The following is a 288,358-nucleotide window of genomic DNA, read 5'->3' on the forward strand; positions in this document are numbered from 1 at the left end:
ATCTCATTTTTTAGAACAAAATGATAGTATTATTAATTTTGATCTCACATATCATCTCTGAGACTTTATTCTGAATTTTTATTATTTTTTTAGGATTTTATTTATTTGACAAAGAGAGAATGAACAGGTTGGGGGGAGGAGCAGAGGGAGAGGGAGAAGCAGACTCGCTGAGCAGGAGCGGACCTGGGGCTCCATCCCAGGACCCTGGATCATGACCTGAGCCAAAGGCGGGCTCTCTTCACCAACAGCCCCACCCAGGTGCCCTGAATTATTTTTGTGTTAATTTCTGAGCTCATTAAAAAAAAAAAAAAGGCCCATATCCTGAAAGCAATTTATATTCAAAGTCTACCAAAAATTCATTTTTTTCATCACTGATCATCACAGGGTATATCTTTCCAGTTGCATATGCCCATAAGCTCTTACTGAAAAATTACTTATTGGAAGATAATTCTGAAATTACATACAGAAAAGTTTATAAATCATACGTGTACACGTTGATGAATTTGTGGAACTGAACACCCTGTTGCAACCAGCACTGGACGGACACACAGAACATAAACAATGGCCCTTGTGCTCCTTCAGGAGGTAAAGATCATCCTGACCAAGGCCAGGGTCGGGTGAGGCAAGCAAGGCCCCTGGGAGGCACTCACCATCAGGGTTAGGCAAAAAAAAAAAAACCTCCTTACATCTTGTCTCTAGGCACCTCACTCCTCACCCTAGTCCACACCCTTGACATTCGACTTCCAGTAGCTGATTAGTTCCACCTGCCTTGGAGCTTTGCAGAAATGGCAGGATCCCAAACGCTCTCTTGTGTCTGACATCTTTTGTTCACCATTATGTTTGTGAGATTCACTCCATATTTTTGCTCCGAGCTGTAGTTTGATCAGCTCTTGTTGCCGTAGTTGTTGATTCTCGAATCTTGTGTGGACACGATCGCCACCTGGGGCTTCCTGAAACACAGATTGCTGGGCCCTTGTCCCCTTTGAGTTTGGGGTTCAGTAGGTCTGGGTCAGACCTCAGAAATCGCCGGCTCCATGACACTGATGTTGCTCTTCCGGGACCATAGGTGGAGAACCACGGCTGGATAGTGTCTGGTTGTGGGAACATCTCCCCATTCATCTGTCCACTCTAACACTATGGGCAGTGGGTTTCCCGTTACTGGGACTATTAAAAATAGGGGTTCTCCCAACAATTTTTGTCCATGTCTTTGGTGAACTATGCATGCACTTTTGTTGGCTGTGTCCTCGGAGTGGAATCACTAAGTCCTACAATACACATAGATCAGTGCTAGATAAATATGGTTTTCCCAACGTGGTTGTATCAGGCTTATACTTCTCCACCAGCAGACTAGGAGGATTCCTGCTCCACACCCTTGCCGACACTTGATATCACCCACCATTTTTTCTTTCAGACACTCTGGTGAGTGTACCAGAATCTCACTGTGGCTTCAACTCTGAGCTTTTCCCTGATAATGAATGAAGAAATCATTTCATGTGTTTATGGGCCATCAAGGTTTCCCTTATGAAGTATCTATTTGGAGTCATTAATCCATATTTCTATTGGTTGCTTGCCTTGTTCTTATTGGATTAGCGGAAGTTTCAGATGAGTCCTTTGTCAGATGGGGGCACCGCCAATATCTCCTCCCCACTCTATGTGCTGCCATTCATCCTTTCAGCATCTTAATGAAATTTCCAGAAGTTCTTAGATCTAATGTAGTCCAATTTTACTTTTTTCTTTATGGTTAGCATGTTATGTCCTGACAAGAAATCTTTGCCAGTTCCAAGATTCCAGATAAATATTTTGAAATAGGTATCCATTACTCAACTAGAAATGTAGGCACAAGTGCTATCACGCCCAAACTTCAGACCCCAGAGCTGTCAACCATGGCATGTGTACTTTCAGCAACCAAGGCCTTGTGCCACATGTTAGTCCTATGTCTTCCCCACTTATGTTTCACCCACATCTTCTCTGCTCCTATCCTGCACTTCTCCCTCTCACCCTCTCCCACTCAAGCCTTCCAGGTGACCTCACGTAGCTCCTGAAAACAACATATCCTAGCCGACAGCTCTTCCTCCTCTCAGGTCTCCAGAGCTCATGATGGTGCCCTGTGACCTGCTCCACAGAGCCCACTGGACCACAGCACCATCCCAAGAAGACTGACTGGCCTGTGTCCCTGGGGTCAGATGTGGCCATGGGGTCTCCTTCTTAGGCAGAGTCCTTCCTTTCAGGGAAACGTCTCTGTGTAGGCTGCTGAGTGGGAAAAGTCCCTTCATTACTTCTTTCTTCTATCTGGATGTCTGAAATCTCAAATGCCATGGTTGGATTTCAGAATGGACGCGGAAACTCTTAAAGTTGATTAGGGTTGTATTCAAATCTGCAGATTGCATTCATCACACTGTAAATATGCCTTCCCCAGTCCACCAGGCCAGGGCAACACGGATCCTGGGCAAAGCCCAATTCCCAGGGGTGAGCCGGGACCCACACAGGTGGGTGGGTTCAGCATGCTTTGTGTTTGAGGGAACCGACAGTGGCCAACAAGAGCTCCACAGAAAGACACAGAGGCTGGTAAGGAAGCCCCAACAAGCATCATCATGGAAAGGACTTGGACCAGGAATGAACACCAGGTACCAGCATGTGTGCCTTGAAAATTCTCTTAGGAATGAGCACTGTACCTAGGACACCTTTTACTCTCATTATGTGGTCTTTACACACAGGGGTCTTGGTCCATTTCTGAACAAAATCATCACTCTCCTAATGGTTAATGGAGCTCATTAAAAACACCCTCCCTATTCCTGACAAAGTGGTAAATGAGGAAGTAGCTCAAACTGGGCTCCCTGAATATATGTCCATTATAGATAATTTTAGATTTCCATTAATTGGCAACTGTGAGGTATACAACAAAAATATTAGAATTCAATTTTTACTTTGCAAAGCATTCGATAAATTTTATTCCTCAGCAGATCTGCCTCTATTTTCCAAGTCAAATGTTATATTTTTTTTTTTGTATTTTCTGAGCACGCACCAATGGATGGGTGCTGTTGGCAACAGTGGGGTGACCAGTTAGATGTTTTAGGTACAGCTCCTGTGTACAATAGACAAGCCAACTAGTCTTGCAGTGAGTATAAACATTTGTGCTTATCAGTCATACCATAGTCTCTCAGACTATGCCTTCTCTCTCTCTCCACTCCTTTCAAGGATCACTTTCTTCACTCCTGAGCTCTCTTTACTTCTATCTTTTTTTACTTCCTTACTTGTTTTCTGGTGGTTTCTTTTTCAGCCATCCTATGGAAAGGTGTGACATTCTTCCTTCTCTGCCCCTCATTCTTCTTACCCTGGTTAATTTCCATCAGCCCTCCGTGAAATCATCCTACTCACAATCCAGTCTGAAAAGTGAGTGCTTCCAAGACATAAACTTTGTTCCTTCTACCTGTGTGGTTTTACTATTTATTGTTGGGGAGTATGGGGAGGTTTCCCCCAGTCACTGGTAGTTGCTATACTTAAAAATCAAAATTTAGCATTCCAAGAAAATGATCATAGATATATGAAAAGATTACCAGGTGGTTCATCACAACACTGACTAGTAGAGTTAAAGAAAAATTAGAAAGAAGCAAATATCCGTCTATGGAGACTTGATTAAATTAAGATGTGTTCTTATACAGAGTAGTAAAGTTATCCAAATGAGGCTGTAGAATAATATTTGATGATGCAGTGGAAAGTTATTTATGATATATTATTGGTGGAAAAAGAGGTAAAAATCAATATGTAAAGGATGATCCCTTCTTTTGCAAATGAGCCAAAACCATGCATCTCTAGCCATAGGAAAAAAAAAAAAGGAATCCCAGTGTGAGTGAGAAATAAATGTTAGTGGATCACTCTGAGTACAGAAGAATCATCATTGTTGGATTTTATTTCCTTATTTTTGCTTATCTGTATTTTCTATGAAATCCACATACAAGTTTTGAAATAAGAAATAAATGATGGTTTTAAATTTTCTGAATGTAAAATTTCAATGAATAGAGAGACATAGTCCAAATAGAGTCCCAAAGGAGTGGACAGGGAAGCAAAATGCTTGCTTGGAGAGAGAGCGTGTGCTGCCAGCCATGTGAGCTCCGTGAGGAGGCTAAAGCCCTGACCTCTCCGCGCAGCTTACTTAGCTGGACTTTGACGTGAAGTAGACTGTAGTCAACCCCCAAGAGACCCCTTTTAAAGAATAGATGCTCAGGGCATCTGAGGGCTCAGTCAGGCAAGCATCTGCCTTCTGCTCTCAGGTCATGATCCCAGAGGACTGGACCAGTCCCGCATCATCGTCTTCCTGCTGAGCAGGGAGCCTGCTTTTCTCTTCTCCCTCTGCTGCCCTCCCCAGCTTGTGCCTTCTCTCTCTCTCTCTCTCTGTCAAATAAATAAATAAATAAATAAATAAATAAATAAATAAATAAAAGTTTAAAAAAATAATAAAGAACAGATGCTTCAGCCGACACACCACCTTGTCTAACGCCTCAACAACAGGGAAGCTTCCGAATGATGGCTGGATTAGTCTCACTGAGCCTGTGTAAGAAATACCATACTGGGGGCACTTAAACAACAGAAATGTATTTCTGACAGTTTTGGAGGCTGGAATTCCAGATCAGGGTGCCGGCAGGTTTGGCTTCCCTGAGGCCTCTCTCCTTCGCTTCTGCAGATGGCCACCTTCTGCTGTGTGTCCTCACATGGTCTTTCTCTTCCACATGCATCATGATCCTGGTGTCTCCTCTATGTCAGGATTTCCTTTTGCTATAAGGCTCACCAGTCAGATGGGATTAGGGGTCACCTTCATTTTAACAATGCCCGTCTTTAAACGCCCTATCTCTAAAATACAGCCGCCACATTCTGAAGTTCCCGGGGTAGGACTTCAACACAATAAATTTGAGAGGGACACAGTTCAGCTCAAAGCAGCAGCTGTCCTGTTTCAGGTGAACTCCTGAGATAAGGTACTGCCTGCCCTAAGCAAAGCGTCATGTTTTTTTCTTTAACATCATATGTATTTTTACTTCCTCTGTCCACCAGAGGGCAAACTTTTAAGTGCCTATTTAAAAACGTTAGCCTTGATTTTTAACTCTTCATAAGCCTAAATAGTTTTTTAAACAACAGATAGTTAGAAAACAGACAACCTTGTGCTGCTTATTAACATAAAGTTATTATCAGTTTGACTCTCCCTTTTCGAAAAGTTCAGGATCAGGTACTAAGATAATTTTCCATTAGTGGGTGTGAACATCTTGACAATTTCAAAGTCACTTGTTCCCAAAAGCATTTCTTTGCTCATATTACATTTTATTATAACTCCTATCATTTCAGTTTCATTATCTCAATTCCTCAGCACCTTCTGAGATAATTAAAGAGTATCATGCAAGAATGCAAAGAAAATGAATTTCCTGAAGTCAGGGTGCTTCAATTCATCTACCTGTGTATTCAGTTATTCATCCAGTTAACAGACATTTGTTATTGTATGCAAGACAGTGGGAGTCTAGTCCTAATTCTGCCGCTTGGTGGCTATCAGGACTGTGGGCAAGTCGGTCTCCTGTATTTCCCTTCTACCTTCGACACTGACCTTAAAAGACAGTCCTAGGACTCAGTACAGCCAGTAGGGGGCTGAAGTTTGAAAGCCTCCAAAGGCAAAGCCTCTATCCCGTAATCACCTACTTGCCAAGTCCAGTGTCCACTTGTAGAGCAGTTTCTTCTCGAGCCCTAGGGTCAGGGAGTACCTGTTCTGAATCTCTGGGGTATCTATACAGTATCTATATATTACCCCAAACTTCCTGACTGAGACCCTCTGGGGGTAGTGCCCAGAAAACCTGCCTGTTAATAACTTCACCAGCTGAACGCATTCGAGATCCATGGCTCTAGCCAGGCAGGGCTTCTCAGTGCAAGCAATTACTGCCATGTGGGGCTGGATCTTCTTTAGTTATGGGGGCCGCCCTGTACTGCAGGATATTACGGCATCCCTGGTCTCTACCCTACATGCATCTTCCTCCTCTCCTGGTGTGACAAACGTCTCCAGACATCACCTAGTGGGCCCCGAGGCTCAAATTTGGCCCTGATTGAGGGCAGCACTGAGCCAGAAAAATGGAATTGGTCACAATGCCATCAAGAGGAGACACAGGCCCAGTCCATTTCCTCTCTGGGCACAGCCCAAGGGTCCTGCCTCGCCACACTGTCCACACCGTCATTTCTGACCTACTCAGGACCAGGGCCACTTCTTCGCTGTGTGTGGCAGGAAAGCTTTATAGAAATGAACTCAGGGAACACAACCCTTGAGGTGGACGCGGATTATGAATTCTGGCTTATGAGGAGTCAGGAGGTTCCAGAAACCCAGCGAGTCACACCAGAGTCCAGATCTGCCTCTGAGCGCCCCTGCTTTCCAAAGCTCATATCCACTGGCCATTAATTGTGCCCCGCACGGCAGTGTCCTGCATTCCTTAACGCAGTCCAATGCTGGCAGGCTCCTGTAAGGTCCGGACCCACGTCCCGGCGAGGCTGTGGAGGACAGCTAGAAGACGGGCTTTCTGGTGGCTTAGTGAGAATGGAGGTAGCATTACAATCTTATGTCAGCAGTGACATCTCTCTGATCTGGGGATACAGAAAGTCCATGAAACATGCATGTATCAAGGGAGAAACTCTAGGAACTTGGACTGTAGAAATTGGGCAGGCCAAAAGAGAATAAACATGGCTTCAATGGGGGTGGGGGAAGAAGAGCTGAGAATCACTTCCAGAATCCCCTTAAAGCTGATCCTACAGAGGCTAACAGGGGTGGGAAAGGGTCACTGGCCTCAGGGTTCTATCTGGGCAATGGACACCATCATTACAAATGTGGCACGATGAGCTGGGGGGCATCTCCAAGAGAAGCGGATTTGTGAATCCACAGCACAGCTTCATGTCATGCAATAATGTATCCATCGGGATTTCTCTTCCCCTCTTCTGTCTTCTCACTCTTGTTCTTTCCTTCAGCCCAGAAGGGCTTTCTACTTTACATGTGCCTGCGCAGAGTAGCGTGTGGAAATCCACGTGGCGTCATGCTTCACGTTGCAAAGGTGGGAGGGACTGAGGGTGTCATGGGGACAGATGCTCACCGCCAGTGTGGCTTCCCTTGGACTCTGGGCCTTAGCGCCCTCGGGTTGATTGGTGGCAGGCAGCCAGTTTTGAAGGCAGGCTCTCCTAGATCTCATCAGGAGTCATGGAGCCCGGGCCTGGGCAGTGCCTGCCAGAGCACCTCACCGTGGGCCACCTCAGTCTGCACTCCCAGCTCTTGCACTTGCTGGTATCTTTCTCTCCAATACCTTAGCCTCGAGAGCCTCCCTTGTTGTGCACTCTTCGAAAAATATTTTATCAGTTTGCCCATAAACCGTGCTTATTTTTTATGTATCTTTCTAAGTATTATGTTTTTGGTCTTTGTTTTATAACTTTATCCAGTTTGCCTGCCTTAATTTCCTTTCCTGCTCATGTTTCAAATTTTTCTTTCTATTTATTTCTGTTCGAAATTTTATCTTGAAAAATTCTTGTTCTGGCAAACTGGCAGCCCCTCTGGAAGACAGTACAGAGGTTCCTCAAAAAGTTAAAAATACAGCTGCCTCACAAATCCCAGCACTGTACCATAACTATTTATCCAAAGGATGCAAACATAGTGATTCAAAGGCACCTGCACCTAATAAGCTACGGCAGCAATGTCCACAATAGCCAAAATTATGGAAAGAGCCTAGATGTCCATCGACAGATGATTGATTAAGAAGATGATGCTACACACACACACACATACACACACACACACACACACACAATGGAATATTACACAGCCATCAAATAAAATCTTGCCATTTGCAATGACATGGATGAAACTAGGACGGTATTATGCTAAGTGAAATAAGTCAATCAGAGAAAGACAATGGTCATATGATCTCACTGATATGTGGAATTTAAGAACAAGGCAGAGGATAATAGGGGAAGAGGGGAAAAAATAAAACAAGACAAAAATCAGAGTGGAGACAAACCAGAAGAGACTCTTAATCATAGGAAACAAAATGAGGGTTGCTGGAGGGGAGAGGAGTAGGGGGATGGGGTCAATGGGTGATGGGCATTAAGGGAGGGCATGTGATGTAAGGAGCACTGCGTGTTATATATGCAACCGATGAATCACCAAATTCTACCTCTGAAACCACAATATATTATATGTTAATTACATTGAATTTAAATAAAAAATAAAAGTTAAAAATAAATAAAAATTAAAATTTTTATTCCATTTATTGTGACTTATAAATCATTTTAATTTCTTTAAGCAACACCCCTTTATTACCTACACTTTAATTTTTACCTATCTTCATGCTTTTTTTCATAAAATGAATTATTTTATCTTTTTAAATTTCTTCTTAGTTTCTTTTGGTTGTTTGTTCCTCTTGATGTCTCAGTTTTTGGTAGCACTTGCCTTTTTTTTTTTTTTTAAAGTAGGCTCAATGCCCAGTGCAGAGCCCAGTATGGGGCTTGAACTCACAAGACCTGAGCTGGGATCATGAGTCAGACATGCAACCAACTGAGCTGGAATCTAGGTGTGCTACACCTGATTTGTTTTCAACTCTAGTTTGTAAATGGTGGGCAGGAAGCCTCTATGTGTGTGTGTATGTGTGTGTGTGTGTGTGTAGTGAGGAAGCTGGAGGGGAGTTCGGCCAGCAGCAGAGGCAGCACATGGCCAGCCCCATTGCTAGCTCTGCAGATGACTGCCTCTTTGGCTCCTCTTGCTACAGCTTCTGACCTCTTAACGCTCTCGCTGAACCAGAATTCAAACCGCTGTCATCCAAAGCACCCAGGCTGCATTGCTTCCTTGAGGTCATGACGGCTTAGCTGTAGGGAGCAGCGAGATTTCACTGTTTAACACCTGCCCGGTGCAGGCACCACCAGGGCCGCCTGGTGAAGGAGCAGGACAAGGCACCCGCCTTCTGGAGCTTCTGGATGAGGGCAGAACAATAAACAAGCTTCCAGGAGTAAGAAAAACCATAACAAGAAATGAAGGTAGAGGTTGGGGAGTGACAATACGAGGACAGACGGGGCTGGAACTTGGCGGAGAAGGTGGCAGTCCTCCGCTCCAGAGTTTTTTGCCTAAAGATGGGGTCAAGTCTCTTTTCACGGCAAGTGGTTCTGTGTGGGCACTGGGAGCCAGAGAAGGTCTGAGGCAGGAGGCCCAGACTTTTCAAGGAGCTGCAATTCTGTGATTGTACGCTTTTAGTCTTATAATCATTTCATCCATTTGTTCTTTTCCCTGTTTGTTTGTTTTGATGCAGGGGACTGCTGGAAACAAAAGTTGTTGACCCACTGTGATTCCACTCAGAAGGAATTGTTGGGACGGTGCTAATGTACCAGTTACATGGTAACCATGTCCCCTTATGAGGCACCTAAAAGATGGAACTCCCATACGAACAAGAAGTGGTCTCTGCCACCTGTAATCATGGGACTGCGGGCAAGCTTCTCCTGAAATGACACACCCCAGCAGGAGGGGGACTCGGGGCATGTTCTCCCCTCTCCTCTTGGGAGGCCAGGGCAAAGCTGACCTGCAAGAACAGGGAGCAATGGAAGGCCTCGTGAAGTCAAGAGCAGTGATGAGACAGAACAAGTCCTTCTCTTTCTTGGACAAGTTTATTGTAGGGGGTTCGGGCAAGGAAGTAAGCTACGAGGTGTCATGATTATTCAGCAAACTCCATGGAATAGTGAGCGTTGTTGGTCATCCCAAGGTGTCCTCCCCTGCAGACGGCTTGTCTGGGGACACCTGAGCTGGGCGGAAGATGGTGGTATCCGAAGCCCACCTCAGATCCTTGCCGGGCGCTGCAAACCCAACCAAGGGCCTATATGAGGGGCCCTAGTGGGCAAGTAAATCAAGACGTCATCTCGGTCATCAAGGGGCACCGCATCCTCAGGAGCTGGCCGCTCCTTGCAGTCTTCTGTTTTTCCATCTCCAAGGGCCCCCAGAAGGGGGCAAGCGTCCTCACCTCTTTGCTGACTGTGCATGGAGCCTGCAAGTGGAGACCAAAGGAAGTCTGGGGAGCTGGAGCCCATGACGCGTGTCTGCAACAGGCGACAGGGCTGGATGGGCTGTCAGGAGAGGCCCCAGGAGGAGGTAAGAAGATAAGATGGAAAGGGTTTGAATAATCCAAGAAAGACCTGTGACAGCAGCTCCCGGTGAAGTATGGCAGATTCCAATCCCTTATACCCAGGACTCACCAACCTGCCTGGGCGAGGCTCATCCTGGGCCTGGGGTGAGAGACTGTGGCTGGACTTGAGTAGGAAGCCTGGTGCTGAGTCTTCAGAGGGGACCCCATGGAAGAAGGGGGCATAGAGAGCATGTAGAGGCAGGACTGAACCTTCTTCTAGCACAGATTAGCCAGCTGGGGCGCTGTCTCCTCCTTGCCTTGCAGGGCCATTCGAGGGTCCTCCTGGAGTGGGGCGTCTCCCTCCTTCCCTTTACGATGAGGAGCAAGCTGGGAAGCTGGGATTTCCAACTCACATGGCCTCTCTTCCTCTCACTTCACTGTTCACGTAGGCAAAGACCCGAACTCCACCGGCTTCCTCGAGAGCCCTGGGAGCCCGAGCGATTCCCATGCATCTTCTGACATGCCTCGCCTTCCTCCGAAGGAGCATCACACTTGCCACATGGCATCATAATCACCTTTTGGTGTTGAGTCCGTCGATGTGCATAGCTCAAGTGAATTTAAGCATAGGTGCCCGAAGAAAACTTAAATAAAAACAATATAAAGCAGGTGATTTTGCCAGCCGCCCCCCACAATCCACGTACGCTCTGGGGTGTGAATCTGTGAACATTTTTAGTCCTCGCTTGGTCCTCTTTGCTGGGAGCATCTCAGCCACACCAGTGTTTAAAGTTGGTCACGACATATTTTTCTATACAACATGACCTCAAAACACAAGCCAAGCCAAGTGCTCTGGTGCTCAGCCGCTGAAACAGCCATCTGCTCGAGTGCTGCAGGAAACTGGCTCTGTTGTATTTACTGAGAGGCTGCATTTCAGATGCCAATGTACCCTCCCCAAGGGATTTTTTCTCCCCCAAGAATGATGTTGATTATACTTAATGTTCTTCTTGATGTTGATGTGAGAACCCACCTACCTGCTCCCAGAGAGGCAATTCCATCCTGGCTTTCTTCTTCCTTGCTGAGCGGGGAGCTCCTTGAAGGGTGGACCACGTCTAATCCACACTTCTTCCCCCCAAGGTCATGCCTGGCGCGCAGTAGGTGTGCTACCGTGCGTGAACAAACAGCTCGAGGGTGCTGAGGATGGCTTCCGGACAGCCTTTGCTCATTTCCTTGGGGGTGGGCGGACTGAGATTGCAGATTCGGCCAGACTCTGTGATCTGGTGAAGGTGATCAATGCCTGTCTGTGCTGTGCTCGCCCACTGTACCTTCCTGATAGCTTACAGGCTCTATCTTGTGTTGGTAACACCCGAACAGGGACACACACCGAATGCTCGCCTCTTGTGGCAAAACAGCCACAGGAAGTGCTTTTGTGCTTTTAAGATTCTACCCTCTCGTTTCTCACTTGCTCATCAGACACTTGGTCTCAGGCTCCTTTGCTGATGCTCTTTCTTTTCCTACCTTTGAAACATTTGGGAGTCCTATTTCAGTCTTGGGCTCTGCTCCTTCCTCTTCCTCCACCTGCACGTGCATCTTACGTGGTCCCACCCGACCCCACAGATCTCAGTATCTCCATGCCCTCCTGTGCTGTCTCAGTACGGTAGCCACGGCTACGCGTGGCTACGGAGCATGAGAAATGTGACAGGCTCCACTGAAACATACTGTCAGTGTACATACAGGCTGGATCTTGCAGACTTAGTGTGGAAAAAAATGTAAAATACCAATTAATGCTTTCATATTGATTATATGCTGAAATGGTAAAATGTTGGCTCCACTGGATTAAATCGAATTACGAAAATTAGTGTTACCTGTTTTTTAGGCCTTCTTTTACTGTGATTACTAGAAACTTTTAGATTATCTAAGTGTCTCTACACATTATTTCTACTGGACAACTCTAACCTGTACACTGGTGATCTCGAAATTTCTATCTTGAGCTGGAGTTGTAGAGTGCGTATTAGTCAGGGGATGTGTGTGTGTGCCGCATGGGTGCGTGTGTAGATAGGGGAGATTTTAGGGGCATTAGTTTGCATGATTTTGGGACTGGTGAGCCCAAGATCTGCAAGATAGGCTGGCAGGCTTAGAGACCCAGGATAGAGCTGATGTTGTGCCTTAAGTCTGAAGGCAATCTGCTGGCAATTTCTTTCCTGAAGACCTCAGTCTTTTTTTCTAAGGCCTTCAACTGATTAGATGAAGCCCACTCACAGCACAGAGAGTAATCTGTTTCACTCCAGGTCTACTGATTTAAATGTTAATCTCATCTAAAAAAATACTTCCACAACATCCAGACTGGATCCATTTAACCAAACATCCATTTAACCAAATATCAGCACCATGACCAGCCAGGTTGACAGATAAAATTAGCCATGACAAGTGGTGTGGCCAGGTTGGCATCTCCACATAGTCATCTAATGGCCATCTTAGACTTCATGTGACCCAAGCAGACTTCTCTGCTCCTCTCCACCCCCAGTGGACACGGTTCCATTCACCCAGTTGCTCAGCCCAAACCCTAGGAGTCTCCCATGGCACCTTTCTTCCCTCATGTCTCTTCTGTCTCCTCAGCAAGTCCTGCCAGCCCTGTGTTAGATCAGATCCTGATTCTGGATACTGCCACACTGGTCCAAGCCACCATCATATCCTTCATCTGCATGTGACAGTTCTCCAAAACCATTTCCTGCTTCCCTGCCACCCACCTATACACAAGTCACACAGCAGTTATGGTCACCCTGTTTAAAAACACCAACTTACCAAGGAACCCCTGGTCTTAAAACTCCAATGGCTTTCTATCACATTCAGAATAAAAATAGGAAATCTTTACTGAAGCCCACAAGATGCAAAGACCAGCCCTTACAGTTTCTCTGAGCACCTATTCTAAAAGTTCATCTTCTGGCCAAACTGACCCTCTTGCAGTTTCTCAGATGTGTCAAAGTGGGCATTCCTGTCTCAGGATCTCTGTATGCTTGGCCCCTCCCTGGTCTTGCGCTCTGTTCTTCCTTTCTTCCTTCTGTGCTGAGGCACCCTGCCAGGCCCGCCTTACTGCTAAGAACCGCCTCCCTTGAGCTGACACGCGGCTTCTTTGCACTTCCAGAGATGCTGGACTTCGCTCTGTGAGCCTTTCTGACTCATTTCCCCAGCCACGTGCTCCATGGGGCTTCTGGGCTTCAACGCCGGGCCACCTCTGCTAGTCTCAGTCTCTCATCAGAATGACAATAACAAGGGCTTCCATTTCACAGGTAGGTTTGTTTTGGGGGATTAGTGATAATCTTCATAAAGTGCTGGCCCATGGTAAATATTCAACAAATGCCAGCTAAAACACTGCTGATTTTAGTAGTGAAACTTACAGGTTAAGGAACCGAGAGCCGTGCAACAGGACAGGGATGGCCTATAATCCAGGTTTCTGGCTTGTTTATGCCACTCTACTCCCTGACTAAGAGCCTAAGAGGTAGAATTATTTGGGGGGAGAGTAAAGGGTACATAATTCAGTTTTTATTTATTTTAAAGATTTTATTTATTTGACAGAGTAAGAGAGCGCATGCTGGGGAAGTGGCAGGCAGAGGGGAGAGGGAGAACAGGCAGCCTGCTGAGCAGGGAGTCCGACTCAGGACTCTATTCCAGAACCCCGGGAATCATGACCTGAGCCGAAGGCAGATGCTTAATCGACTGGACCCACCCAGGCACCCCATAATGTAGTTTTTAAAAGAGAATCAAGTTTCACATTAAATACAAAGTTAGCAATGGCTACAGAGAGAGGGTTCAATATTTTCCCTTTAATCTGTGTTGGCTTTATCGGGTTTGAATCATCACTACCTTTCAGCCTTCCTTTCTTCCAACTCAGCACATTTGGCCTTATGGTCCCAGCAAGGGACATACTGATTTTATTTTATTTTATTTATTTATTTATTTTTATTTTAATAATGATTTTTTATTATATTATGTTAGTCACCATACAGTACATCCCTTCAGTTTTTTCCGATGTAAGGCTCGATGATTCATTAGTTGTGTATAACACCCAGTGCACCATGCAATATGTGCCCTCCTTACTACCCATCACCGGTCTATCCCATTCCCCCACCCTCCTCCCCTCTGTAGCCCTCAGTTTGTTTCCTCGTAGTCCATAGTCTCTCATGTTTCATTCCCTCTGATTACCCCTTTCTTTATCCCTTTCTTCCCTACCGATCATTCTAGTTCTTATGTTCCATAGATGAGAGAAATCATATGATAGTTGTCTTTCTCTGCTTGACTTATTTCACTCTCAGCATTATCTCCTCCAGTGCCAGCTCCATGTTGTAGCAAATGTTGAGAACTCATTCTTTCTGATTGCTGAGTAATATTCCATTGTATATATGGACCACAACTTCTTAATCCAGTCATCTGTTGCAGGGCATTCTCGCTCCTTCCACGATTTAGCTATTGTGACATTGCTGCTATGAACATTGGGGTGCATATGGCTCCCTTCTCTTCAATTATGCCTGTATCTTTGGGGTAAACACCCAGTAGTGCAAATGGCTGGATCATAGGGTAGCCTGCACTTTTAACTTTTAAGGACCTCCACACGGTTTTCCAGAGTGGCTGTACTAACTTGCATTCCCACCAACAATGTAGAGGGATCCCCTTTCTCCACATCCTCTCCAACAATTGTTGTTTGCCTTGTCTATTTTTGCCATTCTAACTGGCGTAAGGTGGTATCTCAGTGTGGTTTGATTTGAATTTCCTTGATGGCTAATGATTTTGAACATTATTTCATGTGTCTGTTAGCCATTTGTATGTCTTCATTGGAAAAAGTGTCTGTTCATATCTTCTGCCCATTTTTTGATTTGTTTATTGAGCTGTATTGAGTTTGATAGTTCTTTGTAGATCTTGGATACTGTGTCCTTTATCTGTAGTGTCATTTGCAAATATATTCTCCCATTCCGTGCTGCCTCTAGTTTTTCTCTTGACTGTTTCCCTTGGCTGTGCAGAAACTTTTAATCTTGATGAAGTCCCATAAATCTATTTTTATCTTTGTTTCTCTTGCTTTTTGGGGATGTGTCATGAAAAAGGTTGCTTTGGCCGATGTCGTAGAGGTTAAGCTGCCTATGTTCTCCTCTAGAATTTTGATGGATTCCTGTCTCTACATCGAGGTCTTTCATCCATTTGGAGTTTATTTTTGTGTATGGTGTGAGATAGTGGCCAAGTTTCATTCTTTGCATGTAGCCTGTCCAATTTTCCCAGCACCATTTATTGAAGAGACTGTCTTTTCCCCACCGGATGTTTTTTTCCGCTTTATCAAATATTAGTTGCCCAAAGAGCTGAGGGTCCATTTCTGCCTCTATTCGTTCCATTGGTCTATGTGTCTGTTTTTGTGCCAGTACCATGCTGTCTTTGTGATCACAGCTTTGTAGTACAGTTCAACCGCATTGTGATGCCCCCAGCTTTGTTTTTCCTTTTCAACAGTTCCTTGAGATTTGGGGTCTTTTCTGGTTCCATACAAATTTAAGGACTAGCTTGTTCCAGTTCTTTGAAAATGTTCTCGGTATTTTGATCGGGATAGCATTGAAAGTGTAGATTGCTCTGGGTAGCAGGACATTTTAACTATGTTAATTCTTCCGATCCATGAGCATGGAATATCTTTCCATCTTTTTATGTCTTCCTCAATGTCTTTTAAGAGTGATTTATAGTTTCTAGAATAAAGGTCCTTTACGCCTCTGGTTAAGGCTAATTCCAAGGTAACGTATGGTTTTTGGTGCTATTGTAAATGGGATGGATTCCTCTGATTTCTCTTCTTTTCTTCATTCTCGTTATTCGTACAGAAATGCAACTGATTTCTGAGCATTGATTTTGTATCCCGCCACGTTACTGAATTGCTCTCTATAACTTCTAATAGTTTGGGAGTGGCTTCTTTTGGGTTTCCATATATCATGTCGTCTGCGAAGAGAGACATTTTGACTTCTTCTTTGCCGCCGATTTGAATACCTTTGATCCCTTTTGTTGTCTGATTGCTGCAAAGGACTTCTAGTACTATGTTGAATAATAGTGGCAGAGTGGGCATCCTTGTCGTGTTCCTGATCTTAAGGGAAAGGCTTCCAGCTTTTCCCCATTGAGAATAATATTTGCAGTAGGCTTTTCATAGATGGCTTTTATGAGAATGAGAATGTACTTTCTATTCCTACACTCTGAAGGGTTTTAATCAGGAAAGGATGCTGTATTTTTGTCAAATGCTTTTTCGGCATCGATTGAGAGGATCATATGGTTCTTGAGTCTTTTCTTGTTGATATGATGTATCACGCTACTGATTTGCGAATATTGAACCACGCTTGCATCCCAGGTATGAATCCCACTTGGATCTGGTGGTGGATAATCCTTTAATGAACTGTTGATTCTATTAGCAAGTATCTTGTTGAGGATTTTAAGGCCCATATTCATTAGGGAAATCGGTCTGTAATTCTCCTTTTTGATGGGTCTTTGCCTGGTTTGGGGATCAAGGTAATATTGGCCTCATAGAATGAGTTTGGTAGCTTTCCTTCTGTTTCTATTTTTGAAATAGCTTTAGGAGAATAGGTATTATTTCTTCTTTGAATGTTTGGTAGAATTCCCAGGAAACCGTCCGGCCTGAGTTTTGTTATTTGGAAGGTTGTTTATCACTGACTCAATTTCTTCATAATTAATTGGCCTGTTTAAGAAATCAATTTCTTCCTGTTTCACCTTGGTAGTTTATAGGTTTCAGGAAGGATTCCATCTCTTCCAGATTGCTTAGTTTATTGGCATATAGCTGTTGATAAAAATTTCTTAATAATCCAATTCTTCAATGGTGTTCGCTGTGACCTCTCCTTTTTTTATCATTCATAATTTTAATAATCTGGGCCTTTTTCTCTTTTCTTTTTGGATAAGTCTTGCCAGTGGTCTGTCAATTTTATTGATTCTCTCCAAGAACCAGCTTCTAGTCCTGTTGATCTCGCTCTACTGTACTTCTGGTTTCTGCTTGATTGATTTCAGCTTTAATTTTGGTCAACTGCTTCCTCTTGTGCGTGGGATTAGGCCTGTCCCTCTGTTGCTGTTCCAGCTTCTTGAGGTGAGAATATAAAACTGCATTTTAGATTTTTCTATTCTTTGAGTGAGGCTTGGATGGCTATGTATTTCCTTAGGACTGCCTTTGCAGCATCCTGCCAGGTTTTGGATCTCAAGCTGTATTTTCATTCTCATTGGTCTCCCATAAATTGTTTAATTTGATTCTTGATTTCCTGGTTTATCGAAGCCATTCTGAGCTGGATGGTTCTTAGTCTCCAAGTGTTTGAGTTTCTTCCAAATTTTCCTCAGGTTGAGTTCCAATTTCAGAGCATTGTGGTCTGAGAATATGCAGGGGATAATTTCAATCTTTTGTATCGGCTGAGACTCATGTTTTGTGTCCCAGAACATGGTCTATTCTTGAAAATGTTCCATGGGCATTAGAATAGAATGAGTATTCTTGGTTCTGGGGTGTAGTGTTCTATATATATCTAAGAGGTCCAACTCTCACGAGTGCATGGCATTCAAAGCCTTTGATTCTTTGCTTAGTTTTTGCCAGGGTGTTCTGTCTATTTCTGAGAGTGGAGTGTTGAGGTCCCCTCACTATTAATGTATTTTTATCTATATGTCTCTTTATTCTGGTTAAGAGTTGGCTTGTATCTTGCTGCCCCCTGTTGGGGGCATATATATTTATAATTGTCATATCCACTTTGTTGAATACTTCCTTTAAGAATAATATAGTGCCCTTCTGCATCTCTAACTATAGTCTGTAGTTTAAAAATCCAATTTATCTGATATGAGAATTGCTACCCCAGCTTTCTTTGAGGTCCATTTGCGTGAAAGATGGTAATTCATCCCCTTACTCTCAGTCTGAATGCATCTTTGGGTTCGAATGAGTCTCTTGTAGACAGCAAATGGATGGGTCATTTCTTTTTATCCAATCTGCAACCCTGTTTTCTGTTTAAAGCAAGAATTTAAACCATTAATGTTCAGGCTGAGTACTGAGAGATATGCTTTAATTCTGCCATGTTGTCAGTAAAGTCTTTTGTTTGTATTGGCTGTGACTTTCTGTTTTGTATCACTCTTGGGGCCTTTTGTTTTTATAGAACTCCCCCGTAATACCTCCTGTAGGGCTGGTTTCCCGTGGGTTACTAAATTGGCTAGTGACTGTCGATTCTGAAATGACTTTATTTCTCCATCAATTCTTGAATGACAGCCTTGCTGGATAAAGGATCCTTGGCTGCACATGTTTTTCTCTGAAAGAGCTTTAAAAATGCTCCCCCCAACCCTTTCTCTCATTCCAGGTCTGTGTAGACAGGTCTGACGTAATTCTGATGCCTTTGCCTTGCACGGAGAAATTTCTTGCCCTGGCCGCTCAATACCGTATCCTGGATCTCATATTTATAATTGCACTATGACGTGACGTGGTGTAGGTCTGTCATGGTTGGAGCTTGGGAGGGTCCTCTGCCTCTTGACATGAATTTTTGTTTTTGCTAGATTAGGGGAAGTTTTCAGCTACAATTTGTTCAAATATCTCTTCTAGGCTCCTGTTTTTTTCCACTCCTCGGGAGCCATGATTCTAACATTGATCAAGCTACAGTCAGTAATCTCCCGTAGCCAACATTCGTGGGCGTGATTTTTAAGACCATCTTCTATTTTTATTTTTTCCTCTATTAACCCATCCTCCACCACTTAACCCTTTCCTCCGTCTCCGTGACTCTGGTCACAGAGCTCTAGTTTTGCCTTTGCATTTGGCTCATAGAATTTTTAATTTCTGTCACCCGCTCTCATTTCCGCCTTAGGGGATTCTATATTCTCAGTAATATTTTCCTGAATACTTTTCTCAAGTCTACTCATTATCTTGACTGTTACTCTGAATTCACTTTGATAATTTGGTTACATCCATATCCGTTACTTCTGTGGCAGAGGCCACTGACTCACTGTCTTTTCTTTGCTGGGGGGGCTCCTCTTGTCATTCTGATGAAGAGAAAGGTTGCGGGGTTTCCAGAGCCCAAAATTATTGACTGGGTCCCAGGCCGTGCCCCTTGTTTTAGTAGGGATCTTAGAGATGTGGGCTTCTTCTTTCTTAAAGATTTTATTTATTTACTTATCTGAGAGAGGGAGACATACAGTCAGCAAGAACGAAACAGAAGCAGGGGAGTGAGAGAGGAAGAAGCAGGCTCCCAGCTTGAAGTGAGAGCCCGATGAGGGACTCCCTTCCAGAACGCCGCGATCACGCCCTAAGCCGGAGACAGGCGCTCAATGACTGTGCCACCCAGGCACTCCGGTTGTGGGCTTCTTTTTGATTTTTCAGCCTGCCTTCTGTGTTCTGGGGAGGGGCCTGCCGCGCCGATACTCAGGCAGCCCTGTTTCTGGTTAGAGTCTCCATGTCCCCTGCGAGGGGGGATGGGATGGGCACTCTCTGAGCCGGTCTTTCCAGGCTTTTGTTCTCTGGCGGCTTTCCTGGCGGCCGGCCATGCCTCTGAGGGTCAGAGCAGCAGAGGCCGCATTGTCGCACAACAGAGGGATTGCGGCCCGCTCTCCACTGATGTTCTGGCCACTTTAACTCTGGCTACTGCTGGTGCTGCTCCTGCAGCGTCCCGGATGTGCGCCCACACCCGGCGCCCCTGCCCTCACTTCCAGGGCCGATGCGTCTCGTCCTTTGTGTTTCTAATGTCAAGCAGCCACCGGCCGCCCCGCAGGCTCCCGGGTTCGGTCTCAGTCTATGTCCCGTGAGCACACCTCGACTCGAGTTCCGTGAGAAGCCTGGTGGCGCGCCGCATCTGGTTCAGGTCTTCAGTCTGCTGTTTCGGGCGGGTGCCGACCGCGAGTCCGCCCGCTCCCTCAGGTGGCCCGCCAGCCGCGCCAGCCGCTCGCCCGGGAGTTCTCAAATCTCAGTCTGATCCTGTGAGCACACCGGGATTCCGGTGTTCCGGGAGATGCCTGGTGGCCCGCGTTCATGGCTCACCGGTCTCAGTCAGCTCTCTTGCGGGTGCCCTCTGTGAGTCCGCCCGCTCCCCCTGTGCAGGTGGCTGCCGCTTCCCGGCGCCCAAACACGGCGGCTCCCTCCCCCTTCCGTTTATCTTCCAATATCTGTGCACGGTTTACAGCTCCCCTCTTCGTACCTCAATACTCAGCGCTGGAGATGTTCATTTGTAGAGATCCAGATGCATCATCCTGCGTCTCAGGCTGATTCCGTGGTTATTTAGGCTGGTCTGGTACCTATCCAGCTCAACTCAGGGGACCGGCTGAAAAAGGGGTCCCCTACTCCTCCGCCATCTTAACTCCTCCCCGGGACATACTGATTTTAAAGTGAATTTTGTTATCCTGGCAAGTTAAGAGTGCATTGGGAGAACGGGCTTCACACCAAAGCTGGTACATAAAACAGGAAGTGCAGCCCCTAATCAGTGCAAAGATAGAAGGAAGCAACACGCTGCTTTCAATGGGTTTTGGTCTCTAGATGTGGAGGAACTGTAATTGCAAACTGTTAATGGGATTTGCAGGTGTCATCTCAGAATCTTCGAGAAACGCAACACAGGAGGAGCACCAAGGGACTGGAGACAGATAATGCGGCAGGAATTTTCAAAACGTGGAAACAATAAGAATATATTGAACGCCAGACGGGACCTAACTCAATTTTGCTTTGATGAGCCTGAGGGTGATTGAGAATCGTGCCTTGCTTCCGGGTCATTACATAGACAAGCTCATTGTGTACTGTAAATGGACAGATGTTCCCATTAACACACTAACTGCTAACAGTTAGCAGCTTCCTGGGCAACAGGGGTTGATCTGTTAATAATCTCTTCCATTTATTGGCCCCCTCTGTGCCAGGAGCCACATGAAGTGCTTTCTTTACATTTTCTTATTTCATCCTTTCTGCTGTTCTGTGAGGGCTGCGTTGGGAGAAAGTTGACACGGAGTGAAATAGCGCATGCGCAGCTATCGGGGGAAACCGATAAGATCCCAGACCCCAGCACACATATATTTGTGTTGCAATTGCTCTTAACCACTACTCTGTGCTGCGTAGAAAAACCCAGACTGTGTCTCATGAGCAAGAGGCCAAGGAGAAGTCAACGAAGGAGAAGGAGAGAGGCAGTTGTGAGAACAGGCAGGCGAGGCTTCTGTGAAATGCCTCACTCACTTCACAGCTAGGGCGAACTTTCCATGTTGGAAATAACAGTGTCCATATGGGATGAATGCCTTTCTACATGAAAATGCCAGGAGCTGCTTTCAACCAAGGGTTCAAAGTCATGTCACGTGACGTGAATTTGATTGGATGCATGGGAATCTGGAAACTCATCCTGTTTATGTTGTAGTTATGGTTTCCCATCTGTACAACAATTCCCCATCCTCTGAAACCAACGTATTGTTTATGTTCTGTTCACAAAAACAATTCTCTCGTTTTCCCATGTGCTACTCTGAATCACTTGATACTTTGAGTCACAAGCCCTGGCAGGAAGCAAATGGGACCCTCAAACTACATAATTAATGAGAATTAATGAAGGGGCTATTCACGAAGATTTGGACAGGGTTGAAGGAGACCAACATGTTATGGTGAAGGTCTCAAGACTCCTTAGCTCATGTGCCCTAGAATGGCCAAAAGGAGGGAGCAGATTACAGAGCCTGGAGAGGGTTGCTATAGGCAAGGCTGCCTGACCAGAGCCTGCTCCTGTAGAAGGATCAGCAGAGGTGGGGGTGAAGGAGATCTAGGAGGCATATGTGTTCTCACATCACTTTCTTCCCAACCCTTGAACCCTGCCAGTGCGTCCTAATGGAAACCACTGAGCAGGACAGACTGCTCTTCTCTCAGCACACAGATCAAGGTGCAAAAAGATGGAAAATGGATTTGAGTGGGGTTAAGAGAAGACACCTACCACAATCCCCTACTTCCCTAAAGAACAACTGAATTGAAAATAGTTAAAACAAGAGCAAAAAGAAAAAAAGCCAGGTGATAAAATGAAGTGATGAATTTTTAAAAACAATCAAAACAAAAAACACCCATTGAGAGGTCACAAACAGGCCACTGAGCAGCATAATTCCAAGACTATTTGATTTGGCCTGGCACATGCCTTACACACATTTGAATTTATTGCCAATATTTAAATATTGGGAGATTTTACACAGATATCTGGATTTCCCGTTTTTCTTTCTTTTTTAAAAAAATGGAGGAATAACTGACATACAATATTGTGTTAGTTACAGGCGTACAACACAGTGATTCAATGTTTGTGCATATGGCAAAATGGTCACCATGATAAGCCTAGTTCCCATCTGTCATCATATAAAGTTTTTACAATATTAGTGACTATATTCCCTATGCCATGCATTACATACCTCGTCTTATTTATAACTGGAAGATCGTACCTTTCAGTCAACTTCACCTATTTTGTCCATCCGCCACCCAAAACCCCTCCCCTCTGGCAACCATTGGTTTCTTCTCTGTATCTATGAATCGGTTTTGTTTTGTTTTGTCTATTCATTTGTCTTGTTGTTTATTTTTATTTTTTTTTTAAGATTTATTTATTTATTTGAGAGAGAGTGAGTGTGTGAGCAGGGGGAGGGCAGAGGGGAAGCAGACTTCCAGGTGAGCAGGGATAGCAACCTGGGAGATCATGACCTGAGCCAAAACCAAGAGTCGGATGCTTAACCGACTCATATGTCTTGTTTTTAGATTCTACATGTAAGTGAAATTATAAGTTATTTGTCTTTCTCTGACTTATTTCACTTAATATAATACCCTCTAGTTCCATCCATGTCATTGCAAATGGCAAGATTTCATTCTTTTTTATGGCCTGGTAATAGCCCATTGTGTGTGTTACACACACACACACACACACACACACACACACACACACCCCTACCACATCTTCCTTACCCATTCATCTATTGATGGAAATTATGTTACTTTCATATCTTGTCTATGATAAATAATGTTGTGATGAGCTTAGAGAGGGGCATGTCAAATTAATTTTTGTTTTCTTCAGGTTCACAGCTAGAAGTGGAGTTACTGGATCATATGTTAATTGTATCTTTAATTTTCTGAGGAATCTCCATACTGTTTTCCACAGTGGCTGTACCAGTTTGCATTCCCACCAACAGTCCATGAGGGTTCCCTTTTCTCCACATCCTCACCAACACTTATTTCTTGTCTTTTTTTTTTTAAGAATTTATTTGAGAGAGAAAGAGAAAGAAAAAGCAGGAGGGGGTGGGGAGAGGGAGAAGCAGACCCCTTGCTGAGCAGGGAGCCAGATGACATGGGGCTCGATCCCAAGACTCCAGGATCACGACCTGAGCCAAAGGCAGATGCTCAACCGAGGTGCCCTATTTCTTGTCTTTTTGAGACCAGCCATCCTGACAGGTGTGGCTGTGATATCACCTCCCGAAGTGAGGTGATATCTCATTGTAGTTTTGATTGGCATTTCCCTGATGATCAATGATGTTGAGCTTCCTTTCATGTGTCTGTTGATCATCTGTATGTCTTTTTTTGGAAAAACGTCTATTCAGGTCCTCTGCCCATTTTTAAATCAGATGGGTTGGTTTTTGGTATTGAGTTGTATGAGGGTTTATATATATCTCATTCCGTAGGCTACCTTTTCATTTTGTTGATGGTTTCCTTCACTATACAAAATCTCTTTAGTTTGTTGTAGTCCCATTTGTTTATTTTTGCTTTTGTTGTCCTTGCCTGAGGAGACAGAGCCCTCCCACCAAAAATGCTGTGAAGACCGATATCAAAGAGCTTACTGCCTATGTTTTCTTCTAGGAATTTTATAGTTGCAGATCTTACATTTAAGTCTTTAATCCCCTTTGAATTTATTTTTGTGTATGGTCTAAGCAGTTGTCCAGTTTCATTCTTTGGCATGTGGCTGTCCAGTTTTCCCAACACCATTTATTGAAGAGACTTTCTCCCACTGCATGTTCTTGCCTCCTTTGTCGTAGACTAATCGATCATATAATCATGGGTTTATTTCTGGGCTCTCTATTGTGTTCATTGATCTATGCATCTGTTTTTGTGTCAAAACCATACTGCTTTGATTATTGCAGCTTTGTCGTATATAGTTCCTTCTGCCTGGAACACAAACACATCTGCCTTCCTCTGCATGCCTCAAGTATTACCTTAGATATCACCTTACTTCCTTTGGGAAGCTTTGTCTCTGGAAGCTTCTATGGCATCCCCAAGCTAGTGATGATCACCCTGTGTTATCACCTCTGGACTTCATCTAAAAGGACAGGGACTGAGCCTGTCTTGCCTCTTGTATCCACAGGACCTCTGCATGATAGCCACTCAATACTATTGGATGAATACACAGCCATACCTTAATCTCTAAGAGTTTTAAAGAAACCAAAGTCAAATCCTATAAGCAGCTCTAGTTTGGTCTCCAAAATAACCAGTATGAAATAAGCAGCTCCAGGGAGAAAATGAATGAGTTTGAAAAGAGTCACTAGCTCACTTCCCAGCAAGAGCTGGCTCTGGCAAGCTCTTGCAATTCTACCTCTCATGAGAAAACATTTGGTTTATAGGTTGTTCTGACTTGGCTTTGAAAAACCAAGAACACATTCAATTTAATTACCATTCAGCATTAGTCAGCATGGATTCACAGAAGTCCTCACTCTACATATTTATTAAGAAATGCATCGACCCTCATTTTTCTAGACAGGGCAATTTCAGACACTTCCTGTCTCCAAGAAGTCATTGCTAATATTGAATTCCAATAGTATGTGAAACTGTGGCAGGCAGCCAATAAAAGATGTTCTAAACCCCAGCCCTCCCTTGATAGCACAGCAATTTGTGAGCGACCTAACAGGCAGTGGAATTCACAGAATTCTGAAATCCAAGCCTTTCTCTTTTGGTGGCAAGAGCCAAGGGAGGATTGATAGCCCCAGAGGAGCTGCTTTTGGAATCAAAGTTGCATGCGGTCATTCACCCTGTGTTCACAACGAAATGTCATTTTTCCAGAAGACTGAAAATTTAACTTGACATGACAAGGGAAAGTGCTAGAACGTACTTACTTTTTCCAACTGGAAGGCAGATGCCATTCCCAGACCCGACTCAGGCAAGGCAGGTGAGGGCTGGTGCCAGCCAGCTTGGGACCCTGCCTGGTGCCGGACCTCAGGTCCTCGGGAGAGAGGAGAGCCCATCTGCTTGCCCAGCATGGCCTCGCTGTAATGTGTGCAGCGGGTACCTTGTATTTCCTCTCTGTGGGGATTTCATGTAATGTCTGTCGAATGCAACCAGAATCTCAAAAGCATGGTGCCTTAGGGAGAGAAAGGGCCTCAAGCTGTAAATAGCAGCAGAATGAAACACCATGTTTTTGTTGACAGGTGTTCCCTAGGGAAGGTCCCCCCTCCCAGGAGGAGCTCCATCACCAGAGTCTTTCAGCACCCCTGACAGGACGACATGACAGTCCACAAAGAGGTGTAGAAATGACTGCTCTGTTATTACAACAAGATTAAATGGGACTCATTGTCAGGGACAGGAGTGAGCAGCAGTGTTTCTTTTCTTTCTTTCTGTGGAAAATGGTCTGAGCTGCTGGATTGCACGTGGTCTCTAGAATTAAGCCCGTCATGCAATTAACAACGGGTTTCACAGACTCGCAGGCTGTCACAGCTCCCATGGAACTTTGATGCCACATATCCAAGGTTCCACGAAAGGTGCTTCACAGAGGAGCACCCCAAACTCAGAAGTGATTTCCCCAAGCTCGTGCGGGGAGGTAGAAGCAGAGAGGGAACTCGATCTCCGAATCCAACCAGTTGTCTTTCATACAGTGCTATGCCCTGAGTTCACAGCCCTGCAACCTTGGGCTTTAGGCAATAAGCCATGGGTCTGTGTGGGCTGCTGTACCCAAACCACCATAGGCTAGGTGGCTTAAACAGCAAACATTTATTTCTCATGGTCTGTAGGCTGCAAAGTCCAACATCAAGGCTCCAGCAGGTTCGGTGTCCGGTGAGAGCCTGCTTCCTAGTTCATAGATGGCCACCTTGCCAGTGTCCTCATAGAGTGGGAGGAGCAAGGGAACTCTCTGGGTTCTCTTTACAAGGGCACTAACCTCATTCATGAGGGCTCTACCCTCATGACCTAATCACCTCCCAAAGGCCCCACCTCCTAATACATCACCCTGGGAGTTCAGATTCAGAGTAAGAATTTTGGGGGGGACACACAAAGGCTAGAGTGTGGGTATTGGAAGTACCGAGGCCCACACAGATGCTCAGTGGGAGACAAGGGGGCATCTTACTGCCCAGGCTCTGCCTCCTCCCTGCCTCCTGCCCGCCTTTCTTTTCTCCTAACACGGAGACAGAAAAGCCCAGAGCAGGAAGGTTTCCAAGACTGCAGACCACGCTGTCATGGTGTAAGTCAACAGGCGGGTTAAAGTTCTCTCCCACGTCCAGCCCATCCTGCCTGCTTCTTTCAGACAGCGTGACCTGTGATGACCAGAAGTTTAGCCATTTCCTGTTTTCAAAATAAATGCTTGTGAAGGGGACAGTGTCAAGGGGCCTAAGAGGATTGGGGGTGGGGAAAAGATGTCAGATACCCCAAGAGGAAAAGCCAAGCAGAGCAGGAAGAATGGGTTTTTATTCTTAGGGGCACAAACTGCATGACAGCTCGTCCCCAGCCTCCAGCTCCGTGTTTATTTCCATGGCTAGTTCGTGAAGGAACTTCCAAATCATTACAGACCGTCCCTGATGATCGGGGTGATCGGCTTTTCCTGCAGCCCAGATTTTCTACTTAATGCTTCAGGGGACTAATGAGCAGCCTGCCAGCTCCTTGGCCTCATGGCAGATCTAGGAGGGAAGTGCAGGGCAGTGGAAGGGCGATTTGATCCCCAGGCCTTCATGCGTCTGGAGGTGAAAACTCCAGTGTCCATGGCAATCCTGTCCTTCAGCGATTAGGCTGGCAGTCATTAAAATGGGCTTTTGCAAATAAGGTCGGGGAGGGCTAAGCAGAGGATGGGCCCGTAGGATCGATCAGTGCTCCTTCCTCTGCAACTTGACATGGAATATAGATGATGGATCTTAGAGTATTAAGAGAGAAAAAGGCACGTTCATTCTCTCATTCCATTTGCTCTCCAGGCAGGAGTGGAGCCAGCAACCTGCTCCAAAAGGCTTGGCTCTCAAATGTGTTGAATTCTGCCTCACCGTTAGCTTCCCTAAGAATATTTGTTTCTTGAAAAAAAAATTTAAATAATAACAATTGCTTTAGGGTCCACTTTAAGAGGAGTAACTTGATTTTCTCACAAAACAGCTAAGCCTGCTGGTCCCTGGTAAAAAGTCAATCTCTCCCTTATTCCAGTGTGTAAGCCAGTCTGCCGCTGGGAATTTGCCAAAGTAAATAATCCTAAATTCTGGAAAATCTACATTCAAGGCTATGTTTATTATGGCACTACTTATTAGCATGAAGAAACAGTAAACACTTTAAATATTTAATGATAGGGTGATAACGGTTAAGTAAGCTGTGTAAATTCCCAGTAAGGAATATTATTCAGTCATTACAAGTGATGAGAAAAATGCTAAGTCCACTGAAAAAAAAATGAGGATATAAAATTCAGTCATTTTAGTGTACCTCTCTAGAGAAATGGGAAAAACCTGCCATAAAATTTCCTAAAGCATTAACAGTGGTTACAGAAGGGTGGTGGGATCATGGATGATTTCTTTTCTAAATTTTCAGTTACATAATTGTATATTTGTAATGGAAAAATAGGAATATAACTTTCCAAAAAAAATTATTGCACTGACCCCCTAAGACATTTCGTTCTTCTGGACCTAAGAGGTGGCTGTCTGACTTGAAAGAAGTCCCCGCGGAGAGGACTTGGCAGTTTGGTGACTCAGTGCAAGTCACCTGTGAGTCAACCTAATGTGAACACTGTCACGTAGTTGCTATGACAGCTACTGCTTGTTAGCTGGTGTTCATGAAAGCGTGGTTTCTAGAACTCCTGCTGCTCTCTGCACCGGCCACGGGAATGCAGACTTTGCCGTCCAGCCATGCATGTTATGGCAGCCAGAAAGTGACCGAGGATAAGACATCAGGGCAATGAGGGACCTGAGGATCCTGGGATGGGGGCAGCTGTAGTCTCCAGATGGCCGCATGGCACTGGGGACAGAAAGGCAACAACAGCCCCTTGGTTGTCCTCAAATATTTGAGAAACTGGAACCTTGTCTCGTTCTTAACATCTGCTCCATTTTCACTAGGAAGTTGGTATCTTTATCCAAGAATGGCCAAGGAAGAAGTCACTCTTTATTTGTCACCTTGGATCTGATTTTCTAGGTGCCGTGCACTCTTTCAAATCCGATGGTAGTCCTGTGTGGGATCCGTATCTCCCTTACATCGGGGTTGATTTGCCAATCATTGAAGTCTTCCTTTGTAAGTGCTTCAATGTGACGTACATCCCTTGTCATTATTTCTCTAGATAGAGTTCGCTGCTGTACGAATCCATTCATGCCACAAGTATTTTCATGTGCACTCACGGCATGCCAGCCCTGATCTAGGCTCTGGGGCACTAAATTACCCCAAATAGACTAAAGCTTTGCCCTCAGTAAGCTTACGTTCTAACAAAGTAGGAAGAGTTAATAATCAGTAGGTATTTGCATGTATTAACTTAATACTCATCCCAACCCTGTTGGTTAAGTACTATTATTATCTCCATCTTAGAGGTGAGGAACTGGAGGCCCAAATGTGCTGCGAAAGTCATCCAAAGAGACAAGCTGGGGCGCCTGGGTGGCTCAGGGGGTTAAGCATGCAACCCATGTTTTGGCTCAAGTCCTGATCTCAGGGTCATGAACTCAGGGTCATGAGAACGAGCACTGGGCTGGGCTCCATGCTCTGTGGGGAGTCTGCTTGAGATCCTCTCCCTCTCCCTCCACCCCTCCTGCTCATGCCCGCTTGCACTTTCAATCTCTCAATCTCCCAATAAATAAATAAAATCTTAAAAACAAAAGCAACCCAAAGAGACAGAGCTGACGGCCCTCCCTCTTCCACCCAGGCTAGATTTGCCTCTCTGTGGGCCATACTTCTCTGACTCAGCTGTAAAATTTCTTGCCTGCTCTCAGGACATTCTCACTCTGCTACTCCCACTCTGTGAGGTGAGAGGCGTCAGGAGGACTAGATGTGCAAAGAAGGACTTGGAAGCGGAGGACTACCTGATACTCTGATTACCTCTAGATGCCTTTATGTGCGGCATGATCAATCATACAGACTCCCTCAGTGGGCCAGCCTCAGGCTTCCTTGGGTCAGCTCTTGAGAATATCAGTGACGCTTTCTTAGAGCACACAGAAACAATAGATTTGTTTTCAAGTAAAATATTTTCTTAACTGTAGCTTACTTTGGGGACTATTGTCCTAACCGACTGGGATAATTGCTAAATACAAGCTAAGGACCAGCACTGTGAGGAATCTGCCCCCAGCCGCAGACCGGGGGAGCATGGGGCAGCCATCTTCCAAGGTTGGAGGGGATTCTAACACACCAACCCACAGTGCTGAATTTTTAGTGACAGTGTGATTTTCACAATACCCATGACAGTTACTAGCTCAATTACTAACTTTTTAAGGGCAGGAATCGAATAGGACATGCCAGATGACCTGTTAATATAATGTCACCTGCAAGCATTTTTCTGTTTTTCTGATACACAGTTGAAGATTTTGAAAAGATCCTTAATGAGGAAGACAAATGTTCCCTAGCCCCCAGTGTCAAATTAAGAGAGAAAGTATCGTACTTAGGGCACTTCTATAGAACCATTTTTCTCTTCAGGATTACATCCATTCTTTTGTTTTTTAAAATTAACTTATTATTAAATTATATTTATATTTATGTTTATAATTAAATTAAAATTAACTTATTATTATATTAACCTAATATTTCTTGAATGCCTACCACGTGTCAGACATTTTTCTGGGCATTGATCAGAGATAAATAAGGCAGACAAAACCTCTCAGGGAGCTTATAGTTTTGGGGAGTTGGGAAGATAGCCAATAAAAAGAATAAAAATAGGAGTTCTTGTATACACTATACTGTATACAGTATTTGTATGCTCTGTAATGTCGCTTGGTAATCACCACAGTGCGGGGAAATAAGACGGGGTACAGGGAGAGAATACGAAGGGAAAGGTAGTTTTAGGTGGGTCTCTGAGGAAGTGACAGAGGCTGTGGCTTCAGTGACAACAGCATAAGGTTTACACCTGGCTGGGCACAATGGCCACCTCCCTACAGCTGTGTGACTTTGGACGTATTTCTAGTCACTAAAATGGAGATAATAATATCCACATCGTGGTGGTGTTTGCTAATCATTCAGTTTCTACAGTTCTGCTCTTTTCCTTGTCCGCCTGTTTTTCTGACAAATGTAGGGTGACTGCATTTTCCAGACAGACAGCAAAAAGGGGACACGTGCCTTTGCAGACGATTTTGTCTGGTGCGTACATTTAACTCTTACATTCAACTCTTCACATTTTATGCTCATATCATTCATTATACATATATATGAACTTTTTATTTTGAAGTAATTACAAATTTACATGAAGTTTCAGGAATAGGACCGAGTCCCACATCCCCCTCACCCAGATTCCCCGTGGCCATAGTTACGTTTGCTGTCATGGGGGAGGAGCTGTGGGCAGAAGGGATGTGTGGGGTCTTCGTGGGGCAGGAAGCGTCTACATTTGGGCCTGGGTGCTGGTTCGTTGAATGTTTGCTCTTTAGATGCTAAACTGTACGTAGAAGCTTTGTGCGTTTTTCAGTAAGTTAGATTTTACAATTTCTACAGGCTTGAAAGAGCGAGAACAAGGGTGCGAGAATGAACTCTCCTGATGAATTTTTCTCCATTCCCTCCAGAAATTTCGCAAAAATGACATTAAAGAAGATTTTTGAAGTATGAACTCACAAGGAGAAGAAATGGGAGAGGAGACAACAAAATATTTCGAGAAATATTTGGAAGATGAATGGGTAGAAAATGAGTAGAAACAAATTCGGCAGAGTGAGAACATATGAAACCTCACTGAAAACCTCCCTCCCTATAAAGGCTGGTGAGGGATTCAGGACATGCCCATAAGAAGCCAAAACCCCATAAAAATAGTTACCTGTAGAGGAACAGGGGAATGGGCTGGAAGGGAAAAGAGGCAGGGGCAGGATTTTTCAAAATAGATATCTTTTTACAGTGCTTGGATTCTGATGTGTGTAAGTGGTGATCTGTTCACAAAATGATGAGGAACAAGGGGGAGGGGAGGAGAAGGAGGGGGAGGGGAGGAGAAGGAGGGGGAAGGGAGGAGAAGGAGGGGGAGGGGAGGAGAAGGAGGGGGAGGGAAAAAGCATGACTCCCTGCTACAGGCCCTGGGGAAGGCTGCACTGGAGACATCTCTCTAGGTCCCTGGAAGGCAACGTGGGTGGGGCTGGGCCCGAGCAAGGGCCACTGGAAAGGTCAGAGACAGTTGGGCCCTAGCTGCCCTCCTCCCTCACTCTCTGCAGAGCCAGGGGCCTCAGGGAACAGGCACCCCCTGAGCTGCAGGGAGGTGACATTAAAAACAGAGGGACAATGTGTCCGCTGACTAAATGATGAGATCTCTTTTGGCTTCTTTCCCCACCTGGGCTCTCAGGACTCTGGGAAGCCAGGCGCCTAGCCCCCACCCCAGCCCAGCCCCCAGCCCTATATCATAGGGTTTCCCTGCACGAGATGGACAGAACACCCCAGCTCAGTAGAGCCGCTCATATGCACAAGAGGGGCCTCTGTGCACCCTGCCCCGGGCTCTAAATGCCCCACAAGGCCTGACTGAGTACCGTGCGGGGACGCTCGCATCCTTTCCAGTCTCACAAGGGAAGCAGACACAGGAGGCGTTTTGTCAGGACCCTCCTGCCTTTAGGTGCAGCTCCTACGACACCAGACACTCACCTGCCCCTCCTCCATCTGCTCTGAGCCTTCAAAATGCCGTTTATGATTTCCCTCCTCTTCGTGCTCTTGGTTTTGGGGTGTCAGTTAGTATTTTTTTAGTGCCTAAACTCTAAGAGCAGTTTCTGACTCACAGCAAGATTGAGCAGAAGGTCCAGAGATTTCCCATATAGCCCTGCGCCCACACGTGCACAGCCGCCCCCGTGGTCAGTAGAGCCGGAACTTTGTCACAACCGATGAACCGGCATCCACACTGCATCACCACCCCAAGTCCATGGTCGACCTTCAGGGTCACGCGGAGCAGTGTCACCGGCCTAAACACCCCCTGTGCTAGGCCAGTTCCTCCCTCCCTCCCCCAACCCCTGGCCACCACTGACCCTCTCACTTCGGCACAGTTTCCCCTTTTCCAGAATGTCCTATAGTTGGACTCATAATTCATATTTTAAGAATAATCTTTATTGTCTTGTTGTCATCTCTGCAGAGTTTGGGAGAACAGGACATTAAAAAATTCGTGTTTAATATGCCACATTTAAACGGAAGATAAGGGAATCCCTACTCATTTTTCTTTTCATTTATTTTATTAAAAGATTGTATTTATTTATTTGAGAGAGAGTGAGTGAGAGAGAGAGAGCATAAGCAGGGTGGAGGGGCAGGGGGAGAGAGAGAAGCAGGCTACCTCCTGAGCAAGGAGCCTGATGCAGGGCTCAATCCCAGGACCTTGGGATTATGACCTGAGCTGCAGGCAGATACTTAACTGACTGAGCCACCCAGGTGTCCTGTGATTTTCCTTTTTAAATGGAAGGTGGTTACACTCGGAAAAAGAAAAGTCTTCCATAGGTTGAGTTCAAAACCCATTTTTAAGGGTTCAATGTGGACAGACTCGGGGCCCCCTGGAGATTTCAGTTCTGGGGGTGCTTCTAGGAAGGTGCAGAGTTCACGCTCAGGGTGGTCACAACTTCCAGTGGAAGCCGGTGAGGCAACAATGCCACGTTCCCTGCCTATGTTATCACCAAAAGACCTGTTATGGGTCGGACTGTGTCCCCCCTGAAAGATACATGCTGAAGTTCTAACCCCCAGTCCCTCAGAAGGTGACCTTATTCGGAGATAAGGCCTTTATAGACATAATTCAGTCAAAGTGAGGCCAAGGGGTGGGCTCTGATCCAATATGACAGGTGTCCTCATGCAAAGAGGAAATGTGGACACAGGCACACAGAGAGGGAAGATGACGTGAAGGCTTGCAGGAGATGGCCTTCTACAAGCCGAGGAGCGTCTGAGGCCACTAGAGGCTGGGAGGGAGGCCTGGAACAGCTTCTTCCCTGCAGGTTTCAGAATGAGCAATGTCCTGCTGACACCTTCTAGCTTTAGTTTTTAGACTTCTAGCCTTCAGGACTGTGAGACAAGGAATTTCTGTTGCAGTAAGCCTCCTAGTTTGTGGTACATTGTTATGGCCTCCGTAGGACTTCTAGCTGGAGTTGGAATTCCACGTGGAGAATTTTCTAGAAAGAGATTAGTTGGTTCCTGGTTTGAAGACCAGATTAGATTAAAGAGGTTTTTGTTTTGCTTTTTTAAATGGCATTGCCTTTTTAAATATAAACGTTGAACTGGACACACTCCACCCCCACCCCAATCTGGAGAATTCCTTATCATTTTGGCTAAAGCAGTGTTTTTCTCTGCTTTGGAAAAGGGGGAAAAATGACAGGTAGTTAAATTTCGAGATCTGTCTCCTCCAGGGATTTGAAGATGAAGAAAAGCAGCTTAATTGGCTCTGGACTGTCTTGGGTGATTTGATATTCTTTTTAAAAATAGAGAGCAAGGAAAAGTGTCTCATATTGAAATGCAACTCCCTCAGTTTTAAAGGCTCGCTTGCAGGCATCCCTCCCGGCTTCCCGAGAGTCCTGCTGGCCCACTCATCTGCTCTCCGGGGCCAGCTGGAGAGAACTTTCCCTGGCGTCCCCTCTGCTCTCCCTCTGCCAGTGCTTCCTTCATTTCCTCCTCATTTTTAGGATTTCCCCCTTTCAAGATATATCTGAATCCCAAGAAAGTTTGGGACAGGAAAACGCACTGCTTTGTCTTAGCTCCACTGTCACCAATCCCCTGAGTGGAGGAGAGACGACTGTCTCCACCTTGGCTCAGAGGGAGTCTGCCCTCTCTTCCTCGCCCACCCCAACCCCGACAGCGGGGCAAATCCCTGCCTGCGAGGCTCCATTCGAGTGTTCGGATGTTCAGTGCTGACACGGAGGGAAAGAGGCCACAGCCCTCACGATAGCCCAGTGCCGCTGAAGTGTGTTACACATCATTAGCTTCCAATTGCCTTGGCTTCTCAACTCATGTCATTTATTCCAAGTCATCTCCGGTGGATTTAGCGGAGCATAACCCTGGAATTTGAAGAGGAGGAGAACATTTTGAAACCTCGTTAACTGTTAGCATCTTTTCTATTAAAATTCTAGGCCATAAATTGCTTCATTTGGGTATTTTTTCAATGCCAAGTTCTTCTGTGCTCTGACAGATTTCAGGCCCCCTCTCTCTCTTACACACAGGTGAATTGTACTCTGACAAAACATAGGAGCAATTATATGCCCAGATTTATTGATAACCAAAGAGCACCAGAAATACCTCCTTTTCATCTTGCTTAGTTTAAGACTGTTCCTGAAGCTTCCGGTCGTGTCTGCTGTGGTCAAGTGCGTGACCAAAATGGCGAGATTGAGGGCCTGGGGGCAAATTTTAAATTCTTCTTTGGGTCGTTCAGTGAGGTGTTAATAGTTCAAAACATGGAATCCTTTATGAAGGTTGGTGCTAACGGGAAGGAGATATATAAGGAAAGAATCAGAGTAACAGTACCTTATCACAAATTACAGACCTCTTTGGAATTGTGTTTGATGTGAAATTATAGTCTGTCTCCAACTTCCTTTTTGCAGCTGTGAGTTGTTTACTATTTAACCATGCAACCTTAAATTACCGAGGAGATGGGGGAAAAAAATCCCTGTTTGGGGCATAGTCTATGCTCATCTTTGCAGATATCTTGGAGTGTACATAGCATAATATTCCTATTAGTTGTCATACAGGTTATTTTAACACCCACCTCCTGGTTGCTTGTGTAGTTTTGAAAGTGGTATACTCATAAACAAGGAAAAATCTGGAAAATCTGGAAAAATTTCAAAGCTGAACTGGAATGCAGTGATCCGGTTTTAACCTTTAAAAAAATCAACTTCATTATTAATTTCCCTTCAGATATCTCCTGGGATCCGGCAAAGGCAAATTGCAGAAAGGTCAGCCAGATTGCAGTTGGGCAGAAAATCTTATTTAGATCATATTATCACAACCAACTAGCAGTATTTGGAAATCAGACATCAATAATACCAAGGAATGAGGGAGGTAGAAAGGACTCATAGCTCTCACGGTGCCCGCCCCAGACCCTGAGTATTACTGGTGCCCAGTGAGCATCTGCTCTGCTCTGGGGATGGAAATGGCATGGGGGTCTTGGGGCACTTCCATTACCCAAAGGCTGGTGGTTCTTGGGAAAGCATCTACATTTGAAGGCTTTAGTTCCCTCATCTGTAAAAAGAGGGAGTTAAAAGAGATGACCTCTAAGATTCCTTCCAGTTTGAAAAAAGTTCTGATTCCAGGCCATTTTGGATTCATTGGCTGACATCGCAAGCTTAAAGGAAGTCTTCAAGGAAGAAATAAAATCTGAGCAGTGCCACAAAAATTTGGTTCCAGAGTTCCAGGGTATTCTAGGCTAGAACATGCTGTGACTGACTGATGCCTCACGGATAAGTGAGAACAGAACACCCTTAGACGGATGGATTGAAATTCTGGCTCTTCCACTTCCTTAGCTCTACCAATACCTAGAAATAACATAAAACCCTTAGCACAGTATCAGGGACTTTGTAGGTAAACACCAAATGGAAGCTATTAATGATATAGGAAGTTGGTTGCCCATTGAAGCAGAAAGGGTGTGGGGGGGGGGCACCTGGGTGGTTCAGTCATTTAAGCGTCAGACTCTTGATTTTGGCTTAGGTCATGATCTCATGGGTCATGGGATTGAACCCCACATCAGGTTCTACACTGGGTGTGGAGTCTGCTTAATATCCTCTCTCGCCCTCTTCCTCTGCCCCTCCCCTCCCCGCTCTCTCACTCTCGCTCACTCTCTCAAAAGAAGAAAGAAAGAAAGAAAGAAAGAAAGAAAGAAAGAAAGAAAGAAAGAAAAAGAAAGAAAGATACATGTACAGAAGACTAGGTGAGAGGGAGAGCTGTTGAAAAAAGTCTGAATCCTTTAGTCACAGACTATAAATTGCTGTGAGCTCATGGCAGTTGTGACCATCTATTGCTCTACAAAGAGAATCTAGGCGCCAATGCTTGAAAAGTGGGACCGGGTGGACGAAAGTGGGACAGGCCACCAAACCGGGAGACATTTGGCGTGCTGTGGCTTATCCTAAGATGAGGTGACCCTGAGAATTAACTCTAGAAATTCCCGAGAGGTGGAGAGTAATGAAAATCATGCGAACAAACATACAAGGAATCCAGAGCTAATGCAGAGCGGAAAAGTCCTGGGAACGGAAGCTTAGAAGCCAGTCCTAGTCAAAGTGAAGGGACAGGGTACAGAGAGGAACAAATACAAGTCAAGAAGAGGGCCTCAAACAGGCTAGGAGGCTCCTATTCATATGGGACACAGTACTCATGCCTGTGACAGGCTAAATGGACGGATGGATGGTGTCCTCGAAGCTACAGAGAGAGAAGCAGGAAAGCACTGAGGAGTATTACAAAAGGCAGGTCTATGTCTGGAAAAGCTCTATCATTTCCTTCTGCCCTGGTTATGTTTTTGGCTCCTCACCTCCTTACCTGTCCAAGGACTGTCTCAGGTGTCACTGTCATTTAACCGAACCTGGTTAAAGCCCAATGAGTCCCTGACTAGGGTCCTGCAGAAATCTTGAATGCAGGGTAATAAGAAGTCATTGAGCCTTTTTCCATCTCCTTTCCTCTTGTTGTTCTCATTGCTATTTCTCTAGGCAAGCTCTCATTCTCTGTCTTCCGGCCCAATGGTCTCCTAGTGGGTCTGTGCATCCAGGTTACCTCCAACATAAGCCATTAGATCTTGTAGTGTCCCTGCTCAAAAATTTTCCAAGGCTCTGCATTGTGCATAAGTTAGAACCCCAGTCACTTGTTCAAGCTCCTACTTTCCTCCTAGAATGAGGCAGGCCCATCAGAACTCTGCCTCAAACCCCAGCTCACCTTTGCTTATGTGCTTATGCATTTCTCTTGTCTGCAAAGTCCTGGGTCCACCCACCCACCAGTCTTGAGGTGCTGATCTGTGTGTCCCCACTCATCCCTACTCACACCTCTCCCTTTCCTCTCTGGCCTTCATTTATCGACTTTCTTTTCCTTGGGTGACCATACTGCCCATTCCAACTAGATAATAAACAGCTTGAAGGTAAGAATTACATTTTATATTCCCTTCCCCACAGTACCTGACATCATCTGATTAACAGTAGACTATATTGGCATTCATGGGATTTCTAAAGCACTTGTGAATTTACAAAGTCATTTTGAATAAGTTTTATTAGTTAAAGTGAAGGAAGGCTAGACTTTTAAAATCAGACTTCCCATCTGAGTAATAAATTGAATTAAAATTTTGGATTAAAAAAAGATATAATACTGGCTTTTCGTTTTTTCTGCTAGTTGTTTCCAGGCAACCTTGAACTTGTCAAATAAAAAAGTATAAACAGAAGACTGAGATGTCCGACCTTACTTTGAGAATCCTGCTCTTGGTAGGCTAAGCACACTATTCAGCACTACAACTAGACATTCCTTAAAGACCAACCCTCTTTTCTCACATGTGGTTTCCTTAGGGGATTTTAGGAAGAAAACTTGGTGTAGTGAAGAACATAGGATTTGGAGTTAAAGCCTCTGAATCATTTGAATCCCAACTTTATTGCTGTGAGATTGGGAAAAAACATTTAAACTCTCTGAGCTTTGATGTCTTTGTCTCTGAAATAGGCATAATTACCAAACCTGCCTACTTCTTAATGGTGACAGGTGTGCCATGTGACTCAACACTTGACAGAATCATAAAGGGAACTTTTGTTGTCATCATCATCTGCAGAAGCTCTGTAAAAAGGACAGGGAGAAGAGGTGGCCCTTCTGCCTGGCTAGGCTTTCAGGAGCATCCCTGGAGGTCCCCTCATCTGCTGTCCCCAGCACACACGTGGCTGTGGCCAGTTCCCGAGGTATAGACACCTGCCACACAGCTCCACCTTCACACAGCCAGAATTACAACTGGCTTGGCTATCCCTTCTTGACTTCCATGTCCTTAGTCCATAGCCAACAATGGCGGACTCCCAATTCACCTTTCACTTTGGCTCTTGGCCCTTGGCTTCCAGTCTTTTCCAACCACTGAGACCAATTTGGGGTGACTCGGGCATGGCAGTGGGAAGGGCAATTCCAGCCTGATTTGGGGGTAAATCAAAGAGAGGCCTTTGCCACTTGTTCTGAACTTAGTTTGAGTCCTGATCACTCCCCAGCCCTGCATTTGGCATCTTTCCTTCCCTTATTCAGACAGGGAAAGAACAATTACTGTCCCTATGAAAATAACCTGGCCTCTGCTCCCCCTCTCTGTTCTCATGCAGCACCAGATAGGGAGAGAAGGAATAAGAAAGTCATGGGGAACCCCTAAGGCTGTTAACTTCTCCAAACCTCTTTAGTCTTCAGAGACTAATTCTGAGGATCACCAGGAGAGAATTTCTAAAAGAAAACAGGGAATACTGGATTAAAAAAAAAAAAAAAACCTACTTCCTCCTGGCAGGGTGGAAGGAGACTCCTGTCTCACCACAAAATATGCCATTTCAGAAGAAAGCTTTTTTTTTTTCTCTCTCTCTCTCATGACAAAATAAAATGTTCCTTGGTCAGGAATGAGTAAACCTCAGAAGAAGTAGCTCTTCCCTCCCCAGACACAAGGACTGGCTTCTATATTTTCTGTCTATTTTAAGATCAATTCAAATCCCTCACACATGATTTGAGAGCAGCGGTGGAGAACAATTCTTTTGAGGAGAGATTTTCAAATGGCATTTTATGTCCTCAAGTCTCGCTCCCAAGGCTGGTTTGGACCTCACCCGTCTGCGGTGGCTGGCCCATCATTATTCTGGAATAACGTGCTATTATGAAACATCATTATTCTTCATCCTGACCCCATGAAGCTAATGAGACAGGCCCAATTATTAAGCCATATGGCAAAGGGATATTTGGGTAAACAAATTTGTATTTCAATAAAATTTAACTGTCCCATAAGATACAATAATTAAAGTGTAAATGACAGTAGGTGTGCTTGCTTAAAGCTGACTTCGTAGCTTACCAGATGGTACGTTGTAGGTGATTTGTGTTCCAGGAGCAGAGGTTTTTAGGCAGGTAATAATTTCAGTATTCTCTCTGTGCATGTTTCTCTTTGGTAATATTTCTGGTTGGTTGTATCACCCCCTGAGATCAGCTCTGTTTTGCAGAATTGCTTAGGGCATGCATCCAGTAGTATGGTCTTGCGAAGGGTTTTCTTGCTTCTTTTGGTTTTTTTTTTGTTTTGTGTTTATTTACACGAGTTCTCTCCTCCAGGATTGGAGGAAAGAAATAAAAAAAAGAGCACTTTCCCCACATAATTCCCTTCTGTTTTTCCATCTCTACTTCAAACAGCAAAAGCTAAAAGCAGCTTTGCGGTGAGGAATGCTTTCACACCCTTGCCCGGGTGGGCAGGGTTAAGCTGTTGTTCAGCTGCAGGGCTGAATGGGGGAGGGAGAGCTAAGAGCCTTCCTTCCGCACTCACGCTACCCCCATTCTGCTCTTTCCTCTTCATTTCTCCATCCCTCCTTAGTCTACCCCTGGACCAGAGCTATGGGAGAGCGAGGGGGGCAGAGGGCAGGGAAATGAGAAGAACAGAGGCGAAGTTACCAGCTGATTCTCTCTCTTGTGGACTCCCTTTTGCAAGCAAAGGGCCCCCTCACTCTCAGCCTCCATCGACCACGTGAACGTCTTCTCTCCCTCTCCTTCCGACACACGCAGTAGCCTGCAGCCTCGCTTCAAGCAGTCTGTTTCTGAAAGTAGCACTAACCAGCAGGGAGATGTTAGAAGATCTAGATTCTAATTAAGGTCGCCTCTGATTGCACTAGACAAGTCCCTGCTGCTTAGAAAACAGGCTGAAAAATCTCAGAGTAAGAAGGTTGTGGAGGATGGCACAGATCAGGACCAAGGGTTCGCATCAGCCCTCTTCTTGTGAACGTTATCTAAAGTGGGAGCTTGTAGAGGTCGTACAGTAAAAATTAAAACAGTCTACAATACCACCCCTTGCTAAACTATGAATTAGGAGAGAGCACACGGGGCACCTGGGTGGCTCAGTCGGTTAAGTGTCTGCCTTTGGCTCAGGTCATGATCTCAGGTCCTGGGATCCACTCCCTCATGGTTGTTGGGCTTCCGGCTCAGCAGGGAATCTGCTTCTCTCTCTCTCCCTTTTTTTCTCTCTCTCTGCCCCTCCCCACTGCTTATTCTCTCTCTCTTTCTCAAATAAATAAAAATCTTAAAAAAGAAATAAGATAGAGTACAGGGCAAATGGTGACACTCAACAGTCTCATGGCTGGCCAGAGTTAGAGCCATGAAACTTGGCATCCTGAGTGTGTATTTGGTGTCCGAAATCATTCTAGTAATATGTGAGAGACAGGCCAGACCGATGACCAGAGTAGTCATCCAATAAATGTTGATTAAATTAAATGAATATGTGAATGAATGGTTGCTTAAATGAATGAATGCTGTATTGCCTGCCAGTGGCCTGGTCCCTGCCCTACTGGGACTTAATATCTAACAGAGGAGTCAAGACAAACGAGCATGAAACACAAAGCTCACAATTTCATCCTCTTGGCACTGCTCCCTAACCTGAATTAACCAGTGGGGAGGGGGGTGTGTCTGCTTTTCCCTTGGGTTACTGAGAGGGGCTGGGCAAACATGGTAACCTCGTTTCTATTAGTGGAAACCCAGAAGCCCAGCAAGGTTACATGGCTTCTCTCGGGCCACATCATCCGTGGATAAACACCATGTTAATATAACTGTTTATCTACGAGGATAAATATGTCTATATCAGAATTTATTTTTCAGTAACTTTAAATTTGAAAGTACGTAACTTCAAATATACAGAAACATTGCAAGGATAAGAATAGTACACAGAACACTCATACCTCCCAGATTCACGTACTGTTAATATTTTGTTCCATTTGCTTTATTATCTGGGCACTATAATATATGTTTATATTACATTATATCATGTATTATATGAGTGAGAGACTATTTTTTTGAAGTATTTGAGTGTCAGTTATGTACAGTTGACTCTTAAGCAACATGAGTTTGAAATGTGAGTGTCCACTTATAACAGATTTTTTCAATAAACAAGTACAGCACTGTAAATGTATTTTCTCTTCCTTATGATTTCTTAGCAACATTTACTTTTCTCTAGCTGACTGCATTGTAAGTTACAGTATAATATGTATAATATACAAAACATGTGTTAATTAACTGTTAGGTTATCAGTAAGGCTTTCAGTCAATAGTAGGCTATTAATAGTTAAGTTTGGGGGATCCAAAAGTTATATGTGGATTTTTCAGCTGCGTGGGAGGGGGGGTGCCCCAACCCCCACATTGTTCAAGGGCCAACTGTATATTTCTCCTCTTAATGTCTAAATACCTCAGTGTGCACTTCCTGTGAATGGGGCTAAGATCAATACCCTGAGCAGCATCCTTCACAGAACCTCTTCCCCATGGGGCTAGTTGGGCTTCCTCATAGCATGGCAGGCTCAGGGCAGTTGAACTACTTTCATGGCTTTTAAGAGGGAGCATTCTAAGCAGCAAAGGCAGAAATTACAGATCTCTTGAGGGCCAGCTCAGAAGTTGCATGGCTTCACTGTCACTCATTTTATTGGTACAGACAGGCCAAAGGGTCAGCTGGATTCAAGGGCAGGGGAATACCACCCCACCTCTGATGGGAAAGAATTGCTGGCCATCTTGAATCCGTTCATGTTCTATCGTGGTCTAGACATTTATGGATGATTCTCTGTCCCCTGCTGAAGTCTAAACAGGAAGTTCTTTGGAAGCAGGATTCCCATCTGTCTCATCTTAGCGACCTCCCCGTGGTACTCAGCTCACTGCCTTGCACATAGTAGGTGCTCAGGATTTACAGAATAAATATTGATTAGAAACAGACCCCTCAATGGTCCAACCTCCTCACATTAGTTCTGAGGACACTGAAACCCTCTGAAAGCTCTTTGATAGTCTCAAGGTCACAGAGCACCATTATGTTCATCTCAGTGGCAGTCCTGTGAACCAGCGTTCCAGTAGAGAGGTGTGACTGGGGCCTACGGAGGGCTGCTGGGGGTGGTAAGAACATGGTAGGGAAGGGACTGTTGGCTTTCTCATTCAGTGCCTGTGTTTTTGAGTAAAAATCCTGCTTTCAATGGTTAATCTGCTTACCTGGGTCTGAATGCATCTGTAAAAGAAGCTGGAAATATCTTTTTTCTCTATCTGCTGGCAGAATAAGGATGTTAGATTTAAAACACCATGGGAAAGACCTGGAGGGGAGATGGGTCTGTGGTTCTGGAAGTAGCAGGGGAGATGGTCAAAAGGATGACCTGTCCACTTTGTCCCTCCCTGGTCCTCTGTGACTGTGCTTAGGAATCCATACCACGAGTGTGGTCAATGTACAGGCCAGTGGTTAGCAAGTACTCAGGGTCCCTAATGCAGCTCTGCTCAGAGCTGAACAGGAAGCTCGAGCATTTTTCCTGCGGCCCGGCTGTGCCAAATCAAGAACTAATGCCCGTGGCTTCTGTCTCACAGGCCAATTTGCTCAACTTCAATTTCGGTCCTCAAGAGTTTTGTTTTGACACTTAAAAAATTGCCTCGTCAGTCTATGGGCCCTGATTTTTGGGATGGTTCTGAATGAATTCTAATGAATTAGTGTATCTTTCTGGATCTTTATAGAGATGTAGGAAGATAAATTGCATCTGTCTTCCAGGAGAGTTACAAATTCAGCAGAATGTCAGGCTGGGAAGCTGAGAAGGGAAGCATCTCTGACAGCAACCCCACCAAGCAGCCAGCACACGCTGGAACACCGCAGGCTCTCGGGCAAGGCAGACAGGATACAGGTGAAAGATATAAATGAACCGCACATTTCAGACCCCTGGGACACCATTTGCACCTATTAGGGAGAACTCTTCACCATTTTGGCCAAAAATGCAACATCTCACTTACCTGGCAGTCATTTAGATGGCCATCTCCAATATCTGTGATGCTGGCACAACCTTGAAAGGAAGGCAAAGCATCTCGGAGGTGCTAGAAGAGATGTCCCAGAATTTGTGACAAAACTCCATGAATTTTTAGACAGAACTGCAACAAACTTGGTTATGTGGTGTCCAATTCACAGCCAGTAAGAAGCATCTTTGGAAGAAGGCAGTAGGCTTCTAGAGGCAGAACATGAAAAAGCAGAAGGAAATCACAACCTGATGGGGAGGAGACCAAGACAAAATGAAAACAAGCCCTAAAAATAGGCCAAAGTCCTCAACAAACATGGCATCCCAGGGCCCCCTGGAAGGAGGCAGATAACTCTGTACTCTCAAGTAACTGAGGGCATGGCAGTGCCACATTACCACCTGATATAAAAATGAGGGTAGGTGGGGTCGGCTGATATCAACAAGGGGTTAAGATACATGCTCATTACATTATCATTTATAGAAACAGCTTAGAAGTATATCTCTCCAAAATGATTAGACATTTTTTTGACGTTTTTACACTGAGAGAAATAGATTTTAGTTGTCTGGAAAATGTGTGAGCTAACTGTATTAGCCTGCTAGGGCTGCCATAACCAAATACAGCAGGCAGGGGTGCCTAGACAACAGAACTCTGTTTTCTCACCGTCCAGGAGGCTGGGAGTCCAAGACCAAGAGGTGGCCAGGGTTGGTCTCTCCTGAGCTTGTGGAAGATCACATTCTTCCTGTGTCCTCACATGGCCTTTTCTCTGTGCACCTGCGTGTCTCTCCTCCTGTTATAAGGACACCAGTCATATTGGATTAAGGCCCTGCCCTTATGACCTCATTTAACCGTAATCACTTCCTCAAAGACCCTATCTCCAAATAGTCACATTCTGAGGTTCTGAGGGTTAAGATTTCAGGGTATGAATTCAGGGGGACACAATTCAGTCCATAAGACTAATAAAACTTTATTTCTTTATTTGTGCTTTATTTTGCATCAACACAACTAATTCACCCTTGAGGGGAAAACTAGCAGAGCTACCAGGTGATCTTCTTTTCTAGTTATTCTGAAGCAACTGACAAGAGGATTAAGGAAAAACTCTCTCTATGTAGCTCTTTCAATTCATCACCATCTCTCTCTCTCTCTCTCTCTCTCTCTCTCTCTATCACACACACACACACACACACACACACACACCTAGGAGATCAACTCTTACTTATTCTATTTCTTGCACATCTTTGAAACTTCTCCCCTCTCCTGTCACTGCTTTCATTCAGCCTTTCATCATATTTTTCCCTGAATTATAGCACCCTCACCAGTCCCCCTGAAGAGGAGGTGGTTTCCCCCAAACACAGGTTCCATCATGCCACTTTCTGCTTATATCCCTTCAGCAGTCCCCCTTTTGCTTCCAGGATTAAGTTCAAACTCTTCAGTGGGTTTGAAAGGAGGCTGACCAAACCGATGTTATCAAGCACTGGTGAAGGTGTGGAGTGACTGGAACTCTCAAACGTTGCTGGTAGCAAAGCAAACTGATGCAGCCACTTTGGGAAACAGTTTGGGAGTTTCATGCAAATTAAACATACATTTACCATATGACCCAACATCCCATCCCTTCATAATTACCCTCAGAAAAATGAAAATCTACATTCACACAAAAGCCTGTACACAAATGTTTATAGCGGCTTCATTCATGATTGCCAGAACCTGAAACAACCCAAAGTCCCTTCACTGGTGAATGGATAACAAACTGTGAGACATCTATAAAATGGAATACTCCTTAGCAATGAAAGAAACACATTCCTGACACAAGGAACAATGCGTATGAATTTTATATGCACTGTGCTAAGAAGTCAGATTCAAAAAGCTGCAGACTTGGTGAATCCATTTATTCACACTCTTGCAAAGGCACAAGGGACAGAAAGATCATTGATTGCCCAGGGCTGAGCTGGGGGAGGGGTTAACTACAAAGGGCACAGAGGCATTTGGGGAGAGCTGAGGAACTGTATCCATATCTTGACTGTGGTGATGGTTACATAAGTGTATATACTGGTTGAAGTTCACTGAACTGTATACTGAAAAGAATGAATTTTACTGTGTGTAAACATTTCCTTAATTTTTAAAAATGAGAAAACAAAAGTACTACCCATATGTCCTGATGAGCCTGGTACAGTTCAGTTTTATGCCTATTGTCCCAGGGAAATTTATTCTAGCTTCATCCTTGTACTCTAAAAAGTGTCCCAAAATTGCACGATCACAGTCTTAGCCCAGGATAAACCCAGAAATCAGTCCCTGAAATGAGGATTTGTGGACAGATACTTTGTTTTGGGGAGTGATTCCACAGAATAGGAATGGAAACTGGGAAATAGTGAAGCAGGGAGAGTCAAAGCTAACACTAAGGGGTGTCCTTCTGTGTGTAACGGGGGCTTGTCTCCATGGGTTCTTACCCTGTGTGGTTTGGAAAAGAGGAGCATTTCAGCCCTGCTCTCCTCTTGCATTGGTTCAGCATGGCCCATGGAGGGCTATCTTCAAAGTTGTGTATCCTGAGGACCAGGTGGGTTGGTGCTAACAACCTCTTTGTTATCAGAGAAGCCCCAGGATACAAAGGCAAGGTACAGGCGAAGCTGAGGTGTGGTTCTGTCAGCTACACCCGAGTAAAGGCAATTGCTGCAGCAGTGGTTGGTGTAAAGAGGAGGCCGAGAGGACGTGAGGTGGGATGCAAGACCCGTCCCATTCAGACAGCCTACTTAGAAGGCCCTTGAGTGGTGGATCCTGATTTCTTTTCTGACCTTATCTCCAGCTAGTCCTTCACATGTTCCCATTCCAGCCACCTGACCCTGGACACTTTGTGCTCTCCCTTCTTCTTCTTTAAGAAGGCTGCCACCCAAGATTATACAGGTTGTACAGTGTCTGAGGGCTCCTGGTGCAGGGGACATATTAGGACTGACATCCAGCCCAGTTTCCACTGGAGAATGTGACCTTCTACAAGCTCAGGAGAAAGTCTTCAGGAAAAACCAACCTTGCCGACACCTGGATCTTGGACCTCCAGCCTCCTAGACTGTGAGAAATCAGATTTCTGTTGTCTAAGCCCCCCAGCCTGTGGTATTCTGTTATGGCCGCCCAAGCTGACTAATATACCCCTGTTCTGTGCCCTTGTAATACCTTGAGCATATGTCTATTAGCTTGTATTCTAGAGTTTGAAAATGACTGGTGTCCCTGCTTCCTCTCCCCACTGGATCACGGGCTCCTTGAGAGTGGTGTGATCTTGTTAGCATTCATGCCCTATCACCCAGTGCAGCGCTCAACATCAATATTTGTAGAATGAATGACTAGGCAGAAAAATCCTTATCTCGTTTGGCATCCTGAGAAACTGTAGCTGCTGGTGCCATTAGAGGCTCAAATGAAAGAAGCAAATTTTATGAAAGATACATTCAGAAACACAGTTTCATTCCATAAAATGTATACAATATAGATAATACAGTGTCACCAGCAGGAAATTATGGCTTCCCATTAGCTATGGGCTTGACTTCCATCTGTGTTCCAAATTTAACTCCTCTCACTCTTTACCTGGACCACTGTGCTGTAACAAAGATAAACATTTGGCTGCTTCCTCTCCCTGCCTCTGTCCCCAGCCACCCCTGCCCACCACACACATCCTCAGCATGCTGGGTCGGATTCCTTGCTGCTGCCTGTGCTGCCCTTCTGGCTGGTTTCCCACTTTATCCTGACAGCTCTCATTCTCCTCCTAAGACTGAGCCGAGGCTTCATCTCCTCCAGGGACTCTCTCATGACTGCTTCAGACTAGATCAGACACTTCTGTCTTCACACACAGGAATACAGCTATCATATCATTTACCACAGTATATCACAGGTAACCCATTCCCACGGTTGTCTCCCAATATACCATACATTCCTTGAAAGCAAGGACCTTGCTCTCTTTCATCAAAAAAATAAAAAAATTAAAAAGGAATAACTTTATCCTTGGTGCCTTGCAAAATGCCCTGTTTATAAGTCACTCAACACTCAACACAGGATAACTATTATGATCATTTCTAATAAAATAGTAGCAAATCATGGGAAGGACAGTAATTTATAAATTACATTTTTAATATATTTTTTCCTTTTCAGTTTTGCTTCTTTTTCTTCTAATTTCTTAACATAAGTTTTTTCTAACTGCTAATCTCTAAAATTGGTGAGTAAAAAGACAATACAAGTTAAAGAGAGTGAGAGAAAACATACTTAGAAACACACACACACAAGTACAATTGAGCACAAGGATTTTATGTGCTTAAATACCCAGATTGTAGCACTGATACCCTCAGTGCCCTGAGATAAAGTGTGTGTATATAGTCTCCAGTCTCCAAAGCTAGAGATGCAAAACATCTCTCCTTCAACAAGGGGCTGAATGGATTAATTAATGCTTACAAAGTTCTTTAGAAATGAAAATTGGCACACAAATCCTTATTAGTATTAGTTATGCTCTGTATAATAAGCCTTAGATGTGAAATTTATGTAATAAATCAGGTAACATGGCTCAAAAGTAGAAAAGCGTGTACAAAATACACATTCAGCACCTACATTAATCATCCAATCAACAACTCCCAAACTCTCCTTCCTGACTGAGCCATCAATAATCTGAGCTTTAATCCTTTGTGTGTTTCCAATGTGATTATTGGCACAGCATTGAGCTTTGTGATGTATATTTTAATGCACTTCTAGAAGATTTCCCCTTTTACGTGGTAGATACATTAGAAAGACTCCATTCTGTTTTGGGGGGGTTTTTGGGGTTTTTGTTGTTGTTGTTGTTGTTTTCCCAGTGGAGGAAAAAATCGACAGTTTTTCCCAGTGGAGGAAAAAATCGACAGCACTAAGAAAATTCATGTGTTTTATTTTATAAGATTTGAAATGCTGGGTTTTGCCATTATGCATCTATTGTAGAGGAGACAACTGGGCCATTATAATGATAATGATTTCTTCTGTCACTTTTCTTCAGTTTGGATGAGAGTCCTTAAGCTTTTTATAAGAAGGAGCTACTTTTCACTACTCTGAAACAGGGAGATCCTTATAGGTGATAACACTCCTATTTTATGGTAATTGCTTATTTAATGTCTGTCTTCTCCCTCAGATGGTAGCTTCACAAAGCCAGGAACTATGCCTGTCTTCTCACATGATATTTGGCACACAGGAGGTCTTCAGTAAACATCGTACACAAAGTGGAGGGGTAGGTGCGGAGAAAGGGAGCATGGATATTAGTGATATTAATACTATCTAAGAGAGAGAGAAGGGAGAGACTGATGGAAAACACACAGTCTAGAAGGCTATAGAACAAAGTTTTGAGATTGAACAGAAGGGCCCAGTTTGCTAAGGTGATAAATCCAGGTTCAAACTACTCAAGTATGTACATATGGTTTTGCTAATACTTAAACCTTATGATCTGAGGGAAAAAAAAAAAAATCTGAAATTGCTTGCCCTAAAAGGCATGTATATGGCTTATGCTAAGTCAGCTGCAACTCCAAGCTCTCTGGAATTCACAGTCTTGCTCATTTGGGCGTGCCAAAAGCACCTTGGTGGTATTTTGCCTAGAGCTGTTTCTTGGTAAGGTATGTGGACTGACTGTTGACGTTATCATTAGCTATCATTTATGGAGTCCTTCCTCTCTGTTAGGTTGGGCTCAGAATTTCCCATTGTTTATCTTTGAGTCTCACTACTGTGCATCAGAGACATCCTTAGAGCCATTTTCAGAATAAGGAAACTGAAGCCCAAATTCCACACAGCTATTAAGAGGCAGAGTGTGGATTTAAACCCCCTTACTCTAATGATCTTTTCCCTACTTATGCTATGTTGGGGAAAGACTGATTTCTGGACTTAAGCGTGTCACTTGAACATGTCGTTTAACTTTTATGAGCATCCATTTCCTTGTCTGGAAGGTGGAGGTGTGAAAATAGTTAATCATTCAGGTCTATTTTCCTCTAAAACTAAAAGTAAAAGGAGGCAGGGAAGACACTCCCCGCTGTGTTGGAGCTGTCCAGGGTCCTGACAAGACTGGAACCAATAAAGCCATAATCATCTTATCAAAGGAAGAAGCACAACAGGCCAGAAACGCCTCCATTAATAAAGATCTTGCTCTTATTCTCTGGGTCTCTTAAGTAATTAAGCATGCTTTCTCTTACTGCTGAGCGTATGGATTATGCGAGGAGCCAAGCCACTGCAAATTAAAGATGCAGGTAAACATGCACACCCTCTTCCCCCCTACACACACACCTGAAATAGTACGTATGTTCCAGCCAAATGAGCTGTAGTCCATCTTGTCTCCATTTTTTACTCTTTTGCCTTGAATTACAGATTCTTTTTCTGGGCAACAGATGTTCTTGACCCTGAGTTTCCAAGCTTAGCCACCCTAAGAACCAAGTGAGATTAATTGAGCGAGTTATTTAAGAAACCAAATAAGTTCCTTTGTTTTGGTATATTTTCATTCTTTTTTCCATTTATTCATAGGGATATATACCTCACGTGTATTTGTGTCAAGGGACATATACTTATTGTGTAAGCAGTAATTTCAAAAAAGGATATAGTGGATATAGCGATGTGAAAACATAAGATGAGTGCCCACCCGTATGTTTTCTCTGTTGATCATGGCTAGTCATTGAATTTTGTACCATCATTTCTCGTCATTTACAAGTCAACCCTAATGTATAATGTAACTTGTAAAATAGCATTAATAACCTCTGGTATTTTGAAATCTTTTTACTCTCCGATGGCCTTTGCAAGGGTTTTTTTTTTTTAATAGCAACAGTTAAAGGCATCAAGAGTTCTCTCCAAGCATAGAAATAGTGTGTCTCATTGAAAATTAATTATAAGCTAACACTGTGTTAATAAAGGTATATTGGGCCACAGTAAAAGTAAACTTCTAAAAACAACAAGAGGTAAAATTATAGCTAGGCACTACTCTTAGTGGTTGCTTCAGTCCCTTTTTGAATTCAGTGTTCACTCATATATCTGCATATATAAATATGGTTTTACATTTTCAAGTACACACACATATATTTCCTTACATGCATATATAAGTAAATATATGTGGCTAAAACTAAGCTGTTTCTATGTCAAGTCAGAGAGGATTCTTTTTTTTTTTCTCCTCCAAATTACCTTCCTGAGTGATTTGCAAGGGGAAGAGTGTCTTCAAAGGGAACGTTTTTAAGGTCCTTGAAGCAAATGATGAACAGGTGAATTCCTAACTCAAGTCAAGGGAAAGAGTCAGAGAGCCTAGAGCCAATATGGTGTTCATTCCAGCTTCAAATACTAAGATCAATCGTAGGGAGAGGAATGTTTCCCACAATCCATCATAGAAAGACAGGGTGTAGGCCTGGGAGGTCTGAAGGGAACTGAAGTCTATTTGGGCTCCTAGAGAGTTTGCAGCTCTGGGGATGTTGGAAGCAGCCCCCTGGGCAGGGGCAGCATCACCCCCGAGGCTTGGCAGAAACAGGAAATGGTGGGTGCCCAGGTCCCAGGGTGGCTGCGGCCAGGCCTGGGCAAGCCACAGCTGCAGAGCTTGTGCAGACTGAGGGAAGTCCTCAGTCACCAGCAAAGACATAGGGAAGGCATCAATTCAGCTGTGTTTGAGGGAATCAACAACAACCTCCAAATCAGTTACGGCATGCTTTTGCCACATTATTGTTTATACTTATTTAAATTTTAATTTTAAGTAAATTAGTAATGCACAAATATATGCTCCTTTTGAAAATGTTCAACAATTAGAGAGGCTAAAATCCCATTTGCCACCACCCTTAAAGCTGGTTTCCTCTTCCTTTTTTAAAGAAAAACCATGATTTAGTCCTGCCATATTAAGGAACATCTTTCCAGAAGAAAAATTATAGACGAGAAGTCAATGAGAATACAGGTTTTAATATTGTATTTTTTAAATAAAAAAAGACAAAAAACACCAAGAATATAGGCAATAAAAACAGGGGAAAAAACAAAAAGAGCTTCTGATGAGATGTTGGAGATATTTACCTCTGTTAGTCCAGCCTCATAAATACTACATTTCTCAATGGAAGGAAAAGGGAGTGAAAGCTTTGGACCCACATGGCTGATTGATGTACCACTCCAATGTGTTTCAGGAAAGAAAAGAAAAGAAAAGAAAAGAAAAGAAAAGAAAAGAAAAGAAAAGAAAAGAAAAGAAAAGAAAGAAAGAAAGAGAGAGGGAGAGAGCGAAAGGAGGGAGGGAGGGAGGGAGGGAGGGAGGGAAGGAAGGAGGGAGGGAGACCATATTTCCGAGGTTCTAGCTACATAGGGCAAGCCTCTGCTGGCAATGTTTAATCATCTCCCCCACAGCTGTTTCATCTTCCATATTGATGATTTAAGGTAGTTAAGAGGTAAGAGGTTGAGCAACCTTTCATGGAGTGACCTATTAACAGTTTATCTTTAAAATTCCCTGATTTGACGTGTTTCATGGAGCAGACATGCTTCCTAAGGCACAGAATAAATAGTCAAGACCACCATGCGCTAGTTAACTTCTTATTCACATGTTTTAATGGAGCCATGTGATTATCATTATTTAATTTAATGAGACAGGTGCTCTGATTGCTGTGAAATAATAATCTGGTAAATGGCCTACTAGAGTTAATGCAGCTTCCCTCTGGCTTACTGTCCAGGGGCAGAGTCCCTGACTCTGGGGCATTTTGTTCTTTGTCGATGTGGCGCATAACTGACAACGGAGAACTCAACAGTTCTCTGAAGAGTCAGGCAGGTGAGGCAGGAATGGGAAACATAAGTCAAAGATGAGTGAGCCGGATACCTGTGACCAATAAATCCCTAGTTATGGGACATCCCCTGCCTTTGCAGCCAGCCTCTAAAGAGCACCTTGCAGGACACTCAGACGACCAAATCTTCATGTGCTTCCTTTCTGCAAGAAAACAGTCTGTGGGCCTCTAAAGAAGAGGTCACCCTTGCTTTCTCTCCCAGTCCCCGATGCTCAGGCAACTTGGTTTGTGACAAGTGTGAGCAAAGTATTATGTAGAAGTTCTTTGGCAGCCTCAGTATTTTTGGACTGATAAAATTTTCGAAGGGTTGATTCAAAGAAATGGTAAGTTGGGGATTACGATGGCCGCACACCTTGGAGGGAAATGGGTCCATGTCCTGCTGTCCTGAACCTATTCCGGATCACCTGGTTGTGTGTGGGCATCACAAAGGATCTGGGGAGAAGAAGAACCCCCCTCCCCTACACACACACCTTGGGTGAACCTACAAAGCTGGGCAGTGGGTCCCTGGATGGGTGAACCTTCTCCTAACCATTAGCCTCCAGACTGAGAGTCAGGTCTATCTATGCAACAACTGAGGAACTGTGAAGGATGAGGGATATGGACAGTGGTACCACCCAGTCCCTGCCCTTGAAGGAGTGGCAGTGATGAGCCCAAGCCATCAGACATGATGTGTTCGCCTTGCTGTCACGTGCACACCGCACAAGCCCGGCTGATAGCAGCTGTTCAACGCACACGCACCCGCAGTAGTAAGGAAGCCCAGGGTGCTGTGGAGGGCAGCAGGCTAGAGTCGCAGAATGTGCCTGCACGTGGAGGGCACACGTGGTGCAATCGAGGAGTATCACTGGTGGTGAGGAAACATGAGTAGTGTCTGAGAAGTACTGTTTGGCCACGTGCACAGTCCGTGTTTGAGAGCACTGGCTTTGGAGTCAGGCAGGCCTGGTTCAAATTCTGACTGCTGCTTCCTAGCTCTGCGACCACGGGCAAATTCCTCTATTTCTGAGGCTCCATTTCCTCATCTGTAAAATGGGATCAATAATACCTACCTTGAAGGATTGCTCTACAAGTGAAGAAAGATAACATATGTTAATCTTTTAGCACAGTGCCTGGTACAGTCGATAAATAGAGGTGCTCGCTCTTCTGGGAAAGATATCAAGGAGTGATGTGTGGAGGGAACCACCAGTAACTTAGTAATGGTGGACCTGGACCCAGGCGCACCAGCCAAGAGGAAGGAGCTAGAAGCAGGCAGGGCCATCCTGAGTGAGCCGTGTAGGTCAGAGGGTGGGCTGTGACCTACGTGCAGAGAGAAGTGGTGGAAGGTTGAGTTAGGACAGGAGTGAGGGGAGCGCTGACAGCCTGTGAAGTCAGGCAGTGGAACAGAGAAGGGAAGAGGGATCTCAAGAAGCCCATCTCCACCTGTTACCCCTCACCTGATTGGAAGAGAGAAGCCAACAAGCTCAGAAATCCTTGGTGCCCAGCATGCTGGCGGTGCCACGAGAGCTCACAAACTTCTCTTAGCTCCGTGTATATGTATCTTAACAACAAGGGGTATTTTCCCTTGCTGGGTTTTGATGAAATGCCTAGAGTGAAGATGAGGTGCACGGGAAGCTGGCCTGGAGCTGTGCACACAGTGGGCTGTCCTCTAATTGGACTCATCTTCTTACTCTGATTCCCCCACTTTCTCTCAAGAAGATACATGAAGACACTTATTTTCCACTTACAAGTCTTCTGCAATCTTTTAAGGTGAATAAAGAAGTTGTGGGGAATAGGAATACTGATCTTAGGTGGGGAGAAAAAGTACTTTCCAAAACAGGACTTCGCCACTTATCAGCTCTTTGATCCTAGAGGAGTTTCTAGACCTCAGTGTTTCCAACTGTAAAATAGGGATGATAGTGCCCACCTCACCGGGGCTGCTGGGAGGGCTCATGAGAGCAACAGCCTGGAGCACCTGGCACCCTAGAAGGCCTTAGGTAAATGGTAACGGAGCAGGCCTGCTGCTCCTGCCCGTGATGGTGATGGTGACAGACACCCAGGTGCCTACCAATGAGGATTTAGAGGTGGGAGCTCCAGAAGAGAAAAGCAACACTTCTCTCCCTTCTGTCTCTTAAAACAAAACAAAACAAAACAACCCGCAAAAAAAATAGCAAAAAAAACAACAAAACCAAAAATAAAACAACAAAAAATTTCATTCAGGGCCTGCTCAGTGCAAAATTTCAAAATGGGCAAAATTTATCTTTGGCTTTCACTACCCTTAACTTTTTAAAAAAAATTGTAATAAAATACACACAATGTAAAATTTACCTTCTTAACCCCTTTCAAGTGTGTAGTTCAGTAGTCTTTTTTTTTTTAAGATTTTATTTATTTGAGAGAAAGAGACAGCAACAGAGAGCAAGAAGCAGGCTCCCTGCTGAGCAGGGAGCCCAACATGGGACTTGATCCCAGGACCCCGGGACCATGACCTGAGAGGAAGGCAGATGCCTAACAGACTGAGTCACCCAGGTGCCCCTGTTGCTCAGTAGCCTTAAGTATATCACGTTGTTCTGCACACCAATCTCTAGAACTTTCTCATCTTTTTTTTTTAAAGATTTTATTTATTTATGTGACAGAGAGACAGCCAGCGAGAGAGGGAACACAGCAGGGGAATGGGAGAGGAAGAAGCAGGCTCCCAGCGGAGGAGCCCGATGTGGGACTTGATCCCGGAACACCGGGATCACGCCCTGAGCCGAAGGCAGACGCCCAACGACTGCGCTACCCAGGCGCCCCTAGAACTTTCTCATCTTGAAAGGCTGCAGCTCCATATCCACTGAACACTAACTCCCCATTCGCCACCTACCCCGGCCCCGCTCTACTTTCTATCTTTACGATCTGGACACTCCAGGTACCTTATGTAAGTGGAATCATACGGTATTTGTCTTTTTGTAACTGGATGATGTCACGTAAGCATAATGTCTTCAACATTCATCCACATAGTAGCCCGTGGGCTGAATAATATCTCGTTGTGTGTACAGACCTCTCTTTGTTTATCCATTCGCCTCTCAATAGATACTTGGGCTGTTTCCTCCTTTTGGCTATTGTGACTCATGCTGCTGGGAACGTGGGTGTACATGTAACTCCCCTTGTCTCTCTCCTGCTCTCTCCCTGTTTCATAATCCAACCTTTGGATCGCACCCTTATTCAATATTCTGCCGTCAGGAAAGAAGATGTGAGAAATCATTAACACCTTGGTGCAAATGTGCTCGATGTGTTACCTCTAAATGAGAGTGTCTGAATTTTAAAAAAGAGGACCAAAGGGAAAGGAACAGAAGGTAATGAATATCAAATGGTGGAGTCCCTGGGTGGGCGCTCTGTGCGCCTATGGGCGTCCCAGCGCATCTCAGAGCCCGCGGGAATCCTCTACCAGCAGAGGCAGGACTCTGCTCCGATTAGCCCAGAACTTCCTTGTCTTTTGTGCCAGCTCCAAACTGAGGCCATCTTCACCGTTAAATGGACGGAGGAAATATGCTCATGTTAAACTGTCATCGTTTCCTTTCACGCTGGAAGAGAAAATCCTCATACCGTGCCGGAGAAAGCTCATTCCGCTCACGCTGTGGCCCCAGTCAGACCCCCGAACACGCCTTCCCACAGAGCCGTTCTTCCTCGCTCTGGCACCTCCGAGGCCACAGCTCCTGCAAGGCTGTTATCCTCCCTGGCGAAGGTTTCCTGATCTCTGTGATCTTTTCCTTCTGACAGGCTCGTGCTCTGCTGTGCCACACCTGTCAATTTGTTCTTCTCTCGGATTCCCCACCATGCTCACACTGTTGCCGGAAACACAAGTCCTCCCACGGCTAAAGATATGCAACCTAGGAAATATTTTCCTTCCTACAGACTTTACCCGCTGTATTCTCAGAAAATGCTAATAAGCTGCAAGAATCCGTGGCGGTTGAATGGAATCTCTCCCTTCTTTCCTTCAGTTGCAATGTCACAGCCGTGGCCTGTCACATCCACTCCCTTGCCAGGACCTATGTGCTTCCTTTTTGCAGCACTTCCCACATCCCTCTCCTCTCACCAGCTGGACACAGAAAGGGGGCTGGAGGGGGAGGCTGGTGGGGGACAACGGGGAAATACTGAGTCCCATCTGGAAGGCAGATGCAGAATTTGGAACCCAACAGGACACCTGGGTGGCTCAGTCGGTTAAACATCTGCCTTAGGCTCAGGTCGTGATCCCAGGGTCCTGGGATCGAGTCCTGAATCAAGCTCCTTGTTCAGTGGGGAGTCAGCTTCTCCCTCTGCCTTCTGCTCCCCCTCCTTGTGCTCTCTCTCTCTGACAAATAAATAAAATCTTAAAAGAGAGAGAATTTGGAAACGTAGGCAAGGTTAATTTCTGAACGTGGTGGTGAGGGACCAGGATTTAGATGAGCAGGAGTGGCGGGCTGGTAAGCAGGGGCAGAGGTGGTGGGGGAGAGTGATGGGTGCCAGAGTAGTGGGCCTGAAATTCTGGAACTGTGCAGAAGCGAGAGAGCAGGAACCAGAGACCTAAGGAGCGTATGGAGAAGTGAATTTAATCCTGAAACTAGCTTTTCACTGACTGCTTTTATTTTATTTTTTATTTTTTGTTGAGTAGGCTCCGCACCCAACATGGGGCTTGAGCTCGTGACCCCAAGATCAAAAGTCACATGCTCTCGCCAAGAGCCAGCCAGGCACCTCCTCCCCCACTCGCCGCGACTGCTGTTAAAAGATTAGGCATACCACTCAGCTATGTTTTGACGGAATCTCCTTTCTTTAGGACTTCTGATTCCCACTTAAAACTCTCATGGTATTTTAAAAATATCTTTCTGCCTGAGTTAAATCAGAGTCTCTGAAACTGGGCCTTAGGCTGTCAATAAAAAAATAGCAATTTCCCGGGTGATTTTAAAGAACCCAGAATGAACCACTGCTTTAGCCTCTCCCCATGTTCACCTATCCCCCAGTCTACTTCCAGATAAATCTTTCAAAGTCTGATGCTTTGGAACCCTTCAGTGACTCTCCATTTACCTCTGAGTTGACTGGGTCCTTTGGCCTGTCTTTCGAGACACTTTGTGTCATGGGGCAGCTCCCAGGTTGGCCTTAGTGCTGTGGCTTGCCTGCATTCTTCTTACGCCTCACTGCCTGGTTGACTCCTGCAGCGCAGGGGCCCTGGAAGGGACAGGCCGGGTACAGGTGCGGGGGGGATATCCCACCTGGCAGGCGGAGTGGGGTATCCGAGGGGCATGAGAGCAAACATGAGGGAAGCCCAATGCAGAACTGGAGGGGTCTCATGAGGTTGGGTAGTGATATTCAGAGGCTCGAGCAGACAGGAAGATCACAGACCAAAGTAGGCTCCTGGCCATGGATTTGTGGTCCTAGAGCCCTAGAAGGAATGCTTATCAAACTAGCTGGGCAATGAGAATAAGACAGAATGTCAATCCCAGCCCCAGTGCAGCCCTGTCCCAACTGTTCACAATAAGTATCCAGAAATCTGTCATCCCTACCCCCTCTCCAAGGCAACAGCATCTGTCCGGGGAGTGTAGTACTAGACTTGATCCCCTAATCAGGGTGGACACAGTTCTTGGCTGATAGACCCTGGAGGCCTGGAGCCCAAAAGGACTGGTGGGAAGACCAAGCCACCCGTCTGGGTGTGCTCTCCTGCCTCATTTCCTGGCAGCCACATTTCCTGGGTTCGGCCTGTCTCCTACTTTCCTGCACCTCCACTGCCTGGACCCCTGGGCTCTGACCTGGCTCTGCATCTGCCCCTTCCACTCGCTCTGCTCTGCCCTTCTGAAGTCCCAGCTTAGTGGTAAGCCCTTGCAGGGCCCCTTGGGGATCTGGTACCAGCTTAGAAACAGGTTGAATGGGTCATGCTTCCTCTGCCCCACCTGAGCTAGGTTTATCATTGTGATCCCCTTCCAAAGCTACCACCTCTGCTCCTACTTCAGCCTGCATTCAGTCAGTTCCACCACCTTCTTCCTTGGTTCAGACCCCAAATGGCCCCTCCCCCACCTGCATGCGTTGCACATAACTCCCTATCAGAGGATAACGCTTAGAGGGAACACTTTAAAATCATGCTACAAATAAATATTGATTGATGTTGGTGTTGGTGCTAAGTGAAAAAAGCAGACTGCAAGATAGTGTGTATTTTTTGTGTTCAGCCCAGGAATGGGGTGTAGACCACGTGCAGAAATGGTCTACAAGGATATTCAGCAATATGTTAAGAGTACTTGTCTTTCGGGTGTGGAATTATGGAAGTCTTTCAATTATCTCCTTTTTGTTTATCTTTATCATCTAATTATTCCACAGTAAATAGGAATTTTTAATAAGGAAAACCATAAAAAAATTTTTTTACAAATAAAAAACACAAGGTAACTTCAGGGATCCTGGTTCTCAGAAACAAGACAGATGTCCATCGGCGAGCACCAGCCCAAAAGCAGAGTTCAGCTAAGAACTAGAGGTTGCAGCTGAGTCCCAAATTTGGGGTCCAAACTCCCGAGAGCAGGTGCTTAAGACTTAAGGGGGTGCTTAACACTGCAACTACTAGTAGCTTGCTTGGGTTTGCCTTCCCACTCCCCCCTGATAGCTGTGCAACTCTAGGCAAATTGCTTAACCTCTCTGTGCCTTGCTTTTCTGATATGAAAAATGAGATATGATAAGCTTATAGGAATATTTTGGAGCCGAAATGGATCATATCGTGTCACGGGTGCTTCAAAAGGTGCCTGCTACACAGCAAGTGCACAAGCGATGCCAGCTATTCCAGGAAGGCAGGCAGGGGGCAGGGGGCAGAAACCCACCTGGACTTCTAACACTCTTTGGGTTTCTCCTATCTATATCCCTAAATCCCTCCTATTCTTCAAGCTCCATCTCAAATGCCAAATCCTTCACTCGAGCCTTTCTTTTCTGAGCCTCTGACCAGGAGTGGCCTCACTTTCCTCTGCATCTGCCGGTCACTCTGTACCGAGTCCCCAGCCCTGAACGCACCCTGCCTTCTCTGTCAGTTACGTGTGTACTTGTGTCATTCCCTTTTTAGACCAGACACCAGGAACCCGGGTCGTGCCTTCCACGCTGTAGCACACATTAACTATTTGAGTCAAACCGCACATTCTGAAGACGATTCGTTTCTCCTACCAAAATGCTAACTGAAATCTCCCACCTGGGCACCTGTGAAGTGCTGAGATTTACTGCTTCGGTGGAATACTTGTTGCTTGACACACAGAAGGAACAGTACCTGCACATTTAAAATCGCGAACTTTGGTGACACGAAAGGCTGAATGTGTCAAGGAGTAGCACCATTCACGTCTTTGTTATTTGCAAAGTAGGTTACAAATAAGACTGCAGGTTGTTGGCGTAAACCAAGATCTGGCCACGAAGTTGCAAATGTCTGAGATGGCACCCAAATGCTAAACAGGGATGGCATCTCGTTCCGGGCCGGTCTCAACGCGAGGAACTGTGCGAGGCTGTGTAGTTGGCCTGTAGTCAGCAACGTTCTATTTGGAGAAGAAAAATGCTAAACTTGCGAGAGTTTTGTTTTATATTTACCTCCTACATGTCTTGGCAAATAAACCATACCTCGTTTGTTAGTCTCCATCTAGACCATACTTCCTTTTCAAATGTTTTTGTATTACATTTGCCAGGGAGCCCCGGAATCTTGATTGTAGTGCTGCATCAAAATCTGTCAGTGCGAAGTGGTTAGAGGGTTGAGCACCTATTCGCACAAGGCTATGTGTTAACCACATACACTGAAGCGACATAGCTGAAAATGAGAGTTCAATGTCACAACACGTTTTATCTGGGTTAATCAGCACGCGACACCACCTCCTGCTCCAAGCCCACTGAAAATTGATTAGCAAGCACTGTTGTTGCCCTGGATGTAGAATAGGCTCTCAATAAATGCTTATCAATGGATTGCCTTGCGACGTGTATTTAATGCCAATTTTTGAGACAATGAGTCCGAGCGTACAGGACTAGTGTCTGCACATAGGAGCCTACCACTTTCACAGGACAAAGAATTTCTGAATTGGGCTAGGGAGGTGGGCAAATACAAAGTACGTAAAGAGAATTAAAAGGTGATGGTGGGTAGTGCAGGGCTTTGGGACATTGTATCCGCTGTCCCGCGTTGAAAGGTTGAGACCTACTTCTCTAAAACGTTTCTGAGCAGCAGGATGTTGGGGTGAGGGGGAGGTAGTGCGAATGTAATCTGCCCCGGCTTTGACCCCAAGATCTTTGTTTATCCAGAAGCATTCCTNCTTTTCTCCTTGTTCTTGGGACTTCCTCTGCATGTGTGGGAGGGAGTTAAGCCTAAATGGATAGATGGATGTCTACTAGTTTGAAAATGAGCCTTTAAATCTGGGACATAATGTAGGCCAAATGGGCAAAGTTATTGGGAGTGGAAGTGTATTATTTATTGATTCAGAAAGACTTCGGCTTTCATTTATAATTTGAAAAATACAGCAGGGATCATTTTGAAAAAGAAAATTACTTCATTCTGAATCATTTGAAGAGAAATATTACTATGACTATGGCATGTGGGGAAAGGTGGGGGGAGTAATAGATGAATGTTCTCTCATTTCAGATCTAAAGACCCAACACTAGGGAAGGGAAGAGAGGAAGACATGTGGGCACATGGAGGGGAGACCGGGCAATGCTAGCAAGCATGACTGCCCCGCATCCAGAGCCCTCACCACCCTCACGGTGCACGGAGAACATACTTGTAGTGTGTCTGCATATGGCACGGTCCTGAAGTTTCTTTATCTTTCAAAAAACTGGAATTACAGAAAGATTGTGGTGCACCATTAGCTTCCCTAGCCTGGCTGAGCTTGACCTCTCCTGGTTTCCACTGGCAATCGAGTGGGGGAACTGCTTTTAGCAAGGCTTCACTGCAATTATCTATAAGTCATTAACTGCAGCTATATTTAAACCTACAAGAATCAATCTCTAAGGTCCCAGCAATTGTTATTGACATAAAGACTGGTTTCTCAAAAAAAACCCTTTAAAAACAATGATTTTGGGTCTGGGGGCAGAGATTTGCACCACCCCATCTTCCAATCATCTTCAGTTTTTTCCCTGGGGCTGGGATGCACTCTTCCATCACATCTTTAAGAGCACCTGTCACTGGGAGGTCTCACAAGCCGGCCTGCAATGTATCTTTTCGTGTGTGTTGGGGCAGATGCAAAGTTAGAAACCACTGTATAAATACAAGTCGAAGCCAATGTTTTCCAGGTAGACTTCATTAATGATGGTGTTAGGTGTTGAATTGTGCTATACCACTCATATGTTGAAGTCCCAAACACCAGGACCTCAAAATGCATCTATGTTGGGAGATGAGGTCTTTAATGAGGTGATTAAGTAAAAATGAGGCTGTTAGGGTGGGCCCTAATCCAATATGACTGGTGTCCTGATAAGAGGATGAGACACCAGTGGGTTCGTGCCCAGAAGGAACACCAGTGAAGACACAGCCAGAGGGTGGCCATCCATGAGCCAAGGAAAGAGGCCTCAGGAGAAGCCAACCCTTCTGGCACCTTGACCTTGGACTTCCAGCCTCCTGAACTGTGAGAAATAAATTTCTGTTGTTTAAGCCCCCCACCCTGTGGCACTTTGTTATGGCAGCTCTAGCAAACTCATACAAAGGCTAAATCACCTCTGGGCATGTTTATAGCTAAGTATTAAATAGACATTATTTCATGATACTTATTTTGGGGGGAAGCCGATCAGGAAGTGTTTCAGATACAGTCCTGTTAGAAAGAGACGGTTCATTCCAAGGGTGTCACTAAAGAGTTTAAGGAAGGGGTGATTTCCAGAGGTGGGAGCAAGGCTGAGGGGACTGAGGAGGATGGGGCGAACTAGGGACTGGCAGCAGTGGGACACCATTAACACTCCTGACCTGAAGGACAAGGGGAGGGAAGTGTGACTGGAGCCCCTGGGTGAGCTGGAGCTGTGGAAGAGAGGCAGCCAGACAGAAACAGTGGCCATAGAGTGGCAGGGGGTCATGGGGGTAGGGAGAAAGTAACTAAGCTGCCTGCCCTCTCCTCCTGCCCTCTTAAACTCTGCCAATGCCTCCCATTGCCTGAACTGTGCAATGATGCAGCCCTTCAAGGTCAGGCAAAGAAGGGCAGAGAACAGAGGGAGTGGGCACGGAGAATGGTTATTTATCTCTCAGAAGACCGCTCCAGAGAACCTGCAGGATGCAGAGTGACACCCCCTCACCCTGTATTCCTTTGCTTTCTCCTTCTTCTCTCACTTTTGGCATTTTCTTAGTTGCAGTTTCTTCAGTTTTAAAAGCAGGAGGCATAAATATCTTCTTCATGGGATTGTCATGAATGAAACAACCTATCAACCTGTTGAAAGCCCCGGCACGGAGGAGGTCCTCTATTAATCTCATTTGTTCTTGTTCACACCTTACTAGCCTTTTTCCCCACCTGTGTCTTCTCCATGCTCTTCTTTAAGCCTTCATTAGGTCTATGCTAGATTCTCTTGGGGTGGCTTTGTCAGCCGGTCAGTGTACTCTACAAAAATGGGACAGGATTAAGAAAGGAATGGGTAAGAAAGCAGTTTTGTGTAGCGGCCAGAATAGAGATAAAATAAAGGTCCATTAAAGAAATGGAGGAGCTTAAAGAGGAGAAGGAGGCTAAAGTAGGAAGAATAAAAACTGCAGAAAACGAATCACAAAAGAAGAAACAGGTACTTTCTGACTCCTTTTCTTTCCAAGGTCTGAAACCTCACTCTTGTGGAGGGAGGGCAGGTTGGGTGGATGGCTGGGTGGATGGGTGTTTGGAAGAATAAATGGGGAGATGGATGGATGGTTGGTTGGATAGCTAGATGCGTGGATGGATGGATGGATGGATGGATGGATGGATGGATGGATGGATGGATGGATGGATGGATGGATGGATGGATGGATGGATGGATGGATGGATGGATGGATGGATGGATGGATGGATGGATGGATGGATGGATGGATGGATTGATAGATAGATGGAGGCTTGGGTTCCTGCATACCTATATATAACTGCTCTGTTTTAAACCTAAATTTATGATTGGAGAGGCACAGAAAGAAGTGGTAAGGATCCTAAGCCAGAGTTGGGAAGGAAATTTTTACAGGGCATCTGGGAACTGTTTGGCCAGGTAATCTAGTTGTCAAGAGTGGATGGGAGGGTGAGAGAAAAGGGTGATAATATTAAAAGTAGATACAAAAATACAAGGTGAATTTTAGCTCCTGGTTTTATTTTTGAAATGAGAACCATAAATAGCCACAATCTTACCCATTCTTCATTCTTTTTGGCTTTCCATAGGGAACTCTTACCTAAGCACGTAAGATGCATAGTCAGATCTAAGCTTCAAATACATTTTATACCAGGAATTAGGAAAACTTTTTAAAGTATTGTTGATGGGCCAGCAAGAGTGCTTCTCACTCAGCATGATGTCTCCCTTGGGCTATCCCACTCAAAGTTCCTGTCCAGGAGAATGGAGCCCCAAGAGTGGGTGTTCCTTGGAAGCACCAAAAGAGTTAAGTGAATCTCAGTTCTCAATAAAAATGCCAGAATGTGGCTACTAATAATAGAAATGAAGCTAAGATCTCATTAGTTTTAATATGTCTAAGGTAATGTCATAACACAAGTTGTTTTTTCCTAAGAATCTGCCATTGTTAGTCTGTGTTATATTGCTCAGAGCAAACAAGTATAACCATGTCCATTTGGTAGAGTTATGCTACCATGGGGACTGCTGGTCGCTTGGTGACGTGAGCCCGGGAATGAGGTCTCATGTCTGTCAAAAGCAAGACCAGATTCTGGACCAGAGGCATCTACCACACAGCCAGTGTCAGTGCTTGTTTCCATTTCTCAAGGGCAACCTGGCTATGCACAAATTCTACCCAGTTTAGACTAAGTCGTGCGTCTTCCACTGACAGGTGTAAATAACTGAAGGATGTTTTCTGCGATTGAATTGGGCACCCCGTAGGTGTTTGCGTTTAAGAGGCAAACAGCCCCTGCTTTCAGATAGCACCCGGGAAGAGTCGTGACTGTCAGGGAGAGGAGGTCTTATATGGGGGGTAACAAGCACAGCCTTGCTCAGAGTCCTTGATCTTTTATACTTTCTACTTTTTGCATTTTAATTTTTTACTTTTCTAGATTTTAAACCTAAATTATATTTACCCAATCTCTATTTCATTATTTATACCTTTTTGACTTTCAGTCCTGATGTGGCTTAATTAATTCTCTTACTTAAAATGTTTAATTGATGTTTTAAAGTACCGTGAATTAATCTTAACTGATTAGATTTATTCTCCTCTTAAACGACTACCTTCCCTTTTATTCTTTCCTTTCTTTTCTCTGATATTTTAAATACTTTCATTTTAGGGATTTCATTTTAGGGATCATGTATACTTCAGAATTTGATTTGGGGGCGCACAGGACCAGACAGGAAACAGAAACATGTGACTTAAGCCAGATAGAAGATGACAGGGGGGCAGATGGCACAGATCCCTGGAGAGAGCACTTCCCGTCTAGAAGATCAGAATGAAGAAAAGCAACATTGATGCAAATATCTGGGATGAAAAGCAGGAGTTATTGGGGCTAATTCTTGAGCAGGATTATAGTTTGTTTTTTTTTTTCTGTTTGTCTATATTTTCAACATCTTACAAATGTCCATTATAATGCTTTTGTAATCATGAGAGGAGATAAAAACAAAAGAAAAGACAACATAACAGACACACTGTTCCAGTCAAACACGTCTGCCGGCTGTATATGCCTGCGGGCTCTAGTATGTGACCTTGATTTACTTTCCTAATGGCAGGACAGAAGCTCCCATTGCAAAGAGGGGAGGCTAGAGGCCCTGCTTCTCACTGCAGCCACCCTCCTGCCCTCCTACTCAGGCTCCATGCCCCTCAAGGGGAGTTCTCCCCAAATCCTTACTTGCAGCTCCGAACAGTAAAATTTCTTACCCGTGAAACTTAAGGAGCACTTTGTACTTCCAAGTGCTCCTGTTTCTTCTGAGCAACTGAATTCTTTTTATTTAATAGCTACTGTGTGTCATGTTTCATTCTTTGGATTGGCAGCTAGCTCGAAACCAAATAGAATAATTGCTGTTCATGATTTTAGTATTATCTCGCAAATGTCCAACCCACATATGTTTGTTCTTTGATTTCCTCATTAGTTCGTAATCCTGTTTTTGTTGCCTATACTGTCAGACACCTTAAATCTTCTTTGTAATAATATAGTGTATACATAAACTAATTAACTAAATGAATATGACTTGCGTCAGTTTACTTCCTTAGTCTTATTTCTGTAAAACTCTTTCCACACTGCTCTTCTATACACACCACACACACACACACACACACACACACACATACCATCTGCCTCAGTTTCCCAGGGCTATCCAGAATTAACGGAAATACTTACCTGAATGCACCATACATCCTTCCTGCTCCGCATTTGGTATCATCTCTGCCCAGAGCTGGCCCTTTGTTTACCTTACTGATTGCTACTCATTCTTTCAGAGTTTGAATCTCCTGCCCAAGTAGCCTCCTGCAGTCTCCCTCTTCTGCCTTTCCACTTAAGACACATCTCCCAATGCTCATAGAACCCTCTAGAATAGTGTGTGTCCTAACTGTAATAGTGTGTTTGCTTTTCTTGATCTTCTCCACTAAACTGGGAATTCCCTGGTGGCTGGGACTTTTACTTTCTTGAACATTCCTATTAAGTGCAAGTAAAATCTTCTCCGGACATGTGCTCACATTGAAATGAGTGACAAAATGTAAAATACAAATCAGTGAGAATGCTTCCAGAGGTACGGGCCTTTGGGTGGATTTATCTATTCCACATGGATTTGATCTGGTCATTTCATTATGCATCAATGTCAATGGATGACATTACCTTAAATCGCTTGGATCCCCCTGGAGAGCAAGGTCTCACTCACTCTATTAATATCTGTCATGATATCATTTGGTTTGCTACAGCTCGTATTCGGTTGTGTAGAGCGATGGTTCAGGTTTTCAGATTCTAAACCTTCACGCTAAGAGTGTTTGTGCATTTCTCTCTCATTTCTACAGTACCCAATACATTTCTTTAGCCATACAACTCCAGATGTGTTCCTTCAACCCTACTCTTTCTCCAGTCTACCCTGTCTGTAAAAACATCCTCCTGCTCCTCCCCCAGAAGCCTGAAACCTTGAAATTGTCTCTGACATTTTAATCCTTCCCTCTTCTAGCGCATGGCCAAGCCCCGAGGATCGTGCTCTAGAACACGGCCCCCCACACTCTTGCTGTTCCTCTCAGTGCCTGCCACGTACTGTGAGGACTTTATCTCATCTCTCTTCTGTGATCCACTGCATCTGCGTGAAAGGAATCTTCAGCAGGCCAACCACTCTCCCTTGCACTCTTGTCCATAGCGCTGGGCCCAACCTCCGGGCTCACACACCTTGTTGAATGGACAAACTGTCCTCAGAGACGCCTCTCGGTCTCTGTCTGAATTCCTTACAAGACACTAGTGACCCTACATAGTTACATCCTAATCTCTTCTTCCAGCCTCTCTGCAACTTTCTCCAGCATTTCCCAGTTCTATAGTTTCTCCTAGCTCTGCCATTTCACACCCCAGGGGGCCTTTGTCCGGCTATCTCTGCTTCTCCAAGTGACATCTGTCCCTCAAGGTCTACTTGGTTGGTACTTCTTCCATTCTTCCACTTGGATGGATATATTTTCCCTCTCCCTGATATTCCAGTGGGATTTAATTTATGATCTACTTCTCTCCTAGAACCTATGACATTTTTTTCCTTGACTTACATGTTTGTTTGTTTTTGCATTTGAAAACTTGCTGAGTTTCCCTTTCCATGCTGGAGGGATTCTCCATGATGGCAGGAAAACCCATTATACTTGGCTTAGCATCCTCCAGAACATCTTGCAACCTATGTCTCCTTTAAGGAATGCTTATTGAATATAATTAGTCCTTTGTATGTAGTAACTAAGAAAACCTGATTCTCCCTTAAGGGTGGTGAGGGCTAGGGGATGGGACATGGGGATTACAAAGAGGAATAAAACACAACCCTCACCCCCAAGAATGACTCAGACTGGGAACTAAGGTAATCAGGAAATCTGGGATTTGTTAAAATAAAAATCCTCTGAGACCCCAGGCAAGTCATTTAACTTCCTTGTGTCTTAGATGACTCATCTGTCAAATATCCCATCTTCAAGGGCTTTTCCAAGGAAAAATCAGCTTTTTAAAAAAAGCCCAAATATGTTAAGATCTTTAAATTTTATAGGAAAAGCCTTTGCATAAATACACATATAAATGGGTTGGGAACGGTTAACCAGCAAAACTCCCAGGCCCCGATGGTCAAGGGGAACCACTAATAATGAAGACAAGTTCTTCAGGTAGCATCAGTCTGGGAGTTATTTCTTTCCTGTCAAAGGCCCAGTGGCTTATATAACTCCACCTTACCACAGCACAGAGATAAAAGCCATCCTGGGCAATTGCAGCAGGTAATTTTGCAGACTATGCACTGCAAGAGAGTGTTGTACGTTTGTTTCAGGAGCAAATTAAGAACAGTAATAACCCCAGCAATAAAATGAAGACTCTATATTTTAATAACTAAATTTGGAGCAATTGCTCTTCAATTTTTCTAATAATATGAAGGTAAGGTACATGTGGATCTTAAAGCAGCAGAGGTCTCAGGGATGAGAAAATTGGAGGAGGGTCTCTATGGGACTGGCACAGAGCCATTCCCTTGACAATAACTGGCTACAGGGTTTGTTTAAGAAACATTTCCTATTGCAGTACATAGGTGTATCCTCCACACCTATTTATAGTTTTTTAGATGTGTAGAGTGAACTTCAGTTCACTTCAGAAGCTTTGGTTTAGTCATTTCCAGGTAAACCTGCATTGTTCGTAAAATACTGACTCAAAACAGATTTCCTTCAGGTGGTGAAGGAAATGGACCTAATCAATCAACAAGTGCCATCTGGAGAGGGAGAGGGCTGAAGAAGAGGGATCATTAATGTTCTCTGGCAATTGTACAACTACTTGTAGGCTCGTTTTATATGAGGGAAACGGGTGGGGGCTCACAGACATTAAGACCCTTCCTAAGTAAATAGTGGATGCGGAGCGTGAATCCTCAGTGGTTTCATTCAAGAGCTCATGCTCCTTGCATCCCATCCCCGCGCCTCCTAAGGTTCTGGGGTCCAGAGTAAGCAGACAACGAATGGCGTCTGCTTTTAGCCCGTGCTCATCTTGCTGTAACATCTTCCGCAGCGAGGTAACTTTGGATCCAGGTGTTCCTCCTCCCTTTTACGCCCAGCAAGGTCAGGACTGTGTGTCTACGGGATGAAGCTCAAGGAAAATGGACAAGTGTCAGTGGGGCTGGGGCAACATGGAAACAGGCCGCATACACAGGTCATGGTGTTTGGAGCTACGCCCGTTGCCAGGCCCACCGTCACTGGGACCCCTTTGTTCTTCCTGATGCTATTGTCATCAGCATCATGACAATAAGAAGCCTGTGGAAATTTCCAAGCCTGATGCCTCGGAGCCCTCTGTCTTTAAGTGTTATTTGGATTGTTTGCATATTAGTTTCTCCTATGATATCCATTCAACAAATATTACCTATATTAAGGGCTAGGGATTCAAGATGAATAAGAGAGAGTCTCTGCCCTCTGGGGACTGTCTGCCTGGTGGGGGACAATGAGACGTGGCAGGAGAGGCCCGTGAAAGGGTGTAAAGAGAGTCCAGGCATGGGTGTGAAGACCTGCACGATGGCTCTGGAGAGGGTGGCATTTGAACTGCGCTGTGAAAAGCAAGCTTCCCGGGTGAAGAAAGGTGGGACAGGTATTCAGACAGAAAACGTCCAGGCACACAGGAAAAGTGGTAGGGGTGCGGGAGGCTTTGGGGAAACTAGTTGGAGCTGGGAATTATTAAGGGTTTTATTTGACTTATCTTGTAGACAGTAGGAGTCTCTGAGGGTTTTGAGCAGTGGAGAGATGCAATTAGATCTGTGTTTTTGTTTGTTTGTTTTTGTTTTAAGATTTTACTTATTTATTTGAGAGAGACAGAGATAGTGACAGAGAACATGAGGGGGAGGGAGAAGAAGGCAGGAGAGGGAGAAGCAGGCTCCCCACTGATCAGGGAGACTGATGTGGGACTCGATCCCAGGACCCTGCCTAGATTTGTATTTTTAAAAATCGCCCATGAGGGGCGCCTGGGTGGCTCAGTCGGTTAAGCGTCTGCCTTCGGCTCAGGTTCTGATCCAGGGTCCTTGGATCGAGTCCTGCATCAGGCTCCTTGCTCAGTGGGGAGCCTGCTTCCCCCTCTGTGTGCTTCTCCCTCTGCCTGCTGCTTCCCCTGCTTGTGTTCTCTCTCTCTGTCTCTGACAAATAAACAAAATCTTTTAAAAAAAATTGCCGGCGTTATAATGCAAAGACAGACCAGAGGGAAATGAAGCCATGGGAATTGTGTTAGGAATACTATTCCAGCACAGAAGGTGATGGCAGCACCTTCAACCTGAGTGGTGGCAACGCGAAAGGAGTGGGGGGACAGACTTGACGGAAGTCCCGGCTGTGGCGTCAGAATGGTGTGGACACGTAGTTTTGCTGTCTCACTTAGCGACTTTCAGGGCTGTCCTGTCCACTGGAAAAACAGCTTTCCCATGAAAGTACCACTTGAGTAACCCTGGTAATGACAAACTTTCTCTGTGCTTTATCTGTAAAATGTGCGTAATGCTATATATCCCACAGATATTATATTAAATATAACAAGTATGACCATACGGCAAGTAGTGAATTCTCAATTCATGTTCGTTATATTCACCTTTCTATTTTTTTTCCTCGCTTAAAAATAAAGTTAATACTAATAGACTGCCCTGCTCTCATGACATAATTGGGTTAATATTCCAAGTTAAGATAAAGTTCTTCATTTTTCCCAGGAAGATTTCATTCTTGGGAGATGTGGGTATGTAGATTTATGTATTTATTTCACTCTAGTGTCAAGATAAAAATAGATACTCTCCTTCCAAAGGAAGCTAGACTAAGTGAAGCATGTTTATAAAGATTTATGTATGAAGCTAAATTAATTCTTGAAAACTGAGGTATTTGTAGTTAGCATTTCACTTCATTCTGCGAACAAGTACAAATGAACATGTCGAAAGTGATGACAATTATTATGCTTTTAATTTGATTTCTTACATATTCTAATTATATTCTTTTAATCAGTAACCACTCTTGTTCTTTAGCTTCTCCAAAGCAAGACTGAACTCAGTTCCTAATGCAAAACAGTTCGTAATTTTTATGTAATATGACACACTATCAAGGAAAAATAATGGCAATTGTTTTTTCACTGAAGACTTAGTAATGATAAAGGAGAACTTACGCGAATCACTGAGCAAGTATCCAATTTATAGAGCATCTTGAAAAAGACACTGCATCATCACTATCCGAGTCATCTGATTCAAGTAAAGATGACACGAGAACTACATTTTAACTTTGGGAATTTATCCAAGAGCTTGACCAGGCAAGGGTAAAGAGGAACAAGGATTACACATTTCAAGAGGTCTTAAAAATATCATTGGGAAGATCTTAGGAATATGCTTGAGAGCTTGTTCAGTGTCATAATAACACTAGACAGCAGGCACTCAGCTTGCTGGTGCGTCCAGACCTGGCTGCACCTCGAGCTTCATGCACATTGTTTCACAAAAACGTGAACAATGGCTCACTCACCTTGCATCACCAGAATTCTCCTTGCATGATGCCATACCAGCAACCTCCCTTGCCCCCAAGTTTGATTTTACCAGTTTGGCATGATACCGGTTCCAGGGGATAAGGACATTCTACATCAGACTGGAGTTACTTACAGAAAACAAAAAGGGGAACAATGCATCTTGAGTAGTTAGACAGACCTCGTCTCTAGATCCCATTTTATATGCTCTGCTTGTCTCTTTTTATATACTAGAACAATCAAGACGTTTTTGCTCTTGGAGATATATGCTGAAGTATTTAAAGTGTCTTGGTGTATGCAAGCTGCCTTCAGTGGTTGAGTGAAAAAAAGTCATGTACACAGAGAAACAGACACTCTGATGAAGAATGAAGAAGCAAATATGGCGGTGCATAGACATTTGGTGAATCTGGGTAAAAGGTAGATAGGAGTTCATTGCACCATTCCTTCAGTTTTTCTTTACATTTGAAAATTTTTCAATATAAAAATTGGGGAAATAATCCTAAATTGAAAAAAAAGTATATGTGATAAACTTCTTAAGATTTAGCAATGGTTGAAGGGCAATAGAATTTGTCTGTGAACACATTTAAGGCCCATAAATAAAATAAAGGTGGCTTCTCCAAAAAAAAATTTATTTCCTTTTTATTATGTTAACTTCATTATGTTAACATCATTATGTTAACGATGGTTCCCTTTTTTAAATGATCAACATACTTTATTTTTAGTATAGTTTTAGATTTATAACATAATTGAGAAGACAGTACATAGTACTAGACTCACCCTACCCCCTGCCCCTTACCCCTCTACCCCTAGCAATTTCTTTTATTATTAACGCCTTGCATTAGTGTGGTTATAATTAGTGAACCAATATTAACACATTTTTATTAACTAAAGTCCATAGTTTACCTTAAGGTAAAACTATGTGTTGCTATGTGACTATACTATGTGACTATACTAATCCATACTATGGATTTTGACAAATATATAATGACATGTATTCACCATTTTATTAACTAAAGTCCATAGTTTACCTTAAGGTAAAACTATGTGTTGCTATGTGACTATACTATGTGACTATATTAATCCATACTATGGATTTTGACAAATATATAATGACATGTATTCACCATTATAGTATCATACAGAATAGTTTCCCTGCCCTAAAAATCCTCTGTGTTCTGCCTATACATCCCTCCCTCCCCAACCCCTGGCAACCACTGATCTTTTTGGTCTTCATAGCTTTGCCTTTTCCAGAACCTCATAGTTGGAATCTACAGAATGTAGCCTTTTCGGATTGGCTTCTTTCACTTAATAATATACATTTAAGATTCCTCGGTGTCTTTTCATGGCCTGATAGCTCATTCTTTTTATCATTGAATAATATCCTATCTTCTGGATGACCACAGTTTGTTTATCCATTCACCTACTGAAGGATTGGTTGCTTCCAGTGTTTGGTGCTTATGAATACACATACGTGTGCAAGTTTTTGTGTGGACATAAGTTTTCAACTCATCTGGGTAAATACCAAGGAGCACGATTGCTAGGTTGTATGGTAAGACTATGCTTAGCTTTGTGAAAAACTGCCACGTTGTCTTCCAAAGTGGCCATACCATTTTGCATTCTCAGCAGCAGTGAATGAGCATTCCCATTGCTCCACATCCTTGCCAGAATCTGATATTATTAGTTTTTGAATTTTAGCTATTCTAGAAGATGTGTGGTGGTATTTCCTTGTTGTTTTAATTTGCAATTCTCTGACATATGCTATTGAGCATATCCTTATTTGCCCTCTGTATATTGCCATCTCTATCTCAGTGAGATATTTGTTCAGATCTTTTGCTCATTTTTTAAACTGGATTGTTTGTTTTCTTATTCAGATTTGAATGACTTTTTTTTTAAGTGGGTCATCTCATGAATAGAGTGATGGTCCAATGACATATTCATTTATTCCACAACTATGGCAGAAACTGCATTCCCCTTCTCCTTTACTAACAGAAACCTGACATTGTTGCAGAAAAGGTCCCTGGCCTTAAACACTTAGTATTTCATACTTCTTTGCAGTGAGTGGAGGTTGGGGGCGGGGGGTAGGGAAATGGTCAGTGTGACACAGTGCGGCCAATAAGTGCTGGTTGGAGCTTCCCAGAAAAATTGTTAAAAAGGAAGCCTCAGCTGGCATGCACCTCTTTGATCTTTTGCCCTTTACTGATACCCCTGACATTTTCCAAAATGTGATACAGTGCCCAGAAGGGGAGCAATCATCTTATGAGGAGGCAAAGTCACTCGACAAGGACAGTAGAACCAATGGACAGAAGGAATCCGAGGTACAATGACACCATGAAGATGTTGCAGAAAGCCTAGGGCTGTCTCTAGACTTCTTCTTATGTGATGAGAAGCACCCTCTATTTGGTAAGAATTTAGTGAAGTTTCTGTTATAGGCACCCAATTCACTCCCTGATATGGCAACATTTTTAAGCACTGTTAAGTGTGAGACTCTATCTTCCTAACAAGACTATTCTGAGCAATTTTTATTTAAAGGACTGGTTCACAGAAGTACTACATTTAAAAAAAAATTCTGTATTTCTGTATATTACAGACACAATGCTAAGGATGGAGTTATATTTACAACATCTTCAGCACTGCATTAGACGTTATGGGGAGAGGAAACAAGACTATAAAATAAGGATCTTACCCTCATGGAACTTACCACCTAATTAGAGATAAGACCGACGTATATGAAACAATCCTGAATGCTTCAGGACAGTAAGATTAAGGGCTAATAGTGGGTGTAAACTAAGTGTAGCAGCAGTTCACATAACGTGGGCTCACTGAAGAGAAGAGGAGCAAGGGAAATGGAATTAGCAACTCTGAAAACATACTTTGTGTCTCCTACAGCTTCATATTTTTGAGTTTTAAATCAATGACCTAAGTATAGACACTGAAGCTATTGCCTGGATAAGCGAAGACAAAATGAAGGAAAGTCATTTTAATTTGTATACTAAATAAGCTTTGAATTCAGAAGAAATTAATCACTCTAGTATCAATATTTCAAATACAGAGCACTGTAATAATTCACTAAAATTCTATTTACCTTATTAATTGCCAGTATATTTCATGTTGACATGAAATGGAAACTATATGCTATCTTAAATAGAGCTTTGAAATCCTTCCTTTGGAAGTAAGGTAGGCTAATAGATTAACATGAAGAGGGGCCAGTGCATCTCTGGTGTTGCAAATATTGTTAATATTGTTAGCAACTGCTATTCATTTTTCTTAGCTTGTAGTTGCTGTAACAGATGTGGACGGTTATCATACATCTGTACAGACAACAGCAATACAACCTGAATTAATTTTTCCCGGATTCTTTATTGGGATTTGAACTTTTTTCTTAAGTTTTTCAATTTAGTGATCTTATTTGTAAATCAAAAAGAATAAAGGCATGCAAACCAAAATATGGATCACATTTCTGTCTAATGTTTTTAAACTCCTTTCCTTCAGACCTAGGAGAACATAGTTGGCTCTTCTTTCTTTTTTCTCTTCCTTTCCTTCCTTTCCTCTTCCATTCTTAAGTTTACGCCTGAGTCATCAAGTACCACCTGGCTGTGTTTCATTGCCACGGGGCTTAGTTTCAGTGTTATGCCATGTTTAATAGGCATTGTGAATTTTCTCACATGTGGGGTAGAGGGAGACTGGAGATAGGGTGACTAAAAAGAATCTGTAGAAGGTTGTGAGGATAGGCAGAATGCTAACGGATTTGTGAAGGGCATAAAACCAACAGATGAGGATGGCTATAATCCTCTCAAGGTTGCCTGAACTCTTAACCCTGCAAGACCTCTGACTACCTACAGGTAGATGGACGTTTTTGCAGGGGCCGTCAAAACCCAGGTAAGGTTAGGGTACGGGTGCAAACTCAAAGGGACTGCAGTGGGTACATCATCAGCAAAGGTGATGGATGGGCCCCTTATGATAAACTCGGCCCAAAGTATCCCCACCTCTCCACTCTAGCGGGACTCGGGCCAAAGCCTCATCCGGAATCGGGGGCGGAGGACCGATCGTGAGAGCAACCTCCTCCGCAATCCCCCCGCCCCTCGGCGCCGGCGCTGCGCGCTTCTTCCGTTTCCCCATTGGCTGAGGCGCTCGCCAATCCTGGTGAAGCGGCTTGGTGAGAAGCCTCTGGTTGGTGGAGCCGGCGCTGAGCCCCCCTCTTGCTCCGGCCGGGCCCCCAGCCGAGAGGGGGCGTGGCCGCGGCCGTGGCCGGGCCGGAGGCGGCGTCGCTGGCGCCGCTGCGTGCGGTGTGGTGCGGGGCGGGGGCGCCGGGCGGCCGCGGTGCGGCGGGACGATGGAGCTCGGAGCGCAGCCCCGGCGCCGGGGGCGGAATCGCGGACCGGTGAGTGCGGGCTGCGGTCGGCCGGACTCCTCGGTCCTGGCCCTTTCGCTGCTTGGCTCCTGGCCGAGCGGCTGCCCCGGGGGAGGGGCGGGCGCTGGCCGGGCCCCCGCAGCCCCGTGGCCAAGTGAAGTTGCTGCATCGCGCCGGGCGCGCTCGGGCGGACAGCGGGGCCCACTGCGGGCCGCGGCGCCGCCCCGCGCCTTGCCCTGCAGCCCAGCCGCATTCTCCGCGCCGGCTCCCGTGCCAGCTGGGGCTTCCCGCCGTCGCTGCGCAGCCCGGCGCCCGCTATCGCCCGCGCCGTCCCCCGGCCCTCGGCCCCGGCGCTGCCCGGTGCGCGCTCCCCGGGCTGCGGGGCAGACGCCCGCCATCCTGGCCGCAGGTGGCGCCCGGGCCTCCACTCGCGCCGCACGCACGGTGCCCGGGGCTGCCCCGCGTCCGGCACTTTCAGATTCCTCGGTTCCGCGCGCCCTGCCCGCATGTGGCCCAGTCTCCGCATGCCCGCCGCCCCGGGTCGGGCCCTCTCCCCGGCTTCGCCCTCCCCGCCCCTCTGCGCCGGGTACCCCCTCCCCCGGGGCTGCGGGCCCGCGGGGCTCCTGGCCTCCGGAGCCAGGCTCGGCTCCCTGAGCGCAGGGCAGGGGGTCGTGCAGCCGGCGAGGGGCGCGCTGCAGGGCGAGGGGAGAGGGCTGAGCGCCCGGGAGCCGCCCCGCGGGCATGGATCATCCCCGGGAGACTTTTCCCTGTTTGGCGGGCGGGGGCCGCGGCGCCTGGCCTCTCGCCCTCCTCCGCGCCAGAGCTCAGCGAGTGGAAAACCTTCCCCTCTCCGTCTGTGGTACTTAGAGGCAATGGCGATTTCATCTTGGTTTAGCCTCTCTGCAAGGGATAGTTCCGTGGCGGAGAGTAGAGTTCTTAATTATTAAGAAGCTAAACGATGGGCTTACGGATGAATGGGAGCATCTCATTTTCTTAGCCGCTATTGGTCGTATTAGGAATTCTTTCACAGTTGGGGATCAGTTTTAAATTCGCACTTACTATCAGCAATAATTTAAGAGTTTTTAAAACACCGAAAATTAAAAGGTCCGTTTTTGCTTTGTGACTGTCCAAATCAAATGTATGCTGGGGCATGAAATTTTATCAGAGTCCACATTTTATGAGGGGAAGGGCTAATAAGCATTTGCAATATTTTTCATTTTAAAAATTAGATTTGTCTAAAACTTAAAATGTCTCCGTCTCTATCAAAACTAAGTTCACGTGTTAAAATTGACTTATTTTTCTCTTGCCTCTGGGGCAAATTCTGTTGAACCTCGGTTGCTTCTTTTTTTTATATATGCTTTACTCAACTTTCCTTTTCTAGCAGTGAAACAATGCAGTGATTCTTGAAAGCTAGTTCTTTTATCTACTTGAGAGGTTAAACAAAGGAAAGCGGGGTTTGACCTTTCCCATAAGCAGTTCTTACTGTGTCTGGTCTACTTTCTAATAGCGTCCACATAGTGCTTATTTTTCTTCATTTTTGAAGATCTTAATTTGCATTCACTGAAGTTGTGTCCTTCTGGATGTTTAAAGCTGACTAGGTTGGGAAGTTTGACTTTATATATTCACAGTCTGACCTCTTTTCACTGTTCTCTTCCAACTGAAAAGAAGCTTGTTCTGGCACTATCTACATATAAAAATTGTTCTTCCTATTTCCAGTTGCTGACATGAAGTTGCTTTATAGCATTGTTTTATCTGTTTCCTTAAAATTTATGACCTAATAGTTAATGATGTGCTACACTATTTTTAAAAATTCTGAAAATAACGGTGGAACGCACTTTGCTAAGTGGTCACGCCAACACTGTAGCCTCCTGTCTATTCTCAGCATGTCTTTGTAGATCTGCTTTACACTTCCCCTAGTAACCTGCATGTGGCAAGTCACCTTTTGGTTACTGGAATGTTTCCATTAAAACAGTTGCTTATTATAAGTATTAAAAGAATTGTCTGTACTAGTTGGCCAGTACAATTTGTCTTCTTTTAGAGTTCCCAGAACTTTCTTTGAAGAATAATCACAGATTGTATTTTCCACTTATATGCTATTGTCATTCCTTATATTTTCTTGGGACTGCCTCCACATGGCTGTACAGACTTAGATGCTCACCTTCTCCGTCCTTTTTTCTTAGAAGCCAGTTTCTCTCTTTAAGGTCAAGGTTTCTTGGGACCTACTCTTGGGCATTTGGAGCCAAATGCTGCTTGCAGTCCATGCATTCCTCTGGGCTGGTTCTTTACGCAGGATACATTTTATGCTGGTAATACAAGAATACTGTATACCAGTCATACCTAAATGAGGCATAGTATAAAATAAGTAGAGTATCACTGTGGAGATACATGGAGTAGCAAGTCTCAGTTCTCTTTTCCTCCTCTTATTGGTGTCCTGTCCTGTGTCTTTCTCCAGAGGTAACCACACCTAATACGGTGGGGTGTGGCCTTCCAGAATTTTTTCAATCAGCTTTTTTCTTCAGAAGCTGCTTCTTCAGAAGTTGCATGCTAAGTACTGTACTATTTTGATACCGGGATTGCAGAAATAAGAGATAAAAGCTCTCAAGATGTTGATAGCCTGCCGAGACAGACAATTTCAGCACAGTGCCATCAGTGGTGTGCTGGAGTTAGTAAGCAGAAAGGGATGTGAAGCATCACATGAATGACCTCGTCTCTTCATTCGCTTGCTTTATTCATTCGCTGTACTTCAGAGTTTCTCCTGTGTTCTGGGGATACAAAGATAAACAAGGCAGATTCCTCTTTCAGCTGGGTTCTCCAGACAGTTTTTACCATTGGTTACTTAACAGTGTATGGTATGTGCTCCGAAAGGGGTCAGCTACAGGAGCTCACAGGATGACCGCAAACCCAAGCTTAGGGACTATTCAGAGAGATGAGAAAAGCCTCCCAGAGAAATGCGGGAGAAGGAATTGGTCAGAGTTGGGGTCGAGGAGAGGCTTGGTAAAGGCTGTTGGATGGTACATTGGAGCAACTGAAGAGGTATGGTGGTGTGGCCAAGCACAGTAGGGCAGGGAAGCAGCAAGAGACGAGACAGGAGAAGAGACTAGGGGTGGAGCCATCTAGGGTCTTGTGATTCTTGTTGTAAGGAGTTTGGACCCCTCTATAGGCAAAAGGAAGCAGTTGCAGAATTCTGAAGCAAAAGGGCATGATCAGATTTGCGCTTTGGAAAATGGATGGAAGGAAGCAAGTGTGGAACGCGAGAAAGTCAAGGAGGTGGAATTGCTGGGACTTGGTTGTTGGTTGGGGGTTGTACGTGTGGTGGGGGAGTTAGGAGAGGGAGGAGTTCAGGGCAGTGCTGAGTCCTAGCTGGCCAGTTGGGTGCCTTTCTTGTGCCTATCTTTTCATTTCTTAGAGACTTATGGAGCAGCCATTTGGCGGAAAAGAAGACAGGTGCGCTTGGCCTTGTTATGTTTCAGATGGCTGTGGGACACAGTGTTTAGTTGGCTACATTAGGGATCTGGCTGTTGGGGGATGTCTGGACTGGAGACAGACATCTGAGAGTCCTTACCATTGCAGTTCCCAAGCTGTGTGCTGATGTGTTGCAGTGATCTCACCGGGGGACTGCAGGATATTGAACTGTAGAAGGAAGCTCAGCGGTACATAACATCTGTCCAACCCTGTGGGAAATACTAGCTCAAAGAAGGCAACAGTTTCTACCGTCCGTTGTGCTGCCTTCCTTTTGATGATATGTTTGTAAAGCTGGGTGTTCGGTGGTTGCATTTCATGTGAAAATCAGTGTGGAAGAGGAAATGAACGAGGTGATACCCAGTCCAGCTCCAAGGTTTGAGAAACTGTGAGGTGCTCAACAGGTGCACACGTACCTTCAGTTAATACCTGTGGTTTATTTAATAATGACATAAAGATACTCCTTTTCTCTCAATTGAAGTGTGCTTTTAAGAAATGGGTAATAAGTTGCTAGGGCAAAAAATACTTAAGGTATTTGAACTTATCCAATGATTGTGTTACTCAGGCATTTCTTTTGGCCTGAGACACTAAGGGTGCAGTGAACAGAGAAAGTTCTGGAACTTCTGCCTTTGCCTGTATTTGTTAATGGAGGCTGTTGGAGTGGATAAAGTTATTCAAGAAGCGTATACAGAGTGAGAAAGGAGTGGTGTAGAATGTGATATGAGGCGCTCTTGTGTTCAAAAGGTAACACAGGAGAGAACAGGCTTCCACGTTGAGACTGAGGAGGATCGTCGTGTGGGTGTGGGGCATGAATGGTGTCTCAGAAACCATGGTCCAAGAGAACATCAACAAGGAGGGAAGTTACTAGTAATATAGGTGGTGGCAATGGTGACAAGGTGATGGGGGCATGAGAGGAATGGCCAGAGGGTTTAATAGTGGGGGCCAGGAAGTATTGCCAGTGTGTGTAGACAACTCTTAAGAAGGGTGGTGGTGGTGAAGGGTGGCTCCAGGAGGCTGGGTAAAGGTGGGGGAGTACTTCTTTTTTTTGAATGGAGGGATTTGAGCATGTTAAGGAACCAAGAGGGAGAGAGGGTGCTAGCTAGCCAGAGATCCAGATAGAGAGTGGTTCCAAAGTTTCCATTGGATTTAGCCCTAGGATCTAATTACTGGTTTTCACAAGAGGGGTCTTAGGGGAGCCTTACTTCTGTGGACTAAGGAGTGAATGGCACTCAGGCGGGGAAGCTAGTCAGGGTGCGCAGTGCTTTCTAAAACTTGGTTATGAGGAGGAAAGGACAGTCAGTAGAGAGGGACCTCTGGAACAGGGTGAATTTTTTTTTTAACAGTGACTTTATTTTATTAACTTTTTTTTTTAAAGAATGCTTTTTTTCTTCTTCTTAAGACATGCTTTTCTTAGGACTCATTGGTCCTTCTCAGGGTGGGGCGCCCTGGGCAAGGCCGTGCCTTTTGTCAGGTCCTGGCGTCCCCGGAAGGTCGTATTGTCTGTGACTGTGCTGTCCTGTTTTCCTTTCTGAGTGGACGCTTTCTGCTGTCAGTGTTCTGCGGCTTACTTACCTCAAGGTCAGTTTCATTTTGCGCAAGAGCCTATCCTCCCATCTTAGCAGATGTCCTTAGATTAGAATAATTTTTCCATACTCAGATTTCGCCCTTAATCTTTGGAGTCACCCTCTTTTGTTTCTTCTCCCTGGATCTGTGCCTCTTCTCTTTGAGATTAGCTCTTTTCTTCTGTTGGCTCTTTTTTTTTTTTTTTTTAACTTTAAACATCTCGAATATCCCAGGGTCATTTCTCCTCTTTCAGGTCTACTAGGAGCTTCTGGACCTCAGCTCTGAGCTCAGTGTCTGGGATCATTTCTCAGAGGTTTTTTGCTTATGGAGTTATCCCTTGGGCCTGTTCTTAAGGTGCCCTCCCACCTCTCAGAGCAGTGGTCTTGAAATTGATTTAAAGATGTCTTCTGCTGTATTGTATATTCTTGCACTTTTTCTTTATTTTAATATTTTTCTTTTAGTTTTTGCTTTACGGTTCTTTGCAGTCAGTCCACCCATGTTTAAATGCCTACTACAGATCATTCTAGTTACTGGTGGTAACAGCGTTGATAGGACCAAGGTCCTGTCCTCAAAACCTAGAGAGGGAAAGCAGAGGTAAATTGTCTTGCTAACTATACACTCCTTGTGGGCAGGCACCAGACAGCATGGTGCCTTGTATACAGCCAGCACTTAGTAGATGTGTTCCAGCTTTGTTAAGTAATCTCTTAAACATGGTGATCACGTGCACACTGTTCTTTGGGTCATAACCTTAGTGGCCAGTGATAACAGTGCCTCCTTCGCTCCCACTGGCCATTTTGCCATAGCCTTTGTGATCTCTGATCCTTGAGTGCTTCCTTTTACTGCGACTGAAAGCCGTATGGGATTTTTAGGGTTGTGCTCCGGTGCCTGCTGAAGATTTTATTACCATGCTGCTGCCGTTCCATTTTAGCTCATCTGGCGCCTCTCATTGAGTGCTGTTATCCATTTCATGCACACGAGCAGTTCAGTGAAATTATATTGCAATATAAAAGTATGGATGTGATTGACTGAACTAAGAATCCATGTGGCCATATTTTATCAGGTAAATGGAAGAAATGGCGTATTCTTTGCACATAGTAGATACTCAACAAATATTTTTTCATCACTTGAACGTGTCCCGTGTTTTGATTCAGGACCATAGAATAAGCAGAACACTATCACTACTATGACATTTTAAAAACCTGGGCTGAGTCATTTTGCACTATTAATGTCACACTGTTGTTTTCAGTCCCTCAAAATATGTACATGACAGCCCCCCCCCGCCCCCCCTCCCGTTTTGAAATGTAGTTTTGTTAGAACTATTACCCAGGCATAGTTCAGCTCTGAATTGACTTTGTAACTCTATTTGGGGCCATATTCTATGCTGTTTAGAATGAACACTTATGGAGAGGCTCATGGATTTAAATTGCTCCCTGTGGTACATGGAAGGAACAGTGTCTAAACACTTAGGGAGTGAAGTATCTAGTCCAGTAGAGGGATGACATTAACCAGAAGAGTGGCAAGAAAGAGAGGGAGCAGCTTATGTTATATTTTTATCATTCTGACATTCTGAGAGAAGCTTTTCACAGCTTAAAACGAGGAGAAACAAACAGAAGTGTCTTCCATGTCTTCAAAAGTAAGATATTAATTTTGGGGGGAAATATTGTAGTTTTTCAATATAGGATACATGTCCCTTTTCAGTAGAAATAGAAAAACACATTTTGCATATAATCAAACCTATAGAATTTAAAACAGGTCTTGGTTCTAGGTTTTCCATAATTTTTATCTCCTGTTCTGTGCATCTTTTAGAGTTAATTATCCTGGTTTTCTATTTAAAAACCAGAAATGCACAGAAACCCCTAAATTCCCCAGTCACCAGTCTTCAGATTTTAATTACACATTGCAAACAACATTGTTTCCAAAGACTTTACTAAAATGTGAATTGTCCTTTAAGATATCGTAGGGAGGAAGATTATTAAAACATTATTCTATTTATTTATTTATTTATTTACTTATTTACTTATTGATTGATTGATTGATTGAATAGGCTCCGTGCCCAGCACAGAACCCAATGCAGGGGCTGAACTCACAACCCTGAGATAAGACCTGAGCTGAGATCAAGAGTCAGACACTTAACCAACTGAGCCACGCAGGCATCCCAAGACATCCCCTTTTTAAAAGCTGCCATTATAATATTGAATGCTTGCAAGTCTTATCAATAATAATGAAGTTCATAGCTGAGTTATGTTAAAATTTTCGTAGCTTGTACACTGTTTGTCTTTTGCATTACACAGAGTAATTAAAAAGTTCCTCCATTTCTGACATGTCTAGGTTTTTCCATACTACTCAAAAAAGAAAAAAAACACAGAAACAACAAAGCCTCATAGCATCACTTGATAGAATTAATTATATAGGGAATTTAGGTATTACAGGGGTTAGAACAATTTTTCTTTTAAGCTACATTTATGGTTACTTATTCTTCCTAGATAGGAGTTTAGAAATGTGTGGTTTCATTTCTTAGGCTTTTGGTTTCAAATGATTGTCAAATTCCATTTGATACAAAATATATTGCCCCACATTTTAGTATTTGCCCAGTATTCTTTCCTTCTGGACCCTGATACAGTTTAGATCAACTGTGTATAAGTGAAAGTTACAAATAAGGTTTTGTTTGAATGTTTATATTTATCCAAATATATGTTTGTCCAAGTGTATTTATTGAGATTTTTGTTGTTTGAGATGCTTACGGTTTTACTGAACACAAACAGTAGAGGCTTGTCGCTTGTCCCCCATTACATAAAGATTTGAATTAGCTTATAGGAAATACTCATAATAATGAAGGTGAATATAAGTAATGAGAATTAAAGCTATATGAAGATCATGAAGAAAACAGTAAAACCTATTCTTTGAACAGGGTTCCAGCCTCCCAGGTCAGTGTTTTACTTGTAGAGAGCTAAGATTAATGCAAGATCTCAGTGACTCAGCACAGAAGAACATCTGTTGCTTACCCATGTGAAGCTCAGTGTTGGGGTCCTCATCCGGTGGTCTTCCACAGGGCCATTCTGGTAGTCAGGCTCTTTCCACCTGTGACTCAGCCTCCAGTAGAAAGTGGGAACTTCCTCCTGCTCAGTTCAGTAGGTGGGTAGGGTGAGAGCCAAGTCCTGTGGGAGGTTTTATTGGCCAGCAACACATGGCTTCTCATCCCACTGGCTGTACTCAAACGTAGGCTGGCTCTGAACCCCCAAGAAGAGAAGACATAGATATTGGTGACATAACCAGGCTGCAGACTAGAGCTTGGCTGAGTGTCCTGATGGCCAGAAAGAAGGGGAAGCATCCTCAGCTCTATGCTGTGGTTTCATCATCCATAAAAACATACCAGTTTCCTTTCCTTAGTATGTTCCCTGAACTCACACTTAGGGTTTTGTATTGCTTACAAATACAAGAAGCTGGAAGCTGTAGTGAGTGATGTGCAGCAGAGAGAATGTGGTTTTTATTTTTTGTTTTTGTTTTAAGTAGGCTCCGCGCCCAGCGCAGAGCCAGTTGCACGGCTTGAACTCACGACCCTGAAATCAAGACCTGAGCTGAAATCAAGAGTTGGACACTTGGGGCGCCTGGGTGGCTCACTTGGTTAAGCGACTGCCTTGGGCTTTGGTCATGATCCCAACGTCCTGGGATCGAGTCCTATGTCTGGCTTCCTGCTAGCAGGGAGTCTGCTTCTCCCCCTCCCCCTGCTCGTGCTTTCTCTCTCGCTCACTCTCTCTCTTTCAAATAAATAAATATAATCTTAAAAAAAATAGGAGTTGGACACTTAACCGACTGAGTCACCCAGGCGCCCCTAGAATGTGGTTTTTATGAGGCTCATTCTTTTCTGGTTTTAAGTGAAGTTAAAACACAACTTAATAAAAACATTTCTGCAGAGGGTCAGGCTAACACGGTTTATGTACTTTCTAGTGGTAAGAATGAACACATCGCATATCTGTCAAAGTAACCATTCAGGGATATAATTAGCTTCAACTGGATTTTTTGGTAAAAGGTTTATAGAAGCTGGTTTGGAGTTACCTTTTCTGATGAGGTTGGAATGCTGGTATTTTATGTTGTCAATTAAGGGGTAGCTTTAGAGACCAAGAGCGGAGTAATGATTGATTAATTCAGAGTTGAAGTAATGCGAAGCTTATTCCAGAACAGGGGTTGGTAAACAGTAGCCTTTGGGCCAAACCTGGCCTTTTGCCTGATTTTGTAAAGAAAATTTTATTGGAGCACAGGCTTGCCAACTCGTTTGTGTATTGTCTGTGGCTGCTTTCTTGCTATAAGGCAGAGCTGAGTAGTTGCGACAGGGACTGTCTAAACTGCCAAGTACAAAATATTCACTATCCTCTTTAGAGCAAAAAATCCCAGGCGCTGTTCTGGAGGGTGAGGTTCTGCCCTGTCTTACGGAGATCACATTCTAGTGCAGGGAAAAGACAATAAGTAAACAACATAAGTATATGTAATGAAAAGGGCTGTAGAGAAAATAAAGAAGCAAGAGGAGACAGTATCAGGGACTGCCATTTGTCATAGTGTGGTAAGGGAAGTGGTCAGGGAAGGTGTTCCTCGGTGACAGTTGACAGAGGTGTGGTGAAGGTGAAAGAGTGTGCCAGTCAGGCAAATATTTTGGTAAGAGCCTTATGGAAGGCGGAACAGCAAGTGCAAAGGCCCTTGAGGTGGTGGGAGGGTAGTATGAGTAAGTGGTGTGTGTGTGTGGTTCAGAGGTAATGAAGGGCCAGATCATGTAGGGTCCAGGAGACTACGGTGGCACTTTGGATTTTATTCCGAGTGAGCTGGAAAGCCACTGCAAGTTTTTGAGCAGGGAAATGATACCATTTGACTTAGATTTTAAAAGGATCACTAGGAATGCAGTGTAGAGAATAGACTGTAGGGGACAAGAAAGAGAGTACAAAGAGACTGTGTCTGCCTGCTAGACATTGCTAGATCCTGAGGATATCAAAATGAATCAAATGGTGCCTTTCCTTGAGGGACTGATAGTGTAACAGCTGAGAAAGACATGTAAAAAGATCACCGTGGTGTACAGCTGTAGATGGGAAAGCAAAAGGTGTCTCGGGATTGCTTGATCCAAGTGGGAGATGACACCCCGACCTGAGAAAATGGGAGGACACTGATGAAGACTGATTTGCATAGGTGCCCCTTCTGTACCCCAGCTCTGAGATTCTTGGAAGGACTGCACGAACAGACAGATCATCAGAATTCTGCCATCGAGCAGAGGTGGCAGTGGGTTTCAGATTGTAACGGTCGCTGTCTGGAGCACTGATCCTAAGATTGCCTTGGGCCTCAATGGGATCCAATGCAGTGGGCGCTGAAAGGGCAGGGATGATCTTTGCCATCTTTGCCAGAGAGCAGGACCAAGGCAATTTTGGTTCAGAAAAATTATAGAAAAGTCACAGTAATTTATCTATGGAATGTATTGTGGAGCATTGGTAACCTTTCCCATGAGCCCTGCAGCGTGAATTAGTTGCACAATATACCTCTGAGTAATTAAACAAATTGATCCACTGTCGGAGTTATTGGCTCTGACCCAGTGAAACCTTGGAGGATGTCTATAACGATGATTTTTATTTTTGAGATAGGCGATATGAACACATTTTGGGTAATAATTGTCTGAAAAAATTGCCGCCATTTTTACTGGCGTCAAGAAGGTTATTCACCTTTCTGTTCTCTTTTGTAGAGTGTCTAGATCATCTGAAGAGAAGTTTAGTGATTATAATACAGGCTCTAAAAGAAATAGGGTGATGAAAGAGATCCATTCACAATTATAGAGGGGTTATTAATTATTTTTTACACTAGTCTTGTATCAGAGTGAACCAAATTTAGTAAGGATGTAGAAGATTTGAACAGCACAATTAATAAGCTTGCCTTGCACGCCTAGATATTGCCCTTAACAACGGCAGAAGACATAGTATTTACCAGTGTGTGTGACATTCACCCAGGCTATCAGCTTGTGGGACAAAAGCAAGTCTCAGGATATTTCAAAGGATTGAAGTCAAACAGAGCAGTATTCTCTAAGTTAAAATAAAATCAGTAGCAAAAAAAGTAAAATTGTTTCTAAATAATCCATGAATCATAGAAGGTATATTATATTTTGATCAGAATTAATATAGAAATACTGCATATAAAAATTTGGGGGGTGCGGCTAAAGTTATACTTAGAGGGAAGTTTATAGCTGTAAATATATGTAGGAAAGAAGAAAGACTGAAAAAAATTCAGTGATCCGTGCATCCATCTCAAGCAGTTAGGAAAAGAAAAGCAGACTAAACCCAGAGGAAATATAGTTGACCGTTAACATGGGGTTAGGGGTGCCAACCTCTGGGCAGTCAAAAATTCACATATAATTTATGGGTATGGATTTTAAGTCAAGATCAGAAAACCTTTCCCTGCATCAGTGATTTAAGAACTTGGGTAGCTTTCATTTTTTACATTTCGATTTCTGCTGTACTTGGAGTTTATTCTGGTATATGGTATTAGGAATGACTTTAATTTTATCTTCTTCCAAATGGCTGTTCAGTTGGCCCAGCATTTTTGAAATCCATCTTTGCTCAACTCGTTTGAGGTGCCACCATTGTTATATATTAGATTTCTATGCGTAGGTTGGGTCTATTTGTGGGTTTTCTGTTACATTTCTTTGATCTCTGCCTCTTCAGGTGCTACTACCGCAGTTTTACTCATGGAGCTTTGTTCTAACATTCGGTGGGGCTAGTTCTCCTTCATAGCTCCTCCTCACTCAGTGTTACTGTCAACTTGGGTAGCTCCATAAAGAAGCTTCTGAGTAATTTTTGTTGGAATTGCATTATATTTATAAATTAATTTAGAGAGAACTGACAACCTGATAAAGTTGTGATGTCTCAGCCAAGAATGGTGGATCCTGAAGTCTCACTTTGTGTGCCTTTTAAGAATGTGTGAATCTATAGATTTTTTTCATATAAGTTTTGAACATTTCTTGCTAAGTTTGTGTTCTTTTCTGTTGCGTTTTAAATGGGGTTTTCTCTTCTGTTACACATTCTAACCAGTTATTATTTGTGTATATGAAGGCTATTTTTGTTTGTTTGTTAATTTTATATACTGGTGCCTTGCTGAATTCTCTTTCTTGAGTTATTTTCATCATTTTTTTTTTTTTTTGGTTTTCCACGTTTACTGTCATGTCATCAGGCAGTAGAGAATTTTATTTCTCCTTTTCCATTGTTTGTATCTTTGTTTCCTCTTGTCTGACTACATTGGTGAATGCCTCCAGAACAGTGTTAAATCGTAGAAGAGGTAGTGGGCATCCTTGCTTGGTTCTTGGCCTTACTGCTGCCTCTGGTTTTGACCCAGGGAGATGCTGGTGCTCCCGCTCTCCTGTATACACACACACACTCTCTCTCTTTCTCAGCAAAGTCATATTAAGGAGTATTCCTCCATTCCTATTTATTCAAGAGATGTTTCTTCAAAATTAGGAATGGATGTTGAATTTTGTCGAGGGCTTCTTAATCCTTTTTGGAGGAAATTATGTATTTTCATCTCCCCATACCAAAATTCTGTATCAACTGAATACTCCCCATTCTTCCCTTCCCCTAGTTCCTGGGAGCCACCATTCTGCTTTCTGTCTATGAATTTGACCACTCTAGGTACTTTTTAAAAAAAGATTTTATTTATTTATTTGAGAGGGAGGGAGAGTGCATGCACACAAGTTTGGGGAGGGGCAGAGGCAGAGGGAGAAGCAGACTCCCCACGGAGCAGGGAGCTAGATGCGGGGCTCGATCCCAGGACCCTGGGATCATGATCTGAGCCGAAGCAGGATGCTTAACCGACTGAGCCACCCAGGTGACCCTAGGTCATTTACTTTTAGTCCTTACTTATTTTTCTCCCCTTGACCTCTTTTGTGCACTGAGTGGTGTCTGTCTCTTATTTATAGAGAATTTCTATTTCTTTCTTCTTGGATTGGTTATAGTTTCTGTTATTTGGTTTACAGATGTTAGTAACATTTTTTTCATTGTGAAATAATAGCTTTTATCATTTATCCATTCAAATACTTTTTGTCTTAAATTATATTTTGTCTGGTATGATTGCAACCTAATTGCTTCCATTTGCCTGATAAGTTTTTGTGCATCCCTTTATTTTTAGCCTTTTTGAATCATTGCATTTTAAATATGTCATCTCATATGTATAGCATAGAGTTGGCCTTTGCTCTCTCTAAGCAAGTTTGAAGATTTTTTAAGTAGGCAAGTTAAGCTTATTCACATTTATTGTTATAACTGATATGTTTGTTTTCAATTCTGTTATTATCTATGATATAATTATTGTCTGTATCATACTTACTGTGTTCATTCATTATTAGGTGTATTTTCCTTGAGTTTAATAAAAAAAACTTCCTTTCATATCTAGGAAGGACAAAATTTTTGTTCTAGTGGTTACTTCTCAATTATATACATTTGTAGTACCTTTAATCCCCTTCCCATTTTTTAAACTGTCCTTTTACTGTCTTCTGTGTCACCTTTAAATGGCATCTTTTGATTATCACCTGTTACCTACGTAATAGTGATTTTATTCTGTTCTTTTTCTTTCTCTTTTATGTTCCCATTATTTCAGTTGCAATTTTCTACTTTGTCATAAATAGGTTTATATACCATTCTTGTGCCCATGACCCCAGTCTTGTTTTTAGTTTTAGTTCTACAGTTAAATACATAAACTGTTCACTTCTTCATCCGTCCTTTTGCATAAATTTCTTCAGTCATTCTATTACCGGGGGAGAGTCTGCATTGTGTGAATGAAGATCTCAGTTCCTAGATTCCCTGTGAGAGCTTTATGTGAGGATTCGGACTCACACTTGAATAAAGACAGCGAGAAGGAAAGTAGCAAGCATAAAGCAGTTTATTAAGGACAGTATACTCAAGATGGAAGAGTGGGCAGGCCGGGAATTTCAACTGCACTGGGGTTAGTGGTGTCTTTTCATGTTTGCAGAGGTTATGGGTCATAGCGATGGCAGTCTCAGACTGAGGTTGTTTCCAGTCATCTAAAGTACTCCTCTCACTGGTTAGGAGGGGGAGTTTTTGGCCCTACAAGGTTCTTGCCAGAACTGTCATGGCCATCTTCCCCCAGTGGGAGTTGAAACTGCAATGTAAACGTATTATAATGATACTCTAGGTTACCCTGGGCAGAGGTTGAAGGGGAGAGTGCATGTTCTGCACCCGCAGCTCTTGGTCCATCAGCCCCGGGTGTTGGAAGCCGTAAGGCTAGGGTGTTGTGCCTTCAGGCTTCTAATGTATCACTTGATTATCACCACCTTTGCCTCCAGCCCCTGTCTAACTAACTGCCTTGTTTAGATGGAGTTCAAGCCATAACACATCCATTGACTGTAACGGATTAACTTCTTTCCTCTGCATCTAGAAGTGTATCAGTTGTGTATCTTTGGAAGAACTGAGAAAATAGTCTCTCAAATCATTCTGGAGTGTCTGTGATTCAGATGATGAGCCTGAGTTGAGAAGGGTGATCAGGATGGGTGCATGTGTAAGTGTTTTGTGAGTTCTTGCTTGAGTATTTTTCAAGGCCTTGATACTCAAAGGACAGCTTGGCTGGATATAAAAACCTTGTTTTTGCTCTTTTCTCTGAAGTTTCTTAAAAATGATTTGCTACTTTTGTGTAAGTCTGACTTTCTGATATTGTAAGTTATCTCTTTTGTATCTTAAAGTCTTACAGTTTATTAGGGTCCATTTTAGAGTTACTTGTTCTTGTCAGTTTTCCCCAGTTGACGCTTTTAATGTGTAGCTTCAAGTCTTTTTTTATTTCCAGAAAATTGTCTAGGATTATTGTTTAAAATGTTCTGTTTCAGTATGTTAAATATCTTTTCCCAGAGTCTTCAGTATGTGTACCTTGGAGTATGTGTATCTTGAGTTACGTGATGTTTGACTTTCTTTGCCTGTTTTCTGTTTCATTCACTTCCTTTCTGCATACTCATTTCTTTATCTTTTTCTTTTGGTGGTTTTCTCATTTTTTCTCAATGCCTTTCATTAAATTTTCATTTGAATTCTCCTTTGGGCACCTTTTAATTCAATCTTTTGTAATATGATTTTAAAACATTTCTAAATAAATTCAGTTTGCTTTTGTTTCACTTCTTTTTCACACCATTTTGGTTCCCATTTTCTGTATTAGATTTGTACGTGCTTGTTGGACGATATTCAGTTCAGTTTAGAGTGTTGTGTTACAGATTTCTTTGGTTTCATGGCTGCTTTGGGGGGGGGGAGTTTTATTAGTGAAATGCTTTGATTTACATTTTATTTTCTTAACAGCAGTTTTGTGTGGGTATGGGCTTTATTTTTTTTAATCCTGTTTATTTTGTGAGTAGGTTTTTTGTTGGAGAGCATTCTTTCCAGTTGTTTCTTCCCTGAAGTTCCTTTCGAATGATGTTGGTTTTGATGGGTGGATGACTTGTCTTATTTTGCTTTCATTTCTGCAGTTCCTTAATTTTTCTCCTATTTCTTTCTTTCCATTTGCCATGTCTCCAAGAAGTGCCACTCTCTAAATACCTAATCCTCCCTCACAAGCATTGCTTCTCCAAGGCCACAACTCCTGGTTCCACTCACTTTCAAACCCCTTTCCTGTAGCCAGTTCTGTGACCTAAATCTTGGTCTGTGTTCGGTGACTTAGACCTTTTTTTTTCCAGAGGGTTGGGGGTCGTTTAAGTCTTCCACATGTCTCTGCTCTATTTTACAGAACATTTAATCGCCCCTGCCCTGTTCTCTCCACCCATAGGCTTGCTGTGCTGTATGGTAGAAGTTCCGTTGGAATGCAGTTATTCTGCCTCCTATTAATGCATGAAGGCATGGGTCATGTGTGGATTTTTTTGCTCTCTTTATAGATGTTTTGGAGGGAGGTTGTATGGGGAGATTTGAAATCAGGTGGCCAAAGTCTTCTAAGCCTGGAAGTCTTGCCAGATACACATAAACTTGATATCAAGTATTGTCAATGATGTTACAAGAAAAAAACTTACAGGGTAGTGTCATTCATGAACATACTTGCAAAAATCCTTAAAAATAACAATTAGATCTATCAATATTAAAGGGTATAATACAAGCATTTTGCATTTATTCTAGAATGCAAGGTGGGTTTAATATTCAAAATCAAATATATCTCATTATATTAATGGAGAAAAACTATACAATCATCAGTAAATGCAGAAAACACTCAAATTTAAGATCTGTTCATGATGAAAAACTTTTAAGCAAACTAGGAAAGAATAATCTTAGAAAGAGTATCTGCAAAGACAACAAATCTATTAATGGTATTAAATGATGAAATGCTTATCTTCTGAAATTGGGAGTGAAATAAGGATGCTTGTTATTTATTCACCATTATGCTCTAGGTTCTAGCCGGTACAGTAAGATATGAAAAATAAAGGTTTAAGAATTAGAAGAAAAGAAAACAATTCAATATATGTAAGTAGTACTATTGTGTATATAGAAACATCCAAAGTCATTGGACTTTAGAAGTGTGTTTAGCATGGTTGTTGAATTCTCTATAGCAACTGGAAAATGAAATAAACAAAAGTATTATTGTGGCATTAAAGATCCCAATATATAGGAATAGAACTAGCAAGAAATTTATAATAACTTTGTGTCGGAAACTATAAAATATTTAGAGAATTTAAGGAAAAGGTAACTAAAGGGAGACTATATCATGTTCATGAAATGAAAGACTTAATATTATGGAGATGTCGGTTCTCTCTAAATCAATACATGGACTCTGTCCAACCCTAGACCATAGCCTGAAAATTTTGGTGGGAGGCAGTGGAAATTGACTGTTTCTAAAATTCATATGGAAAAATAGAGGGCCAAGAGTATCAAGACACTCTTGAAGAATGACACATATCTGGCCTTATGCAATATGAAGAGTTACTATAATGCGATAGTGTTTAAGCAGTGTGGGTATTAACATGTGTAAGTGTAGGCAAACGTGATTAATGAAACTGAGTAGAAAGCCCTGAAGCAGGCCCACACGTGTATAGATATTTGATTATGTTAAGTGCAAAACAGTCTGGAAACGATGGTCTTTTTGATAATTGGTGCGTGATTGTTAAGATGGATATCCATAAATTACATTTGACCCGTCTTATATCATACACAAAAATCAATTCCAGATAGCTGTGGATTTAAAGGTGAAAGGTAAAAAATTATATAGAAAAGCCTCATGGCCTAAGAGTAGGAGAATCTTTCTTAAACAGGACATAAACTATAAAATGAATAGATGCTAAGTTGAACTAAGTTAATATTAGGAACTTTTGTTTATTAAAATATACCATTAAGATTATAAAAATAATCCATAGGCTGGGAAAGAATGTTTGAATCACATGTGAACTGACATGTCTCCTACCTAGAAAATTTAAAGAACTGGCAGAAATCAATAAGAAAGCCAGATAATCTAATAGATAAATGGGTAAGAGACTTGAACTTGCACTTTTGAAGAAGACGTACAATTAGCCAATGAAGATATGAGAAGTTTGAACTCAGGAATCAGGAAGTGCAGATTAAATAATAATGAGATACCACCACAGTCTTCGGATCAGCTAAAATTGAAAAGACTGGCAGTCCGCAGTGTGGAGAATGTGGAGCAGCTGGAATGCACGTCCTAACTGATGGGAGTGTAAATTGGTACAGACGTGTTGAAGAACTGGCGGGGGTTGTACTGAAGTTGAAGATACCTTACGAACCGGACTTGGTCCTCTGAGTATACACTCAACAGCTGTGCGTGCAGGCCTGTGCCACTATGCGTGTAAGGTGCTGTGCACAGTAACGTTATTTGTAATAGCCCCATTTAGATATATCCCAAGTTGTGGTGTATTTGTACCTTATTCAGTGGCAGAAATGAAAAAATGGAAGCTGCATAGAACAGCAGTAATAATCTCACAAACTTAATGTTGAGTAGAAGATGCTAGACATAGCAGAGTCCAGACTGTACAATTTTGCTTAAATAAAATTTTAAAGGGGTGTCAAGAACAAGGAACGTGATTATTTTGGGGGAAGAAGAAGGGATTCGTAACTGAGAGGGGCCTGAAGGGCACTTCCGAGGGCGCTGGCATTGCCCTGTTTCACGACCCCCGTGGTGGTTCCCTGGATTGGTCCACTTTGCGATAATCCTTCAAGCTGGATTTATTTTAAATATCACATTTATACTAGTGTTTGGATATAGTTTTCCTTTTCAGCTAGTGTCTAGTTTTTATCCAATTCACTTTTAAGTGTTAATCTTTTCAGGGAAAATCAACATGGTTTTTGAGCCAGCTCTTCACCCGTTTCCCGTCTAATTTTTCTAGTAGAAGTCCTGCCTTTCTGTAAAGCCTCTGACAGCCGCAGACCTCATTAATCCTCCTTTCTTTTATACTTTATACCAGCAGTTCTCTAAGTGTAGTACAGGGACTCCTGGGGGTCTCCAGGACCTTTTAAGGGGTCATCGAGGTCATACTTATTTTCATAATTATACTAAAACATTATCTGCCCTTTTTACTCTAATTATTTCAGAGCATACAATGGGTTTTTCAGAGGCTACGTGACAGAGCCACAGTTACCTGAAAAGACTGTTAAACACTCCTCTTTCCAACTAGGTATCTGTGTAAGACTGAATTGTCTTCGTATACTGCGGTCAAAACAATGTATCACAATGGAATGAATTCAGAAAGCAGAATGAAAATCCAGCTTCCTTCTTTTAAGCCAGACATTAAAGGAACTTGTAAAAATATAATGGTGCCAACAGTTTTTTGTCTTGAGAAAAAGACTTATTTTTTTGAAGATGCATTTGTTAACACATAATGAATTTATTTTGTCCTTTTCAGTGATTTAATAAATATTTAAAAGGTTTCTGTCTTAATTTCTAGTATTTGGTGACTATTGATAAATGTAACTTATGAGCAACTGCAGTTTGGGGTTTTAGATGGTAAGAAGTCCTGAACAAAAATTAGAGAATTATTGCATCAGTGGTTCACCCAGGGAGTTTTAAAGATACTAATGCCTGGGCGCCTTGGTGGCTCAGTCATTAAGCATCTGCCTTTGGCTCAGGTCATGATCCCAGGGTCCTGGGATCGAGCCCCGCATTGGGCTCCCTGCTCAGCGGAAAGCCTGCTTCTCCCTTTCCCACTCCCCCTGCTGGTGTTCCCTCTCTCGTTGTGTCTCTCTCTCCAATAAATAAATAAAATCTTTTTAAAAAAATAAATAAAGATACTAGTGCCTAAGTCCTTGTCCCAGAAATTGTGATTTAATTGGGTCTGGGGTGTTGCATAGGCTTTGAAATTTCTAAATGATCTCTAAATGATTCTGATGTGTACACAAGCTTGGGAACTTTACCAATTCACAGTTTGGAATAGTTGTATATCATATGCTTATGCAACTTCTGTTCTTGAGGTCTTGAAAAAATAAGATGGTGGGCCGCAAACGTGCACAAAAGAATCACCTCGGGGATCTTAATTTCATCTTTGATTGTTGCTCTTGTGTAGAAAAAATTGATTTTTTTTTAATGATTTTTCATTTTGAAACAGTGGTAGACTTGGGAAGTTGTAAAAGTAGCACAGAAGGGTCCTGTGTGCTCTTCACCTGGATTTACCGCCATGGTGACAGTACACTATCAGAACCAGAAAGCTGATAGAGTACAGTCTGTAGACCTTATGCAGATTTCACCACTTTTTACATGCACTCATTTGTGTTCTGTACAATTACATGTATAGTTCATGTAACCACCACATTAAGGCTCATGACTGTTTCCTCACTATAAAGGAGCTCCTTATGCTGCTTCTCTCTCTCTCTTTTTTTTTTTAAAAGAGAGTGAGAGCATGTGTGTGCGCACGAGCTGGGCAGAGGGGAGTGGTTGGCAAAGGAGAGAGAGAGAGAGAGAATCCCAAGCAGGCTCCATGCCCAGTGTGGAGCCAGACGCAGGGCTGGATCTCATGACCCTGGGATCATGACCTGAGCTGAAATCAAGAGTCGCACACTTGACTGACTGAGCCACCCAGGGCTGTGCCCCCCCCGCCCCGCCCCCATCTTTCCTCTTTGTGGTTATTGTGGTTGATTTTGGTATATTGATTTGTATCATGCGACCTTGCTGAGCTTGTGTTTTAGTTCCAGTTTTTATTGTGGATTCCTTAGGATTTTCTGCATATAGGATCATGTCATGTTCTAGTGATGAAATTGATTAGCCAGTTTTACTTCCTTTCTGGTCTGGATGGTCTCCCTTCCTCTCTTTTTTGCTTTGTTGCTCTGGGTGGAACCTCCATTACAGTATTAAATAGAAGTGCTACGAGTGGGCATTCTTGCCTTGTTTCTGATTTTAGGGGAAAAGCATTCAGTCCTTCACCATTAAGTATGATGTTAGTTGTAGTGCTTTTGTTGACCACTTTTGTTAGGTTGAGGAAGTTTGTTGGGAGTTTTTAATCACAAATGAGTGTTGGATTTTGTGAAATACTTTTTCTGCATCTATTGAGATGGTCATTTAGTTTTGTCCTTTATTAATACTTTGTATTATACTGATTGATTTTTGGAGGTTACACCAACTTTTCATTCCCCTGGGAGTCCCGTTTGCTCAGGGTATATAATCCTTTTTATATGCTCCTAGATTTGGTGTGTTTATCTTTTATTGAGGATTTTTGCATCTGTATTCATGAGTGAATCTTATCTGTAGGTTTTTTGTAGTGTTTTTATCTTGGTCAGTCTGAAGGTTTGTCAGTTTTGTTGATCTGCTTCCGTCTAGGTAGGATTTAACCTCAAAATTGTTTAAAAAATGATAATTATCTGATGTCTGTGATTGTGTTTTAGACCATGGAATTTTACGATGCTGATTGTCTGGGGCTGTCTTTTGAATGTGAAATGGATATTTAGTCCCTGAAAAAACAATAAGGGAGAAACTAGATTAAAATACAAAAGCAAATAAAATACCCAAGTTAGAGAAAGGGGAAGGATACTGATGATTCATTATAAGTAAATTAATTATAATCATTTTCTTGCTTACCTTTTGTTGAGTAATTTTGGATGGCAGACAAATGAAATTCAAATATTTTAATGTTCCATGGATTATATAGGTGAGAAGTTTGGGTCTAGACAAATGTTGAAGTGCCAAGGGTAGGAAATAAGGTTGAAAATAGTATTTCTCCTTTACTGAGGACACATTTATATTTTGTGTTGTTTTGCACATACAACATAATCTCACATACATGGTCTCCTTGTGTATTTTACCATTATATTTTGTGTTTGTGAATTCCTGGAAGAAAAAAAAAGAAAGAAAAACATGACTATCTTGCAACTCACCCCCCAGTGATTTATAGACCTGATATATACCCTTGCAATGACCCTTTTCTACCAGGAGGTGACATTCCTTATGGTTAGTGTGAACACCGATTATGCATGGTCATCAGAAATGAATGAACTGACATTGAAAAGGAATGAATGAGTCCAGAAAAAAAATGAAACCAAATCATGGTGAAAAACAGCTGATTTCTAGATTGACTGCATTTCTGAAACCTTAGATGCTGAAAATTGGAGATGTCTGCACTGCCAGTAATTTCTTACTGTGTATTTTTGGCTTTCCGGTATATAAGATTTTATGTAAAAAAAAAAAAAGCCTCTTAAACTTTTCCTTTTAGGAGAGTATTGGGATAGCTTCATTAATATGAATGTGTCTAGAAGTGGGCTTTCTCAGAGGTGCTGTAGCATAACGTGGGTTAAAAATATGTTCAGTTTCCATTTCTGTCAGGAACATCTGAAAGAATCTCAGTGAATGCCATTATACTCTCTCAATGGGCTTTGTATAAAACTGGCCAAGCATTAGATTTCATATTCTTTTGTAGGTCTAATTAGCATTCAAATATTATTAAGTGTCAGATTTCATATAGTTTAGTGCTTCTTCACATCCCCCCCCCCCAATTTTCTAGTGTCAGCCTCAAATTATTTCTAGTAATTTTGGAATTTCTTTTCTTAAAGATTGCATTTGTTCGTATAGGCATTGATTGTTAATGAAATGAGGAACCCCTCATCTGGGAGGAATGGAATGTGATTTATCTTCCTAAATTGAGTAGAATTTGACTTATCCTAGTCTTCTCACCGAAGTGCTAAAATAAGTGATAAGATTTAGCAAACTAAATTTAAATTCGAGTTCTCAGAATTTTTGAAGTGGTCTAGATATGGACAATTAACTAGTTACAGCAAATTTTTGAATAGTTGAATGTATAGAAGTCTAGGGTGGCTTGAGTTGACCAGAACATTTTGATCTGTTTCCCTTCCCTTTCCCCAAGATGCAGAAATGATTACTACACCTTAAGCTTTTATTTTAAAGCTTTAATTCTGGTTATAGAGTACTGAAGTCCATTTAGCATAGTTCCGTAGCTGCTTTGAGTCACTAGTATTTTCTTGCTGCTGTTTATAAGTTGTTTCAGTTAGTTTCAGTTTTCTCAATTTGCTGTTTTTCCTTTCTAGTGAGATTTTCTGTATATATTTGTTTAATAGCTTTATTATCCCGAGTTTTACTTTCACTGATAATTGTTCCTTTAGGAAGGAAAGTAAGGGGCAAACTTGATAAATTCATCTTGTGGTAGAAGGCAATATGAGATGATTTAGCTGTAAACGTCGGAGAAGGACAGGGAATAGTGATGCGAGTCTTGTCCAGTTTCGGACCAGTTAGGGTAGAGAAATCAGTTGGAACCCTTTCACTCATTCCCTTTGCAGCTGCGTGGCATTCTCGTGAAATGTTACTGTTAGCCTAAAAGAATTAAAACAGCTAGTTATTTTACCACCAAAATGGGTTTATTGGGGGATAGCAGAGAATTGCCATTTGGGACAAGCAGCCTGGGGCAGACAAGTTCCACAAAAGAAGGAGAGAAATGTTAGTTTATGGAGGAGGAGGAGGAAGTTGGGAGGGGTTGTTTGGAACCAGAGTCCCTTGGAGAGAAGCAGGAGTTCAGGGTGATGATGGTTTCTCTTTGGCTGAGTTGCAAGGCTGGCTGATTCCTTGTGGGAGAAGCAATGTCCATCTTTTCTGTTGGGGCCTGTAATTGGCAGTTCTTCCTGTAATTTGATATTGAGTGGACCAGGCTCCCCTTTCTGGCTTCCCTGCTCCATTTTAGTGAGGTTTCCCCTTACCCGTTTTCACATTACAGAACCACTGCTTTTGTGGATAAGGGGTCCCAAGTTGTCATGTTGTCAGTGGGAGAGAATCAGAACTTCCTGGCTTTTTGTTTTTAATGACTTCTTACCAGAGAGTCTTTGAGAACCATTTGCTACAAACCAAGCTTTGGTATCAGAAGAGGCTGTTTGGGCTATTGAGGAAGAGGGAGTATGTGGTGGTGCTTTGGGGTAGAATGATAGCAAGTGTGGACGGCAATATGTTTGCTTTTGGGACTTAGAATCAGAGGTAAAGGCATTTCCTTTGAGTATTTGGTAGGTTTGTGGCTGATAGACATGGAATTCTGTAGTACTTCAGATTCCCCTTTACAAGCTCTTAACCAAATTTATGTTTCAGCTGTAGCGGACGTATAGGGTTTAAGGGATGCCTTTTGCACTTGTCTCATTTCTAGCTCACTTAATGCTTCTAGACTTTTTTTTTTTAAACTGACTTGCAGCAAATGAATGCTGTCTTTTTGGAACAGTGCGGCATACATAAGTGCAATCGTATGTAGATGGCTCCTGACTAGACCTACTCCTTTGTAGGCTTCAGGCTCAGGGCTAGGTGATTGATTGCCTCCAAGACTGGATGCGACAGAATTGCAGCCCGGTTAAGATCAGGGGCTCTGGGGCCAGACTGATTGGGACTCTGGTCTTGGCTTAGCAGTGTGGTCTGGGGGGGAATTTGTCAACTTCGGTGAGCCTTGCTCTTCTCATCTATAAAACAGTACCTACCCCACAGAGTTGTAAGGAGTAAAGGAGAGCATGTAAATAATAAATAAAGGGTTGAGAGTAATGTACCAAGAATAGAAAATTGCCAAGTAGCCAGCAGACGAAGGACAACAGCAAGAGTAAGAAAATTCTTGACAGTTTCATATCTGTGTGTGTAACTTTGACCATACTTTTGAAGAGAGGGACAAAACAACCTAGGTGTCCTTTTCAGCCATTAGAAGTAATAGGGTAGAATTCCGAGGGCATAATTTGTCAACAAGAAAGAGGGGATGACAGGCACCTCTGTGGATGTTTAAAACAGGGCAGAAAGAAATTAATGCTGAGTTAGTAATTTGGGATCTTAGGGTAAAGAGAGTGACAACTCTGGTGTTGTGGTTTGGGCAGAGTTAGTGTGGATAATTTGTACTAGTTAGCATAAGACTGCCTGCTTGTGTGCTCATTTATGGTGTCAAGAGTCTTAGTGATATGATTGAATTTGACGTTTACAACAACTCAGAAGGTACCTTATTATTCAGATGATTCTGGTTTGCATGGGGGCAAGTTCCAGAGGCAATGCGGGGAGCAAGCAAGGATGAGAAGTAGAATTATTTTGCTTAAATGAGTGAGACACAGAAAGGTTCAATGGTCACACAGTAAGTAAATGCATCAGGCTGGTAGAGAATTGCTGATTGTAGTGCAGGGCTCTTTCTTCTAGAGCTTGTGTCTGTGCCCCACATGGAAGTGCTGAAAGATGGAGAATAGTTCACGGGGTAGGCAAGGTTGAAGCCGGACCCCAAGGATCCTTAAACCCAAGAAGGAATTCTTTTCTGCCGGGTAGTATTTTCATAGAAAATTCCTTATTCTGTTAAAAAATGTTTATTTTTTAAATTATGGATTTGGATATATTCCTTGTTTTTGTGGTTTCTTTAGACAGCTTTTCAGAAAAGTGGCCTTGAACATTGCTTGTCCTGTGGGGTTTGGACTATATTTTTTTTCATTTGTTATTTTATTTATTTTTTAAAATTCCTTATGAATTTTTGAATGAGTCCCATGTTTTCATTTTTTTTTCTTTTGTTTGTTTGGTCTTATACCTTATTTTTCTTTTCCATCATGTACTCTTTAACCCTCTTCCCTTATTTCCCCCATCCCCTCACCCTGTGCCCCTCTCGTAACTATCAGTTAAGAGCCCGTTTCTTGGTTTGACTATCTGTCTCTTTTTTCCTTTGCTTGTTTTATTTTGTTTTTTAAATTTCACATGTGAATGAGAGCATATGGTATTTGTCTGATTGACTGACTTCGCTTAGCATTATACTTTCTGGATCCATCCCATGTTGTTGCAAATGACAAGATTTCCTTCTTTTTTATGGCTGAGTAATATTCCAGTCTGTGTGTGTGTGTGTGTGTGTGTGTGTGTGTGTGTGTGTGTACGTATGTATGTATGTACCACTTCTTTATGCATTCATCTATCAAAGGACACTTGGGCTGATTCCATAGCTTGGCAGTTGTAAATAATGCTGCATTAAACATGGGGGTGCATGTTTCCCTTTGAATTAGTGTTTTTGTATTTTGGAGGTAAATACCTAGTATTGCAATTGCTGGATCATAGGGTAGTTCTACTTTTAACTTTCTGAGGAACCTCCATACTGTGTTCCACAGTGGCTGCACCAGTTTACATTCCCACCAACAGTGCAAGTGGGTTACCCTTTCTCTACATCCTCGCTAACACTTATTGTTTCTTGCATTTTTGATTTTAGCCATTCTGATCAGTGTGAGGTGATATCTCATTGTAGTTTTGATTTGCGTTCCTCAGACGATGAGTGATGTTGAGCATCTTTTCATGTGTCTGTTGGCCATCTGTAAGTCTTCTTTGGCAAAAAGTCTGTTTACATCTTCTGCCCATTTTTTAATTGGATTGTTTTTGGGGGGTATTGAGTTGTATCAGTTCTTTATATATTTTGGGTTTTAATCCTCTATTAGATATGTCATTTGCAAATATCTTTCCCCATTCAATAGGTTGCCTTTTGGTTTTGTTGATTGCTTCTTCCACTGTGCAGAAGTGCTTTATTTTGATGTAGTCCCAGTAGTTTATTTTTGCTTTTATTTTCCTTGTCCCAGGAGACATAGCAAGAAAATGTTGCTATGGCCAGTGTTAGAGAACTTACTGTCTGTGCTCTCTTCAAGGGTTTTTATGGTTTCAGGTCTCACATTTAGGTCTTTAATCCATTTTGAGTTTATTTTTATGTGTGGTGGAAGAAAGTGGTCCAGTTTCATTCTTTTGCATGTGGCTGTCCAGTTTTCCTAACACCATTTGTTGTAGAGACTTTTTTCCCATTGTATATTCATTCCTCTTTTGTAGAAGATTAATTGGCCATGTAATTGTGGTTTTATTTCTAGGTTTTCTGTTTTATTCCATTGATCTATGTGTCTGTTTTTGTGCCAGTACCATACTGTTTTAATTAAGACTGCTTTGTAATATAACTTGAAATCCAGAATTATGATATCTCCAGTTTCGTTTTTCTTTCTCAAGATTGCTTTGGCTGTTTGAGGTCTTTTGTGATTCCATACACATTTTAGCATTGTTTGTTCTAGTTCTGTGAAAAATGCTGTTGGTGTTTTGACAGGAATTGCATCAAATGTGTAGATTGCTTTGAGTAGTATAGACATTTTAACAATAGTTGTTCTTCCAACAGTTTGGACTATCTTTAAATTACATTTCTGTATTACATTTACACGTAAGTATCCCCTTTCCTCTTCTTAAAGCCTTGGCAGTCTTTTGAAGCAACTCTAGCTTTGTTGTAGTTTGCTTTTGTGATTAGGAGGGTCCATAAAAACCAGTTCTGTCTCTTCATATAGATAGATAGTAATAGGAGTTGACACTTGTGTAACCTGGAAAGATTTGGAGTGCAGAAGCCAGCAGGCTTACCAGAGATTTGATGTGCTCCAAAAGGTCCTGAAAACTCAGTTCAGTAAAGTACATTTTGGGCTCAGTGCATTGAATCTGTGACCTCCTGTAAGATACTGCCATTTTTGCTTAATGTTTACTTAAACCTCTAACTTTTAAGAGGTACCCTTGGTGCTCTCCTACCATCTCCACTTCCTCCCCAAAAGACACTTACTTGGTTTGGCAGGATTATGGAGATTCAGCAAACATTATAACAAAGGCACTTCCTTCTAGGTGCCTCTTTCTCTGGCATCATAGATTACTTAGTTGTAAGGGGCCAATAAATTAGAACGCTTTTTTTTTTTTCCTACTGCTTTTTCTTGAGGGCTAATAGTTTCTGCTAGAATGCAAATGGCACATTTCAGAATTTTACAGGTCTTTTCTATGAAAAATCCCTGACTGTGGCAAATGAGAATGTTTTATTAATTCCTGGGAAATACTTGCTAAGAGTACTTCTCTAGAGTGCTTATTTGTAGAGTAAAAGTGTGACTTTAATTTCCATTACTATGCAGTGAACATAATTTTTATGAAACAGTAATAGAATCTGGAATTAACACTATATGGCCTCTGTTCACCTATTCTGTATTTGATACATTTAATGCAGTTTATTGAGAGTTCTGGTTGCTAACCAGTGGAATTATTCATTATAGCAGTTTATTAAGGACAGCTCATTGGAGTTGACTTATAATTTCATTCATTTTTTTTCATAATTAACCAGGTAAAAGGATGACTTATTTTGAGTTCAATAATTTTTTTAAAAGATTTTATTTATTTATTAGAGAAAGAGACAGATTGAGAGCAAGCATAAGCAGGGGGAGCAGCAGGCAAAGGGAGAGGCAGGCTCCCCACTGAGCAAGGGGACAGATGCGGGACTCCATCCCAGGATGTTGGGATCATGACCTGAGCCGAAGGCAGATGCTTAACTGAGTGAGCCTCCCAGATGCCCAGTTCAATCATTTTTTTAAATTAAAATAAGGAACTTGTAAAATATTCGTAGTTTTATGTTCAGTTATGTAGAGCACATTCACCGGCAGCAAAGAGATGGGATAATTATTCAGGAATTTCAGTTGCTAGTATTTGTGTGTTGAAGGTACATAGGGGAATAAGAGGTTTTGTAATCTCTTTGCAAAGTCAGTATTGCCTTGTAGACTGACCTTACAGAAAGTCGTAACCGCTTCAGAGTCTTTTAAGTGGAAAAAATGAAAACAGTTATTACTCCTTTGGTAGTTGTGATAGCTCATGCTAAACGGCCAAGAGAGTGGAGGAATGCCACCGTTCCATGCTCCTGGTAAAGACAGTAGTGTAGTGGCAAACTCCCTCCAGATTGGAGCCTCCATCGTACAACCCATAGTATAATTCTCCCAAGCAGTAGTTTGGGAAGCAAAGAAGGAAGAAAAGCTTTCAAACAAATGGACTGAAGTGAGCTATTGTGTAATTATAATAAGTAATATGTCTAGGTCAAAAAGGAAGAATGAATTGATAAGAACTTGAAGAAATAACAGATATGGATAAAGGGGAGAAAAGTGCATGGAAATAAAAATAACATGGTTTCTGGATCAAGGTGATATGTTAACTAATGATCTGAATTTTTTTTAAACATTTCATTTATTTATTTGTCAGAGAGAGAGAGAGAGGACGAGCAGGGGGAGCAGCAGGCAGAGGGAAGAAGCAGGCTCCCTGCTGAGCAAGGAGCCCTATATGGTACTGGATCCCAGGACCCTGTGATCATGACCTGAGCTGAAGGCAGATGCTTAACCCACTGAGCCACCCAGGCGTCCCAAGAAAGAGAATCTTAAGTAGGCTCCAGGCTCAGCGTGTAGCCCGACTTGGAGCTTGATCTCACGACCCTGAGATCATGACCTGAGCTGAAATCAAGAGCCAGACACTTAACTGACTGAGCCACCCAGGTGCCCCTAATGATCTCAATTTAAATAACAGCTGTTTACACACCCCTGCAGGTGGAGTACCTCACTTAGCTGATACGCTATTACAGTAGTGCCTTTAGGTTTTGAGCTGAGTCACTTAGGTATACGTATAACTAGTTTTAAAAAAAATCACATGGTTAGTTATGACTTGCTTATAGTAATAAGTTAGATAAGTGTAATTTTGCTTCATTCAGGCAGTCATCTGGGGAGATTTGCAATTGAAGCATAACATATGTTACTGCTGTTGGTAAGCAGATACCAACAGATACCCTTTCCCCATCGTTTGACTAATAAGCTAGTTTCTGGGAGGCAGAAGACTAGCTCTTTATCATCTTGGAGTTTGGCATAATACATTACATACCGTAGATGCTCAGTAATCTCTGTTGATGCTGTAAATTTGGTAAGCATTCACTGCTGAACCTGCATGTTGCCAGTCTGGCCATATACCCCAGAGCAAGCTTATTCTGGGGAAACTATTAACCTCTTCGTCTCTTTACTCTGTGTATGTTTTGTTGAAATTCAACTGTGTTCCCAAAATGCATAGTGAAGGACATTGCCTAATTGTATGTCTGGTAGTTTCTAACGTGAGTGGAGGTAATAAGTTGTGGGTCGTGCTGTAGAAGCCTCATGTCATAGGCCTAGACAACGTTTGAGGTTGTTACCATGCATTTGGTAGGATTTGATTTTTTTGTTGTTTTAAAACTTCTAGTGATTTGGGATTGAATGAAATACAGAAACAGTGCTGTACTTGCTTGGCATAGAACCTGAGTTGTGTGCTGGTTGGGTTTGTAGTGCTTGGAGGGGACTTCATTTAATGCCTAATCTTGACTTTGTTCATGAAATTTTCTGTAATGAAGTAATATTTTATGTTTTCAAGTAGTTTCATGTTTGACTTGTATTGTTTTTCAGTCATGCTTTGAAACACCTTGTCCACTACAAGATTATTAGAAAAATATCCATCTGTGTTTCTTCTAGTTCTATAGTGGTTTCATTTTATATATTTTTGCTCCATTTAGAACTTCATGCAATATAAGGCGTGAGGTAAGGACTCAATCTCGGATTTTTTTCTCCTCTGCCAACAGGGTACTCAGTTGTTGATACAATAGCATTTAATGAATAATTCTTACCCCAGTGATTTGAAATGCCTCATCCATTTTATACTGAGTTCTTCAATATGTTTTAGTCAGTTTGTGTACTTTCTAATCTGTCTGGTTATTAAGTTGATTTCCTCAGAGATCAGCACCATGCTGTTTTAATTATTGTAGCCTTATAACATTTCAGTATTTGATAGGGATGCTCCCTACTCTTTAGTCTTCTTTTTCAGAATTGCCTTGTTTCTCTTTGCTTGGTTTTCCATAAGAACTTTAAAATCACCTTGTCTAGTCCCTGAAGGAATTATTGGGGGTGCCTAAAAGAAAACCTTCCTCTATGATGAATGACCCCAGATTCTTGGGGGTGCCTAAAAGAAAACCTTCCTCTATGATGAATGACCCCAGATTCTTAGAGCCCCATCTGTATTGTAAGTCTGGAGACTTGGTTTTAGACCTAGTTCTGACACTAACTGGCTCTGTAATAAAACATAGATTTATGTTTTACAGTTCTGCCGATATTTGCAGGTGCTTTTATTTTTTTTATTTTTTTATTTTTTATTTTTTTAAAGATTTTATTTATTTATTCGACAGAGAGAGAGACAGCCAGCGAGAGAGGGAAACAAGCATGGGGAGTGGGGGAGGAAGAAGCAGGCTCATAGCAGAGGAGCCTGATGTGGGGCTCGATCCCAGAACGCCGGGATCACGCCCTGAGCCGAAGGCAGACGCTTAACCGCTGTGCCACCCAGGCGCCCCTGCAGGTGCTTTTAAAGAATTACCGTGTACTTGCAGTTTTTTTTCCCTTTACTTCTCAATCAGTAGATACAACTATTATAAGAATCCTCAGTTTTTTTTTTTTTTTTTTTTTTTTTTTTTTTTTTTTAGTATTACAGAGGGGTCCCTTATACTTTCAAAAGTTGGAAACGATTGAGAGTTCTCTTAGCTCTTTTCTGTTCTGAAATTCAGTTCTAAATAATAAAAGGTGGTATATCATCAATCCAATCAAGGATTGAATTTTAATCTTTGTAGCCACTGAAAGGGCTACTCTACCAAGAGAAGCTGCAGAAATGTTTCTTGGCAAGATCATTTGTCTGTTTCTTTCTTTTCCTCTGTAAGCAGTTGGTGTTTTGAAAGGAAGCATATTGTCTGATTTTTCAAAGTTCTCTAAAAACAGGGTGGAGGAGTGCGTTATTTTCAAAGCCTGCAACATGATTGCATCTTAAGCAGAATTAAGTGCTTTGAAAGCTTGAATTTGTGTTGTCATAGTTGAGCATTATGATTGGAATAACAATGTATGTATCTTCTTGCCTTTCTGAGTGTTAATTGTTAGGTCCTGCCAGAGCCTCTGGTCAGAATGATTGGTTTATGAGAAAAGACAATTAAAGCCATGATAATTTTTAAAAGTCAAACTTTACATTTTGAAGGATGAGTCACATCTATAATTTGTATAATTCTATAACAGATTGGAAAATAATGAAACAAATGATGAGCGAAAACTGGCCTTCATCTGTTGGTAAATGGCAGTCACCACTAAAAGTAAGTTTTTAAAATGAATAGAGGACCATTTTTTTAAAAGATTTATTTATTATTTCAGAACAAGAGAGAGCACACATGTGCATGTGGTGTGGAGGGGTGGGGAAGAGGGGAAGGAGCAGGGGGGGAGAAAAAAGCTCAAGCAGACTCCTGGCTGAGCACGGAGCCCTGTGTGGGGCTTGATTTCAAGACCTGAGATCATGACCTGAGCGGAAATCAAGAGTCGAACGCTTAACCAACTGAGCCATCCCGGCACCCCAAGAGACGACAATTTTTTTGGCTCCTTTTGGAAAATTTCTTATAGGATTCATTGATTTAAAATTCCTAGTTAAAAAAAAAAAAACCCTAAAAAGATTTACCAGAAATCCTATAATTCTATAAAGAATAATATTCTGAAGTAGAGGGTGAGGTTTGGGATATGTTGACTCTAGTTATACTAGACTCAATCTAAGAAATGTAAATAATGTTCTTAAGAAGGAATGAATATGGTAATTAGATAAAATGATATAAATTACCACTATTGAAATTAGAAAGACTGGGGAGGGAGTTTAGGAAAACAAAAATATAAGCAGAAAATAATCTTAAGAGTGAAAGTTGGTTTATTGAATCCTCAAATGTTGTTTGTGTGCTAAATAGGAATAGAGTAAGTATCCCTGGAATGCGAGACTTCTTCAGATAAAGATCTTGAGTTAACATTTCCTTTCTTGAAGAGTTAGTGTGACTAGAATAAACCAGATTTGAAGACCCAGTTCCACATTCCTGGGAGGGAAACTGGCCCCTTTTGGGTAGTGCCTGTCTTGGTCCAGTCAGCTGTGGCCAGGAGATGGGGGTGGAGGGTCACAAAGTCGAGGGCTTCAAAGAATCATTAACCCTTTGTGTTTCTCCTAAAGCCAAACAGTACCTTACACCTGACTTCCAATTCAGTTGTCATCATAGATTGCATTTTGGGAAATACGTATTTTCCTCCTTGGAATCTAGTTGTGATCTTTTGGATTCTTTGCAGTCCTAAAAAGCTTAATTTACCATTTATACTCCCACCCATAGAGTGTGAGAGGCCATGTCTCCCCATCCTGGCAAACACTGGGGGTTTTCGTATTAATCTTTGCTGATCTAGTAAGTGACAATGGTGTAACACAGTGTTGGCTTTAATTTGCACTTCCTCAGTATCATGTAAGGTTGGGCATTTTTTCATGTCTGCTTTTCCATCAGCCATTGGGTGGACAGGTCCTAGTTCCCCGTTTTTGTTCCGCCAGATTGGTGGGCTGTGGGGAGTCTTTTGTTTCGTAGAGTATTACTTTGGAAAAAGTTTCAGTTTGTTCTGTCAGGCGTCAAATTAGCACTAAAAATGGTTCATCTCAGGACTGGCTTAGGTGGAGTGGAGTGGGCAGGTGTCAGCAGAGCATTAAAGGGAAGTGATCGCAGAGCAGGTTGTCATGGTGGAAACCGTCGTGATTGGTAGACAGCAAACTGTTACTGCAAATTGAGCTCAGCAGGGATCAAGGACTGTATGGTTTAGAAACGTACTTATGTAGGCAAGTGGCAACGTCCTATGAAGGCTTAGAAATTTGGGCCTGGTGCGGCATTGTCAATAGATGCATTTGTATGAGGGGTCTTGCTGTTTAACATTAGTTGAATGTTCACAATAAAATTGGTACCATGATACTACTTTCAGAGTGATTTTGCATATACCTAGTATTTAAACCTTTCCTTGTGTTATTTCTTCAAAGCACAACATAGCTGGGCAGATTGATACGTGTAGTTCTCTCGAAATTAAAAACCATTGTGTTAGTATAGGTTGGGTGGGGCGTAGGGTGTCCTCTACTTCTGAGAGAATGTTCGATCCCATGCTTTGGATTGTCTTGAACACAGATGAATAAACTCCCTTTGGCTGGATGTTTCTTTAGATTTTAATATTCATGAGCACTGTCATCATGCTTCTTACATTGAATTAAAGCCAAGGTAGGGTTGTCGAAGGCATTTTCGCATTTCTTTTGCATTACTTCCTTGACTGGCCTCTCTCCCTTCCTGGGTTTCTGCCAATGCAGATGATGGTTTGCTTCATTAGCTCTCAGTGTACAGGAGTGAATGGAAAACGTAAACATGCTTCGGTTCTTCTACGTCTAACTTTCCCCTTCCTCTTTACAACCAATTCCTTTGGGAAAGCTGAAACTGAAGACCCATGTCTGAATAGCATTTTAACAGTATTTCTCATTAATATGCTTTGTCAGTCTTCAATTTGCAAGAAAGGCACTGTCAGGATGTTCTTGGTTTGAAGCCTGGATGCTTTGATTTCCAGCCTGTTAATTTCTTATCTGTGACCCTCTGCTGAGAAGTGCCCTCCCTCCATTTAATCACACCCAGAAGAAAAGGTAAAACTTCTGATATCTTTTTTTAATTGTTGTGTGTTAATAAGATTGCCACCTCATCCTCTACATGAAGATGTAGTATGGTATTTACTTTTGCTTCAGTATTTTTTTTGAATTTTGACCTTTTTTATTTGAGAAAAAAATAAAGGAAGGCATAAAGTGGAAAATTGTTGATTATTCTCTTTAAATGTCTTTGCTCCTATAGATGTCATCTTTAAGAGTAGGTTTTAAACCAGAACTATCCCCTAGAAATTTACTCACAGAAAACAATCTGGCTGAGATTTTAAGTGCTGTGCAGCTCTACATGAGATCACTGGGTGAGGTCATCAAGGAAAAGGTCCAAATAAACACATCTAAAATCTGGTAATCTTGTAATTCTTTAGTTTCTCCTATATAAAAAGTAGGAATGAAACGCCGTACAAACTTCATTCTTTAAGCAACTAGTTATCGAATACCTACTATGTGCACGTACTGTTCTGTGCACTGGGGATAAATCTGTGAAGTAAATACTAAAAAAATCCCTATCCTCAGAGCTGACATTTTAGGCAGTAAAGGAGATAAATGAGTTAATTACACACATACACAGAGCGTATCAGAAGGTGATAGGTACTATGGAGAAAAAGAAATCATTAAAGAAGTTGCAGTTTTATGTTGGGGTTGGGTCAGAGAAGATGGTATTCAAATAGAGATTTGAAGGAGCCACGAGGGGTGTGGGGTGGGTGGGGAGGAACATTCCAGGAGAGGTCATAGCCAATGCAAAGGTCTTAGGGCTGGCTGCTCCCTTCTGTGTAGGGAGAGCTGGGAGGAGGCCAGAGCAAGGAGGTGGCCTGAAGTAGAAGGAGAGAGATAGGGACAGTGGTAAAGCGAAGGAAGGAGGCAGGGCCGGTAGCTCTTCCAGGTCATCGCAAGGGTTCTGGCTTTTATCTGAATGAGAGGAACAGCCATTAAAGGGTTTTGAATGGAGGCGAGATGTGATCTGACTTCCCTTTTGATGGAATTGGGAACAAAGCATAGAGGCAGGAGACCAGCCATGTGGACGTGTCAGGGTGAGAGCTGCCTGACAGCTCGAGTTAGGATGGAAACAGTTGAGGTGGGGGGAGCAGTCTGATTTGGATATATTTAGAAGGCAGAACCACCAGTAGGATTTCCTGATGGAGCCAGTGTGAGGTGTGTGAGGGAGAGAAGTTAAGGATGTACAGGGTTTTTGACCTGAGCATCTCCGAATGTGGAGCTGCCATGAACTGAGATGGGGCAGATTGCAGGTGGCAGTGAGGGTTCATTCCTGGGCAGGTTAAATTTGAGTGCCTGTTAGACCTCCATGTGAAGATGTTGAGGTCACTGTTAGGTATCCCCTTTCGAAGTTCAGGGGGGTGGTCTTGCCTGGAGATGTAGATTTGGGAGTTGTCAGTTGTGCATTTGGCACCAAAACTGTGAGACTGGATGAGACCTGGAAAGGCAGGAGTGTGGATAGTGGAGAGCAAAGTCCAGGGACTGTGTTATGGTTCTTTGGGTTGGGGAAGCTTTAGGAGCAGCTGGGTTTTGATTCCTGTAGCTCTTGGTTACTCCTTGACGTACTACGTCTCTACCTGGTTCACTGTTACATTTTAATCCCAGTGTACTCGGCTCTTACTTCAGGATGGATGTCTGGCTGGAGGACATATATTAGGTAGCAGTTCTCAAGGACGTGGGAGCAGAGAGGAAGTTGTTTTACTCTTTTGCTTTCCACATCAGACTGATTCTAGATTGTTCTGGGTTTTGCCTGATCTTTGTGCTGGTAAGCATTGCTGTATTATGGTTTTAATGGAGTTTATGATGTCACCAAACCTCTACAAAGTGCTTTATTTAACCAGTCTCTAATGAGATAATATCTCATTCTGACAATTGACGTTTTTGAAAACAAGTAGTTAATATTAATTTAAATCACATTTACATTTTGGAAATATTTCAGAATACTGGGAATATTTTTGTGGGTTTTTTTTTTTTTTTTGAGTGAATCCCAGCAGTTTCTTCATGGAATTATATACATGCTTTCTTATTTCTCTGTCTCTGATATAAAGACATTCTATCAATTACCTGCTGAAGGGTGATTTGATGAGGATAAATGTTCAGGTGTGTGTGTGTGTGTTTTAGATACAGAGAAAATACTTTCACAGGGTGCTTCTGTAATATGTTGTACAACTGTGTCATTATTTTTCATGCTTTTTTCCAGTTTAATCTTTTCACAAATTGCTTACAACAGTCTGACGCTTGCATTTTGGGAAGCGGTCCTTAAGTTTCAATAGCATTTTCAGTCTTGTTTCTAGGGCCAGTGGGATTTAAGTGAGTCCCTGCCGTACTGCCATGTAATACTGGTTCAGTGAGTGAATGAATGCACTTAGGTGAGTGTGTGTGTGTGTGTGTCTGTGGGGGTGGAGGCTTGTACTACAATGAAGATGGAAAATGGAAAAAATCCCGTCTTAGCTCGTAGATGGAAGGCTCACATGTGAGATTTTCTACCTTCCGCGTTACAGACGCGTTCATTTTGGCCCCGAGCAGCTCAGCAAAAGCATAGGCTTCCTTACACATGTTGCTTTCCTGTACTTCCTGAGTTTCCTGGTTCCAGAGTGGGAAAGTGAGAGTTTTTGTGGAAGTTGCACCTCCTAATGATGATGAAGGAGAAACCGTCGAGGGCCCGAGCACTTTGTGTTTACAATTACACCTTCATTTTTCTAGACCATTTACTAAGCCACCTTAAATTTGCTTTGTTTTAAATTTTTATTTTACATTATTTTTACTATTAGTCTTGAGGCTTATTTCTTTTAAGTCCAGATATTTTTATATAATTGATCATATTCTCATTATATCACCTGTTATGTTTTTCTTTTTAGCATTTATTTCATTTGAGATTCCCTTACAGGTTTATTTACGCTTTCTGGGTCACTTTCCAGTAGAATCCAAACTTTACAAACACAAGAAATTGTTTGTCTTTTACTGTGTTTTATGTCCAGGACCTGAGTAGTAGTACATAACAGGTATTCAGGAAATAGTCTTGTATCAATAAATACTGCAGATACTGTTTTGTATGCTTTTTTGTTCAGTGTCATAAGAATTTTATCCCATGATTAAAAAGTCTTCTGAAATGCTACCCAATACGTAATAATTTATTTTATAGATCTAGCATAATTTGCTCTAAATTGATTCTTTTGTTTGGCATATTTAATTTCTTCTCTGTTTTATTATTAGAAATAACATTGAGGGGCGCCTGGGTGGTGCAGTCGTTAAGCGTCTGCCTTCGGCTCAGGGCGTGATCCCGGCGTTCCGGGATCGAGCCCCACATCGGGCTCCTCCACTGTGAGTCTGCTTCTTCCTCTCCCACTCCCCCTGCTGTGTTCCCTCTCTCGCTGGCTGTCTATCTGTCACATAAATAAATAAAATCTTAAAAAAAAAAAAAGAAATAACATTGAAGGGAGAATATGTATAGATCTTTGCCCACATTTGTGTTTATTCCTTTAAGATATATCACTGAAAGAATTATTGGTTGAAATAATTTAAGTCTGAACATGTACTGACAACAAGTATAACAGTTCACACCCCCACTGGCGTTTAAAAGAGTCCCTTTCTTCTAGGATTTGATCTCCAATGCTGTTTCCTTCTCATTTTGTACTCGTCCCCTTTGGCAATCCACCTATTACTGCTTTTACAGCCAGTGCTGGTGATTGTGGCCTCTTACCCCAGGCTCGAACTCTGTATGTACTAGATACTGGAGATCCCCCTGTACCTCAAGTTCACATTCCCCAACAGTGTAATGATTATCTTTCCATTGAAATCTGCTCCCTACTGCTCTGCTCCCTTTTGAGATCAATGCAAGTAACATCTTTTCAGCACCCAAGTTGGAAATGTGGGCGTGATTCTCAGTCCTTCCCTTTTCTTCTTTATCCTTAACTAGTTGGTGCATGCCCATTTATTTCCATGCTCTTTTATCCTGTTTCAGTTTAAGCTTATTACCACCTCTTCCCTGGACTATTAGATTATTGTTCTAACCTCCTATGTCACTTTTCTCTAATGCATCGTCCTTACTGCCAGAGTTGTCTTCCTGAAAGGCCCATCTTCTATTGCTGTCCTAATTAAATTCCTTCAAACTCTCCTGATTGCTTACAGAGTGAAGTCTGAACTTCAGCAGAGATTGTGTGCTCTGCTTGCCCTCCCTGCAGTCTGCCCTTCATCATTTCCTGTAATGAGGTGTTTTCCTCCACCTTATTCTCCAGGTGTGTTGAACCCTTGGAGTTGCGCATTTGTGTCTTAACTCTTCTGTGCTTCAGTGGCTGGACTCTGCCTAGAATACTGTCCCTCACTTGTTCACTTAACATTCATTTGTAAATTCAGCTCCAAGAAGGCTTTCTTATTGTTTTGTAGTGACAACTTCCTTTTCTGTATGACTACAGGCGGTGTTTAAGCACTTCGATTGACAGAATCTTCAATATCTGTGTTGGTAATATTCATTTATAGGTTTGTAAGCTAGGCTGTGTGATTGCATATTATTTGTCCTTTATTCCATGGCACTGACCATAGGAACTATTGTAGAAAAGATATTTAACAAATATTAGTTGAATTAATGAAAATTTTTGAGTTGATGTCTTTTTGGTGTTCTTCCTTTCTTCTTCTGTCTGGTCCGGTTAGTATCATTTCCATTCAGTCTGAAGAACTTTAGCATCTTTTGTAGTCTGGATCTGTTTAGCTTTGGCTTATTGGAAGATGTCTTTAGTTTGTGTTCTTTTTATTTTTAAATAATTATAGTCTCACAGGAAATTTCAAAAAATTTACAGTCCCATGTACCCTCTCTCCAGCTTTCCCCAGGGGACATCTGGTATACCTGGTACTACAATATCAAAACCAGGTAATTGATATTAGTATATTACTGTTAACTAGGCTACCGACCTTATTCACTGTTCACTATATTTTCAGTTACATTGTGTGTAGGTGTAGGTCTGTACAATTTTATTATGTGTAGATTTGTCTCACCATTGGCGCAATCAAGATGTGGTACTGTTTCATCACTATGCAAGATCTTTCTGTGCATTTTCTTTGTAGTCTCATCTACCCTACCCCCTGGCCCCTATACCCTGTTCTCTTTGTCTGTAGTTGTGTTATTTTGAGAATGTTATATACATTGAATTATACCGTATGTAACATTTTGAGCCTTACCTTTTTCATTAAGCAAAATGCCCTTAGTAAAAAATGGGCAGAGGACCTGAATACACATTTTTCCAAAGAAGACATACAGATAGCCAACAGACACATGAAAAGATGCTCAACATCACTAACCATTAGGGAAATGCAAGTCAGAACCACAGTGAGATATCACCTCATACCTGTCAGAATGCTACTATCAGAAGGACAAGAAATAGCAAAAGGGAACCCTCATGCACTATTGGTGGGAAAGTAAATTTGGTGCAGCCACTATGGAAAACAGTATGGAGACTACTAAAAAAAATTGAAAATAGAACTACCATATGATGCAGCAATTCTGCTTCTGGGTATTTATCTGAAGAAAACGAAAGCACGAATTCAAAGAGATATATGCACCCCTGTGTACATTGCAGCATCATTTGCAATGGGAGCAACGTAAGAGTCTATCAGTAGATGAATGGATAAAAAAGAGTGCACCCCGTATATAAGAGATTGTTACTCAGCAAAAACATGGATGGACCTAGAATGTATTATGCTAAGTGAAATAAGACAGAGAATGACAAATACCTTGTGATTTCACTTGTATGTGGGATCAAAAAAATAAAAACAAGTAGACTGTAGATACAGAGAACAAACTGGTGGTTGCCAGAGGGGGGAGGGGGAGGGGAATTAAGAGGTACAGACTTCCATTTATAAAATAAGTAAGTCACAGAGATGAAGAGTACAGCATAAGAAATATAGCCAATGCTGTTGTAATAACTTTGGTGACAAGAGTAACTGTACTTATCCTGGTGATCATTTCATAATGCATATACATGTTGGATCACTATGTTGTACACTTGAAACTAATATAACTCTGTATGTTGGCTATACCTCAATTAAAAAAAAAAAGGTTTCACCAAACCCAAGATAATAAACTAATTAAGAGTGACCATATGGGTATGGCACTTTTTCTTAAGAAGATTTGATAAACAGTTCTGTCTTCACTGGAAATCATGTTCTGCAGCTGTGATTGAAGATAGGAATAAGAGGTGAAACGAATCATCTTCATTTTGCAAGATGGGCTCCATTTTAATTTACAGAAACAATTTTGAGTAAAGTCAAGTGAATAAAAATTTTGAAAAGTGAATTAAAAATAAACTGCAGGAGTAAGCAGATTCCCAGTTCAAGAAATACTAACAACTGAAAGTGACATCATTTTTCTGAATTCACTATATAATCCATAAATATTTGGGAAGTTAAATAGTAGTGTTAATATTTGTTATATTCCTGAATATCTACAGTAGTACTTATGCCCACCTAATAAAAAATTGAGCCAGAAATATACTCAGAATGTGCTTCTAGGAGCATGTTTGTGAGCCATTTATTATACAGTGTATCTCATGTCTTAGATCATAATAACGTTTTATTGCAAAAACAGAAACAGTCCAAAATACCCTTATGGCCCATTCAGATTGTTGTGTGTATCAGTAGTTCTTCCTTTTTATTGCTGAGTAGTAAACCATCGTGTGGATGCAGGATTTGTTCAACCATCCACCCAAATAACATTTGAGCTGTTCCTAGTACTTTTGTATCAAGAATAAAGCTGCTAAGTTTTAAATTCTCTGAATAAATAAATATCTATGAGTGTGATTACAGGGTCCAATGGCAAGTACATATTTAGTTTTGTAAGAACTTGCCAAACTGTTTTCCAGAGTAGTTGTACTCATTTTACATCCCCACCAGCAGCATATGAGTGATATGCATCCTTATCAGAACTTGGTATTATTACTATTTTTTATTTTAACTGTTCCAGTATGTATATCTCATTGTGGTTTTAGTTTGCATTTCCCTAGTGGCTAATGATGTTGACCATTGATGTTGGCTATTAATGTTAATAATGATTGCCATCTATGTCTCCTTTTTGATGAAATGTTTCTTTAGGTCTTTGGCTCATTTTATACTTGGATTGTTTGCTTTTTTTTTTTTTTAACTGCTGAGTATCTTGATTCTTTTATATATTTTAGATAGGAGGCCTTTGTTGCTTATTCAGTTTCCAAATATTTTCTTCCTTAACAGAGTTTTTGCAGCTCAAGAGTTTTATATTTTGGTGCTTTCGTTTTTGAAAGTTTTTTGCTGGATAAAAAACTCTGTGTGACTATTTGTTTTTTTCCCCTTTTTCAGCATTTTAAAAATGTCACTTCATTGCATTCCGATTTTCATTATTTTTGATAAAAATATCTTTCTTACATGTCTTATTGCTGTTCCCAATATTCAATATGGCTCTTTTCCTGTGGTGGCTTTGGATATTTTCTCTTTATCTTTAGTTTTCAGCAGTTTGGCTGTGATGTGCCTAGGTGTGGTTTTCTTTGTATTTATCCTCCTTGGAATTGAGTGAGCTTCTTGTTTCTGTAGGTTGATGTCCTTCAGCACAATCTAGGAAGTTCTCAGATGTTATTTTCTCAGATATTTCTTTGTCCCATTCTCTCTCTTCTCACCTTCCAGGACTCCCAGTTACACCTGTAGTTAAGCCATTTGATATTGTGACACAGATCTTGGAAAGTTTTATTGTTTGTTTGTTTTAAAATTATTGTTTTTTTCCCCCTCTTCAGATTTGCAGAACCTTCTGCTGTTTCCACTTTGCTGTTAAGCTCATTGTAGTAGTTATTTTGGAAGTTGTAATTTTTATTTCCAGCTTTTCTGTTCAGCTGTTCAGTTTCTGTTTTATTCTGCTGAAATCCTTCCCTGTTCATGTTCATCTGTTCATCTTTCCCACAAGATTCTGTAGTACATTTAACATAGTTATGTCTGCTGATTGCAACATCAGGGTTATATATGGGTTTGTAGAGATATAAATTGTATGACTATTTTTTTTTAATGAATCATGTTCTCCTCTTGTTCCATAATTTTATTGTGTACTGCTCATTATGTGTAACAAACAGTAATATCTCCCCCCCCCCCCCGCCCCGGAAAGGGCTTGTCCCTTTTTTGGTCATGCTGCTAATGTGGGGGAATGGGCTGGGCCTGGACTTCGCTGTAGCAAGAGTTAGATTCAGTTCATCATTATCTTCAAATATTTTGAGAATGGGATTAGGACTTTGTTTTCAGTAGAACTTCAGAATGATCCCAGTAAAACCTTGGAGATCTCTGTTTTAGAGCTAGACTTCCAACTTTCTAAACAATGAGGGAAATCTCTCTTACTTTTATAGCTTGTTCTAGTTTTGGGGACAGTAATGAGTTTTCTTTGCTTTACAGTCTGTGGCTTTCTTCTCCTCAAGAGATCTCTCTGCCCTACTGTTTTTTAACTTTTTTTTTTTTTTTTTTAAATGAGAGAGCGAGAGAGAGCAGAGGGACGGAGAGAGAGAATCTTAAGCAGGCTCCATGCCCAGTATGGAGCCCCACATGGGGATCAATCTCGCGACCCTGAGATCATGGCCTGAGCTGAAACCAAGAGTCAGACACTTAACCAGCTGAGCCACCCAGGCACCCCTGCCCTACTGTTTTTTTAGAGGAAGTTTCTCAGCTCTCTTTTCTTCCTGTGGCTCTGTGTCCAGGGAGATAGGGAGCCTGTGATAGGGAGTCTCTCAACTCTTATGTTCTATCTCTATGTGCACTGTCTATATGTATTTGGTAAAGACCCAAGTGAAAGAGTTGGCAGGTGAGTGTAGACTTGCCATGTGTTTGGGGCTCCTTGAGATTCTAACCCAACACTTCAGCTCATGTGTAGACATTAAAAGTTGGTTAACAGTTCAGCTGGTATTTTCTTACCCTTATTTATGGCAGATTCTTCTTCTTGTAACTCTGCTAGGGATGAAAACAGTTGTGGATCACCAGTCTCCTTGGAAGGCCTTGTGAATATCTGGTATTTACTTGGATTCATTTTCTTTCTGTTCTGAGGTTTTTTTTTAATGGGTCACTCTTTTTTTTTTTTGTCTTTTCTTTTCTTTTCTTTGGTTTTATAGCTTTATTCAGCTTATATTCATTGTTACGGAAATTTTACTAATTTTTTTCTTAGCTATAGGTATGTTTAACATTTTACTAATGAAGCATCAGTAGCTTCTGTATTAATTTCTGATCCGTAGGCAGTCTGTTTCCTTAAGCAGTGACCTTAAAAACCTTTCAATTATGTATTTCATAATAAGAAAATGAACCCAAAAGCCCAATATATGTACATCTTACAAATTACAGATAATATACTCGTTTATTGAATTGTTTTTTTTCACATTTTAAGATATTAAGCATTATAAGATTCTTAAATTTTTTTTTTTTAGAGATTTTATTTATTTATTTGACAGAGATAGAGACAGCCAGCAAGAGAGGGAACACAAGCAGGGGGAGTGGGAGAGGAAGAAGCAGGCTCATAGCAGAGAAGCCTGATGTGGGGCTCGATCCCATAACGCCGGGATCACGCCCTGAGCCGAAGGCAGACGCCTAACCGCTGTGCCACCCAGGCGCCCCATCTTAAAATTTTTTAAATTTAATATTCATCTGATACTGTTGATAGTGTATATAAGTGTATTTCAGTTCATTACTTTGATGACTTTGAAAAAAATTTAAATTAATTTCTTGTAGATTTGTTTAGATTATGACCGTATTTAATTCATCTAGCTGACAAGAGGGTCAACTTCACCATTTTCTTGTTAGCTTATTCTTGTATTATCAGTGTTTAATCCTTCTGTTGTTTAAGGAATCTCTTTTTTTAAAACTCCTCTTACATTTTGTGAGAACTAGTTTCATTGAAACTGGTTAAAATGGTTTGTAATGCCACTTGCCTTGGCCCCCCGAAACTGCAGAATGTTAAGCCTGCTGGTAGCTCTAAGAGCCAGGACCCTGCTTTCCTTATAGGATAATTTTATACTGTCGGGGAGGAAGACTTTCCTCTGCCCTTTGAGATCCTTCTAGATGGATTTAGAATCAAATTGGCATGAGTCAGATTAACAGGAGAAAAATCAAATCCAATAGCACACAGAAGGGGAATCCACACAGACAGGAAATTTCAAAGACAGTGAGGCAGTGCGAAGCTTCTGTGAGCTAAGGAGAGGGTAGGGCCTGAGGATACAAAGGGGAGGAAGGCCATTAGCAGGAAGGTGAGAAGAGATGTTTGGAAAAACAAAGATTTCCCTATTGTGCAGATCAGTTTCTTAGGTAAAGAGGAGTCTCTGTTAATAGCTCTCTTCCTGGTACAGGCTCTCCTTTCAAAGTAAATTTAGGCAGTTGAGGCGAAGGCAGAGAGCTTTCCCCCCATCTGCTAGGTTTTGATTACTTTTAAGTCAAAGTAATGTTCATGTCAAAGTGGCCCATCCTGGGGCAGCCTTCCCTTAGCTCCTATGATACGTTGTATGACACATGACTGCTGACCTGTTGTCCACAGAAAGACATGATGTCTTACATATGTTAACTGTGAGTAAAGTTTGATTTCCTTTCTCTCTCCCTATTCAGTCATTTTGTGTCTCCATTCCCCCCTGCCCATTGGTGCCCTGCACTTCGTGGATCATTGCCCTAAAGAACTAGAGCCGGTTATGTATTTTGGGAGCAGCTCCTCCTTTTAAATTCTCAGAGCTCTCATTGCCTTTGTGCAGACAACTCTCCTGTTGCTCCTGTTAGAGTAACTATTCCCCCCCCACATACACACCCCCCTCCTCTCCTTGCACCATCTAGAGCCCAGCAGGAGCCTATAGGAAGGACGCTTCCTTGGTAAGTCCTGGAGGGAGCCATCTCTGTAAGTTATAGAATGGAAGTTACAGTTATTCCACGAGATTCAATTCATTTAGACAGAGGAAGGCATCATCTACTATAAATGGACTGGGAGTTTAACCTTGCCTTTGCCACTTAGAAGCTTCTGGTAATGTTCAGTTTTACCTACTCTCTGAAGGGTACTCATTTGTTAATTGGGGTTTATAATACCTACCTCTGCCTGCTTGTGGGTCTCTAAGGATTAAGTGATGTACTGAATGAAGAAGTCCATAGAAGACTTCCCAGAGCTTGAATCGCTTACGTAGGATTGCTGTAGAAAGAGATTTGAAAGAGATTTACCTTTAATAGTGGAGTGCATAGTGGTGAGTGGGATGGAAATTTGATAGCTTTCCATTTCCTGAGTTTTTTCTTTACGGTGACATTCTTAATCTCAAATGAAAGGAGGTGGACAGTGGTTAAGAAGCATAGTCTCTGGAAGCAGAGACTTTTTAGGTTGGAATCTCAACCCGTTATGTATTGTGTGATCTTGGGCCAATCTCCTCTCTGTTGCCTGGTTTCCTCACCTGTAAAATGGGGATCATGCTACCACCTTCAGAGCGTCGTTATGAGGATCAAGTGAAAGATATAAATAAGCACGTAAAGCGCTTGAGCAGCGTGCCTGGCTTGGCCTTTCAGGCTCAGTAAATGTCAGCTAGCATGCTTCTTTTTTTTCCTTTCTAAATGCCCTTATGTGATACAATCCTGGTTAACATTTTAGCCCAGCAGAGAATTCATAATACAAATCCTGATGTTTTAAATAAGAAATCTCACAGTGTTTACTGGAGCTGGGATTTTCTTTGTTTTATTGGGTGGTTAGTATTGGAGGCCAGATGTTCTCAGCACCTTTTCGCATGAATTTAATCCCCTTGTGTTCAGGTCGTCAGCAGAAGAGGAGCCGGAGCACCTGCTGCATCGCTTAGGACCTCAGTGAAGAAGCGGGACCACCCCCGCTGCAGTGAATCTTGTCAGTCTCTCCTCTGCAAATCTCTTCCCGCCTTCCCGCTTCTGTCTGCCTTCCTTTCCTTAATTGTTGCAGGAAGGTGCTATGTAGTGGTGGCGATAGCTTTCTTGGTGGCAGGGCAGAGACTATCAATATGCAGGTCTTTTAGGTTGAAAATTCTTGAGTTCGTATGTTACGTAGTAAGGAAGGGCCATGATATGTTGAAATCGCATGGTTTTGTTTATTTAATTACAATGTCTTTTCAGTAGTTTTGGGTTCAGTTACTCATTAACTTGCCTTCAGTGAATTTTGGCTACTTCGTTAGGAAGATTTAAGGGCTATTTATTTTAGGCATTGAGATTGATAAAAAATAGTATTTAATTTCGTGTATTTGTAACACAGGAAAATTGATACCGTTATAGAATGGAAGTATCCGGACTATGTAGTATTTATTTTAGTAAATTTCCATGGAATTTCATTTTTGTCTGTAGTTGTGAAGGGAGAAGATAAAATTGGACATGAAACTTGCTAGAGTGCATTTTTGATTTCAAGTCTGCTGACAATCCCTGAATAGGTTGTTGCCACTTTAATTCCCTCAGTTTACTTTATATGTAGAGTCAGTCACTTAATAAGGACCTCTGTGCCGAAAGGCTCTTTAGACTTGAAGTCTGTCTTTGGAAGAGTGGGCTTTTCTCAATTTGGAGAGAAGGGTGATGTCAACTATTCGGGATTATGGTGGGTGGTGGAGAGAACAGAACAGAATCTGGATCTTGACATCTTCACGACTTCAGGGTTGACAGATTCAGCTAGCATTTCAGGCAGAATTCAAACTTAACCAAAAACTACAAAAGTAAAGGAGCTTTTGTTAAGTAAAATAAACATGGGGATTTCAAATATCAAAATACCTCCTGTTTGGAATATCCACTTTTCCATGCCCTTGCTTTCAGTGGGTAAATTGGCCATCGTCTTTACTTGCGAAATCAGACAAGAACTGGGTGGGGCACGATGTCCTGTACATTGGCCACTTGCCACAAGCATCTGCTTTGTCATTTGCAGACAGGTGGGTATTAACTACAGTCACTTAAAGAGAATGAGAAAGTGGCATGTCCTCTGCATTCACAAATGCCATGGTGTTTCCATTTCTCCTTTGCCATAGCGGCCTAAGTAACGCTGCCCAGTTGTGGCGGGGGTGCTTCCGCCTCCTTGTTTGATGACCAGTGCATGACAAGTGCACAACAAGTGTGAGTTTAGCTTTGTGTAGTAGCTACTGCTAATTAAACATCTCTGCCTCCTTGCTGTGTTCTTTGACAACATGGCTCATCCTTTCGTCTTGTTTACACTCTAAGGGAGGGGGCTGTGGGCCTTATTTTACAGATGGGGAAACTGAGGCGCAGACAGTAATAACTTTCCCAGAGTCTGTAGCTTCTGGTGGTAGATCCAGGCATGGAGTGTCAGTCTCCGGTGCTCACATCTCTGTTCTCTCCCCTTTATCGTGCATCTGCTGGTCCTCAGAAAATGTTTTCTCCAGGATCATATTGGATGCCACTAATTAAGAGCAGACAGAACTTAATGCTGAATATTTTCAGTGGCAATAAGTTACTGTCTGGGTACTGCAATTTTATATTTATTTCTGGGTGGTGATGCTTTTTTTCCCCCTTGCGTTTGTCTTCTGTCACAAGCTGCGGTATTCTTGAAGTCTGGTGGTGAGCCATTCAACTCCCTGATTACTTTAGATACAGGGGACATTAGGGTTTGACTAGAGGCTCAAGGGGATTGAGTGTAGATGCGCCATAAAATGTTACTGCTATGTTTGTCAGTCTTCTTTGAACACAGGGTCCCCTGGGGGTAGAAGTTTATGGACCCATTTGTTATATTGGCTGGTACTATAATTTATCCTCAAGGGGGAAAACAAATAGCTGAAGGTACTTGTTGAATCATGAAATCTTTATGTCAGGCTTAGTATTACATAGCTAGCTTTGAAATAGATTTTTATTTTAGAATATGTAAAAATCGTCATGGCAATGAAAAAAAAAAAGTCTCTGCAATGCAGTGCTTACATCTGCTGTTTCCATCCGATAACGCACAGATTTCCTAAGAACTTCTGTGCGTTTCTGTAACAATTCTCTTTGTCCAAATTTAAGATTCAGCATGTTTCATGAAACCAAATGGTAACCCTGATTTGGTTTTGATGTGTTTGGTTTCCAACAGGATGTTGACTGCTGACTGTATGGTTGTCCAAATGTTTCATGTGAGCTTGAAGAGGAAGGATATAGAGTCATGGGGAGCTAAAAGCAGCTGCCGCTGCTACCTGTGTTACATTTGTCTTTCTCTTGAAATTGTATGGACATGCAGAACGCCAGCTATAAGCCAAAGATCAAAAACAAGGCACTGTCCCTCTTCTGATGCTCATGGCAGGCCAGCAGGTCCCTGTGTAGGGATCCGTGGTAGCAGTGGATGGTGATTGATGTGAGGATGGGTGACAAAGTCAGGGTCAGCAGAGCTAAGGTGGAGCTGGAAGTTAAAGATGTGAGGCCTGGCATGAACGGAAAGCAGGTGAATATCGGAATCAAGGAAATAAAAACACAGGTAACCAGTGAGTCAGGTTCACAGGTGCTCAATAGGTACAGGAGAACAGAAGAGACTCAGACCACTTAAAGAGTAAAGCAACTTTAATCATTGTTAAGAAAACCTCTTTTTTTTTTTTTTTTTTTAATTTATGATGGCCTGGTAATTGCTTCCAGGAATTTCTCACCGAGTTGCAGCTGGGAAGGCAGAGCCAAAGCAAAGAGCAATGCCATAGTTGGAAAGTTAGGAAAAGAGAGACATTTGTCTATTTGATGGTTCTTTGATAGGTGGCATCATACAAAAGAATTTATTGTCTGCCTGTTATATACATGATTCTAGACATTAAGAAATATGAGATTCAGTTTTTATCCTCACGGGGCTTCTCATTGAGTTGAGAAGACAGAGCATTGGGCATCCCAAGGCAAACCACAATGGGAAGCAGATGTGTTGGGTAGCACCTGGGTGGTACTTATCATGAGCTCTGTTGGAGTTGTGGGGAAGCGGTGACCTGGCTGGGCTGGGGGGTCCAGAAAACCCGGTGGAGGCCCGCAGAGTGTGTCTTTGAAGGAGCTGCGTTTGGAATACAAGGTGGGAGTGAAGGTGAGGAGAATGGGGGTGAGTGTCTCCTCCACCTTCAAGTGGCATTTCAGTCTTTGAGCTAGCTTCCTAATTCATAAGATAATTAAAGTAATTCCTGCCTTTCCTGTTTGTGTTAGGATAGTTGTGGAGATTAAATGAGATGATTCATGCGAGAAAGCCCTTTGTAAGTGGCACAGTGGGTTCAAATTGCCATTTGCAGTGGAGAGCCTGTGGGATAACGGCTTTGTTTTAATTCATTTATCACATGTAAATGAGATTGTACTCTTCAATCAGAGGTGTTTCATGAAGGTCATGATTAAATGTAAAGGGAAAAGGTCAAGGAACTGTTTTTAAGCAAGGTTAGTATATGTCTGAGATTTCACTTATAAACTTAGAAAGGATAATTAGTATTGAAAATTAATGTTTAATGTGTATCCGAAGTGTTTTACGTTTTTGGTTAATAAAAAGAGGAAATCTATTTCAAGACTAAGTTACTGAGCTATGAAAAAAATAGAAGTCCATTTAGTAGCAAAATTACACGATGCTTCTCATTCTGCATTCTGAAGCAGACTATTTTTAGCATCTCTTTGAATCAGTGATGAATTCCAATTACAGGATTCAGTAATTAAAGCAGAGAAAAATATAACATCGTTTAGGCAAGAAAATCTTTTACTTGAATTGGATCTCTTTCAACTTTGAAGCTATTATGTTCAGGGGCCTCCCCAGAATCATTGGTTTGTCATCTTTTTGGGGTCACAAGCAACAGGAAAAGTGCCAGAACATCAGCCAAGGACACAGTGTCCCACTTTTAAGAAAGGAAGTTTTAAAAATTCTGGGATTCTGAGATGTCTTAATGGGCAAGTGTGTTGTATCTCTTGTTGTCTGCAGAATTCTGGAACAAATCTTCAGGGACCCCGTGGCCTCACCCTGTTTTCCCCAGCCTTCCTGTTGGTCAGCTCACTCCCCCACTGGGACCACTCTCCTGCATCTGTCCTGCCTGCTCCTTTCTTTCTTGCACTCTCAGGCTGTCTCTGAGTGTCGTGAAAGAAACTGCCTGATGGTGCCAATTGGTACCACTCCACATTTGTATTTAATGGTTGTAGATTGTTCCATAATGTTGCTAAACAGCATTTAAAAAACTTTGTCGTAGTCAGCAATCTTTCCTCAAGCTGGAAGCCTTATTTTATCTTGAGCAAGTTATTTATCTCTTTATGCCCCTTGCACAAAAGCTCATTAACCGTTCGGCTAAATTGAAACGAGTGTTCTGTTGACCCAAATTCTCCTGCTCTTTGCTTGGGTGAAGCCCAGCACTTTAAGTGGTGACCCATGGGGCCAATACAAGGTCACCAGACACAAGGCAGGTCCAACTACCCAGGTTGAAGTAGGTCAGGAAGAGGCAATGTGACTTTTTTTTTTTTTAACCTAGGCATTCAAGAAAATACACTTATTTGGCAGATGTTTTTTGAGTGTGGGCTGTGGGCCAAGCACTGAGCTAGGTACTAGGAATTTAAAAAATGAAAATGAAAATGAAAAAAATTCTTATCGTGAACAGTGGAGTTAGGTGTCAAAAGTGTTAGGGCTCACGGGTGGCTGCCCAGGGCCAGACCTCTCTGCCATGAACTTTAAAAACATCAAACAAACAGACAAAAAACCTCAACGTTTTCAGTAGGCAGAAACACCATACAACTAGATAATCCATTTTTCCTTTGAAAATGGATTCCATTTACTATGAATTTCTGAACATTTCAGCCTCTAAATTCTTTGATCTCTTAGCAGCTCAGTGCATTGCTGTGATAATGAATAAGTAGGCAAGTTTAAGAATAGAACTAAATCTGAACTTCTTCGATCATCTTGGTTTTAGGTTCTCGTGTGCTCATGTGTTCACTCACTATTTGCTTTCTCCAGCGGTTGTTGGGAACTCGAGTCTCTGTGAAGTCACGAGGGTATAAGGATGCAGGTGACCCTCCCAGCCCTTTGAAGGGCCCTGGTGGACGGGACAGTTATAATTAATGGTGGTGGTGGAGAAGTAGTAAGTAGTAACAGCAGTGATTGGTGCTCTTTATTGCTTATCACGGGCAAGGCCCGGAGTGTCCCGTTAAAGGATTAGCTCACAGAACTCCCACAGTCTCATTTTTGTGGTTCAGGAAACGTAGGCTTCAATAACCCGTCTGGCATGTTGGAGTGTGTAAGTTAAGTTAGGGAAGTCGGTGGGAGCTCAATTGTGGCTTGAGAGCCCACCGCACTGTGGCATTCGGTACTGCCCCTTTGGTTGGTGGGCACAGAGAAGAGGAAAGTGGATGCCCTGGGGAAGCTGAACAGTGCTTTGCAGTCCGCTCACTAGGAGGGCCAGCGAGCAGGGAGAGGCAGGTGCAGAGAAATGCAGGGCATGATTACAGCTTGGGAGAAAGGCTGGAGGCCGCTCTGCAGAAGGGCAGTCTGGGGATCCTACTCCAGAGTGGTGGGGCAGAGAGGAGTGTTCTAAGGGGGAGTGTGCCAAGTGTGGCGTTAGCTCCCAGAAGAGAGAACCAGTGGAACAAACCTGCAGGCTGGCAGCGTCGATGGGCAGGGCTTGCTGCTTCCCTCGGGCCACATCTGGTCCATGTCGTTCTGAGCACTGCACCTCCTGGAGGACAGGCCAGAGAGCACCTGGGAAAGGCTGGAGGGACGGGAACATCTAACTCTGCCTTCAGATACATGGATGTGTGCAGCAGTGAGGGCGTGGTAGATTCTGCTTGACTTCAGGGAGCAGAACAGAGCATTGGTTTGCAGTAATAAAGATGTAGGCTTTAACTGAATATAAAGAAAGCCTTATTTCAAATAGTGTTTCTTAAGGAGTGGAGTTCTAAACTCACGGCTTCCCTCTCCCTGAACAGTGTTCAGACAGGTGGGTACAGGGAGAGGGTGGAGAAGGGCTCTGTGCTGCCTGGGGGCGGTGGATCTCTGGACCCCTTCTCACACTTGCCCATGAGTTTCTCATAACTTCCCTGGAGACGGGCGGGCAGATACACGCTTTTCATTTAATGAGCAATCTCTGATCCGCTCCCGATCCTGACTTCCTCCTGATGTCCTAATATTGAAGTGATGATAGAGCATGTATCTTTATATTAACTTTGTATATTCTGTGCATCTCAGAAGATAGTAACCAGTCTCTTGGTGTCATTTTGAGCCCCATGAAGATTAGAAGTCCTTTCCTGTTTATTACAGCCGGTACTAACCTTCTCTTCTCTTGCCGCGTGTTGCCACTTAGCACTTTTGAACTTGCGGTGCAGTGTATTTCTGTATATAGGCTCACCTTTGTCTGACTCATGGTTGTATTTCTCATGTGTAGTAGGATAGTAAGTGTTTGAAAGGATGGATGAGTGGTTGACATGACCCAGATCTTTATCTGGGCTATTCGATTCTTGGACCATTGTTAGCCCGGAGGTGTGGACCAGCTGTGGATCTCTGCAAAAGTCCTGTCAGGAATTGATCGTTCATTCCTCGGATTTTACCTAGGTAGTTACACTGTTCATTAAGTTAAGGGGAAGAAAATATTGTTTTATGACCCTTGAATTAAGGTCTGGGAAAAGTTCTTTTTAATGAACAGATTACTCAAAACTGGGAGAATTTTTCATTTGCACTCATAATGTGGTTTTATTAATTATTAAATACATGAACGCGGGGCACCTGGGTGGCACAGCGGTTAAGCGTCTGCCTTCGGCTCAGGGCGTGGTCCCGGCGTTGTGGGATCGAGCCCCACATCAGGCTCTTCTGCTATGAGACTGCTTCTTCCTCTCCCACTCCCCCTGCTTGTGTTCCCTCTCTCGCTGGCTGTCTCTATCTCTGTCAAATAAATAAATAAAATCTTCAAAAAAAAAATAAATACATGAACGCGAACCTGGCTAAGAGTGTGATACACATAGGTGACCAGTGAATGTCAGCTAGCTGCAGTTATTTCTGTTTTACTCACAGCAATATCTGTTCTGAGACTTGTTTCATACTTTTTGTATTTATTTACTCTTTCCTACCAGATAAAGCTTTCCGGAGGCCAAGACCTTGTCTTATTACTTAGCATTTTTGTTTTACCTTCTACAAAAGAACTCACTCATACATTGAATTGAATTGTGGGGCCAGCTAAGTGTGTCCCTGCCGCCTCTGATTTCAGAGATGTAGGACTGACTGTTCCAGCATTAGGAATTGGAGCACAGGTATCCACCCTGAGAGGCCAAGGAGGGGAAACACAAGACTGCTGTTTTGCCGTGTTGTTAGACGATTCTAGCTAAAAGCATTCATATTAGACATTCTGAAGAGATCTGTTTCTCTGAAGCTAACCGAGACTACAGATTCTAATGTGCCTAACAGTCTTGTAAATAGAACTTTATATGCGAATAGTTAAGAACACTGACGACCTGGGGAGGGAGGAATTTAGAATTTGAGTCTGGTTAACAGGGTAGCCTTGGAAAGTGCAGCAGAGCAAAGCTCTCTGGAACTCGCATGGGTGTTGTAATACATGGCAGCTTCTCCTTTCTGGAAAACTAGAGTTTGGAAGCTGTAGGGGAATGGCAAGGACCAAAATAGTAAACAAAGCCTAGTACAATCAGATTAGGATAACATTGGCAGATTAACAGTGAGTCATTGGGACACAACCTGTTCTCAGGTTTAACGTTCTCCTGTCACAGAGTTATTTATCTCATATTGACTTGGATGTTGTGGATAACTAAGATAAAAGGGTATATTACTAGGGACAACTTTATTATCATTGACCTTTTAAAATGCTCTGTAGAACAAAATTAGGTGTTTCGTGAGATTAAATTCAGTCATTTCTTTCAGCAGAATATAGAGGAATGTAAATTGAACATCAGCTGAACTGCTTAAGAGGTGAATGGTCTGTAATATATTTGTAATGACCTGAGCTTATCATAAGCTGTTTGGTCCTCATCCATAAATGTGTTTGGACACATTTTACTAGTTACTTACCTTGGCTTGATTATCCTTGGTCTCTGATTATTCCTTGCAATAATTTCATGATACCATTTTTTCTTTTCTTTCTTGTTTTTTTACACCACATAGCAAAAGGAATTTTAGTTCAGTGGTATTTTAAGAATTAGACTGAGGTCTGGACACAGCATGAGGACATTTCGATGCCATCATATTGAAAGCAGTATTCAAAACCTGAAGGAGCAGGGATAAGTACCTCTTTGAATGGAATTTTATTTAATTTATTTATTTTTTAAGATTTTATTTATTTGAGAGAGCAAGAGAGTATGAGCAAGGCAGGGGAAGAGGGAGAAGCAGACTCCCCATCGAACAGGGAGCCCAGTGTTGGGCTCAGTCTCAGGACCCTGGATCATGACCTGAGACAAAGGCAGATGCTTAATCCACTGAGCCACCCAGGCGCTCCTGAATGGAATTTTAAAGGGAGGAGTCCTTAAAGATCATCCAGTTTGTTTCTCTGTTCATTGGCTTGTTCATTCATCTATTCAACAAATATCTGAGTGTTCATATACCTTTCTCTTGGTATTCCTTTCCCCAGATACTGGTAATAACCCCTCAACTCAGTATCTCAAACCTGAATTGTTAAGAGCTGCACTGTTCAGTACAGTAGCTGCTAGCCATGTGTTGCTATTTAAATTAACATTCATTAAAATGAAGTAAAATGAAAAATTCAGTTTCTTAGCCACACTAGCCACCTTTCATGTGCTCAGTCAAGTGCTCTGTGTGGCTGGAGGCTGACATTTTGGATGGTGTTCATCTACAAAACACATCCATCATTGCCAGACAGTGCTGCCTTAGTGGTCCTTGACTGTCTGCCGAGAGACATCCTAGCATCCCATCCACTTCATCACCCAGCACCTCTGTCGGTCAGGTTTGTTCCCTTTAAAAAATTCTCCCGTCTTATTTTAGGTCATCATCCTCTGTCCTCTGAATTAAGGCACCCGTGTTACCAGGGCTGTGATGTCTTTGCTCCCTCCCTTGTGCTCTCTTAATACCGTGTATACACCTTTATCACACTGGATGCGCATTCCTTGTTTGTACAGTTTTCTTCTGGTGGACCAAGAGGTTGTTGGACTTGTAGGATTGGGCTTTGATCTTCCAGGGTGGGGACATACACACAGTGCCCGACACATGACACAATAAATAAGTGTTTATTGAGCAGCTAGAGAGCTGAATGGGTGGGGGGAGGAGGCTGTACTAGGTTGCGTTCTGAAGGCTAGGCACAACTGGGATGTGTGGAAGCGAGAAGGTGGCCTTCATGCTGGGGGAGCATCATGGATGCAGGGCCGTTGGTAAGAAATTACAGGGCAGCTGAGCTCTTAGACCACGGCCACGGAAAAGCTTTTTCAGTACCACCTAGAGCTTAACCATGGGACATAAGTAGAATTTCAATTCTGGTGTTGCATATAAATGTGTTTCCCTGACACCTCTAAGTAGAGGTGCTGGGTCTCACACTTAATAGCCTTAAACTGTAGCTTCCAAGGAGTTAAAGATAAGCTCTACCCTGTAAAATTAAGCAACACACTCACAAAGTCTAGTTGATTCTTCAAGACTTTTCTGGTTCCCAACTTAAGTAAGACATGGTAGCAGCAGAGCAGGAGAGAAAAATGCGTGTGCCCATGTCCAAAAGGAGGCCATCTAATACAACAGTGCAGAAGAGTGACCGCAGCCAGACAGACCTGTCCTGACCCTGCTTCTTCCAAGCTGTGTCATCCTGGGCATGTCCCCTTCTGGCCCTCGGTTTCTTCATTTTTCGATGGAGATAGATATTAGCTGTGCATTACCTGTGTTGTGAAGGTTAAGTTAAAATGTATGTGACCATGTGTGAACACTGTGTTTAATCCTGAGTAAAGCATTCACCAAGTGATAGCTATTAACAAATTAATAGTACATAGCATTTCAGGCAAATGGGAAGACTCACAGTTGTATTTCCCGAAGGAAGAATTAACACGTGATTGCTAAACACAAATGGTCATCCAGAAAACACACATGTCAGACCCCTTCCTTCACAGTTAGCTAGACAGAACCATGAAATGTATCGTGCTAGTTACTTTCAGAATCATGCAAATAAGGTGATCTGGTAGAGGTAAAATTTGGTCTGGATAATCAAAAACCTAGGGCTAATTCTCTGTGTTTGGAAATAAGGTGATCACTAATGCAAATTACTTAGGAAAAACTCACTCTTCTCTTTTACTTTACATAATCAAGAGCAGGCTGTACAGCTGCTCCTAAGGAAGGGGAAGAAAATTATGTGCTGCTTTTAATTTTAAATAAGCAAACTAGTGGGACGTGTATAAATTAGAGGATCATTGAATGATCTGTTTTTTTCCCTCTTTTCAAAATTGTAGTGACAGTCTTAACTGTGTAGGTTCTCATCCACCGGCCTGCATATAATTCATGCATATCCAGAGAATCCTTTTAGTAGACTCAGAGTTGCTTTCCCATTCGGAAATTGCACACTGCTCCTTTCCTGTGCCTGCACGGCCTTTGCCTGGCCCCATTCCTCCCTACTCTTTGTCCTCCAAGAAGCTGTTTGATAGATCCCACTCCATTGCCTCGCTCTTGCTGTCATACAGCTCCCTTATTGTATTATAATTATTGGCAGGCGTTCGTCACCATCACAGGACTGTGAGTTTTGATGAGCAGGCATTTTCTTATTCATTTTTGTGTCTGCATTGTTGCCTTAACAATGGGGGACTTATTCACACAAGATGCTTGGTAAAGTTTTGCTGAATGCATAAATAATATTCACCAAATTTTTCTTCTGAGTATTCTTTCTAAGTAAACCATAACTCCGGGTAGGAAACTCTATCATACTTTCTGGTACCGCCTAGCTCCAGAACATTGATAAACAATATCAGATTGCTTTACAGTCTTGCTGGTATGAATATCAGTTATTCTGGAAACACTTTTTAGGGTAGATTCAGCAAGTATTAAATCTTTGTTACTGTTTTATCCACATACGTTCTATTATTTATAAAGGGATCACGGACTCTGGGAAACAAACTGAGGGCTTCAGAGGGGAGGGGGGTGGGGGGCTGGGATAGGCCGGTGATGGGCATTAAGGAGGGCACGTATTGCATGGTGCACTGGGTGTTATACGCAAGTAATGAATCATGGAACATTGCATCAAAAACTAGGGATGTACTGTATGGTGACTAACATAACATAATAAAAAATTATTATTAAAAAAATAAAGGGATCACCAGGATTTTTATTGAATTTAAATAGATTTTTAAAAAGATTTATTTGTGTATTTTGGGGGGGTGTGGGGTAGGGGGAGGGGGAAAGAGAATCTTAAGCAGACTCCGTGTGGAGCTCAGAGCCTGATGCAGGGCTCAATCCCATGACCCTGAGATCATGACCTGAGCCAAAACCAAGAGCCCGCGCTCAACCGACTGTGCCACCTGTATTTAAATTGACGCACCCCTGAATTTAATATTTTTATGTGAAAAATTGATACCGCTGCTCTTGTCTGACAGAGTTCTTGTGTGAATCATCAATGTTCTGTTCATTGTGGGCACTAAGAAAACCTTAAATATATGTGTGTTGAATCTATGAACTGAGCAGTTCAGTTGAATATACCGGTAATATACTTGGCTTTTTGTTTTTCTGCCCCTTAGCTATTTACTATGATTTCTTGCAGTTAATTTCAGAGCTTATTCCAGGATGGGGAGTTGGAATTATACAGGAATTCACATACCTTATTAGCTCCTTGCTTAAACTAATTAAAAAAACTAGTTCAGGGACTAGAACTCCCTTGATGAAATTGTTGAAATGTGAAATTTGAATTTAAGACTTTCTTGAAGACTTGAATGCATTTTACTTACTGTTATTTAATTTTTTTTTCAGTTTTAATTTTGATTGCTTTACTATTGATATCTGAGCCAAAGTGGTGATGCTACCTGAGGGGAATTTCTGCAACCCGTAAGTCAACAGCTATACGGTAAGAATGTGTGCCTCTTATCCTTAAAGCCATTTAATTTCTGTAACATTATAGTTCAGAATTTTAATTTGAAATAGAATACTATAAAATATTCTAATATTTCAAAATACTATATATTAATATATTTTAACTTGTAAATATTAACAGCAGATAATATTTTAGAGCCTTAGATCCTAATCAACAGTTCAAGAATCTGAAAGAGAAGAAACGTAACTTGATATATTCATTTCATATTAATTTTTGTGTGAGAAACAAATATGGCTGTATAGTTTATGACTTATTAAACTGGGCTCTCATTTTTCCTTCCTACATATTTTCCCATTTGCTTTTTATTTCCTGGGGTTTAACCAGTTCTTTATTATTTGATTTTTGTTAATAATGAACGGATATGAGCAGTCAGGATGATAAAACTTAAACCTAGTTGGATTTTACTACAACTTACTCTGAACTGAGGTGGTGTTGATTCCAATAGTGGCTAAAATGAGGTTTTGAATTATTTAGAGATTTATTATCTACATTGCTTTATGTTGAAGGAATAATTCAAGAGTAATGAGACATGGCCAACCTGTAAGGCGAGTTACTCCTTTGAGCTTCATTTTCCTTGTAGAAGAATTCTGTCATTTGTTTTATAGAGTTGTAAAAATCAAATGAGATGATCCGTGTGAAATCGTCTTTTTCTTCCTTTTATTTACTTATTTTTTTGGAAGGGTAGTAGGGAAAATAACAAGTCTCTTGATTTTTGAGGTGGGCTTTAGAGAGAACAGAATGCTCTTAATATCCCTTAGAGGAAAGGATGCTGGAAGACTTATCTTCACTTCTTTCTCACCTTCAGAAAACTGATTTTGATTTTCATACTTCCACTTTACAGGTGATTTTTCAGGAATATGTCTGTATTTTTTGACTATAATGAAACTAAGCTAGAAATCATTATCAGATTATCTGTGAAATCTCCAAATATTTTGAAATTAAATATCACATTCTAAAAGTCCCATGGGTCAAAGAGGAAGTTACAAGGGAAATTAGAAAATATTTGGAATGGAATGAAAATGAAAATACAACATATCCAAATATATGGGATGCACCTAAAGCAGTACTTCCAGGGGAAATTTATAGTGTTAAACTCTTATAATAGGAAACAGAAGTTTTGAAACAATCTAAACCTTCACCTTAAGAAATTAGAGGGCGAAAAGCAAATTAAACCCAGAACAGAGAAGTTACCAAAGATATGAGTGGAAGTCATTGAGATAGGAAACAGAAAAACTGTAGGAAAAAAATCAGTGATACCAAAAGCTGAGTTTCTTTATGAAATCAATAAAATTGATCAACTTGTGTTTGCACTAATCGGGAAAAAAAAGAGAAGGCAAAATGTCTAATATCAGAAAAGAGAGACTATCAATATAGATTCTATGAAAGGAAGTTAAAGGGAATATTATGATAACTTAGGTAAATGGACAGATTTCATCAAAGTCGCAAGGTATTTAATTTGATTTCCATACTTTAACTTTACAGGTAATTTTTCAGGAATATGTATGTGTTTTGACTATCATGAAACTAAGCTAGAAATCAGCATCAGATTGTCTGTGAAATCTCCAAATATTTTGAAATTATCACATTCTAAAAAAAATCCTTTTAGAAAGAATGGATAACATGCATAGCTCTTTATTCAAGAAATTGAATTTGTAGTTAAAAATCCTCCCCCCCCCCAAAAAAAAGCTCTAAGCCCAAATGGACTCACTGGTGAATTCTACCAACTTATTAAGAAAGAGCTAAAACCAATTATAGACAAAATCTTCAGAAAGTAGAAGGAAGAGAACACTATTTTAGGAGGCCATTATTACTCTGATATTAAAAAAAAACAAAGGTATTTCTCAACAAAATACTAGCAATTTGAATACAGTTTATATAAAAAGTATAATACATCATGCTAAAGTGCCATTTATTCCAGAAATGCAGGATTGGTTTTTCATTTGAAAATCAGTCATGTAATTCATAATATCAACAAACTACACAGAATTCTTCAAACCTGTATGAGATCATCTCAATAGGTGTAGAAAGAGCATTTAACAGTATTCATCATTTATTCATGATAAAAACTCAGAAAAGGAGGAGCTTTCTCAACTTGGTAAGAGGTGTCTATGAAAGACCTACAGCTAGTAATTACAATTATTGCTGAAAGACTCCATGTTTTTGCCTGACATTGGGAATGAGGAAGGATGGTCACTCACCATTCTTACTCAGAATCGTCCTGGTCAGTGCAGTAAAGCAAAAAAAAAGAAAGAAAAGGCATATAGACTACAGAAAGAAGAAAAAAATTAAAGTCCCATGGCAAGGGATCTGAGAAGTGAGCTTTTAGTCTTTTAGTTTCTGATATAGGGAAGGAGACAGTGGAGGTGGGAATGAATGTTGAATGTCTTTAGACAGTATTCTACATTTTGGTTTCTGTGGTTATGATCTGAAAATTGTAAGAGCAAGGCCACATTTATATGACTTGTGGGTTTAAGTTACTGTTTTCTCTAAAGTTAAAAGTCAGCATAATCTGTTGGGAGAGTCTTAGTCAGCATTTCTTCTTTCTGCTAATATAACCAGAAAACTTTGTATAGTACTTAAAAGTTATACATTGGTTGAAAGTTCATTAAATAGCTCTTGTTTTTTGATTTAAAGAAAGAGGCTATTTGAAACAATGCTAAGATGTCCTTTTAAATTCTAAGAGGGCATACAAAGTTACTTGTTAAATCTATTATAACCATCATGTATCATTGGATGAATTAAAGTTCTTTCATATGCTTGTTGTCTATATCTTAGAATACATTGACATGTTCTGTATAATGTAAGCCACATATTATGCCTATTGATTTCTGCTAAGTAATTTCCATATACATATTTTTATGATGTTTGGCAGGTAAGAATGGAGGAAACCCTGAGTCCATGTCCCAGTTGCCTGGGATAATTGTGTGGCAAGACAATGTGTCTTGAGATGGTGTTACTGGAATCATTCCTAAATCTCTCATAGTCAAATAGCTTCTCAGTCCCAGTTGAATGCTTACAAATGTAAACAAATATATAGTTTAATAGTTGTGTGCATTTCCCTTTTAATTGCAGTTGACCCTTGAACAGTGCAGTGGTCGCCAACCCCCACACAGTCAAATCCACTTACAGTGTTTGACTCCCCCAAAACTTAACTACTGATAGCCTGGACTAGAAGCCTTACCAATAATATGAACAGCCGATTAACATGTATTTTGTATATTATGTGTAATGTATACTGTGTTCTTACAGTAAAGTAGAGAAAAGAAGATGTTACTAAGAAAACCATAAGGAAGAGAAAATACATTTACAGTACTGTACTATATTAATAGAAAAAAATACACTTATAAGTGGACCTGTGCAGTTGGAACCCATGTCTTTCAAGGGTCAGCTGGACATGTTATTGACTGTATCATTTGGTGCTAGATACTAGGTATGGCAGCGTATGGTATAGTAGAGGGAGTGTAAGTTTAGGCGTTAATAGAAAATCTTGGATTCAAATTCTAAAAACATACAGGCTTAAGCTTTTGAGCAAAATCACTTAAATCCTTGATCCTCATTTCCCTCATCTCTGAAAGGAGGATAATCTTGATGAGCTGCTGAAAACATTAAAAATAATACTCGGAGCTTCAAGCAGACAGTGGGTGCTCAAATGGTGATACTAATAGAGGATCTTAGTTGGAGAAATGTTATAAGACTCTGGTATCTGACAGAGCTGTTAAAATGCTGTTGATGTTTTTATCTTCTGAGTGTTTATTGACGTATTTTGTATTATAAAAACAATGCCTTTTAGCTTAATTTAACACTCTGTTTGTAAAATGTGTCTAGTTATCATGTTTGTTACGCCTTGAATGAGGAGCTGATGATTTGGGTTTTGTTCAAAAGGGCATTAATTTAACAAATACTTCGTGTGGATTAGAAGTAATAATATTGTGGTAACCAGCATAGGAGCTTTTCATGTTCATCACAATGTGGTGCTGATTAATGGCTTCTTCCTCTCACTGTCCAATAAAAGTGAAAAGGGAGGGAGTTCAGTTTTTTTAATTTGTCAAGTGAGCATTTGTTTGTTTAATAGGAGTAACATGTAGCATCTGTGTTCCACTTTGTGGTGTTCCATGGGTCTCCAGGTGGGCCTTCTCCTCGCAGCCCTTTCAGGCAAGCAGGCGGGTGCATGCGATGGCTGCTGTAAGGACTTGGGTTTAGTGGGACTTAACGTGGCTCCTCCAGGCCTCAGCTGTTGGGGAACAGGGGTTTCCACTTGCTGCTCCATCTGCTTCCGTGTGCTGGAAGACTGTTTCCAGTAGCACACTCCCTGATGAGGTTGGTGGGTTCAGAGCCCCTTGGGGTGAGGGAATTGTGTGGGAGGAAAACTTGCCTTAAGGAGCTGAGCTCATTTCTGTTTATGATGCCACTACCTGGCCCTTTGTAAGTACTCTTGGAGGGGTGGCCCGTCTCAGTGCTAAATTTATCTTGTATGTCTGTTTCTTCCACCTTTGATACTTAGTCCTGTGTCTGCGGCTCACAGTAGAGTCATCTCGGCTAGGCCATCATGTTAGAATCTAAGGAGTAATGAAATGTGAGTCATCTCCCAGTTAATTTTCTGTCCTCATTTCTTATCCATCTCTACTATCCATTTTTTGAAGTCTTATGGAGGCATGATTGACATGCAGTAAACTGTGAATATTTAAAATGTGTAGTCTGATCAGTTCTGACATGTGCACACACTCATGAAACCATCACCATCAACAAGAAACTGATTATGTTACCCACAGAAGTTTCCTCATGGCCCTTTGTCATCCCTCCCTCCTGTCTGTTCCCTACCTCCAGGGCCACCACTGATCTGCTTTCCGTCTCTGTAGGTTAGGTTGCATTTCTGAGAATGTTATTGTAAAGGAAGAACACTCTGTGATGTGTCTCCTGTACTGTAAGTCCTTCATATAACACTACTTCTGACACCAGATGTGTGGGTTTTCCACACATCAGGCAATTTGACAGCAGCTGGGTGTCCTGCAGTTTAACTCAGTTCTGCAATTTATCTCCCTGGAGACAGCATCGGGTCCCCCAAGTTAAGGGTTCTGTGGCATAAGACTGCCCCCTCCTCCACAGCCTGCCCAACTTCATTCTCAAGCCCAGACTGTTCCCTGTGCTTCCGACTGACTGGCTCTAAATTGGGAGTTCCCACAACCCCCTTCTTGGGTTTTATTGATTAGCCTGAGTGGTTTACAGAACTCTGGACACCAGTTTGCTTACTAGATTACTAGTTTATTACAAGATTGTAAAGGATACGGTTGAACAGCCAGAGGTCTGGCAGAACACATGAGCTTTTGTCCCCATGGAATTTGGGATACATCACTCTTCCAACATATGAATGCATTCTGGCTCACCAACCTGGAAACTCTGTTCTTTTGGGTTTTTATGGAGACTTTATTACATAGGTATGATTGATTAAATCATTGGCCTGTGGTGATTGAACTCAATCAAGTCCTTCCCTCTTCCCCAAATTTGGGGGTGGGTGGGACTGAAAGTTCCAACCCTCTAAATCACATGGTAGGTTCCCCTGACAACCAGCCCCATCCTTAGTGGCTTTCCTAAAATCACCTCAGTAACATACTCAGGTAAGGTTGAGAGGGATTTGTTATGAATACCAAAATCATAGTTCTTATCACTTATGAAATTCCCAGGATTTTAGAAGCTCTGTGCCGGAAATGGGGATGAAAGCCAAATATATATATTTCTTATTATAATAAATCACAGTATCACAGTTAAGTAAAAGGAATATACTCTTTATACAGTATATATTCTTTTTTGGTCTGGTTTTTATTCAGCATAATTATCTTGAGATTCATTCATGTTGTTACATGTATCAATAATTCATCCCATGTTATTGCTGATTAGTGGAGTTTATTCATCTGTTGGTGGATTTTGGGGATTGTTTCTATTTTTGGCTCATTGTGGCTACTATAAGTAAAGCTGTATGAACATTAATGTGCAAATCTGCATGTGGGCTTATGCTTTTATTTCTTTTGCATAAAGACCTAGGAGTGGAATGGCTGGATCATATGATAAGTGTGTTTAACTTTTTAAGAAACTGCCAAACTGTTTTCAAAAGCAATTGTGTTATTTTCCGTTTTCTTCAGCAGGGTGTGAGCGTTCCAGTTGCTCCACATCCCTACCAGCACTTGGTATGGTTGGTCTTTCTAAGGTTGGCCATTCTCATGGGTATGTGGTGGTATCTCGTTGTGGTTTTAATTTGCACCTCCTTCACCATGAATGGTGTTGAGCATCTTTCAGGCACTTCATTTACCATCAGTCTGTCCCCTGTGAAGTATCTGTTCAAAACTTTTGCCTGTATATTTAATTGAATAGTTTGCTTTATTACTGAGTTTTGAAGGTTCTTATGTATTCTGCATATAAGACCTTTACTAGATATGTGGTTTGTACTTCTGTCCATTTTATTAGCAATTTTTTCCCTTTTATTCCAGAATGTAACTTTGGGGAGTGATGCGGGATTCATTTATATTATTTTTGGCACTTTCCCCAGTCTGCCCTTCCGAGAGACATGACCTTCTTGACATCCCCTTCACTTTTTTTCTACCTCTTCTTCCCCTTTATGTCAACATATTTGGTCTGTATTCTCTTTCCTTAGGACCAGCTTCTCATCTGTACACGAGTTAATCCCTTCCAGGGTGTATAGCCCTCTCTTCAGGGCAGAAATGATTTTTAATTATCAAATGTGTTTGTTGACTCTAGGATGGTCGTTTCTTGAGTCTGGAGATCTGCCATTCTAGTGTTGACCAGTGTCGTTGGCCTGGCCTCAAGTACCCCAGATTCCTTGTCAGAAGCCACAGCAGGGGTTCAGAATCAAAGATGGAAACCTTGGAGACAGACTTACCAACATCCCCCAGTTACTAAATGTTGTTTATTTTTAATTTAATTCACTGTGCTTACTGTGTGATTTCGATTTTTTGAAATTCATTCACTTTTTTTGGTGTTACTTAATATGATCATGGCCAATGTTTTCGTATGTGTTTGAAAAGAATACATTTTTACATTGTTACGCACAGATTTTTAAAGTACTATCAGTTAAAATTTGCTAATTATATAGTTCAAAATACAAATTTTTTTGGTTTCTGAAAGAAGTATGCTGGCGTCATGTAGCAAAAAAAGGATAATAAAAGTTCACAGTGTGAAACGTGCATTCGCCTTCATTTATTTTACTGCTTTTCACTTGAGTGTCTCTCGTGTCTTATGGTAACACTGCTGTACCTGCCCCCTTTTGTGTTAACATTGACCTGGTGTATTTTTGTAGTTCCTTCATTTTCAGCCTTCCTGCCTATTTTGTTTTGGATGTGGCTTTTGTTTCTAAAAACTGAGTTTGTGTGTTGCTTTTTTTTTTTTTTCAAACAGACTTATGTGCAGTTGATCTTTGAATCACACAGGTTTGAACTGCACGCGTCCACTTCTATGTGATTTTTTTTTTTATATCGTAGAGTACTTTAAATGTATTTTCTCTTCCTTTTGACTTTCTTAATATTTTCTTTTCTCATGCTCACTTTATTGTAAGAATACAGTTTATAATACATACAACATACAAAGTATGTTAGTTGACTTTATGTTATTGGTAAGGCTTCTGGTCAACAGTAGGCTCTTAGTCATTAAGTTTTTGGGGAGTCCAAAGTTGTATGCCAATTTCTGGCATTGCAGGAGGTGGTGGGGCCCCTAACCCTCATGTTGCTCAAGGGTCAACTGTAGTGGGTAAAAACAGTGACGCTGGGTCCATACTGCCTGGCTTTGAATTTAGGCTTTGCCATAAACTGTTATGAGGTGTTGGTCAAGTCTACCTAACTCTTGTTGCTTCAATTTCTTCTCTGCAAAAGGGAAGTGTTAATAAATAGTTTCTACCTCAGTTTGTAAGAATTAAATGAGTTAGTATATTTAAAACACATAATGATGCCTGGCACATTATGTAAGTCTTAGCTATTATATTAGTAGATGGGTTCACCCATAAACATTCATTGAAATTATTCATAAGGCCACTATTAGTGCTTTTTATTTCATTAAAGAATTTTTAAAAGCCATTTCCTGCCCACTGCTGAGTTTATTACAGTTTTTTTCTGTAATAGTTTGTTATTGATACATCAAGTAGTTTTTAGTTGTTTGCACTAAGTTAAAACAATAATTACACATGTAATGCCTGAATATATTCTTTTTTTTTGAAAACTGGGAACGCATTTGAGATTAAAGTGCTCTTTGACTCTCACGTCCATCCATCCCCGTAGAGGTAATCGCTGTTACGAACTTGGGAAGTTTTCTTGTAGACCTTTGGTAGCCTTATCTGTATACACGCAAATAAGGGAAATATGTAGTCACTTTTACACAAATGCTGTACTGTTATTGTGAACCTTGCTTTTTTCATTCATCACCGTATTTTAGAGATCACTGCATACATATTTACCTTGTTGCTTTTGACAGCTGCCTTTCCTTCTAGTAGTCATTTCCAGTTTTTCACTCCAGCAGTGATGCAGTGAACATTATTGTACGTGAATCCTTGTGCAGAAGTGAAGTGTTTCTCTGAGAAGAATAAGAGGCAGAAATGGTAGGTCAAGGATATGATATTCTTAGTTTTATTAAATATAATCCTTTGGAAAGACTATTTGCCATTATTTACACATCCATCAACTAACTACTATTTACCTTTCTAAGACTTGATAGACACACTTAAATTTTCCCAATATGGTAAGGGAGAAAAATAGTATTTCTCGTGGTTCCACTCTTCTGATTGCTAGGGAGATGGGGCATCTTCTTCTCTCTGGGTTGGTTGCTATTTGTATTTTTCTGATGTGAATTGTGTAGCTCTTCCAGCCACACGTGCTGATGGCCACATTATGGTTCTCCAGCCACATACACGATGGCCACATTCTGTCTATCCTGTTTGGCTTATTATGTCCTTTAATCTGACCCTTCTGCTTTTTAACTTTTGGAGAGTATCTATCATTTATAGCTCTCTCATGTTATTGCATATATTTTAAGTGTAGATCTTTTTTTGTCATTTCTGGGGATTTGAAGCTTAAGGAGAAGCCTAGACAAGGTGTTCTGTTATACTCCTCACCTAGACTTGTTTCTCTTTCTTTAGTCTTCCTGTTCAAATTATATAGCTTTTGAAATGATTTCCTATAAACAGTTAATAACAACACACACACACACACACACACACAACCTAGTTCTTAACAAATGTCTCATTTTGATTGAGAGATTTACTTAGTATTGCTAGGGCCTAAAGAAGAACAGTAAGTTACCTATAACCAAGTCAAGGAAAAGGAGATGGTCCCTTTCTCTTGTCCTAAAGATTATGTTAAACTGCAGTTTTCCTTACCGTACCCACACACAACAGCATTTCTCTGATTCATCTTAGAAACTGGGTATATACTCCTAGTCTTCGGCACACAACTTTCTGGCCGATGTCAAGTGGGATTTGAGTAACCAGGTGTCATACTGAATCATGCTCAGCAGAGATGTACGCGGAATGCTTCCCTGGCGTGGGAAGTAGGATAGGACACGAATACCTGGCTTTCAAGAATGGTTAACCAAAAGCCAGCCACTTATAAAAACTCATGTGTATCAAAAAATACAAAACAGAGTAAGATTAAGAAACCTAACGCTTATGCATACAGCAACAAGACAGCGTTGGGAGTTGGGGGACCAGACAAAACCACCTATTTAGTACAATAATAAGATATCTTCTATAAACGGAACTTTGGAAATGTAGATCAGCTTCTTCCATTCCTGGTTGGAGTTGACCACTCATGGCAGATGGGCAGGTGCCTGGTTTTGGTGTTGGGAGGGTAGCGGGAAGGAGCGGGAATTAGAAGCATGGTAGGAGAAGTCAAGGCTTACTTGGATACCAAGGCAGAGAGTTTGTGCCGCCTTGGCTGCCTTTATATAATGACAAAACACAGAAATGAAGTAGCCTTGGCTTGTTGGCGTATTTACAAATGTGGCTTATGGGGGAACATTTACAAATGGGAATGTGGTGGGCAGAGCACCAGCCAAGTCAGAGACTGAGCTGCTTTTTTTTTTAATGTTTCTTTCTTTTTTTTTTTTTTTTGAAGATTTTATTTATTTGACAGAGAGAGAAAGACAGCCAGCGAGAGAGGGAACACAAACAGGGGGAGTGGGAGAGGAAGAACTAGGCTCCCAGCGGAGGAGCCTGATGCGGGGCTCGATCCCAGAACGCCAGGATCATGCCCTGAGCCGAAGGCAGAGGCTTAACGACTGAGCCACTCAGGCACCCCAGAGATTGAGCTTCTGATGCCTCGTCGGTCCTTGGCAAATCTCCATAATGGGGGTGATTTGTGATCTCTTTGTCTTGATCTCTGACTATAAAATGAAGAAGTTGGTCTAAATCTCCCAGATTCCATTTATCTAAAAAAGTTTATTTTATTAAATAGCTGGTTTTGTCTGGCTGGTCAAAACAGGGAAGGAAAATATTTCCTCCCAAAGCATCTTCAAGGTTCCTAGAGTAGTAATATGCATCAGGATGAATTTGAATGCACAACAAAGAAACAGAAAACAGATGTATGCTCAAATATAAAATATATTCTGTAGTGTCAGATAGCACGAGTATCTGGTTATATGGACAGCAGGGCCTTATAAAGGGACTTGGAAACAGAATATGAATATATTTTTAAAACATTTCACATCTAATAAGAACTTAGTAATTTATTTAAATAAACAATCCAGACTAAAGAAGCATAAGAATCAATTTAGGTAAGTTCAGATAAGTAGAAATAAATGGTGGAAGGTTTCAGAACAGAAGCTTTTTTTTTTTTTTTTTTTTTTTTTTTTTTTTTTTTTTTTTTGAGCACTCATCACCCTCCCCTATGATACCCAGGAGAGAAGAGTGGAGGAAAGAGGCCCAAGGATTGTTCTTAGTGATCGTTCTTTGCCAAGATCCCCACTCTGCTTCTCTATATTCTCACTTATGACAGATTGCTTTTTGTCACTTATACTGGCTTTGAGGTTTCTCCCCTCAGCAGAGAAACTGCAAGACAGGAGCCAATAGGGAAAACCTGGGTGGGGAGAAATCTCAACCTAGACATCTAATCTCTGCCTTTTCAGTTAGACCCACATATCAGCTTCCACCTGAAGTGTCTTTCGGTGCTTTTTTGTAGCCCACAAAAGGCAAATGATCACTTCTTATCTCAGAATGCCCTCCAAAAATAGGTACTTGACAGATTTCAGGTATATCACATTATTCTGCAGACATGAATCTGCTGTTTTTCCCTGGGATACTTGCTTAGTTATTGAGGCTGCTTAGCAGTTTTTAAAAGTAATGGAATGCTTCCCGTAAACCTTGAATAAGGACCTCCATTCTCCCATCTGCTCTGCTTAATGAGTTAGCAGCTCCCATGTGCCAGGTATGGTGCTGCAGGGTCTGTGATGCCATGTCCCCCTCCCCCACCCACCACTGAGTCTTTCTAATTAAATTAAATTAAATTTAATTTCCCAGGTATGAGAAATACCTACAATGTAGTACTTGTCACACTGGGTTGTAACTTAATTTATATGTCTGTGTCTCACTAAACAATTAATTCCTTGAGTAAAGGGATTATGTCTTTTTTAAAAAAGATTTTATTTATTTTTGTGAGAGAGAGAGAGAGAATGAGCAGGGGGAGAGGGAGAAGCAGAACTCCCTGCTGAGCAGGGAGCCCAATGCGGGACTTGATCCTAGGACCCTGGGATCATGACCTGAGCCGAAGGCAGATGCTTAACCGAGTGAACCACCCAGGCACCTATAAATGGATTGTGTCTTATTTTTGTCTACTCTTTGTATTGGTACTGGCTAAAGAATAATAAAAATGCACCAAGTGTTTGGAGAGCCTATGACTCCAATATGGTAGTGTCTGAAAGGCAGTGGAATATCTAACTGTGAAAGGACAAAACAAAGCATATCAGAGCTGGAGGGAATGGAGGGAGCAAATCTGTTTTTCTTAAGAGGAAACTGAGGCCCACCTTGATTATGAAACTTGCACAGGATCATGTGGTGTTAGTGACAGAACTGGGACTACAAGCCAGGTCCCCCTGTTCCTAATCCAGCGTTATTTCACTGTACCTTTCTGTGTCTCATCATGTGGAAACATACAGACCTTGTTCTGAAGAGCAAAATGAAGTCATTTATCCCAGTGAAACGCTGTTGATTAAATCTCACCCAGTTTCCCCCCACCCTTCCCAGCTGTGATCTAAAGCTTAGCTAAAAGAGGAGGCGAGGCAGTGCAGCTCTAGAAGATAATGTAACTGGTTGGGAGTTGAGGAATCCTAGGCTCTTCCTTTGGCTGTGGGAATGTAATATCAGTGGCGAATATCTCCTGGGCAATGTCCGTAGGCAGGCAGTGTTCCACGAGACTGGGGTATGCAGACATGGCCCTTGCCCTTCAAAATAAAAAGGACCTGCTGGGAAGTATGGTGGGAAGTCAGAGCAAGGGCTTGTCAGCCCTGTGTCACTCAGTTCCGTATGAGTGTGGGGCCAGGGCCACTTCTGCTTGGGTCACTCTTGAGTATAAAACTCGCACGTAGAAGTCAACACGTGTGCACACGTTTAGTTCCGTGTGTGTAATATAGTACGTATCGCATGATTTAGTCCTGCCTTGCACGGCACTCTGCCTGGCACGTGGCAATCAGAGCAAAGGTTACCAGCGCATCAAGAATAGAAAAGGCAGAATCATTAACACTGTCAGGTTCTGCAGGCTGTGCATACTCTCAGAACTCACAGGATGGTCTTTATGCTGCAGAGTGGAGAAAGAAACCCATCCCCAAATCTATTCATTCGATTTTGTACACTCAATTTTCTCTATCAGTAATGTAGTTTAAAAATATGTCATAAAGATTTAATGCAGTTAATATAAGTTACTCTGCATCCAGTCTGCCCTTCTTACAATTGCAGTATATGCTGGGGAATGATCACAGTTGGGGAGTTCAGTTTAATTCATACTGCCCATTGCAGTATAGTCCATGCACGAAAGCGATGTATTATCCGTACTAATTATCCATACTAAGTGTTATTCCTTTCTTTTCCAAACTAGTTTGCTCACTCTGGGGTCTGTGCATGCAGGTACTTAGAGTACATTCAAATGTTCAATCCTCAAGAATATCAGTTTGCTTTCTTTTCCCTTCGTTAATATAGTTAGTCTTAATATAGTTAATATAGTTAGTCTTAGTTAATATAGTTTAAGTCTTAACAAAAGAGGAAGCTGATATGTTCATCTTGTTCTTACCATGATGGCAGAGAATTTCTCTTCCGGTTAAGATGTAAAAAGTTGCAAATGAGCATTGCTCCCATCAGTAAGAAAGAGAAGAAGCCATTGATCTATAAAGTAATAACTTTTCTTGAATTGTAAAAAGTAACAAGCCCTCCTGAAGAGAGCAGGGCACTTAAGCTATTTTGTGTTCTTCAGAGCATGGGAGGAACAGGTGACCACCACTGAAGTGACTAAAATAAGTTCTTAAAGGTTGAATGTGAGTTAACACATCGTTTAGAATAACCAGGAGCCCAGATACCAGTGGGGGTTCACACTCACAAGCTCTTTTCTGTAGGCCTGTACCAAATGCTTGTAAGAAAGATGAGTGGCAAGCCTGGAGACTAGACAAGACCCCATTGGTGGTGCAGCCGTGTGGGAAATGATCGTACTGGGGGACTGGCAGGATGTAAGGTCTGTCATCCTGCCCCTTCCCTCCTTTGACGCAGAAGTTGTTGGGAGGGCAACAGATCCTCTAGCCCCCAGGACCCAGGTAAATATTACTGCTTCTGGAGGAAGGCTAGGAAACCCTTTTGTCCGCCCTTTGTAACCAGCAATGATCTGCTTCTGGGACCAAGCGTAGTAGCAAAAGCAGGACAACCTCTTCGCCCCACAATCTTTCACTAATAGAAAACAGAGTTCTGCTTATGTTGCATGAGGAGCAGAAAACTCTAATGGCCAAGACAGGGACAGATACAAAGCAGAGGTTAGCTGCCATGGGAAAGAAAGGCACAGACGCTGAAGAGGCCTGCTCTGAGGTCCAGGTCCATAGGCCCTTCCTGAGATATAGGCTGGACCAGGAGAACCAAGAACTTTCCCTGCCCCTACCATGACCCTCACATCTAGAAGCAAAGCAACAGCAGTCCTCTGCTGGAAGGTGAGTGTGTGGAGAGGGACTCCTTTATGACACAGGTGTGAAGGGGCTGCCGGGTGGAGCAGGAACACTAAGAAAAATATGGCATTTCAACCACCAGGTACAAGGTAGGCAGCACCCCATCTCTGGGAGATTTTGATGCTCTGCTACATTAGGTAACAGGTTGATTCAAATCCTCTGTAGCAATAGCATGCTGGAAGACCACGCAAGCTCATTTCCAGGCGGAAATACTGTTTGCCTAAGTTGCTAGTGTTCTACAAATGATGTCCAGCATTGAGCAAAAAAATTATTCCACAAAAGGCAAGAAAAACAACCCATTGTCAGGAGATAACCCTATTAACAGGAACAGGCTCAGAGAAAACCCAGAAGTGAGAACTATCAGACTCTAAAATAACTGTGATTAATGTATTAAAGTATGTAGGAGAAAAGGTGGAGAATATACATGGACTTGTAGAAAATATCAACAGAGACGAAAACTATTTTTAAAAAGAGTTAAGTGGAAACTACTGGAAACAAAAACATGAGTTGGGTTTGTTAGCAAACTGGGCATAGCCGAGGAAAGAATCAGCTAATTGAAGCTTCAGTCAACAATATAAAATGAAATTATCGGATCACGTGGTATTTCTGTTTTTAACTTTTTGAGGAACCTCCATACTGTTTCCACAGTGGCTGCACCAGTTTGCATTCCCGCCAAGAGTGCACAGCGTTCCTTTTTCCCCATCTCTTCGCCAACACTTGTCATTTGTTGTCTTTTTGATAATAGCCATGCTGAGGTAAGATCTCATTGTGGTTTTGATTTGCATTTCCCTGAGATGAGTGATGTTGAGCATCTTCTCACGTGCCTGTTTTTAATCGGATTGTTTTCTTGGTGTTGAATTGTTTACCCAAAGAAAACAAAAATACTAATTTGAAAAAGTATGTGCACCCCTATGTTTATTGCAGCATTATTTACAATAGCCAAGATATGGAAGCAGCCCAAGTGTCCATCAATAGATGAATGGATAAAGATGTTTTTATATTTATATATGTATATTTACATATATAATGTATAGATGCATATCTTTATGCATATGTGTATGTAAATATATGGCTGTGTATATATACTGCTGTGAGGGTAGCACAAAACATCTAAGAACTATGGAACAATATCAGTAGTATAATAGACATGTAATTGGGAATCCAAAAGGAAAAGAAAGTATTGTCCAGAAGAAATACTTGAAGAAACAGTTGCTGAGAATTATCCAGAATTAATGGAAGCAAAAAAATAATTAATGAAATACATACAGATCCAAGAATTTCAGAGAACCCCACTCAGGATAAAAAGAAATGGGAACCACTCCCCCAGTTCTATAAACACAAGAACCAAGCTGCCAAAATACCAAAGGTAAAGAGGAAAGTCTTTTTTTTTTTTTTAAAGATTTTATTTATTTATTTGACAGAGATAGAGACAGCCAGAGAGAGAGGGAACACAAGCAGGGGGAGTGGGAGAGGAAGAAGCAGGCTCATAGCAGAGGAGCCTGACGTGGGGCTTGATCCCATAACGCCAGGATCACGCCCTGAGCCAAAGGCAGACACTTAACCGCTGTGCCACCCAGGTGCCCCGTAAAGAGGAAAGTCTTGAAGGCAGCCATAGGCAGAAGAAACATTACAAATGGAGGAACAAAGATAAGAGTAATACTGGAATAACATCTTTAAAGTACTAAAAGACAAAAAAAAAAAAAAAAAGCCCAAATCTTGTCAATCCAAATTTCTATACCCAGCAAAAAATATATTGTAAAAAATAAGGGGTGCCTGGCTGGCTGAGTCTTGATCTCAGAGTAGTGAGTTCAAGCCCCAGTAAGTGTGGAGCCTACTTAAAAAAATTTTTTTTTAAATAAGGGCCATTTAAAGACGTTTTCAGACCATCAGAGGCTGGGGGAGCTTATTGCCAGACCAGCACTGTAAGAGATGTTAAACGAAGTCTAAGTGCCAGATGGCAGTTTGGATCTACACAAAGAAATGACGAGACCCTGATTTGGTGAAACATGAGGGTGAACATAGACAGCATATATTTTTTATTTTTAATTGCTTTGTACAATAATTGTTCAAAGTAAAAATAACAGTGTGTTGTGGATTTATAACATAAGTAAAATGTATGAACCACAGGACACAGCGTTGGAGGAAGAAAACAAATACCTTCTTCCAGAGTTACCGTGTTCACACTATGTTGAAGGTAGACTGTGATACGTTAAACATATATTTTAAGACCTAGGGAAACCACTTTATAAAAAGTTAAAACAAAAGTGAATAAAAGCCAGTTATAGAGATAAGATGGCATAATACAAAATAATTATAAGAAAACAAAGAGGCCAAATGGGATGTATTGAATGCAAAGAGCAGATAGGATGTATAGAAAACCACTGGCAAAATGGAAAGTTTAAATTCTACCGTATCACCATTACATTGAATGTAAATTATCTGAACACACCAATTATAAGTCAGAAATTGTCAGATTGGATAAAAAGCAAGACTGAACTACATGCTATTTTAAACCTACTTTAAATATAAAGACACAGGTTAAAGTTGAAGGGAAGAAGTTATATTGCATAAACACTGACCAAAAGAAGGTATGACTGAAGTAGACTTTGGAACAGTGATTATGTCCAAGGGCAAATGGAACATCACATAATGACACTGGGGTTATTTCACGAAGAAGACTTAATAATCTTAAATGTGTGTATAGACTCAACAACAGACTTTCCAAATACGTAAACAAAAAATGATAGAACTCAAGGGAGAAATTGGCAGATCTAACAATTATTGTTGGCAGCTCCAGCCCTCCTCACGATTCCTAGAACAAGTTTACTAAGAATCAGTTCAGAATATAGAAGATCACATCATCATCAGTCATCACAGCCGAATATGCATCTGTGTGGCATACCTGTGGAACCAAGACAAACCTTTTTTTAGGCCATAAGACAAATCTCAACAAATTTGGACAAATTAAGACAAAGCATGTCTTCTGAATACAATGAAATTAACCTGAAAATCAGTAACTGTAAGAGATCTGGAAAGATCCACCAGTTATTTGGATTCCTAAGATGACTGCTCATCCCAGATGGTCTGGTGTGGACAGGAATGGTTTGGAAAGGGACATTCAGAGAACTTCATACTGTTTTAAACATTCGTTGAATTGATTTTATGACTTTCTTAGAAAAAACATTGCAATTATTCATGCTATAGGAAATCGTGAACAGGTGTAGGTTAATTGTACAGTAAATAAAATTGGGGAAAATATTACATATCTTATTTTAGGAATGAATGTTATATTTTTGTTAAAATTAAAGTAATACCATAAGTATGTTACTTTTTTTTTTTTTTTGCCCCACACACATTTTCATGTGAGCCTCTCAACAAGCTGTCAGGCAGGCAGGGAGGGTGTAATTAGCACACACAGGGACTCGGCATTAATTTGTTAAGGTAATACATAAATCGGAGTACGGTGTACGTTTATGTTCTATATTCAACGTTGCCTTCCCCGTTTTTACCCACTTGATCCAGGTCATCCTCTGCCCGTCACCAGTCCTTTTCAGTTTTTCACGAAACCTCGTCACCAGTTGATGTGTGTCACCGCGTATTGTTCAGAGTTTGAGGACCACACCGGGGCGGGTTAGAGGAACAGGGAAGCGTGATGCGTTACAGTGATGGTGGGAGAGGCAGAGCTCAGGCTGGGGGTTCTTTAGAGCGCCCTCACAAGTGACACATATGAAGTGAATGAGCTACTCGAGTTGCTGTGAACTCCTACAAGTGCTTGCTAAAGCCTGAGTTTGTGTGCAATGTATGTATTTTGTTTTTTTAGATTTTATATTTGAGAGAGAGAGAGTGAGAGAACAAGCAGGGGAGGGGCCCAGGGAGAAGCAGGCTCCCTGCTGAGCTGTGGGGCTCCATCCCGGGACTCCGGGATCATGACCTGAGCCGAAGGCAGACACTTAACCAACTGAGCCACCCAGGCGTGCCCCCCCATCTATGTGTTTTTAATAACATTGCCATGCTGAAAAGAACACATTGGCAGTCCGTCCATGGGTGTTAGAAGCTGAGGGGATCGAGAGGGTGAAGGACACTGGAACAGGGGCTGCAGGCTAGGTTCTGATGATGCCCGGGATGGGGAAATGTGTCTTGGGCCAGCCTGAAGCAGCGAGCTGGAACCGAGTCCTCTGAATGAACGCTGGGATGCTCAGAGGGTTGTCAAATCCCTTAAAAATTGAATAGAAAAACTGCTCACCAACCTAGAGAAATGGCTTGCCATCTGCCTGGGGCTCCAGAAGTTAGTAAAAACCTTGAACTGTCAGTGAGAAATGAGAACCCCAGTCCTGTGCCAGGGTCTCAGTAGAAGTAAACACAAAATTGCCCTGTAGGGCAACTTTCCTGAAACGAGGTGCAGAGAACAAACCCCCACTGTGAGAAGTCAGTTAACAGTAATGGGTTAGCTACTCCAGGAAATCCGCGGGTGCAGCGTATACGGGCACACGTGCACTCACATGAATTAGCGCACTAAGTAAGGTACGTAATTAGTTATCTGGATCCCAGAAGTGGGCAAGATGGGTGTCAGCTGGCCTCACGCATGCTCCTCTCTGCCCCTTGTGTAAACACAGCCCTTTCTCCTGGTCGCAGTCTACTTCATCTGCCTTTATGGGGGACTCCTCTTCAATTTCTGGGCCCTGGCCCAAAGAGTCCAGAGTAGTGTCCAGAGCCAGAACGTGCAGTTCACTGGGACCCTGACCATGCCCCTGCCAAGAATGAGCCCTTCTGGGAACGCGGGCCCCTAGCCCTGCAGAGTCCGGAGGTGCAGGGATGGAAGCACAGAACCCCTCGGCATTGGTTACCCACTTGACATCTGGAGAGGGGTGTGTGCCCCTAGTGCAGGGCACCTGCTTACTGGTGGTGGGGAGGCCTCTACAGTGGTATGCAGACCACTTCCGGAGGGTCCTGGTGGGCAGAGGTGGGGGGTGTTTGGGTTCCGCATCATCATGGGCATCCATCAGAAGTCCCTGTTCCAGTTGTTAGGATCCCTGAAAGACACAGCCTCGACCTGCATAATAATGGAGCGCTTTGAGCATTCGAACATTCTGAGCTCCAGAGCTGTCCCGGTTAGGTCTGCAGTCCCATTACAGATCATAATGAGGACCTGTTTACACCCACCAGGAAGGCTCGCAGGTTCCCGCACTTAGCTATTAACTGCTTGTTAACAGCTTTCGGTACCGCATTACCCTTATGCAGGCCACCAGCGCACACGAGCAGTAACTAGCCAACTCTGCTGTTTTTGCAGGTGTTCTTTCTTCTGTGTCTCCCAGGGGCCTGCATTATTATGCCCATCACGGCATTTCTCTCTACCAGGACAGTTTCCCGGTCACTTACAACGGAAATCTGTCACAAGTGCCCCACGGTCTTGTGGCAGTGGTCTCCGTGCCCGTCCTTCTAGACGGCCTCCTCGTCGCCTGCAGAATGGTGTGTGCACGAGTCCCAAATCCCTGTCTTAGCACTTGTTCTCCCAGACCACTCTCAGAGCCACTTGTATTCGTCTGGGTCCTCGAGAGGTAGCCCTCAAGATGGAATCACACCTGTGAGGATTTGGTTAGGGGGATCTGCCTGTGTGGCAGGAAATAGAGGAAGCGAGAAAAGACGGAAGAGCCACGAAAGTGTGATGCAGATGGGGTGGGGGTTGGGTGGAAGTGTCTTCTCCTCATTGGCCGTGCCATCTGAGGGAGATTGGGCAAAGCGCTGGGGTGTCCTTGTCTGTCTCTTGTCTTTGCCAGTTTGTTACTTCGTTCTAATCTTGTGCTGCTGACTAACCTTGCTGAGCTCCATTTCCTGTGGTGGAGGAGTTACCCATCCCTGCCGTTCCAGAGAGCAGCTGCTGAGCGGGGTGTGGGGGTCCCACTTCCGAATTCCCAGGGAAAGGCTCTGGCCTGTTTTCAGCCGCATCTGGAATCTAGTTCACGGTTATATGAACCAGGTTGTCTCTCTCTAAATTGAAACATTTCCCAGAAAAGTTGGACAGACTGCAGGTTTAATAGTTATACCTTACGTAACCTCTAATAATCCTTAAACATTTGACTGGTAATCTTTGACTGTTTTTCTTAGCCTATGGAATAACTTTGAAGAATGATTTGGATGGGTCATAGTTCTTCCAGTGAAGGAGTTGAGAGGCATACTTGTTGGTGACTAATTGGGTTAGTTCATTACATGTCTGCTTTTGTCATTGCAAAGCATTTCCAAGAGTAATGACTGACCCAACATTTTCTCCTTTACCTCTACCCTGCTGTTCAATTTATTCAAAACTGGATTAGTGTCAGATAAAATAAAGGCCATCTGGGGAAAAATACATGTGTTAGAGTACTTCGCACTGAATTGGAAAGCCATAAAAGTCATTGCTAGGTAATTAGAACTTTAAAAAGGAGCTACGAAACAATTTTTCTAAAATTGGGAAGAGAGTAGCATGGCCTCTTTCTGTTGTCATTTGTATTTAGACAAGTGTGGGAGTGCCAAGTAGATGCATAACGATCGTGAGAAATGAAAGCTTGGGTTAATTAGAGCTGAAATGCTGTAGTAACTGCAGACGAATACCCAAGGAGAAGGCCAGATAGAGACGTGTCTGTCTACGCATGTGGGTGTGCAACTGGCAGACGGTTTTTCAGAGCTCAGGCTGTGTTGGGGAACTGTAAAAGTCAGTGTGGAAAACACAGGACTTAAAGACTCAGTCCCGGAATTCAGAAAGCTTCAAGTGCACCCTGGGAGGAAGTCCTAGCCTGGTACCCGGCACATAGACTCCAGCAGGTCGCTCGGAATGGTCACACTGATGAACAGCTGCCGTGGTGCCTCGTGGGAATCCTTCCCAGACTTCCCTGTTGTTTTAAAATATACTGATGATGGGTAGTAAGGAGGGCACGTATTGCGTGGTGCACTGGGTGTTATGAGCAACTAATGAATCATCGAACTTTGCATCAGAAACCAGGGATGTACTGTATGGTGACTAACATAATATAATAAAAAAACATTAAAAAAAAGGATGCCTAACCAACTGAAAAAAAATATATAGTACATTAGCAGAAAAGGGGGCATATGGTGAGGCCAACAAATAGGGCGATGGCTGCTGGTGAAAAGATAAGTGTTCCAGATCCCAAGACGGGAGGTATGCCACTTCATGAGGGGGCTACTTGGAGAAGCACCAGGTTTGAGGGCTATCTGGAGACAGAGGGAGCGAGAGAGGGAGGTGGGGGCAAGAGCCTTTATTGTGGTTTCTGTGGGAAGGGATGGGTGAGGCAGAGCAAGCAGGTTTGGGATTGGCTGAATAATTACAGCAGGCTTTGGGACATAATATTGTCCCTAGTTCCCTGGTCCCTGGCACTGGGATGGTAAGGGCAGGCGGACAACGGCCTGGGGTGTGAGAGCCGAGAGAGGAGACGTAGGCTCTGGGTTGGTAGGCTTGCATAGGAAAGGTGAGCTCCTGCGTGAGTTTGCTCACTCTAGGAATTGGCTCATTCTGGGAGGAGCAGTCTGTCCAATCCAGGGACCTCCATCTGCCTCCAAGATGTCAAAGTATCCGAATACAGGTGTAAAAGACATGGTTAATACACCTCTACAGAGTGAAGCTTTTCTCTTTTGTGTCCTAATACGTCTTCAGCAAGCCTCTGGGTTAGCACCTTCACTGGGACTGCCAGGTACCCCTGGGGCCTTCCGGTACCCACCATGTTAAGTCAGCAGTTCTCTGTGTGACCCAAGAGGGGCATGTCTGAAGTATGAAACTGAAGGATTTGGCAGTGGTGGGCAGAGTATCAGAGCAGGGTATGAGCCCTTCTAACTGAGAACGTCAGGAAAGTCGTGTCTGCATTTTTGAGATTCCCGTGTGGCAAACAGCCTGTGCTAGCTCCCACCTGTGCCCTAGTGAATGACAGGGGTATCTGATGTTAGGGAACTACCCAGTCCAGGGGAAGAGGGGAGGAAGTTGAACTAGCTGTGGCCAGGTCTGGGACATGCTGGCAGGAACCTCTGTGTGATAGGTGTATCATTAAATCTGTATGCGTTTGAATAATTGTAGGTCCAAAGAAATGTGGGTGGTGAGCTGGGGAGGTGCTGTACTGGCAAGTTTTCTGGGCATGTCCAAGGCCTAAAAATAGGGGAAAAGAGTGCCATTTATCTGAATAAATATGAAATGAATGCAGAAGAGGGGATATTCTATGCGTAGCATTCAGCTCCTGAATCTTACATTTACCCCAAACCATTGTAAATCCCTCTTTTTTTTTTTTTTTAAAGATTTTACTTATTTATTCGACAGAGATAGAGACAGCCAGCGAGAGAGGGAACACAAGCAGGGTGAGTGGGAGAGGAAAAAGCAGGCTCATAGCAGAGGAGCCTGATGTGGGGCTCGATCCCACAACGCCGGGATCACGCCCTGAGCCGAAGGCAGACGCTTAACCGCTGTGCCACCCAGGCGCCCCTGTAAATCCCTCTTTTGAGAAATTCTTTCAAAGTGAATTCATGCTTGGGCCAGTTTCACAAACCAGCATCACAGGCAGACTACCCGTGAGCTCTGATTCTTATAGAACATCCAGTTCAGTAGCTTACCTGCGCTGTCTCTAGAAGCATTTGCTGCTGGACTCCTCCCCCCGTGTCGCTCTGTGTTTCTTTGTGGGCATTATGGCTTTTGTTGCTCAGTTTTCTTCTCGATTTCATGGTGTGAGTCCCTGTTGATGAGTATTCAGTATTTTTCTTCCCATACTCTCTGCTTTTATTAAGTTTGTCAATGCTATTTTTTTCCTTGTGACGAAGTCTGGTTTTCTGATTCATTGCTATTGTGATTAGTTACCATCTTGTTGTTCTTAATGGGTTCCCCCAGAAAGTCCTGACAGCTCACAGTGCATCTTATATTTTTGCCTTGAGACGTGGAGATCTAGGATTTACATATTTTAGCACTCCTTCCTTGAGTGTGTCCCTCTTCTTTCACATAATTTTTAGACAAATATTATTATCTATTTTCTGTGGTCCAGCCTTATCGTCAGCTAGTAAACTGTTCCTTTTTTTATTATAATAGGAATAATAATTAACATTATAACATGTACGATACCATAAAATGAATATGGTCAGTCACATTTTTTGAATGCTACTATAAGCCAGCTGTTCTGAATGATTTGTATGTGTTAATAACTCATTAGATTCTCACTCTCTAAGGTAGGTACTGCTGTAATCCCCATTTGACAGGTGGGGAAACAGAGGCACAGAGAGGGGAGTGAAGTGCTATAGGCAATGCACCTAAGTCAATGGGTGAAGTAGGATTTGAATCGGAAAATATGGTCAGTATGTTGAACTATCACCTTCATGGACATAAGATAGAAATAGCCAAACATTGGATAACTGAGCAGAGATTTTCCCACTTTTGCCTTCTGTTGCTTTATTCTCCACATTACTACAAGACCCTTATTCACCCTTCAGATTTCAAGTCAGCAGTCATGCCCCGCATCCACCGGAGGCTGGCCGTGACTCTGCAGACAACTCAGCACCCCGCCCCCCAAAATGGTTTTTTGACCCTGAGTTCATGAATCTGTGTGTTTGGATCAATGTCTTGCTTCCTCACAGAATAGAGCTCCACTGGGGGAGGGACCTTGTCTGCTTTCACTCCCCACTGGGTCCTTGTCACCCCCCATACCGCTGGGTAGGGGGTAGGTGCTCGGTAAGTATTTATAGATCCATGAGCAAAGATTTTAAAGAAAGGGGGAAGAAAGGCAAACATTTATTACATGCTTACTACATTCCAGGTTCTTTAGATACAGTGTACCATTCAGTTATCGTACCAGCTGGAAATAAGTTTTACTCCAAGTAAGGGAAACCCAACTACAGTGGTTTAAGCAAATGGTATATTATTTGTCTCACATAACAAGAATTCCAGATTGGCATTTCAGGGCTGGTTTGACTGCTAACCGATGTCCTAGGCTTTTCTGTTTCCGTTCCTACAACTTGGGCAATATGATAATCTTGTCAAAATGACAGTAAATCCCAGTCATTGGATTTTTTTTACTGTTGTATGAGCAGTAGATTGGTTGCATAAACAGTAGGTTTGAAACTGTATATGCCTCCTTAAACAAAAAGTTGAGATTTTTTGTTAATTTATAATGTACTTTTTGAGGAGAGAAGTGAAAAGAATTGCCAGGACATTGCCAGGAAGGCTGTCCTGAAGTGTCTGGTGATCTTTCACTGTCCATTCTTATTTATGTCTAAGGCACCAAAAGCTGATGGGAAATTGTGTGGGGAGGGATTATTAGCAGGTGTAGCTGTGGGATGACCTGGTTGGCATTTTCCATAGGGAGAATCCCTGGCTTAGTGTCCATGTTTGTAGATGTTTCCTTTTCCAACATTCTGGGAGGAATGTCGCAGTCTCTTGGGGTGGGGAGTGAAAAGCAGGCTGTCAGTGCTCTGGGAGCCAAGTGGAGAGGCGAGCTAGGGAATGAGGGTGGGGGGAGCAGCTCTGTCTTACATCCAGTCTAGTCTTTGACTTAATACTCTTGGCCTCAGTGCATTTCCTCCCCTAACCTTTAGCTATGTTTTGTGTCTCAAGTCCAAATTCTGGAATTCACCAGAAAGTAAGACGGCTGGGTGCAGTGGAGTGGGGGCAGCCCGGAAAGGGAGACAGAATTTGTGAATGGATTTTTAAAAGCCAGCCGTCCTGTTTTCATATTCCTTCTTGTAGATCCTTGTAGTATGTCTGGTTCATTGGCTTATCCCCCCCTAGGGATCCATCCTCCCCCCACCCGTTTCATGGACACATGGTTCTCCTGAGCCTTTGCTGGGGAGGGTGGGTGAGGTTCTGTGGTTCAGGCGGGCTCACTTCCCATCTTCCTCCATTTTAGCCTGGGTATGGCCTGTTCTGTGTCTTCATCTGGTTAGGCTTGTCCAGTTTTGGGCTGCTGTGTCCTTTCTGCCCCAGCACTTCTGGGCTTATGCCTTTTCTATCTCTTTTCATTTTACTAGAGAGGAAAGGAAGGTAAAAATGCATGTATTCGGTCATTCATACTTTACTGGAAATCTTGCTTACGTTATCTTTCTATAAAAGTAGGATTGTACTCTCTGTCTTTGAAATCGATAAAATTTACGTAAGTAATTCACCATCTGTTGTGTATTTAGTTGATTCACGTAGAAAGGGTAATGAAAATTCCTGGGAAGGAATCGGTTTTCAAGGGAATTAAAACTCTAACTTTTGGAAATGTGAATATGAGCGTTTTTAAAAAAATGTCTTTTTAATTTTCAGATTGTGAGCCATGCCTTTAGTGAAGAGGAACATCGAACCCCGGCACTTGTGCCGGGGAGCCCTGCCTGAAGGGATTACCAGTGAACTTGAATGTGTAACCAATAGTACTCTTGCTGCTATCATACGCCAGCTAAGCAGTCTAAGTAAGTCATCTCATTTCTAGAACACCTGTTTTCTGATTATCAGTAACATGTTGTTAACTTTACCATTAGCAAATTGATTTCAGTTTGGTAGTTAATTTTGTCCGAAGAAGAGACCACAACTTTGAAGCAAAGAGCCCTCTCCAGCTTGCCCGATTTTCCCAGTGTGAAATAAATTACTGGTCTCGTAATACCAACTTTATATGCTGAAGATGTAAAGTTAGAATTGACCAGCTTACAAATTATTAGATAAGACCAAATGTGTGGATTCAAAGTAGTGTCAATTTTAAAAAGCTTATTAAATGAGGATAAAGTGACTGATACTTTTAAAAAAAAATGTGAATTATTTTGTTAAGCTTGGGCAGGACTAATTTTTTTTTTTAATGTGATAAATTGAAAGATTGTTAACACTTGTCACACGCCTGGCATAGAGTAGATGCTCAAATATTTGTTGATTAAATAATATTCCAAGCACATCAAAGATTAAAGCCAAAAAAAAAAACAGTGAGATTTGCTAATTTTAACATAAATGCAGGTACTAACTTCTGAATCGAGGTCAACAGCTAAGCTGATTATCCTGTATAGACAGTACTATGTGTATATTACACATGTAGATCATATAAATTCACGAAAATACAAGTATAAGGAAGACGGGACTTTCTATTATTATTAAAAAGATTTTATTTATTTGAGAGAGAGAGAGAGTGAGAGAACGCAGGAGTGGGGTGAGGGTCAGAGGAAGAGGGAGAAGCATTGACTCCCTGCTGAGCAAGGAGCCTGATGCAGGGCTCAGTCCCAGGACCCTGAGATCATGACCTCAGCCAAAGGCAGATGCTTAACTGACTGAGCCACCCAGGCGCCCCAGGACTTTGTTATTTTAATTTCGAACATTAATGTGAAATACCCAAGAAATAGTTCATTTATTTTATCTTATTTTTTTAGGGGGATGGGGAGGGATAAAGGGAGAGAGAGAGAGAGAGAGAATCGTAGGCAGGCTCCACGCCCAGTGTGGAGCCCAACAGGGGCTCAGCCTCACAACCCTGAGATCATGACCTGAGTCAAAATCAAGAGTCGGAGGCTTAAGTGACTGAGCCACTCAGGTGCCCAGAAATAGTTCATTTCTAAAGACTCAGATACGCATGAATATGCATTTTTCTTCAAAGCTTTTTGAAGTTGGAATGTTTTCCCCCCTAACTTTTACATTTATGTCATGATCTTGTTTTCTCACTTTGTCCCCCTCCTTTTTGGTTTAGATGCATTTTGGGTGACAGGTTTTCACAGTTAAGTTTTTCAGAGTCTATGTTAATAACTAGAAAAACCTCCATGATTTCACATACCAGTAGCCTCAAGCACAGGAAAATGTTTGTTAAAAATGTTCAAGAGCTTTTATTTAAATTTTGAAGAAGGAACACTGTGGTTAAGTATTTTTCTGTAAAGGAATTGTACTGTGTTGTTGTATTTTTAATATATAATCATTAGCTGAGGCAAAAGCAATTTGGAAATTACTTAAAATGTGTTTTGAAATAGATTTCTTTTGGAATCCAAACTAATTACAATTGATTTTGGGTAGTGGTTGTTGATAAAATGTATAAATTGTATAACTGTAGGAAAATAGCTTGTAAATTATTGAAGGATAAAAATATTTCTGTTTGAATTCATGTTTTTCTTAAGAATGCTTTGGTCTCTTGTTTTTATGGCTGAAATGTCTATTGATGTGGAGTATAAGAGATGAAAACTAACATAAGTGGTTAAAGTTTTAATAGTCAAGCTATATCTCATGCTGTAATAATACTCAGCCTAGTTGTGTTGGTGGTGTTTATGGTGCTTGTGAGTAAAACCCCACACACAGTATTTTCTGTTCCATGTAGTCTGCTCGTGGTAGGCAGAATAATAATGGCTCCTCCAGAGATGTCCATATCTTAATCCTGGGAACTTGTGCGACATGATGGGGAAATGAATCTGCTAATGAGATCCTAAGAGAATGACGTGAACCTTGATTATCCAGTGTAATCCCAGGGTTCCTTTAAATGTGGACAAAGGAGGTGGAGGAACCCGTGTTGGATGATGTGATGTGAGACTCAACCAACCATTTCTGGCTTTGAAGGTGGAGGAAGAGACTACAAGCCAAGGAATGTAGGCCACTTCTGGAAAGTGGAAAAGGGCAAGGAAATGGATTCTCCCCTGGAGCCTCCAGGAGGAACACAGCCCTGCCAAAACCTGAGTTAGCCCAGTGGAATCCATTTCAGCCTTCTTCTTCTTCTTTTTTTTTTTTTAAGACTTTTATTTATTTATTTGACAGAGAGCGAGAGAGAGAGAGAGAGAGAGAGAGAGAAAGCACAAGCAGGGGGAGGGGCAGAGGGAAAGGGGGAAGCAGACTCCCCGCTGAGCAGGGAACCCGATGCGGGGCTTGATCCCAGGACCCTGAGATCATGACCTGAGCTGAAGGCAGGCGCTTAACTGACTGAGCCACCCCAGTGCCCTGCATTTCAGACTTCTAACCTCTAGAACTGTGAGATAATTAATGTGTGTTGTTTTAAGCCACTAAACTTGTGGTCATTTGACACAACAAGGAAAAGCAGCAAAAGGAAACTAATGTACCACCTAGCCTTGGTTTCATTGCATCCACCTGATCCACTCCTGCCTCATGAGCAGACCATGGATGGGCACTGGACTCAAGGTCAGCCAGCCTTTGTTAGGCTGCCCCAGTGGGTCTCAACCCTGTCTCCATTAGAGGCACTGGGAGAGCTTTAAAACGAGATGCTAGGAATCCCTCCAGAGAGAATGATTGGAGTGCACTAGAGATGTGATCTGTAGAAATGGATACCGTGTATCTGGATTGAAAAGATGATCTGGGGCAGTCCTGTGCTTGCAGGAAGTTTGAAGTAAGAAACACAGCTTGCTAGTTTGTTATGGGACCTGCTGCTGAAATGTCACCCAGGACTGAAGAAGTGATGGTCACCTGCACGCTGAAGCTGGAGTTGTAGGCAGAGTGTAAGAGAAGGCAGAGGAAGTCAGCTGGTAAAGGAAGATAGAATGTGCAGATGGAGGCAGGAGCTGACGGTGAGAAAGAGCATGGGATGCAGCAGGGTAGAGAGAGACCTGTTCTCTGGACCTGTGCAGGAGGGCTTTCCCTCCCGTTCAAGGAGCAGTGCTCGGGGATCCTCAGAGCAGACCTCCTTTCTTCCCCTTTCTTGTGCGATCCATGCCTGCAGCCTGGAGAGACTTACAGAAAGAGGAGTAGAGTGATACGGATGCCAATTGTAGGAAACTAATATACTTAACTACTTACTGGTGGTAGAATAGCACATTTCTGGTTATCAATGACTTATTCGTTAATGATTATACACCCCTATAGCCCTACATAACTTCTGGGGAATTTGTAGATTTTTGCTAGGTACCATGTTCCCATATATTCAAATTAGACACTTGACTTTTTTTTTTTAAGATTTTATTTATTTATTTGACAGAGAGAGAGACAGCAAGAGAGAGAACACAAGCAGGGGGAGTGGGAGAGGGAGAAGCAGGCTTCCCGCTGAGCAGGGAGCCTGACATGGGGCTCCATCCCAGGACCCTGGGATGATGACGTGAGCCGAAGGCAGATGCTTAACCAACTGAGCCACCCAGGCGCCCCCAGACACTTGGCTTTAAAGAGCGAGAAATTTTGTCAGCATTAGATTCTTACCAGGCTTTTCAGGGAATTGAAATCTTTTCAATGAGAAAATATTGATTATTATAATGAGTTTAAGAACAGTCATAAAAATGAAAGAGGAAATTTGTAACTTGAACAGCCTTATAGTTAAAGAAAAAGTATCAAAGCTTTCTTCAACAAAATAAAAAATTAATCTAGTAATTCTCAGATTTTTTTTCTTTGTATGTTCCTAACTTCTAATGGGATTTATCTGGGGGTAGTGGGAGTGAGACAGGGAAGCCATTTTTTAACAGTTTTGGTTAATAGTGTGTCATTTGGTTTTCTAGCTATGGAGTATTGATTTTTTTTCTTCAAATGACAGTTTAGTGTAGCAGTAACTTTTAAATCAGGAGTGCTTTTTCATCATTTTCCTTGATTAATAATCTGAGTGTTCTTGTTCCTATCAGCTAGTTGCTCAATTAAAATTACAGTATCTTGCAATCAAATTCCTACTGATATTATAATGTAATTTTAATATAATTTGTTTAAAAAAGGACATGGGGGGCATCTGGGTGGCTCAGTAGGTTAAATGCTGACTCTTGGTTTCAGCTCAGGGCATGATATCAGGGTTGGGCTCCATGATCAGCAGGGAGTCTGCTTGTGGATTCTCTCTCCCCCTTACCTTCTCCTCACTCACGCTCTCTATCTCTAAATAAATAAATAAACCTTAAAAAAAAAAACAAAAAACATGGGAACATAGGGCATTTGTGCCAAGGATGACGTAAGTCTTCTTTAATACCTCTAGGGTGTTTTTTACTACTTCTTTTCTCTTTGTTCTTGTGATAATAGTGGTCTTCCTCTCCCCGACCTCATGAATGCTCCCAAGATGTCACAAAGAAAAGGGTCAGACCTTTAGTACAACCCCCCTCACCCCCAAGGTTTTTGCTTATATTAGCTGGTATTAATGAGATAATTAGAACTTAACAGAGCACAGGAAAACACAAAGGAAAAAAATTACAAAATTTTCATTAATCAGAGAAGATAATTGGTAATGCTTTGTATATATCATTGTAAAAATGGTATCTTATTATATATGATTTTGTAGCCTATACTCAGTATATAGTAAGCACCTTTTTTGATTCTTCTAAGATACAATTTTTAATAGCTAGAGATTATTATATTGATATACCATAATTATTTGGCTGTTTTCCTACTGTTAACATATAAGTTGTTTCCTTGTTTGGGGGGTGGGGAACACTATTATAAATTCCTGTGTAAACCAGTACATACATCTCTGGTTCTTTTTGGTATTTTTAAAAAAATTCTGAGACTATTGACTTTAAAAATGTCTTTCCTTTAAAAAATTATTGCAGGGGCACCTGGGTAGCTCCTTCAGTTAAGCGTCATTCTCTTGATTTTGGCTCAGGTCATGATCTCTCAGGGTCATCAGATCGAGCCCTGTGTCGGGCTCCAAGCTGGGCATGGAACCTGTAAGATTCTCTCCTCCTTCCCCTCTCCCCACTCGAGTGTGTGCGTGCTCTCTCTCTCAAATATTACCTTAAAAAAAATAAAAATTGTTACAAAATCTATTTTTGTTAATTTCCATGTTTTAGGTAATTGCATGAATAAGAAAGGAGGTCTGTTTTCTTCTCAAAGATTTTAATAAGTGGTTAATATTTTTAGTAATACTCCTTATGGTACATAGTGCTTCATATCAAACTAAATGCCAGATCAACATGAAGATACTACCTTAAGGGCTTGCTCACATTTGCTTTATCTAATCGGGTCTAAAATTTGGAGTCATATTAATTGATTATACCAAGTGCAGTTCTACTCAGAATAGAGATCTGAGTATTTTGAAGGCATGCACTGAATAGATTTCTAAGATGTTTGTAGCCAAATGGGATTTGTGAGAGGAAGGGGAGATATTCAAATGCAGTATGTGTAGGAAATAGATCACAAGTACATTTCCATGCAGTTTAAAGCTAGGGTTAAAAGGGGATGTTAAGAGAAAAAGTATTGCTCCATCTGGACAGAAGTAGATGGGAAGAAACAGCAAGAATTTTTAAAATTTTAATGCTTCGAAATAGAGATAAATGCTTGCATTTCTTGTGGACTAAAATAGAAAGCCAGTGAAGGGAGGTGAGTAATGTATACTTAGGACACTATAAGACAGAAGTTCTGTCAGCAAGCTGGAGGCAGAGTTATTGGGAATTCAGGCACCTTCCCGACCCATCGTTTGACCTGGAATATCAGAAATACTTCCTTGAGGGCATTATAAAAGTAATTATGTGAGTGAGGTTGTTTTTCATTTCTCCCTTTCCTAGATGGATCTCTACATAGCAGAGTTTAAATGTAGAATAATTCATAACAGCACAAGTTGGAGAGTCAGCCAAATCTGAATGTTTAGTCCTTCTCTGGTTTATTATCTCTTCTTCCTATTTCATGAGTATATAGGCTTATGTGATTTATAGATGTTTTTCTAATTGTTTTGATTTACACTGTTACTAAAGCAGACCATCTAAAAACTTTGAGGGAAGATTTTAAAGGTTCTTAATATTCTAAAACTTTACTATGTTCACTTCCATATTAGGAACACAATTGCTGTTATCAGCAGTCTAAAGTAGTATTCTTCTGTAAAGCACGCCCTTTTATAGGACAAAACATTTTCTACCTCAGTCTCTACTGTTCTTCTATATACGTTGTTCAGTGAAAAAATAAAACTATAAGACATGTGGAAAAGGAGAAAAATGTGACATAATTTTTATTTTTTTTAAGATTTATTTATTTTGAGAGAGAGCGCACGTGTGTAAACACACGTACACACACACATACTACCCAGCAGGGGGAGAGGCAGAGGGAGAGAATCTTAAGCAGACTCCCCACTGAGTTCAGAGCCTGACGCAGGGCTCAATCTCAGGACCCTGAGATCATGACCTGAGCCAAAATCAAGAAGTTGGACGCTCAACCCAGGAGCCCCAAAATGTGATGCATAATGGAGAAAAAAAGAAGTTGGTAGAAGCAGGACCCACAGATGACCCCAATTTTGGATTAGCAAATAAGGACTTTAAAATAGCTATGAAAAATATATTGAAGGGACTTCCATCCAGTCTGGCATTTAAGGAGCTTAAAAATCATTTCTGGTCATACAGCAAGAAAAAAACTGAACAAATTGAAAACCTAACAGCTTTTCTTCGATCTGTCAGAGAACCGAGGTCACAGTTCAGACCACTACCCCCAAATCTGGAAAGACTGGTGGATTACTGGGGGCTCAGTGAGAACAAGTTTGAGTGTTAAAAGCTCTAGGGGGTCCCTTCTTAGTGGGGACTCCCGCACTTCCGAGAGTTTTACCGTCAAGAGTCCTATCAGGTTCTCACAGTGAATATCAGAGAAAAATCCCCTGTGCTTCCCTCAGAGGCAGGGGAAGAGTAACCATTTTGAAATACAGCCGTGGCATTTGTGTTTTCTTAGCGCCTGCCCTCAAAGGAAACTGTTTCAATGGAGCCTAAGGGAGTTTGGTTTTACCAGAGCCTAACCAACCCCCGGGGGGGAGGGAAATACCTACTCCAGCCCCTTCTTGCCCTCCTTTCTCATCTAAGGGGGAGGGGCGTGAGACCCAGGGACATAGGCTCACTGGAAGACTGAGACCAGATCATAGGACTACTATCGATAGATGAAGGGCCAAGGAAGATACGGATATATGTGTATACAATGGGATATTATTCAGCATTGAAAAAGAAGGAAATCCTGCCATTTGCAACATGGATGTACTTATGGGACTTTGTGATAAGTGAAATAAGCTATACAGAGAATATTATATGATCTCATTTATGTGTGGAATCTTTAAAAAATAATTTGGACACATAGAAACAAGAAGTTAGAATGGTTATTACGAGGTGAGGGAGGGAAAACAGGAAGATGCTGGTTAGAAGGTACAAGCCTTTAGTTACAGATGAATAAATTCTGGGAATCTAATGCACGACATGGTGACCATAATTAAAAATACTGTATTGTACATTTGAAATTTCCTAAAAGTATGTCTTAAGGGTTCACACACACACGCAAAGTTTGTGAGGTGATGGTATGTAAATTAGCCCAATTATGGTAATCATTTCACAACATATATATATATATATATCACATCCTATTTATATGTCATTTCACAACATATATATATATATATATCACATCCTATTTATATGTCAAATCATCGTTGTACACTTTAAATGTACACAATTTTATTTGTCGGTTAAACCTCAGTACAGCTGGAAAAGAAGGTCATAGGACTCTAGAACACTTTCCTTCCTGCCACACCTTCCCAGCACATCACTACAGGCCTTCATACCCCAGTTCCTTTTACCCAGTACAGCATGCCTGGCTTTCAACAAAAAAATTAAAAGGTAAAAAACACAGTTTGTGAAGAGACAGAGTAAGCCTCAGAACCAAAGTCAGATGTAGTAGGGATGTTGGAATTAGCAGACCAGGAATTTAAAATAGCTATGATGAATATGTCAAAGATGTGATGGAAAAAGTAGAAAACATTCAGAAATAGATGGGTCATATCAGCAAAGATATTGAAATTCTAAGAAAGCATTAAAAAACACATTGAAGGACAGAGTAAAAAAGGTGAATGGCATACATGAAGAAATAGGGAGTTTAACAGAGAAATGGAAACTAAAGAGAAAAAAAAAAACTGAAAATGCCACTATCAGAAGTAAAGGAATTCACTTGGTGGCCCCAACTGAAGACTGTCGAAGCAGAAGTAGCTTGGAGACGAGCCAATAGAAATTATTCAAACTAATTTGCAAGAGAAAATGAGAAAGAAAAGAACAGAGAATCCAAAATGTGGGACAATATCAGAGGGTCTAATACCTAGGTAATTGGAGTCCCAGGAGAAGAGGATAGAGCAAGAATAAGGCTGAAGAAATAATGAATGAGAAGTTTTGAGTATTGTTGATAGTTATCAACCAACAGGTTCGAGAAGCTCAGCAAATTTCAAGAAGTGTAAATTAAACAAAATCCCATTTAGTCACCTCATAGTAATACTACTAAAAGACCAAGGTAAAGAGAAAATGATAAGCAAGAGGGGAAAAGTACATATAGGGCGGGTACGGTGTTCAGCATGACCGCTGATTCTCATCAGAAATGAAACCCAAAATGAAATATGAATGAACTGAGTTGAATGGAAATGAAAGAGAAATATTTTTATTTTATTCAGACAAAATCTGAGAGAATTCAGTCTTCAGTAGACCTGCAGTGCCAAAAAATGCTAGAAAAATTCTTGAGGCTGAAGGAAAATGATACCAGATCTGCAAGAAGGAATAAAGATGAACAGAAAAAGTAAATATGGTAGTAAATATAAATGCTCATTAAAAATTATATATTTATATCTGTTTGTTTAGAAGTCTGCTGACTGTTCAAAATGTATCGTAGAGTTCATACCCTATGTGAAATTAAAATACATGGCAGGGAGAGCTGTAAGGATAGAAGGGGGGTAAATGGAACGATAGTGTTGTGTTGTACCTTGTTTTACGAAGTACTGTATTATTTGAAAGTACATCATGATGAATTAAGAATGTGTATTTTAATTTCCAGTAACCTCTAGGATAACACATAGAGGAGATAAAATGGAATCCTAAGATAATCATTTGATTTTCCCAGAAAAAGGCAGGAAAGGAAGAAGAAAGGAACAAAGAACAGAAAGGACAAATGGAAAAGCAGTACCCAGGTGATAGAATTAAACCCAGCCCTATCAGGAATTACATTAAATGGAAACATTTTGAACACCCACTTAAAATGTAAGGCAGAGCTTATCAGGTTAGGTAAAAAAGCACTAAAATACATGCATTTTTAAGGATGAAGGCACAGATTTAAAGAAAATAATGTAAAATAGATACCATGTAAACATAAAGCATAAGCAAGCTGATTGGCTGTATAAATGTCAAGTAAACGATAAAACGGAGATAAAGAAGGAGGTTCCATAGTGATGAGTCCATTTGTCAAGAACTCACAATTTAAAATTTTGATTTAAAAGAATATGAAATAAAAATGGAACCAAAAAGGAGAAATAGACCTTGCAGAATCACAATTGCAGATTTTAACAAAAACCTCTCAGTGAATGATAAAAATAGACAAAAATCTATAAGAATATAAATGGTTTGATCAACAGTACTAACCAGTCTGATTTAATTGACCTTTATAGAACACTGAAGTCCCAAATTATAGAATATACATTCTTTTAATGTTCACATGGAATGTTCACCAAGATGAACATAAGCTCAGCCATAAAATAATAACGTTTGAAAGATTGACATCATAAAGAGCATGATGATAATGAGACAGTAATTATAATAATCTTTTTAGATAATTCTGACATATTGGAAAATGAAGTAATATCTTTTAAAATAATCCTTGGGTCAAAGAAGAAATAAAAAAGGAAATTAGAAACTATTTCTAACGTGTGTGATAATGAACCAAGTATTTGTGGGATTTACTTAAAGAAGTGCTTAGAGGGAAATTTGTACCTTTAAATGCTTATGTGAGAAGAGAAGAGAGATTTAAAATCATGAGCACATTCCTCAGGTGAGCTCTCAATGTTGATCAGCAATCCTGCTGTAATTCCTTTGTTAATTAGTTTTCCTGCCCTAAGAGTGCCTATTTCATATCTTTCTTTCCACCTCAAACTTCCTCTTCTGAGCTGATAACTTGCTTCTTATTTCATTGGGAAAATAAAAGCAGTCAGAGGAGAAACAGACATCCCCTTCTGCCAGATCAGTCCACTGATATGTTCTGTACCAGTGTGTCCCACTCACCCTCCTTTAAAATGGTGAGTGATGATGTTTCCATCAAAAACACTGGACCCCTCACATCCTCATGCTCACTCCAGGGCTATATTCACCCTCTCTCTTTTCTGCATCATCTCCCCCCCCACACTCCATCTACATCATGCCTACCAAATATTAATATATGCAGAAATCTCCTGACTTAAACCTCAGACCATCCTCTGCCTGTTTCCCCATTTCTTGCTCCCCTTCACAGCAAGATACCTTGAAAGAACATTCATACTCTCACTGCCTTAACCTCTTCATTTTCTCTCGTCCCCATTAAAGTTTTGTCCCATCCACTCTTAAGATTGTGCTTGTCAGCATTACCGGTGACTTCCCCATTGCCAAGTCCAGTGCTTAGTCGTGAGTCTGGGGAACATTTCTTTACCTGGCTGCTGGCCAGTACCCTCCGGTGTTTCTCCTCCCTCAAAAGCTATTCTTTATTAGTCTCCTTTGATGACCTTCCCAACCTCTGCATGTGGGAGTGCTCCGAGGCTTGGTCACTGACACTCTTCTCTTCCTGTTCCCATTCCCTAGGTAATTGAAACGCCACCTTTACGGTGATGACTTCCAAACGTATGTCTTCAGTCTTCATTTTCACCTCTCCCCGAGATTTCAAACTTGTGTATACAACTGCCTACAGGAGATCTGCACTTGGATTTCTAATAGGCACCTCACATTCTGCATGTCTAAAACTGAATTATTTCTTGCTTCTCTCTTCCCCTCTTCTTTGTTAGCACATGAGAACTCTACTCTTCCAGTTCTTGTTTGTGTCTTTTCTCTCTCTCATACCAGATATCTTCAAACTATGTACCAAATCTGTATACCTGCTGGCCCCTCTGCTGCTAATGTTCTGGTCTGAGCCACCAGTGCATCTCTGCTCAACAGCAGCCTCCTGTCTGGTCTCCCTGCTCTACTCGTCACCCCACTCCACAGAGAAGGAATTTATCTGTCTGCTGTCTTCTAACCACTCTTCCCTCCATTCACTGGGGTCCAGCCATATTGACTTCCTGGAGGCTGCCTTCCCACACCAACTGGGTTTCTGCCTTCTGCCTGGAAGGTTCCCCCCTGAGATATCTACATGGTTCCCTGGCCTTTTGTGACCACCTATGTACCACCCAGTTCCTACCACTTTCTGTTCCCTCACTGTCTTATTTTCTTCATAGGACTTAGCATCACGTGATGTTATCTGTTTGTATATTGTCTGTGTATAACCTAAGCTTTGTGGCTGTGTTCACTGCTGTGTTTCTTCAAGCAGCTGGATGGTGCCTGGTACACAGTGCTTATTAAATATTTGCTGAATAAACTGAATATGCTTAATAATCATCCTCTATTTTCTTAGTTCTTACAAAATGCTAGAAAGAATATTTTTGAAGAAGTATACAAAAAAGTTCACTGTGGTTAACTATGGGTGACATTTCTTATTTATTTATTTATTTATTTATTTATTTATGAGAGGGAACACAAGCAGGGGGAGTGGGAGCGGAAGAAGCAGGCTCCCAGTGGAGAAGCCTGATGCGGGGCTTGATCCCAGAATGCCGGGATCACGCCCTGAGCTGAAGGCAGACACTTAACCACTGAGCCACCCAGGCATCCCGACATTTCTTACTTTTTATTTTTCTAAGTTTTCTGGATTTTCTGCCACGAACATATATTGCTTCTATACTCACAGACAGATTTCAGTAAGAATCAGGGTGTATATTATATTTTTTTGTCTTACACAGACTTATAAACATAACAAAGATGAAAGAATGTTAGCAGTGGATGTCTTGGATTGGACTTCAGGCCATTTCCCCTATTGTTTACCTTTCCATGTTTTCTGTATTTCTTCTAATAAGCATGGATTGCTTTCATAGTAGAAAAAATAAAACTTTTAAAAGGGGGGGAAGGGAGCACCTGGGTGGCTCAGTCAGTTAAGCGTCTGCCTTCGGCTCAGGTCATGATCCCAGGATCCTGGGATTGAGCCCCCATCGGGCTCCCTTGCTCAGCGGGGAGTCTCCTTCTCCTTCTCCCTCTGCCTGCTGCTCCCCCTGCTTGTGTTTTCTCTGGCTATCTCTCTCTTCCTGTCAAATAAATAAATAAAATCTTTAAAAAAATAAATAAGTAAAAAAAGGGGGGAAAACCTTAGGGCCCAATAATTATAACTTGCTACTTAATGGAATTCAATGGTAATTGGACTTTACTACAAACACTATAATAAAGCTTCTTTTTTAACTTGTTTATTTTGAAATGATTTCAGTCTTATAAAAAGGTCAAAACCAGGAGAGAATTCTCAGACTTTCACCTGTATATTATTTTACCACATTTTCTTTTTCTCAGAGACTCTTCTTCCTTGGCCTCCTTTCTCCTATACACACATATACGTATATATTTAATATTTAATATATATTTAGGATTTTTATTTTTAATATTACATATTTTATGTTTAGTAAATATATATACACACACACACCTAACTCTCTTCTTTAATCTGGAACAGTTCCTCAATTTTTCTTTGACTTTCTAACTTGACATTTTGAAAGGGAACTGACCATTTATTTTCTGGAATGTTTGGTCTGGGTCTTCTGATGTTGCCTCATGATTAGATTTAGGATATTGGCAGGACTATGACAGAGTGATGACACATCCTCCTCAGTGCATTTCTTCTCAAAGCACATACTCACTCTCTGCCTGTCCCATAACTGCCCATGGTGACTTCCATCACGTTTTATTTTCAGTCACAGTAATGTTTTGTCCGTAGATTTCCGTAATTAAAGTTTTGTCTCCCTCTGTAATTAATTAATAAGTATCTTATGGGGAAACATATTGAGACTTCGGAATAGTCTGTTTTCATCCACTTCTCTCCACTAATCCTAGCATCCATTAATGGTTCTTGCCCCAGACACTTACTCTTGTGGTGGTTGCAGAAAGGTGATTTTTGTTGTTCTCTAATTTCTTCTATATATATTAGTTGGAACTCTGCTGTCAGTGCTTTCACTTCTTTCCTTGTCATTCATTCATCTGTATGAACTCATGGATTGTTACTTTATTCTGTGGGTTGTAATCCGTTGTCTCTATTATTTGAAGCTTACGTTTTCCCCGATTTGGCCAGTGGGAGCCTTTCCGGGCTGGCTTCTGTGTCCTTTCAACATGTGTGTGAGCACTTCTGGACTTCCTTAGAAGAGCACAGCAAGGGATGCTAGTGAAGCTCATCTTGGACTTTCCCCGTCAGCCCTAGAATCAGTCCTTTTCCCAAGGAGCCTGGTTACTTCTAGGGGTGAATGAAAAGCCAAAATCTCAACAAATCAAGATCTGGGTGTTGGATGTGTGTATGAAAATTTCTGAAGGACCTTGTTATGACTGGTTTCTTGTTCTACAGAAAGGACTCCTATCAGACACAGTGGTTGTTTCCAATAAATCTTCGCTTTTAAATACGATTGAAAATCCATGCGTAATTTTGAATGCTTTGACAGTTTAGAGGCATACTTCTCAACCTGACATACTTGGACATGAGTTGGTAATGGTACTAATAAATCCATAAGTGGATCCTTTGTCAGTAAAGAATGAATAAATTGCACTTACCTCAGCATGGTCTTTAATTCAATTCAGAATTATTTTAGTGTAGCTATTAATGGCCTTGCCATTGAAAGAGTGAGTAAAATTAAGCTTTTCAAATAAGTTGCTATTTGCGAAACTGAATACTGTAATTTGCAACATTTTATTCTTGTTCATCAGGAAAATATAGTTTCTTCCATTTTCTTTAGTCACTTGTTAGCTTTTAGCAGCTGGCAAAAGATTAAGTACGAGTCCTTAATTTCTGCTTCTTTTTTATAAATTGAAAACTTCCTATAGAAATATAGTGTCAATTGCATGTTTTTTGGTGTTTTTTTTTTTCCAAATAGGGTTAATTTTAAGCATTGAAGGTAAAGGACCCATGTTGTTTATCCTTTTCAGCTTGTACAGCATCTAGCAGAATGTGGTTCTCAACAGTAGCTGCTGTGCTTTGAGAATGCTGGTGTGACTTTTGCAAGAGGTGATGGTGTATACTCCCATATTCTCGGGGATATATGCTGTCCCTATTAATTAGATTTCTGCATAACTGAAGGGAAAAGGAAAGGATTTTTTTCTAGGGGGCAGGTATGGACTGGAATATGTCTTTTAAACTGTGAATGGGTAAATAGAGAAAAACTAGTTGGTTACATTTTGACCATGAGTGATTTTCAGAGTAAACAACTGATAGTCTTGGATATAAACTATTTGGAACATGGTACTCTGTCTGCACATCATCCAACTGAAGGGACAGTCATTTTCCTAAATGGGTGTCATAAAACAGTAGTTCCAAAGGATGTTATTAGGTGTTTCCAGGCCCTGTCAGTTTGAAAACACAGAATGCTAGATGCTTATCTTGCAGATTCCTGTTGCACTTTAGCATATTAAAGATTTGAAATACCCCAAGGCATAGAAGCATGTTTAATCTTTTTAGCCCAGCATTTCCCAAACTTACTTGGGCAGGGAGCATTTGTTGGTTGTGTACTTGTTAACAAGAAAACACTGGAAGAGATCCTGTGTTTTTTATTGAGGAAGTACTCACTGAGCACTCACTCAGCACAGGCAATGCAGAGATAAAAGGCATCCCTCAGGGGCGCCTGGGTGGTGCAGTCCTTAAGCGTCTGCCTTCGGCTCAGGGCATGATCTTGGCGTTCTGGGATCGAGCCCCACATCCGGCTCCTCTGCTGGGAGCCTGCTTCTTCCTCTCTCACTCCCCCTGCTTGTGTTCCCTCTCTCGCTGGCTGTCTCTCTGTCAAATATATAAATAAAATCTTTAAAAAAAAATTAAAAAATAAAAGGCATCCCTCATACCTTCAAAGAACTTAAACAGAGACAACGTTCAGGTTATGTGAAGAGTCCTGTGACTGAGGTATACTTAGGGTGTTGTGGGAACACAGAGGCATCTGATCTTCTAGATCCCTACCTGCATCCTGAAGGACTGATTTCAAGTCAATGCATTTTTATTCATTTATTCCAAAATCTTTTTGAGCACCTACTATAAGCCAGGCATGTCCTAGGCCTTGGGGACTGATAAAGCAGTGCGCAGAACCGAGGAGAGTCCTTGTCCTCTTGGATCATACGTTCTCGTGAAAGGAGACAGGCAGGAAACAGGATGAATAAGTATAAGTGTACAATTATAGCATGGTGATAAGTGTGCTAAGGAGAAAAAAATACAGCAGGGAGGGGACAAGGGCATGTGTGTGCATGTGTGTGGTGAGGTGATGGCACTTTTAGCTGAGGTTGCTAGAGGTGTCTTACTTAGAAGGTCATGTTTGGGTATAGATCTGGATGAAGTGGGGGACCAAACTCTGTGAGTCTCTGGGACAAAATGGTCCAGGGAGACGGAGCAGGAAATGCAAATGCTGGACCAGAAGCGAGAATGATTAGCATGTCTGAGAAAAAGCAAGGAGACAGTGTACGAAGAGTGGAATATGCAAAGGAGAGGGTGATAGTTGATGAGGCCAGCAGGGTAGATGGAGTTAAATCACTTTATAAACCTCCCATGGCCTTTGGCTTTTATTCTGAGTGAGGTGACAAAGCATGGAAGGGATTTGAAAGTGCAGACCAGTAGTGGGATCTGTGGGAAAGGGGAATGGATTTAGGCATTACAAATAGTTCATTTCGACCGGAACACAAAGGAAGGGCAGAAGTGAGGTGCACAGGGCCTTCTGCGCGGTACTGAGAGGCCTAGATTTTATCTTGAGAATGATATGGAGCAATGAAGAATTTGAGTAGGAGGGACAGTCAGATCTTTCTTTAAGAAAGATTATTTGGCAGCCATGTGATGAATAGATTTGAGGGTGGGAGGTAAACTTGAAAGCAAAGACCAAAGCTGTTGATCTATGTAGTGCAGGAGGGAAACAGGGAGGGTGTGAACTCAGGGGTGCTGGGGAGAGACAAGTGTCGAGGTTTGGTGTTCGGTGAGCTGTCACGGGAGGCAGCAGCCACGGATGACTCCATTTCTGCTTGGGCTTCATTTTGGGTGTGTTGATGCCTTTCCACACGGGGATGCAGGTTTGAGTTAACGTGAAAATGAATTCCTATTTGAACTTGTACAGCATTTGAGAATCTTGTAGGACATCAACTTAGAGATGTTCATGAGCTAATTAAATACATAAGTCCGGCATCAGAAAAGAGTTTATAAGCCAGTGAACAGACATTAATTCTGGATACCACATCTAGTTACAGAATTGAAAAACATATAATTTGTGTGAAGACTTTATTTTATTCCTTTGCCTTTTTGGGAACCACTTTATATATTGTGGGAATGGAAACTGTTGACAGAATTTTAAGTGACTCCAGAGGACCATACAAAGATACCAGACTTTAAGAGAAACCGTTTACTGCTCGGCTGAAATCAGTAGTCTTGGGGATCCCTCTTCCATTTTTGGCAGGAGGGATGACTTTTTAGATACGAGATGTTTTTATTGATTTCTTTACTGCTTTCATTTTTTAAGAGAAAGTTCCTCTTGTTAAGACAGTTACACCATGAGAGTTTATGAAATTATATTCCTTTTAGATTCACAAGAAATGCTCATACATTGTCTGAGAATGACCATTTAAGCAGCAAATATTTCAGTCCATTTCATTAAGTAAACAGGAAATTACCAAAAGGCTTATGTCTGAAATAATTCATGGAAGTTGCTAATTTCTAGGCAAGGAAATTCAGGAAAGTATATGATAAAAGCAAGGGATTAGAAGTTAGAAGACCAGAGTTTTGTTTCATCTCTTTCTGCCACTTACCAGTCGTGAGATTTTGACAGATCACCTTTCGATGGTCAGGTTAGTCATCTGGAAAATGAAAGCAGTAACTCACTGTTGACCTCATGAGCTGGTGCATTCATCGAACAGGCATTTGTCAGGAGGCATTGTTCTAGGGCTAGGCTGCAACACTTAACAGACAGGCATGGTTCTTACTCTCACAGTTTGCCGTGTTGTGAATTACAGCAAACAATCTGGAAACTGGGTATCAGAGCACCATATAAATTGTAAAACACTATGAAAACATCGTGGTGATTCTTACTTTAAGTGTTCTTTCCAGAAGATTTAAGTTCTCTTCTCATTTGAGTGATAAATTGGTAGAAATGCAAATAAATGGTGGGTTTACAAACAGACTTTACACCCCTTCCAAAAATTAACTCAAAATGGAACATAGTCTTAAATGTAAAACTGTAAAACTCCTGGAAAGTAACATGGGAGAAAATCTAGATGACCTTGGGAATGGTGATGACTTTTTAGATGCAACACCAAAGAAAGGCACCATGATGAAAGAAATAATTGTCTGTGAAAGATACCGTCAAGAGAATAAGACAGGCCACAGACTGGGAGAAGATATTTGCACAAGACGCAATCTGATAAAAGTCTGTTATCCATAACGTACCAAGACTTCTTAAAATTCATTACTAAGAAAACTAACAACCTGATTTAAAAATGGGCAAAAGACCTGAACAGACATTTCACCAAAGAAGATGTACAGATGGCAGGCACAGAGCATGTGAAAAGATACTTAACATCATCTGTCATCAGGGAAATGCAAATTAAAATGAGATAACCACTTCACAGCTTTTAGAATGGCCAAAATCCAGAAAACCGACAACACCAAGTGCTGATGAGCATTGGAGCAACAGGAACTCTCATGCGTTGCTGGTGGGAATGCAAAATGGTACAGCCACTTTGGAAGGCAGTTTGTTTCTTATAAAAATAAACATACTCTTACCATACAGTCTGGCAGTCTTGCCCCTTGGTATTTACCTAGGTGAGTTGAAAACTCATGTCCACATAAAAACCTACATACAGATACTTATTCATCACCACCAAACACTGGAAGCAACCAAGTAGGTGAATGGATAATCAAACTGTGGCACATCCAGACAGCCGGACATTATCCAACACTAAAAAGAAACAAGCTGTCTTGTCATGAAAAAACATGGAGGAACTTGAAATGCTTATTACTAAGTGAATATGGTTAATTATAATTAATTATGATTTCTACTATAGGACATTCTACAAAAGGCAAAACTATGGAGACAGTAAAAAAATCAGTGGTTGCCAGGGGTTGAGTGGTGGGGGGTGGGGAGTGATAAATAGGTGGAGCATGAAAGATTTTTATCACTGAAACTATTTTGTGTGATACTATAATGGTGAATACATGTCTTTATACATATGTCAACATTCATAGGGCGTTTAACATCAAGAGTGAACCCTAATGTAAATTGAACTTTGGGTGTAATGACGTGTCAGTGTGGGTTTATCAGTTGTAACAAATGTGTCACTCTGGTGTGTGATGTTGATAGTGGGGGAGCCTGTGGGGGAGCAGGGAGTGTATGGGAATTTTCTGTGCTTTCTGTTCAGTTTTGCTGTGAACTGGAAACTGTTCTTAAAATTAAAGTACTTTTTAAAAAGTGCTTCTCTCTGGCAGAGGAGATACGATGCAGGTGTGCCTTGCACACTCAGGGTAGACAGATATTAAATGTTTGTTAAATGAATAAAAGAATGATGTTAGGATTTGGAAATTCAGGCAGGTACTTCTATCTTTTCAGAAATGTTTTTTATTACATTTTAAGTGAAGTGGGAGTAGTTATGTCTGGGACTCACAAGAATCCATATAGAAAGTTTAACTCAGAATACAAAATACTGATTTTTTAGAGAGTGCCAGAGTCAACACTATATCCTTAGATTTCAAAATATGGATTAGAACAGTTTCATGCCATTGGAGAGTGTTAGGCACAACGTAAGATATCTAACTTTTCTAATTGTGAATGAAGCGAAATCTTAAATTTAGAAACCAACATGATTTATTTATCTTGGGAAGTAAAAGGAAGGTTAAGGTCCTGAGATTCTATTTATTCGTAAAGCATGCAAAATGAGGGTCATTTTTTTCCCAAAGAAGTTTAACAGGAAACAACTTACATGATAGCTCATGTAGCAATTAAATGAAAATTCTATATTCTTGGGGATATTTTAAAACTATACAACTTTGGGTCAATTTCAGATAGATGTTAATATCCACAATACATTTTCAAAAGTTCTAAAGGCCTTTGACTATGACACTTTATTTTTATAATCATTTGCACAAAATCCCACATGTTGACAGTAATCGGCATTGGTGAGAACGTGTGAAGGCTGCTTCGGCACTTCTTAACAGATGGCCTTCTCCATTCATTTTCTTCTCTAGGCAAACATGCTGAAGACATATTTGGTGAGCTGTTTAATGAGGCTAACAACTTCTACATCAGAGCAAATTCTCTTCAAGACAGAATTGATCGCCTTGCTGTCAAAGTTACCCAGCTGGATTCAACAGTGGAAGAGGGTAGGTAATTGCATGAAAGCAATGAGCTAGAAGTGATGTTGACAAGACGGTAGTAATTAATTGCGGTGTAATCACTGCTTTTTCCTTGGGGTAGTCTGCTGATATTTCATCTTGTCCTTTCTAGAAGAATATTGAGGGGGGGAGCCCACAACATTGGGGTAGGTAATAATTAAAAGAGTCTTATCTTGTCCACCTCATAGATGCCATCCGTACTCTCTTTATAAAAAATATACACATATAGTATTTGTTTTAAGGGATTCTTTGAATGTTTTTGGTATTAGAAACCCTAGTTTAGGTCATTGGTGGTTCTTTTAAAGATACTTTCTTACCTAAAAATCACAGAATCACTCCAAAGATGTGGTCCAACTAAGAGGGAGAGTGATACATACGCAGCATGACTGAGTGAAGGCATCCACCTGCTACCCTTGTTGGAGTTGATGCCTGTAAATAATAGTGGTGATCCTGCTGATTTAACGTCTCAAGCCATAGCATTTACTGAAGGCCTTTGGGTGTCATGGGTGTAGAATAAAGTTAATACTGGTAAGCACTGTATAGGTAACTGATAATCATTTTGAGGATTTGCCCTGAAATTTTGACAGTTTCAATAAAATGAAAATTCAACAATTCCCGTTTAAAGATTTCATTTTCTGTATCTTTTGGATGAGTGACAGATTAGACTGGAAAAAAAAATATCTGCAAAAAAAGTACAAGATAAAGCATTTCATATTTACTTGAGAAAAATGTTCAGATTAATAATTATTTTTACCCTTATATTAAAAGTGGTAGTTTTGATTTCTCTTGTTGCGTTAAAATGATCTTAGTATCTGATTTTTCTGCTAGACTTACAATAGCAGTATTAGTAAAAAATGAAAGTTTTCTTTTTTTTAAAATGTAGTGTTTTAGGGAATTCATCGCTCATCGTTTGAAAAAAATGTGTTTACTCATGTTCAGGTCTTTTTCCAAGGTCAATATTAAATTAGTGAATTAGAAATTTAAGAAAAATGTAGAGCATTGAAATTTTAATATCCGTTACGAACATTCTTTAATCTGATTTTTAAAATTTACCTTGTTTGAGAAAAGTAAAACCTTGGATAGCTATTTGGTCTATTCAGTAAGAAATTTTAGCATCCTAAGCCAGTCATTCATTTTTCAAATTGGTATCACAAATGATTTTTAGTATTTATTCATCTTCCTTCAGTTTTTTTATGGGATCTTGCAATTGGAATACCAGTGATAAGCCCTGTGCTAGAAAAGGTTAATCTGTACACTAGAGTTCATAAGATTTTACAGTGTATTTCAATCCCTCCCAATCAAGATTTACCTGATTACTGTCTTTGGCATGGATTTTATAGTAGAAAAAACATTTGACCAAATTAGGAAATCTGTGTTCTATTTTGGGTTTGCCTTTTTTTGCTGGACGATCTTGGAAGAGTCACTTAACGCCTAACTCTCAGCTTCATTGGTCAAGTGGGTTAATGGACAAGGTTGCCCAATTCAGAAGTTTCTGTCAAGGTTAGATGAGTTAATACATGAGATGTAAAGTGTTGCACAAACACAAGAAATAAGTATAATCAGCCCTGATTCTCTTACCCCGAGTGTAGTTTTATATGCTGCTACTTAATTTCCAGGACTATATGTATTTTGAAAAGCCTTACCATCTTCCCATAATGTTAGTGTCAGGAAAACTTCATGCATTTTTTACATTTGTGTATTTTTTTGCAGACTTACTTCCTACATGTATTACATTCAACTGGTATTAACCGAATATTTTTTTCCTCCAGGATACCCAGACCCTTTGTATTTACATGCCTGTTATACTCCACTATATTCCTGTGTGGTTTCTGAAAAATGCTATTATAAAGAATGATGTTCTAATATTAGGTTCAAAGAAATAATTAGATCACTACAGAAGAAGAAAAGATGTGATTTGTCTTCATTTTATAGAGACAGCTGTTATTTATAAGAGGGAAGGAATGTACCTGCTATTTAAGCACGGTTTTAAATGAACAATAAAAACATGATTTTATTATTCTAGAATCATAAATTCTATTTATGATTGTGTCTCAGATGATAATTATTGCTAAACAGTTAAAAATATTTCTATGTAACTCAACTTGGGGGACTTTTTTCTGAATAGTGTCACTACAGGATATCAACATGAAAAAAGCTTTCAAAAGTTCCACAGTCCAAGACCAGCAGGTGGTTTCAAAGAACAGCATTCCTAATCCTGTTGCTGACATTTACAACCAGAGTGATAAGCCACCTCCTCTGAATATTCTTACACCATACAGGTATGGCGTCATGCATTCCCAGTACCTTTTTAGTCTGGATTAGCTGAGAGACGAGGACAGTGCTATGGACGTATTTTTTTCAAACTTTGAAAGTAATTGCAGGTATTATATACAACGAAATTAGTTACCGGTACAGAATTGTTAAAGGCTTAATATTTCAAAATAGAGATAAACTCACCCAGAGAAGTGTGAGCTCTAATCTTAGCTTTGGTAGCTATCTGTAATAGGTACTACTTTTGTAGCTGCCTGAGTGTAGATATCTGAAGTACAAGTGGACACATTGCATAATATTGTGTGTGGTTACGTTGTTCCTCATATTCAAAGTCAATTTTAAAGGAACTGCATAATTCATTTATAATGCAGCGAAATACCTGTCTCAGCATTTCAGCACTGCAGAGACATTTGTTATTTAATTCAGAGAAATGTATGCTGCAGCACTAGGGGTTTTTACGAGTGAATAATACAGTCAACAAATCAACCTGTAAATGTAAAATGGTGGGATGCAGTATCAGGACCAGACTTCCCAGAAAAAGAATGGAAAATCAATAGTGCAAGAAATTAATATTAAGAAACTAAAAATGCTTTTTAAAAACACCTCCCCTGCCTCTTACCACATTAGTGTTTTTTTTCCCATATTTTGTCACCTCCTTTCCCGTATACCTTCTCATTGTCCGTCCTTGTACAGCTTGTTCTCCCGCCTTTGCCTTCCAGGTAAGCTCACTCCCTCAGCCTCTCATGAGCATGGGCTGTGGTGGAGGGTGTCTTCACGGCCCCCGGACTAGCTCCACTGGGTGACAGACTCTCTTTACCATTGAGTGGGTTCTCTGTTTCCAGTGCCACCGTCTTGGGCCTTTGGTCCTTCTCGGGGAGTGCTTGGAGTTTTTTTGGTCTGAATTCCTGTCCCTTCTCAGGGTCCAAAGGAGCTGTTTGAACCCGCCCTCTACTGCAGCTCTGCCACTAACGCAGCAGTTCCACCTGCTTCCCTTTCTTTCAGCACGGACAGAAAGATTCTCAAAAAAACGTCATAGCAATCCCATGGAAACTATGATGGGAGAGGGCCAATGGGCCACAGCTTTCTATGGAACAAGTACACTTTTCTGGAAGTTTTGGCACACTCACCTAAAAATTAATGATCTATAGGAATGCTAGTGTTGTAAGCCTGAGGTTTTACCTCGTGATTTTGCTTTCGTGAAATAGGCATTTTGGGGGCAATTTCAGTTTTATTTAGCACTAGAAACCACAGGGCGGGCCTGTTAAAACTTTCCTAAGACACCTCACTAAATATTCTGGTCTAAAGGAAAAAGCCTAGAAAACTCAGTGGACCAGTTATATTTGATGAATCAAGATCATGATTAGATTCTTGCGGTGATAGAAAAATTTTAGTTGTATAAAAAATGAATTGACATTCATATGTATCCTATGTGTATACTCAGCCTTATGGAAAATAAAAGTGTCTTTGACTTTTTAATAGTGTGTTTAAGAATAGCAGTGCTACTGCAAAGGTACTTTTTGATAATAAAGTAATATTTGGGGTACATAAAACACTAAAGACAGTGTTAACATATGAGCATCACAGCAGGACTGGAAAATGAAGTATTTGCATTTAGTTGCTATCAACACAGGACACTGCTGTTTATTCTTATGTTGAGATTAATATTTGTTTACTGACATGAGCTTCTGCCTTCATTAAAGTATCAGCTCCCTTCTTTAAAAAAGTGTGCATTTTATATGTCCTAAATTTCGTAGCAAGTTACTCTTCAGCTTTTCTGTATCTTCAGTCCATTTGGAAAGCCTGGTATCTTTGGGAGACTATATTTTTCACAGTGATGTTATTAATAAAATCTCTGTAATGCAGGTCTCCTGTCAGTTAGGAAACCTGGAAAGGAAAGGAAGGATTTCAAGTAATCAGATTGAAGTGTAAAGCGAATTGCCGTGGTTGGTGATGTTCAGACCGTCAGATGGGCCAGAGTAGCCCGTGTAGGACACTGGTCCATAGCTTGTGGTGATGAGAAGCTCGCCAGAACATGGCATTGCAGGAACTTCAGGGACAGGCGGGCAGGACTTTGCCCTGGAGTCTTTCAATTAGGTTTCTTTGTCTGGGCGTAAACTCTTTCTTATACTTATCTCCCTGTGCCTCATTCATTTTGCTTTTCTCTGTGCCTTAAATTACTTATTGAAACGCTGATTTGAAACGTAAATGCTCTGCTTCCTCTTGAAGGTAATCTACGGGCCAGATACTTTTTTAAAGCATTAGTCGTATAGAGCGTTTACTTCGTGTTATGATTATTTTGAGCTTTACTATTGATTTATATTACAACTTGGGATTTGTATTGGTCTTATGATTGATGAATAACTTATATAAATCCTTGAAATATTCTTTAGACCACAGTGGTTGTAGCAGGACTTGAATGTGAAATGCCACGAGTGAATTCTCTTCGTGGGTTACTTCCGTCACACTTAATACACTGGGAACATTTTGCTTCTTTCTGAATTGAATTTATAGATGTTAGGCCAACCTGATAAAGAGAAAGGGAGAGTGTACTTACTAATTTTTATCCTAATAATATTGAAGCTCGAGAGTAGAGGTGAATATATAGACGCACCAAGAATCCATTCATCTCTGTGTATGGCCCCTGTTGGAATAAACAAAACATTTCCTGAAATAATTGAGGGATCAGCTATCATTGTTTACGAGCCATATTGTGATTTTAAGGCACTTTTCTGCACTTAAATCTGAATTGGCAAGAGTACTTCTTACGTGATTATTCTAGAAAAAGTTGCTGTTCTTGCATGTCCCCCCCCTTTTTTTTTTCAAATAAGGAGTTCAGAGAGACTTAATGTGTAGGACAGTCAAAATGCCCCATGCTGATGTTATCATCTCATGAGTTAAATTAAGTGAATATTCACCCCATATGAAAATGTCTAACAGCCTCTCCCCCTGACTTGTGATACATTGACTTACAGAGATGATAAGAAGGATGGGCTGAAATTCTACACTGATCCTTCCTATTTCTTTGACCTCTGGAAAGAAAAAATGCTGCAGGACACAGAAGACAAAAGGAAGGAGAAGAGGCGTCAAAAGGTAAATAATTCTAGCACAGGAACTCGCGAATCGACGTTTAAATGAGATCCCTGTTTAGAAATAAGTCAGTAAGTCCTTTATGTAAGTGGTTGAGATGTTGGATTTAGTGCAGAAGTATAGGTTGCATGTTTTACATGAAGATACTGACAATTCAGTCTAACACAGTGATATTATTTTTCAGTAAATACTGTCTGATTTGTTCCCTAGTACTTGCTTTGCTTTAATAGAGGTAGTGACTAGAAGTTTTGTTTGTAACCACGTTTTATAACTTTTCTCCTGCTCTTTAAATCGCACAAAGCAGTCAACATTTCATATCAGATATAATGACCTGCTCTCATCTCTTTAAAGCATTCTTAATTGGTGCGTTGCCACCTCGCTGTAATTAACACCTTGATGAGATGTTCATATTGGATTGAAAAGCGTGTGTGATCTGTACATTTAGCACATTGTATTTGCCAAAAAAAGAGGTTCCTTTTGGTGGGGTGTAGTAGGCAAGTGGCTTGCAGTCTGAAGGTTGAGAAGTGTCCACATTATGAGTACTGTTGGAAGAATAATCACACTCTGTTCAGGTTTAGGGACTTCTGTCTTAAGAACTGCCCATTTAGGGCCCAGAACCTACTGAGAGTTTATTCTCCAAACACAAATATTTGCTAAGACTTTCATATGTAAGCTGTGTTTTTAAAAATGAGCACCTGGTTTGCTTGACAAATCTTAGAGTGCTTTGGTTAAGACAAATTCTTAGCATGTTGTGGGTTAGTGACCTTAATGTTTGGAGGCATCTGGATGTACTGACCCCACAGAAGCGACAGCTTGGGATGGAAGAGAATTTGAGATTTGAAAACAGGCTTTAAGAAAGGGAACATAGAAACAGTTGGCCGACTACAAGTGTAAGATGTTCCCACCAGAGTCCAGGAAAGAATTCTAAAGGTTGGTTATTCATGCTCTCTCCCTGTACTGTGGGTAAGGAGGTGAATGGGGAAATCTTGGAAGAGCTGCTGAGTGTTGAAGTGGAAAAGTAGTCAAGTGAAGAAAGTATAAAGTATGTAAGTGAAGAAAAGAAAGATCCTAATCTCTTGACTGGAAGAGAAACAGATATCTAAAGGCCCCTTGGTCCCTACACCTTTTTATACTAACAGGGATTTAAGAGTATTTTCCTTTAAAACGTGCCTGTCCCTTTAAATGGTCTTCTAGGTTTCCCTTCTCAGTGGTACTTTTGGCAAAAATATCTAGTTTTTTTCAGCAGTGTTCTTCAGGGGAAAACAGTCTTAGTCGATGAATGATTATCATGTCTTCAAAATTATACCATTTCCTTGGCTGTTTTGTCTCATTACACATTCCTCCAACGCATAAAATTCTGATAAGAATTTCTTATTCACTTATATAATAATGTTTCTTGAATGCCTTCTGAATGCTGGATAAACAGTGGTGCGAAAGGATTATCACCGTCACGGAGATTACAATGTAGTGGGGGAAACAAACATTAAGCAATCATGCAGCCCACTGGAACTCATAAAGAGGGAAAGAATTTTGAAAATTCTAGTACAAATCTGCTTTTATTATGTAGGAATAGAAAATGAGATCAGATATCCTTCATTTCCCAGGATTTCAGAAACGCAGGTTACTTTCCATTTGGAGCTGAAAAGTTTCTCTGAAGGAAAAATTAGTTTAGAAAATTTGGGGATGAGAAATCCATCGTTTCTGAACTTGATTTCCTTAGTTTGCTCGTTTAAAAACATTTTTTAATGATGCAAATAAATATGTAGTTGTAAGTGTGTAGTTATAGTGCCTGGTAAATGTTGTGAAGAGAAAGTGTGGTGGGTGAGGTGACAAGGTGGGGGGTGACAGTGTAGATGAAGTGGTGTCGTTCACTGAGTGCCAACAGTGGGGAGTTAGAAGTCAGCTGAGCAGAGTCAGTGTGTGTGTGTGTGTGTGTGTGTGTATGTACACGCACATGTGCACACACGCAAGAGAGGGGGTGCCAGAGGAGTTGGGGGCAGAAAAAGCGTGGGGTGCTTCAGAATCGAGGAGCGGTCAAGGTAGAAGCAGCTAGGATCGTCCCGGGCTAGGGACAGTTGGGCACGTTCTGGGGACTTTAACGTAAGCCACTGTGGTTGGAGTGCAAATGCATCACTGTGAACGCTATGTCATATTTGCTTTGTGCATACGTGCGTGTGTGTGTTGTGTGCGTGATGATGGGTAGATTTGGAGGCCGAACCTCTATAAAGAAAGTTGCAGATAATCATAGCACTTTATCTAAATATGTCACCATATGTCTTTTAAAAGTAAGGGTGACAGTTACTGATTCACTTAATACAGTGGTTCTTAATCAGGACGTGTCTTGAAATCCATTGAAATCTCCCTCCTTTGATTATTACAAGTGTGCAGACAATGCATGCTGGTTGTAAAATGCTCACATTACACTGAAGTAAATACATTAGTTTGGAAAATTTGGGGATAAGTCTCTCCCTTCCCCGGGTATCACCAATCACTAGTAACAATTCAGTGTGCGCATTTTTAGACCTTTTAAGTATTCATAAATATATGCATACATTTCACGAAGTATTTTTATATACATACACTTGTACTACACATGACTTATACACAAGCACATGCAGGCATATACATATATTGACATAATTAAAGATGTTCTCTATTTAATAGTTGTATGGTATTCCTAGGTATGCACGCTACATAAACTATTTACTCCTTACTGTATTAGGACATATTTAGGTTGTTGGTAAATAGTTGCTTAACAGTACTATAGTACTACGTGACTCATGGACAGATAGGTCTTCTGGCTAAACTTCTAGGACACAAATATGAGCTTTAAATTTTGGAAGATACCATCATATTGTCCCTGACCGCTAAAAGACTGGACCAGTTTACACTCTTAACAGACTTCTTCCAGACCTGCGTATCATTATTATTTTCTCGATGCACTCATCCCTCCCATCCAAAAAATCTCATTTGCATTACATACCTTTTAGGATTTTTATTAACCGTTTACATATGTTCTGTGAATTCCATGTTCACACCCTCTGCCGTCCCTCACCCAGGCCTCCTGCATCCCTCTGCCAGCAGTCCAGCTCCATCCTGGCACCCACCATGAGCCACTAGCCACCCTTTCACAGGATCTGCCTTCCCCCTTTTAATCTGTTCTCCACAACCTGGAGGGATCTTCTCAAATGCCTCTGCAGTCTGTCAGCCCCTCCCTTCTCACCTGCGGTGGTTTCCCATTGCTCTTGGGATAAAGAGCAACACTTTTGACCCAACCTATAAGGTCCAGCCTACCTTTTAGATCTCAGGAGCCATTCCCCCTAGTTCCCCATTTACCGTCTTTCATTCCTCCCGGTGTGCTGCTGTCCCTTCTCCTCAGAGCTGGCACACGTTCTCTCCCCTCTGGCCATGCACCCGACCCCTACTCCTTTGCAGAATGAATGCCTGCTCACACAACAGAGGTTGTCGCAGTCCCCCCAGTTCACTCCCTGACTTCCAGACAAGGCAGCGTTCAGTATATGATGCATTTGTGTTTTACCATATTTTATAACTGTACATTTGTTTGTGTAATTCTGGGGGCCTCTCCCACCCAGATTGCAAGCTCCATGAAGGCAGATTCCTTGTCTTTTTTGTTTGTTTGTCTGCTGTTTGTATCATCAGCACCTGACATGGTGCCTGAGACATCGTGAGCACTATAAGCTCACCGGGATCTGCTCACTTAGTCAGACTTTGTGAGTGTGTCCTCTGTGTAAAGCCTCGTGCAGAGGTATTTTAACAGGAGTGTAGGAGTTAAAAGCAAATAATTCTCATTTTTAAAGACCATAACCTCTTACTTGGAAAGCACGAAAAACACATACACACGTAGAAATTACTGTCCTCACCTTTAAAGAAACACCTATGTAGGACCCCGGTTTTTGTTGGATACATATTTGCTGGCCAAGTAGGGCTGGAGCAAGACTGATTCTCTGTATGGGAAGGTAAGTTCTTATCATGTTTCTGTTCTGTGTTAAGCTAGTTGCAGGATTAGCTTAAATATTCTGCAATAATCTTTTAGAAACTGGCAATAGAGTATTTTGAGTTATTTTGTGAAAGATGATTGCATATTAATAATTCAATCAAAATTGTGTAGTGGTAGGACATGATTTGTCTGTCTCTCAGAGACGCATCTGTATAATGCAGATCTAAAACATCTAGTACATTTAAAACAAGCTAAAAACCTAGTAAGATGCGAATTCTTTACCAGAAATGATGGTGGGTGATTCGTGGAGTTAGCTGCTGCAGAGTAGCTTCTATTTATTTAAGTTAAGTGGTTAAGTGTCAGTTACTCCTGCTGGGTCTGTGTCAGGTAAGAGAATATATACTGCATTCGAATTTTCTTAACGTTAGCATGATCTGAAATGGGAATGTCTCTTGTCTGCACACCAGGCTTGTTTCCCGTGCATTACAACTGCATTTAACCTGCTCTTTTCCTTTCCCTTCTGTCTTGGCATGCTTGCTTTCTCTTCCTGGACATCAGGAACAAAAGCGTATAGATGGCACAACCCGGGAGGTGAAAAAGGTTAGGAAGGCCAGAAACAGGCGCCAGGAGTGGAGTATGATGGCATATGACAAAGAGCTTAGACCCGACAACAGGCTGTCTCAGAGTGTGTACCACGGAGCGTCTTCCGAGGGATCCCTGTCCCCAGACACTAGGTGTGTGTGCGTGTGTTGTAGCAAAGCCTCTGCGTAGTACTTGGCTTTATTATATGTTGGAAACACACCAGTGGCTCTGGTGTTTATATGGCCCACGATATGTTTCAAAAACTTTCCTTGAAAATTAATGATATGTATTTTTTGATTTTTGAAATAATACTTGAAAGCGGTTTCATTTTATGTTGTGTTATGTGTATGATTTTCCTTTGCTCTGACTGAAGTTTACTGTTCCATTAACCTAGATGTAGTGTTTTTAACATTGATGCTAAATTTGGGCTTAGTAACTGCCAATGGCTTACATTTTTATTTTAATAATCATTTCATGTTTTCTCTCCCTCTTTAGCTTAGAATGTTGAATTTCCTTTGCCACTTGATATCTAATAATAATTAGCAGGTGGTAATTGATGTGCCTAAGATGGAACTTTATTATTCTTTTTGGTAACCTTTTCTAAGAGTGATGTGCAAAAGAGATAGTTATTTCTTCCGTTTATTAATCTTATGTATTCTAATTTCAGGAGAAGAATGCTGTTGGAGTTACTGTAAGAATTTGTAAGCATTTAAGTAAAAATATTCCTTGCAGGTGCGAATGATGTGGTCACTAAGTCACAGTTGTTGCGGAATGACAGAGACGCACTAGTCAGTTTGCACTTCTGGTTTAATTTCACGTTTCTGCTTTTGTAAGGTCATGGTCCTTCACTGGCCAGAAACCTCAGAGTCTTCCATCATCGTTTCAGAATTTGAATAGAGAATTCTTATGTGACCCAAGAATGTTTCAAAAACAGCAACAACCTGGACCTTATCTCATATCTGTGTCCTTTTTTCTTAATTTTTATCTCTATAACCTCGGCGTCTAGCACAGACTCTGCACACAGAAGATACTTCATATTTGGTAGTTCCCATGCCCAGAAATATCTCTACCCCAGAAGGGCCATCAGTCATTGGTTGGCTATGATAGGAGGGAAGTTCTAGGCAGTTTTTCTGTACAAGCTGTTATCTGTTCAGTACTAGGGAATTATTGGAGCTGTAACTGAGTATTCACCTCAAGTGTGAATCTCTATGTCCATTTATTTCCATAGAAAATGATAGTGATGATTCACGTTTGCTCACAGGTCTTGGGGTGAGGAGGGGTACTTGAATATGATAGATAGCCCCCAAAGCGTTTTTTTGGTTTTTTTTTCCCAATTAATTTGATTGTGATTATTTACTCATGTAAAACATAAGCTTTATTTTACAGTACTCCATATATATTCTTATTTCAGTAGGTACAGATGGAAAAATGATTTTTTTAATCCCTCAGTTGAATGATTGCTGTTCTGTTCTAGCATCTGAGACTCAGTTGTTCCGTGTTGGTTATGAAATTGATGATTACTGAGATGATTTAGTATTCTGCATTTGTATTTATGTTGTTTAGATAGATCGCCATTTTTCTTATTTTTCAGAACGTAAATCCTATTCCCGTGGCCTCTTACTATCTTCGTGTACCAGATAATAGATTAAAATTCATCGTTGTACTTGGATTCTGTCCCTTAATTTAGAATCTTTTATTTTTTATTTTACTGAAGTATATCACTTTTTTCTTATTATAAAATAAGATGAACTTCTTATATTTGGAAATTACAGAGAAAAATTAAAATCTTATCCATAATCCTATCATCCAGAGGAACCACTGTTTGCATTTTGGCATATTTCTTTCTTTGGTCGTTTTTCTGTATACATGTAGATTTTTCTTTTATAAAACTGAAATCATGCTCTATGTTTTCTATCTTTTGACTTTTGTTATTTCATATTTATGTTTTAAGCATTATTTAGAAACACGGTTTTTAATGGATGTATAGGGACAACAGAGTTAAATGTAAATATCAGATTTCGTGGCATGTATATGATCTCTTCATGTAAGTCATCTGTCTTAACCCAATCCACATAAACTAACCATAAAATTTTGCTCTCTCTGTAGATCAGGAATGGTTTAATTGTAAGCGTAAATTTAGGATGAGAATTGATATGCTCTCCTACTGCTCTCTCGCGCCCTTACCAGGCGGTGTGAGACCTCCAGCCCAAGTGTCCTTGTACTCCTCTCCTCCTGTCCTGCGCCTGTGCCACGGCTGTCCAACTGCCCACCTGTCCACCCACTGAGTCTCCACTGCCTCCACTTACTTCCCCCCTTACTTCCTCCTTTTTCCACGTGGTCTTCACTCTTACCAGTTCTCTTTTCTGTGACAGATAATCAGTGCCGATCATGACGCTTCAGGATCATCCCACTCACCTCCACGTTGGTACAGCATCTTCTGTGGCTGATTGCTGCCTTCCCACGGGGATCTCTGTCCCCCAGCAGGCCCCCGACTCCCCACTGCTCCTCCAGCCCGCTGGTGCCCCCCTCACCAAGCAGCCTTCTCGGGCCCTGCCCTCTAGAACTCTCTCGCTGCAGTTCTGGTCCTCAGATGCTCTGCCTGGTCCTGACTCCCTCCTCCATCTGGTCTTCCCCTTTCTCTGGCTCCGCAGGGGCTCTGTCACAAAGCCATTTTATGAGGGTAGCACTCTGAGTCATGCCACAGTGTTTACAATTTCCCCTCCTCCTCTCATCAGAAGCACTCTGTATTTTGCTAGCTAACTTCATTTCCTTGAGAACGTTGTACACACAGTCTGTGACGTAAGCACACACACAGAGTCAAGCACATGTCACCAGTGACTCCAGAGTTTTAGGTATTTATGTTTTAAAAATGTGCTCAATCTAAAGCCAGGTCGGGTTCTTCTCCCATTAAAATTTTTTAATTTTAAATATTTTTAACTCCCTTGCATAGTTTGCATAGTTAAGAAAACATACTCGTATGCACACCATAGTCTAGAATTTATACTGCAAATAAGGAGGAAGAAAGCAGGTTACCAGTTATTATACAGCAGTCAGGGAAGAAAAAAAGCAAAAAAAGCAGCCTCTTTTCGTTTAGGATGGTTTTCTCTGCCGTGTGGTGCTCTGGTTATGAGGGGAAGCTACTGTCTTGAGTTTCAAAGATGGGAACTCGGTTGGTGTCTTCCCTGCCCCGCCCCCCCCCCCATCCCCAATGTGTATTTGCCTGTTTCCTCCAGAGAGAGAGACACAAGCTGACCCCTCACAGAAGCCAGCAAATACATGTGAGAAGAGTAAGGACAAGAAGAGAGGAGTGGGAGAGAAGGAAAATGGGCATTGAGTTCATGAGTGACGCCAAGGAGCTGGTGCCGGCAGGGGGCGCCACCGAGGACACAGTGCCCAGAGGGTTCGTCGCGTTGCTCTCCCGGACCCCAGCCTCAGCTTGCCCACCCTGCTTTGGCTGCCCTGACAGGTCGCGCAGCCCCTTTTCTGACTCCGTGCGTCCCGGGAGCTGGCCTGTAGCCCGGGCCATTGACGCACCGCTGTCCTTACTAATACCCGTGGCCTGCGTGGCCGCCACCCTCATGAGGCCGTGCACCCTCTGGGGGGGCCCCCCCGCTGGCATCCCGGTACCCGCATCTTTCCAGGCTCCACTCATCTAATACCACATTTCCATTCCTTCCAGAGTTTCACGCTCCGCCATGCAAAGAAAAGAAGCCCTTTCCACACTCCACCGCGTTCTTTCTCTTTTGGCTAAATACAGCCCTTCTGTTTAAGAAAACTGCAACCCACTGTATTGCATTCTTGATTTCTTCTGCTCTTCTTACTGTTCATATTTATCCAATTCACCTGCCATTTTATAATTTCTAATTATATGCTGTCAGTTCCGTTGCCACTGAAATCCTCTGTCTTAGGTGCTGTTTTTTAATTAAATGGAATTTGTCTTGTAGCCTTCTCTCTTAGAAAAAAGCGTGCTGAAATATGGCGGAAATGGGGCTCTGCTGTTTCCTGCTTGCCGATCTGTCTGACTTACTTCAGCGCTGTGACTCTGAAGCCATGTAACACTGGGGCTTGCTGCTAAAGTAGTAATTATGTTGTTGCTTGGAAGCTCTCATGGGGCTGGACCTAGTCCATAGTAAAGGAAATCAGTGTGTGATTTCTGTGCATTGGCAAAGTCATTATTCAGATAATATGCTTATGCCTGCTGGGGGGAATCTTTTTAACTGAATTTGAATTTCTCCCACCCCTCTTTCCTGAACGTCAGGTCGCACGCGTCGGATGTCACGGATTACTCTTACCCGGCGACTCCCAACCACTCTCTGCACCCGCAGCCCGTGACCCCTTCTTACGCAGCCGGGGACGCACCACCGCACGGGCCAGCAACCCAAGCTTCCGAGCATGAGTACCGACCCCCCTCCGCCTCGGCGAGGCACATGGCCCTAAACAGACCCCAGCAGCCGCCGCCGCCACCCCCACCGCAGGCCGCGGAGGGGTCCCAGGCCTCCGCACCCATGGCGCCAGCAGACTACGGGTAACTCAGGACTCCTGTGCTCCTGCTCTGCTTGCTATCACGTGGGAGTTTCCTATGTGTGGTCTAAAAATTTTAACTGAATAATCATACCGTAGGGCCCAGATGTGGCCAAGGGTGACTGGATATAGATACTACCAGTTATGACCAATTCTGTGTTAAAATATGCGGTGCTCCCCTTTTTATTACAGATGGATCTCAGGTTTGTATCTGTATTCATCTATACATACTCCCTTCCTACGTACTTTTAAGTGCATTTGGTATATTAGGTGTGTTAGGTGTTTGAATGCATTGCTAAGCCAAGGCATTGAGAAAGGATGAAATGCTGATTTTGTGAACCTGTCCCAAACCCTCAAGTCTCTGTACACGTCCTGGGTGAACCACAGAGAGTTCCTATCACAAGTGGGTTTTCTTGCCTCTTATAAAAAAAAAAAAAAAAAAAAAAAGTGAGAAAACTATCCAGGGCAGCCCCACTTGAGCCCCTGCTTGCACTTGGCCATATAGTCCTTTTTCTTGATCTCTTGGTGCCCAGACATCCTTGTACCCCCAGGTCCTTTTGTTTTCTGTCACTTGGGTAAAATCCAAACACCTCCTAATGAAAGACCCTCATGCTCAAGTGTTTATTAGTATAAGCACCCACCTTTATGTTGATAGGCTGCCTATTGTCCTCTCTTTTCTGGCTTAACCGTAATCTTTAAAGAATTAGCCCCTCTGAGACAGTGCCCAGGGGTGTTGAATGTGCGTTTCCATTAACGTGTGTTCTTCAGTCCAGAGCAGTGTGTATCACCTTCTAAATGTATGCCCCTCTGTTTTCAGAGGTTCTCTTCCATTGCTTCTCTTTAAGGGTCCCCAGAGTGTGTTCGGAGGCACTAACTAAGGGTCAGGCAAAGAGAGGATCTGTGGAAAACCCTTAGCTAAGTAGGAGTCAGTGGACTTCTTAGGTGGAGGACTTTCCAAAGATTTTGATATTCTAATGGGCACTGTGGGCTTGAGGAATTTCCATGGGCATGAGGTATAAAACACAGAATTTTCCAAATCTGATTGACCGCAGAACCCTTGTAAGACAAGTCTGTGAGCTACCCACCTTTGAGATGCCCAGTATAGAGGTTAGATTTGAATTGCTGTTCATAACCTTTGCAGTCAACTGTTGTATTCTAGCCTTCCACAGAAAGTTGCTTTTTTTTTTAAAGATTTATTTATGTGAGAGAGAGAAAGACAGCCCTATTGAGGGCTGGGGATGGGCAGAGGGAGGAGAGAGAGAATCCTAAGCAGACTCCGTGCTGAGCACGGAGCCTCATGTGGGGCTCAATCTCAGGACCCTGAGATCATGACCTGGGCCAAAGTCAAGAGTGGGACGCTGAACTGACTGAGCCAGCCAGGTGCCCCGAAAGTTACTTTGAGTGGTTTTCTTTCTGGTTCATTGAGTAGATGAATTTCATCATAGTGAATAATGTAGACCTGTAGAAATGACTGACCCAAAGGGGGGATATTTGCATCCTGCAGTGCTTTAAGTTCAGAGGACAATACATATTGTGTTTGGGGGAGCCCCCTGAATCAGGCATGTTCAACTGTCAGAGGACATGACTGTTGCTGCTTTAATGACTCTGCGTTTCATCTCTTTACTAGGATGCTGCCAGCACAATTAATTGAGTATTACAACCCCTCAGGACCTCCTCCTCCTCCACCACCCCCCATGATTCCTTCGGCACAAACTGCTTTCGTCAGCCCTCTCCAGATCCCCATGCAGCCCCCCTTCCCTGCCTCCGCGGGCTCCTCCTACACCGCTCCTTCTCACCCTCCCACCGCTGGGCTCGTGGTCACAGCCCCGCCACCTCCAGGCCCACCGCCTCCTCCACCAGGCCCTCCTGGTGCAGGATCTTCTCGCTCGTCCTCCCCAATGCATGGCCCCCCTGCGGCCGAGGCAAAGCGCCAGGAGACGGCACAGCCACCCATAAGTGATGCCCGAAGCGATCTTCTTGCTGCCATTCGGATGGGTAAGTGAGCATCTCAAACACAGTCTTCCTTTAGAAAGAGACTTCTTTATGGCCCTAACCAACCACAGCCTAGTCTTCTTCAAATGACTACTCTCTCCACTGAACTGCTTTTTAGAATAGGGTTAAAGGACACCTGTTTGATTTTGCTTTTTTAACAGAAGATCTGTTTTTGCCAGTGCAAAATAAATACACAATGATAGAGTATTGAGAGAATTCAGGAAAGCTGTACTTGACTAGAAATAGATGATAAAAATGATCAGTGATTAGTTGGATCTTTTCTCTGCGTTCTACTCAAAGGGTAAATGTATAAATGAAAGAAAGTGAGCTCGTATCAATGATTGGGTTATTTTTAAAAAGCTAAGCTATGTCCTAGACTTTCCATATTTTTAGCTTGATGTGCTAAGCCAGTAAGTTTTTCAACATTTATTTAGCAGCAAAATTCTTTTGTCGGATAAAAGTCCTACACTGAACCCCAGAACATGAGACATACAGAAATAGAGCATCTCTGGTCAAATCAGGATGGAGGAGCCCAGACTCTCACCCTTTTTGGCATCCCCTCATCGCCACCCTAACCGTCTGTTCCACCCCGTTTATTCTCAGCTGCAGGCCACAACCCCGGGCTGGTTGAGGGTCACTGACAGGGCATGCAGATGTTCACTGGGGCTTGTTGTTTCTGTCTGGAAGGGACTGGGAAGGGAGCCTGGCTTGCAGTATCACTGACATCCTTCACAGGATGGCAAGGACATTACTGCCTCTGCTTTTGCTTGAGTGCCCATAAATCAGACCGGAGTGTGGCCCACAAGCCCAGCCTTCTCATATGTCTTCAGTGTCATTGACACACTTTGATTTTGTCAAGAAAAGAAGTCCCCAAGCTGGGCGACCTCAATGATAACAAATTTAGGGTCAAGGTAGGACACTGTTTTTGTTTTTGGATACCTGTGAGCCCCATCCAATAAGAGTGGTCACATAACCAGGATCTAATCATGTGGAAACCTCTAAGAAGCATGCATCAAGGGACAGTCTACAAAGGAGCTGGCTGCCTGTGTTCTCCAAAAACGTCAAGATCAGAAAACACAAAGACTGAAGAATTGCCCAGATTAAGGGACATTAATGAAAGATGACAACCAATGTCCTGCGTATTCCCATGTTGGATCCCAGGCCTGGTGGAAAACTTTCTGCTGTTAAGTCTACTGGCAAAATTTAAATAAAATGTGTAGAATAGTTGATAGTATTGTATCTATGCTAATAGTCTGATTTTGATCATTGTTTTTTAGGAATTACACCTTAAGTATTTTAAGGGCAAAGGAACATTATATGCTGTTTATTCTCAGGTGGTCCAGAAAAAAGTGTGTTTGTATAAGCAAGAATGATAGAGAAAGATTGCTACAAAAAAGTGGTCAAATGATACCAGTTGGGGAATCTGGGTATAGGTTTTATGGGGATGGTTGTCTACTAGTCTTTCTTTTGCGGGGGGAAGATCAGAGGGAGAGGGAGAGAAAGAATGTTAAGCAGGCTCCCTGGGCATGGAGCCTGACTCATGGACCCTGCGATCATGACCTGAGCTGAAATCAAGTTGGACACTTAACCGACTGCACCACGCAGGTGCCCGTTTTTCTGCTGTTTTACAAGGGCTCTGTAAAATCTGAAATTGACTCAAAAGGAAAAGTTAAAGAATTAACTTTAAGTCATCTTTTTACCCACTGTTACTTAATAAGAAAATAGAGAATTGTATTTTATATTCATTTTTAGCAGTAATTGGTGAAACAAAGATCTTCGTTACCTCCCCCCACTAGCCAAAAGCTATTAGCATAAAATGCTACTTTCCAAGCCTTTGGATTCCAACAATGTCCAGGAAATGTTCGCGATAGAAGTGTTCCATGTTTGTGTGGTCCGATGTGGTAGCCACAAGGCACAATGAATTTACCCTTGATTGGCCACGTGTGACTACCAGAATGGAAGGTGCAGCTCCAGAATTTTCTTTCATGATGTTCATGTGCACTGGAATTCTAAGTTTTTTTATTTCAACACATTACCGTAAGCAGTGTTACAACTTTGCCTTTTTTTTTTTTTTTTTTTTTTTTTTTGGTCACGAAACTTCCATTTCCCAAGCTTTTCTCATTTCAGGTTTCCAAAACTTTTTACCTTTGGTGTCAGCAGAGGTGGGGCGGGGGGATCTAAATAGACCTGTTAGCTTGTTTTCCTTAATTTGGAGCAAGCGGAGGGATTTAATTCTCCTCTTCCGGTTGTGTCCCCAGGGATTCAGCTGAAAAAGGTGCAAGAACAGCGCGAGCAAGAGGCCAAGCGTGAGCCAGTCGGGAATGACGTGGCCACGATTCTGTCCCGACGCATCGCCGTGGAGTACAGCGATTCTGACGACGACTCGGAGTTCGACGAGAACGACTGGTCCGACTGAGGCAGCGCGTGTGCGCAGCGGGGCGGCGCGCTGACGAGGCCGGTGGCCACCCGGAGAGCGTGTGTCGGGAATGTATTAAAAATTTTAAGTGGTCTCAGCACCCACATAGTGGTATTATAATCCTGTAGCTTAGCAACTTTTGTATTAATAATGTGATATTGCTTTTGCACATCCAAAAATTCTGGGTTTTTTCAGTATTTACTGTGTAATACTTAAGTGCCACTAAACATAGCAAATTGTGCTGCACATGAGGAAATACGCTGTAACTACTGCATTGTCCTGAAAACAGCCTCTTGCTTCCTATTTCTTGGCCATGAAAGTACTTACTGCAGTTTGGGTTTCCTCTTCTTGATCACTATAATTCTGCAGACTTGCTCTGTGTCTGTGAAGCTGCCTGGTGTTAGGTCTTTGCAAGATTAATGACCGTGTGTCAGAGTGATGTCTTCCAATCAGTGAGTGAGACCGTTTCACCCTTTTTTGTTTCAAATGTGTTTCAGAAGAGGTTGGTTCTAGAGGGAAAGATTTAACAAGTAAGAATCAAACGTTGCTGCTTTCCATTTCTTGGCTCCGTCGCCTCTGTGAATCGGAACGTTCTGTGAGATGATTTCGTTTCCTTTGCACGCTCTTGTGAAATTGGAAGGGCCCTTTCCAGGCAGGATTCCCTGCGGGCCTCACTTGGTCGATGCTTGTTGATGATTTCTGTAAGAGGTTCCAGCAGCTGCGCAGTCATGAAAATGAAGAACAGAGTTCTTTGTCCTCCGGGGGCCATCAGGGATGACGCAGGGAACACCTGGCAGCCCTTAGAGCTCCGGGGGCCAGCCGGCCAGCACAAACACGGAGGGCGCGGGCTGCACGGCCGCCCCCCCCCCGCCCCCCGTGCAGAGGAGCCCCCCCCCCCACGTCTTTCCTGGAGTTCCCCCACCCCAACCCTGGCCTTTCCCGGAGCCCTGTCCCAAGTGAGGCCGGTGGAGTTCCTGGCTCGTCAGCGTGCTCCAGAGCGTGCTTCCCGTGGCGCCTCGCTCCACTTGGTCTGAATTTTAAAAGCTTAGATTTTAGGTGAAAGTAGATGCTGACAGCTATTCGCTTTTCCTGGTGCTGTGGCCAGATTAGGGATCCATCATCCAAGTAGGGCTTTGGCCCTGCTCCTAGAAGCACACGGTTCTCTTTTCTCGTGTTATCGTGGGCACATTAAATTTTAAAAAGTACCTCAGATTAGATTAGACGTGTAGCTGTTCCAGATCACTTTTCTTTCACCTTACCCTTTCCTGCTGTTTTTCCCACATGGCAATTCAAGAGACCTACGGGGTTTATCTTCCTGGTGAAAGCAGAGCACTGGAAAACCCACGGATGGTAGCTTTGCTCTTGTAATTTTGGGTGAAGGGTAACTGCTTGTTCAGAATCAATAAACACCCCCAGGCTTCGATTATAGATACGACTTCACAAATATACTAAGACACTTCACTTACTGGGGATTCTTCCCTACCTACAGCGTTTTAAACGGATGGCAGTTATTTGTGACTCTCAGTCATGATGAAGGAGTCTTTGGCTCAAGACTGAGTTGTCTGGTTCATGGTAGTGGTCGAATAAACAGGACCATGACCAATGGATTTTCGTTAATGAGTCCTCCTGAGGACTTCAGAGGCACCCCCAAACCACATCCGTGTGTCCCCCAGTGGACATTGATTGGGCTTTTGGGCGGTCACTGGATAAAGCCCATACGTTGAGTTTTAGTCACATAGATTTTGAAACTCTGAAAAGCCTAATGTCTGCATCCCCTTCCAGAGACCATGCTTCTATCAGGTTACCCGAGTCTCTTCAGCTGTAACTGGCTGTTTGGACACCTGCTTCTCAAGTTTCTGTTTCTTGGAGCTAGTCACCGTAATTTTATTGAATATAAGCAGTAGTTATTAATGGACTCTACATTTCTTTCTTTGATTTCTCCCCCTTTTTTTTCAGTATAAAGGCCTACTGTGTTGGCATTATTCTTGAAACTTTTACCATTTGTAGTCTGATTTTATCTTTATTACAACATTTTGTTTCTATTGTTATTTTTCGATTAGGAATTACTTGTATAATTCTAGAACTTCTGTTTGGTAACGCTTCTTTGTTTTTTATGTCCCTTCTGTTCTCAGGATGAAGAGAACACATGAAGCTACTATCCATGTCAGGATTTCTTCTATTTATATCTTATTACAATAAAATTACTGGCACTTTATCCATAAATATTCATAAGCCTATTAATTATTAGTTGTCTTCCTGTACTTTAATCAACAAGTTATTTTTGACTTGATTTTCCGACTAGTGAAAAAGCTTTTGCCCTAATGTGTTGAGTAGCCTTTGAAAGAATGGAAAAGGACTAAAATTCAATTTAGATTATTTTTGCAGTATTTTTCTCAGCAAATCTGATTTATTCTAAAATTTAAATCCATACGTTTTCTAATGTGCTATTACATGAAAAGGAAAAAGTGAATATTTTAAATTTTCAGTTTTCATTTGCAAAAAGTATTTACCAAAACGAATGGAGAAAAACATTTAAAAGCATATTTCATATCTATGGATTTTACATTTTAAAGTAGTAGTTAAATATTGTAAGGTTATTTTAAATTGCCCTCAGTTTATAACCCCATGTGTATTTTAGATTAATTTCTTACAAGCTTTTTTCTCATATAGGTTAGGCAGAGGGGATGAGAAGGTTACTTGGTACCACACATTAGCTACACAAACATAACTAACATGGTGGGTTTTCCATTGTTAACCCCAAACCGTGAGATTTGGTACACTGATGTTTTTCTTTAGTGAAAGTATATGGTTAGAAAATTAACATTTTCATTTCAGTAAATTTTTAGAATATCAAAATCTTTTCTGAGCCCCAAGTGGCTAGGTTGTGAAGTTTTGTAATAATTTGCAACTGGAATACATGATACATTTTAATCCATTAAAGACTAGTGGGAATGTATCAGCCAGAGTGGCAAGTAATTTTTGTTTTATAAATCAGAGTATCTGTCACCTTGCAGTATTACCAATGCTGTTGTAAATTGAATTTAAAGTGGTATTAAAAAAAAACACACCTCCTGTTAAACAATTTTTATCTGTTTGTATATCTTACTATAGATTATGTACAAGTAACATCTAAATAAAATTACACTTTTAACCCTAAAAGGTTTTGCTCATTGATAACAGTGCTGTATGTTTAACCTTTTTTGGACAGGAGAAGTTGAGGGTTGGGTGGAGTTTTTCATTAGCATTTTCATTATTAGATAGCAAAAGATACCACTCTGATTTCCATTTAAATTTCTGCATAAGTTTTGCATATCCAAGAGTTCAGATTGGATTCTGGGAGTGACTTGGGAAGCACTGGCATAATTAGAAAGAAAAAGCCATTCTGGGAGCAGGAAACCACATAATCAGATGAGGCGTCTTGGCCAACATCTAGTCTCAATAATAGTGATGAATACTCTATACCGTTTATTGCTTAAGGGATGATTTCATTCAGTCCTTATGACAACCCTTTTCCATTTCATATATGAGCAAACTAGCATGAAGCTAGGTTGCTGGTCAGGGGCCTAGGCTGACGTCAAACTCACTCTATGGGAAGCCGTGCACATGGGGACAATGGGAAGTGAGTCGGGGAGGTAAGTGTGGCCATGTTTGGGAAAGCCAGGTGGAGTAAGCTTCTGGAACAGCTGCCTCTGAGTTTGCCCATGCCCGCCATGTCTACCTCCCACAACATGCATCTGTGTCCTACCTGGGTCTCCCTGCAGCTTCCCCACCGGTTCATGATAGTGGTTGAATGTGTTCCGTGAATACCGTCTGCATCGTTATATCCCAAGAGCATGTGGCCAGTCTGCTAGACAGCGAGCAGCCCCTTGTTGAATGATTAGGTGAATGGATGGATGTCTGAGTACTTTTTTTACCAAAAAATTGTGTGCAACTTCTTAATGAAATATTTTACCAGGTAACCTGTATTTCCCCCTTATTATTGTCATTGGACGAATACATCCCACTTGATTTCGGTGTATTTCCTACAAGACTGAGCTGAGTGAGGCAGGCATGGGGCCTCTTATTTACTCTTCTAGGCCATTGATCAAGCATGGTGCCTGGCACTTGATAGGTGTTGGTAAATTTTTATTGAGTGGTGGTTCTTTGTAAGGCAGAGGGAGAGGCTTCATCAATAAATACGTGAAGGCCTAAGAAGAGCAGTAATAGGTAGAGCAAACACCTTAGCAAACGCTCAGTAAATGTTAGCCGTTACTATTGATGGCAACTCTCTTGGGGGAGGTGGAGGCCAGTCTCTGCCTTCATGGAGCTTCTTGTCTAAAGAGAAAGACATTAAATATTGTCAAATAATTTTAGATCATTTTACATGTACTTTAAGGGGTGGTGTGAGGAGTGCCCAATCTAGTCTGGGGGCCAAGGGAAGCTGAGGTTGAAGAATAAACTGGAGCTATGGGTTGAGGGAAGGGAGAGGAGTTTCTCGATAGCGGGACAGCGTTTGCATCCCCTAAGGTGGGAAGGACAGTATGGGATAATAAGGGGAACAAAGTGCTAGTGAAATGGAAAAAATTGGAGGAAGAGGGACGGCATGAGACCATATACAAAAATGGTAGACACCTTCCCATGCCCAGCACTCGGGATTAAGGGAGCTTTTTTTTTTTTTTTTTAAAGATTTTATTTATTTATTTGACAGAGATAGAGACAGCCAGTGAGAGAGGGAACACAAGCAGGGGGAGTGGGAGAGGAAGAAGCAGGCTCATAGCGGAAGAGCCTGATGTGGGGCTCGATCCCAGAACGCCGGGATCACGCCCTGAGCTGAAGGCAGACGCTTAACCGCTGTGCCACCCAGGCGCCCCTGAGGGAGCTTTTTGAGCCAACAAACACCACCACAGCTGCAGCTACAAACGTACAGAAAATTTCTTCCTATTTGTAGCCTGATGGTTATTCATTGATCTTGACAGCCTTGGGCCTTAGATGCATGGTATATTTAGAAGGCATCTCAGTGCCCGGCTAGTCCCTCTCCCTAGCATTAGAAATGGGGAAACAGGCCATCACTTGAATTACTTGGGACTCCAAGGTTGGTCTCTTAGTTCTTGAGTTTCAAACTAAGGTCTTTCTGTTCCACAGTAGACCTCAAGAGTTAGGTAAATATCCCTCCCCTCCACATTTTATTATGAAAAATTAAAACCTACAAGAACATTGTTTAGTAAACACCCATAGAGCCATATCGATCCATCTATCCATCCATCAATCCACTTTATTTTATGCATTTCAAAGTAAGTTGCAGTATATTCACCTCTGAGAACTTCAGTATACATATCGTAAATTAGAGTTTACTATTTATAGCTAATATTTAATATTTATAATGTAAAAGAGTAAAATGCAACATCCTAAGTATACCATTTGATGAGTTGTAACAATGTGTACGCTCCTGTAGTGCCAACCCCATCAAGACAGCATAGCTGTGACCTCAGAATGTTGCTTCATACCCTTCCAGAGTCTGCTCTCCTCTGTTACAGTCTCCACAGCCACCACCATTGTGGGTTTGTTTGTTTTTTTTAAAACCATAGATTGATTTAGCCTGTTGAAGAACTTCGCATATATGGAATAAAGCAGTCAGTACCGTTTTACACCTTTTATTTTATTTTAAGATTTTATTTGAGAGAGAGCATAAGAGAGAGAGAGGTCATGGGCAGGGGGGAGGGGTAGAGGGAGAAACAGACTCCCCACTGAGCAGGGAGCCTGATGCAGGACTCGATCCCAGGACCCTAAGATCACAACCTGAGCTGAAGCCCCCCAGGTACCTGACACCTGGCTTCTTTTAGCATCATGTTTTTGAAATCCGTTCATGTCTTTGCATATATCAATATTTTATTCCTTTTTGTCACTGAGTAGTTGTATGAATCTATTGTATGAATATACCACAGTGGGTTCATCCATTCTCTTGGCAAAACTTAATACAAGTCCTTTCTGGACATACCTGTTCATCCACCTTGGATAAATACCCAGGAGTGAAATCGCTGAGTCGTAGGTAGGTGTATGTTTAGAATTATAAGACATAGACAGACTTCTGCAAAGTGGCTGTACTAATAGTTTAAACTCACCAGCAATGTTGCTCCACATGCTGAGGTATGATTTTCTTTGTATTTATCTTGCTTGGGGTTCACTGAGCCTGAACCTGTAAATTTATGTCTTAAATCTGGGAAATATTTGGACATGACATTTTTTCTTTCTTTCTTTCTTTTTTTATTATGTTAGTCACCATACAGTACATCATTAGTTTTTGATGTAGTGTTCCATGATTCATTGTTTGCGTATAACACCCAGGGCTCCATGCAATACGTGCCCTCCTTAATACCCTTCACCAGGCTGAGGAAACAAACTGAGGGTTTTAGAGGGGAGGGGGGTGGGGGGATGGGTTAGCTTGGTGGACATGATGTTTTCTAACATATTTTCTGTCCCTTCCTTTCTGTCCTCTCCTTCTTACATTCCTATTACACATATATTAGACCTTTTGAGGTTAGCCCACAATTCCTTGAGGCACTTTTGATCTAAAAATTCTTTCTTTTTTTCTCTGTTCTGCAGATCGGATAATTTTTATTTATCTTTGGGTTCACTGACTCTTTATTCCATCACCTACGATTTACTCTAAAACCCATCTAGTAAATCTTTTATTCTGACCTTTTTTTCCATTGTAGAATTGCCTATTTGCTCTTTTTTTTTTTAATATATAGCTTTATTTCTCTGCTGAGATTCCCTACATGTTCATTTATTACAAGCTTATTTTCCTTTACATCTTCGAGTGTGGTTACACTAGCTCTTTAAAAACCCTTGCCTGCTAATTCCAACATGTGGATCTTTTCAGGATCAGTCTCTAATGATTGCCTTTTCTCTTGAGTGCATACACAGTAGTTTGGGATTGTATCCTAAACTTTACAAATAATACTTCAGAAGCTCTGGATTTGGTTATGTTCCTCTGAAAAGTCGTGATTTTTAAGGGAGTTGCCATGACTAGAATTAAGCTCCCAACTCTCTCCATCTTGCCCTGTGATGGAGAACAGCAGAACGCTCAGAAGTTCTTTCAGCTCAGCCAGGTTGCCTTTAGTTTGCCTTTGCTTACCCCTGGTTACAGGATCAACCAGAGATTTGGGCAGTTTTACACAGAATTTTCAGATCCTCCTCTCCAGCTCTCCTTTCTAGTATCCTCTGTCACTTTCTACCTGTTCTGGTCACCCTGAACTTGATCCTCTTATTTTTTTTAAGGCAGTAAGAGTGTGGGGTAAACCAGCAAAGCTGTGGGTTTTCTACTCAAGTGTAGCTGCCCTCCTTGGCAGGATGGAGCCTGTCCTCAGGCAAAAAGCTACTAGAAAATAGAAAATGCCCCTGAAGATTTTCCTTCTGAGCCTCAACTGTCTGGTGTCCTGATTTTGATTTCTCTCCAGTGCCTTCAATAGTTGCAAAGTGTATTTTTGTCCACTAATTGTTATCCGTAAAGTATTGGTCTAGAATGGGCTAGTGCTGCATTCTCAGGAGCCTCATTCTATAAATATTTGATGTGATATTTATTTTTTAAAATATTTTAAAATGCAATTCAATGAGTCATGGAACACTACATCAAAAACTAATGATGCACTGTATGGTGACTAACATAATAAATACATAAGTAAAAATGCAGACTGTTGTTGAATACCAAATTTTAAACAGAGGACCACTTGAATTTTTCTGTCAGGTGAACTTGTTTTTGCAGGGGCCCTGCATTAAAACTTGTGACAAGGATTGCGTGGCATGGCAGGGAACACTTACCACCTTCCTCTCCTTTGTTTAAACTGTACAAGTAGAACACAGTACCTAAATAATGTGGAGACTGAGACTACGCTAACAATTGCTGGCCTTAACCCCAGGCTCAAATTTTTATGTTCACCACAGAACTTTGATGTTTTCACTGAGTGTTAAAATTTTAAATTTAAGAATAAATCTATCCAGACAAAATAATTTTTATTTTTTTGCTCTTGGTTCATTTGAAAAAGGGATTCCACTATCTAAAAGTTTGAAAACCACTCCTTGACATCATCACCACATGATTTTCTTATCTTTAGACCAAGGAATGTTCACACGGTGAGAGCACATTGTACTGGGGTCTAATTCCACATTCTCTGATGACAGTACCAATACGGGGGCATGTCAGGAGCTGGAGAAGACTTACATATTTAATTTGGAGGTGTGAGTAGCTTGTAGGGGTATCTTGACAGGGACTTAGATGATAAAGAGATTTGCTTTCAAAATACACTTTCTTCACAGAGCTGACACGTGGACATTTATTTGCCAAAACACAATAGCTTTCTGTTGTGAATATTTGCATATGTCATCTTTCTAAATCCCCCACTGCATTCATCCTGTGCACTTGTGATTTGAGTAATTGGCTTCAAATATAGCACCATGATTAGTTAGAGGTGGTGAATTGGTAGATGATTTACCATGAAGAAAAATTAAGAAAATATGTCCTTTGAGAGCAATTTAAAACCTACCAAGTGGTACTTACCATGAAGTGACATTTAGAAGTGTTTAATATTCTAGGATGTGCTTCAGCTGTTCTGGCCTAAAACCAGTTTCAATAGAAGTCAAGCAATTTGAGAGTATGTCAGCCTACACATCCCGAAGCGTGACTAACTTAGCGCTTACATGGATAAGATGTGGCCTTCTGCGGCATACGTGACAGTGGCTCCAAATGTCCCTTCTACCCTTTTGAAATCAAGACTTTACCGTCTCAATAATTAAGTTAGGTGTCATCTCTCAGCTCCTTTGAAATGCCTTTTAGTATTTCAAGGACCTAGGCATTCATTTGACTTACAAGCTAGAGTTTCAACAACTTATGGGGCAGAGAGCAGCTCAGTAAGTCACTGGCAGCATGGCGGTTCACCGTTGAGAGCCCCCTGATCGCCACCCCCGCCCCCCAACCCGTGAGCACCCGCACACATCAGCAGCTTTGTGTCAGGTCGACCTTGGGCGTTTGGCCTGGTTTCCCGTTGCACCCAGCTGCAGCATTGCTGAGGCCCCAGCCAGCCCTATGCCCCCCCTTCCCATTTCTGAATGGCTCTTGGTCACTTTCTGGTGTACGTTGTCTCCCACCTGCACCCCTCTCCTGCAGGCCAGGCTCCTTCCCCAAGGTGGCTGTCAGGCCACGGACCCTCACATGCTGTCACTGTCAGATCCTTCCGTTGCCCCTGAGCTGCCAGCTTGCAGCCCCTTCCTCTTCTTTCCCCAGTGCTTCCATTTTGCCTGGCCAGATCCCACCACTCGGGGTTTTGAGGCAACCCTGCAGGTGCAGAAGCCCAAGGAAGCCAATAGAGGAGTGAGCCCTCTCAGAAATGGTTAGAAAATTGTCTGAGCTGCGATTCCCCTGATTGCCAGGGAGGCAGCCGGGCCAGAGTCCCCTTTGCTGCTTATCAGTCTGAGTTTCTCCAAGGGTGGTTCCTACACCACCCACATCAGAGTTATCCAGGACACATGTTAAAATGGAGCTTTCTAGGCCCCATCCCAAACCCAACACATCACACCTGGAGCTGGGACCTTGGAATCCAGGAACCGGGAGTGATTCTTAGGAACACCAAAGTTTCAGGAACATCATCTTAGCCCTTGACCTTGCAGGGCTGCTAGGAGCCCACAGATCACCTGCGGCAATGCAGGACTGGTCAGCTGACTGGTGTCGCCACCAGGATTCCACACTGGGAGCTGGACCCCACGGCGGTCTGGGGCCATCCGTCTCTCCGGCACCTGCTTGGTGGCACATGAGCACCCCCAGGGCCTACAGGGCTGAGCTGAGTAATGACCCGGTCATCTCAGGACTGCAACCATGTTAGTTCTGCATCCAGTGGCCCAACTCCTGTTCCTTTCAGAGCAGCTGTCCCTTCAGGTCCAGACCTCCCAAGCTTCTCACTTGTTTATATCAGTGGGTCATGGCTGTGCAGTTCCTCTTCTGGCAGGGGTTGGGATGTGGGAGGCAATAAATACCAGCGGCAGGAACTCTAACCTTGGCCCCTGTTGGGACAGGAGCATCAAAGGAGGCATGAAAGAAAGCAAAAGCACTTCATTGACTTTCTCTGGGTCGTGCATGCATTCTACAAAGATGTTCTGGGTGGGGGCTGGCTGTGGTCGGTCACGCTGCACAGTGACTCAGATAAAGAAGGTTCCCTCTCCCCCACGTGTAGTCAGTCTGTGGGCTGATGAGAACAGGCAGGTCCCTAAGTGGTCCCTGCAGGGGGCTCCCAGGAGTGGCCTTGCCCATTTTGTTAAGGGACCCTAACTGGGAAACAGAATAAACATTCTTGAGTTGGCCCCACATCTGGTCATCATGGTTGTCTGTCCTCTGCTAAGACAAATGGCCGGGTTTACACCCTGATGGGCCTTGAACCTTGTTTTGAAAGACCCTCGTCTGTGTTCACCGTGGTGAGCCAGGACAGCATGGGAAGCTGTGTGGCCATACCCACCTCTCCCCCGCACACCCACTGGGCTGGTTCCCAGCCACGCACTGAAGAGGGAGAGACACTGTTCTGAGGCCATTGCAAGAAAGAGATTTTGAAAGTAGGTTAACACAAAGGTCTCCCTTCAGGACTCGTGAGGGCAGGAGGTGGGGCTTCTGTGTTCAAACTCTTTCATGGTTGTTAACTAGGGAGCAGCGAGAGGACAGCCAGGGGGAGGAAAGGAGGGCAGTCCCACCTCTCTGTGGCGTGGGGCCACCAACACAGGGCCAGGGTGAAGCTTAAGTCCCCAAGTCCCATTTAATCAAGTGTAGAGTGACACAGCTATGAGCCTTAGTGGGAGATGGCACTCAGTGCTGGACTGGTCCCCTGAGGGACAGGTGATACCCAGTAAGCAGTCGCTGTGTCCCTGAGGGCCCCGAGCACGTCAGCCAAAGAAACAAAGTATGCGTGGGGTTGCTGGGGGGACACCCAAGACTGCCCCGCAGGGTGCGTGGTGCCGAGTGTCAGCCTGGCCCTTCTCTGCTGTGGGTGTAGCCCGAATGCCCGCTTGTCCCGTCCGGATGAGGGTGTTTGGGCCACAGCTGCAGGCGGAGAAGGCCCAGAGAGGGGGGAAGTGCCGCCTGTTGCCCCTTGGAGCCAGGCCTGTACTAAGACCGCCGTATCTGCTACCTGATTTAACATAGCGCTTCCATGAAGCAGTAACGCAGATCCATTTCACAGCGGACACATGGGGGCCAAGGCCTCTGCCCGAGGCTCCTGGAAGTGTGGCTCACAGCTGGGCCTTCCTGAAGCGACTCTGCACTCCTGCTTCGGCTCACGCTTCCCAGGCCACTGCAGGAGGACGGTCAGCTGACCGGTGGGCCTTCGCCCCACTGTGCCACAAAGCTGAGGGGGGACTGTGGCTGGGAAAGGGATGGGTCAGGACCCAAGGGGACAATCACAAGTGGGTGAGCTTGACACACATGACAGCAGGGCCTCTTCAGGGTAGGCTGCAGGGCGGCCCACGAGGCCTGTTGGCTCCCTAATCTGGGCAAAAAGCAAATTGTTAAACTTCAGAGGCTGTGTTCCTTCCCCTGTCCCTGACCCCCCACCCCATCCCCCAGCCTTGCCCTGGATCTCAGTGTTTGAGGTGAGCATCCGAGATGGGCAAGGGGGACATTTGGCCACCTCACTCAGTGTTTTACAAGGTTCATGGTGCGGGGCGCAAAGTCTTGCCTGATGCCAGCAGGATGTCTCATCCAGGGCCCAAGGGCCCTCCCTGGGCAGGGGAGGCGCAGGTCTGGGGAGCTCCAAGCCATCCCTGGAAGTGACCAAGGGTCCCACCAGAAGGAGGGTGTGGGGAAGGGGCCACAGCCGGGGGAATCACCCTGGGGAGATGCCAGAGGGCAGGACTCAGCACCTGCAAGGCCTCCCGGTCTGTGCTCCAGGTCTCCCGGACTGTGCAAGGCCCTGCATCTGCAGGTTTAAAACTCCCGCCGTTGGAAAGGTGCCCTTGAAGGAAGAGCCTGAAACCCCTAAGGCCCCTGCAGAGGACGAATCCCTTCTGAGCTCCGGCGCTGTGGCTCAGGGAGGACTTCACACAGGCATCCGAGTCTCCTGTACCTTAAGCGGCAAAAGGACCGGCGAGCTGGAACACCTGTCTTCCCCCTTCGGGGCTCTCGAGCACAGCCAAGTGCGGTATAACCCCACAGGTCCGCACCTGGATGTAGGCGGCTCCAGCCTCTCCTGCCCAGAGCAAAGGGCGCTGAAGTGCCCCTCACAGACCCTCTTTCCCAGGGTGCCTCCCTGCACTTCTGTGGGGAAACACCGCCCTCCAGTGGCCAGACGATTAAGTGTTTCTCCAAGAACCGCAAGTTCATTCTTTCAGTTCACTCCTTCGTTCACTCCTTTCTGTCAATCTTTCACCTCTTTGGGAAACAAGGACGCGCTTCTCCGTGCACTGCTGCTGGGCGTGAGTTGATCCAAAGTCTCTGAAGGGCAATTAGCAAACATCTAACGAAATTAGAAGTGTCCGTACCTGTCATGGAACAATTCCATATCTAGAATGTATCCACGACTGATTGGATTTTCCAAAAATGTGACAACAGTATTTGTGGACCCATATTCTCTTCCAGAACCTTGCTGTTCTGTGTGTCAAGAGATGGCCTCTGTTCCCTTCCCTTTGAAGCTTTGTGGGATTTGGGGGCTGCCTCCTGCATGACTGACTTCCAAGGCCAGCCATGAAGGGCAGAGTCCTGGCTCTCTCAGAATGTCCTTCTGGATCTCAGCCACCACGTTGTGAGGAAGCCCAGGCTGCCTGAAGGGGCCCCAGGGAGGGTCTGGTCCCAGCTGAGGTCTCAGCCCACAGGCAGGATGGCTTGCGGGACCTGTGGGTGGACAAGACTTCGTCAGAGAACTCAGTCTGCCATGAGCCGGTGCAGCTGATGGCCAGACCTCCGTCCTCACGGATCTGCCAGCCGAAACAGCAGATCCGTGAGAAAAGATGAATGTCATTGTTTCAGGTTACTCAGATTGGGGGTAACATGTTATTAAGCTTTAGAAATGGAGACAGTTAGCCTACAGTGAATGGGACTGGTATCTATTTCATGTGCTTGATTTGCCCATATGCTAAATGACATATTCACCATGGAATTATTTGAAATCACAAAAGATTGGAAATATCCTCCTGTTCCATCAACAGAGTATTTGTTAAATTATAATAGATGCGTTATGGAGTACCCAGCAATTGTACTAAGAATGAGGGTGTTTTGCATGAATTGATATGACCTTCGAGATACAGCAGTAAAGTCAAAAAAACAAGGAGCAGAGAAATGTGCTATTCAGTAGATAAAAAGAGGAATAGAAAACACACGTCTTTATTTATTTGAGCATAAAATGTTTTCAAAAGGATCCACAAGAAGGTGAGAGCATTATCTCAGGAGAGGGTACCTGGTTCTCAGTGGGTGGAGATGGAAGGGAGAGGTCTACGGTTTCCCTTTTATTAACTGTAAATTTCGTAACCAAGTGAATGTTCATGTCTAAAAACTGGACTATTTTTAAATGTATAAAGCCTTTTTGATATGCTACACGTGGATATAGAGACAAAGGACATAGTTCCCACTCACCGTCATCACATTTATTCTGTTGCCCTGCTAGTTAGGCAAAACAGTAAAGCATGAGGGTAAAGAGTGAAGCTTCTAGAATCGGGCTGCTGGAGTTCAAATCCTGGCTCTGCTCTGTGACCTTGCAAGATTCTTCACTGAACAGCAGGGGTGGAAGAGTGCTTAGGTCTGCTCTTACTCTTTTTGGAGCTTATTTTAAAATTTTTTTTTTTTTGAGAGGGGGGCCGGGAGGGGCAGAGGTAGAAGGAGAGAAGAATCTCAAGCAGACTCCCTGCTGAGCATGGAGCCCATTGCAGGGGCTCACAACCCCAACCTCATGGCCTGAATGAAATCAAGAGATGGATGCTTAACAGACTGAGCCACCCAGGTGCCCCACTTTTTGGACCTTATTAAATGAGAACTTAACTCATTTGTTGTTTAAAACTATAATTTCACCTCTAAATGTTACTTTAGTTTTGTCCTATACATTTGGACATGGGGTATTTTTCATTTCAATTAAAAATATTTACCAATTTCTTTTATTATTTCTTCTTTATTCCAAAGATTATGCAATCATATTACATTTTGTTTTCAGTTTTCATTCATAAGGGATTTTATAAATTGATCTTTTTGATATGGATTTATTTTACATAGGGTCAGAAAACATAGTGTCACCTTGCTCCAGATTCTCTGGAATATTCTGCGGTTTCCTCTGTGGCCTTATATGTAGTCCACATTTGTGAATGTTTTGTGTGCACTTGAAAGCAATGTGTATTCTTTCTCTAATATTTAATTGATCAAGCTTTGCTAGACACATTAATCAAATCTTCTGTACCTTTTTATTTGTCTGCTTGACCTGTTTCAAAGAGAGTATTATAAAATCTCTAACTGAATTGTCTACTATCTTTTTATTTATAATATTATTTCCTTTACTTTCCGATTTTTAAAATTTTGGCCTTAAAACAGCTCTACTACAAAACTTGCTATATTAGCTTTCTTTCTTTATATTTGCCTGGCATTTGTTAAAAAACTTAAAAAAATATGTTTCTGTGATCTTTTGTTTTAAATGTGTTTCACAATATACATAACACATATATGTAGTTGTTCCTATCACTTGTTATTTCTTCTTCTTTTTTAATCTTTATAACTTTTATGTCATTTTCTTGCATTACTATATTAATGGGTTACTATTATATGTGATATTTACTATAGGTATGTTTTAAAAGAAACTTCATTGGATTAATAAAATTCCCTTCAATTTTCTTTCTCAATTTTGAAAAACATCATAAATAGATGTCATTTTACAAATGACTTTCTGTATTGATTTCGATGCTCCTGTAATTTTTCATCTTTAATTGTTAACTAACTTCAGATTACATTATTTTGTTAATGTTTTGGTTAGAAGTTTTGTTCATGGGAATACTATAATTTTTCTTTCTTTAACTATTTGGCATCAAGGTTATGTTTGCCTCATAAAATAAGCAAGAAAGTATCTTTTGCTTTTTTTCTATTCTGTAGAACAGCTTATATAAGATTGGAGTTTTGGTCCTTGATTTAAGGTTTCATAGAAATCAATGGTGAAGGCATGGGAGTCTGAGCGTTTCACTGAGAAAAGGCTATGAATTGCTGATTCAATTTCTTTAATGTTCAATAGGGCAATTTAAATTCTTTATTTCTTCTTGAGTCATTTCTGATAAATTATCTTGTTCTAGAAATATGACTATTCTGGGGTGCCTGGGTGGTGCAGTCATTAAGCGTCTGCCTTCGGCTCAGGGCGTGATCCCAGCGTTCTGGGATCGAGCCCCACATCAGGCTCCTCCGCTAAGAGCCTGCTTCTTCCTCTCCCACTCCCCCTGCTTGTGTTCCCTCTCTCGCTGGCTGTCTCTCTCTGTCAAATAAATAAATAAATAAAATTTTAAAAAAATGACTATTCTAAATTTGGAGAAAAAGTTGTTCATTACATCCTTTTATTATCTTCCTTTCTCCCCAAGTTAACTTTTTATATATTTACTTAGCAATGTGTACCTTTAAAAATACACAATATGAAAAAATATATATATACACAATATTTTGTATACTTGTGTCAGTTGCATTATGATATAAATCTCATTCTGTTTTTCTGTTTATGTGTCTTATGAGTTGAAAAAATCATAAAAAATATAGTTCTTATTATCTTTCTTAATGCAAGCAGCAACTATAATGATTTCCCTTTGTCCCATTACTGAAATAGATTTGCGCTTTCTCTCTTTTTCTTATCCAGGTCCACTGGAGACTTGCCAACTTTATTCATGTTTTCAAAAAACAATTGTTAGCTTTGTTGATTTTCTCTATTGTGTGTTTGTTTTCAATTTCATTTATTTTCACTCTGAATTTTAGTGATTCCTTCTTTCTCCCTTCTTTGGGTTTACTCTGCTATTCTTTTTCTAGCTTCATGAGATGGGGTCTTATCTCATTATTTTTCAGCCTTTCTTTTCTTCCAATATACATATTTTAGAGCTATGGTTTTCCTCTAAATTCTGCTGTATTAAATTCCATTAGTTGTGATGTGACATTTCCCAATTTACACATGTAAATTATCTAGAAGCATGTTTCTTAATTTCCAAACATATGAGGATATTATAAGCTTTTTGATTTCTAGCTTTATTGCATGTAGTCCTAGAACATGTTTTGCATGATTTCATGCATGCATGCTTGGATAAATTTGTTAAAATTTACTTTATGACCCAGTATATGGCAAGTTTTGGAAAATAATGTGTATGAGGTTGTTGGATGCAATGTTTTATACCTGCCCATTGATTTGTTTTATGTATTGTCAACTCTTCTAATCATTACGGTTTTTTTTTTTTAAATCACTGGTAAGATGTGTTTAAAATAGTCCACTAAGGGAGCCCCTGGGTGGCTCAGTTGGTTAAGCGTCTGACTCTTGGTGTCAGCTCAGTCATGATCTCAGGGTCATGAGATTGAGCCCTGAGGTGGCTCTGTACTCAGCTTGGTGTCTGCTCTCTCCCTCTTATTCTGCGCCCCCCCCCACGCTTGTGTGCACTCTAAATAAATAAATAAATAAAATATTTTTAAAAAATAGCCCACTAAGAATTTGGACTAGTATGTATCATTTTTGTAGTTCCATCAACTCTTCCTAACATATTTTGATGCATGTTATTAGGGTTTGTAATTTCATGCCTTATTTATGTGATGCTCCCTGTGTACCTACATGTCCGGCATTGTTCTAATTGCCTTAACTGTATGCCAACTCACGAGCACCCTACAAGGCAGGTACTATTCACANNNCTGCTTCCACGTGAGGAAACTGAAAACCGCAGAGACGAAGTACTTTGCTGAAGATCACATACAGAAGTAGCAGAGCTGGGATGTGAACAGGCTGATTCTGGAAACCGTTCTTTTAATCAAACTTTTACCTCTTTCTGATGAACGAGCTTCTGCCATTATGACATGGGCTTCTTTCTGGTAACTGTCTTTGCCTTAAATCTCTTTTGCCTGTTACATCTTGTTCCACAAGCTTTCTTTTGATTAACGTCTTCTTGGTAAGTCTTCTTCTCTCCTTTTCCTTTCATCTTTCTGTGTCCTTATGTGTTAGAAATGTCTCTTGTTGGCAAATAGGTGTTATCCTCATTCTGACACTTTTTGTGTTTCAAAGGAAGAAAATTAAAATGTAATACGACTTCCTACATATGTTGTTTAGAGCTAACAGATGAGGTTGTGCTTTCTTTCATCTCCTTTCTCTGTTTCCTTCCTTTCTTGTGTTCTTTTGGGTTGATTTTTTTGAATCATTCTAATTTTTTTTTCAATAGAAACATATACTGTTTATATTTTTTGAGTCATTACTCTAAGAATTACAACATGGAAACTTAATTTATCAAAATCTAAGGTTGATCAACAATTTTTCTCAGAGGTAATTTAAAAATATCTTTTTTTAACAACCAGTGTGACATGCACGTGGTCCAGTCAGCACACACAGTGGCTGATTCATTCCGGGCGATGTTCAAGTACATACTGCCTGGATGTGAGCCCCATCTATCCACTCCTCTGGGACAATGCAAGAGCCTGGATTCCATGGACCTCTGTCTTAGTCTGCTTGGGCTGCCATAGACTGGGGAGCTCAAACAACAGAAATTAATTTTCTTGTGGTTCTAAAGGGTGCCAGTGAGCTCAGGTTTTGGCAAGAGCCCTCTCTCGGCTTGCAGATGGCTGCCTTCTCATGTGTGCCTCTGGTGCTTCTTCTTATAAGGACACTAATCCATCATGAAGGCCCCATCCTCACGGCCTCATCTCAACTTCACCCCTTCTTAAAGGTGCCATCTCCAAATACCATCACAGTGGGGGGTTACATGTGAATTTCAGGGGAACCCAGTTCAGTCTAGCAACCCCTGTCTGACTTCTATGTTTTTATTCTTTTTTTTAACCTCATAAGATAGTTCTGTTTCATACAATCAACATTCTTTTAGCTTTATCCCAGTATTTATCATGATGATCTTGGCTCATCATTTCTTTATATATCTCAAATCTTCCTTTTGGGATCATTTTATTTTTTTCCTAAAGGATGTTGTTTTAGAATTCTCTTTTGTGAGGATCTGCTAATGGAAAACTGTTATGTTCATCTCAAAATATCTTTATTTCACCCTCTGTTCTAGTTACTGAGGGACTGTCTGTCAACTCCAACCACCCCCCAACCCCCAAACACACATCCTGCTGGAGCTGTGACTCTGCCAGCGACGTCCCTGCTTTTGCCAGCTGACTCCTTGTTTGGCTCTGTCAGGGGGGCTCTATTAGCCAGGGTCCATCAGGAACAGAGACAGAAACTTCACTGGTTACTTGAACAGGGATGTTTTAGTATAAAGAATTATGAAGTAGAACAAGACAAGGTGGTTCATTACTAACAGGAGTTGGCGGGGAGCCTGGAGGTAGAAGGTGCTAAACAACAGCTACTATTTCTAGGGTGAGAAAGAGAGGACACGGGGGGAACTGAGGCCAGGATGGGGATCCCCTCCAAGGCTGAGGCCTCTTCACAGAAGGAATGATGACCACAGAAACATGCAGGCTTTCTGTGGTGAAAAACGAAACAAAGAAAACAAAATCTTGTAAGAATGTGAGCTGGCGCTGGTCTGCAGAGGCAGTCCACCATGGCAGGAGGATGTGGGCGGATGGGAGCTTGTCTGTAGACGTGGCCTGACCTGGCCAGAGGATGCAAAACAGGTGGGACTGTTCTAGAAGCAGCCCACTTTGGTAGAGGGCGCGAATGGGATAGTGCTGGTCTGCGGAGGTGGAGAGGCAGAAGACCAAGAGCAGCCAGCACAACGTTGAAGAAAAAGAACAAGGTCAGACTGATGTCACCCAGCTTCAAGACTTACTACACAGGTACAGTAATCAAGACCCTGTGGTACTGAGGAAAGAACAGGCACATAGATCAACGGAACAAAAAAGAGAGTGCCAAAACAGATCCAATCAAGTTCTCAGAGTTGTGGAAGTTGGAAAGTCCAAGGTCAAGGCACATGGCAGGTACATGGTCTGGTGAGAGCCCTCTTCTTTGTTCATAGATGGCTGTCTTCTCACTGTGTCCTCACACAGAAGGGCAAGAGAGTTCTCTGGGGTTTCTTTTATAAGGGCATGAATTCCATGCAAGAGGGCTCTACCCTCATGATCTAGTCATACGCAGAACCCAGAGTCCTCACCCCCTAAATTAAACATGGTCAGGTTTCACCTAATTTGGGGGGACATAAACATTCAGTCAATGGCACAGATACAGTCAGTTGATCTTTGACAGAGAAGCAAAGGCAATACACCAGAGCAAAGACAGTCTTTTCAACAAATGGTGCTGGAACAACTGGACGATCACATACAAAAAAAAAAAAATGAATTCTAGACCCAGACGTTATACCTTTCACAAAAATTGGCACAAAATGGATCATGACCTAAAAGACAAGTGCAAAACAATTAAACTCCTAGAAGATAACACTGAGGAAATCAAGGTGACCTTGGGTTTGATGATGATTTTTCAGATTCAACACCAAAAGCATGATCCATGAAAGAACATTTGATAAGTTGGTCTTCATTAAAATAAAAAACTTTTGCTCTGCAAACTACACTGCTAAGAGAATGGAAAGACAAGACACAGACTGGGGGAAAATATTTGCAAAACACATACCCGATGAAGGATTTGGAAGATACTGGATAGGCATGTTTGCAGTGTGTTAATCAAATATTTGAAATTTTGTTTTCCATTGTGGCTGTGGTCTGGGAGCAAAGCTAGGGGAGCTCTGACTCTCTGAAGGAATGTATGTCTTCTGTGATGTGCAGAAGTTTGTTATTCTTCCCACACTTCAGTTTTTGTGTTGTTCATTCAGACTTCCTGCCTGCCTTCCTTCCGCAGTGCAGTATCTATGCATTGCCCACGCATTGCCAGCATCATGCACCCCTAGGAGCAAGTCCCCGCACAGAGTTATGAATGTTCCTGCACAGAGAGGAGGAAAATGAGGACCCCCCACCCTGGGCTGGTGGGGTTGGGGGCTGGAGAGCACTGGTAACTCTGCACAGGGTAGAAGGGTGGCCGCCACACTCAGAGCCTTGGAAGGCTGAGAAGGGTCAAGCTGGCCCCTTCTCTTAAAGGTGAGGGTGCTGTACTAACAGTGTCATCAGGCGTTTCCATTTCAATAGCTGCTCGCAGATGGTCTGTATTATGGCTCTCTTGCTCTGGGCCACAGCTGGAAGGAAGTCAGGTTTGCTTGGCACAGGAAAGCCAAGAGAGTCTGGGCTGAGAGTCTGGCCCAAGGCCACCCAGAGAGGAGGGTTCAAGCGAGGCCCCATGTCCAGCAAAGGTGCAAGCCCTGAGGGGGTATGTGCGCACGTCACTTGGCACAGAGGCCCTTCAGGGCGGCACCGGGGACTGGGGGTTAGCAATATGCAGAGCAAAGGGCCCTGACCTTGGACAGAGCTCCATCAGCCTTCACTGATGGCACGACCCTGGACCTGTCCCTGAGGCTCTGCTTCCTCACCTGTAAGGTGTTGAGAATGATACCTACCCCACAGTGTGCTTGTGAGCATCAGTGAGCCTGAATCTGGTGACAAGAGAGGGCCCTACAAATGCTAGATATCGCTTTAGCCCTGTCGTTGTGCTTGATATCATGAGATTAGATCACGAGCAGGCCTTTCTGAGAAGCTAATTCACAGAGAAGTTCACAGGCTTTCCACAGGGTGTCAGTGGTGCCTCGGAGCACCTCTAGAAGCTTCCTGAGTCCGACTATGTTTGAAAGGACAGGAAGAGGGAGTGCCTGGGTGGCTCAGTCGGTTAAGCCTTTGACTTCAGCTCAGGTCATGATCTCGGGGTCTTGGGATTGAGGCCCAGGTCCACCTCTGCACTCAGTGGGGAGTTTGCTTCTCCCTCTGCCTCTCACCCCTGCTCATGGGTATCACCAGGGCCCAGGGTCCCTCAGCACTCTGCGGGGCCCAGCTGTGTGCCTGCAGTTCTCCTCCCTGCCTTGGCATCTCCCTGCCCTCAAGTGACCGGGCAGCCCTGGCCCCACCAGATGGGCACCAGCACAGGGCCCACCCTCACGAGGCCTGCAGACTGCCCCGGGTCCCAGCTCCCATCAGCCAAGCCTTCTAAGTGAAGGGCACGTAATTAGGGTGATCCAACCTTCTGTTTCCCAAGGCTCTCTCTGAAAATAGGCTCTTCCCATCCAGTTGGGATATCTACTTGATGGACTGTGGGAAAGGGGGTTGAGGGGGGGAGAAGCTTTTTGGTTCTCTTACTTATCCTGCCTGGGTCCTCATTCCTCCTTGAGAGGAGCAGGTGCTTAACAAATTGCCCCCCTACCTAGGAAAGGCCCTTAGTTCTGGAGTTAGATGTGCATCTTAATGGGCTCAGATGCGCTTGCCTTGCTCCATGAAGAGCCCACTCTGGAGTCAGGTGCTACTTGCTCACAGGGTGAGCGGGCAAGCTGGCCCCTGAGGGGTGCCGGGATAGGGTTAATGACTGAGTCTTAAGGCGGAGGATTGCAAAAGCCCCGATTTTGTAGCACTTGCCAACTTCTGTGGCACAGAGTCCCAGCACAGCCACCTCATGCCACGAACACGGCATCACCCAGTGCAGAGAGGAGGCATGCCCACGTGAGGCAGCCTGGAGGGTATGCTGCCCCAGGCTCCTCATAACTGAAATGGGACTAATCATCCTGCCTCCTCCTTGGGGCGCATGTGAGCACCACGCAATAGCCCTGGCACAATGTCTGGTATTCAGTGTGAAAGAAATGGGAACTATGACTGCTAATACTGCCCTGACGACGTCTACCATTTTCTCCTCCACCCCCAGCCCCTCCTGGCTCAGTCTCCTTCAGCACGCTGCTTTCTCTTTCCTTCCTGCAGGCACCCTCGTCTGTTGGATGGTCTACTGCTTGCAGGAGCATCTCCCCCTCCAGAGTCAGATGCTACTGGAGCCCGGACTACCCAGGGTTGAATCCCACTGGCCACTCACTCGTTGTGTAAACGTGGGCAAGTAACTTCACCCCTATGCCTCCGTCTCTGCAGGAGGGTCACGATGGTTGGCTCACGTTTAATAGGGTCGGAATGGGAATTGCAGGAGTTCGCATGTCCCATGCTTACATTCATGCTGACGCTCAGGAGGGTTAGCAGTCCTTGCTGTGGGGTCAGGGGACTCCTCGGAAGCAGGGTGCTGCGTCTCCAGGCTCATCGGGCGGCACCTGGATCTCGTGGGTGCGCTCTGAAGGCTGACCGGTAAGACACGAAGGATACTGCAGGACCCATGGCCTGCAGGACTGTGTGGATGGGAAATGGGATGTGGCTGGCACCCTGAACAAGGGGGCCGGGGTGTGGAGCGGCCTCTGCACCCCCGCAAGTGTTCTCACAGCATCCTCTCTGTGCCATGAAGCTGGGGGATTGCTGCAGACTCAGAAGAAGAAATCACAAAAAGCATAGTAAGTTAGTCCAGTGTCTGAGCTGCTGTCTTATTGCAGAGACAGAAACTGAGGCAAGAGTGAGCAGAGTGGCTCCCATCTTCATGGGCCCCTTCTATTTGGGTCTAAGAAACCCCTCTTTATACAATGGATCCTCTAGTACTGTGCTTCAATTTGGCGAGGACTTCGGAGTGCTTTTCTCCCAGAAAGGGAGGTGAGCACATCGGCTAACAGGCAGCCATCCTGGAGGCACGCTCGATTATGTACATGAACGCAGCCAGCCGGGGAACTGTTGGTTTTGGAGGATTTTTTTCCTGCATCAGTGGTTTTGATTCTAAACATGTTACAGTGCGGAAATCTCAAGTGAGTTGGTTCAGCAACAAGGCAGCTCTGTCAAGAGCAAAGTGGACTGAGATTCATTAACGGTTTGCAAGTTCCAGTCTCTTCTTCCGAAGCTCACCTCCACCCCTGGAAGTCAGCACACAGCAGCGGGAAGGTGCCCGGCGTCAGTCCGTGAGTTCCGCCGGTTTCTCTGCGCTGGCTTCTAGGGAGCCGATGTTCCTTTTTGCCCCTGAACGTGGTACCTTCTGCTCAGCACACGAACCCTCCCTGTGGCCCGGTCTTCTCCCTGGCTGAGCACCCTCCCGATGGCCCGTGCCAGCTCTCTGCATGCGGGGGGGCCTGGGCGCGTTCATTCTGAGCAGTAAAGTCCGCTTGCAGAAGCCAAGCGCACTCCTCCGGCCGGAAGCCTCTGGAGCATTCTGCAGGTGTGAAGGCTTATGCTTTCTGTCTGTGCTCGGTAAGAAAGCTGGGGCAGGTGAACGCATGAGCTGCGCTGGGGGGAGATGGGCTTCCTCCTGCGGTGGAGCGCCCGCTGACCCCGCAGAGTTGACCGGGGGCCCGTGAGCTGCAAGACGGCCAGGTCAGCGTTTGTAGTGTGAGTAGCAACCTTACTGAAGGAAGGGCCCCACAGAGCTCCCTGGGGCCGCATCTCTCAAGTCCCAAGGCTCTGGTGGCTGCGATGTGACTTGAGCAATTGTCTTCCCACCACCCAGTGAAACAGGAGCCTGCCCAGTGCAGGATCATTGCTAGTCTCTCCATGTCCCTTTTATCAGTCAGGATTCTCCAGTGAAACAGAGTTAATATAGCCTTGGAGAAAGGGTGTCCATGAACCCCCATAATTTGTATTATTTTGTACCTGGAAGTTTGTACCTCCTGGTCCCCTTCACCCATTTCACCCACCCCCCAACTCCCCTCCCTTGTGGCCACCACCAATCTGTTTTCTGTATCTATGAGTTTTGTTTTATTTGTCTGGTTTGTTTTCTTAAAGTCCGCATGGAAGTGAAATCATATGATATTTATCTTTCTCTTATTTCACTTAGCACAATATCCTGCAGGTAGCTCCCTCCATGTTGTTGCAAATGACAAGGTCTCATTCTTTTTTTGGCTCAGTAGCAGTTGTATTGACTGTACCACATCCTCTTTTTCCATTCATCTATGGATGGACACTTGCTGCTTGGCTATTGGAAATAGTGCTGCAATGAATATCAGGGTGTATATATCTTTTTGAATTAATGTTTTCATTTTGTTTGGGTAAATATCCAGTAGTGGAATTACTGGATCATATGGTAATTCTATTTTTAATTTTTTGAGGAACCTCCATACTGTTTTCCACAGTGGCTGCACCAGTTTGCGTTCCCACCAACAGTGCACAAGGGTTCCCTTTTCTCCATAACCTCCCCAACACTGTTATTTCTTGGTTTTTTGTTTTGTTTTGTTTTGTTTTGTTTTGTTTTGTTTTGTTTGTTTTTAATTCTAGCCATCCCGACAGGTGTAAGGTGATACCTCACTGTGATTTTGACTTGCGTTTCCCTGATGATGAGTGATGTTGAACATCTATCTTTTCATGTGTCTGCCATCTATATGTTGTCTCTGGAAAAACATCTACTCAGGTCTTTTGCCCATTTTAAATTGGATTATTTGTATTTTTGGTGTTGAGTTATATACGTTCTTTTCATATATTTTGGTTATTTTGGTTATTAACCATTTATTGGTTATGTCATTTGTGAATATCTTCTCCTATTCAATAGGTTGCCTTTTCATTTTGTTGATTGTTCCTTTCACTGTGCAAAAGATTTTTATTTTGGTGTCATCCCAAATAGTTTATTCTTACTCTTATTTTCCTTACTTTTCTATTTTCTTAAGGGTAATTTTTGAGGTTTACTTTTTCTTTTGGGGAGGTGAGGAGCAGAGGGAGAGGGAGGCAGAGAATCTTAAGCAGGCTCCACGTCCAGCATGGAGCCCAACGTGGGGAATGATTTCAAGACCCTGAGATCATGACCTGAGCCGAAATCAAGAGTTGGACACTTAACCAACTGAGCCACCCACGTGCCCCAAGGTGTAAATTTTTTTAAATGTAAAATCTGTCAAAATTTTCCTTTATGGTTTTTGCCTCTACAAACTTATAAAGACCTTCACAAACCTGAGAGATCTAATTTTTTTTCTTTTCTTTCAGAGAAAGAGTATGTAATGGTGGGTATGGTAAGAACTTTGCATTAACTGTCCATTCTAGTCACTGGGATGTTGCCCAATAACGCATAGCCAAAATGTTGCGTCAGTTATTTTTAAAAAGAGTGTTAACATCTTTCACTCTAATTGTGTATTTGTTTATTTTTCCCTTTTGTACTTCCAATTTTTGCTTCACGTGTTTTGGAGTTCTTTCGCAGATGTATACACTTTTAGGAACAGTATGTCTTCTCGTCAAAGTGACCCTTTTATTGTTATAAAATATTCCTATTTAAATAATTCTTGTTTGGAAGTCTACTTTGTCTAATATGAAGACAGTCATTCCAGTTCTTTTATGACTAGATTTTACATCAATATCTTTCCCTGCTCTTTTACTTTTTGCCTGTATATGTTTTTATACTGAAAAGTACATTTCTTCTAGACAACACAGTTGGGTCCAATCTGATAATTTCTGCCTTCTAATTGGAGCATTTAGTCTATTTATACTTAGTGTTTACTTGGAGTGTTATTCCATCTTTTAATGTAATTGTTGCTATAGTTGGCTTTATGTCTACTGTCTTGCTAGTCATTTTTATTTATCACATCTTTCTTTTTTCTCTTTTCCTGCCTTTAAATTAGTCAAGTATTTTCAGGTATGCCATTTTATATTCTCTGTTGGCTTTCTAACTATGTTTCTTTGTTTTGTTTGTTTTTGCTCTTGACCCTAGAACCTAGGGATACCATATACATTCTTAACCTATCAGTGTACTTTGAATTACTACACTTCTTCACATATGAGAACCTTACAGCAGGTGCATACTTCCATTTATGCCTCTCCTGACTTTTGTGCTATTCCCTTTGGCCTGAAGAACTTCTTTAACCTTTCTTGTATTGCAAGACTTTGTATTGTATTTTTATTTGTTTTCTTGTTGTTGTCTTTGTTTTTCTAGAAGTACATTTATTTCACCTTCATTTTTAAAAGGAAAAAATTTTTTTTTGCTAGGTAAAGAATTCTAAGTTGTGTGCTCACTTCGGCAACAGAATATACCCAAATTGGAACAATACAGAGAAGATTAGCACAGCCCCTGAAGAAGGATGACATGTAAATTTGTGGAGCATTCCATACTAAAAAAAAAAAAGATTTCTGGGTTGACATTCTTTTCTCTCAGCACAGGTTGGCTTTGTTTCTCATGAGAAGCCAGCAGTTTTTGTTAGCACTATTTTGCTGTACATACTGTGTCTTCTTTCTTAGATACAGTTAAGAATTTCTCTTTCATTTGCAGCAGCTTGGTGATGATTATGTCTAAGTGTAGTTTTCTGTGTGCTTATCCTCGTTGGGATTTGTTGAGCTTTTTGTGTCTGTGGGTTGATAGTTTTCCTTAAATTTGGGGGAAAAATAGCCATTATTTCTTTGATTGTATTTTTTTTTTTACCTCAGGTTCTTTCTTTTCTCCTTGTTGCACTCCAATTACATATTTGAGAGTCTGCTTAATATTGTTTCACTGAGATTCTGCTTATGTTTTTAATGTTTTTTCCTCTATGGTCTTCAGTTTTGATAGTGACATGTCTTCATGTTCACTGATCTTTCCCTCTGCAGTGTTCTGCAGCATTCGGTGACTTTTTCATTTCAAATATTATATTTTTCAGTTCTAGAATCTTCTTTTTTTTTTTTTTTAAGTAAGCTCCACGCCCAGCATGGAGCCCAACATAGGGCTTGAACTCACAACCCTGAGCTGAGATCAAGAATCAGATCTTAACCGACTGAGCCACCCAGGTAACCTTCATTTGTTCTTTTAAAAAATTGTTTCCATTTTTCCTACTGACTCCTTCTCTGTTCACTCATTATGTACCTCTTTTTCTTTACTTATGAGAGCTGTTTTAAAGTTCTCATTTGCTAATTCTGACATCTGTATCATTTCTGAGTCTGTTTATATTGACTAATTTTTCTTTTGATTATATGTCATATTTCCTACTTCTTTGCATAATTATTTTTGAGGTTATGCTGGGCATTGTGGATGCAACATTGTTGAAAGTCTGGATTTGTTTTCTTTCTTTAAGTAGTGCTGCATTTTGTCCTGGCAGGCAATTTATTTATGAGCAGATCACCTTGATCTTTTCAAGACTTGGTTTGGGGCTTTATACAGTAGTTCTTACTCTTGGCCTAATATAGTTCATTTCCTTTTTTAGTTATAGCTGATTGCTTTCAGTGTTTAAGGAGGTCTCTCCATTTTGAATGGTCAAATCTGTAATGTCTCTCAGCACCGTGTGACCTCCAGAATCTCTATTCAATTCATACTTCTTTATATGTTTTTTCATGTTTTCTCTAAATAACACTGGTGGGACTTTAAAAACATAGAAAATGTAGAATTAGTTGGGAAAGAATGTGTAAGCTTAAACCCAGAGACACGGTAAAATTCACATGTCCCATGTATCCCTGAGTATTTGGAGCCAGGTTTTCATGCCTGTTTCTGATCCTTGAGGGCTTTTGATCACTTTCTCTTTTCTTGTTCCTTAGTTGTCTCCTTCTTGGGGTCCCACTACAGGAACTACCTTTCACTAATGGAAGTCCAACCTTGATCTGCCAAAATTAATAATGGAGGGAGAGTCTCCATGGGAAGGGTGGCTAGGCCTTGTAGATTTATATTCCCCTTAGGGTTCTTTTGCTTGTTTACACTGCTAAATTGTTAGTTTTATGGGAAGTTACTCCTCCTCATTCTACCAAGCAGATACTTATGACTATTATCTTCGTATCCCCAGAGTGTGACTGGGACTGGGCTAGATTTTAAAGAAGACTTTATCTAAGCCTAGAAAAAATTAAGAAAAAAAAGTTAACAAAGAGAGTAACATGAACATGGATTTCTGGATTACTAAATATGACCTGGTCTTTTTCTTTTTTAAATATTTATTTATTTATTTATTTATTTATTTATTTGAGAGAGAAAGCATAAGAGAGTGCATGCAGGGAGGGGCAGAGGGAGAGGGAGAGAAACAAGCTCCCTCCTGAACATGGAGCCTGATGCAGGACTTTATTTCACAAACCTGAGATCACAACCAGAGCCAAAATCAAGAGCTACATGCTGAACTGATTGAGCCACCCAGGCACCCCATGACCTATTCATATTTATCTCACATGCTTCTTTGCCCAGCTCCTGGAACAACTGCTTTGGTGTGAAAAGAACCCTTCCGTGACCCTATTCTATAAAAACATGAGCAGAGGAGCAACCCTAGATGCTTTAATGAAACTTCAAATTGAACAACACCCCACAACTCCTAAATACCCAAGTCTCACCAGCATAAATCCTGCCTTTTAACATTCTTTATGAAGACAGTGTAAATTTTCTGTCCTCTCTTACATGTGCAATAGAACAGATGTGTATGATAAGACTACAATATGACAATTAACAGACCAGAGTCAGCTCACTGAGAGTGGTTCTACCAGAGACCCACCTGGCTGTGGACATAGGACTGTCTGCAGGAGTTCCTGACTTGCTGCTCAAGTCTGATAACAATAGTACCTGGGCTTGCTGTACTTCCTGGGAAGAGTTATTGTTTTTGCTCCCATCATTGCTGCTGTTTCTCTGTCTCCCTGCCCGCTCTGAGCTGTGTGCTGTGTGATCTCACGTTGTTCTTCATTGCCCTTATGTGTGCTTCTTATGCTGTTCAATTAATCCTTTCTCAAGATCATAGTTTTGTTTTCTTTTGTTTCCCCTCATCTGCCCAGTTCTTTAAGGACAGACCCTGGTTTTCCCAGCTTTCAGAAACAGTCAATGACATTACTAGTCACATCTCTCTCACTGACGACTGACCACATTGACCGTCATGGCTACTCTGACAATACTTACCAGTGTCACTAAGACCATTCACATTGAGACTAACCTTATCATTATACCTCTCACATCTCGGTTTCTCTAACTCCTTGCAGTGAGTTATGAAGGGTCTATTTACTTAGCCCTCGGGAAAGTCCACGTCTTTGTGAAATAAACTAAAGTCTAAGGGAACTGTTTGGGAGACCCTTCTATCTGGAAACCAACAGTCTTTCTAATTTTCCTTCAAAACTTTTCCTATGCTCTATTGAGCTCACAATTATCTTTGCAGCTTACATGTGTTCATCCTTCCTTTGGGGTGCCTAAATACATCATTCTGAACTCTGACTCTAAGGAAATTGATTCTTAGGTCAGCAGGTCAAGCATCCTGCAGTGTTGTACAATAACAGTGAGGGAAAACTACCAAGATGCTTACTCTTCTGTTATTATTCAATGAAACTAGGCAGGCATTTCTCTCTCCAAAAAAGTATTAGAAGAAGAGTTGTGGCTGGGGTGGAGTCTATCCTCAAATTAAGCAAGTTAGCAAGTGCCCTGGGAAACTCTCATTCCCATTAGAACACCCACTCTACAGCCATTGAGTCAAGATTCAGGGGGTGGAATGTCTTTTTTGGGGGGGGGGGGACTTCTAAAAGCTCTGCTGGTGATTCTAATATGCAACTGAGGGTTGAGAATGCTGCCTCTTTTTTTCCTCCTTTGGGCAAAAAGTTCTGTGAATACAAAGGTGATTGTATTTTCCTTATGAGTAGTGATACATGCAGATAGTCCTCAAACTTTAACAGGCATCAGAATCTCCTGGAGGGCATGCTAAAACACAGATTGCTAGGACCCACTCCCTGAATTTCTGACTCAGTTGGACTGGGTTAGGGCCATTACCAGTAAGTTCCCAGGTACCGCAGATGCAGCTGGTTGGGCCCACACAGGATGAACTGCTGCTTTACGCAATGAAGCATTTCTGTCCTCAGTCACTGTATTTGTCCTCACCCCACGAAGAGATGAGTCTCTCCCTCTGAGGTAAGAGGAGCAAGCCTGAAACAGAGCCCTCATTTTAAAACATCTCATGGCAAGTAAGGCAATTGGCTTTCTGATGGGGTTTGGAAAAATTCTTGAGGAGTGGTCACAGATCACCTGGCACGTGACATCAGGAGCTCTGGGTTTCTCTCCCCCCAACTCCGTGGAGGATGAATCCCTGGTCTCAGTCTTGGTGGGAGGAGACAGCTGAAGGTTTGGTAGTCGTAGACTTAGGAATTCCATTGCTTTCCATGCTGTAAAGTAGGTCACAATCCCTTTATTTGCTCATTTCTCTGGACATGATTTAAAATTTTTAAAAAATATTTTTGTTGTGATACAATATACATACGATTTGCAATCTTAATCATTTTTAAGCTTGCAGTTCAGTGGTATGAAGCACATTCACACTGTTGTGCAACCATCACCACCATCCATCTCTAGAACTTTTTCGTCTTCTGAAGTGGAAGCACTGTATCCATTAAAAACTAACTCCCCGGTCCCCCCTCCCTTGGAAATCACCATTCTACTTTGTCTCTATGGATTTGACTACTCCAGGTACCTCATATAAGTGGAATCATAGAGTATTTGTCCTTTTGTGCCTGGCTTATTTCACTTGGCATGATATCAAGAAGTCTAGACTGGTTTTTTATCTCATCCAGAATTGTTATACCAGAATGGTGCAGACAGAAAAATTTGGGCCCAGAAGGACCCAGCTTTGAGTCCTTTCTCTGCCTTTTTTGATTGTATGATTTTGGACGATTACTTAATATGCTGGTGCCTCAGTTTCCCCAAGACTAAAGCAAGACTAGTAATATTTATCTCATAAAGTAGCTGGGAGGACTGTGGGACAGCAAATAATAAGACCCCTGGTCCAATGCCTGACACATATTGGTAGTGAGAGCTAATTAGGTTCCTTCTCTTTCCCAGCCCAGGGGAACAGAGGCTCCACAGGGTTAGGGGGCCTAGGCAGGGGACTGGCTGTAGATCAGCAGGGTCACATCCTGAGTCATGCTGCTTCCTGGGCTTGTGTTTTCTGTTTCCTGCAAGGCCAAAGTCTTGTTTCTACAAAGTGAGTTTGGACAACATCCACGTCTGCAATGCTGGCATGTGTGAAGAACTGCTTTTGCCTTTTAAAGTATTTTAAAATGAGCTATCTGCTCTGTTCTTTTTCCCCCCCTCTCTCTCTTGTGTTTAAAATGCAGTGCTAACAAAATATTTTTGGCATAGTAAGCATAATATATTGAAAGATTTTTATAAAGGATTAACGTAACTTGGAATCCTATTAAGACTAAGAAAGCAGTTCTCATTAAGATTCCAAATTATGCCATGCAGTACAATTTTTATGATGATTAGGATAGGCAAAATAGCAAGATAGCAGAATTTTCTTAGCATGGTGCAAACTTGATATTATGATCATTTAAAGCCATCTGTGGTTGTTTCCCTGTTCTTAAGGCCTTTGTTAATGGGAAAAGAGTGTCCTGGGTGCCCTGAGGCCATGGTTCCCAAAGTTGGCTACACATGAGAGTCACCTGAGGGGATTTTGAAACTTTCAAATGCCCAGATAGTGCAATTATATCCGAATTCCATGTGGGAAAGGTTGGATCCAGAAATCTGTACTGTTTTTAAGTCCCCAGGTCATTCCAATGTTCAGCCACCATTGAGAACCCTGCTCAAGCCCCAGTAGTAACGCACTCGTCTTTCCTCCAGATGTCTTCTTATAGTCCTCCTCATGCAGATCTTGTACATATTTTGTTAGATTTATACCTAAGTATTTAATTTTGGGAGAGGGTTAATGTAAATGGTATTGTGTTTTTAATTTCAAATTCCACTTGTTCGTTGCTGGTATATAGGAAAGTGATTAACTTTTGTGTATTAACCTTGAATCCTGCAACCTTGCTATAATTGTTTATTAGTTCCAATAGTTTTTTTTGACAATTCTTTCAGATTTTCTGCATGGATAATCATGTCATCTCGAAATAAGGACCGTTTTATTTCTTCCTTCCCAATCTTTATGCGCTCTGCCTCCCTTTTCTTGTCCTACTGCTTTATTTAGCACATCCTGTACAATGTTGAAAAACAGTGGTCAGTGGAGACGTTCTTGCCTTGTTCCTGATCTTAGCATGAGATCATGAGTTTCTCACCATTAAGTATGATGTTAGCTGTAGGTTTTGTGTAGATGTTCTGTGTCATGATGAGGAAGTTCACTTTTATCCCTAGTTTGCTGAGGCCAGATGTACTTTTGCAGCCACTCACATACTGTCTCCCGTAGACGGAACCAAAGCCATCACCCACTCAGTTTGCACGCACCTGTGTGTGCGTGTGTGTGTGTGTGTGTGTGAGACTTGGTTTGTAGATAGGCTCTATCCGTTAGTAATCATACTCTCTTTCATGTTACACTCATTCATTGGGTGTCTGTGATGTAGATAGAACATTAAACAGGTTAGAACAGACAGAACCTACACTTTTTGTTTCTTTTCATTTGTATGAAATTGTTTTATTACTTTTTTTCTGATGATGAAGATGCTACCAGCAATACAGAAGACAGGTAAAAAATAAAAATAAAACTATCTCCTATGTACCACCCAGAGGCAGCCAGTGTTAAGAATTTTTTAAATGTTCAGCAATGTTTAAGAGTTTTTATTAGCAAAAAGAAAAATTAAATAAAATTGGGAACAGTAAAGGGGTCCACTAAAATATTTCAATTGATTTTTTATGGTGAAAAATATGCATAAAATAAAATTTATTATTTTAAAGTGTACTGTTTAATGGCATTAAGTACATTCACAGTGTTGTGCAGCCATCACCAGTATTTATGTCCAGAACTTTTTTGTCATCCCAAATAAAAAACCCATACCCATTAATCCTCAACTCCTCATTGTCTCCATCTTCCCACGTCTTACAACTTGTATTCTATTATCTGCCTTTATGAATTCACCTATTCTAGGTACTTCATATAAGTGGGATATACAATATTTGTCTGTTAATATTCTGAAAAAAAACACACAGGTATCCCTTTTATATATGTTTGCACATGCACACACACAATTTTATATTTATTAAATATTTCAATTCATATAATGTACCTTATTACACAATAATCTTCTATAATCTTCATGTAAACAGATACAGATATTTAAAGTAGTTACATAGCATTCCACCAATGTCCTCTTGACATACATTTAAGACTCCTTCACCTCATTTTACCAAACAATGCTTATAATTATTATCTTTGGATTTATATCACTTTGCACTTGACTGATTATCATTTGGGAAAATTCCTAGAAGTGGAATTGTTGGTGCAAGGCTATGAACTAAATTTTCTTACACATTGTCTTAAAAGCAGTACATTTTCCCTGGGGCCAGTGACTCTAGAATGGTAGAAAGCATTTATATTTGTTGACTTATCTTTAGATTTTTGCATAATGGTCAATTCAGGAAAAAAGTGTCTACATGTAGCTGGCACCCGAGGGTAAAAGAGCATCCTGGCTTTGGGGCTCCCCAAGAGACCAGGTTGAGCCACTCACTGCTGACAAAATCCAGAGGCAGAGAGTCTAGTGGTGGTGACACAACAGAGGAATTTATCTCAGTGAGGCCAACACAGGGAAGCAGTGAACTAGCGTCTCAAAGACTGTCTCCAAAGTGCTAAAAATACTTCCAGGTTTATGTTAGGAAAATGTGGGACAAAGGTCAGTGAGCCAGTGCAGGTGGGCAGTGAAGGTCAAGTCGTCATTGTCTTGGGGTCAATCATGGGCAGGATCTTGCTGGATCCAGGCAGTCCTTATTGCTTGAGGGAGTAGTTTTAGTTCCCACTCCACGATGCTTTGCCTGCAGGGTTTTTTGCCTGAGTTAAGAGATCGACTGGAAAGAGGAACCTCATCAATCAGAAAGTACAGACAGAAGTCAAAATGGAGATAGTTCAAGTCCTCTTTCCTTTTCTTTTTCTTGTTTCAAAATCAAAATACTATAGTTTTGTTCATGTAAAGAGTATACATTCTTACAAGCAGAATATAGGTTTATTGAATAGAAGGATGTTTATTAAATAGAAGGATGTTGATAAAAATGAATTAGTGCTTTTTTAGCAATAAAAGTATTAATATTTAACAACATGAGGAGTTTGGGAATCTTCTCTATGAAATCAGATTAAGGGCCACAGAGAGGTCATAGTATCTGGATTTGACTAGGTTTGTAGACACAGAGTGAAGGCCTGGATGCTGTGTTTGGCTGTGATTTATTTATTTAATGTGCCAAAAGGAAGGTTAGGAGGAAATGAAGACATGTAGTGTGTTATAGTGGAAAGAGCACCAGGAATAGTTTAACCAGAAAATTCAGGCACCACCAGGTGTCCCTCTAAGGAGTTACATCCTACTTCCCCACTCTGAACCTCAGTGTCTTCATCTGTCAAATAAGGGAAGGAGCTAAAGGGGACTGTATTAGTCCCCATAACAAAATACCCCAGATTACATGGCTTAAACAATAGGAATTTATTTTTTCACTGTTTTGGAGCCTAGAAGTCCAAGATCAAAGTGCCAGCAGGGGTAGTGCCTGGTGAGAGCTCTCCCCTCGAATTGCAGATAGCCATGTCCTTGCTGTGTCCTCACGTGGCCTTTCCATGGTGTGTGCATACAGAGACAGAGAGTGAGAGGAGAGAGAACAAGTTCTCTGGTGTCTCTTCTTAGAAGAATATTACTCCTATAAAACCCAGGCCCGCTCTTAGGATCTCATTTCACCTTGATTACTTCCTCAGAGGCCCCATCTCCAAATCCGATCACACTGGGGGTTAGGGCTTCAACATAAGAATTTTGAGGGGATGCAAACTTTTGGTCCATATTATTTCCCCCATGCCTCCTCACAAATTAATTTCCCACCCCAACTGCCCCCAAATCTTAACTCATTCCAACATCAACTCTAGAATCTAAAGTCCAAATCAAGTATAGATAAGACTTGAGGTAAAATTCTCCCTGCGAACCTGTGAACCCAGACACTTGTGTACTCTGTGCTTCCAAAATACAATATAGAGCAGGTATAGGATAGACATTCCTACTCCAAAAAAAAAAAAAAAATCAAAAGGTCAAAAGGGGTGACAGGTCCCAAGCAAGTCCCAGATCTAACAAGACAAATCTCCTTAGATCTTAAAGCTCAAGAGCCATTCTCTTTGGCTTGATGCCCCATATCCTGGATCCACTGGGGCAGGGGTCCTGCCTCGTGGTTCTAGGGGGTGGTCCTGTCCCCAAGGCTTCAGGCAGAGACTTCACCCTTTGAAATGGAGTGGGTAGCTCAGATGACCTCTGAATTGCCTTTGGGGAATTCTTCTCCTCTCTCTAAGAACAGCACACATCCACACCTGCACAGCTCCGATTCTACCATGGAGAATCCAAGAGCCCAACCCACAGCCTCGCTTCAGCAGTCCCATCTCCTTCTGTATCAACTCAAACCTGCAGTGTTTCTGCTCAAATTATCTCATTGTCCCTTTATCAAGGGCAAGTCCAGACACACCCTTTTTTTTTAGAACAAGCTTCCTTATTTTTTGCAAGATGGGCAGGGTGAGGATTTTCCAAATTTTGAAATTCTGGTTCCTTTTTGCTTAACATTTCCTTCTTTAATTCATCTTTCTCCTACGTTTTATGGTGAGCAGTCAGGAGGACCCAGGCAACACCTTCCACATTTTGCTTAAAAATCTCAACTAAATTTCCAATTTCATCAGTTACAAGTTCTATCTTCCATAAAACACTAGAACACAGCTCAGCCAAATTTTTGCCAGTTTATAACAGGGACTGCCTCTCCTCCTGTGCTCAGTAACCTGTTGTCAGTAACCTGTTCCTCACTTCCAGCTGAGGCCTCCCAGAATGTTCTTAAACATCAACGTTCCCAGCAATGTTCTGTTCATGGCTATTCGTTCTCTGAGAAGATATTGGCTTTCTCTCCAGCTTTCCTTTTTTTCTTTCTGAGCCCTCAGCAAAATTGCCTTTACCATCCATATCTACCAATAGTCTCATCATGTCAGTCTAGGCCTTTTCTAGCATGTGCCTCAAAACTCCTTCAGCCTGGACCTATTACCCAGTCCTAAAGCCACTTCCATGCTTTTAGGTATTTTTTTTTAATAGCAGTGCCCCACTTCTTGGTACCCAAATCTGTATTAGTCAGGATTCTCTAAAGAAATACATTCAATATTTATTTATTAACTTATTATTTATTAGTTTTTAAATTTATTTATTGTAAAAAATTGGCTCTTGTGATTATAGGAGCTGACAAGTCTCAAGTTCGTTGGGGCAAATCAACAAGCTGGAAACCCAGCAGAGAGGGCAATGTAGTTCCAGCCTGAAGGCCAGCAAGCTTGAACCCTGGGAAGAGCCAGCATTTCAGTTTGAGTAAAAAGGCAGGAAAAAAACTGATGTCTCAGCTGAGAGGCCGTCAGGTAAGAAGAGCTCCTTACTCTGCCTTTTTGTTCCATTAAGCTCTTTAACTGATTAGATAAGACCCACTGACAGTGCGATAGCAATTTGATTTATTCAGTCTACCAATTCAAATGTTAATATCATCCCTATAATTATTCTCACAGATACACCCAGAATAATATTTGACCAAATATCTGGGCATCCCATGGATTAGTCAAGTTGATACTTAAAGTTGATCATACCAGGTGTCAAACTGGGTCCCCTTGGTGGGGAGTTGGGAGTGGTGGTGTTGAAAGGTGATCCCATCACTTGCGCTTTGAACTGAGCAGTCCTCTTATTTTGGAAGCCCTTGGCCCTTCTGCCTGACCTAAATCCTTGTGTTCTTTTCATCATTTGTTTGACCTACAGCTTTCTTGTCTCTTCTTATTACAAAGAGTAATTATATTGAGATCTTTTTCTTCTAAAAGCTGAATTTTTGTCATTTTTCGAAACACTGTAGATGTGTTTGTGCCAATTAAATGCAATTTTACAAAGAAAAGAATGTAACCTCAGTAGAAGAGAATCTGTCATTGTTTTGCAATGACAGGCATCGTGGGCTCTCTGGGCTTCATTAACTCCATGGCAAGAGAGGGTAATTTTTTTTTTAAGAAGTAGAGCTTTTCTTGCTGATGAAATTGTAATAAATATTGCTCATGCACAATGAACTAAGCTCTTAAAGGAATGATAAAAATATTAGATGTTAGATCTCTGGCTCTCGGGCTTAAAATATAAATGTTCCTATTATTAATATAAATGTTGAAATGAGGGATTTGCCCATATCTTAGAAATACTGGTATATAGTCATAGTAATGGTGTACGGTTGGCATATATATACCAAAATAAGCCAAGAGACATATGCAATAATGCTGCTAATAATACTGCTGCTAAGGGACACAGGCAAATTCTTATGTGCTGCACATATAAGACTAAATATTAAAAAAAAAGAAAGATCAAGGAGATGGGTACAGACTCCTCCCCAGATGCACAGGATTATGTGGGTCAGCACTGGGTCCTGTAAACACACCCTCTGAAACAGGTCTGGACTTCATCTCCTTCTGTCCATCTTCACAGCTGCCCCCCCTCCATGTCAGTGTTCTCTCTCCCTCCCTCTCTCTCTCTCTCTGCTGAGGCATTGCCTTCCCGCTAGTCTGCCTCCTTCCACTGTGCTCTCTGCAATCTGCATTTCGCAGAGAGGCTGAGTGATTATATAACCTCCCTGACCGAACCATTACAAGTAACAATGCTGTTCAGGGGAATTAAACGCAAACCACAAATGTGAGCCACATGTGTAACTTTATATTTTCTAGTAGCCACACTGAAAGTTAACAAGAAGTGAAATTAATTTTAACGGCATATTTTATTTAACCCAACACAGTATAACCAAAATAATAGCATTTTCATATATACTCAATATAAAAACTTGCTGAGATGTGTGACATTATTTTCTCCTGCCAAGTCTTTATAAGCCTGTGTGTCTGTACACATGCAACACATCTCAGTGCAGAGGGGCCACATGCCAAACGCTCAGCAGTCACCTGTGAGCAGCTCCCTTACGGGATAGGGTGGCTCAGGACCCTTTGGCTGTCACCTACCTGCCATGTCCCCCAGGCTCACTGCACTGAGACGCACTGGCCTCTGGTCTTCACCCTTAAACTCATCAAGTTCTTTCCCACCCTATAGTCTTCATACACAGGGATCCCTTTCCCTGGGGAGTTGCTGTCCTTCACCACACCATCTAAGTAGTTTCCTTCTCCTTTTTGCTCTCATGGCGCTAAATACAACTCATAATCACAAATATATTTGTTTTTTTTTAATGCCTATCTTCATGCTAAAATATATACTTCATGAGTCGGGATTATTTCCATTTAGTCCAGTACTACATATTCAGTGCCTCTCTACAAGGCACATCAGAGGTACTGCACGTTATTTGTTGAAAGAATGGATGGATTCCTAAGGTATAGATCATCTAGTCCAGTATTTTTCACGATGTAAGTTGCAACCTATTAAAAAGCATGAAATCAATTTGGTGGGTTATAAGTACCATTAGGTAAAAGAAATAGAATAAACTAGTATTTGCATGTACAGGGTGATGAGGTGTCATATATTTCTTACTGTGAATTGTGTTCAGAAATATCTGGAAGTGCTTGCCTTAATCTGTGCTGAAATGTAAAAGGAGAGTTTCACTTCATCTGGGGTAAGCAAGCCCCCAGTTCTTGGGCCTGTGGGATCAGAGCTGGGTTTTTTTCTGAGCTATTCCCTTAAGTCATGGCCAACCTGTAGTAGGGAAGCTGCCAAGATGATGGTCAGCCATTCAGCAAGGAGGGTGTTGGCCTCATTACTCTGAATGTGCTGGAGACCCCTGAGCAGAGCAGTGGAGTCACAGGGAGGCCTGAGTGCCTGCCTATCAGACCTCTTTAGGGACCAGGATGCCCTCCTCATGTCTGTCCAAGGGATGGCTGCCCTGTGGAGCACAAGAGCGACCTGGTTGCTCAAATTTTCAAAGCATTAAAATCATACAGAGAATATCTTTTTTCACTTCAGTGCAATTAGGCTAAAAATCTACAACAAAAAGATAATTATTTGTTTGGAAGTTAAGCAGTACTTTTCTAAAAAACCTATGGGACAAAGAAGACATCAGAATGGTAATCAGAAAACACCTTAAATTAAATTATGATTAAATATTACATATCAAAACTTCTAGGATGTGGCCAAAGCCATGCTTGAAGGAAAATTTATAGCTTTAAACACTTATATACGACAAGAACAAATGCTGAAAATCAATGAGCTAAGAGTCTATCTCAAGAAGTTTGAAAAAGAGCAGGAAAATAAAGCCATGGAAAGTAGAAGGAAGGATATAATAAGGATAAAAGCCAAAAATAACGACTCAAAAATAAACATACAAAAAAGGATCAAGAAAGACAACGATTGGTTCTTTGAAAGGACTAATAAAACTCGAAGCTGCTGGCAAGTTTGTTAATGAAAAAAAGAAAGTAAAAAAATTAACGTCAGGGATTATAAAGGGGATTTTTGCTGAAGATCCCACCATCCTTAAAAAGATAATAAGGACTATGATAAATCATTTGAAAATGTAGGTGAAATGGACCAGTTCTGGAATAACAGCTTGGGTTCAGCAATTTTTTATGAAGACTGAGAACATAACTGGTACCCAAGAGCACTGCTCATTTCCTGCTGTGCTCTGGAACCTGGGCTTGGCAATGCCAGACTGATGTGCTTTAGAGAGATTCAATCTCCCTACAAAATTCACCCTGCAGGAAGGATGTGGTCACCTCTGATGGAATCCTCCAGAGCCCGAGAGGCAGCAGGAGGACCCGCTCTGCCCCATGAGGCCCCCACAGGGGCATCCACCACTCCATTGATGGAAAGGGGCCTCCCCGAGAAACCTAATTTCTATACCACTCTCACATCAATATCAAAATCAGTTTAGTAAACCAGGCAAACCAGGTAGAATGAGCCACCCCAACCTCAGAGGACTTTCCATGAGGCACATTTTCCCAGGACAAGGGCTTTAGGTACCTTCATGCTATTTCAGGGCACGTGCCCGGTTTGCCTCAGATCGTGTTAGGACACCACCAAACACGTGCACGGCCCCCTCCTGGTGGCTTCAGGCATTTCCAGCAGTTGGCTATGAAGGGTGGGACCCGACACAAAGCCTGCTTGCAAACTGAATGCCCTTTGCGGCAAGTTTCCTGCCGGGCGAGGGACCGCGCAGTATTTTGCAAAAAAACCCTGAACATTCAAAGCAATCTCTGCCGGCACACTGTGACGACAGTAAGTGTCACTTTGTGCCTGGGCCCTTTCCATCGATTCCTTCTTGCGGAGGAAGACCGGGGCGCAGAGCTGGAGGTGGGAGGCGGCCCTTCGCAGAGCTGCTGGCCCGAGCGCCCACGTTTAGCTTCAAATTGCTCTCTCCAGATTGCGTGTGTTCAGAAACACAGCAGACCGTGTTCTCACAGTGGTAATGAGCCTTTTAGCCGTGTGTGCCCAAGGAACAGCTCGAATAGGAGAGATTAGTGTTCAACAATGGGACCTCACACTCGGCGTATTGTGAGCTGGCAGTCAGGGAGGGGTGGGTGGCCTGCACCGCCAGCGACTTGCTGATGGAGGGGACTATTTTCCACTATGCTTGCTTTCCCCCTAAGCCCAGTATTTAGATCACCTTGGCTGTAATTAGTCTGCCTTCGCGGCCCTGTACTTTTATTTTCATCTCTATGAGAAGCAGAGTTATGGACGCTGCAACTGCTCTTTCTAGGGAAATTTCATTTTATCTCAATTCATGTAAAGCAGTAATATATTGAGCACCTACTGTGTGCGAGTCCCATCAGAGTATCTGACTTTGTGTATATGGCTGGTCATGAGCACCTCTCCCATCTATGGAGGCGGGTGAGTTCAGGGAGCGGTGCATGAGAAACAGATCATTACAGTAAGAAGAGCTGGATTCAAGTCCTGACTCTGCCACCTACCAACAGCGGAGCCCTGGGCAAGTTAGGAAAGGCTCCAAGCTCAGCGTTCCTCACTGGCAAGGGCTGGATGTTGCTGTGCTAGGGAGGAACATACCTGTTGAACTCTGAACACAAGATACTCTTGGTTTCCTTGTTTGAACCTCTCCTGCCCCACTTCCATATCTTTTCACCAACTTCTGTTTTTAAAATTTTTTTTAAAAATGTTAATAACCGCTTTAGACCATTTTTAGGTTTACAGAAAAATTGCACAAGAAATACAGAGAATTCCCATATACCGCCCTTTCCACCCACAGTTTCCCTTGCATTGGCCCAGTTACCTTAGTAACAATTGATGAATTGATACAGATACATTCTTCTTAACTAAAGTTCATGGTTTACATTAGGGTTCACTCTTGGTACTGTACATTCTATGAGTTTTGATAAATATATAAACACGTACATCCACCATGATAGGATCATACAGAATGGTTTCCCTGCCCTAAATATCTGTGGTCTGCTGGTTCATTCTTCCCTCCACCCTAACCCCTAGCAACCACTCATCTTTTCATTGTCTCTATTTTCGCCTTTTTGAGAAAGTTAATTAGTTGGGATCATACAGTATGTAGCCTTTTTATTTTATTTATGTATTTATTGATTTATGTATTTATTTATTAGAGAAAAAAAGAGTGCGTTCGTGTGAACGGTGGTAGGGAGGGGCAGTGGGAGAGGGGGAGAGAGAATCCCAAACAGGCTCCATGCTCAGTGCGGGCTAGATCTCATGACCCTGAGATCATGACCTGAGCAGAAATCAAGAGTAGGATGCTTACCAGACTGAGCCACCCGGGCGTCCCACTATGTAGCCTTTTCAGGTTGATGTCTTTCACTTAGCAATATGCATTTAAGGTTCGTCGTGCTTTTTTTTGTGGCTGGAGACCATCACATCCCACTGTACAAGTGTATCGCAGTTTGTTCATCGTCACTTAGGAAGGGACATCTTGATTGCTTTCAGTTTGGGATAATTATTAATATAGTTGCTACAAATATTCATGTGCAGGTTTTTGTGTAAACATAAATTTTCAACTCCCTTGGGTAAAACACCTTGAAGCATGATTGTCAGATCCTAGGGTAAGACCGTGGTTTGCTTTGTAAGAAGTTGCTGAACTGTCTTCCAAAGTGTCCATACCATTTTGCATTCCCACCAGCAGTGAGTGAGAGTTCCTCTTGCTCTGAATTCTCTCTAGCATTTGGTGCTGTCAGCGTTCTGGATTTTGATTATCCTAATAGATATGTAGTGGTATCTCATTGCTGTTTTCGCTTCCATGTCCCCCATGACATATGACGTTACACATCTTTTCATATGGTTATTTGCCTCCTGCATGACTTCTTGGGTGAGATGTCTATTCATGTCTCTTGCCAATTTTTAAATTGAGCTGTTTGTTTTCTTATTAAGCTTTAATGGTCCTTTGTATATTTGACATACAGGTGGTTTGTCTTCTCATTCTCTAGTAGTATCTTTTGCAGAGCAGAGGTTTTTCATTTTAATGAAGTCCAACTTACCAACTTTTTTCTTTCATGGGTTGTGCTTTTGGTGTTCCATTGAAAAGGTCATCACCAAACCCAACATCACCTAGATTTTCTCCTGTGATATCCGACAAAAGTTTTATAGTTTTGCATTTTGGTCTACGATCTACTTTGAGTGGATTTTTGTGAAGGGTGTAATTTCTGTGTCTAGATTAAGTTTTTTGTATGTGGATATCATCTACTACATTTCTCTTCCCCCTCCTCTCTCACTCACTTGATGCTGTGGAGTCCAGTTACTTCTTTGTCCTGAATTCTAACCTCCCTGTTTGGAGCTGTGTTTTAGTGTCGGACCTCATGTAAGTTTGAGGATCCAAATCTAAGTTCAAGTTTGGCTGAGATCCTGATTCAAACAAATTAGAATCAAAACTGGGATGGGTTTGGCTTGACTCAGTGGGGCTGAGACATTTCCTGCCCCTGAAGATTACCCAATCTAGGTGGACAGGCAGGGAGGCCTGACCCTCAGAGGGTTGGCCCCTGATTTCTTACTTGCTTTGCTCTGCCCCTCGGTAGCAACTTAACAGCACTTCATGGCTGTCTACTCTGTAAAACGTTGTTGCATGTTGTTCAAGGAGTACTGGAAGTGTTCCTCCTGACCACCTCCCAGATTTCTAGAGAAAGAAAAAAAAGATACAGAGATCAGACATAGACAGAATAAGAGTTTAACAGAGGCAGGAAATCAGAGCAATGATGACTTGAAGAAACAATTCCTGTGAACGTCTCCAGAGCAATGGAGGGTGGGTCAAAGGAAGACCATAGATCATCTCTCATACATTGAGTGGGGCTAGTCTTCACTAAAATAAGGTGATAAATGAGGGGTAGGTAACAAAATAACGATGATTTAAAAAGAGGGCAAAAACCCTTCCATTATTTATTTAAGGACTACTCAGAATCAAGTCATTTAAGGGCAGTGCCTACATGGCTGGTAGAACCGTAATTTGGTATCTGAAGGACAATTTGTCAATAATCAGAGGAATCAACTCAATTGGTATAACCAATACAGACTGGTAGAATATACCACATTATCAGAGACCCGGATCTTTCTACCATGATTCTCAGCACCTGGATTTCAAGTCATGGCTAAAATAACTGCTGTAGTTCCAACCACCAAATATGTTTTCCAGCCAGCTGGAAGAAAGAAGGTAGAAAAAAAGGTAGCATTTCTCACTTTTAGGGACATACAAATGTATATTGTAAACACCAATCCCGCTTATATTTCATTGGCTACTTTAAGGTGTAAGGAAGGTGAGTAAGTGTAGTTTTATTTTTGGTAGTCAATTATGTAGCTAAAATTTGGGGAAGGAGGGGAGAAGTCCTGTGAGACAATAACACCTGTCACAGAGTCCTAAACAATTTTAATACCAAAACAAAAGTATAGAGAATGTCAGGAGATTGAGTTCATCTATTCATAAAGAGTGGCTGACCCAAAGAACCAGTAAAGCCAAACAAAGTCACATCTTAATAAAAACCCCCATGGATGGTGACCTTTTTGGTTTATTCATCAGTTTTGGTGTTTTGTGCCACTGCTCGCTCTAAAAGCCTTAAGTACTCTTTGGAAGAAATCATGACTGAATCATAGAACGGTGACCATTCAGTTATCCTGAATGGACACAAGGTGGCCAGTCCTCTGCCCCACTTGCCTCCAGAGCAGAGTTCAGTTCTCTTTAGTGAGGCCTGGATGTGGAATGTCACGGAAAACCTTGGCACTTACACGTGCACCAGGTTTCACAGTGGTGTGAGTCCCAGGCATTCATTTCCACCTTCTTGGATGTGGGGTTTGATACAGCGCATGGGTAGATCCTGACCAGGAAGAGCCCACTCCTTTCCTAAAATGCCATTCAGCTTTTCCTGCCTCCCGGGGTCGAGCCCATGAGCGCCCACTCCTCTATCAGAAGTGATAACCCCTTTGCCTCAGCGTATTGCTCTGTCTGCCGAATTTTTGTCCTGTGGAAATGGGCTTGTTTTCACCAAAGCGTGAATTCCATTCCTCCAGATCGGTGAGAGCCCTATCTTCTGTTTCAGAACTTCTCGGTAAAAGCGGGACATCCCACCTGGGTGTCTTGAGCAATTTGTTACTGACAAGAAAGTGCTGGAGCTTGAAATATTTACTCTTTCAAACCCATGAAAACAGATTCCAGGTTCTCTCCAGAGTGACTGTCATCCCAGTATGTTTTCTTGGGTGAAATTGAAACCGAGGAGTGACAAGCCCTGTGTGAGTGACAGGGGCTCTGGGGCGGGTCTCACCCAGGACTGTCAGCCTCCGTGGGTGCTGACCGGGTGCTCGATTTCTTTCTGACCTCAAGACCTGATCTTATCTGGTGTTCTCTACATAGAAAATATTGCTCCTTCAACAGCCACCACAAGCAGCCTTGGTTCTCTGGCAAAACCAAGAAATTACAAACAGACGCAAGTGTGGACTGTAAACGACCTGAGACCCCGTTTGCCCCGGGGTCTTATGTGATGTGGTGGCAGAGTCTACCTGGAAAGCATGCTCTCCAAAGTGCAGTCTCAGCCAGTGGTATATGTCGTGGCAGCTCAGCCTGAGAACTGTAGGAGGGCCACACTACCTGCAAAGTTACACATGTGCATTTTGGCCTCTGTTAATTTGAACCCCACAGTTTCAGAGTTTAGCCAGAGAGGATGCTTTAGAAAATACGACAGCTTACCCTCTCTGATGAAGAAACTAGTTTGGATATGCCATCGTGCTCTTGTGCCAGTCCTTCTTTTCCTCCTGAAACGGTATGTGCCTCATTGGCCATTTCTGACCAAGGAGGGGGTTCCTGAGCTTCTCTTCCAAGTCCAGGCTGAACTCACTGCCCTTCAGCATCTTGGAGCCTGAAGGCCCAGGGGACCCACCCAGTGGCTGTTCAGGAGGCCTACTGGACCAGTGCTGGGGCTGGTGGCTCCAGGTCTGTGGGCCAGGGAGAGAACCTTCTGGGTAGCTCCAGCATATGGGGGCTTTAGCCATGAGGTCTGGGTGGGGTCTTGCTGAGAGCAATGTCTTATACCTTCATGCCAGGTAATACATGTTATTGAATAAGAGTATTGGATGGGACCCTGGGTGGCTCAGTCAGTTAAGCATCTGCCTTAGGCTCAGGTCATGATCTCAGGGTCCTGGGACTGAGCCCCACATCGGGCTCCCTGCTCAGCGGGGAGTCTGCTTCTCCCTCTGCCTGACACTCCCCCTGTTTGTGCTGTCTTTCTCTCTGACAAACAAATAAATAAAATCTTTAAAAAAAGAAAAGATTATTGGGAGCAGATGCCATTCTCAGTAGCTGCTGTGAGAGTCTCCCCTTGATGAGACCTGCTGTGGGAGGGGAAAGCTGCTATAAAATCCACAGGACTCAGGGTAGAGGCTGGGCTCCAGGGCGTTGGTGCAGTTGCTGCCTACGACAGGGATGAGCTGGCAGAGCTGGGACGAGCAAAGAAAGGAGTTTACTTCTGAAGGAGGTGCGGGAGGGAGGTGCCATCTTGGTTGACTGCCACCCAGGGAAGGGGAAGAGGGAGTCCAGGAAGCCTCCTTTGTTGGGACAGGGAAAGGCAGAGATTAGGTTTGGAGAAGAGCATGCCAAAGGGACATTTGGGGAAAAAGCAACACATAATCCCACAAGTGCTGGGTGAACCAAAGTATATCACAGCGTGCTTGGAGTGAGGGCTGACGACGGGACCAAAATTTATGTCACATTTGCAAAGGAACAGCTCATATCTGGGTTACACTGATGCTTTAACGTGCATCAGGCATTGTCTGTACAGTGAAGATGGTGTACCCCAGGCATTAAGAGCCCAGGCTTTAGAGTCCAGCAGAGTTGGGTTCAAGTCCTAGTTCCACCACCTGTAGTCAACAGTCAATAAATGCATGCTTAGTGACAGATTCTTTTCCAGGCACAGTGCTAGGGGGCTGGGCATACCACGGTAATTGCAACATTAACTGTGGGGTCTTTAGCAAGTTGTCGTTCCTTTAGAGCTCTGTCTGCAAACTGGAGATGACCCCTACAGACAGGATATCTTCGTCAAAAGGTTGTCATCAGGGTTAAATGAAAGAATACATCTAAAGCATTTGCATTGTATCCAACTGGTAAAGCCCTGTTTTAATATGATTTAGCATTCTTAGTCAATACTCCATTAATACTGAGAAAAAAATACTCTCAATTTATTTATACCTTTAAGATAGTAATTAGGTCACCAACTGGCCTCCTTTTCTTCAGGACAAATAAGCCCAGTTCCTTCTATCTTTCTTCATTGACTCCTTTTCCTGACCCTCTAATCACCTTCTAAACAGGATTTATTTCAATTGGTCTGCAACCATTTTCAAATATGGTGTCCCCAAGTGGTCACAATGGATGAATAGAAACATTACCTGTATGGAGGTAAGTGAAAGGGGGAAAGGGAGTTTCCCCCTCCTTCCAATTTCACTTGAAGCCTTTCTCCCCACTAGACCCTCCTCTCCCTGTGTTCTAGCTTGAGATCCCAATAGCTTCCACTGGGTTGTGACCTGCAAGGTGAGCCATTCACTCAACAGAAGCATCAAATCTTAACTGTGTAATGCATCTAAAATAGAATCGAAAGTCTATGGAGAACATTTGCATGCATTGCTGGGAGGGTTATAAATTGTTATCTGGAGGTCAGTTTGGAAATATGATATAATAATTCTTCTTCTAGGATTTTTAAAGAAGAATCAAGTGTGGGCAACCATGTACGCGGGGATATTCTTTGAAGCATGTAGCCAATAATGAAACTGAAAATGGTCCGGATAGTCAATAAAAAGAAAATTGGCTAAATAAACAACAGTATTTCCATCTGATATAATTCCATAGAGTCAGTAAAGTATGTAGTTAAAGACTTCTACACCTAAATATGTTCACTGCACATCAAGGAACAAAACAGCATGTTTAAAAAATTATGTTATAAAACAATGCAGGTAAAGCACTTAGCACTTTGCGTGGCTCTGTAAGCGTGAGCTATCATTTGTAACAATGGGATCTGAGGTTTTAGAGAAGCATTCATAAATAATGGAAGAAAATACATTACAACTTCAAGTGGTTATCAATGGGTAGAAGAATTACAGATTTATGTGTCTTCCTTTGTGTGTTTCTGAATTTTCTGAAGTGTCTGTAATGAACTAGTACTTTCACTTTCATGTTCCAAAAGAGTCCTGCTGAAATCTGCGAAATGGCCCATCTCTCTTCAGAATGGTCTCCAACAAAAGCCCCGCCCCGAGAAGAGGGAGGAGGGCCAGTCCTACTCCACATCCTCCAGCTATGATGTGAGATACTGCCCTTTACATCTCTGGGCTTTGTTTACCCGTTTGTGGAATAATGTCTGACTTTTTGGGTCAGGGGATCCACGCTTGTGCTGCCACCATGGAGAATTGTCACTCATAATAATAAAAACAGCTCCATTTCTTGAGCCCATCCGGAGATGCTGATATTTCCATGCTCTCACCTGTGGCATCTTACACAGGAGGACATTTAGGCTCAGAGTAACGAAATGACTTACCCAAGGCTGCACAGTCAGAAAGCAGGAGCTCCAGGCTTCGGATGGGTCTCTCCAACTGCAGGCACAACCACCTACCTTAGCTCTAAAATAGCAAAAATCTGCAAAGGCAAGGTCAGAATTCGTTTTTGAGGACACATGTACATTTTATTTATTTGCTGCTTAATCTGTGGCTCAATCTGCATAGTCTTTGTCTGTTTCACAACTTGTACATTCTAGAAGTATTTAGTGTGCAAAGATCCATCTCATCAGGATTCTGTAGAAATGTAATGAAATGAAATTTTGTCACCTTTTCAAGGTCGGGCTTTTCTGAAGCCTAAACGTCTAGTCAACCTCTGCTTTCTAGAGACAGGCGACCTCCTGTCTCTGAAGGGCCCTTGTAGATACATTGCAAACAAACAGCACAAACATCTATTCAACATGAAGAAATACACAACTTTTCATGAAGCCAAATGTGTGTATCATTCATACCTCACAGGCAACTGTTCTGTTTTTTAACTAAGCTCTTACAATGTGAACCAGCAAACTGCACGTTCTCAATTCAGCGTGGTGCAATTGTGATACTTGACAAAGAATTACTTGTGCCGTTTAAAAAATTAAAATAAGGTGCATTCATTATCATGTAAGTCACATGAAACTGGTTTTAAAATACAGTTGAAACCTTGAGGACATTGCAGGAAGAATTTCATGTATTTTCAGGTTTCAGCATTTTAAAAAGATTAGGTTTCAGAGAGTCACGATAATTTTTAAGAGGCAGTATGAAAGTTAATTACAGTATCTCCACATAATCAGCCCGTAGTTAGCATGCCTGTGAAAAAGAGCCCCCTCGGAGTTCAGGCACTGTCACACCTCAGAGGTTAGGTTGTTTGCTTTCATTAGAAGGGGCAGCTCGCACTGTGAAGCTCAGGCTCTCCCTAGGGAGAGCATATCCGAAGACTCATACAGAAAGAAGACTACTGTAAATTATCTTGCATTTTCCTCCTTATATTACTCAAACCTCAGTGGCTGTGGGGAAGAGAAATGCACAACTACAAAGATAAAAGTATTCTATTAGAATCGAGAAAATGTATTCGTCATTGCCAGCGATCTGGCCAGCGCACCTGAAGGTGACTATTCATGACAACGGTCACTCTTTCACCTGCTGAGGGTCCAATGCTCCCCACCCCCACCCTGAGGAAAGCAGGGACCTGACTACCCTGCTCTTACTTAGGGCTTTGCTGACTGGTCCCAGCTCCCCCACCAGTGCTGGAACACAGGGATTTCATGAACAACCGCACTATTTCTAATTCTAACCTAGTCACCTGAAAACTGAGCCGTTTGTTCTTTCTGAAGCCACAGTTAACAACACTAAAATGCATCCTCACTCTTTCCCATTCCTCCTGCCCTGCCCATCTTGCACGGCAGGGCAGGGTGGGAGAAACAATTCATATATAATGGATTATATATGTTTTTTATATTCTTGAAACTTTACTAGAATTGATACAATAAATTTTGTTCATTCATTCATTCATTTTAAAACTACTTTATTGAGGTATGATTGACCTACAAAAAGCTGTACGTGCTTAATGCATACACCTGATGTGTTTGCAGATAAACATACACCTGTGAAACCGTCACCACAAACTGTGCCATCAATCTATTACCTCCCCAAGTTTTTCTCCCACATTCTTTTTCTTCTCCTTCTTCTTCTCCTTCTTCAACACTCGACATAAGATTTACTCTCTTAGCAGATTTTTAGGTATATAACACAGTATTGTTAACTACAGGCTCTATGCCGTATGGTAGATTGGTAGGACATGCCGCCACTTTGTATAACTGCAACTTTGTACTCTGACCTATTAGTTAAAGGGTGAATGAATAAAATATTAAAGGCAGGAGAAAAAAAAAGAATGTATTTAAACCATTGTGAATTGTGAGAGGTAAAGTTCTTGTTCAATGTGATAATCACTCCTACTGTTTTAGTTTCATCAATTTTATAATCTGCACACATTAGATTTTCTTAAAACAGGACATAGTGCCTAATTTAAAGCTAGTACAATAGTAAAGAGGACTGAGAGGCAGAAATTAATTTCTAAAAATAACACCTGACATCATTTTTAAGTCTTTCTTACAGTTCTTTTCATGAGAAATTCGGTGTGTAGCTTTGCGCAGTGGCGGTATCGTAGCCGATGAGGTTTATCCGACGCGCGATTATTGCTAATTGAGAAATTCAGTGTGTGCTGCCCAGGACGGTAGCTACTAGCCACAAATGACTGTTCAAATTTAACTTAAATTGATTGAAATGAAATAAAATTAAAAATTCAGTTTCTCAGAATCACTAGCCACATCTTAAATGCTCAATTAGCCATTCGAGACTAAAAGTTACTGAATTAGCTACATCTCCATAGTCAAAGAAAGTTCCATCAGAAAGCCCTGCTCTAAAGTTTTTCTAGGGGATCAAAATAGATAAAAAACACAGCTGATACAACTTTTAAAATAAGTAACCATTTAAATTTGATAGTTCTATACTAAATATTTACCAACTAAAATTATGTAATCTAAACTATGTAACAATATATAATCTAAAATATGTAACATAAACAAACATGGACATTAAAAAATAACACACTAAAAGAAAAATACGTCCTGATCTCACTCATATGTGGAATTTAAGAAACAAAACAAATGAATAAAGGTAAAAAAAAAAAAAGAGAGCGAGAGAGAGAGAGACAAACCTAGAAACATACTCTTTTTAAATTAAAAAGAATTTTTAATTTAAATTCAATTTAGTTAGCACACAGTGTATTAGTTTCAGGGGTAGAATGTAGTGATTCATCAGTTGCATATAATACCCAGTGCTCATTACATCAAGTGCCGTCCTTATGCTCATCACCCAGTTATCCCATCCCCCTACAACCTCTGCTCCAGCAACCTTCAGTTTGTTTCCTGTAGTTAAGAGTCTTTCATGGTTTGCCTTCCTCTCTGTTTTTGCCTTATTTTATTTTTCCTTCCCTTCCCCTATGTTCATCTGTTTTGTTTCTTAAATTCCACATATATCTGAAATCGTATGGTATTTGTCTTTCTCTGATTGACTTATTTCACTTAGCATAATACCCTCTAGTTCCATTCACATCGTTGCAAATGTCAAGATTTCATTTTCTTTTGATGGCTGAGTAGTATTCCCTTGTATATATATACCACACCTTCTTTATCCATTCGTCTGTCGATGGACATCTTGGCTCTTTCCATAGTTTGGTTATTGCGGACATTGCTGCTATAAACATTGGGGTGCAGCTGCCCCTTTGAACCACTATTTTTGTTCCCTTTGGATAAATACCTAGTAGTGCAACTGCTGGGCCATAGGGTAGCTCTAATTTTAACTTTTTGAGGAACCTCCATTATATAAGAAACAGACTCTTACCTATAGAGAACTTCCAGTTACCAGAGAGGAAGCAGGTGGAGGAATGGGTGAAATAGATGATGGGGATTAAGGAGAGCACTTGGGATGAGCACCAGGTGTTGTATGTAAGTGATGAATCACTATATATTCACCTGAAACTAATGGTACACTGTATTAACTATACTGGAATTACAATTAAAAAAACTTAAAAAAACAAATAAAACACAACACACTAATTACTAGTAATACTAATTAAAAGTATATAAAACACATGTTGGGAAAAACTGAGTATGTGTTCTTGAACATTTGTTTTGCCTTATTCCCACTATTTTATTTCATATCTCGTACAGAAAAAGGAAGCTTGATTTTCCGTGTCCTCAATAGTTTTTCACTGACAAAACTTGAACTAGCACACATCGAATATAGGTGTGCACTAATGGATGTATGCACACACACATACACACCACCGAAGGATACTTCTACTCGACGTTGCTTGCGGTGAGGATTATTATTCTTGGATCTCAAGTTCTGTGAGTCAGCTGTGCTGAAATGGACTGCCAAAATGCATCCATTTCAGTGAAATCTTTTATGAAATTTGTTATATGGACCGTCTCCTAAAAAAGCTTGCAAACTTGGCAGACAGGAAAATAGATAATCTATGCTTTTCTCCTTCAGCAGAACCAAGAAAGCAACTTTCTCGCTTTAAAAAAAAAATCCCATTTTTTGTTGATTGGCTTATTTTGAAGGTTTCTTCAGGTTAACTGTAATTCTGTAATTTCAAATGTCTTCTGTGCTTCCTTTGAAAAAATTATTGAGACTCATGAATTAGCTTTGTATTTAAAGGGCCAGGGCTCAGCAGAGTGGCAGGGTGGAAGTGGGGAGGGGAGACACCCTCCGTTCAAGCATTTAATACAGTTCACTTAAGATGTGTTCAGGTGTTCAAGCAGAGGCAAGGAACCTTCCTCCACCATGTGGCAGAAGACAGTCACGTAGTTAGGGGTGTTGCAACCAACCAAGAAATCCTGAGATTCCCTGTCTCCCAGCACTTGCCTTCAGTGTCATGGAGACAGGCCTGTCAAGACAGATGGGAAGGAAGAGTGTCTGTTGGTAAAGAGGGTGGCTGTAGTGTTGGGCAGACCTACCACCTAACAGGTGGAAGCTTGTGGACACATAGCCCCTCAATCCTTAAATTCCTCCCCCATGAAATGAATATAATAGAGTGCCTATGTGTCCCTGAGTCATTTGTAAAGACTGAAAGAGCAAATTTATTTAAAGTGCTGAGTGCAGTGCCTGGAAGAGCAGTCACCCAATAGATTTTGTTATTTGCTATCGCTTTTTTTTTAATTTCTTTTTTTTTTAAGATTTTATTTGACAGAGAGAGAGACAATGAGAGAGGGAACACAAGCAGGGAGAGTGGGAGAGGAAGAAGCAGGCTTCCCACCGAGCAGGGTGCCCGATGCAGGGCTCGATCCCAGGACCCTGGGATCATGACCTGAGCTAAAGGCAGACGCTTAACGACTGAGCCACCCAGGCGCCCCAATATCACTTTTAATAACAGTGGTATCATTATTACTTCCACAAGCTTGTCACCTCACTTATCATACGTGAGACTGACTTGCTCCTTCTCAAAAAGGCTGGAAAAACTGGCACTGGCTACACACTTTTTGGCAGGACAGAAACAGGTTCCGGACCACTGCATATCCCTTTATAAAACTTGCCAGCCTTCGTGCGAGGAAGAATCACAATGATTAGCATATTTGTTGAATTGTGTGCTGGTATTTTGGGTATGCAAATATTATACAATCTGTATTGAAAATGCAATGACTTCTGAAATGCAACACTGCTTATTAAGTCAATTAATTGGAGAATGTTGGCCCAGAAGTGTGTGAAGCTCCAGGATGTGTAGAGCACAGGATTAGGGGACCCAGAAGAAGGGTCATAAGACTTGCTTCCACTCGGCATTTGTGAACAACCCTCTCTTTAAGGCTAGAATTTATGCTTTTGAATATTACCTTGAGGATGTGAAGGACAAGTAAGTCAATCTATGTACAGCCCTCACAGTGGTGCCTGGAACAAAGTGCTCGGAAAGCATTAGCCTTTATAGCCGTGATTATTCTTCCAATTATCATTCTAATTTCTAATAGTAGTAACAGCAAATTATTCAATCATGGGAGGGAACACTAGACAAGGCTTTTCACATTTCAAGCTTTTCCTTGTCAATGAACATCTGCCCCAGAATGAAGTTCTGGATGAGGAATCACGATGCTGGTTTCTTGTTCTGGGCTTGCTGCTTCCAAGCCCCTGACCTTGGGATGTCAGCCTGGGCCTGAGCTTGCCTGTCAGTGAAGGGAGCTGCTTGCAAAGTCTTCTCCAGCTTGAGAACGTGGACTCTTTAACTCCTAAGACATCTAAAGACTTGAAAACAAACAAACACCCCCCCCACACAAAACCTGTGCTGTGTTTTATGTTTGAAAGGTCTGCATGTAAGTTCGCTGATTTTTTTAAAAAAATAAATGTTTCTAAAGAATTTTTTATTCATGCAAATGTATATGTTTACAAATGCAAACTTTTGGTTACTCAGCTCTTTTCCTGGACACTTTATGGATATCAATAAACATAAATTTTTAAAAATCTTACATTTACAAGGTTTGCAAAGCACCTAAATGTGAGCTTTGAGTGATGATGCTGAAGTTCATTTCAGTGCAGTTCTCAGAAATTTTTTAAAGAATTGGTCCGTAAATTAAATGTCATTAAAAGAACTTCTGTGTAGTCAGCTCCAAATTATTTCCACTTTGCTTCTTTGAATCCATCATGGTTACTCCTCTCAAGAGAACTCTTTTTCTTCTTTACACTTAACTAGGTCCAGCCTGCCCTTTGGGACCCGTTGGCATCCAACTGTCTCCATGAAGCCTGTCTATACACCAGAGCACGCCCTTCAGGACTCTGTGTGCCGCGCCCCTGACACTGAACCCAGCCTACCTTCAGGGTCCTCTGACCTTCTCATGCACAGGCCACTCTTGGCTCATTTGGGCATTTCTTAGCAGGCACTGCCTATTTCTAAGTACCCTTGTTCCTAGCACAGTGACCCACACAAAAGCACTGTGGGTCCCCACAGTGATCTTAGGCAAGTCACTTAACCTCTCTGTGCATCAGTTTCCTTACTTGTCAGGGAGGATATCAATACCTGCCTTATAACATTGCTGAAAAGATCATGAGATAACATATGTAAAGCTTTTATCTCTGTAGTTGGCTAACTAAAGAGTAGAAGTTGTGTTAGCAGTAGTAAGAATAAAAATACTAACGAAAAGTAACATCCAAACAGGTTTGTGCCAAGCCCCATATTGAACCTTTCATATGTCATTTCTCACCCCAGCACTTTGAGGCAGGTTCTTGTACCACGCTCATTTTATTATTTTTTTAAAGAATTTATTTATTTATTTGTCAGAGAGAGAGAGAGAGGGAGAGCACGAGCAGGGGGAGCAGCAGGCAGAGGGAGAAGCAGACTCCCCGCTGAGCAGGGATCCGGATGCAGAACTCAATCCCAGGACTCTGAGGTCATGACCTGAGCCCGCAGGCCTCCCTATCATGCTCATTTTATAGAACCAGGACAAGGAGGTTCAGAGAGGTTAAGTAGCATGCCCAAAGCCTTGCAGTAGGAACTGACAAAGAGGGAACATCAATCCAGGAGTCTATGTCCAGAGTCTGCGTTCCGAATCACTTTATTAACGAAGGCTATGTAACTATTGGTTTACGTCTTTTCTGCTTACAAGTAACAATTACATCTATTTTCACTCTAGTAGATATGACATCATTGTCAACATTGCTTATTCGAGCCCTGTCACTCTGCCAGGTCTGCAGGTGTGGGTGGGTACCTAAAGTCGATAAGTTTTCTTTTCCAAACCTCTTCAATCCAATGGGGCCTCCTGAAATAAGTCTATGAGAACCAGCTAGTAACTGGATGGAAAAGTCTGGAAAATGGAAACTATGTTCACATTAACAGCAAGGCTGGGTAGGGTGAATTCAGCTTTGAAATACACTATTGTAGAAAGAACTGTCAGGCTGTGTCTATTGCTCTAGGCCTCAAACAATGACCTTCTGCAGAGTGAAAACTTCTGAATGGGAGCAGCCTGCCTCAGGCTGCCCGGTAGCCCCCACCAGCTCTGCTGTCCACTGTGGGCATGTCTTGTTTGCATTAAGTTCGCCGGGGGTGGGAGCGCAGCCCTTGTCCCTGGGACACACTTGCTGTGGAATGACAACATTCAGAGTGTGCAGGGGCCACTGGGCACGTCCTGCTGCTTTTAGCAGCAGCTCCTGGCTCAGCGCTCAGGGCAGCAAGACCAGTCTTCCCTGTTACTTTAGTCATAACCTCTGGATTCAGATGTTTCAGAAATATCGGATTTTCCCTCGAAGACATCCCACATTCTCGGTGAAAATGCATCTATCTCTGAGAACAGTCAATGCAATGCAGCTCAGCACACTCTGGAATCATCCATCGGAGGACAACATGAGGAATGCCTGGCATAGACAGAAAAGGCTAAGAGGTCCCAGTTATGTTGAGACAGTAATGCCATTAATATGTCCTGTTAAAAAAGAATAAACAAACAAAAAGCAGAATCAGACTCATACATACAGAGAACTGATGGTTGGCCAGAGGGGAGGGGGTTGGGGGGGATGAGCAAATGGGTGAAGGAAAGTGGGAGACACAGGCTTCCAGCTGTGGAGTGAATAAGTCATGAGAATAAAAGGCACCACACAGGGAATACAGTCAATGGTGTTGTAATAGCGCTGTATGGTGACCGATGGGAGCTCCACTTGGGGGAAACACGGCGTAACACATAGAGTTGTCCAATCACTATGTTGTGCACCTGACGCTAATGCAACATGTGTGCCAACTGTACCCAAATAAATCTTTTTAAAAATGTTATGTTAGTATGTCAGGATTCAGTCAGCTACACCACGGCATCAGAATTATCTGGAACACTTGTTAAAAGATTTTGGGGCCTCACACCCCGAGTTCCTGCGTCAGTGGGCTTGGGGTGTGGCCTGACACTCTGCATTTTTAATACCTTTCTGGGGGATGCTGCTCCTGCTGGTTGGGGCCCACACTGGCAGGCCTCCTGCTACACAGCAGACGCTCAATCACTGCGCTCTAGAAAGCTCTACGTGTAGTGGGTTATGCATCCCAGCTGGGATTTCTAGACCTGAAGAGGTGTGCAGAGAAATGGTAGATTTTTGGAGAAAAGGATCAGTGAAATAATCTAAGGGATCTAAAATGAAATAAATCAGAAAAAACATGATTGAAGTAATTGGGATAATTGTATTTGAAAAGAGGAAAACTATATTGTTTAATCAGTATTTGCAATAGATGAATGTTGACGGGGGCTAGGGTGCTCTCTGGATCTCCAGGGGGTGGGCCAACATAACTAGGATTTGCATGTGGTAAGAAAGACAGATTAGGAATGTTCAGACACTGCCAAGTGCTGAGGGAAAGTGAGGAATTTTAGTTTCCTAAGAGACTTGGACTTAGATGGTTTGGGTTCAATATACGAAATTGCACTCCAATTAAGTTTCCTTCCAATGGTTAGATTCTATAGTATCCAATGAGAAATTCGCTTTTAGTTCCAGAGCATCCTGGAAAGAGTAAGGATATGTAGTTGCATCAGAACTGGATTCCCTTAGCTTGTAGCCCAGTGACCACACCATCTGTGAAAGACAGGCCATTATCCCTCCTCATGTGAATGGCTCATGGTAGCTTCACCAACCCAAGCAAGAATCCCATGGATTCAAACTATGGTGTCTGGTGAGAAACAAAAATCCAGGCCTTTCCGAGAATGCCCTTAAGATGTCCTTTTACCTTTTAAAATATTCTGCTTGTAACCGTCCATTCAAATGGTCAACTGCAGGGAAGTCTGTGACATAGTAAATGTTTTTATTTCTGCTCCACACTTACTTCCAATTGAAAGTTTGTTCGCTGGTGCTTGATGCTACCATTTGAATTTCAGTGATTAAAACATTCCCAGATTTTTTCTGTAAGTATTTTATACTACAGACATATTTAAGTTATATATTAAAATCCACTTCAATTATGGACTTTGATGGGGCGCCTGGGTGGCTCAGCTGGTTAAGCACCTGCCTTCGGCTCAGGTCATGATCCTGGGGTCCTGGGATCGAGCCCCGCATTGGGCTCCCTGCTCAGCAGGGAGTCTGCTCCTCCTCTCCCTCTCAGATAAATAACTAAAATCTTAAAAAAACAAAACAAAAACTATGGACTTTGACATTCTTCTATTGGATAAAAAAATGTTCTCACCTTCTTGGGCAGAAAGGAAGCACAGTGGATATAATGACCACTGTTAATGATAAACATTATTAGTATTTTTGATGTTGAAAATTAACAAAAGATTACAGATAAATATTAAAATGAAAATGAGATATGTAAAAATTTCTCTGATGTGCTTGGCTAGAAAGAGGTTGCTTTGGGATGAGTTCAGCTGAATTGTACAACACAGAGAACAAAAGTTTCCATCTCAATTATCTCAAGACGAATTTGTGCACGTACACAAAACCACATGTGTCATAGAGAAAAATGTCCTTCTTGGAAAAATGGTAGCAAAAACAAATCTTTGTTGCTACTGTTGGGTGTGTGAGGACGCAAATCTGTGTGTGTATTTATACACACACAGAAACACATTGCACAGATCTGTAACTCTCTGCTTTCAGATTGAATCACTTATCAGCTTAAGATAATGGTGATTGGATTTTAAAAAGTGAGAACACTAACATGGAAAAATATATTTATATATCTTTACTAGATACTAGAGAAATTTTAGGGAAAGTTCAAAGTTCATGTCCATTGAACACGGACTAGTTATCTATTAACTTCTGACAAGAATAAACACTTTAAATATATATGTAAATATATAATATACATATATAAAATATATATGCAGTTTGAAGTGTTTATTCTTATCAGAGGTTAATATGTTATACATTATATATAACGATTATATAATATGTGTATATTACATATATAAATATGTATATATTATTATCAATATAGATGTATATTTTCTTAAGAATGGGGAGGGTGTGAAAGCTATCCTTGCAACTCAAAGTGTTGTCTACAGACCGTCAGCACCAGCATCAGCATCACGAGGGAGCTTGTTAGAGATTCAGAAATGCCTCAGACCCACTGAAGCAGAATCTGCATTTGAACAATATTCTCAGGTGATTTGTATGCTTTTTTTAAAGTTTTTTATTTCATTTTTTAAAAGATTTTATTTATTTTTTGTCAGAGAGAGCACAAGAAGAGGGAGAAGCAGGCAGGGGGAGAAGCAGGCTCCCCGCTGAGCAAGGAGCCTGATGCGGGGCTCGATCCCAGGACCCTGGGATCATGACCGGAGCCGAAGGCAGTTGCTTAAATGACTGAGCCACCCAGGCATCCCATTTTGTATGCTTTTTAAATAATGAAAATTCAAGGATCCCTAGTCAAAATTTCCTGTACTGTTGGCCAGAGGACAGTAGACCTGTCTGTTGATTCAGACCATGTTTTTCTTCCTTGATGTATACAAACTGTGTCTTATGGTTCTAAAAGTTCTAATCACATTTCAAGGTGCCAGCTGGGTATCAAACTATTCAATAATCATTAAAACTTTTAAGGGGACAAGAAGGCAGTTTGTTCCTTTATTACACCAGGCATATAATCAAAAGGAAAACATAAACTTTGTTCAATGTAAGATGATAGTAGTCACTTATTTAATATGTATTTTAAATCTAAAATGGTAAGTCACCCTAATTTCTATGATATGTATATGAAATTTTATATATATATGCATATATATACATATATATATAAAACTGTGAAAGTCAATCATTATTTTAATGATGGATTAAACATTTCTTTTTAAAAATTTGAAAACTCTTCAAGATACTTCATTGGCAATAAACATCTTCATTTCTCATCTGCTCTTTTAAACTTCTTGTTTAAATTCTGCTTTAAATTCCAGAGGGATCTAAGACTGTTCCTCCTTGCCTAGTCAAGTGAGTGATTCCCCCTTCCTGAACTTAGCTCTTTAATTTAGGCTTCCAGGGAAAGAGGTGCACTGCCTCCCACTCCATCTCGTTTCGCTCCCAGGTAGCAGGAAGGAAGATGGCCCTTTTACCAGCAAGAAACAAAGTTATTGCTATAAAGAAGTAAAAAGTTAAAGGGACAAAGGAAACAAAAACCTGGATAATCACAACCTGGATAATTAGCCCCGACCAAGGATTCTGCTTAAGGTAACTGAACTGTCTTAGTTACAAAGATAACTTACCATAAACTCTTGGGTAGCTACACATTTTCATCGTACGGAGTAAGAGATGATCTGGTACCTCAGGACTGTTGGGGATATGAATGTTTTCCATAATGCATTTAGTGTTGCTGCGAAGTTAATGTTATTCAACATGTATCTGTATTCATATATGTATGCCCTTATACATATCCCGAACCATATGCATGTATATTGAGACAGGCACACATTTCCTAATAATTAACTTCACAGAAACAAAGAAGCTTTGTAGGAAACCACATAAACATCCCCAAATCTTCACAGTTTAAAGTAAATAGTAAATACATCTTATAGTTGAATTGAAAAATACCTTAGCTGAAATTAGATGTTTCAAAAACAGGGTCAAAAGCAACCTTTTAGTATTATGAGACCATTACAAACTGATACAAGTATGGAATGTGAAATTTAAAATACTAAATGAAGGAAAAATCTGTATAACAAGTGCCCTCATCTTATTGCACTAAAATATCGCAGTGTGCCCCTGGGGACTGGCCTTGGTGCCAAAGCAGGGAAATGTTTAGGGAAGAAGAGCCTGTTAAAAACAGACCTCTTTCAGGGAGGACCAGGTCGCTAGTCACACCCCAAGTAATTTTAAACAGGAAGCTTTGTCTTAATTGTAGAACGAAAACTTGGTGGCAGGAATCATTTCCCTCAGCCCCTCTCTCCCAGGGAGGGATCACAGGTAGCTGGCGCATGGAAGGGGACAGCATAGGCTTGGGAAAACCCAGGACCAGATCCTGGCTCTATCCTGGAGCTCTGTGGCCTTGGACAAATTCCTTAGCCTCTCTTTGCCTTAATTTTCTTACCTGTAAAAGTGTGTTCTTGGGAATACAGCAACAAAGCAGATAGAGGAGCCTGGCACACAACATGTGGTGAGAAACAGTACACATCATTACGACTACTACTATTACAGATATGCAGATGGACGACCATTTCTACAAAGACAGCATTTATTGCTTTACAACCTCCGTATGGATATTTCCCAGCCCCTGTCAAAACCAACTTACCTTAGTCATTTCTCACAAGGAGATGCTGTCAAGTTTTAAGTCATTAAAAACAAATAGACCCATCATTTCCAATCTACCAACTCCATCAAATGTTCAAAAGACATTTTTTAAAGGCATCAAGTTGATGAGATTGGTCATATGGTGATGTGTACTAAAAATCCTTTCCCGCTTCTGGAATATTTCTGTCCCTCTCCTGCTTCCATAAGTAACCTAGGGGAGGAGACCTAGATTCAAGTACAGGATTTATTCACACTTGTGCTACATACGAAGGGGCTTTGGAGAGATGGCATTGGCGTGCAGGCTGCCAGGATGGTCCTGAGACCACCACTGGCCCTAACACTTGGGACAAACTGATGAGGTTAATTTATTACAAACGATTCCTCCACGGACCCTGAAATACTGGTCTTGCCAGCATCTGAATGGGCTTAGTTGATGTCTCATCCAGGACTTCTTCCACTGGTTGTCCAGACACTGCTATAAATCCATGGCAAATGGAGGGAAGGTGTCTGCGGTCAAAACATCTGTCTGTACTAAGAGAAATGATGCTCAGACACAATGACTTGGCAATATATTTAAAATTCATTCTTCGGTGTCATTTCTTGACTAAATCTTTGCTCTCTGAAAACAGGCAATACAGTTTTTATTGCATTTAAGTTGTTTTTTGGTGAAAAGAAGGAAAAGGAATTCCAAGTTAGCTTTTCATGGACAGCCACATGGTCATTCTGCTTGTGAACTTACATAATAGAGCTAACATATATCACAGTCAGATACACGTTATGCACTCACGAACTGAATCATTAAAATAGGAGACCACCTGTTTCAAATGCACTTTGCACCACAGACAATATGAACCAGAAATATTTGGTCTACAATATTTAATTCTATTTGTCTCGATTAAGAAAAACTATTAATACATTCTTAGACAGAGAGAGACAGGAAAGGTGATGGTTTTCATATTTCGTGATAGCTTTACATCGATTTACTTTTCAGAATATGCTAAAATAAATGTAACCTACTTTTAATAGCTGTTATTAAATTTTTTCTTTTGCTTCATGAAAACAATCAGGCTGTGGCGTGGAGACAACAGTGGTGGATCTAATCAGTCCTACTTCATATGCAAATCAAACAAATTTCATAATTCATTTTAGAGACACATTGAAAACCTATATTGAAAACTGACTCATTTGATTCTGGATTTACACGGCAACATTTGAAACTAGTGGTCTAGCTAACACAGGCAACCATGCAGAAAGTTACAACATTCATAGAAATACCAATGTAATTCTTGTGAACAGTAATTGCTCAAAGTAAAGAAAGAATAAGAATGGGTACATGGTTTCTGTGTTGGTAACTTATTACTTAGTTCATGTTAATAAAACCAGGTCTCTTCCGAACATAATCATGTAAACTATTTGTGTAGGCTTGAAAGAGATTATATTCAGTTAGGTACATGCAGCATTGAAAATCTACCTTGACATTAAAAAAAAAAAAAGTCTGGAAAAAGTCATTTCTCCTCCATTTTTCTCAATAGCTCAATTTTATTTTAAAGTCCAAGTAAAAACTCTGGGACCAGTTTACTTTTTATAACATCATGGCCATATCATATACTTTCTTTCCCACCCCCTACCAATCCTCCCAGTAAAATATAAACAAAAACCCTGCCTCCAAATAAAACAGAAAACAAAACCTCTGTCCCCCAAACAAAACAAAATCATCTTGAACAAAGAACTCATATTTTTTTAAAAGGCTGAAAACACTGGCAACATTATTTTCACTTCGGTCACTTTACTCATCTAAAGGAATGCATCACGAGTGCTAAGTGCTCCTGGGGCTCAAGAGAGAGTCCAATATAAAGAATTTAAGGACAGCATCGCAACCATTTGGCCGGGCAGTGGAAGTGCTTGGTAAATGCAGAATTGAGTGTGTAGGGTGTCCTCGTAAGGGGAACGCTGCTACACGTCGCTGGGTGACCGCGCTCTCTGTGAGAGGCTGGAGGGGATACAGCCGCAGCAAATGAGACAGAGGGCTTTCTGGATCTCTTGGTTTCTGAAAGCATAGATGACAGGGTTGATGATGGAATTGTAGGTGGCGGGCAGGAGGGTGGCGTAGGTGTAGATGGAGGGGTAGGTGTAATCAGCTATCAAGGAATAGAGGGTGAAAGGCATCCAGCAAGCAGCAAAGGTCCCCAGAATGATGGCCAGGGTGGAGACCCCTTTCCGGGTGGTCACATAGTGGGAGGTGGCCAGGAAGTGATGTTGCAGGGCTATCTGATGGGCGTGCCTCATCACAATCTTGCAGATCTGGATGTAGAGCTGAAGCATGAGCGCAAACATGAAGAGGAAGGAGACAGAGAGGATGGCCGCGTTGTTCTTGGTGAGAGGTCTGACCACGCTGCAGGTGGACTCGTCTCTGAGGCAGTTCCAGCCCATGACGGGCAGCAGTCCCAGGCAGATGGAGGTCCCCCAGAGCATGACGAGCATGACATAGGTGAAGGTGACCGTCCTCTCCGAGTGGTATGTCAGAGCGTAATACAGGGAGAGGTAGCGGTCAACAGTGATAGCCAGCAAGCTGCAGACAGAGGCAGAGAAAGAGGCGACAATGAGTCCGATTGTGACCAGCTTGGTGGCTTCTGACTGAAGCAGGTAGGCAAAAACAAAATTGATGATGAGTCCGATGCCGGCCAGCAAGTCTGCAAGAGCCAGGCTGCCTATTAGCAGGAACATGGGTGCTCGCAGGCTGGGGTTATGGAAGATGATAAGGACCACAATGGCATTTTCACAGGAGATGAGGGTTCCTGAGGTACACAAGACAATGTCCCAAGGGTTGACAACGAGCTCTGGCTCCGGCTCTACAACAGGAACCTGGGAGGAGACGGCAGCCGAGACGTTCTCCGCAGCACCAGCATCTAAATAATCCCGAGGCAGCCCGCTTAAATTGACCTTCAGGTCTTCATTCATTTTAACCCCCGTCCTCTTCAACGAAAAGACAGGCTTTTTAATGTTTAGACACAGCAGGGTGACAATCCAAGATCATGCAAAAAACACACAAACAGAAAGCCAGCCCCTACTCAGACACTACCATCAAATGCCACAAGCTTCATGAATTATAAAGTGTTATGGAATAAAACAAAAGGCAAAGTCTCCGTGGTTTCAAACCCACGACCACAAATGCCGTTTGGCGCTGGGGACAACACAGGATAGGACTTGAAAACACGAGCGTGAGTGAGGCAGGCACACACGGAACCGCGGCGGTCTGTTTGCTAAAGTGCTGGGAACGCACATCTGAAAATCACATCTTGCATGCTGGAAATGAACCACTGCTTGACATCTGGGCTGCTGCCGAGAAAGCCACGCTGCAGCGACAAGTCGCGAGCCGGGGGCCGCCATCCTCGATGGAATATTTAAATCGCCTATTTCCATCAAACTCCCCCCCCCAAAACAATCCCTCGCGCGCGTGCACACACTCACACACACACCCCAGCCAGAACAAAGAGGGGTCCCAGACGTCCCCCGTGTGCACAGGGCAGTCAGGCCAGGGTCACAAAAGGCAGGTGTGTGCGATGGGGGTGTGGAGACAGACAGACAGACACACGCCCATGCACTGCCGCCGCTCTCCCGGCGGGGACGAGAGGAGGACGCGAGGGGACAGACAGGACGCCGGGACCAGCGGCCCGCGGGGGCGGGGGTCATCAAGGGGGTCACCTTGGCGCGCCCAGGCCGAGGGGGCTCCTCCGGTGCTTCCGAAGCGCGCGGGCTACTCGTGTTGCATGTCTGCGCCGGGGCCCGCGGCGGCGAGGGGCGGCGGCCGCGCTCGGGAGTGGGAGGGAGGGCGCGGGGCGCGCGCTCGGCTCCAGGTGAGCTGCGGGCGGCAGGTGAGCGGCGGGCTCGGCTCGCGTGCCCGGCTCTCCCCGCCGCGCGCCCGCCAGCCCGCCCGCCCGGCCCACACGCTCCCCGCGCGCGCGCCCCGCCCCGCCGCCCCGCGCCCGCCCGCCCGTGCGCGCCTGGCTGCCCGCCCGCGGGAGCCCCGGGAGGCCGGCGCGCGCCCCCACGGGTCGGGGCGCACCGGCGGGCTAGGGCGGACCGCGCGCAGCTAGAGCCCCCCACCCCTCTGGGAGGGAGAGAACCTGGAGGCAGAGACCTGCATCTTCGCCCTTCCTGCCTGCATCCCCGCGTCCCACCCCAGCTGGCGGTCTGGCGGGGCGGGGGCAGAGGAGCACCGCCTGGGAACCCGGTGACCTATTTCGTTCCTGAGGTCTCCCTGGGGAGTCCCGGTCTCTAGCGACCTGCTTCTCCGCTCCTTTCTCTAAACTGCCACATTCATGGCCCAAAGAATTGCTTAGGGTGGCATTCGGGATTAGCAGTGGGGACGCAGGGTGAGCAAGTTAGGCAGGCTGATTTTTAAAGCAGCGAAATGATTGGCCAGCTATTTTAGAATTGCCGTTGACCACTCTGCCTCCTGATCCCAAAAGGGTTCCTTTCCTTAGGTGTGTCTTAGATCTTGTTCCTTATTACTGTTCCCCGGGAACACTTGCTTAACTGCATATAAGGTGCTGTTATGTGAATCATCATTATCATCGAATTGCACTTATTAAGTGCTCCTTGAGCTGTGTTTTCAAATGGAAATCATTTACTGAGTTCCTGCAGAAGCTTCCTGAAGATGCTGGCCAAAACCCGTTTATTTAGGTACTGAAGTGGCAGTGTTAATTTATTTTTTCATTTTAACACATCAGTAGGTTCTAAGATTAAGAACCTGATAGCCGTCTGCTTTTATGAGCTCATGTCTCCTCTGGATACAAAACCTAGAGCACCTAGGAGATCTTAAGTTTAAAAATGATCTCCCAGCTTAAAGATGGGAGAAACAAGGCATGCTATTGTGTTTTTTCTTTTCAGCAGTGAAGGTTTTCCTGACTGCCTTTCTCCACACTCACAGAAAGGGTCCTGTATGAATAGAGATGGTCCACAGAACACGGATCCTGCCTAGCTCGGCATCATCCTCTGGCCATCCTGCCTCCCCCTGGTGCTCACTGTCATTTCTCACCCCAGCCCTGCAGATTCACCTACCCTTCACTTCCTCTTGTCCCTTTTCCTCCCTTTCTCCCATCCAAGAGCTACTGCCTCTGCAAGATCAGCCTGCCTCTCCCAGCAGGCCAGTTCTCAACTACAGATCAGTAGTTTGGGGGTTGGGGGGGGGGCAGACTCTGCATTTGCAAGCCTCTGTCCCAGAGATCCTGCAGCTTCTGGTCCATGGACTGACTACACTTTGAAAAGCAAGGTTCAGTGGAGTTTTAAGAACCACTTGTCCCCAGTGGGGAGGCATCAGTCACCTGTAACTGCCAAGAACCATGCTAATTGCCAGGAGCACATATTCAGTAAGATGTGATCTTTCCACTCACAGGCATGTATGTGTGGGGGTGACAGATGCATAGAAGAAGCAATACTACCAGGTAGCAAATGCTGTAATGGAGGGATGTATATCTTCCTGTCAATTTCTATGTGATGAAGCAAAGCATTTTTAGAATGAAGTGTTGAAAAATAGTTGTTTGAGCATATGCATAGCAGTTTTAGCATGGTACAGTTCAAACTACCTGCCAAGACTTAGGAGGCTCCCATGGGCACTGCGGCTCAGGGCAGGCGAAACGTACAGTGCTAGCCAGACACTATTCTAGTCAATAACACTGCGACAGGTCTGCCCCCCGGAGCCGACAGGAGGAGAACGTATTCCCTCTTTGAATGTGCTTGGGAAAGAAGGGAGAAAAAAAAGAAGCAAGAGAAAAGGTAATGAAGTGGATGTGTTTTCTTGCAGTGAAATCTTGAGTTAAAGGAAGAAACTGAGGGAACTTACACCGGGGCTGGATACAGCCAAATGGCAGCACCGAGGGGCTACGACAGTGTGGGCGCAAGCTCCTCCAGATTGCCGAGATCAGCTGTGCGTTCACAGTTCTGCTCAGTTATGCCTTCCCCTCAAATGATTACTTGGAACAAAAAAAAAAAAAAGGAATTTAAACTTTTCTCCAAATTCTACGTTTATTTGTATATTTGTTAGGACTTTTGTTGCCAAGGGGGCAGAAATCCAATTCAAACTAACTTAGTTAAAAATGGATATTGTTCCTGGAATGGCTGGGAAAGATCCTGCAGTGGCTCCTGGAAAAGAAGGAGAAGCTGCAGGAACAGAATTCTGTGTGCTGAGGCTCCCAGTCAGTCCCTATCTCTGGCTTATTTCTTGTCTTTGCTTCTCTGTATTCACCAGCCTTAAACTGACCTTTCCTAGACAAGCAGCTTCCGTGCAGCCACGAAAGTGGCCCCAGGCAGCCCTCCAGCTTGCATGCTGAGACCGTCTTCCTAGCTGCGGAGAGGGGTTCCCATGGAGAACTCTGGCCTGGCCTACTATGTGTGCCCAGCTCTGAACCAACCTCAAGGCTGATGTGATGGGATGAATCAGTTGGCAAAGCCTGGATGATGGGTAGAGTCCTGCAGTGGAGCTTCCATCTGAACTTTGCTGAATGGGCATTTCCCCAGAGGAAAGGTGAGATGGGACGCCTTTGGTGTCTGCAGCTTGGAATTCAGGGGGCGCATAGGGGGCTTTGTATGGCCCTCAGTAGCCTGGGTCATAAGGTATTGTCTGCAAGGCTGCCTTCTCAATTCCTGCACCACTCATCACAGGACATTGGAGCAGATGCCTCCAGTAGGTGAGGTTTATTGTCTTTTCATCATTTACCTTTCTGTTGCTTTTTTGTTGTTGTTGTTTATTTGTTTGTTTGGGGTTTGGCAAGAAATTGTAAACCTTAAGCACAGCCTGGCATTTTCACAGCCTATACTAACAACTACTGTTTTGTGTGAGAAAGGCTTTGCGCCCATCTTAAATGCACACAGTGTCTTTGCTAACTTCAACCCTGTACCCACATTTCCTGGCCCTTCCTTGTGATTGGATTTATAGATTGTGGGGCTGTCCCAGACGACCGGCTGGAGCAGGTCATAAATGGAGCCAGTCCTGTATGGCGTACATGGTGTCTATGTGGAAATGTTGTTAGTCATCTTCTTTGCTGCCTGTGTTAATGATTGCGTGTCAGTATCAATATATTTGATTAATTGGTGTGCTAATTGGAACCAGATGAGCCATGTGTCATTCTACCTAGCCAAGGGTTATATCACACCTGAGAAGAAAACAGGACTCCAGATTAAAGTTCAATTTTTATTTATTTCTCTAACTTACAGTAAATTTTTTTGCAGTATAACCTCCATGTAGGGACCACCTATTTCACAAACGTACAGTTTGATGCAGGATGTCAAATGAATATACCAATGTCATCTCTAACCCTCCTGAGAAATAGAACATTACCAGTGCCCCAAAGCTGTCCTTTCCCCCCACCTCAGCTATTATCCCCACTAGGAAAAGGAAACCACTAGTCTCAATTTTAACACCATAGATTGGATTTGCCTGCTTATGAGCTCTCCATAAATGGAATCATACAGTATGTATACTGTTGTGTCTGACTCCATTCACTCAACATTATTTCTGTGAGATTTATTGATTTGTTACATGAATTAGGAGTTGATTCTTTTTCCTTGCCGTGTAGTATTTATCATATAATGTGTGGCAGTTTTTTAATCCATTCTCCTACTGGTCACATTGTGTTGCTGTCTGGCTTTGGCTATTGTGAAGAAAACCATGATGAACATCCTTGTACATGTCATTTACCGCACATGTGTATGAATTTCTCTTCGGTATGTTCCTAAGGCTGGATCGAAGTATATTTTAATATTTAATTCTCTATTTAAACGAACCCTGACTGCTGTTAAAGGACAGTGAGGGGTCTATGAAAAGTCATAACACGCCCCTTCCTTCCCCTTTATAAGACCCTCTAAACTTCCCGTTTTAATAGAGGAAGAACATATTTCATGGGAATATCAAGATTTAAAAAAAGGAAGGACATATCACATAAAGACAATATCCCGTCTGAGATTCTGTGAGAAAGAAGAGTTCTGTTGTCAGTGCTAACATTGCCTCATTTCAGCACATATTTTTGTGTTTGTAAAATTGTGTTAATTTAAAAATCAAAAGTCTTTTTCTGATAATAAAATAATACACTCATTACAGAAATTTTGCTGCCTGCAATTAAAATTAAAAAGTAAAATTACCTGTACCCTTGATTCCAGGGAGAGACACTGTGAACTTTCTTTTTGTTAATATACATTTTTAATGCATTTATTGGAGACCTTCTTCCCCAGAGTAACTTGAGGAATTACTTTCAGAAATATTTTATTCTCATTATTGTATGGAGAAAGAGTTTTAAATGTTCTTTGGATTTTGAGCCACTGGTAAGTCTGGTCTCTGTGTCTTATTATGTAAATGGCCGGGCAGGGACAGTTCCTGTTCACAGATGCCCATCCGCCCTCCATCTCCTGCACCGGCCTTTCCTGCAATGTCTCCTGCTGTCTCTGGTCCTGTGGGAGCTGAACAGCGGCCCCCAAAGACAGCCATGTCCTGATCCCTGGAACCTGCGAGTATTACCTTATATGGCAAAAGGGATTTTGTAATGTGCAAGTGATTAAGCATCTCCAGATGGGCAGATTACTCTGGATTATTCAGGTGAGTACTAAATATAATCACAAAAGTCCTGTTTTGTTTTTTTTTTTAAAGTAGGCATCACATCCAGTGAGGAGCCCAGCACAGGGCTTGAACTCACAACCCTGAGATCAAGACCAGAGCTGAGATGGAAAGTCCGATGCTTAATGCACTGAACCACCCAGGCGCCCCATGAAGGTCCTTTTGAAGGATGTTTTTTGAAGACAGAAGAAGGGGCCCAGGAGCCAAAGGGTACAGGACAGCCTCTGGGAGCTGGAAGGAGCCATGGAATGGATCCTCTCTGGAATCTCTAGAAGTAACACAGCTCTAGGGACCCACTTTTGACTACTTACCTCTGGAATAAATTTAGGGTGCTTTTTAAAATGATACACCCCATGACTAACTAAAGTCTGTCATCTCCATTAGTGTTCACTTGTAGTGTTGTACATTCTGTGGGTTTTAGCAAATTTATAATGGCACATCTCCATCATCATAGTATCACACAGAGCAGTTTCACTGCCCTGAAAATGCCCTTTGCTGCACCTGTTCCTCCCTCCCACTTCCCCCAACCCCTGTCTACCACTGATCTTATATTATCTATGGTTTGCCTTTTCCAGAATGTCGTGTAGTTGGAACTATACCATACAGAGCTTTTCTGAACTAACTCCTTTCACTTAGTAACATGGGCACAGGGCTTGGCCATGGGGTGGTGAGGAGCTGCGTCTGCACTCCTTGGTAGAGTTCGGAGACCTTCTCTCAGCCGGGACATCAGAAGCATGAAGTGGCAGGAGCCGGGCACTGTGTCCATGCTGGGGCCACCCCCTGATTGGCAGGGCCAGCCTTTCCTCCTGCGGTAGATGGGCATGTGATGAGAGGGAGGCTGAGCTTGAGACACGTCTTTGGGGACTTGTCACATCATTAGAAGATGCATTAAGGGCATCTAAATTTTAACAATCAAGCCAGTAGAGGCCTAGGCAGCTACTATGTGGGTACAAAGAGGAAGGGCTCACCTGGTACTCCATTCAGGTTATAAACAAGAGGGGTGGTTCTCCTGCAGCCTTGTAAGAAGGACTACCAACCGTGAGCTGGGCATCGTAGTGTTGAGCAGGTGTATGCCGCTGGCTCAGTGGTGCCGTGTCCACTGGGCAGAGGCCCTGGAGAATTATCTTCTTGGGCCTTCACACTCTGGCCGTTTTTGCACAAGAACTCAGGGAGAGAAATGGAGTGATCAGGCTTGGTATTGATTTTTTGAATCACTAAGGAGCGAGCACTGTTCACACAACCTAAATGCTTTGTATTTGAGACGAAGAGTTACATGTCTTTGCAGGCCAGCCTGACAACACACACTTTCTTTGCAAAGAAGCATTCCTAGGGGACCTATCACTTGATGCATCATGAATCATTTGTTCTCAGTCTCTCTCTTTTCTTATGACCTACATTTCATTGTATCTGATGGACTTCCCTGCGAGGTTTGGAGGAAATGTGTACTGTGAGCAAAGATACAGCCTTTTCTTCTAATGTGGTTTTTAAAATTCTGGCACGCTCCTACTGGATGCTCCTTCTTTCTTTAAAAGAGGAAATGGAAGGATCCTCTGCGGGTAGCTAGAAGTAGGAAAACAGTGTATTTTGCTGACGTGCTACTTTGCTTCCAATTTTTCTTTTACTATGTCAGGAGGCCAAGGCAGCCAATTATAATCAATACATTTTAGCCAAAACATGATTGTTTGGCATGTTTCCCATCCTGTGGCTCCTGAAATGCTGGCTTAAAATGCTGGTGAATGAAACGGGAGAAGATACAGGGAGAGAGGAAGGAGTAACCAGGTCCCAGGGTGCTGGCTCAACTCCCCGCCCTTGGCTGGTGTGGAATGTACTGTATCTTCCCCTCTATTTGACTCCTTTAGCAACACAAACAAGTTGAGGATACTAAATGTACAGCCAAACTTCTGCAAGGTGTGTACACAGGTGTGACACTGTGTGACTGGAGGAGCTTTGGCAGTGGTCTCGGTAACAGTGAAGGAGAATTATTAGTTCCGAGTTGGTGTCTCTGCATGACGCCCACCTAACTCAGGGTAATGTGTGTGGGTAATTAATACATGCTTTGCCTGGCAACGGAATTGACTTGTCCTAACTCTTGATCGTTCTACATTGGAGGCTCTCATTTCTGACTGCTTTACAGTCAACTGAGTTTATATCAATTTTGGAAGATCAGTGGTACCCAGAAATTTGGATTCCTTGGGTTGGCAAATTTCACCAGCAGCAGCAACAACAGAATGGAGAGACTGATATGGGATTTCCAAACTTTTATTTTGCCAAAGAAGTTCATTTAAGCAAGCAGACATCTAATTGTCTTTATTATTATTTTATATATAAATTTAAAGGACATTTTTAGCACACATACACACACACACACACACACAAACACACACACACAAAGATGTACCTTGAACAATAGGATAGCGCTTTAAATGAAATACATCTGGTTTAATGAAAACTCCCTGCATCGTTCTGACTTTTTGCACAACACCCATTTTCCAGATGGGCGGAAACGTCACAGCTCAGATTGGTCAGAGGATGGCTCTTGAGAACCACCGATGGACATGATGATTTTGTACCTACTCAAAGGAATCCTGGGAAAGACAGAATACCTTCTGTCACATCAGTAGGGAAAATGTACACATAAAGTTTCCAATTACATACGGTTTTCTCTTGGGCACTCAGGAATGTTCTTCACCTCTCCAACCTCATAGCCTGTGCTTAGGGAACACCCACCCTGTGTCAGGAGCTCTTCACCTTATGGGAATTAGAAAATACTCAATCCCTGCCAGGATGTTGTATGTTGTCATCAGGGAAATGGCCATCTGGCTGCCTCCCATGAATGTTTCCACAGTGACATGAATTTCTGTGAATTTACCCTGGTTTGGGGAGATTAACCAGACTGATGCATTCACATTAAAGTGCCAACGATCATATAATAAATATTTACTGTCTCGGGAGCCAGGTATGCAGCACAGACCTGCGTGACCTTGAACAAATAAACCACTCATCTATTTGTGAAATGAGAATGTTAGCAGCATCTACTTCCTAGGGCTAGTGTGTGACACGGGATAAAGCACACAGTACACTTACCCCAGCCTGGCACAAAGCCAAGGCTCTGTACACAAGAGTTGTTGTGACCACTGCTGTGGCCATTGGCCGTGTGTCATCTCCCTGTCCCCTGCCTGAGTGGGGATCCAGGTGATTCCAGTTCTTTCACCTGTACTGCCCAAATACTTTCCAGATGTTTGGAGTCACCGCCCACAAACCCCACAACCTGTCAGGAAATCCTGATGATCCTCCCTTCAAAGTACATCCAGAATCCGTAAGTGTCAAAGCTCCAAGGCAAGCAAGATGCCCTTCGGTAGGTGAAGGAATAAATAAACTGCGTACATCCAGACAACGGAATATTATTCAGCTCTTAAAACAAACAAACAAACAAAACCTCCCAAGCCACAAAAAGACGTGGGGAAATTTAAATGCACATCACTAAGTGAAAGAAACCAGTGTGAAAAGGATACATGCAACCATATGACATTTGGAAAAAGGCAAAATTATGAAGACAATAGAAAGATCAATGGTGGCCGGGGGTTCGGGGGAGGGAGGGACGAATAGGTGGAGCCCAGAGAATTTTTTGGGCCGTGAAACTACTCTGCATTACACTGCAATTGGGGATACAGGCCATTATACATTTGTCCAAATCTGCAGAATGTACAACACCAAGAGTGAACTCTAATGTGTAGTATGGACTTTAGGTGATACTGACATGTCAGTGCAGGTTCGTGGATGGTAACAAACACCACTGTGGTGAGGGATGCTGATAACGGGGAGGCTGTGTGCATGCGGGAGGAAGGGTATATGGGAACTTTTGTCTCAATTTTGCTATGAACCTAAAGCAGCTCTAAAAAGGGTCTATTTTTAAAAAGACAAATAGAGAAACGTTGTAAGAGATGAATTCAAACAATGAATCAACTATTAAATGGCCAAATAAAAATTGCAAAAAAAGAAAAAAAAATACTTCCACTGCTGTCACCTTGATACAAATGACTGTCATCTGTCACCTGGATTATGTCAAGGGCCTCCCAGCTGGTTTCTTATGCATGCTCTCACTCTCATTCAGCCTGTTCTTAATGGACCTCCGTGAGGTCCTCCTCACCAAAGCCCTCGATGGGGCCCCGACTCACCCAGAGTGAAGCCACGTCCTCATGCTGTTCCTAACCATCCAACCCTCCTGTCGCTGTCCTTCCTGCCAGCACCAGGTTTTTGCCCAATGCTCCATGACTGGCCCCTGCCTCCCTCAGGTCTTCCCTCAAATGTCATATTTCAGTGAGGCCTCGGCCACCTGTCCACACTGTGCACCCCCAGCACACACACAGCGGTCCTCCTCCTGCTTTCTTTCTCTCCTTCGCGCGCTGATCACCGCTGATACACCAGGTATTGTCTTTCTTTCCCTGCTGTTTGTCTGTGTCCTCCCCACAATGCTACCTCCTCCATTTGGTTCCTTGTTTCTCCGGTGCCTAGAATGTGCCCTGGTGCTTGGGAGGGCCTTATTTCTGATGAATGGATCATGGAAGTGGGAGGAGAAGTAGGAGATTTGGATGTTGCAAGGTTGGACTGAGATCCTGTATCTCACTGCAGCGCAGGTCTTCCCAATGTATTTGGAACATTAAGTGTCTAATGACCAAGCGAGCCTCTCCCTGGCCATGTTGGGTGGGCCTCAGCTGACTGAGGAAGGCCCCATCAGAGTGATGTATTCTTTCAGACATGCCTGTCTATGGGATCAGGTTTGAGGCAAGTCCTGCTGTCTTCAGAGCCCTTTTGTCTTTTTCAAGTGACTTTCCTTGATGCCAATGGGGGAAAGATGGTGCTATGGGCTGGATTGAGTCCCTCCAAAATTCATGTGTTGCAGTTCTAATGCCCAGTACTTCAGAACGTGACTGTATTTGAAGACAGGGTCTTTAAAGAGATGATTAAGTTAAAGTGAGGGCATGCGGGCGGGCCTCACAATCTGACTGGGCTCCTTATAAGAGAAGGAGATTAGCACACAGATGCACACAGAAAGAGGGACGACTAAGTGGAGACAGGTAGAAGATGGACGTCTACTAGCCAAGGAGAGAGGTCCCAGAAGGAACCCGCCCCGCTGACATCTTGATCTCAGACTTCTAGCCTCCAGAACCATGAGAAAATAAACTTCTGTTGTTTTAGCCACCCAGCCTGGGGTGCTTTGTTATGACAGCCCATGCAGACTAATACAGATGAGTATGGACAGATGGACAGATTCTGACAGGAAGTCAAGTTTTTCCAGAGGGTTTGAAATTGGTCTAGAGCAGAGCTTTCCAAATGGTGTCAAGGAACCTAACTATTCCACAAGATGCTAGTACATGCTTGGGAAGTATACCAGGTGCTGTTGATGCCAAGACATGTCCCCTTGCCCCTCAGGGCACACTAGCCAACTCCCAGCAAGCAGCACCTACATCTCTTACCTGAGAACTTTCTCTGGTCTAGAGCCCTCCTTGCCACCTGCACGGCAGACTGGAAGTGCCAGGAAGTATATGCCCTTGGAGCAGCCATCTGCAGATGACTGACGGGAACCAGGATATACGTACCCCAGCTCCCTCCTCCCTGGGTCTGAGGTAACGGAGTCACCATAATCTCCTCAGACTGAAGAAGCCAGCACAGCAGGGGTGACAGGTAAATGGCTATGGCTGCATTGCTCACCCAGTTTCAGGCATGCCAGGCACTCCAGCACAGACAGCTTGCTCCGGCTCCTCCTCTTGTTTGGAGATTTCAAAGTCAAGCTCTGCAGCTTGTTTCCTTCTGGTTTAACCATGTCCCTGGTGCATGTTTGACTCTGACTCTTGGAAGGCTTAAGTTCCAGTCACTCACAGTGGGAATGCCAGCTTAGGGAGTCCCAAGCTGGGGCTGCCAGAGCGAAATGCCACAGACTGGGTGGCTGAAACAGAAGTGCATTTTCTCACAGTTCTGGAGGCTGGAAATCCAAGTTTAGGGTTCCCGCTGAGTTTGGGTTCTGATGAGAATCCTCTTTCTGGTTTGCAGATGGCTGTCTTCTCACTAAGTCCTCACATGGCCTTTCTTTGGGGCATATGCGCAAGCAGAAAGAGCAAGCAAGCTCTCTGTGTCTCTTCTTACAAGGACACTAATCCTATTGGATCAGGGCCCCACCCTTATGACCTCATTTAGCCTTAGTTACACTATGAAGGCTCTATCTCCAGATTCAGCCACACGGGGGGATTGGGGCTTCAAATTATGAATTTTGAGGGGATACAAACATTCAGTCCATGACAGGTAATGCGCTTTAAAAAACCTGTTTATTATTGCCTGTATTCTCTTTCCTGTCTCACTTCACCCCTATGCATTTCCTAGGAATATATCCAAAATAAATTACTTATACTAAATCTTTGTCTCAGGGTCTGCTTCTGGGGAAACTCAAACTAAGACAGAAAAGCTGAATGCTGCATGTCCTTCTAGGAATATCGTAGCACTTGGTAGCCTCTTAAAGGCTGTAAGAAATCCTCCATATAGAAACATTTCTTTCAGTTTAACCCAGAGCTTTATAAACTTTTTTTCCAGGGAAACCTTTTCTTATCCCCCTTGGAATGTTCTTGAACATTCCCAGAATTTATTTGGAAATGCTGCTGTAAGGTTGGTGAAAGTCAGAAATGCATGTAGTTGGTTTATTTTATGATTGTTGTTGGGTGAGCAGGGTGAGGTCTGGGTGGACCCATAGGCCACTGAAGTTTTTTTAGGTGGAGGAATTTATCTGAGGGAAGAGGTCAGTGTCTGCACTGGGCAGCTGTACTGACCGTTAGCATTTATAATTCATTCAGGGGCTCCTGGGTGCCTCAGTCTGTTGAGCACCCAATTCTTGGTTTTGGCTCAGATCATGATCTCATGGCTGGGGGATCGAGCCCCGTGTTGAGCTCCACACTCAGCACTCAGATTCTCTCTCCGTCTGCCCATCCCCCTCCTCGCTCTAAAATAAATAAATAAAGTCTTTTTAAAAAATGATTCATTCACAAGCATTGGGCCAGAGGCTTCTGATGTAAGACCCCCGAGGACATGACTCCCCTCACAGGGCTCATAGTAGTGGGGAGAAAGAAGAGTGGGCAGCAATTATAGCAGAGTAACCTGCTGGGATCAGCATCATACGTGCTCCGCTTGAGTCCTGGGAACATTAAGCATGGAAAAGAGAAGGGGTCATGTATCTGCCTTGGGCTGAGCCCCCAGATGTTTCAGAGCTGCTTAAGCGCTGGTCTTTGGTCATGGGACAATGCTTTATCCAACCATTCTCAGATTTATTAGAATTTCAGTCAACTACCTCTGTGGCCACTCAAAATGTCTCCTTCATTTCCCCTGAGATGAATCAGATTAAATGATGTTGAAATAATATCTTCAGTCCAACATTGAATTGTACATATTCACATTCCAACTATTTAAAAGTGTTATTTATGGGCTAATATTCTTCCTATTAAAATTAAATGGCATGAAATTTGAATTAGCTCAATTGAATTCATTTCCTTCTCTAACGTATTTATCCATGACTCAGAGGAGTCCAGGCAAAGGCCATCTTGGTTTTGTTCAATAATACACAGTTAGCTCCATGCTCCCTAATTTAGACTTTGAAAGTACCCCTGGGCTTTGAAAGGGGTTTTTGTATGTACCTGAGCCTGGAGGAAGTGAAAACACCCCATCTGCCACCCTGAGTCTACTTAGCTTAGAAACAGGGATAAAAATGGTATCAGTTTCACAGGGTTTGTATTTTGAGATTAAATTAATTAAAGTACATGAAGCTCTTGGAGCAGGGCCTGGCACATCACAGGTGCTCGTGAAGTGCTCAGTGGTAGATACTGTTTTCATTCCTGAGGGTGTCCTTCTGTTCAGGCACAAGGAGTAAGTACCCGAGGATTGGACTGGGAGCCAAGGGACCCGATTCTTGTCCCTAACTCGAGGATAAGCTAGTCCTAATCCTTTTGTGTGAGCCTTAATTTTCCAATCCATAAAGGCAGCCATGCCTTTCCAGGTTGGGGGAGGTGCTGGGCACAGCTGACATTCTTTGGTGTGAACTGGGCTGGGGATCTTGGTTTTTAACCCCAGCACACTGAAGCTTGTTTAAGCCCCCAAGATACAAGGAAAATGAACTAGCAGATTTTCATATCATACACTTGTTTGAAGGTCTCAAAGACAAGATCTCTGCTGTCTTTCTGTGATTCATCCCAGTCCCTGAGCCACCCACATTCCTGGTAACCCTGCACTGACAGGAGGGTTCACTGTCCAGGGTGGGTGTAAAGAGGTCAGGAGGTCTCACCTCCTGCTCCTGGACGAGCAGAACATTCTCACCTTCCTCCGCTGACAACCCATGAGGTTCCAGGCCCTTTGACAATGCTGGGTCTCAGGGATTTCAGACCCAAGGGTTGTAGGCACAGCAATTTACTCATAGAAATTTGCAACTGGAAGGAACCAGGTCGACCACCGCTTCAACTCCTTTAAGTCACAGAAGAAGTGACCCGGAGCTGAGGAAAGGATTCATTCTTCACTCCCCTCTGCATTCTCTTCACTGCCCGCACTTTGGCTTAATTATGTACTACTGAGTGCTGACCCCTTGTTCTCTTGATATAAATCCTATGGTACCTCAGGGGTAGGGGGAGTTTTAAATTAACTTCAATTGACCAGAATGACCACCACTCTCAAGTTCTCTCTTAATGAGGAAGTGAGGGTTTTCACTGAGCTTTTTGAAGAATGAGTCAAATGACAAAGATAACATGACATTTAGTTTTCAAAACAAATAAATCCCTGTGCATTTTAAAGGTTTATCCATACTCAGCCAGTTCTTTGCTGAGAATCACAAATCTGGGGCAGGGGTGGGGATTTTCAAACTGCCCTTGCAATCCATTAGTGGATCATGAAATCAGTGAGCAAAATTTCTTAGAAAATAGTATCTGGATTAAGCCAATACGTACCAAAGCTCCAGAACGCTTCCCCAAGGGGCGCCTGGCTGGCTCAGCCAATAGAGCATGTGACTTTTGATCTCAAGATCATGTGTTCAAGTCCCACATTGGGTGTAGAGATTACCTAAATTAAGTCCGTTATCATCATTTTTTTAGATGAAGACACACAGGTCCATGGGGCTTAATCGCTCTGCTCCCGCTCACCAGCTGAGCCTTAGGAAAAGGCAGGACTTGGCTCACTGACCGAGGGTGTTCTCTGCTGTGTGCTTGACTTTCTCCAACTCTGCATTAAAGCACTAGATCATCCGAGCTGTTACCTTGGGTCTCCACAAGATTCTATCATTACTAAAAAAATCAGATTTTGTTTAGCAAATAGTATTTTTTTTGCAGGAAAATGGACTAAACCATTTAATTTTATTTTTTAAAGGTTTTATTTATTTGAGAGAGGGAGAGATAGTGAGAGAGAGCACGAGCAGGGGGAGGGGCAGAGGGAGAAGCAGGCTCCCCGATGAGCAGGGAGCCCAACACAGGACTTAATCCCAGGACCCTGGAATCATGATCTGAGACAAAGGCAGACACTTAACCGACTGACACCCAGGCGCCCCATGGACTATTGTGAGGGTTGAAATAAAAGAGGTTTTCTAGTGAGTATTTTGTCAATTAGGAATGATCTTGCCCATTAGAACAATCCCATCTCAGTTTCCAAGGATTCTAGTTGACTATTCATTTTCATAGCTTCCTGTCCCCCTGCCCCAATCCGTCCCACCCCTATTCTTTAGCATCGTGTTGAGTGCACTTGTCAACTTGAATCTGTTTTAGAATTGCCTGGGTGGAGGGAGAATTACTATTTCCCTGCTGTTCTGGGAGAGGTCCCAATGAAGTCTGGGTGTTATAGGACCTCATGTTTTAATCTAGTTTTGGGGAAGCATTCTTATATAGATGCACCACATTTTGTTTATTGCTTCCAATTTTTTTAAATTTAGGTAATTTCTACACCCAGTGTGGGGCTCGAACTCACGACCTTATCAAGAGTCACATGCTCTATTGGCTGAGCCAGCCAGGTGCCCCTTGGGGAAGCATTCTTGGGCTCTGGTACATATTGGCTTAATCCAGATATTATTGACCAGTTAGATGGGTCAGCCTATCCAACTTAGGTCAGCAAATTATGATGTGTTTTGATCTTTGGAGTCAAACATACCTGAGTTCACATCTCAGCTCTACCACAAACTAACAACCTTGGAAATTCTGTAATCTCATTAGGCCTCAATATTTCCATCATTCATCCAACAAATATTTCTTGAGAGCCTACTGTGTGCCAGGAATTGTGCTAGGGCAAGAGCAGAACAAGGCAGTGCCTGCTTTCATGGAGTTTAAACTATATGGGGAAAGAGATTCATTGCAAAAATAGTCATTTAATTATAATTATAATGACTCATCAAAGAAATGTTATAGGGTTAATAAAATAGAAATATTCACTATCATAGGCTCATTCAATAAAAGAATACTACAGAGTTAATCAATAAAAAATATTTTAAGATTCTTTGAGACCAGGAAAACCCAACTGATTAACATTGGGAGGACAAGAGAAGCCACTCTGAGGAAGTGATTTTTGAGGCCATCCCTGGAGAAGGTGACAGCCAGAGGAGTGGAGGTGGGGGAGGACAGCTCATATGAAGGGCCTGAAATCACTTAGGTCACAGAGTGTAAGGTGCATGCCAAGAAGGGGAGAAAGCCAGGGCAGCCTCGTGACTGGAGCTGGAGGAAGCAAATGGTGACATGTGGAATCTGAGGGCTTTCAGGACCAGGGAAACAATACCCACCTGGTAGCACTACTGTGAAAATTAATGAGTTAAGGTATCTAATGTACCGAAACTGCTTAGAACATGAAAAACGAACAGCTATTATTAGGGGAGCATTTACTAATTTACAAGGTATAGCTGGAAGTCCTTATTTTGGAACACGCCAAAATTTCTGTGGCCAGTGTTTCTCTCCCAGAGAATCAGAAAATAGCATCAGCACCACCTGCTTGGACCCCAACCCCAGGAAGCACCCCTGATTCCTCTTTCCCTTACAGCTCACATTTAATCCATAGCTCTACCTCCAGCAGACATCTTCAACCATTCCACCTTGCCCACCTCCACTGCTGCTGCCCTGTATCCATCCCAGACTTGGGGCGAGGTCCCTGGGAAACTGTCTAAGATGGGGGTTTGCATGCTGGATGCTTATTGGCAAGGGTGGCGACAAGGAAAGGAGGCCTGGGCAGAGGGAGCACTGAGGTTCAGTGGTACCAGAAACCTCTGCCAATCCCATGGGGAGCTCTGGAAGGCTCCAGATTACCCCAAATTCAGGCAAGAAGACCAGGCCTTTGCACTCTACTCCTCAGGGACCAATCACTGGCTGTGGGCTGGCCCTTGGGGAGGCAGCTCCCCCAGAGGGGCTAACTATGAGCCATGGCCAGCCAGTCCTCTTTCCAGCTGGAAGGATGAATGTTCCGGCCAAAAGGGGTACTCTGTCTCCTCTAGAGTGACCTCCCCCCCAGAGGGCCGGTAGTTTGTCTTGTTTGACAATATGTCCCCAGGGTCTAGAACAGTAGGTGCATAATAAATATATGTTTACTGGAAGCCAATTGTTAGTTTATAATTCAACCAATTATTTTGAGAACTGGGAGTGGGATATGAGTTTCTTAAAGGATTATTGGTGGGATTTTCAAAGGAAAGAGCCCAAGAGAGGACAGAAAACAGAGGATATATTTTTAAGGAGAAAACCTAGGTAGTTTTATTGCTCTCCAGATACCATGTAAAGGATTATAGAGTTACTTTAGAACAGTGGTCCCTACTGTGGATCTCAGCCCCAGAGATACTGATTTTGTTCCACTGAAGGGCAGGCCTGGGCATTGGGGTTTAAAAAATCTCCCAGGTGATTCTGCAGGGCCAAGGTTGAGAACCAGTGCTGGAAAAGGTGAGAAGGGCTTGACAATTGCGTTTGGCTCAGCGGAGATCTAACCTAACCGAGGAATAATCGTGCGCACTGTGAAACCTCACTCCTCCGTGTGACCACAGAGTGGCTGCAGAGCTGGAGCCAGAGGTATCAAGAGGCCCAAGAAGTCAGGGTGCCCAGACACTTGAGGGAGACTTGATCTTCATGGAATTTAGCAATTTGCCAGCAGCTGTGACCAAAGATCCCTGGTTCATTTGACATGGTGTCTGCTTTTATTTATCATGAAGAGAGTTGAGGAAAAAAAAAATCCTAAAGAAAAAAAAAACCTAAAGAAAACCAGTTGCACCTGTTTCTATAAATGATAACTGTGTCCTAGTTTTCTTAAAGCTGAGATTCACTGGTGTCCCTTTTTCAAAGTCATTCCTGCTGTCAATTCAAAATGTTTACACACAAAAGCAAAGTGAACAAGCCCATTTTGAAGATTCTCTTCGTGGAAGGGATTGATCCCATTTTTTCCCCTCTTGCTTTTTAATTTTAGGTATATCTGAATGCCTGGTTCTGTCACTTGGGGCTCACGTTAGGACTTGAGGCAGAAAGCATTTGTGCCACATAGAAGTTATCCCCGTTCACATGAGCAATTCTTTTCTTATTGTGGAAGAAATATAGAATCTAACACGCACTGTTTTATCTATTTGTAAATGTGCGGTTCAGGGGCATCGTGTGTGTTCACTTTCTTGTGAGGCCATCACCACCTGACCACCTTCACAATCCCTTTGTCTTCCCAAACAGAAGCCCCACACCCATGAAACAACAGCTCCCTATTATCCCGCTCCCCCGGCCCCTGGCAGCCGCCTTAATGCTCTGTGTCTCTGGGAATGTGACTGCTCGGGGTTCCTCCTGTGAGTGGAATCCTACAGTATTAGTCCTTTTGTGTCTGCCTTATTTCACGCAATGTCCCCAAGGCTCATGCATGTTGTAACATGTGTCAGATTTTCCTTCCCCCCCCGCCTTTTTTTTTGTTTCAGGAGCTCGTTCTTAGTTTTTATTTTTATTATGGTAAGATACATATAAGTTTTACCATCTTAACCCTTTCTGAGTGTGCAATTCACTAGTGTGACATATAGTCACAGTGTCGTGCAACACATCTCCAGAACTTTCTCATCTTGCGAAGCTGAAACTCTCCATCCCATTAAACCACAGCTCCTCCTCCTTCCTCCCACCAGTCCTTGGCAGCCACCATTCAACTTGATGTCTTGCAGAATTAGATGACTTTGGATACCTCGTATAAGAGGAATCCTATGGTATTTGTCTTTCTATGACTGGTGTATTTTCCCTAGCATCATGTCCTCCAGGTTCATTCATGTCGTAGCAGGTGTCAGAACTCCCTTCCTTTTTCAGACTGAGTAACGTTCCCTTGCGTGTATATGCCATTTTTTATCTGCTCACATGTAAGTGGACGCCTGGGTTGTTTCCCGCTTTTGGATCTTGTGAATAATGCTGCTTATTTGGTTGCAGAAAGAAATGAGGAATTCTTGAGTGAGTTGCATGAGACCTGGAGCCACGGCCCACCGCGGAGGCCACCAGAGAGGTGTAAGGTTGGCATTTGCTGTGGGAAACATCCCATGACACCCTGCTGGATGGTGTTCTGAAGATTTTCCATCTTGGCGGAAACAGTGGACTGTATGTAACTCCAGGCTCCTTCAGAAAGTCATCTGCAACCAGAACGCGGCTCTCATGCAGGCTTAGGAGATCGGTTGCTTAGGAACCGTGGGATAATCCCTCATTGATTTAACCAATAAATGAGGGAGGAGGGAGCTGCAGCACCTGAAATACCCTTTTTAGTGTCCCCTCATCAAACACCCGAGGGCCTATATTTTTTGGTAAGTTGCTCAGGTTGTGGCTGCCAAGCTGTGTTAAGACAGAAATCCGTTTTATAAGAAGCCTCCAAGCCAAGTCAGGCCACTTGTCTCTGTGCCAGAATGTTCTCTGTGCACAAAGGGGTTTGCAGCTACAGGCTTCTTAAGTGAAAACTAGTGTGGTGGTTAGACCTGAGGTACTTAAGAATAAGATTGGGGAAGGACAAGGAGAAAATTCCAACATCAGACCAACAGCATAAACAAAGGAAGACGTAAAAGCAGAAGGGGAAAAAGAAGATGTAACAATTGATTTTTATGGAGCAAGTCAAAATAATTAGGAATATAAGATCATGATTCATTCTCTGCAATCCCAATGTCCAAAAACTGAGGATTCTCTCTTTCTTTCTTTCTTTCTTTCTTTCTTTCTTTCTTTCTTTCTTTCTTTCTTTCTTTCTTTCTTTCTTTCTTTCTTTCTTTCTTTCTCTCATTTGGTGGTGAAACCTGACCTAAAATGGTGTGAGGCAAATTAGGATCTTTCTTCATTACATGTAGGGTGGCTGTTCATAGTCTTTGCCACAGAAATGTTAATGAGTTTAATTATGAGCTACTGTCCTAGCCCCTGGAGCTGTGACATAAAATATGATATTTGCACTATATTACCTTCCCCCAGTCTGAAAATTTCTGAAGTCTGGAACACATTCGGCCCTAAAGGTTTTGAATGAGAGACTGTGGATCTGTTCAGCATACCCAAGAGGCAGAGAAAAAAGCATAGCTACCGAAAATGACCGAAAAGGAGGATCTCAGATTGCTTTCAGCATGCTGTTTTATCTGCACGGTTCTCTCTTTGGGAAATGAAACAACCTAGTGATAATTAGATACACTCCCTGGCTTGTTTTCTGGATGAAAAGGCTTCAGATGCATGGTATTTTGCTATGGCACGGAATACTGAGCAAAAGCATGGAATGAAGAGAAAGATAAAGGAAACAGAGCTGAGCCGGGGGTCCTTCTGTGTATGTGGCCCGCAGGGACAAATTGAGAGAGTGTGACAGGTGTCCCTTATGGAAGTGTGGGGCGCCCCTGATGAGGGAGACTGTGTCCAGCTAGCAGAGGGGAGAGAAGGCACCAGTGGGAGCAGGCCGCTCCTGACAGCTGTAGGGCAAGGGATGTCCCCATGGAGGGAAATCGGGCCCGCATCATCCTGAAGGATTCTGCCCAAGAGAGGTTTTAGCCAAGAGGCTGTAGGTGTCTCAGAGGGGCAGGAGCTAAAACATTGGTCAGAACAGAGCAACCCTGGAGTACAGCTCACAAAAGAGAAAGCAAGGATTTGAAAGTTTTAAAACAGAAGGCCTTTGCCAGACAAGCAGGAACAAAGACAGCACCAACGGAGCTTACAGGCCCCTTTGCCTCTGTCCCCATGCCCCTGCCCCATCCCATCCCATCCCAAACATGGACGAGGCCGATGGTGCGGGAGGGGCTGAAGTGAAAAATCAGACCCATGTCCCCCTTCTTTCCTCAACTCCTGGTGCCCCGGGTGGAGGGCTGGGCCGGGACGGAAGGGCGCGGAAGTTGCTGTTGTCCCTGCTGAAGGCTCTCCATCCTCCCTGGTTGGGCACAGTGTGCTCCCTGGATCTGTGGATTCACGTGTTTTCATCAATCCTGAAAAATTATCTCTTTCTTCTCTCTGTTCTTTCCTTCCGGAATTCTGATAAGATGTCTCATCCGTATCTCTTATCATCTCTTCCATATCTTCCACACCCTTATCTCGATCCGGGTAATTTCTTTGGGTATAAACCTTCGTTTACAATTTTTTCTCTGACTCTGTCTAATCTGCTATGTGACACTTTAGTTTTTATTTGAACTGTTATGATATTTTTCTCATTTCTAGAATTTTGATTTTTAAAATTTCATCTTACTGTTCCTAATCATTTCTTGCTGACTGATAATCTTCAAGGTTGAATTTATTTCTTTTATCAGCCATACGTAGCTAGTCTGTCCCTGGCCGTCTACAGCTGCTGTGCCCTGTTTCTGCTAACTCTCTGACTCACAGTGCCTTGCTCTCTTGGGTTTAGTTATCTCCGGCTGCGAGCCCACTGCTTGATCTTAATCTGCGTGGATGCTGTGGGCCTATGCTGGGGTATGTGGATGCTCTCCTGCAGAGACCATTTGCTTTGTCTTTTGCCAGAAGGCGGGGTACATCACTCACTGGGGATTCTTTCAGCTTTTGTGGGGAATACTGGCTCATTTGGGGAGCCTCTTCTTCCTGACCTTTGTCTGGCTCCATTTCCCCATAGCATGGCTGCTACTAGTGATTCCCCTCAGACAAGCCCTACCCCCCACCTCCACAACCACCTGCCCCCCATTGCATAACCCCCTGCCCAGCTATTGCTGCCCTGGTTCACCCCACACTGAGAGCTTTGGAGAGTTCCGCTGACCTCTTGGGAGCCCCGCAGTGTGTCCACTGCTCTGTCTTTTCCAGGCTTTAGTTGTTTGGCAGGGGGAGCTCCTAGACTGTTGTCCCCATGTTTATAGTCTTAGAGAAGTATTTTAAACATATGTAAACATTTTAACACAAATTCCTCCCAATAAAATCATGGTCTTCTCGCCTTTGCTATTGTCTGTTGCTGTTACTTCCTGTGATTTGCGGCAAGTGACTTCACTTTTTGAAGCCAGAGGTTCCTCATCTGTAAGTGGGGATGTCAATACCGCTTTGTAGAATAATTAAACGGCTGGAGTGAAGCGGTTGGCTCAATGCCTGATACCTATTTCCTAACAAATGGAAGCCCATTTCTGTCATACGTTTGCTACTGTGGAGAAGAGAGAAGGTTTAAAATCTGTGAGGACCTTAAAAAAATATCCAAATTACAATTGATCTCATATAACAGATTTGTGCAGCGATCAATTGTGTTTCTTAAGAAAAGTATTCACACTGCCCGGTGGAAAATGAACTCAGGTGTGGAAACATGACTTGCTTAGAAACTATGTAAAGTCTGGTGTGATGGAGCAGGAGCAGGGCTGCAGGGCTGCAGGGCGGGAGTCTGAAGACAGGGCTGGGCGTGAACGTCACCAAAGAGGCTCTGGGAGCCTGGCTGCGCACTCTGCAGTCTCTGTCACATGTGTTGTGCTGTCCCTCCCCCCCAAGCCACCCGGCCAGGCCCCCGGACTCAGCAGGGCTGGGTCAGCAGCCAGGACCCTGTGATAAGGACGGCCCTGGGTATGCTTCAGGGTCGGGTAGGCTTGAAGAACCAGGAACGTCCAATGTAGAGACAGAAGTCCCAAGTCCAGCCTTCCCAAGGTCGGCAGTATGGGGAAGACAGCACAGAGCGTCTAGTTTTCCGGCCTGTTTTCTCTGCACTGCTTGTGTGTCTCGCAGTGGTGGGGACGACTCTGGGACCAGCGAGGTACAGAGCTCTGCAGGTACAGCTCCCGCTGTGCGGGCAAAGCCGTAGGAAGGCGCACATGCTCACGGCCTCTCTGTGCCCAGCCCCGCACGACCTGCCCTGCTCTGGCCAGCCCTTCTACGCTGGCCTCGCAGTGTGTGGGGTCCTGTGACATGGTGCCATGGCCTGGAAAGGGCTTGCTGTGCCTTGTACCTTGTGCTCCTCCGACACTCAGTAAAAGCTGGTGCTGGGAAAATGTCAGAGTGCCCCAGAGGATTTCAAGGCCTTCAGTGCAACATCAAGGTGTTTCATTCTGACCTGAAGCCCATTTAATTAATTCCTTGGGGAAGCTAAGGATCCCCTTGAGTGTAGGGAGCATGTGGAAAACCTGGACTGAACTGACCAGCCCAGATGGAAGGCGGAGCTGTGGGTCAGTCTGGAGGCTCTTGGGTTCGCGGGGATTCAGTGGAATTTACATGTTCCCACGGCTGGACCCCAGTCACTGTCAGAGAGCTACACACATGACCTGGGGGGAGGTGACAGAACTTGGAGACTCCAGGGCTGATGAATTCTCTCTGGCACCCAAGCACGTCCACACCAAGTATGAATAACCTCGGCTCCGGAATGAAGGTATGAGTATTGACAACAAATGTGAAACCAGAGCCATAATATGGATTTTAAGTATCGCCAGTGGGGTTTTTTTCATCAGAAAGAAAATGTGTGAGTATATTTGGAAATACAGTTTTCTTGCATTATGACAGATGGGCGGGAACCTCCAGCTCTTACAACAGGGGGTCAGCGCTCTGGCTTTCACAAATTCGCATATGCAGAGGCCAGAAAAGTAGAAATCTTGCAAATTAAAAATGCAAGAGTCAGCCACTTAAAAGCACTTCTCTAAACAGCTGGATTTTCGCTGATTTTGTGTATATTAGTATGGCTCTCTTCTTCATTTACTGTTGGTTGCATAAAGCATTAAGTCTTCTTTTTCTTATGAAGCCTCTAAACTAATTTTCTGAGGATAATTCTAAAAGCCTTGTTCCCAAATGTTTAGGGCAAACTGCCTACCTCCTTGGGTACCTATTGTGGCGTGTTCAATTCGATTCTGTAAGTAGATATGAAAGCACGTTGGACACGAGAGAGACAGTGAAGAGGCTCCCTGTCCTCTGAAAGCTCATTACTTGGTGAAGGAGCTGAACATAATGCAAGTAAAGAAACGATGATTGCAATTGAGACAGGTGCTATGAAGGAAGGAATTTTTCTGGCAGGGAAATTCTGTTAGAGTCGAAGCTTGCTAACTCTGTGCCCGACCTCCTGTGCTCTCACTGTCTGGGTCCGGCGTGCTGATCCTGGCGGTAGGGTGGGCTGGGGAGTGGAGGTGAGACGGAAAGCCATAGTTGAGAAGCTCTGCACCGGAGTTCAGGACCTAAGACAGGGTATCGAAGTCGACTCCACACTGAGGCAGGTGTGGCCTGGTCTCTGATGTGTGTTACGGGGGCGGAGGGGGGGGGTGCTCCGTGCACGCCTCCAGGCTTCTGTGTTGTCTGTTCACTCCCACACTTTGTGCTGGCTATTGTGCTCCTTTCAGGACCAAGAAAACCCTGAGGCTGCCCCAAGTGATAGGTTCCAGTATTAAAGTACAAGACAGGTTAAAGGAAATGTCAAGGCCATGCAGCAGGTTGGAGTTGGCAGGTGCCGCTCAGCACCCGGCAGGAGCCTGGTGGCCATTCTCAGCTCCGGGGTGTAGGAGCGCCCCAGTCGTTGGCCTCAGGGAACAGACACCCACTCTCCCAACCTAGGCCCCATCTCCAGCGTAACCCAGCCATGTTGACGCTGCCACTGACCAGCTCCAGTCCACCTTATGGCTGTCACGTACTCCCACGTCTCTGTGCTCTGTCCCGTCATTACCCTCTCAGCCCTCTGCCTCTTTTAAGATCCTGCCTTGTAAGAGTCTAACTCTCTGGGATCCTCTGCACAGCTGGGGTAGCCCTCAGCCTGTTTACAGAATTGGTCTCGGACAGAACTTTTGGGCATCAGGCTCATCCCTGAGCCGTTGTCCAGGTCTCTGGGTCAAGTGCCCAGGGCCCCTGCTACCGCCTGCAGTGCCTTTCTGTGAAATGGAAAAAGACGCCCCTTCAGGGAAAATGATTATAGAAAAGACTGTTTCTGAGTGGATGGATTCAAAAAGGGGGCTCTTGCACCCCCAGCCAGCGTATGGCTTTTTACAGCCGAGTGTGGCCTGGAATTCAGTGCCCACTGCCCTCTGGGCCAGGTGTCCTGAGCAAGGCACAGCCGCACGGTCACATGCAGTGGCCCTCGGGCGTGCGTCCCCAGTCCAATCAGCCTAACTCACCTGAGGAGTGGTCGGGTGCAAACCCCTCTGGGTAAGGAGCCACTCAGAAGAGAGTGGGCATAGCAGGCACCTGAGTCTTCCCAACCTGGGCTGTGGACTCTGCGACCACGGGAACTGCCTGACCTTCAGGGTATTCGCCTCAAGGGAAGGGAGACGGGCAACACCAGACACATGGTGACTCACCGATAAATTAATTAGCACCTCGTCTTTTTTTGCTGCAGTGGGAATGCAGTTTCCATTCACCAATAATGGAAAAAGGTCTTTCCTCTTCCCCTGGGCTTTTGGGTTTCAGAGTTGTGGACTCCTCTCCCCTAGGGGACGGTAACAGCTTTTTTCTGATCCGGGCATTGTGAGGGTAGGTGGCCCCCCAAATCATTCCCAGCCCCAAATGGCACAGCTCTTTATTTGAAATATCTAGGCTAATAAGAATTACATAGCCAAGAAGAACAGAAGGTACAAGGGGAAAGGGTGAAGGTGTTTAGGAGAGGAGACAGGTTTGTATGGTCCAGGGGAAGCAGAGCCCTGCCCTGTGTCTCCAGCAGCACCTGGGGTGCAGACATGGGATGGTGGAGGCTGTGGAGACACCCGGGAACTCAGACCTGGCACCGTCATCCTGGGAATCATCGCGAAGCTTCTTCTGCATGGCCAAGCTGGGGTTGGGGGAGATGATCCCACCAGCAGAGTGTTCCACTTCCAAATAGTCTGTGCAGAGTAAGACAAAACGCATAGGCCACGATGAACAGCTGACCAGCGGCTCTGCTACAGAAAAGAGACTGCGTGCAGATTTGCAGGTAGGCTGTCTGGGTTTATTTTAAACACAGAGAGAATGCCTTCCTCTGGCAGCAACTGTAAACTTCTGTAGCAACTGAGAAGCTAGAATCCAAAAGAACTGCAATTTACATAACCATCTAGTGTGTGTGTGTGTGTGTGTGTGTGTGTGTGTGTGTGTGGTCAAATGGGTTGGAATAAATGTTTCCAAGTGTCAGTGCCTCTTATTATGGTTTTGACTTTTAGACAAGGACAGATGGCTGGCATTTTAGGTCATTCAGATCCAAATTCATTTTAGAATCAAGTGATAGACACAGCTAAGCCTTCTCTAGATGGAAACAGACTGCAAGTCATGAAAAAATTCTGACGCCCCTCCCCAGGTTTTTTGTGTGTCAGCACTAGAATAACCCCAGGGATGGAGAGGGGTACCATAACATCACATGCGGACCCATGACAATCAAATAAAATCTGGCCCCACGTTGTCACTAACACTCAATGGTGAGTGGTCACTTGGAGCCAAACATGGTTTGATTTTTAAAAAAAGAAATGGAGCATTTCCTGCCCCTTGCGAGTCACGGGACAATTCATAGCTGCTACACCTGCTTCAACACCACCAGCTCCTGGGTCCACACAGCATCCTGTCTTGCCTGAATCACTTCCAGCAGCTCCCTTGCCAAGCCTGACACTCATGCAATGCCCTCCAGTACATTCTCCACACTCTGGCCAGAGGGAACTTTCCAAGTTCAAATGTGATCGTTCACCAGCCCTGTGCTCCAATCTATTATGTTTTTTCCACGGCTTCCCATGGCTCTGGGCATGAAGACCCAAATGCATAAGAGGGTCCTGCATACCTGCTTCATTTTGCTCTGCAACCCACCTCATTCTCAGAGTTCCATCCATCACTCTCTTCCTTTCTCTGGAAAATACCACAATCCCTCCCACCTTGAGGCATTCGCCCACCATCCGTGTCCATGAATGCCTTCCCCACCCATCTAATGCACACTCTTCCTTCAGGCCTCTGGTCCCACCCCACTTCCCTGGGCAGCCTTTTCCGAACCTCCTGGACTGGGTCAGATCCTGGATTTTTCCAACACTCATGTGAGAGGTACCCCTGCTTCAAGCACGTGTCACAGCCTTAAGTGGATATTGGTCATATGGTTTCATTAATGTCCTTCCCCACAGACTCTAAATGCCACATAGGCAGGGACCTCCACGAACATATTTTTTGCTCACTGCCACATCTTCAATGCCTTGTGCTGCGACTAGAATAAGTAGGTCTTCTATACTTTGTCAAATGAATGAGTGAATGAGCATAGAACCATCAGGCATTTATCAACAGGTGGCCCATGAGGCACTGCCAAGAAAACTGTGGAGCCTATGGTCTGGAAACAAAAAAGGCTGTATGATCTCTAAGGCCATAAAATTCTATGACAATGAAGGATGATTTCTAGACAAATGACCAACGAAAGGAAACATAAAAGAAACAGGCTCTCAGCAGGGAAGAGAACAGAAGACATGGCTAAAGGGTACTCTTTTCTCCCCGAGCTGTTTGTAGGGATTTCTGTCTTACCCACTGAGGTCGAAGAGTATGTCTTATTTATCTTTATATTCCTGGTGTTCAGCATCTCACATGCAGCAAGAAGTAGGTACTCAATAAATGTTTGTTGAATGGAAAGAGCAATTCATCACTTGGAAAGATATGAACACAGTGACATTATTCTCCATTATTAAATCAGATTTTACATTAATAATTGATTGTGGTCATTGAATTCTGGTATTGTGATTTCATTAACTGCTCAGCAATGTTCAGGGCTTGTATTAACCTCCCGGCCTCTTTCATGTAATTGAATGTAATGGCTTGAAAGGGCTTGTGATAACAAGGTTAGGAAGGTTCCAGGCCCTCGATTTGATTGTCCGATGTTCTGGCGCACAGTGTGGGTGGGCTTGCGCCTCCTGGGGCAGTCGACTCTTAATGCCCCTGCACTGCCTGGCTGCTCAGCTACTCATGCCCCCTTTGCTTCCTTCCCCTCAGCTCAGCTGCTGTCCTGGCGGAAGTCACAGATGGCAGCAACACTTCCGGATAGAAACACAGAAGCTTTGGAAGCTACCAGCTCTGCTTCTGTGAAAATATATTGATTTACAACCCAAGGGCTTTCCTCAA

The 288,358-nt window shown here is 42.6% G+C and overlaps 2 protein-coding genes, 1 non-coding gene and 1 pseudogene across 6 annotated transcripts; 3 read left to right on the forward strand and 1 right to left on the reverse strand.

Annotated features, from left to right (window-relative positions):
* The first annotated feature begins 74,947 nt into the window (after positions 1 to 74,947).
* WASF3 (WASP family member 3) lies at positions 74,948 to 197,752 on the forward strand. Of its 4 annotated transcripts, none has more exons than XM_040621701.1 (10): positions 74,948 to 75,052; positions 132,540 to 132,633; positions 158,099 to 158,241; positions 177,893 to 178,027; positions 180,165 to 180,318; positions 183,283 to 183,400; positions 191,171 to 191,337; positions 192,196 to 192,462; positions 194,086 to 194,453; positions 196,709 to 197,752. In XM_040621701.1, the coding sequence occupies exons 3-10, from the start codon at positions 158,109 to 158,111 to the stop codon at positions 196,864 to 196,866; spliced, it is 1,500 nt and encodes a 499-aa protein (XP_040477635.1). In that variant the 5' UTR covers positions 74,948 to 75,052; positions 132,540 to 132,633; positions 158,099 to 158,108; the 3' UTR covers positions 196,867 to 197,752. The 4 variants fall into 4 exon arrangements, 3 of the variants coding, with proteins under 3 accessions (XP_040477635.1, XP_008690387.1, XP_008690386.1); XM_008692165.2 differs by lacking the exon at positions 74,948 to 75,052 and adding an exon at positions 106,256 to 106,388; XM_008692164.2 differs by lacking the exon at positions 74,948 to 75,052 and adding an exon at positions 112,364 to 112,995.
* A 25,116-nt stretch (positions 197,753 to 222,868) lies between these two features.
* LOC121101495 lies at positions 222,869 to 222,974 on the forward strand. The gene has a single exon (XR_005833492.1). It is a non-coding gene; the product is annotated as a U6 spliceosomal RNA (small nuclear RNA).
* A 23,803-nt stretch (positions 222,975 to 246,777) lies between these two features.
* On the forward strand, positions 246,778 to 246,939 carry LOC121101471 (annotated as a pseudogene).
* Positions 246,940 to 259,300: 12,361 nt separating this feature from the next.
* On the reverse strand, positions 259,301 to 260,399 carry GPR12 (G protein-coupled receptor 12). The gene has a single exon (XM_008692168.2). The coding sequence runs from the start codon at positions 260,303 to 260,305 to the stop codon at positions 259,301 to 259,303; it is 1,005 nt and encodes a 334-aa protein (XP_008690390.1). The 5' UTR covers positions 260,306 to 260,399.
* Positions 260,400 to 288,358: the final 27,959 nt, after the last annotated feature.

This window comes from Ursus maritimus, unplaced genomic scaffold, assembly GCF_017311325.1.
Source record: "Ursus maritimus isolate PB19 unplaced genomic scaffold, ASM1731132v1 scaffold_10, whole genome shotgun sequence".
Taxonomy (NCBI): domain Eukaryota; kingdom Metazoa; phylum Chordata; class Mammalia; order Carnivora; family Ursidae; genus Ursus; species Ursus maritimus.

What these genes read in the sequence shown, in the direction of transcription:
- WASF3 (XM_040621701.1), top strand. Translation starts at nt 158,109, where the DNA reads ATGCCTTTAGTGAAGAGGAACATCGAACCCCGGCACTTGTGCCGGGGA. An exon ending in GGATTCAACAGTGGAAGAGG is followed by an intron (nt 178,028 to 180,164) that starts GTAGGTAATTGC and finishes TTTTCTGAATAG; the next exon opens with TGTCACTACAGGATATCAAC. An exon ending in AGGAGAAGAGGCGTCAAAAG is followed by an intron (nt 183,401 to 191,170) that starts GTAAATAATTCT and finishes TGTTTCCTCCAG; the next exon opens with AGAGAGAGACACAAGCTGAC.
- GPR12 (XM_008692168.2), bottom strand. Translation starts at nt 260,305, where the DNA reads ATGAATGAAGACCTGAAGGTCAATTTAAGCGGGCTGCCTCGGGATTAT.